Source organism: Rhinatrema bivittatum, chromosome 18 (genome assembly GCF_901001135.1).
Source record: "Rhinatrema bivittatum chromosome 18, aRhiBiv1.1, whole genome shotgun sequence".
In the NCBI taxonomy this organism is placed as follows: domain Eukaryota; kingdom Metazoa; phylum Chordata; class Amphibia; order Gymnophiona; family Rhinatrematidae; genus Rhinatrema; species Rhinatrema bivittatum.
Genome location: NC_042632.1, coordinates 52,111,030 through 52,357,856, shown reverse-complemented (window position 1 = coordinate 52,357,856; position 246,827 = coordinate 52,111,030). Strand labels below are relative to the sequence as shown.

The window sequence follows — 246,827 nt, the reverse complement described above, 5'->3', positions numbered from 1 at the left end:
ACTGGTCAGAGAGCTGATGTGTGTGTGTGAGAGACAATGAAAGTGATTGCTCAGGGAGATGACTGATGTGTATGTGAGAGTGGGAGACATTAGTCAGGGAGGTGACTGATGTGTGTGTGTGAGAGAGAAAAAGCATGGAAGTGAGAAGTCTGGATATGTGAGAAAGCATGGGTGTAAGAAGCCTGCTGGGGGGGGGGGGGGGGGAGGTGGATGTGTGTGAAAGAAAGCATGGGAGTGAGAAGCCTGATTATGTGAGAGAAAGAGCATGGGAGTGGGAAGCCTGTGTGTGTGTGCATGCATGAAAGCGAGAGAATGGTTGGTAAGGTGACGGGGTGTGTGAGAGAAAGAGACTGGTGTGTGTGAATATGAGAGAAAGAATGTGATTCAGGGAATGAGAAGCTGTGCAGTGGAGAGCGAGCATGGAAATGAGAGAGAGACTGGTGTGTGTATGTGTGTGTGTGTGTGTGTGTGTGTATCAGAGAGAAAGTGATTATGGGAATGAGAAGCCTGTGCATGTGAAGAGAGTGAACATGGGAGTGAGAAACCTGGGTGTGTGTGAGACACAGCATGTGAGGGAGAAGCCTGTATATCTGAAAGAGAACATGGGAGTGAAAGACTGGTGAGTGTGTGTGTGTGAGAGAGAGACAGAGAAAGTGATTATGAGAGTGAGAAGCCCATATATGTAAGTAGAACATGGGAGTGGGAAGCCTGTGTGTGTGTGTATGGCAGGGGAAAAACTGTTCAGGAAGGTAACTGGTGTGTTTGTCAAAGACTGTTTGGGAGATGATTGGTGTGTGAGAGACAGAAACTGGTCATGGGGGCATGACTGGTATGGTGTGTGTGTGAGTCATGGGCATTAAGGAAGAGGACCATAAGTATAGAGCTTAGCCTCTACTGCTGCTTCTGGTGTGTGCCACGGCCTGCAGGGAAGGGGAGTAGGACAGCTGCTGGAGGGGGTAAGTAAAAGTGGCTTTTTAAGTTTATTTTTCTTGACTGCCATTTTAATTGTGTGATGTCTGCTTTTTTGAAATATTTTATTGGTGTTTGGAGAATGTTTAATAGTTTTTATGAGTTTTTAATTGTTGGATGTTATTCTGTTCATAGCTGTTTTGAAACATTTATTCTGCTTATTAGTATAGTTTTACAATTATTTCTGTTTGGGGATCTATAGCTGCTTGCTAGTTCTGTTTTCCTAATAAGAGGTGTATTGGTTTTTAGGACCTGATTTAATATTTATATTGTTGCCTTTTCATAGATAGGGTTGCTCCTATTTGAGTGTATTCCATAATACAGGTGTAGCTGTGTGCGGATTAGTTTATGTGCATTACTACAGATCCTGGGAGTATGTTAGGTCGGTTCTGTGTCTGTTACCGAGATGAAATATTTTGCTAGCATGTAAGCGTTTGTATCGGTCTTATTTGTTGTGTTTTCTCAAGAGGACATGCATTGGTGGTAAACTGCTGTCTTTTCATAAGTAGGGCTATTGAGCCTGGAAGTAGAAGGAGTTTGAGTTACTGTTACTGAGATGTCACCAAAACCAGAATATCTTTTTTGTAGGGTGAGTTGTATGGGGAATGTCATAATTCTGCTTTACATCCATTATTGTGGGTCAGGGGAGTTCCCGTGGATACAAACTGTACTTTTACATCTAGCCCCATGACGATCATGGGTCAGTGAGCCATGCATATGAGAACCTATGGTGAGTTGAGTCACATTCACATTATAAATGTCATAATTAAATGATAAGTGTGCACTAAAATCCAACTCCCTCCATAACCCCGCCCTCATATGACCAAAGCCCCGCCCCTGCCCCGCCCTGCCGGGCCATGGAAAAATGGTCTTGCTTGAAGCCGGTCCCTGGTGCAAAAAAGGTTGGGGACCACTGCTCTAACGTAATGTGTTATTCGCACGATCACCGTGGTTATATGAAAATATATACACACGAATGCCTCCGAGAGAAGCCTTCCAGCTCAGGTTTTGAGTGTTTACGTAATCGTTCCTGAAAATGAAAGCTGCTTCCACTTTCATTCTCTTGTCCCAACATCCCGTAACCCTGATTTCTTTTTTTTAAATTGAGGTAGAACACCAAGTGATGCTGGAGACTTGCTCGGTTGTTTATCAGTACGTCAATCTAGTAGGTGCTGTTCTTCATAGCCCCGGTTTTCAGACAAGTTGAATTCTTCTAATAGAAAATTGATTTTGCTTTAACGTACAAGAAAGATCATTAAAAGAGCTTAATTAGAAACAGGAAGTAAAGTGAGTTTTGAATCTAGGATTGCAAGTCTTTAACACTTAGAGGTAATTTTACTAGCGTTGCTTGCAAAAAAAAAAAAAAGCCCACATACGCATGTATGTGGGATGCGCGCGAGGAACACGGATTTAAAAAAACCATGAAGTATGTACGTATATATCCATGTGCACGTCTTAAAATAACAAGGCAGAAAAGAAGCAGGCCATGGGCCACGTAACTCTGTATTTTAAAACCGGAGACTGCGGTGCACTCGGCTTATCTGCGTGACTTTACTGCTGCTCCAGATGAAGATCCGGTCTCTAGAGTTTTAGGGCTTACAGGACAGGGCGAGGGGTCTGGATCAACTGGGGGGCTTCCACTGGATGAAGAACCAGAGGGCTCTGTTAGACCACGACATTAACTGGGCAAACCGGTGGACTAATTGGAAAAACTGAGTTGTCCCTCACGTGAGCATGTTTTAAAAATTGCAGCGTATCTCTGTTTGCGCGCTCGTTTTAAAATTAGCCTGTAATAGCTGAGTAAGAATTTAGATTATTCATCTACTGACGACCCTGTCTCAGGCACAGGTCTGAATATTTGCGCCGAATGAAAAGTATCATGCCTTAAAAGTAATATTACAGTGAAAAGACCACAACAATAGGAATGCACAGCTGGAAAAATTACATTTATATTCGGGGATTCAAGGGGTGCTAATATGAAATGTCCTTCACAGTAAAAGTACTAAATCAAGTGTTCGTCCTTGCTGACAGTAATGTGAAATATGTTGACGAGATGGCTCCTCAAACAGTGGGTTTCTTGATTTCTATTCTAGTATGTTGGATATGTAATTTTAAATTCCATACTGCTGTAATGTGCTAAAATGCCCAAGATGAATTTGCAATTTGATTAGAAACACGGCTGGAGCATTACATCTCAGAGTTCGTAGACTCACCTGGACACAGAAACAGAAACTGAGTATTTAGCTTTTTCCTTTTATATAGCTGAGAATGCATGTTGTCAGTTGTTTGATTATGCGTGGCTATTTCCTCCAGTTCATTTAGGCTTCCAGCTCAATTGGAAGAGGCCGTAATGGGCTTTAGCCCCATGAGTCTTCTGTTGCAAAGAGCTGAGAGTTTTCTCCGCCCCCTCCCTTCCCCACATCTAGCCCAGCCAATCACAGAGTGTCCCTTGGTCAGGTGTTGTGGGACCCAATACTTGGGCGCCCCGACACACCATGGCATACCTTTGACACAGCTCTGTACGTGGGAGGACCGAGTTTCAGAAGCACCTAGCCGCATTAATAATGATTAACCTATCTAGACTGACCGTATGAAAAATGTCTCTCCCGCTCTCCCCCCCCCCCCCCCCCCCCCCGTCCCTTCAAGGCAGCTGAAATGTCATGCATTGTTTCACAACCCGGGTCGCTTTAACTGTTTCAGCCATAGTTCAAAAGCAGCCCCTTCCTCCTCAGCCTGGGTTTATAAGGCGGGGCAGTAATTGGATTAAGTTGCCAGAGCCTCATGTGCATTGGGAACTGAATTCACTTTGGAGCTGGGATCTCAAACGAACCAGAACCTTTCCTGCTAAAGTTAAGTCCATTTTGGTTGTTATCTGTTGTTATCTGTGCTTAGAAGTAGGGCATTATATCTGCCAAAACTTGTGCACTGTCTTTAAAAAAACAACAAAAAAAAGCACAACTGAAATAGATATTTGGGAGGGCTGTTAGTCTGCTTTAACTGTTTCAGCCATAGTTCAAAAGCAGCCCCTTCCTCCTCAGCCTGGGTTTGTAAGGCGGGGCAGTAATTGGATTAAGTTGCCAGAGCCTCATGTGCATTGGGAACTGAATTTACTTTGGAGCTGGGATCTCAAACGAACCAGAACCTTTCCTGCTAAAGTTAAGTCCATTTTGGTTGTTATCTGTGCTTAGAAGTAGGGCATTATATCTGCCAAAACTTGTGCACTGTCTTTAAAAAAAAAAACAAAAAAAAGCACAACTGAAATAGATATTTGGGAGGGCTGTTAGTCTGCTTTAACTGTTTTCAGCCATAGTTCAAAAGCAGCCCCTTCCTCCTCAGCCTGGGTTTGTAAGGCGGGGCAGTAATTGGATTAAGTTGCCAGAGCCTCATGTGCATTGGAAACTGAATTCACTTTGGAGCTGGGATCTCAAACGAACCAGAACCTTTCCTGCTAAAGTTAAGTCCATTTTGGTTGTTATCTGTTGTTATCTGTGCTTAGAAGTAGGGCATTATATCTGCCAAAACTTGTGCACTGTCTTTAAAAAAAAACAAAAAAAAGCACAACTGAAATAGATATTTGGGAGGGCTGTTTGTCTGCTTTAACTGTTTCAGCCATAGTTCAAAAGCAGCCCCTTCCTCCTCAGCCTGGGTTTGTAAGGCGGGGCAGTAATTGGATTAAGTTGCCAGAGCCTCATGTGCATTGGGAACTGAATTCACTTTGGAGCTGGGATCTCAAACGAACCAGAACCTTTCCTGCTAAAGTTAAGTCCATTTTGGTTGTTATCTGTGCTTAGAAGTAGGGCATTATATCTGCCAAAACTTGTGCACTGTCTTTAAAAAAAAAAAACAAAAAAAAGCACAACTGAAATAGATATTTGGGAGGGCTGTTAGTCTGCTTTAACTGTTTCAGCCATAGTTCAAAAGCAGCCCCTTCCTCCTCAGCCTGGGTTTGTAAGGCGGGGCAGTAATTGGATTAAGTTGCCAGAGCCTCATGTGCATTGGGAACTGAATTCACTTTGGAGCTGGGATCTCAAACGAACCAGAACCTTTCCTGCTAAAGTTAAGTCCATTTTGGTTGTTATCTGTTGTTATCTGTGCTTAGAAGTAGGGCATTATATCTGCCAAAACTTGTGCACTGTCTTTAAAAAAAAAAAACAAAAAAAAGCACAACTGAAATAGATATTTGGGAGGGCTGTTAGTCTGCTTTAACTGTTTCAGCCATAGTTCAAAAGCAGCCCCTTCCTCCTCATCCTGGGTTTGTAAGGCGGGGCAGTAATTGGATTAAGTTGCCAGAGCCTCATGTGCATTGGGAACTGAATTCACTTTGGAGCTGGGATCTCAAACGAACCAGAACCTTTCCTGCTAAAGTTAAGTCCATTTTGGTTGTTATCTGTGCTTAGAAGTAGGGCATTATATCTGCCAAAACTTGTGCACTGTCTTTAAAAAAAAAAAACAAAAAAAAGCACAACTGAAATAGATATTTGGGAGGGCTGTTAGTCTGCTTTAACTGTTTCAGCCATAGTTCAAAAGCAGCCCCTTCCTCCTCAGCCTGGGTTTGTAAGGCGGGGCAGTAATTGGATTAAGTTGCCAGAGCCTCATGTGCATTGGGAACTGAATTCACTTTGGAGCTGGGATCTCAAACGAACCAGAACCTTTCCTGCTAAAGTTAAGTTCATTTTGGTTGTTATCTGTTGTTATCTGTGCTTAGAAGTAGGGCATTATATCTGCCAAAACTTGTGCACTGTCTTTAAAAAAAAAACAAAAAAAAAGCACAACTGAAATAGATATTTGGGAGGGCTGTTAGTCTGCTTTAACTGTTTCAGCCATAGTTCAAAAGCAGCCCCTTCCTCCTCAGCCTGGGTTTGTAAGGCGGGGCAGTAATTGGATTAAGTTGCCAGAGCCTCATGTGCATTGGGAACTGAATTCACTTTGGAGCTGGGATCTCAAACGAACCAGAACCTTTCCTGCTAAAGTTAAGTCCATTTTGGTTGTTATCTGTTGTTATCTGTGCTTAGAAGTAGGGCATTATATCTGCCAAAACTTGTGCACTGTCTTTAAAAAAAAAAACAAAAAAAAGCACAACTGAAATAGATATTTGGGAGGGCTGTTAGTCTGCTTTAACTGTTTCAGCCATAGTTCAAAAGCAGCCCCTTCCTCCTCAGCCTGGGTTTGTAAGGCGGGGCAGTAATTGGATTAAGTTGCCAGAGCCTCATGTGCATTGGGAACTGAATTCACTTTGGAGTTGGGATCTCAAACGAACCAGAACCTTTCCTGCTAAAGTTAAGTTCATTTTGGTTGTTATCTGTTGTTATCTGTGCTTAGAAGTAGGGCATTATATCTGCCAAAACTTGTGCACTGTCTTTAAAAAAAAAACAAAAAAAAGCACAACTGAAATAGATATTTGGGAGGGCTGTTAGTCTGCTTTAACTGTTTCAGCCATAGTTCAAAAGCAGCCCCTTCCTCCTCAGCCTGGGTTTGTAAGGCGGGGCAGTAATTGGATTAAGTTGCCAGAGCCTCATGTGCATTGGGAACTGAATTCACTTTGGAGCTGGGATCTCAAACGAACCAGAACCTTTCCTGCTAAAGTTAAGTTCATTTTGGTTGTTATCTGTTGTTATCTGTGCTTAGAAGTAGGGCATTATATCTGCCAAAACTTGTGCACTGTCTTTAAAAAAAAAACAAAAAAAGCACAACTGAAATAGATATTTGGGAGGGCTGTTAGTCTGCTTTAACTGTTTCAGCCATAGTTCAAAAGCAGCCCCTTCCTCCTCAGCCTGGGTTTGTAAGGCGGGGCAGTAATTGGATTAAGTTGCCAGAGCCTCATGTGCATTGGGAACTGAATTCACTTTGGAGCTGGGATCTCAAACGAACCAGAACCTTTCCTGCTAAAGTTAAGTCCATTTTGGTTGTTATCTGTTGTTATCTGTGCTTAGAAGTAGGGCATTATATCTGCCAAAACTTGTGCACTGTCTTTAAAAAAAAAACAAAAAAAAGCACAACTGAAATAGATATTTGGGAGGGCTGTTAGTCTGCTTTAACTGTTTCAGCCATAGTTCAAAAGCAGCCCCTTCCTCCTCAGCCTGGGTTTGTAAGGCGGGGCAGTAATTGGATTAAGTTGCCAGAGCCTCATGTGCATTGGGAACTGAATTCACTTTGGAGCTGGGATCTCAAACGAACCAGAACCTTTCCTGCTAAAGTTAAGTCCATTTTGGTTGTTATCTGTTGTTATCTGTGCTTAGAAGTAGGGCATTATATCTGCCAAAACTTGTGCACTGTCTTTAAAAAAAAAAACAAAAAAAAGCACAACTGAAATAGATATTTGGGAGGGCTGTTAGTCTGCTTTAACTGTTTGACACCCTCCCACCCTACCCACCCACCCCTAGGTTTGTGTTTCTTATATAACCTGCCTAGATTCATAAATGGCAACAAGGTAAATTAGTATTTCCATAATTGCTATTCATCAAATGTCAAAACTTACCAAAATGAGGATTATCCAATGTAACTGCTGTGGAGCCTTTATTCTGAGGGAAAGCATCTGGAAACTTAGAGCTTGCCCAATTTGTGCACAACTATCTTCCTTGAAAAAGGAGCTGAATGAGGTTAAAGCTCAATTAGCTTCAATTACAAGAATTACACCCACATTGCATTACTCAGAAAATAATTCCCCAACATCACAGAGAAACCAGAAGTCAAGAAAAAGAGATTCATTAGGCTCAGGTAGGACCCACAGTCACCCATTCTTGACAGATGGACAGCCAACAGGTACACCCTCCCACTCAAACAGGTCATTAAGAAATTATTTAAAATCCAGGAATACAGTGGGCTCTGGTAGAATTAGACCTGTGATGAGGAGACACACAATGTACCAAATGCAAAAAGAACAAAAAGCCTTCTCTATATTAAAAACTGAAGAAGTTCTTCAGAAAAACATTGAAGTGTTACCAGAAAAGAGAAAACAAACACAATGCATGCAGAATTTCAAGATCCATAACCAAAAGAAAAATCTAATTGAGATGGATAACTGTCAACAGTGGCACAACTGCAAAAGGAAAGAGTGAAGTGTATAACAAATCTCAAATAAAATCTCATAAGGAGTCCAGGAAAAGCAATAACCTTAAAGAGAGTACCTGGAAGGCTATGACCACAAATGCTCATAGTTTGGGAAATAAAATCCCAGATCTGCAGGCCCTAATGGCTGAGGCAGAATTGGACATTGTTGCTATCACAGAGACATGGTTCACAGAATCTCATGATTGGGATACAACAATACCAGGCTATAACTTGTTAAGGAAGGACAGAGAGGATAGAAAAGGGGGAGGTGTGGCTCTTTATATCAGAAACAACATCCAAGCATCTGAGCTGCAAGGAAGTTGGGGCAAGGAAGAAGCAATATGGGTCGACCTAAAAAAAGATGACGGAGCATCCATTTATATTGGAGTGGTTTACAGGCCTCCAAACCAAAAGGAAGAGCTGGACAGAGATCTGGTTGAAGACATCCATAAGATAGGTAAGAAGGGAGAAGTGGTGATCGTGGGTGACTTTAATATGCCAGATGTAGACTGGAAAATCCCATCTGCAGAAACTAAAAATAGCAGAGCAATAGTGGATGCCATGCAAGTATCTTTGTTCAAACAAATGGTATTGGAACCCACGAGAGAAGGAACTATACGCGACTTAGTGCTCACTAATGGAGATAATGTCTCCGATGTCCAGGTGGGCACCCACCTCAGCACCAGTGATCATCAAACGGTATGGTTTAATATCACTAAAAGAATAGGGAAAAGAACCACAAAGACCCGAGTTTTACAGTTCAAAAACACGGACTTTGAGGAAATGGGTAAGTACCTGGAGGAAGAACTAAAAGGATGGGAGAACGAGAGAGATGTGGAGCAGCAGTGGACCAATCTAAAACGAGCAATCACCAAGGCAACTACTCTATATGTTAGAAATGTAAAGAAAAGCAAAAGAAAATTGAAACCTATCTGGTTCTCAAAGGAGGTGGCTGACAAAATTAAAGCTAAAAGAACAGCATTCAAGAAATATAAAACATCCCAAAGGGAGGAACACAAAGAAGAATATTTGATTCAACTGAGGGAGACAAAGAAATTAATCAAGTTGGCAAAAAGTCAAGCGGAAGAGAGGATTGCCAAGGAGATAAAAAATGGTGACAAAACATTTTTCAGATACATCAGCGAAAAGAGAAAGGTCCAAAGTGGTATAGTGAAATTGAAAGGTGATAATGATCAATGTGTGGAGAGAGGCGAAGAAATGGCAGAAATATTAAACGAATACTTCAGCTCTGTGTTCACTAAAGAAGACCCTGGAGAAGGACCATCTCTACACAACAAGAAACTGGAAGGAAATGGAATAGATGAAAATCCTTTTACAGTAGAAAATGTGTGGGATGAGCTAAAGAACCTGAAAGTGGACAAAGCCATGGGGCCTGATGGGATTCATCCAAGGATATTGAGGGAGCTCAGAGATGTTCTGGCGGGTCCGCTGTGTGACCTATTCAATAGATCCCTTGAAACAGGAGTGGTGCCGAGTGATTGGAGAAGAGCGGTGGTGGTCCCGCTTCACAAGAGTGGGAACAGGGAGGAGGCTGGCAACTACAGACCGGTTAGCCTCACTTCGGTGGTGGGAAAAGTAATGGAGTCACTGCTGAAAGAGAGAATAGTGAACTATCTACAGTCCGGAGAATTGATGGACCAGAGGCAACATGGATTCAACAGGGGAAGATCCTGTCAAACAAATCTGATTGACTTTTTTGACTGGGTAACCAAGGAATTGGATCAAGGAAGAGCACTCGATATCATATACTTGGATTTCAGCAAAGCTTTTGATACGGTTCCGCACAGGAGACTGGTGAATAAAACGAGAAGCTTGGGAGTGAGTGCCAAGGTGGTGACCTGGATTGCAAATTGGTTGACGGACAGAAGACAATGTGTGATGGTAAATGGAACCTTCTCTGAAGAGAGAGCGGTTTTAAGTGGTGTACCGCAAGGATCGGTGTTGGGACCGGTCCTGTTCAATATCTTTGTGAGCGACATTGCGGACGGGATAGAAGGTAAGGTTTGTCTTTTTGCAGATGACACTAAGATCTGCAACAGAGTGGACACGCCGGAAGGAGTGGAGAGAATGAGACGGGATCTAAGGAAACTGGAAGAGTGGTCGAAGATATGGCAGCTGAGATTCAATGCCAAGAAGTGCAAAGTCATGCATATGGGGAGTGGAAATCCGAATGAACTGTATTCGATGGGGGGGGGGAAGGCTGATGTGCACGGAGCAGGAGAGGGACCTTGGGGTGCTAGTGTCTAATGATATGAAGTCTGCGAAACAATGCGACAAGGCGATAGCAAAAGCCAGAAGAATGCTGGGCTGCATAGAGAGAGGAATATCGAGTAAGAAAAGGGAAGTGATTATTCCCTTGTACAGGTCCTTGGTGAGGCCTCACCTGGAGTACTGTGTTCAGTTCTGGAGACCGTATCTACAAAAAGACAAAGACAAGATGGAAGCGGTACAGAGAAGGGCGACCAGGAAGGTGGAGGATCTTCATCGGATGACGTACGAGGAGAGATTGAAGAATCTAAATATGTACACCCTGGAGGAAAGGAGGAGCAGAGGAGATATGATACAGACTTTCAGATACTTGAAAGGTTTTAATGATCCAGAGGCAACAACAAACCTTTACCATAAGAAAAAAATCAGCAGAACCAGGGGTCACGATTTGAAGCTCCAGGGAGGAAGATTCAGAACCAATGTCAGGAAGTATTTCTTCACGGAGAGGGTGGTGGATGCCTGGAATGCCCTTCCGGAGGAAGTGGTGAAGACCAGAACTGTGAAGGACTTCAAAGGGGCGTGGGATAAACACTGTGGATCCATAAAGTCAAGAGGCCGCCAATGAAGAGTGGGTGACTCGCCAGAATGATGGCTACTGCCTGGACACAATACCCTTATTCAATAAACATACACATGGTTACTGTGACTCCAACATCACTCTAAGCTTCAACAGCAAGAGGAAATGTGGAAAAAAGGATTTGCACTCACAAAGCCGGGAGTAGCTGGCTTGTTACGGCGGTTACTACCCCAAACCAAATGTGCCTGATACTTCACTTTCGATGCACATCCAGCATAGCTCTCTGATACTTCACGCATATCCAGCATAGCTCTCTGCTTCAACGGCAGGGGAAAAGAAAAACTGATACTTCACACATATCCAGCATAGCTTCAACGGCAGGGGAGAAGAAAAAAGGATTCACACTCACAAAGCGGGGAGTAGCTGGCTTGTTACGGCGGTTACTACCACAAACCAAATGTGCCTGATACTTCACTTTCAATGCATATCCAGCATAGCTCTCTGCTTCAACGGCAGGGGAGAAGAAAAAACTGATACTTCACGCATATCCAGCATAGCTCTCTGCTTCAACGGCAGGGGAGAAGAAAAACAACCAATAAGGGCTGTATAACCTAGTCTGGGTTAAAACAAATAAGCATGGGTGTAGCTTGCTTCTTGCGGCGGTTACTACCCCTACAACCCCTAACTAATCAAGCTAGATATTTCACTTGGATGCAGCTCCATCACTGCTCTCTACATTAATGGTGGGGGAGGAAGGGAAATAGAACCAAGAGCTAAAAGAAACAGATAAGTATGAGAGAAAAAATGTGTGAAGCTTGCTGGGCAGACTGGATGGGCCGTTTGGTCTTCTTCTGCCGTCATTTCTATGTTTCTATGCTTAGCTCCACCAAAATGGGATGTGGTGGTCGTGGGGGGGAATGGGGCTTAGGCAGGGAAAGGAAAGGAAGAGCCAGTGGGTAGTTCGTTTTGAAAGCAAGTGAAAAGTCTGTATATTTCCAGAGGGAAACCCCACAGGTAGTCCCCCTTGGAAAACAAGTTTGCAGGTCTGTACCCACGAACCTGCAATCTCTCCAGCTGCTTTTCAAAATTGGCTTGAGACCAACATTTTGCTTTGTACCATGGATTCGCAAAACCTTATTAGAGCATTTTTTTCCCTTTTATCATGTCCATAAAACTAAACATATAATTGGATCTGGACAGGAATGCAGAGCTGTTTTACCTCTGTGCAACCCTTTCAGCTCCAGCTGAGGTTTGTAGTGACCACCAAGGGTCATTTCCATCTCAGACTTATTAGCCTACGTGAAACTAGTGGTGGTCTCAAATCTTTTACCGTGGTCTAAATGATAGTAATTTTACAAGAGACAGCAAACTATACAACAGATTTCATATCATAACGTAAATATTTTAATCTCTTCCGTTCATCTCTCTTATTCTAATTTCTCTTCCCAGTTTTAAGACCCTGTTGTAATGTAACTTTTGTTCTCCTTGCACCTGTTTTTCGTTTCTTGTTCTCACCCCTTGTTTTATGTAAACCGGCATGATGTGGTTTCTAATCATGAATGCCGGTATAGAAAAACGCTAAATAAATAAATAAATAAATAAGGTCAGTGTTTTCCATCTCTCTCCTAGATGCACACCTAACCAGTCTGGTTTTCAGGCAGTCCATAATGAAAATGTGCATCTATTGAAGATCCAATGTATGCAAATCTATCTCATGCATATTCATTGTGGCAATCCTGAAAACCTCTAGGAGAGGGTTGGAAAACACTGGTGTGCCTTCTTCAGAACACACTAAAAGCATGTCGGCAGGTTACATTTTGTGCTTGGACGGGGATGGGGGCTCGTTCATTCCTCTCATCAATTAGGAAAATAGGCAAAATTGCATGAGGATGATGCTTAATCATGATGAACACAAGACAAAGACTAAGAGAGTGGTGGTTTCAGACATTGGAGAGGTTGGGCTTCTATGGCCTACTCCTACTGCAAACATTTGAAGTAATTTTGAGTATGTCGTTATGTAACTCTCTCAATCACTGGCAAAGCTACTATACATATTGCAACAATTTGTTAATAGCTACGGTAATGTATTAGATTCAGTGTGTGATATGTTGCTACAGTTAATTTTAAAATTATGTTGTTATGCTGTGGCCATGCAATATTAAAATGTTATCATTTTGAAAATCTTTGTCAGGGAGGTTACTCAGGGGATGATGAGGTCGGGGTGGCAGGGAGGGTGGTAAGGGTGGTGAATTGGCTTAGATACTTGATGGGTGGGGTTGCTGAATAATTGTTCTGCTGAAACTGATGTTAAAACTGTTATGCAAACTTTTGTGATATCATCACTTGACTACTGTAATGCTTTTTTTTTTTTTGTTGGCCTGCCTCAGACAAAATTACGTGGCTTGCAGCTTGTTCACAACACAGCTACTCGCATAATTTCTGGAATTTTAATTTGAGAGCATATTACACCTGTTTATGTTTCTATGTTTTTTACAATGACCTTTTTATGTTGTTCATTTTAGTAATGATGGGATTTAATTTGGGTTTTAGCTATTTATTTTGTTCTAAATTATGAATCATTTGTAAACCGCCTAGTAATGTCAATAGGCAGTCCAGAAATGTTTAAATAAATGTCTGCCTTCTCCGTACAAGGTCCAAGAAGAGGACTTGCATGCTAGATGCCTTCCTCTACTTCTCAGAGGCCATGTCTCTATCCAGAACGCAGTGAAGGTGCATTGGCAGATTACGTTTTTACTTTCTGTTCTGTACCTGTCCTGCTCACTCCTTAGGTATTCTGTAACCTTTCATGAGGTCTAAACTTTGCTAAATTGTTTTTTTTTGGTTGTTTTTTTTTTTTTAACTCCTGACCAAAGAACGGGGAGAAGTAAGTTGTAGATGCACGGAGTGCGGTGCATTGCATCCAGTCCAGCGGTTAAAGGGACATGCAAGTCAATTCAAACTTCTGAAATCCACTGCAGATTCCCAGTAGCCCTATCTTACTTTTAATGAATCCGAAAAAAAAAAAAATCTCGTGAATTACTACCGGTCTTCTTTGTTAAAGTGCAGGAACATTTTCAGATTGAAACTAATTGGACTAAATGAGCTTGCTCCTTATTTGCCAGTACTCATACCTCAGCCGCCTTCTGTTAAGTGGCCAAGCCTCTAATGTGCTGCTGGGCTCATTATAAAACCTAAAGGCTAGGAAAAGCCTCACATTTATGGCACACCTGAGAAATCATCATTAAATTACGTGGAGCTGTCTGATGGATTTATGGCATATATGCTTTTCATTACGACTCTCAGTTTAGCTGTTTGTTCCACATTTTTCCTGCCAATGCCCTTCCTTATTATGCTATGCTCGACAGCTTCAGAGAGCTCTGTAGATCATAATTTGATTGCTGTCCTGCAGAGAGTTTTTCCTTGCTGCCTACATCACAGGTGGCACGGGAGAACCACCCTTATCAAAGCATAAATGGATTGAAGAAAGGTCAGGTTATTAAGACTCCAGGGTGCTCACACTGTACAGTAGACTTATTGGTGGCAGCTTTTAAATACCAAATTTGTTTGTTTGAAATTTCAGTAAATTCTTTCAATTTCTGCAAATCTAAATATTCCTTTCACCTAAAATTGGAATTGTTATTACTGTGTTTTTAGCAGCTGAACTGACAATAATAGTATTTCAAGGAGAAAGATATTTCTTAGAAGTCACTCCCACTCTTGTATTTTTAAAGTGTGTTTTGAACATGAAACCAAGTGAACATGAAGGATAACTGAAGTCCTTAATACACATGGAGGGTAATGTTATAACGGCCTGCACAGGGCTACTTTGCACACGCTGCTGGGGTTATTTTTTAACATATCCCAATGCATGAACAGAATCAGTGGTCTGTTCTCTTTGATTCTGTGAAACATACAAGTATTAATACTACTTAAACTAAAAGCAGAAAAAAGGTGGGATAAAGAGTAAGCCAAATTTTCCCATTCAAACAGCACCGCCCCCCGCCCCGCCCCCAATGCCCTCCCATTGATGTGTTATGGAGTAATTTCGGTTTTGTGTGCTATGAACTGCAGCATGGCTATCCTGGAAGTCTAAACTCTGCTCTTTTCAAGTAAAACACCTGCACTCCTCTCTGTTTCCCCAGTGCTTTAAAAGATTCATGAAAGATCCTGAGTGCAGCTCCTTTTAATGGTCCACTTGACTTCCTCTTCTGGAAATAATCCAAGAAAGCATTTTTTAACCAACCACATACATTATGTAGCAGCAGCAACTAACAGATAGTGCTCCTCAAGATCCTTGACTTGCCGCAATAAATCAGAGAGTACTTTAAAATCTAATTAGAGATTGATATACTAGTAGATGGTAAGAGTGTACTGTTCAGTTCACCCACATAACTGTTTACGCAAGTTTTATGCACCATTATTAAGGGAGACAACAAGTTCCCCCTACAATAATTTATTTCCAGTCTATGAATTATTATGTGAATCTGATGCTGACACTATCATTACCTGCAGTAACTTAACGCTGAAAAATTCATCCTAAGTGCAATAGGAACCTCGTGCCTATGTCCCAGGAGAAGGATCGGTTTTGGTGGCGCGTGGATCAGTTGTTCTCAGATCTGGATGAGCCCCCAAGTCGCCTTTTCAGTGGCACAATAAGAAATGCCATCCTGCTCTGACTTTGCAGATTTTGGGGCTTCTGTACCATCAGCTGTATTTTCAAAAGATTTAACCGGTTAACCTTGGATGTTAGCCAGTTAAACCCCACCAGTTAAAATCTCTACTCCCCTCCCCCCCTTCCCTCACCCAGCTACGTCTGCAGAGCACATGCATTTACCTGGTTAAAACAAGAAAGATGGAGCCAGGTGCATGGATAGGTCAGGGGAAGGGACTGCACTGGTTACCGCTCATTTTCAGCAGATGGTGGTTAATTTTACCGGTTAACTCCGAGTGAATAAACAGCAGGCCTCATTCCAGTCAAATTTTAACCAGCTAGATTTAGGTACATTTTCAGTTGCAATCTTAGCCAGAGAGGTTTGATTGAAAATTTGTCTGAAGATAACCAAGTAACATTAACAGGTTGTCTTTGCCACTCAGCGACTTTCTCCACAAAATGGGAGAAACACTTTAAGTGCATCTAGCCCAGTTGTGACCTACCCATCATTTAATTAGGGCTGGATTCCAACCCTGTCTGAGGATGCATTGCTCCCATGGATAACAGACAGGAAACAGAGAGAGTAGGATTAAAAGGTCAGTTTTCTCAGTGGAAAGAGGTAAACAGTGGAGTGTCTCAGGGATATGTACTTGGACCAGTGCTTTTTAATATATTTATAAATGTTATAGAAAGGGGCACGACGAATGAGGTGCTTAAATTTGCAGATGACTCAAAACCATGCAGGGTAGTTAAATCTCAAGTGGATTATGATAAATTGCTGGAGGACCTTGTGAGACTGGAAGATTGGGCATCCAAATGGCAGATGAAATTTAATGTGGATAAGTGCAAGGCCATGCATATAGGGAAGAATAACCCATGCTGTAGTTACACAATGTTAGGATCCACCACCCAGGAAAGAGATCTAAGCGTCCCAGTGGATAATACTGAAATCATCAGCTCAGTGTGCTGTGGAGGTCAAAAAAGCAAATAATCTTAGGAAATATTAGGAAGGAAATAGTGAATGTCATAATGCCTCTGTATCGCTCCTCGGTGAGACCGCACCTTGAATACTGTGTACAGTTCTGGTCGCCACATCTTGCGATGGAGAAGGTACAGAGAAGGGCGACCAAAATGATAAGGGACATGGAAAGGCTGCGGAAGTTAGAGCTATTCAGTTTGGAGAAGAGATGGCTGGGGAGAAATATGATAGAGGTCTACAAAATCATGAGAGGACTTGAATAGGTAAATGTGAATCAGTTATTTACTGTTACGGATAATATAGGAACTAGGGGGCTCTCCATGAAGTTATCAAGTAGCTCATTTAAAACAAATCAGAGAACATTCTCTCTCACTTAATGCATAATTAAGCTCTGGAAGTCATTGCCAGAGGATGTGGTTATAGCTAACTCAGCTCCTCCCCAGAACACCCACCTCCTGCCCTAGGAATGCTCCTGAGTTATCCGGCTAAATTGTAGCCAGATAATTTGTTATCCAGCTAGAATTTAGCTGGGTCAGCAATTTAAAATGTGCCTAAGCCATTTAGAAGGATAGCTTTCCCATCATCCGTCTAAATGGCTTTTGAAGATGTACCGTTTAATGTTTGGATTCTTGCCAGGTACTTGTGACTTGGATTGGCCACTGTTGGACATAGGATACTGGGCTTGATGGACCCTTGGTCTGACTCAAATGTTATATCTTATGTTTTTATGTTCTTATGTAGGGTCATTTTGCTACATCATGGGTATCTTATGCTGCAAACGTTAAACCAAGTTTCAGTGTAAACACATGTGCGTGTTTTGTAAATTATCTCGCTGAAAGTAGGTGCATAAAATTTACACTTGCTATCCGGAGCGTGTAAGTTTCCCGGGTAAACTTCTGTGCATGCTTTAATATTGAAAATATGAAGTTTCAAAGGAGTTATACTGGTGACATTCACATCTCTCATAGCAATTTCTTCAAAGGCATCATTTACGTGCATAAAACCTTTTGAATATTCAGCCCTATGGAGTGAATTTTCAAAGGAGTTAGGCATGTAAAAGTAGCAATTTTAAAAACCCCAGGTTTGCTCCCATAAATACTTTACCTCCTAGGCAGTAAGTGAAAAAGTTTTGTCCCCAATTCCACCCCCGGGAATGCCTCCGTGAAGTCCGGGGAAACACGCACACATTTGACACACAAGTGTAAGCTTAACAGCACATTGGGCAGTCAATTTTCATAAAACCACATTTCTGCTGGCAAAACAGTGCTCTGCACGTGAAAATGTGTGTGAAAATGACTCCGCAAGGACGAGGATCAGTAGAAATGAAGAAACTGTCCAATCTTCTTCTGTCTAGAATGTTCCTACCGAAAGAGAAACTGCTTTGGCTATGCCTAGCTTTCATCTTTTCAGATTTACCCCAGGTCATTAGGTTTGCCGCTCCCTCAGGTAACAGGTGCCCCAGTTGTTATTTTCTCATTCTGTACTTCAATCAGTTTTGCTCTTCTGCCATCCATTAAAAAAAAAAAAAAATCTGCCAGTTGCTAACTGTAAATTATGATACAGCTCACGAGCTTTAACATAAAAAAAGGTCATTCTTTTTGATAAATAGCTGTGAGCTATCAATTGATTATCATTGCAGGGCGATGTGTCATTAAAAGTTATAATGGGTGAAAAGTAAACACGGCATTATTAGATGAATCTTTCAAATATTAAATGAGTTTTCCCCTCTAGGTCCTGAGTTTGTCATCCTGAAGAGACAGCGGATCAGCTTTCTTTACGGCTCTACCAAAGATAAGCTGGGGAAATCTGACAGGAATCCACGTATTTTTTCAAAAGACAATTTATGGACGTTTATCGTGTATCTTTTTTTTTCAGCATCATCAATCAACCTCTGCATCCTCGGGAGATTTTTTGCTTCAGTCTTCTCTAACTCTCGTCCCGGTGGTGAATCAGTGTACGCGGGCAGAGTGCAGGGCACAAACAGAGCATTTATGTCGACTCCTCTTCCTGGGCTTCAAACAACTTTTTTTTTCCCCCAGACTGAATAGCTCCTTTTAAGACAGTTGCTATTTGGGGGTGCTTGTGCCCTTCAGAAGGGTGAATCAAACCCATTGGTCAAGAAAATCTCTCATTCCAATAGGTAACGCCTCGAATGGAAATGGGACCTAAGGGAGCATTTGCTATAAATCAATCCATTTGTCAAAATAGTAAGCAATAGCGATAGGCAGGCCCACAAATTAAAATGTATGATTTGAAGTGATTGACGATACAGCGGTGAAACAGCGCAGGACTCTCTCTTATTCACATCGCAAAGGGAGTATTACCTGGGCCAGCAGACAGCGTGCGGGGATTGCATTTTGAAATCCCCGTGTGTGTCTCCAGCACTAACTTTGCGCCTGGTCTAAAAGGAGGTGCTGTGTCCACTTGGGTACAAAAGGTGCCCACAGTGCCAGACAGCCTTGAGTTTCCGAAGGGAAATCTGAGCTTGCCAGCTAGTCTCAGGGTTTACAAATTGCTCCCTACATGACAAGTTACAGCATGCTAGGTTGCTGTATGATATGCTAATTAAATGTTTACGTATGTACCCCAGACAATATTTGTAAACCCACGCTGTCATCTCATAACGATTATTAGTAGAGGCTGAAAGATACTGCAGTGCTCTCTATTATTCCATCTGCTCTATCGAACTTACACTTTCTTGCTTGGATTCAGTGGTGTGACGTTTTTCTAATATAACTATTGTGAACTTTTTTTTTCTCATCCTCTCTGTGTTATATTTTTTAACTTCATTGACATTGCTAGAATTTTAGGCCAGTCTACTCTTGCCAGCATTGCTCTCAACAACCTGTTGTATATACCCTGGTGGTTGATCTTCAAAGTATTTACCCAGTTAAAAGTGGGTTTTAATCAGGTAATTAGATCTGTTTAAAAAAGTTTTGCTCCTTTACTTGGCTAAATCTGAACAGCTGGAATTGCAAGCTGCACAAAATTCAGCCATCTGAAGAAGGCAAGTGCTGGTGCAGATTTTTCAGAATTAGCTGATTAGCACAATAGTTAGTGCTGATTGTCTAAAGTTAACAGGAAATAGAAAGACTAGGGGGCACTCCATGAAGTTAGCATGTGGCACATTTAAAACTAATCGGAGAAAATTCTTTTTCACTCAGCGCACAATTAAACTCTGGAATTTGTTGCCAGAGGATGTGGTTAGTGCAGTTAGTATAGCTGTGTTTAAAAAAAGGATTGGATAAGTTCTTGGAGGAGAAGTCCATTACCTGATATTAATCAAGTTTACTTAGAGAATAGCCACTGCCATTAGCAATGGTAACATGGAACAGACTTAGTTTTTGGGTACTTGCCAGGTACTTGTAGCCTGGATTGGCTACTGTTGGAAACAGGATGCTGGGCTTGATGGACCCTTGGTCTGACCCAGTATGGCATGGTCTTATGTTCTTAGGCCAATCTCAGCAATGCAAACAGTAGCCTTAGCCGGATCTTCAGGCACACGATTAGCCCGGTAAGTGTAACTGAAGTTCTGTGTAGAGATAACGGGGTAAATGTCGACCCCAATATGTATAATGAGACTTTGGCAAACCGAACTTGTGCTCCTTACAGTGGTGTGTGACTAACTGCAACATCAGCTGTTACAACAGACAATGACAGCAACATGAGATTGAGCATCGCAGAATTTTGTTGCAGACGGAGGTTTCCTGATCTGTTTAAATATTCTGAGTAACTCCACGTTTGCACTGTGCCTTAACAGCGACTAATTTCCAGGGACGGTAACTTTTAAACAGGCGCACGGGTGCACATTTGTCAGCCCACACCTAGAGATGCGGCCATTTTATAACATACACATGTATGTGCGTGCATGTATGTTATAAAATAGCCTAGTCACGCATACATGCGCACTCTATTTTAAATGGACGCACGCATGTGCACACAAATACCATATCTATCGTATAAATGGGCAAATTTTACAAGGGATGCGCGCTGACGCCATTCGCTGTTTTCCCAGTTTCTTCCCAGTTCGTCACCTTTAGGGATAGGACTTGCAGACCCCCCCCCCCCCCCCCCCCAAGTGCCAGCATATGTACAAATTTCGAGTGTGCATCCCGGAACGTCCATATCTTGCCCAGACCCCGCCCATGCAGTATAAGCGCGTACACAGGCAGCTTATAAAATGTGCTCGGCCCGTGCCAGCCCAACCTGTGCGCATAGCTCCCAGTTTTGGCATGCAGTAGGCTTTTAAAATTCACACATTAGATGTCTGTAAATGAGCGAAAATAGCTCTCAAAGAGGAAAGAAAATGACACATTTTGTATTAACGACTAAGAAAGTTGAGAAATTGCCCTCACTCAGCTGAATCATTTCTTACCCTATGGATGAAATGTAAATAAAGCTTGGGTGTGCATGAAAAGAGTAACTTTCAACAGTCGGCACATGCCACAGAAGTCTGGGCACGTAAAGTTATCTCCATATTTACTATGCGGCAGGAGTCTCACATGATTGCTTCAGTATGTACACATTTTTTAGTGCAGGGAGCCACATACTTTCTATAAATTAGGTGTGAAGTTATTGTAACAGGTGCATATATTTACCACAGTTTGGAGATAATTTTCAAAGAGTTAGGCAGGGGTTGCGTGCATAGAAGATGGCATGCACGTGTATATAATGCTAATTTTATAAACCTCGAGAGTACACGTGTATCACACAGAAATGCTAACAGGGAAGAAAGGGGGGTGGGCAAGGGGGTGTTCAGAAGTGCGTGCACAAGTTGCTATTTTGTAAGTGACACATGCGCATTCGTTACCGAACTTGTCCGAGCACATTTACGTCGTCCGTTAACTGATTCATGCAATTCAAATCAAGACTTGTCTTTTCTCTGCAGCGGTTGGTTGGGAGAGGTCTAGAGGTAAACTCTTGGGGGTGGAGGATGAAGTGCAGGAGGGTATATGTGAACTGGTGAAGGTCTGGGTGAAGAGGTATCAGAAAACTGGTGATTCCAAGTACAGGCAGAAGGATTTTCAGGAGCGCAGTACGCGCACGCTTGACAAAATACCTGCATCCACATTTATTTCTTGGTTATTATTATGCGTGAATGTTTACAATTATTATGTGCATAAAATATACATGCAGATTTATATAAAATGGGTAGAGAAGTTATGCATTTACCTGCAGCACAAATATACAGGCGTAGCTGGAACATACAGGTGTATTTTGGGAGCAGAAATACACGTTATTTTTTCATTTTTTTTTTCAACTTAATTTTTTTACTAAGATTTTTCCAGATATACAGAGTTAATAATATACTTGCATAAATCTCTCTTCATCCGCTTATGCGGATGATGCACTGCGGCTTGTCTGTGCGCGGGGGCAGCCATTTTGTAAAGTGCACATGTCACCGGTTTCGCTGGCCCCCCCACCACCAGTTCAGCCTCACCAAGACCCCTCCGCCTCTTCACGCAGGACTTCCTACCAAAAAACCCCGCAGGTGAGAGACAAGCGCAGCTTCATTTGCGCCGCTCAGTTAGCAGGTGTAAAACCTCGTGCCGAAGTCTGGCGACGTGCGAGTGTGTACCGCTCACAAGATGCTGGCTTGTGCACAAATATTACCAAACCCCGCCCTCAAGCGCCTTTAAGCAATTCCTTTTTGCTTTTCAACAACACTACTAGCATGCGCATGCATCAGGCCTTTTAAAAAGAGTACTATTTGCACACATAACGTCCAGTTTTATGCTCTGAAACCTTTTGAAATTTACCCCCTAAATGCCTTCTCTTTTTTTTAAAAGATGAGTTTGTTAACATTAGCTATGCCACGTATGATTTTTGCAGATCAAGACAGTCAGGTCCAGACGCCCCTTCCCCCCCCCCCAAATAATATACAATATTAACAATCAAGCATGCAATCTACAGCAGAAGATACAAAAGAAGAGCTTGCTTTATAAACCATTTTAGTCTTGATTGGGTGGTATCAGTGGATGCACTGTCAGTGCTGTTTCGCTGTAATTGTCTTTGGATTCATGTAATCCTCTTTGAAGGCTCTATGAATTGCTCAAATGAAAAGTAGTAATATTTCCGTGTTCATATCCTGCACAAATATTATCCAAATATATTGCTGTATATGAGCTTTCCGGACCACATGGGACCCTTCCTGAGTGGTATAGTAAGCTCATTTACAATATCTTTGGATCATTTTTACGTTGACTCAGTACATGGAACGGCAGTCTGCAGAGAATCCGTCTTTCTCCGGGCCTAACAGAGCTCTACATTTATATCCACTAAATATTTTTCTAAGTGAAAATACAAAAAAAAAAAAAGAAAGATCGTTAGCAACCGTACTTTATATTTTGACAAGTTGCTATGGCTGGTAAGTGACAAACTACTGAGTACGTTTTTGTGAGTTGTTTAACCAGAAATCTGATCTAGGAAATCAGGAAATTTGTGGGCGCTCATCGACCCGCGCCCAGGGACGTGGTCATTTTATAACATTTGCGTGTATATGTGCGCATCTTATAAAATTTCCTGACAGCACGTGCACGCAATTTTAATTGGACGCGAACCTGTGTGCACAAATGCCGCTTCTAGCTCGTAAGTGGGGGGGATTTTAAAAAGCATGCGCGCCGTCACCATTACCAGTTTGCTCCCAGTTCACCCAGGTAAGGAATAAGACTTCTAAACCCCCCTAGTTTAATAGCTTCCCTTTTCCCTGTTAGCTAATGAATATATTCAATATCCAATAATTAAAAACTTATATAAACACCAATTTCAAACAGACACATAAAAAAAAAAACCAGCCAATAATTAAAACTAATTTCATAAAAATCTCCGCTTTCCATACCTGGGAACTTTTGATTTCCAGATGCCCTGAGATTGTTGTGGATTAGTAGGCAGAAAGGAAGGGGGATATTTGCACACAAACTGTCTCCTCATACACACACACACACACTCATGCATGCTCTTTTTCACTCACACACTCATGCTCTTTCATTCTCTCTCTCACACACACATATGCTCCCTTTCACTTTCTCATACTCTCTCTCATACACACACATATGCTCTCTTACTTACACACAAACACATGCTCTCTCTCACTTTTCCCACCTCTTGAAATAGCAGCTGCAATCTCCTTCTTCAGCCCCCACTGACGATTCCAGCAGGGCTGCAGTGCTTCCAATGACAGCAATAAGAGGCATTACCGGCAGCTCTAGGGCACCCTTCCAGAAGCGGCACCTATGGCTGAGGCTCGGATTTCAGGACCTTGGCTACGTATTGCTGATGGACTAATATTTTGAATTTCACCCACCAAACATGAGGGAACAAGCGAAGAGTTTTAAGAGTAAGCAATATCATTGGGAACTCCCTGTTACGCTCTCCTTCTCCAAAGGGGAGGAGCTAGCAATCTGTTATGCTCGCCTCCTCCAGAGAGGAGGAGCTAGCAATCTGCTGTCGCTCACTCCGCCAGGAAGGCGGAGTTGGCAAGCTGTTCTGCTGTGCTCCTGAAAGGGGAAGGAGTAGCGATATGACATGACCTGCTCCTCCAGAGGGGAGGAGTTAGCTATCTGTAATTCTGTTAGCGAACTGCTGTTAGATACTCCTGTAAGGAAAGGAAGTAGCAAGCTGTATCAATCTGCTAAGGCGTAGCAATCTGTTATGGACCAACTTTCCAAGGAAGAGGAGTTGGCAATAGGTATATAGTACTTCGCTATAGAGATAGCAATCTATCATGCCCCTCGCTACGGAGTAGCAATCTGTATATATATATATCTATAAGCTGCTGGCAAGTCTCAGAGAAAGAGAAGTAGCTGTCTATATAATACTTCCATGAGCGGAGTCAGTGGTCTGTAGTGGTTGGCTCCCAAAAGGTGATAAGAGTGAAAGGAATGACCACTCGGAGGAAATGGTGAATCCCTGGGCCGATGGCAGATGACAGCGCCCCCAGGAGGAGATCCTGAGAGGAACCACCGGCTAGGCTAGAATATGAGATAAACACAGATAGTTCTTTATTAGACTGGAAGCTGGGCCACCAGAGGTAGCAGTAGTGAGTCGCTGTGTCTGGCAAGGCTGAAGTCCTTCTGATACTGGAATATAATCTCTGGGTCGCTGAGCTGTAGAGAGAGACTAGAAGTAGTGAGTAGACAGGGTACACTGGATACAAGATGGTACACTCACAATAGTAGATGTCTGCAATGGTCTCTATGCCACAGAGTCTTCAGTACATTCATGAACAGGAGCCATAGGTGAGCACTGGTTCCCACAAATAGTCTGTAATAAGAACTCACAATTGCTGTATAAGAAATGGCTTCTAGAGTAGAAGAGAGTCTGTATAAGATTCTAGGAACATGGGCCCTCGTGGTGCAAGTACCGGCTCCTATCTAATCTTGCCAATGTAACTCTTGATCTCTGTACCTGCGATAACATCTTGGATGGAAGGGAGTCTTCAGCGCAATAGGAATGTAGGCCCTCGTGGAGCGAGTACCAATTCCTATATAATAGAACTCACTGTATTCACGTCCGCGATCGCTTCCAGGAAATGAGGAGTCTTCCGAGTAATCTGGCAATCTGAAATCAAGAAGAGAGAGTGGAGCCCCTGTGGAGCGGGTACTCCTGGTAAGGTTGAGAAGGCCGAGCAGTGGGGACGGGTTCCCCGGCTGACTCGGGTTGTTGCAAGTATCTCGTGGACTGCCGAAGCAAGTCCAGTTGGAGTTCCTTGCTAACTCGTTAGAGGTTAGCAAACAAAAAGACCTTTTAAAGTGCAGATGGAGGACGTCACTACGGGGGGACGCCCCCGAGGCTCGCGCCCTTGCTGGTACAAAATCTGGAGTGCGTGCACCCCCTTACATCATCGGGAACATGGCAGATCCGTAGCGTCAGGCCAGCCCGGGGGAACCAGGACCGTGGCGGAGAGAAGCCGCGGCTGCACTGTCCGTCAGAGCCAAAGGGAGTCGCATCCCAGGTGGAGGGGGTGGAGCGAGGGGCGAGAAGAGGCACAAACGCAACACTCCCACAAAGCAGTGCAGCATGGCCTGTTAATATAAGTAGGCCCAGGTGTAAGCAATGGGTCAGAGATTATTGCAGCAGAAAAATCTCAGGTAAAGAATTTTGTAACCATGTCAGTGCTCTGTACATTAATATATAAATCGGCATCGCTTTAAATGGTAAAAGGAGAAGCAGAGAAATTCACTTGTCAGAAATGCATACATCAGGGGGAGGATTGTTTAAGAAGGAGAGATTGGTTGGAAGCCAGGAGTTAGCTCCTAAATGTGATTGAGGCTGACCTGTGCATGGTTTTGTCCTATTTTATAGCACACTCCAAGAAACGTTTTATAGCCAAAGGAAAAATGGATGCATGACACTACTGAAAAATCATATTTCAGCAAAACCTGGTTCTCAAATTCCTACCTAGAGTCCTCCGTACACTAACAATGATTGCTTTTTGTTTTTTTTTAGTTTTTGCCATTGGCATAAAATGGAGAACCCTCGGCTAAGCAAAGCCCTAACATATTTCTCCATGGATTGGTCCTTTTCAAGTGTTGAGCAAGGCACTCGTTCTTCAACTCACCTTGAATGTGTCTGAAATTTCAAATCTCTCTTCACCGTCTCTGAACATTTTACAGTGTCATATGTTGCTTCCAGCTGTAAGAGATTTTATCCTACATGCACCTTTTTTTGTAAGTAAAAACAATTTAGAACATTTACATCTGTAGAAACAGTCGTTCCTTGTAGAGTCCAACACCCAAGAGACACTTGTTTTTGTACACTCTTGGACTGCATCAAAGACAGCATTGTAGAGTAGTTAATGATTGCCTTTTCATATGGGTTTTTAAATTTCAAAGTCGGGGTCTTTATTATTCATATCAATCTGTCTTTCAGATCATCTTCCATAGACACTCCAGATTAAATTTTCTTCATTATCATCACAGAACTACGTGAATAAGTGGCACATCTGCTCATGAAGTGGTTTATTATCTGTTCTGATGAGGTTTTGGATGAATAGCAAAATGACTTAAATATGGAGCAGACAAATATGCACAGGTTTGTGCATAATCTTATATTCATAGACAGTGGGGCTAACTAGCAAATCAGATTTTTCCACTGAAGAGGCAATTAGAAACCAGCGATTTCTGCCAAGCCATCGTCAAGGAGAGCTTAGCATAGGGGACAAGACCCTTGGCACCTGCTTCACATTTAATGAAGATATCACAAGTATATACTCTGCCACAGTGTTCTCCAGAACTCCAGAAGTAACACTTAGGATAACAAAGAGCACATATAGCATTTGTAAAACAGATCATATTTTAGCAGAAAAGGCTAACTCCCCTGTAACAACCAACGTAGGTGCCGGAAGGAGAACCTTTACCGATGCAATAAACTACAAATGGTGCTCCCCCCCCCCCCCCCCCCGAATAAGAGAAATCCATTGGACCAGGGAACCCAAATGGGCAGATTTTGAATAGCTTGTGCTATTTGTAATGCACACAGAGACCTGTGAAACTGCACGCACTGCAGTCAGTCTTCGATGGTAAACAACGCACATTTCCTCCCCTATAAAAAAAATTAGCAGCAGCAAAGCAATAAAGCGAACTTGCTGAAAGCACTTGAGCACACTGCACCCGCTTAGCTGTACGGACAGCAGGGGCTGGGCAGGCATTAAAATAACACACGTACTTTTGAGAATGGCAAGTATGCACGCTGCTTTACTCCTCCCGACCTCTAAAAGAACATCGCTTTTTTCAATGTGGCTAAAAGAGAGCATATTCTGAATCGCATCTGGCACTCTGAGGAGGGCAATATTCAGACAAGCCAATCAGATTTACACTTTGGCACAGTCGGTCCTCTGACAGGGCTTCCTGGTGCCCAGAACACAGCCTGGGCTTCGGGAGTTAGTTCTCCTCTGCAGAGACAGAGAAGGTCACAAATCCAAGCAAAAAAAAAAAAATAATAATTTTCCGACAGGTCACGGGACCAAGGTCATAGTAATTTGCAATATGGCTCTCCATCCTCTTTTGATCCCAGGTGTACCTGGGTGGGTCAGAGGTGAACAAGGCCAATGAGCTGCATCCACACTTCATCTTTCTCTGCCCCACAACAGAGCAGCAACACTGTACTCAAAGGGCTATATAGTCCCACAGTAAGAAGAAAAAATGTCGAAAACAAAATGCAGTCCCCACAAAACAAGGGTTCAGACTGGGGAGCTGTGGTACATCTCTCTCCCCTCACTTCCCCAGGAGATAATATGCTAGGCTGTGCGCCTAGCACTGGCCCTGCAGCCCCTGTCCCAAACAGAAATGAAAAATACACACAAAAAGAACTTTAGAAAAAAAAAACGTTCCCAGTTCTTGTTTACCGCCATTAGCTTTGCTTCCAAAAAATGCTCTATTTAGCTATGTGTCCCAGCTCAACAATTAAATAAACAGGAAACCAGCCTGACCTCAGCTCTTGCAGCGTAGCAAAGCCCAGCTCCATGTCCTCCACACTGAATTCTGTTTTCTGTTAAGGAGGGGTTTATAAACCCCTTCCCCAGGTTGTGGCTCTCTCTCTCTGATTGCTGTGTTTCCCTACTCATGCCTTCTATAGCACCTGTGGAGATTGGAGGCCCAGCCCTCCCCACACTCAGAGATTCCACCCTCAGAGGCCCCTGGGAAATGTAGTTCTTTAGTGTAGCAGCCCTGCTTTGCTTTTTTTTTTAGGTCTAGCCTTATGTCCTACACTGAGGGGTCATAACCTGAGGCAAGTGGACCACTTCATCACACCATGTAAATGGCCTTGAAAATTGCGCTACGAGGCATTTGCGTGGGTAAATAGCCTTTTACAAAACTGCTCACCCGATGGGCAGGAAAACGTGTGCGCACGAGACTTGTACGCGTGCGTGGAGGAGAAGCGTTCTAGTGGGGCAGGGTTTTCATGTCCACGCATACCTTTTTGGATTTAAAAGGAATGCGTGTACATTTTCAAGGCAAGACTACCCGTATCAAGTAGCAGCTGGAATTGTGTCCCAGTAGTTTTGCCAGGGTGATTATCAAAATGGGTGTAACTTATGCATGTTGCAGCCCAAAACTTTATGTAGGCTAGGCTGTAACAAAATCCCTCCCACAACATCAGTGCATTATTACTGATCAACTTCATGCAATCCACAGGAAAGCAAAGGGGGCTTTAGAATGCCTACTCTAGCATTGGGATTGCTTTCTGTTGACAACGGGACAGGAACATTTTTTTAATGCAGGGATATTTTGTAACTATAGGAAATATACCCAGGTATTGTTGCAAGATGGCATGCACCCACAGAAAATAATTTAACAGTTCATATTTAAATAAAAGAAGCTCTAATAGCTATTAAGTTACTGATAGGTAGTAACAGATTTATGAAAAAAATATGTATCTGGTTATCTGAAAACTCTTTAAATCTGTAATAAACATATCTATTGGAATTCTTACTACAATATGTGCTAAATATGTGTCCCTACTGTACTGTTATGCAGTTAGATTACAACAGCTACAAACTGAATATGAATGCACCTGCTACAATGAAGGGAATGTGATTTCATTTTTTTACAAATGGTTTTTTGGAATGAAAAAATCTATTTTTGGTTCATTTCAAATCAATCAAACTGAAAATAGACTCGTTAAAAAATATCTGACATTTTTCAGTTTGTTCCAAAAAGAGATTTAAAAATGCTTCCTCGGGTCACCAGGACCCAATAGTGCCCCCCCCCCCCCTCCCATTACCCCTGCCGATAACATGGGGCCAGGATTGGAACCTCCACAAGCCGGACCGAGCCAGGCCCAGCTTGGACCCTTCAGGCCCCTCGCCCCTCCTTCCTCCCCCTAAGCTAGGACCAGGGTCAGAAAACAAAATGGTGCCGGCCAGCCCTAAGCTCGGCAGCATTTTGTTGACATCAGCTTAGCACCAGCCTCAGAGCCAGCCGACACTACTTTCAAAAAGGAAGCCTGAGAGGTAGGCGTGGCTGGGGATCACTCCTGGCCCTTTTGAGGAAGAGATGTGAAGGCCACAGGAGACTCCCATGCTCAGTTCTGGCTTTTTTATGGGCTGGGGGGGGGGGGCCGAGAAGTCCAGGGAGGCTGCAGCCTGGGGAGGCCCTGACCCAGTGCTATTGATGGGAGATTGGGATGGAAGTAGAGGGGCCTGGGAAGGAAATAGTTAGGGGAGCCCAGGGAGGTATCATTTTGTTATTTTGTTATTATTATTATTTTTTTAATATAATATTTATTTGGGATCAGCAAATTAACTTAACCAGAAATAAACATTACACAAACCAAAAATCAAGTAACTCTTCCCCGAAACAGAAAAACCCCAAAACAAAATGAAAACATTTTTATCCTGATTTTAAATGGGGGGTTATGCTCACGGCTGGGCCTTGCGCACATTTTAAAAGGGGCCGACCGTCCGCGTTACCCTCGCACAAGAGCCGGGCCGAAGAAAAGGGGCGGTCCAGGGGGTGTGGAAGGGCAGGGCGGAGCTAGAGGTGGCCAGAACAGTGGCCATTTGCCGCTCTGCCAGCTGGCGTAAGTTCTAAAACAAAGGGGAAAAAAAGGAAGGGCATTGTAAGTGGACGGGGAGGAGAGGGGAAGAGGAAGGGAGGGTAGGTAGGGGGCTAGGAAAGTTCCCTCCCAGTCCGCTTAATTGGAGCGGACTGGGAGGGAACTGGGGGAGGCCTGATCTCGTCACCGCACGTAAATTGCATTTTTCAACCTCCCCCCTTGTGCACATGGACACGCGTGCGTATGTTTTTTAAATCTACCCCTTTATGTGCTCATCCCTGCTATGCAGTGTCACTAAAACTATGCAAAATGAATGAGAAGCACAGAATTTTACATTTAAGTACATGAATATTCATTTCATTTCAAACAAACACCTACAGTGCTATCAATATTGACTCTTTATATTGTGCTCCTAAAAAGGGTTTATGCATATCACAAGAATTTATTTTCAGCATATTCTTTGATTACAAATGTTAAATATATACATGGTATTGTCACTCGGTCAAACAAGACCACAATTCTCATTATAAGCAGAGAAAGTCAGAAGCCACGACACCTACATTATAGACTCCATCATGGGAATGACCATGCCATTAGACTGCACATTGCATATCAGCTTCCAAAGAATGGAGATATGTATACTGAATCCTGTGGGGTAAAGTGGTGCTTTAACTGCAGAAATGGTTCTTAAGAATATTATGTGCATGCAAACTAATTCTGCTGGATAACATAATGGCGCTGGCTTCAGGTCAACTGGGGGCCATTTTGAAATCAGGACAGGTAGGTTCATTCCTGCCTATGAAAGAGTCACTCGTGGGGTTAAGAATAGCATGTGGCTCCTGGAAGCTCAGAGGTGGTGACAGCATGTTCAATTACTTTTTTAAGTGAAACAAAATGAAAAATGAATACAATTTTGTTTGTTTTTCTTTTGTTTTGTTTTATAAAGGATTTGAAACATAATGGGAAATTTTCAGACACATGCACATTCCCAAAGTACAGTAGGGTTCAAGTTTATAAAAGACCAAAGGTTTATTGAATCTGCCCGCCCTTGTGCCTGGTGCTGTTTTTGCAACAAATCAATAGGAATGTGTATTCGTTTGAAACGAAAATGGAAAATTGGACAAACAAGCCCATTTTCATTTTGTATCAAATGAAATTAATTCAAGCCCCAAAACCTCTAAAATTTTGTTCCAGTTCATTTTTTGGCAAATTTGAAGACTGTGTTCAATATTTGATGAAAACAAATCAGAACAGAAAAACAAAAAAGTATAAACATACAAAAGCATAAAAAAATGAGAAAATAATGAAAAATGAAAACACAAACACATTTTTTGGCCATGTATATCTCTAAAATTCAATGCTTTAAAAAAGCCAGAAATTCTGAGTGTAGTCTTCTGGCTTTTTTTAAATGATCATGAGGCTTCCACTATTTTTGATAATATCAACATGCCTTTTATGACTAAAATAGATAGCATGCCATGGTTTTGTATATTTACTACCATGTTCTCATGAACCTATAGATGAAGTTAGTAGTAACTGACGCAGTAGTAACCAAAACGGTTAAACCCATATCAGAGCTATGTAAAAAATAAAAAAAGAGCAATATGTTTGTGTCCTAATGCATTTCTTAGATGAGCTAAAATTCTTAAACCAACATGAATCACAAAATAAATTCCTAACATTGTATTTTCATATCTACGGCTCAACAACAGTCTACAGAATGGCTTTGATAAAGAAATATGAATTATACCTGCATTATTGTTAAAGTCATTTAAAATATAAAATCCATTTAATACACATTAACTGTGGAACATTATTTATGCAGGCTGTCACAATGGCAAATATTGTATTGAATATTTTCTGCCTTATTCTGAGCAGGGTATCAATCACCTTTACTCTTGACAAGGCTTTAGAAGGAACACATTTATCATTATATAACAGGAGAGCCTGAAAATAAAGTTTCCCGTTACTGTGTACACAGAAAGAATATGAGAAGATTAGAAGCAGCCAGGAAAGTCGGTGTTGACTCAAAAGTGCTACAGGCTAATGGAACAGTCAAACATGGAGAATTTATTAGCAATCTACAGTGATCAAAGGGCAGGGGTTGGCCATCGACTTTCAATGTGAATCAAAGTAGAAAATAATTCATATTAAAGAACTCTATACAAAAGATATTAATGATTTAGCCTGTCTGTTATTATTATTATTTTATGGTATCTAGTAGGGACTGCTGGCATTCCTGAAGGGTATGACTGAATGCTGAATGACATGGCAAGCGAGTATCCTGTTCATCATGCACATTGCACATGCCATGGTACAGCAGGATGAGTGAGTGCACTGCAATAATGCTATAAAGTTTAAAGTGCACCATATAAGGAATAGGCCCTCGGTATTCTTCGTAAGCACAGTACTTCAGTACAGTTCACGCAGCCACCTCTTTGATGGATGGTATATGCCTGACTGCTGTACAAGGGGATAGAAGAAAGAGATATAATTATGACAACAAATGCGAATCAACCATTACTATAATATTACATATAAATTATTATCAAATAGCAAAACTAAGAGATTTCCTATAGATAGATAGATAGATAGATAGATAGATAGAGATATTAAGTACCCTTGCAATATACCATAATTGTGAAGAGATTTTCAACCACAGCTTGGCAAAAAAAAAAAGCAAAGATGTAAGAGTCCGGCTGTATTTGTGAATCAGCTACTAGCCTGTGCTCAGAAGAGTCTTATACAGGGGTTAGCAGACGTTATTGGAGAGAGAACCAGAGCATTATGCATTGCTGACCTGCATCTCTGAACATGTTGGCATTATTTTCCGGTTTACAGGTTGGGGAAAAAAAATCTATTTCTCTTTAATTATGTCTGGATACAGATGATAAGCTGGTTAGATGAGTTTAGTCACTCAAGGGCAAAAATATGCCCGTTCTCATTTCAGGCCAGAGAAGCAAAAGAGCATTCACAGGAGACAGCGAATGTTGATGTGGCTAGAAGAGATAAAGCTAGAAAGTCCTCTGCAGAGGATGGAGTAGATCTCAGAACATTTGGGCACCCAGCTGTGTGTGACAGCTGGGCTCCTCAACACTCAGATCTTTCATATCTCCCCAATGTTGTTTTTTTTTGACTTGCAGAGGAAAGCATGAGGGTTGAAGTGCCAGTAATGAGACTTACGTCCCTGAGGACATAAGGGCATATATATGTTGGGTTTTTTTTGGTTTTTTTTTAACAAAGCTCCACTACAGCCAATTAACCTTATCTTCATTTCCTCAAAAATCATTTTTTAGCAGTATCCACCTAAAACAGAAAATACTGAATGTAACGTTGGACTGGAATCTGCTGAAACTGAGGGTCAGCACATGTTGCTGGCTGCACATCAGCACATCAACAGGCACTTCATGGATATGAGCAGATGTTGGGAGGAAAACAAGGGTCAGATTTGTTTGGGGCTGGCAGGGTTTCCATTTTCTCTTGGGTTTGTTTCTGCACAGCACAGATCTGTTCTGTTTTCTTTTTTTGAAGCTCCCCAATGTCAACTGCCATGTTTTGGTTTCAAGTGAGATCCAAGAGATGCCTCTGGTTTTTGGCTCTGCACAAACAGGATACAGCAGAATTGATAGAAGTCAAAGCACAAGACAAAGGATGAAGCCATTTGACATAAATATGAAACAGAACTTGTTTTTTGTAATAATCAGAGCCAATGTCATTAGAAATGTGACTTTTTAAATTCATCTCGGAAAAAACATTGGCATACATTAGGCAATAGCCCAGAGAAACCACGGATGAAAAATGGATTTCAGTTAACCTCATGCATGAATATTTTTCCCATCCAAAAAACTCCAAAATTAAAACCAGCATGCTTTCTCAGACACGCTTGTAAGTATAATTATATATCCTTAATTCAATAGGAAGAGGCGGGTTTCCAATGGAGAAGAAACTGATAGAAAGTTTTTAAAGACATAAGGAGGGGTCATTTGGAACTGGGGAATCTATGGGTGAGTGGAAGCCTATTCCAATGAGGTGGACTCCACCTTAACCAGAATGGAACCTGGCCACTGGAATTAAAAAAGGGGACAGAGCAGTCTTTAGATTGGGGTGGTCAACTCCAAGATCCACAAACAGGCCTGATTTTCAGGATATCCATAACGAATGGTCATGATATCTTTCCATGGGCCTCATGGGAAAAATTTGCTGAAGTCTACACTCTGTTCCAATGAATTTTTGAAGCTGGCTGTATATAAACAAATACATCAATGCCAGATGAAAATTAAAAAAGATGTAATATTATCCTTAAATACGTCTTGCGAATATCAACAAATAGGGATGTGCATTTGTCCAGAAGAATTAGGCAATCTCAATGAAATTGCCTAATTCGTCCTGGTTCAGCCACCCCGAAAAACGAAGCGGATTTTCCCGAAATTTCGGGAAAATTAGTTTTTCGGGGTTAGTGCATGCTAGCGGAGGAGTAGGCCAGGGTTCAAATCCCACTGTCGCTCCTGGTGACCTTGGGCAAGTCACTTTACCCTCCATTGCCTCAGGTACAAAATTAGATTGTGAGCCCTGTGGGGATAGGGAAATACCTACAGCACCTGAATGTAATCTGCTTTGATGTACACTTTGAAGTGGCAAAAAGCAGAATATTCAAAATAATTAAAGGGATATCTATGCGTTCTTTTGACCAGACTGTACCATCAGCTCCATCCTGCGACTACGTATTGATATTTTATGTACTTTTTTTCCATATAATCCCCCAATCTCTTGCAGTTAAGTGACTACCAAGATCAGTGTTCCAGACCCTGATATGCCAGCAATTGCTCAATATAGAATGGCTATACCCCTCCTTCCTATGCCGACTTGCAGGAACACTTTATCTGCCTTGGAGGGTGCCCGTCTAACCCATTTCACCCCTTCCGTTCCAGTCATCTGGTCCTTGAATTTGTCATAGCTTCCCCGAGACCCATTTTCCCAAGTCATACTCAATTTGCAAATCCTCAAAAGAACGCCAACCCTCTTCATCCCACAGCTGCCCCAGGTACCTTAGCCCTAATCTTCACCAGTTACGAAAATCTGCATGCATTGGCTGCACCGTGTGTTTAGAATGGTCTTCCCGAACTGATGCGTCATGCTCCCTCTCTTGCCGTGTTTAAATCCCATTTAAAAATTAAAATCTCAAAAGAAACATTTTTCTTTAAGTGGGGGGTGTATTTGATTTTGTAACAGCGTACACTTCTGAGTCAGCAATATCTCTTGTACTGCAGCAGCAGCACTCTCTCCTCTTCTCTGTCTCTTTCCCTCCTTTCTGCATGCATGCATTATTTGGAAGCATCACCAGCCTTCCCCAGGGTGATCTTTCTGGAGGTCAGCATAGCCAGCCCAAGCCACAAATATGTGGGATAATCTTCACCTGGACAGTCAGGCTTTAGCCTCCCCAGCCCCCTTGTGATGCGTTCTGATTTTCCTTGTATTCACAACATTTACAGGCGATTCTGGCATTTTGTCAAGGAGAAGGGATAGAGGCAGAGTGTATCCGTCTTTAGCAGTTATTGTGTGTGCTGACAGACTGATGGTAATTGCCATGGATACTTTGCTGCTTGGCTTCTTAGACAGAGGCAGAGAAGAAGTGGAAATAACAGCAGGGAGGTGAAATATGCCCCGGTAGAAAACGAAGATAAAGTCTCAATGTCCATTGTTCACTCTTTCCAGTCCTGCTGTTTGGCCCTGGTTTGGGTAGCGGAGGAAGGATTCTGTTGTCCTGGGAAACTGCAGACGGGCCCATGGTCAGGTGCAGTTGTACGACTAATATTTTTTTTAGGAAGGTGCTGCCCGTTACCCCTTGCTTCAATGGCAAGGGGTAACAGGGAAATGGATTCAAACAGCAGGGTCCGATTTTTAGGGACTGGGAATCTGTTAAGCATGGGGGGGTAACCTGCACAGCGCGGCAGGTGCTGCCGTGGGCTTCCTGGGCAGACTGGATGGACCATTTGGTCCTTTTCTGCCATCGCTTCTGAATTTCTTATAAAAGCATCAGCAGCATTTGTTATATCGTTTTGTGTCACTTCCCATCTGGAATGGCATGAAAATTTAACAAAATATCATTACAGTGCATACTGTTCACAAAATGAAGCCACATCCATATGCTGTAAGCACATAGCACGTGTTAATATGAAGCAGGTGACATAGCCATGGCAAAAGGAAATGGTATAATGATACAAAACTGAATTTTTTTTCTATGTACAGTGGTACACCCCTACTATTTTTAAGAAATGTGTTACTCCTTTCTATTTCAAGTCAATTTAGCAATAAAGCAATACTACAGAATACGGGAATATGTGTGTGTGTGTGTGTGTGTGATTGTATGTGTGTATAAATATAATTGCAGTTACATTTAAACCTTCTGTATCTATGTCCAGCATCATTATTACACCGAGAAAACAGATGCTGATAAAAAGAGATCTTAGGTGTGCGGTCTTCAATTTTTTTTGCCATGTTTTCAGTAAAAATGACAATTTGAAATAATTCAGGCAGATGCTTTCCTTGAAATCCACAGATTGTTAGGCTGTTTCTTGCTGATTTTATAGCATCTTGGCTTTTTTTTTTTTTTTTTTTATTGCTGAGTAAAAAAAAGGGAATTGCTGTGTTGATGCAACACGGAACATTTCCCCAAGGCTTTTAGCAGAGATTTATGTCCCAAGTCCATCTCATTCATCTGACCACATGAAGTGGGAACTTGCAGATCAAGGCAGTTACCACCAAGATGTTAATTTGCTCCTCGTCAATTACCTGATCCCTGTGTTGCTAATCCAAGCTCCAGGCCATTCAATAAGTAGTTCAGGGGGGTTGGAAGAGTTTTACCTACAACCTGAAGCCCGAGAACTCTGCTTGCACATGGAAACCCCCCTTGAACAGAATTCTGCCTTCAAGACTGGACAGAATCATTGGGTCAGAGTAAAGGAGGGCTCCCATGTTAATCCTATAACAAATACCCTTAATGAATTCAACTTTTCGGTGCCCCTGTCATTATTTGGAGCTTCTGAAAACACTGCTGGATCCCGAAACCGGAAAAGCTATCACAATGCATCGTTTAATAGACTTTGCTGGCTGCATAAAGGAAAGTGGAGATGACTGGAAGAGTTGAACTACCCGTTCGTTGTCTGCTGGTACCATTGAGTGATGCAGAACAGTATCGCACATCTTGAATGGAGCATAATTCTAATGCTGCATCCTATTCTCTTGTTTGTTCAGTGACTGAATCAAAAACATTATGACATTAACACTGTTTCCAAGGTTTGATGGATACCACACACAAAAAAAAAAAAAATATAACAATAAAGGCAATTATAATCCTTTGTGATGCTTATTTCTGCTACATCTCTATAGTAATATAACAGGCTACAGTGAAAATTAATATCACAACACATCACTATGATTTGTGTATCGGGCACTAGGTACAATGGTTGTCTCCACTGTAGCAAGCTTTCATATTGACTTGGGTACTTATGGCTTTCTCTGACACGCAGTAGGATTAATTAAACTCCAAAGGTAATTAGTTCCATTTTAGCATTCTGGGTATTAAGAAATGCCTAATCACAGTTGCACACATCAAAACGGCTGCAGCACATGAAGAAAGATATCAAACAATGTATTATCTTCGGGACTAGCACAACATCTATGGTAGGGGTGGCCAACTGGAGTTTCACAAGCTGAAGGAGGCTCTTTAGTGGAGACTATGTGGCTCTTTGATCTCAACACCCCTCCCCATACCTGGGAACTGCTATACTGCAGATACTGCGGGCTTACAAAACCCTCCTCCCCTGCAGCCTCTCCACTGGAGCCCCCCTCATCCCCAAAGCAACAAATCTCTGTAGCTGTGGGAATTCTCAGCACGCTCCTGCCTGGCACGTTCAAGCTTTACTGGATCCTCTTCTCCTGGCGTCTCTCTGAGCCCCTTTCTCCCTGCAGCTGACTTTGACCAGGAATGAAGCTCCCGCTAGTATATTTACACACAGGATCCCCCTCCTTTCAGTAGCTCATTTTGCTGGAGCAGGGTTGCCAATTGACTCTAGATTTCCAGGACATGGTTTTACTCCATTGCTGGCATGAATTCGTAGGGTTTTTTTTTTGGTTTGTTTTTATTTAGGGCACGGGTAAGCAACTCTGATCCTGGACTGCTGCAAGGTAGGTCAGGTTTTCAAGCTAGCCACACTGATTATTCCATGGGATGCCTTTTTCAAGCACCACCTCATTTTAATGAAAATGCATGCAATGCATATTCATGGTGGATATCCTGAAAATGTGATGGGCTTTGTGGCACTCGAGGACTGGAGATGCTTACCCCTGTTTTAGAGCAATCAATAGAGACACCAGAAGTACAAGTCCACGCATGCGGTGCAGAAAAGCCAGGAGTGGGTTAGCCTGTTGCTGAATAAATGGAGTCTCAGTTGGCAACCCCAGAGCAGCCACATGATCTCACGCCCCGGCCTTGTACTGCTGAGTACCAGCCGATAGTCCCCACTTAAAGAGCAGAACACAATGGGATTCTTGGCACAGCTGGAGAGGCTGCTGAAAACTCCAGTCCCCTTAAAGGGACAGTACCCTTTAGCTACTACTTACACACAAGCCGATACATAAAATCAGCGGGAGAGCCGGCGCTCTGAGGCGAGCGCCAGCTCTCCCAACGCGCGCCCAGGCCACTCTTATGGGCACGCGATCCAGTATTTAAATGAGGGCCCATGGTAAAAAGAGGCGCTAGGACACTAGCTGCGTCCCTAGCGCCTTCTTTTTGACAGAAGCGGCGGCCGTTAGCAGGTTTGACAGCCGACGCTCAATTTTGCCTGCGTCAGTTCTCAAACCCGCTGACAGCCACAGGTTCGGAAAACGGACGCCGGCATAATTGAGCGTCCATCTTCTGACCCGCGGGCCGCGGGCTGATTTTAAAATTTTTTTTAAAATTTTACTTTTGTTTTTTAATTTTGGGGCCTCCGACTTAATATCGCCATGATATTAAGTCGGAGGGTGCACAGAAAAGCAGTTTTTTTCTGCTTTTCTGTGCAGTTCCCTGGTGCCGGCAGGCGTTAATTTTTGAAAGTAAAATGTGCGGCTTCGCTGCACATTTTGCTTTCTGGATCACGCAGGAATAACTAATAGAGCCATCAACATACATTTGCATGTTGCGGGCGCTGTTAGTTTCGGGGGGGGGGGGGTTGGATGCGCGTTTTGGACGCGCTATTACCCCTTACTGTATAAAGGGTAAAGCTAGCGCGTCGAAAACGCGTGGCCAAACCCGGGCTAACTGCGGAGCGCACTGTACTGTATCGGCCCATGGCAGGGGTGTGTGCCTGCTGTTAAAACCTGTGACCCCTGGCTCCTGAGAATGCTCCCAGAGGAAGAGTGAACTGATCTGCACTAGGACCCATCAAAGAAGGGACTGATGGAGGGCTCTGCCAACCTGGGAGGAGGAGGGGGGGGGGGGGGGGGGGGGAAAATGAGAGCGATGAAGGGAGAAGGGGGGAAGAGGGCGATGCTGGGTAGGACTGAGAGAGGAGCATGAAGTAAAAGGGAGACACTGGGCAGAGAGGGGGGGAGGGGAGGGGGAGGAAGAGATGATGGGCAGAGGGTGGTGGTGGGGGCGGGAAAGGGACAGAGTGGGGGGAACGCAGAGAAAAAGAGACTGGTAAGGATGAAGGGGAGGTTGAGAGAGATCCTGTCCCCACCCAGTGTCTCTCGGAAACATGAAGGAGTTTGGCACAGTATCCTCTGGTTCCTTGGCTCTTGATGTGCGACAGGTTGGCCACCCCTGATCCATGGAATGATCTGACAGAGGCACAACGTAGGAACATCGTAAATCATGGCAGAGAAAGACCAAAATGGTCCACCCAGTTTGCTCAGTTGAGAGTCACCTTATTTGGGTAGATGCGCATTTAAAATCCCTTATACAAACCAAACACCAATTCTTCTCTCCCCCATGTGTTTTACCTGCGTTCGCAAACTTTGTCCTACTACTGTCCTCCATACTCATTGCAGGCATGTTCTGTGCAGAATTTATTGCAAAAACCTAAAAGGGTAATTTTATAATAGCCCGCTTAGTGCAGAAGGCTGTGACTTTTGCCTGATTTTTGAAAGCGGACTTATGAGTTTGCCAGGTATGAACGTGGAAGTGCATGTGTAGATTTTGGAAATGAAAAGCATGTACGTAAATCCTTTCCCCACTGCAACTCCACTCTCTTGCAGCCATGTACAAAATATGCATGAAATTGGGCTTTCCGCGTTTAGGACCCTCCCCCAGTTTTTAAAAAAAATATATATTTACACACGTAAAACCAGGTTTTATGCTCGTACAGTAGATCCTTTTGTAAATGAATCCCCTAAATGACACCAGAGAGAAAGGACGGTGTACTGCAATTTCACACAGGTAGCACATGATCCCTGGTGACCTCCTTAGACCTCCTCTGGTGCTGTCCTTCCCGCAGCCAGCAGGTGTCAGCACAGGATCAGTGCCTGGCCTGCTTTTCCTCCTGGGGCTCAGCACAGTTACTCATTTCTATAATAGGTATATTCAGAAGGTAGCTGGGGCGTAGCAAAATAGTAGACGACAGCAGAAAAAAAGACCAAGTGGCCCATCCAGCCTGCTCAGTTATCTCTATCCACACAGTTAAGGATATATCCCAGCTGCCAGTCGTACAGCATGACTGCTTGTAAAATATCACTCCCTATCCAGGACAGTGTATGGCGTCTTCCTCCTTACCACTCCTTCGTCTCCAGTAGATGAGCGTAGGAGATCTCCTATTTCAATAAGAAAGGAATTACTTCTGGTATGATAACTTTTGCTCATTTTCAGGTATGTGAGATGTGTACATTTGGCAACAATTGTCATAAAACAGAAAACACTGATCTTTAACCGAACTAGGAGGACTCAGCAGTATGTTTGATATTTCTTTTATTGTTTAAAATTCCTTTAAGTTAATCAGTGCTTCTAAACAGAATCACATCTTTGAAATTAAAATATAAGCTAGAAGAACAATTACAGTTTTTGACGTACGGCGAATACCACTTAAAGGCCACAGCTTGGAAAGAAAAATAGTAGGCTGGTCTTAATGGACCAGGAATGCTTTTCTGGGAATTCATCCACCAGGAGCACAGCTACAGTAAGCTTTGCAGCAGACACTCATTTGTAACAGGGGAATACAGCAGGCTAAAAGCTAGATTTTACATACCACAAGATAGAGTCATGGTAGTTAATGTATATTTGCTATTGACAGACTGCAGAGTATTGTCCAAGAGCATCTCTGGTGGAGAATGACAACACAGAGACATGCATTCAAGTGAAACCACATTCAATGATGTCAATATTCAACACATTTATTTTATTTTTTAACACCTTCCTGTAAAATGAATTCCTCGCTCTTTAATTTCATTAGTTAAAACTTCTTTTCACAATTACACACAACATGACTTGTAAACAGCTTGACATTACAATTCTGCACAAGTGATCCACACTGCAAAGTTGAGGTAATTCTGTGGGTGTCACTTGGTATCTATGAACGTGCATGGGACGAACACAGCCCTGGCAAAGTTGGCAGGTGCCTGAACGAGGTCAGAAAATGGAATATGATCAAAGGCCCATAAACACCAGGGTATCGTACAGGTTATGTGGCTAGAAAATGCGAAACTGTCTGCCCTTAACCTCCAGCATTTGATGCACTTTTTCATAAAGGGGTGAAACATGCATTGAATAAAAGGCCTCGAAGGGTGCATTTTGATCAGCAAGCTCAGCTGCGGATAAAAAATGTGTTTATTTTTTTGGCTAAAAGATTCAATTCTCCGGTAAGCTAAGTAACCAAAATAAATATGATTGACAGAAGTCAACCATAGTTGACATCTTCTTGATCGCGCAAACAAATTATTCAGCCTATGTAATTAGGAGATCATAATTAGGAGGTTAAGATTGATGGAATTTGTGTGTGACACATATATATATGTATATATATATAGATAGATAGATATATACATACAAATGTACACACACATATATATATAGATATATATAGATATATATATATATATAAAGATGGTCATATTATATGAACAAATGCATTTAAATATTTTAATATTAAAGAGAAGTCAGTTCTGAGTCCCAGCAGGTGGAAACAGGAGAAGGAACGCTGAGATGTTACAAAGGAACTATTGAGCAGCCATGTGAGCCATGCTCTGGCAATGCGTACAACGCTGTGCTAACAGGTTAATCCCTAAACAGATAGACAGGTAAAACTGACCTGAGACCTCCATCTGCATATCATTCCCACCCTGAGGGAGCCAATGATGGCGAAACAATAAGACCTTTCTCGGGGTTTTAGGAACTTTTTCACTGTTAAAATAACGCAGCAAGTTGAGAAAGAAATACTTCCCTACAGGTCTTTGCTCTTCAAGTCTTACTCACTCTGCGCTTCCTTTGCGGAACAGTGGGCTGATTCCTCGTGAGACGTTTGCCTCAGACAGAGGCACTATGAGGTTTCTCTACAGCACTATAACCTGATTTAGTTGTATTTTTGCACAAGCAACGTTTTGAAAATGGATCTTTATTAAAAATCTTTATGTATTTGGTTAATATTAAAATATTTAAATACATTTCTTCATGTAATATGATTGTGACATGTGATACTTGCGTGTTCCATCTTTTTTTGCTGTATACAGTGCATATACGTATACATGTGTGTGTGCATATATGAACCACTGACCACCATTAAATAGCTGTGAATATCTGGTGTTCTCCCCTGGTTTCAGAATGCCAATTCATGGAGCCACCTATGGTCTACCTGTGAGCAGCCACAGTGGAACTCATTAAGCTTTTTAAAAGTTGGTAATGTAGACACCCAGCACATGCTCCGTCTATAGGAAGGTGCGAGCCTTGTTATTTTATGTCAGTCACTTAAATTTCAGAACTTGCTTGTTTGGTATCATAGGGGCAAGATTCAGACTCCCCCAGCAGCTTGCGGCCTTGTGCTGGAGACTTCAACCAGGGACTGGCAAGCTCCCCATGGTGTCTCCTTTGAAAACGCACTGGCACATACACCCAAAATAAAAAGTACCTGTGGGCTTTCTACTCTCACGGCAAGTGCAGAATGGTACACGGCAGAGAGCATGCGTGGGGACCTGGCCCTTCCCCGCTCTCCAGGGGTACAAGTATCTACGCGTGAAACAAACAACTTTCCCCGTGCAAAACCCTTTAAACATTGTCCTCTTATATCCCATGGGGGGGTGTGATTTTTTCAAAGCGTTTCCTGCGGGTAAACCAGTGCCGTTGACGTCAGCCCCACCCCTTCACTGGCGGTAAAAGTATCAGCGCTGTTCTCATGGAACCTACACCCAAAAAGAGTCATAGGGGAGGGAAAATATACAAGGGGGCTTTCGTTTTGGAAGCCCCAGGTGGACTTTCTGCAAATCATTTTAAAGCAGGCACAGAAGATGTACAAGAGTAGCGTGGACTCAATGTCCCCCTGCCGGGTGTACAAAACTTGTAATTAATAACTGGTAGACATGGAAATGGGCTTCCATTTAGGTTCTCTGCCCTTTATTCCAGCGAGTTTAATTTTCAAAAAGTGATCAAAATAAACCCTTAAGCAAATAAATCCCCAAGTTGAGCTGCACGTGTATCTTATGTACTTATTCTCTGCTATTTGTGCAATTGTATTAGTGTATGTGCTTATTTGAAACCAAAAATTAAGAGTTTGATTCGCCCGACTTTTGAACTTCAAAACATTTCCAGCAGATTGATATTCTATGACCTTGGCAAATAAAAATAACGACATCCTATGTTTAATAAAAATGTCCCAGTCCTTACATATATCTGAAAACTCAGTTAAACCCACTCCCTCTGTCCCCCCCCCTGTCTGTAAAATGGCCCCCACTCTGCACTGGAGGATTATCAGCTTCACTGCAATATGGCCGACCCTCATTATGCCTTTCCTAATTAATATTCAATCATTCGGTTGATGCCGCCAACATCTGGAATTGTGCAGGGAAAGTGATCTGACTATGCCTATGTCAAGACGAAACAAAAAACTTGGGGCGAGAAATGAAAAGTCGTTGCTCACCCTGCAGTCATCATACTGCCTCCTCATTTAAGCATGACCAAAAGCACTGACTTATTAGTATACCATAGGATTCAATGGGTGGGTGGGGGAGGGAGAAGGAAAAAGAAAATAGAAATATTTATTTGATGATGTAAAAAGTACTTTAATATTTATACTGAACTTACAGACAATGTTCAACATTAGTTTCTGAAGGCATAAATATATATATAAATATATATATATATATATGTACACATAAAAAAAAACCCCACAATAAAACAGAAATACAATCTCATCCCCATAGTACTTTTTTCTTTGCCCTAAATTCCTTATGACCAGCACTGCATATCAAGGAGGATCATCCCTTCAAGTCTTTTTACAACTAGGTAGCTTCATGCTCAGTTCTACTACTCCTAGGGCTCAGGGACCTGATATCTGTAAACTGTACATTACAAAATAAACTAGACAAAGGAGACTGGGAAGGAGGCCGATAAGGGAGTGTGGAACGAGTGACCGCCTGGCTAAGATACTACAGTCATCCTCGAGCTTTCATCAAATAGATGAGCTGAGATATTTCACAGAAGCCTGTCGACACCTCGTGTCTCTTGTGTACAGTATAGAGCCAGAATGGGTATGCCGGGCATAATGTCGCAATCGTGCAACTCCAAAAAGTACTGACACATTTGGACACAGAAAACTGACCAATGGCAGTCATCCTCTCACTTTCTCAAGGTAGCCACTAACCATACTTTTTATTCAGATAAGGTTTTTCAGATCTAGTTAAGAATCAAAGAAAATGCAACTTGAGTGTCCACCAACTTCCAAACAATGATGATGAAACCGGACCATCATTCACTTGAGCCACACATTACATCAAATTCATCTTACATAGATTAAGTAGCTCAGTGTGCTTTCCTCTACACACTATTTTATGTATGCCCAGTAAGTCTTAAAATTTAACACCTATCGTGAAACAGATGTTACGCTTTTTAACATGCATGCTGCCTCTTGAAATCCCCTGTGCTAACCGGCTCAAAATGCTATTAATCGTAGGGAATAGCCACTGCTTGTTGCTGGCATTAGCAGAATGGGATCTATTTAATGTTTGGGTACTTGGCAGATACTTGTGACCTGGATTGGCCACTGCTGGAGACAGGATGGCTGGGCTTGATGGACCCTTGGTCAGACCCAGTATGGCATGTTCTTATATAACATGTAACCTCATGAAAGAGCCGGTTAGCATGGAAGATTTCATCCCCCTCAAGAAGGGTGGCCCTCTCCCTTTAAAACAGCTCCGACCCATTTTATGCTACCTTGACTTCCCCCTCCTCGAGATAAGTCCTTCCCTCCTAATGCTGCTCAAAGCCCCCCCCCCCAAGATCAGCACTGACTCTCCCTCCGCAATGAATAGTGATGAAGTGCTGCCCCTCCCCATCTCGTGGCATCGTTTAGTGGCTGTAATGGTGCTAGCAGGACCGCTCCCATGTCCCTCCAGCCAGTGAAGACTGAGGACCTCTAGAACGGCAAGCAATCGTTTAGAGGAAGGGTGGGGATTGGGGGATCGGAGCAGGCCAAACTATGGAGAGATTGTCTTGCGAGAGTCTGGGTCTGCTGGGAAGGACGAGACTGCTGGGGGGGGGGGGGGGGGGGGATTCTGGCTGAGGAACCCAAAGCAGCATTGAAAGGGAGTTGAGGGCAGTATCAAGAAGGTCATGGCTGTCTTGTGGCTTCCATTGTTGGAGAGCAGTCCCAACACTAATGGGGTAATTGGAGGGAATGAAATTTCCAGTCCCTATCACTTCAGAGGCCACTTAGCATAGGGAATTTTGAGAGGCAGCTGTGAGCATGATACACTTTTTTTGGGGGGTTAGTATACACAGTACAGCTGTGTACATATGACTGAGTGCAATTAGTTTCATTCACATGCTAAACTTCAGTGCATAGTCCCATAAGTGGTGCTTTATCCTGCATGTCGCATTTTTTTAGCAAGTACATGTGAGGCCTCCCATAGTCTTGATTCGATACGCACGTGTGAGCTGGGGAAGTGTGAGGTGAGTAGAGAATAATTCAAGATTGTTGCTATCTGTTGCTTCAGTTTTGTGAGTTTTCAGGAGGAGAAAGGGACAGACAATCGCATTCCGACTCAGACACACTGTATTTTGATACGTAGAGTTTAAGGAAAGATTTAAAGAGATACTGTTTATTTTATCTTTCTTGTACAGCCCACAATAACATGCTACGCCTCCGGAAAGGGGACAAAGTTACCCCAGCCCACGAGGAAACAGGAGACAGGGGGTTAAGAAGAACCCCGAAATACTCAAGCCATCAACCCCTGAAGGACAGCTTGCAATCAAATGGCTACACAGATTTCATTCCTACTAATAAATCATTTATTATTTTTCCTTGTAGATATTAATGTACGTTCTATGTTATGCCATGATGTGTAAGGTAGAAAAAAAAAATAAGTGGTTCATTGTATTTAAGATATTGGATATGCAGGGAAAGAAGGGGCAGTAGGAGTAATATATACATTATATTGTGAATTGTTTGAATGTATTTGGTACTGCAATGTAGAATTGTAAGTAAGTCAGTGGTGAGTGAGTAATGCTTGCTATTAATGTAACACTGTTATAGACAATATTCTCTGTGTCTTCCTGGTCCTTCTGCAGCCCTGGGGAATCCATAGTGTCTTGGATGAGTGCTGCATGTTAGATGAAAGGTACTATGTCTATATATGAAAGAGTTTCCTTTGCATGCAGAAAATGTGTGACGTGCAAGTATGTGAGGTGTGACAGATGAGTGTGAAACAAAAGAGTATAAGCTAGGACTGAAGTGTTATAAATGTTTTATAGATAATGCAGGCATTAAGGTAGACCTAAATGGTTATTCCTTAGCAGAAAAGTGGGAATTACCTTCTAAGAAGGACATTTTCAAGCAGCCTGTGTAGTGCAAACTACACGTGGCAAATATTTGGGTGAATTGATGTTTGCAAGTCTGTAGATGGACAGGAGGGCCAATGGAGCATCTATGGTGGCAGCTCCTCCTGCATATACCAAACATTTTTTTTCTAGCCTTGATGAATATTTTTTTTTCTTGCTTAATATTTCCCAAATATCTGCTTTCGTGAGTTTTAAATTTGACCTCCAGGAGCCTAAAATAATTTGGGTGAATCAAATCCTAACGAGACAATTTTTCAAAAGGTTTATGCACATAATGGGCTTTTGAAAATTCCTACTTTTACACGTAATTCTTTTGAAAATTAACTCCACAGGCTGAATTTTCAAAAGGTTTTATGTGCATACATAGGCTTTTAAAAATTGCTATGGATGTATGCTACTTTTATGCACGTAACACCTTTGAAAATTTACTCCTATGAGTACAAATTTTAATGCTAGGTGTTTGGAATCTACAAAATGCAAAATGATCTAATTCTTTTCTGCAAATTTTAGGTCAATGTCCACAAGTTGATATCATTTTATCTTCAGCCCAATTTTATACACAGAATTACAAAATGGAACCCCAGAGCTTTCATTTTTAAATGCAAAAATTTCAACAATTCTGCATGTGAGTCAGAGCATACTGTGCTAAAATCATTATAGCATCTAACATGAAAATGTCTTAGATATTGTTAAATTGATTCATTTCTCAAATTTTCACACCCTAGCTGTTTTTTGAGTAATAGTAACTAGAAAGTTCCTTATCTTGACATAATGCTACCTCCTTAGTACAGAGTTATAGCAGTAGAGTTGGTCTTGGAGAACACCAGATTCCTCAGATCTACAACATGGATTTATGTGGTCTTGAAAGCTCACACACTATGTCTTTAGATTATTCTTATGTTAGTCCAATAAAAGATATCAGAACCAGAAAAGAAACTAATGTTATTTCAGTGCAGATATCCTCAGTGGAAGCCACCTCCTATTTGACCATAGTATAGTATATCCCGGAATAAAGTACCAGGACTAGATGGTTCCCTCAAGATAATGACTTGCTTTGGTAATGATGGATTCTTCTGTTACTTCTTATATTGTAATTAGATTTTCTTGGTGGGGGGAGAGTTAGACTTCTGTATTCTGAATTATTCAGCATCCTCTATAGATTGCTGATATAATTCAATACTATTTGAGAAAAAACATTGTGATAGTCCATAGTTCTTTTTTTTTTAAATATAACCAAAAACCATTGTGATATTTCGTATTATTTTAAAACTATCATTGTGATTTTAATTTAGTGATCAGTAAGTTGCTTTATGTATTGCTTTACAGCTGTAAAACAACTTGGTCCAGCACCCTTTTTAAAGTGCACTTGGGCCTCACTCCTGCCCCTTTCTCCCTTTGAAACCCCTGATGGAATAAGTAGGGTCTTGGAGGGTCTGTGGGGAGACTAGGGGGATGTTTGTTCTATCAAACAGTGCAAGGTAGTGTGCACTATTTGCTGACACAAAAAAAATCCAAACTTCTCAAAATGGATCTATTTCCAGTTTGCTCCATTTGGAACAAAGCAAAAATGGACTTGTTTGTCACATTTTACCCATTCTGGTAAAAGAAAAGCACATCCCTAGTGTGACGTTAATCTAAACCTGATGTCATAAGAACACAAGAAGTCCCATCCTGGGTCAAAATCAATGGCCCATTGAGCCCAGCACCTGTCTACAACAGTGGTCAATCCAGTAGATCAAATGGGAAAGTCCATTCCATGATGCTCTTTCCCAATAGTAAAAAGGCGGCAATACCCACATCCGCCTGGTCTAAAAATTATTAATCGACTTGTCCTCCGAAAACTTGCCCAACCCTAAGCTTTATAAAACTAGAAATTCCATTTGCTTTGCTACAGTATCTGGCAACAAATTCCACAGTTTAACTGTGTGATGACTGAAAAAAGAAATACTCTCTTTAATTTGTTTTATAATCTGCATTCAATTAGTTTCATGGACTGACCCCTAGTCCTAGCACTTTGAAAGGGTTAAGTAACCATTCATTCCTAACCTTTGCCACCCACTGATGGTTTTATAGAACTGTATCATATCTTGTCTCGCTCCTCTCTTCTCCAAGCCAAAGAATCCTGACCTATTTATCTTTATTTCATAAGGGAGCTGGAAGGGTAACATAAATCAAACTCATTTCTGTCACATTTCCTTCAGTGTAATTTTTTCTGCAGGTACTCAGCATTTTACGGCCCCCTTGAAAATGGAGTCTAACTGCACTGTAGCTCTCTGGGATAAAAACTCCTCACTTTCATTGCGTGTCGTGGGGGATAAATTAGCAGAGGAAGAGAGGAAGGTGATGAAGCTGATGCACAGCCCGCGCCAGACCACAAATTTCAGGTGATACTGGCCAACAGCATCACAGGAAGGAAATGCGCCTTCTCCAGCTGCAGGAACTCCAGAAGTACAGAGAATAAAGCAAAATATCTTCTGCAAAATTGCCATTATATGAGGCTGTTAGCTTTCCCCAACATTGTGCACATATTTGTAATTATTTAGTCCTATTGTTTAGATCATTCTTGGTGGGTAATACTTATTATTACAATGGTAAGCATTTGCGCTCTGCTAACATTGTGCAGACATCTGTATGGTTTCCAACTAATCTAATTTTAATTAGTGAAATTTTAATTCCTGGTGCAGTGCATTCTCCTAATAGCAGTTGTTTCTCTCTCACTGTACAATTTTGCCATCACAAGTACTTGCATCAGATTATATTAAAGAGGCTACTGAAAGCCAGGATCCGCACCACCCCCCCTTCCCGCCCCCACCCAGTTGCGTAGAAGGACTGGGTACTGCCAGACCAGAGACCTTTGGTTTGGATAACTTGTTACACGGGGCTGTTGGGGGATTTGTATGCTACAGATTTGCATTTAGAGCAGAACAAAGATTGTATTCCCTTCCATCAGATGCTTTCTTGCGAGCTATGGTTTCTTAGTTCATTCAGTGGGTTCATTATGGGAAGGCCAGGTGAAAAATGATGTCTCAGTTATGTTGCCTGTAATCAGCATGCTAAACCACATTATAAGGCAGCAATGATATCAAATGATGCTTATTTATTGTGATTGTCGATTTGACTTTCATGTACTCTTCCAGTTGGAATTTACAGTATCTCTCGTTGACATTGATTGGGTAAAAAAAAAAAAAAAAAAAAGGAAGCCTGTGGTTTCAGTGGACCCTCAGTCAGAATCTCTGCCAAGTAATCAAGCGGGCCATGGAAAAGCAACTCTTAGAATCCTGCCCAGCCCTGGTGTCAGCCAACTGGCAACCCGGGGCGGTCTGAGGTGGAGCATCCTCGGGTGACGTGGCTGACTGACCGGGTCCCCACTCCTCCTCGGGCGACGTGGCTGCAGTCCAGCGGCTGCATAGGGCCTCCAGAGGGCTCCTGCCACTAGAGCACTGGCACGGAGCAATAATGACCTGCCACCCCCCCCCCCACACCCCCACCCCGATCAGGCGCCCCTCAAGCCTGGTGTCCTGGGTAATTGACTGGCTTGCCTGTCCCTTGACAGCTCTCCTCAGGCCCAACACCCGAGTTGCTAAGATGTAAAAATAAAATTTTGGCAAAGCTATCAAGGCTGCAAAACAGAGATGGATTTGGGATTTTTGCTGTCCCTAGGCACTGTTGGTGCTGTCACCCAGCTTGCCCCTGGAAAGTTAGACAACAGGGAGCAAAAGATCCAAGGCAATGCCCCACAGTTTCCTGTGGCAGCTCAGTGTAGTTTCTGTGGCAGGAATTAGAAGACTGTAAAGCAATACTGGCCAACCGTGTTTCATATTACACTATAATTATAAAGTAGTTTTCCAATTTATTTTGTTTTTATTGGGTGAGGAAAAGTATAAACACACGGACAGGCCTGGATTTGTCAACCAGCACACCAGGCCTGTGCCTAGGGCAGCAATAATCTAGGGACAGCAGAGCAGACTGGCTGAAGACCTGCTACCTTCCTGCTGTGCTTAATCTCACTCAGCAGCCATCGGCCCTCTGCTTCCTGATCCATCTCAGGCGGCATGCGGAGAACCGGAGGGAAAGTGCAATGAAGGAGAGCGATGATCCTTAATTCAGTCCTTCCCTGCCGGCTATTCCAGGTTGGGGGGGGGGGGGGGGGGGCAGGCAGACAGAGCAAAGGGAGAATATTTTGGAGAGGTTAGGAGGAACTGAGTAGGGAATCATTGAGGGGGTGAGGCGAGAATCTGGGGGATGAGACAGGATCAGATGGGGGGGGGGGATATGTGTTTATGAGAGAGGGATATGGGGGAGGCTATCAGTGTGTGTGTGTGAGTGTCAGATTGGTGGAGGGTAGAGAGAGAATAGACGAGGAGGAAGGACCAGAGCTTGTTAGGGTCATCTCAGCCTCCTCTCCCCCCCCCCCCCCCCCCCCCCCCCCACTGATATTCAGAACCTCTCTCCCTTAATCTTGGTTTCTATCCCTCACATCCTGGAATCTCCCCCCTCTCCTTCTAATTCCTCTTCTCCTTCCTTAATCCCACACAGTCTCTTTCTCCCTCCTCTTCCTCCATCCTGGATTTCTGATCTCCTTCCCCACTCCCCCTCCTCACTATTTCCCATCGCTCATGCTCCCCGGTCCTGGTTCTCTCTCTCCTCCCCCCCCCCCCATCTCTGGTCCTCTCATCTTCTCCCATTCTCTCACATCCCTGAGATGGTCTCCCTGTGCAGATACTTGAGATTCCTTTTCTTCACCCAATACAAAGAAAACATAATATAAAGACACAGGCAAAGTTGCAAAACTACTTTTCTAATGTAAAATAAAAAAAAAAAGAAAATATTTGTCCATGTGCTTCCAAATACCCCCCTGCTGTCTGCCATTACAGGAGGTGGAGTAGGGGGCAGCAGCGCCAGCACCAACAGTGCCTAGGGGAGCATCAAAGCCCTAAATCCCTTTGCCCAGCCGATGAGATTTGGGGGTCAGGAAGAAGAGAAGTGAGTCAGGGGCAATTTAACTCCTCCCGTAACCAAAAAAAGAACGGCAGCACACCTCGCCTCCCATTAAGTGGATGGTAATTAAGTAATCGACAGGAAGGTTTTTTACTTGTCAGCATAACAGTAACCACTCCCGAAAATATTAATTTCCTCACAATTGCCACTGAAAACAGACAGTATTTGAAATAAAAGCAGTGGCTGGGAAGGGGCTGAGGGTGGGGGGGAGAAAGAGTTAATGCCACTCGCACACCTTATGGTCCTGGAAAAACTGAGAAAAAAACCCCCCAAAAACCCATAACTACAGATTATCTGAGCTCACAAAGTAGGCTGCTCCTAAAAACGAAAAACTGCCGATACTTACAAGGATATAACAGGACAAATTATTTAGACTTTTAGACACACACTCACACACACACACACACACTCACACACACTGACACACACACACTGACACACTCACACGCACACACACACTCACTCACACACACACACTGCCATGGCGTAATTCTTTATTTTTTTTTTCCCCCTTGTTGAGTCGTATTGTGAATCTGACCCCCATACGAAAACATGCAATATAATGAAGTATTTCAGACATTACCTTAACCGCATGGACTTTCAAACCTGGATCTGTGCATTGCTTTTTTTTTTTTTTTTTTTTTTTGCTTTCATAAATTAAAAAATATTCAACCTACTTAACGGATCACCAACAAAAAGCCTTTAATTGTGCTTCCGAAATTGGAAAACGATATTAATTACCCTGTGGTTATAAATTCTAAGGTGGGATAGGCAGATTAGGCAGTATTATAGATGTGTGCTGTGCGCTAACGAAATGAATATTTTTAGTACTGTACATTTAAATTTGCCAGTGACATCACTCCTGGGCTATTCCTCCTATAGGTGGTACTTCCGTAATAGGTCGGACTGCCAGGGGTATTTCCTTTCAGGGAACCTGTCTGGTATTTTGATCTTCATGAAATCCTGGATGCACTTCTCCAGCTCCTCTTCCATGGAGAGCTTCTCCTTCGTGGCCTTTTTCTTGCCGGGGTTGGACTCCCTGGAGCCGCTGGTCAGCGTCCTCAGCAGGTCGCTTTTCCGTCGGATTTCTGACTGCTGGAGCAGCTGCACCGGGCCCTTTTTGGCTGGCCGGTCCAGGGTCTGTATGTTGGCTTGGCGGGTCACCGGGCCGCAGATGACCGTCTCCTGAGGGGAGCTGGCTTCCGACTGGCTGTCGCAGCTGGACGTGGACAGGTCATTGCAGGACGTGCCGCTCTCGCCTTCTTTACCCCCTTTGCTGTCTTTGCAGCAGCAGTCACAGTGGGGAGATGACCACCTTCTCGAGAGTCCCCCTAAAACAAATCATAGGTAAGCAACAAATTAGCACCGTGCAGGGATCTGCAATAAATTCTACTTACATTACATCTGTACATATTACACCACCAGCTTATGTCCACTGTATTCTACCTAATGCACTTTCTTCTTTTATCTTTTCTTTTTAATTTATTACACCACCAGTTTATATCCATTGTATTCTACCTAATGCACTTTCTTCTTTTATCTTTTCTTTTTAATTATTACACCACCAGTTTATATCCATTGTATTCTACCTAATACATTTTTCTTTTATCTTTTCTTTTTAATTACATCACCAGTTTATATCCATTGTATTCTACCTAATGCACTTTCTTCTTTTATCTTTTCTTTTTATTTGATTTTGGTGCTGCAGTTTCATAATGATAAAGGGTGGCAGATATGGATCAAGAAGACTATACACTAAAGGTTAGCGTGATATGCAGTCCTGCATGCACTATTTTGTACCCGCAGCTAAGGCCTAAAGCATAATACCTGTCTCAGACATTTTTTACATTCATGTTGCTTCTTGAATCTTCTGTGATAGTGAAGGGTGAAATTAGCACAGGGGACTTCATCTTCCCCAACTCCCCCCATCAAGGTTGGACTCCCTCCCAACAAGGATAGAAGCCTCACCCCCAATACCCCACTCCCACCTAATCTGTCCCTCCTGACTCCCCTTGATGCTGACCTGACTTACATCTGAAAAGGTCCTGATCTTCCTATTACTGTGCTAACACCCTCCCAGCAGATCTAGATACTCCTCAAGGCATATTCCAACCCCACTGGTTGCCCTCTCACCCATCTGGAATGAGCTCTTACCATTCCAGAGGGTCCTGTTCTTCACCAACAAGAGGACCCTGAAAGCCCTCCTTCTGAGCCTGATGAATGATACTGCTAGTTATGTGTTAAATGTTAGGCCTTTTGTGGGCATGAACAAAATATCACATGGAGGATACCATGTTTGCTAAAGGCTAATTTGCATATGATGTCTCATTTTAATGCAGGTATGTGCTCATTAGGGGGAGGTGGGCTAATTTATCATATATGGTGAATCAGTGCATATAACATGCTATTTTTTGTAAGTGCATTAATGAAGGCATTAAAAACTTTTCTATTCAAGAAGGCCTTTGAATTGCATGAATAGGGAAACCAGATAATCTGGATGGTTATTTTGTTATCTGCTGAATGCTCTCCGGTTCTCTGACCTCCACAGAGTCCAAACCCCCTTCCAAGTGAGCCAAGCATTCTCTAGTGTGCATGTTTCTATTTTCCACACAAAATGGCTCAGGAAGTGAACGACCATAAGGGCATGCAATGTGTATTTTTTTTATTTTTTTTTTTAGAAAAAATGTCTGCTTAGTTTTATCACCAGCCTCAAGAAGCTTGAGTACAACACAACACGATATTGCAGATCAAATAATAGAATATGTCCCTTGTTGCTAGACACTTTTATGGAAAAGGTAAAACTCTACATGTTCATTGCTTGAGGCTGAACTCACCTACAGTACACCCCATATAAAACAAGTTGGATAAATAAAGCTGTTATATACAGTACCACTATGATGAAAAAATAAAAATAAATCCTTAAAGGGAGAATGAACTGATCTGGAAATCATGAATGCCACAGCACTTTTGGCAAACATGCAATTTATCACCAGTCTGATGGACAAGACACATCGCTTTAATCGTGTTTTTAACCTTGAAATGCAAGGCTTGACAAACACTGACTAACGTGAACAAGATATACTGACAACGCTATTATACTCTCCTTCCTTTCCACAGTAATGGTCAGCGTGCCTTGCCGGATAGATGGCGTTATTGGCAAATGCTTTAAGTTTCTGTCGAATTAATGACTGGCTGATAAAAAAAAAATAATAATACTAATAAATTCTCGGCTTAACAGACTGCTTTTCAGCGCTTGTCTTATCACAAAGCAGACATGCACGGTTTCTCCTTTTTCATGGCTTTTGAAATTCTGCTTAATCATGGATGAAAGCTTTCGACATGTGAAATTTTAGGAACGGGGAAAGACTTGGTGGTCAAACAAAGCCCAAGTACAATGTGCTGGGTTTCACCGTGATGTATTCATCCCGCATCCGCGCATTCCCTCCGGTTCTCCATTACAGGTTTAAGATACAATCTCTGGTTACACGGCACACGGAACCAGATATACTTACGCACTCTTATCTTAGACACAAAGGGGGCAATTTTAAAAACGTTGTGGGTCACGGATTTTGCATCGGTCACATAGAGAAAGTGTGAACATATCACCCCTGCGATAATTGCCCCAGGAAAATGTACAAGCAGAGATATTACGCAGCTCCTTTTTGTGCGCATACTTTTTCCAGTTAAAACAACTAACTTTAACAGAAGGCACGGGGCAGACTGGATAGACCATCTGGTCCTTTTCTGCGTGGAATAAATAACTGCAAGTTCCTGCATGCAATCAGGTAAAATCCAGAACTGGTTCGACCTGTCATGAAAATCTGCAACCAGCTGGTGGCCCTAGTGGGAAGACCTCCTGTACAATGCGAGTGAAAGTAGGCACATTGCATACAGGGAGGGCATTTTCCCGGGTACATGGATTTCTGAAGATGGTTCTCCAAGTAGGAAAAACCTTTCAGTTCATCTGGCCCATAGTGTTCTTATCTTCAGAAAATCATGTACCCGGGAAAATGCCCTCCCTGTTTGCATGTGAAAGTGCATATGTTATGCCGCAATGTGCCTACTGCATCACAACGCAAGTAGAATGAACTCTGGTGTGTCTCATTCTAGTGGACCTCATTTTTCCAACAGAATAAGATCCCCCGTCCCGCCCCCATTGATGAGCAGTCCGCATGCAAAGGAAGGCTTTGATGATACACTATTATTTGCTGTGCACCATACAATCACATGTAGACTTTTCTGGGCTGATAGCTGGCCACCTACCCATCATCACATTCAGAAGGGGGGTGGGGGGGGCACCTAGGCAACTGAAATTACAATCTCTTCTCCAGCTGATCAGCTGCTTGGATTGTTTATTGACTTGCATTTCTCTGCTTGCAGTGAAAAATGATTATCACCTCCAGACTGCGCAGATTGGCAAATTTATTTTTCTGTGAAACAAATACAATTGCACAAGTCAGGCCAGGTCCCTAAATCAGCAGCAATCACCTTTCATCCCTTCCCATCCACACCCCCTGAGGAAAAATAATACTTGCGAGCCCTGCATTAGCAATAACATTTCCTTGGTAAATGATTAAAAAGAATTAGTTGTCTGCCATGAAGCAAACTAATCCTTCACAGAGCCATGATCCAGACATTCTTTCTAAAAATGGATTAATAGGATCAGCTATGGAGATCATGTGCTCATTGTGATATCTAAGAACACAGCATCAGAGGAAAAAAATAATACACAGCTGCATATACTTGTGATGGGGTTGCCCAATTTTGCCCCTAAAAGTAGCTCTGCTATTTACAAAGAAGGCAACGATGGCTTCAGCTGGTCTGAGTGCCCTTCGGGTGGGTCAGAGGCCACTTGCCCCTAAAGTGATGTCAGTGCTGTGCCAGTGAGTTAAGGTGGCGCACCACTCCCCGCCGAGGGAGGATGTATAAAAGGACTGAACCCATGCACGCAGTGGGCAGCAGGAGAGGAAGATCGCAAGATGTGTAGGCCTGTTGCGATGCTCTCTCTTCCCAGAGTGATGGCAGAGGTCCTATCCCTCCACAGGGAAGGTTCGGCGGGGAGAGAGAAAGGAGGAGGAGGAGGAGGAGAAGAGCTCCTGCTCAGAGAAGGCAGCTCAGAACTGGGGAGAGGTTGACCAGGCCTCACTAAAAGAAAGGATTCCAGGAGAGAGAAGTCCAAAGAGTGCTGAAGGAGAAGATCCTTGAGACGAGAAGAGAAGGTGAGGAGACCCAAGGGAGAAGGGTATTATGCAGAGGCTTGGACCAGTGTACCAGGGAGGTTGCAGAGGAGAGAGGACCTGAGCTGCTACTGACCAAGAGTGAGAATGAGAGGCAAAGGAACAAAGGAGAAGATCTACTAGGAGGACCCAGGGCAGAAGGGTACCTGCCCCAAGAGCTGACCTGTTTGGGAAGAATGTGAAAAGAGACTGTGATTTTTGGACTTGGTGTTGGTGAAGTGCACTATCACTTGGTGTTCTACTCTGGTCTTTGTTTCCCTGCCACCGGTTTGCAGTAATGATTTTCATTTTTGAACAAGAGAACCAGAATGAAGAAACCCCTAAAAAAAAACAAAACCCAAATCTCTTAATTCCCCCCCCCCCCCCCCCCACCTCCCACCACGGGAACTCTGGGAGGCCGTGATCCATGGCTCTCCCATATATATCCTATAGTATAACACTGTATGCTAAACCACGAGAAACAGGGGCATCCCCTGGGAAAGGAGGCCAGGGGAGGAGGGGACGTGCACAAGTGGGGATTTGATTTCTGCACGTCCCCCCTGTGAGCCCTGCCCATAGCTGAAGCAGGTGCCAAGCCCGCGAAGGACTTACACACACACTCACACACACACACACACACACCCCGGACATTGCGGGAGTGAACTTCAGCCTCACTCTCCGTGGCTACAGAAGTAGCCGAGGAGCTTCCAGTTACTTGCCCCTGATGACAATTACCCTCTTTCAGCCTGGTTTTCAACGAATGCACATCAGTCCCAGCTTTACGCGTGTAAAGTACTCTCTATAAAACTCCCGGGGGCGCAGTGTATGTAAACGTATGCACAGACATTTAGGTGAACTTGCGGTAGAGTGTTTGGGGGGGGGGGGGGGGGGAGGGAGGACTGGGGAAGATGGGGACTTCACGTGCAGGGCTGACCTTGGGAGGGTGCGGGGCCCAGGGAGAATCGACTGCAGCGGGGGGGCCCTGGAAATTATAATGGTGGGGATATGGCTCCCATGGCAGTATGGGGGTCCAGGGTGCTCACCCCTGTTCGCTTCACTCCCCCCCCCCCCCCAACCACCATCAAGGACTGCCCTGCCTATGTGCATACTTTGTATTTTGAAAACTATGCGCAGAAATGATGCCCTGCTTGGGGCTGTGTGTGTGTGTGTGTGTGTATGTGTGTGTGTTTATGTGTGTGTGTGTGTGTGTGTATGTGTGTGTGTTTGTGTGTATGTGTGAATGTGTGTGTATGTGTGTGTGTGTGTGCGCAGAATTCAGCATATACCTGCTAATCAGGGCACGATTTTCACAGTAAACTCATGAGCATAAAGTCGCTTTGAAAATCCTCGGTAAAGTCTGCTGCGCAGGACGTTATTAAATCACCCTCCCTATGAGTGATGGGGCCAAGTCAGGAGATACTTGCATTGGCAATATAATGTTTCTAATGCTGGCAATAAAACTGCAATTACAGCGCAGTGGACTTTATGAACTGAAGTCGCCTTTGGTAGTGTATGGACTGCTAGATCATAAAAGCAGTGGCAATGTTGTGCAGGAGGTTTCCCCAGTTCAGTCCCCGGGTCCGGTCTTCTGCTCTCCAGATCAGTGGGGGCTGTGGATGCAGCAGACATCGCACTATTTACAGCACCCGGGGGGGGGGGGGGGGGGACGTCATGGACATTGATCCTAGCCAAGACACTGTCACTGCCATGGCCAGACTGGACGTAGGAGGGGACGGGGGGGGGGGGGGGGGAGGTGTTATAGAAGAAGGAGAAAATGCAAACGAAATGACCATGGTACCAGGATCTCAACCCCCAGCTGCAAGGAAGAAAGCGCCCTGTGAAAGTAAAACCTTTCCACAGACAGCATTCAAGTACGTAAAAAAACAAACCGCGTGCCGTCTGAAGTGATTTTAAGTGGTTATTGCAGCGCACCTGTGGACTTCCAGCTGTCGGTCCTTAAATCAGTGCCGGCAGACTCCGCCCTCCCCCTTCCCCCTCCCCCAAAACAGAAGAGCGAAAAAGATAAAATGTCGGGCAGCACCTCAGCAGCGGGTACTTTAGCATCTCAGCCGCGGGCAGCTTCGTAAGGATGGCAGGCAGATGGTTCGCCGAAAGTATTTTGTTTCATTCGTAGAAATCCGGACTGATCAAGGCATCAGCCTTCGCTGGTTAGTTAATTACTTAAGAGGAATCAAACACGGTGTAGCATTTGTAAAGAGTCCAAACCTTCCCCTCTAATTGAGGAGGTGCCATCCCCAGGCATCCCTCTGCTCCTGAAAGTTGAACATTTTGGCCCACCTTTTTCAGCAGAATTCCTCCCATTCTCTTATTTTCCGCAGACTCTCTCTGAGAACAGGGCCTTTTATCTATTCCACTCTGTAATTCATAAATAGCAGAGGAAAGCAAAACCGTAGATACTGAGTGATATCTTGAATTTCGATTTTTCCCAGATTTCACTGCATAATATCATCGCGATGTACAGTAAGGAGTGAATTTTCATAGGCGCTGCGCGCGTAAAAGTAACATATATCGTAGCAATTTTCAATAATCCACCTGAGCGAATAAAACCTTTGGAAAATTCAGCCCGAGGGAATGCATTTTCAAAAGGAGTTACGCGCGTAATAGAAGCAATGTTCAAAAGCACATTCGCACGCGCGCGCGTAAATCCCTTTGAAAATGACCTCCTAAGTTAGTTCCCTGGAGCTGTGGTACACGTCGCGTGCTGCATAAGAAAAAGTATTCTGCGCTGAAAGGGCGGCCTTAGGCGTTCAGCAACCAGATCACGCACAGCGCAGAACGACGTTTTCATGATGTGAGGATATCTCACAGACTCTAAGTAATGTATGCACGATCCCTTTAACCATGCAACAAACATTAACACAAGCTCATTTATGCCTAACGGACTTTTTTTATTTTCGATGTTGCCTGCCCTTTCTCCCCTATCCATCTCCCGGATGAGGAAACTGGGGAAAGCCTATTTTAGAAGGGAACCTTTCCACACCAGACTGTGCTTTGCATCAGTCACCAGTGCTGATGGACAAAACTGTCCCCATCGCGCTGCTCTCCGACTTTTGCTTTAATAGGAAAAATATGAAGAAAGCGTATTGTTAAAAGGTGACCACATGTCCCAAATGCCACCGAGGCAGGAAGAACCCCTAGCAGCTCCTGAGAAGTTCCTTTCCGATCATGAACTGGAAATATCACACCCTGACCCATTTCAGTCTCATTTTCCCAAGGATGTCAGCTGAGGCTGAGAAAGCCTCTTCTCCTAAGTTATATGCAGCTCTGTCCACATACACATAGGAGAGATTTCCCTGCTCTGCAGCGCCTACAATCCAGTCAAGGCTCAGTGTGCTGCAGCAGTCAAAAAAGCAAACAGAATGTTAGGAATTATTAGGAAGGGAATGGTTAATAAAATGGAAAATGTCATAATGCCTCTGTATCGCTCCATGGTGAGACCACACCTTGAATACTGTGTACAATTCTGGTCGCCGCATCTCAAAAAAGATATAGTTGTGATGGAGAAGGTACAGAGAAGGGCAACCAAAATGATAAAGGGGGGAAAGGCTGAAGAGGTTAGGGTTGTTCAGCTTGGAGAAGAGACGGCTGAGGGGGGGATACAATAGAGGTCTTTAAGATCATGAGAGGTCTTGAACAAGTAGATGTGAATCGGTTATTTACACTTTCGAATAATAGAAGAACTAGGGGGCATTCCATGAAGTTAGCAATTAGCACATTTAAGACTAATCGGAGAAAATTCTTTTTTCACTCAACGCACAATAAAGCTCTGGAATTCACTGCCAGAGGATGTGGTTAGTGCAGTTAGTGTAGCTGGGTTCAAAAAAGGTTTGGTTAAGTTCTTGGAGGAGAAGTCCATTAACTGCTATTAATCAAGTTTACATAGGGATTAGCCACTGCTATTAATTGCATCAGTAGCATGAGATCTTCTTAGTGTTTGGGTAGCTGCCAGGTCCTTGTGGCCTGGTTTTGGCCTCTGTTGGAAACAGGATGCTGGGCTTGATGGACCCTTGGTCTGACCCAGCATGGCAATTTCTTATGTTCTTACGCTCTTAAGCAAGACAAATAACGGACTTCAGGAAACTAGGGTCCTGAGTTACACAAGTTTTCAGCTAAAATCAAGGTGCTGAATTTGGGATGAAATTTTACTGAGCTTTTGGTCCCTAAAAACCGAGGTGCAGCATCCTTTGAAGACAGAGCCGCAGAGTTATTCCTGTGTGCTCGGTTGTGATGAGGTTTCTAATTGATAGATGCTGAGCTGGGGGCAACTTGCTCCGATTGATAAAGTGACTTGCCCGCCGTGACACAAAGCCAGTGGCAGTGCAGGGCTTAGAAATCTCCACTCTCCGTGCTCCAACTGCTAGATGAAACATTCACCCAAGCAACAGCGACAAATGGCTAATTAATTTTGTGGCACTTCAGGACTGGGAGAGTTTCTCTTCGGGCTCTTAACAACATTAGTTATTAACAAATAAGAGATCCCAGACAAGGGTTCACAGGGCTCAGCTTTACCAAGCATCAATCTACTGCCTTTTCCAAGGCCAGGATATTAAAACTTTCAATTTAGTCATTATTGACTCTTTTTTTATTTTCAACAGCACATAGAGAAAGTCTTCTAGCAGGTTTATAAATTAAATTTGGCCACACAGCTTGCAGACTGCTCGGCTCCTTCATCACTGACAAGGAAAAAGCCAGGAGGAGTGGAAGTAATTTTTCTCGGCTGTTTCTGTAAACGGTCTGCCCCATGCTCACAGCTATTAACAGGATGGATAATGTGCATTGCTGAGGGATGGGTTGACAGGAAGGCAGGATTTAAAAACGCATGAGCTCTCTGCGAGTTTGCGACATCAGGTGCAACACAATTGCATTAAAAAAAAAAAAAAGTATGCAAAAAAAAAAATCCATCAGTCTTACTGTTGACGTGCACATGCCTATGAAGCAGCAGTGGTGGCACAGAAGGGAACAATACTTTTCCATGGAGCTGCTGCTGTTTCATGGTAGCTGCTGTCCTGCTTCCCTGGCTTGTGTCCCGAGACGAGCTCACCAGGACTGGAGGCTTCCTGTGCCGCTGGGTTTCACCCACTATGGAGTGAATTTTCAAAAGGCTTATGTGCCTGAAATTGGAAGTCACGCGTGAAAGTAGCATGCACCCCCTGTAAGCAGCGTTTTGCAATAAACCAGACACTAACAGTGTCTCGCGTAAATGTCACCAGAAAAAATAAAGGAACACCCTGGGGGTGTGGTTTGGAAGTTTGTAAACAAGTTGCTATTCTGTAAGCAGCACATGTGCATACATTACTGACCATAAGAACATGCCATACTGGTTGAGACAGAGGGTCCATCAAGCCCAACATCCTGTTTCCAACAGAGGCCAAACCAGGCTATATGTATCTGGCAAGTGCCCAAAAACTAAGTCTATCCCATGCTACTGATGCTAGTAATAGCAGTGGCTATTCCCTAAGTCAACTTAATTAATAGCAGTTAATGGAATTCTCCTCCAAGAACTTATCCAATCCTTTTTTAAACCAGGCTACACTAACTGCACTAACCACATCCTTTGGCAACAAATTCCAGAGTTTAATTGTGCGTTGAGTGAAAAAGAATTTTCTCTGATTAGTTTTAAATGTGCCCCATGCTAACTTCATGGAGTGCCCCCTAGTCTTTCTATTATCCGAAAGTGTAAATAACTGATTTACATCTACCTCTTCTAGTCCTCTCATGATCTTAAAGACTTCTATCATTTCCTCCCTTAGCTGTCTCTTCTCCAAGCTGAACAGTCCTAACCTCTTTAGCCTTTCCTCATAGGGGAGCTGTTCCATCCCCTTTATCATTTTGGTCGCCCTTCTCTGAACCTCTATATCTTTTTTGAGATGCTGCAACCAGAATTGTACACAGTATTCAAGGTGCGATCTCACCATGGAGCGATACAGAGGCATTATGACATTTTCCGTTTTATTAACCATTCCCTTCCTAATAATTCCTAACATTCTGTTTGCTTTTTTGACTCCTGCAGTAAACTGAGCCAATGATTTCAATGTATTGTCCATTATGACGCCTAGATCAAACATTTCAAACATAGACACTACTTTATAAACTACAGCTCCTGCCACACAGTTTATAAAATGCTGCTGTAATTTTACACACGCTGACCTTTGCAGACAGGATGCCTATATGAAGTGGAATATCAAATATGAGAACCAAATAAAGTATAGTATGCCAGCTAAAAAGTGTACATGTAGCTTCCTGGTGAAGGATTGGATGCTCTCCCTTTATGCTTTTTGCAGTTTGCACTCATATTTTCAGTACAACTGGAAAACTCAGGGACGGTATCTTTGAAAGGTGGGGGCACATGTACACATGCTCATGCCCAGAAATGTGTTCCTAACCTGCTGCTCACAATGACGCCACCACAAGAGACTTCGGTTAAACATTATTATTTCCCCTGAAGAAGCCATTGTGCTGAAACATGTTGGGATTAATAAGAAACCATGCAGTGAACTGTGATAAATACATTGGTTCGACTTGAATGGTGGGAAAAAGTGTTGAAGCAGATTGCTCATGGCACTGCACCCTTCCATGGGAGCAAAAATGCTTCATGTTTGAAGTTTGATTTATTAACAGAACTCAGAAGAATCATGGAGGACTGAGATAAGAAAGAGTAAGTGCACCAGATGTTCAGCAAGGAAGCAGGCTTAATTTACATAGAGTAAAATGAGTTGAAATGGCCTTGCCCGCTATAGTTGCTTCTTCTTTGATGCAACTGATGGGTGATTCATTGAAGCATTTTTTATTTTTTAATTGTTGAAGAATTTGATATTAGCTTAAAAAACATTTTTGGAACTGAGTATCATAAGGCTTTTTTTTGGGACAATGATGATGTTTCAACAACAGTTGAGCTGCATTTTTTCTCCTGTTTTTGAAGATTTTTTTGCTTTATGAAGTGTAATTATTTATTTTTTCAAATATTTTGATATGGTTTATGTATATTATTTTTGTATTTTCTTTTGAGGGTGTAAGTTGATGTTTTTAAAAACATATACATTTTTTATGATATGAAGGGTATGTAGTGTGATTGGTTGAATGATGGATTTTCATGGTGTACGTTTTTGTGTGGTTAATGTGCTATTTTAGCCTTAATATCATTGCGGGTATAAAAATTTGAAAGCCTTTAATGTAACACTGCATATGTTGTATTAGATAATAAATATTAAGATTTTTTGTGAAAATATTTGATGCACTTTTGCACCATATTTTTCCCATTTGGGATTTATTTTCTATGTATTAGTGTATAGATACCTCATAGTTGTTTCTATGTTAATAAGTATCAACCTGGACGGATATCTCACTTGTATGATGGCTTATTGGTTAAAGGTAGTAATCGCCATACCAGCAAGTTATCTCCATGCACTTTTCTTCATTTCCATCCTCTCTAGCCTTTAAGGATCCACAGTGTTTATCCCATGCCCCTTTGAAATCTTTCATTGTTTTTGCCTTCACCACCTCCTCCGGAAGGGCATTCCAGGCTTCCACCACCCTCTCTGTTAAGAAATATTTCCTGACATTGGTTCTGAGTCGTCCTCCCTGGAGTTTCATTACATGAACCCTCATTCTACTGATTTCTTTCCAATGAAAAAGGTTTGTCGATTGTGCATCATTAAAACCTTTCAAGTATCTGAAGATCTGTATCATATCTGCACTTCACCTCCTCTCTTCCAGGTTATACATATTTAGATCCTTCAGCCTCTCCTCATAAGTCTTTCGATACAGACTCCACACCATTTAGGTTACCCTTCTCTGGACCGCCTCCACCCTGTCTCTATTCTTTTTGAGATAAGGGCTCCAGAATGGAACACAGTACTTGAGATGATGCCTCACCAAGGGCCTGTATAACAGGATTATCACCTCCTTTTTCTTACTGGTTATTCCTCTCTCTATGCATCCTAGCATTCTTCTGGCTTTAGCTATTGCTTTATCACATTGCTTTCTTCAGATCTCTAGACTCTATCACCCCAAGGTCCCTCTTTTATGCCATGCACAACAGCCCTCCCCCTCCCCCCCCCCCCCCCCCCCCATCACATACAGCTCTTTTGGATTATCACACCCCAGATGCATGACTCTGTATTTCTTGGCATTGAATCTCAGCTGCCATACTTTCGACCACTCTTCCAGCTTCCTTAAATCACATCTCATTCTCTCTACTCCTTCTGGCATGTCCACTCTGTTGCAGATCTTAGTATCACCCACAAACAGACAAACTTTACCTTCTATCCCTTCCGCAATGTCGCTCACAAAGATATTAAACAGGACCGGTCCCAAAACCGATCCTTGTGATACTCTGCTTAACACTGTTCTCTCTTCAGAGTAGGTTCCATGTACAATCGCATGCTGTCTTCTATCCATCAACCAGTTTGTAATCCAGGCCACCGCCTTGGCGCTCACTCTCAAGCTTCTCGTTTTATTCACAAGCCTCCTATGCGGGACCGTATCAAAAGCTTTGCTGAAATCCAAATAGATCACATCGATGCCTTTTAAGGAGATATTGCAGAGGGTCTAGGCACACTTTACCAAAATCACTGACAATCCCCTCTGCTTTTGGGATCTATTCTCCAGGTGATGTGAGATTCCACACACTGGAGCATTGTGAAATCCCCACAGCAGTAGTAGCATTGTTATGGAGGCAACACCAGGCAGGTCCAAATATATTCCATTAGGGATCTTCCCCCCCCCCCCCCCCCCCCCGACAAGCAGGAAGAGAGCAGGGACCAGTATTTTATTTTAATCAGGCTACCTTCAAAATATCGAGGGGGGGGGGAAGAAAAAGGTTTAAGGTTTGGTATAATTAGCCATGACAAGTACAGCTGTGCCAAACTCTATTTCCATAATCATATTTTCATCTAATCATTCTACTAATTAGTGACTTTCAAACTTCATTTCTGGCAGTCTAGTCTTGGAGTATCGCTACAGTCCATTGCAGATTAGAAAAGGAAGTGGAGGGATGGAATCCAATCTGGGATTTATTTTAATGAGAAGAGAAACCCAGCGCTGACTACTGCACTGTGTAAATAGTTCCTTTAAGTGTATTTTGCACTGACACGATGGAGAGGACGTAGCTCCCAAAAGCTAATCACAAACGTACTAAGTTAGTCCAATAAAAAAAATATATTGCCTGCAACTTGCTTCTTGCTCTTTACTTCTACATATCCGAGTGGGCGAACACAGCGAGCACCTTATCTTATTGCAAGTGGATTAAAAGCATGGCATAGTCTTCAGCACCTGAACCCTGATCATCATAGAGGTGTCCTAGAGCTAACTTTCGTGCCACCTCAGTGTTCCCCACTTCCTAGTTCTACTACACCCTCCCGAATTTTCCAGAGACTCATCAGGCACCGTTCATCAGGAGAATGGACAGACCTAACGGCAAAGCTTCCGAATGGTTAAACACCCAGCACCATCTCTATCAGAGGAGGCAGGTAATGAGTTTTAAGATTTGCTCTGGATGAGAGCTCTGTAAACGGTTAGAATATTGAGTGAATATTGTCATAGCCATATCTTATGCTCATTTACTGAGTGCTAGGGAAGTTTAAAAAACATTTACTGTGTATTTTATAACTTGCAGAAAATCCATGAAATCGATAGCATTTTAACAAACATTAAACTGCTTTTTTTCAAATTTCATCAATATTTTTCTTGGCAATATATCAGCAAAAAAGGAGTGAATTTCAACAAGCTTTGTGAGTACTTTTTATCAGTGCAGATTTCTAGTAGACATACTGGATTTGTGCAGCTATTCATTGTAGCACACGAGCTTTTCAAACTGCATAGGTCTTTCTGGAAATGCAAATACATCATCCAAACAAAACCCGGCACACAGACTTTGGCCATCCAGTCTGGAGCACATGGCCCCATCTAGTTAATGTTTCCCCAATCACGAGAGTCACAACTATGACCCAGAGGCAAACTTTACACTCAGATCAGTGGTGATTTCCTGGGGGGAACAAACACCTATCAGGTTGAGGCTGGCAGTGCCCTCCACTACATTGGGATATTGGAGGCAATCTGCCACAGTTCAAAAAACCTCCAGGTTGCCAAGGAGCAGAAAGTCAGCACTGCCTCAGGTCCACCCTCATGGCTATGGTCTATGAAAGACAGCAATGGAAGATCTTCCTTTCTTTTGGCTTCTTTGACGTTCTTGTTGTAGAATACTACCGTTCGGTTCAGCGTTGATCTCTGTATTGTAACGCTTTGTTTCATTGTTTTGAAGAATTGTATGATCATATTCCTTTACTAAACTTTTCACATTAGCAGGTTTCAATTCTCTGTAGCCTCTCGTGAACATCTGGACGATCTAGTTTCAAAAGACTTTCTCCCATTTTATGCCTATGTGAAAATAAACTTTTGAAAATTTGTACCACAAAGATAATAAGCTGTATGGTTCCTTTATACTGCCTGAGTGCATAAGTAATCAATTGGTATTGTTTATGACTACCCAAAGTAATTTCCCTTTGAAAGTTGCCTTCAAGGTGTGTACATTAAAAAAACCCCATGTACGTTTGCATCTGCTGTTTCTGCAGGCAGCTGATTGGGGATAAAATAATGCATAGTTTTAAAAATCAAATTTACACATGCTGTTTTCCTCTCCAGACCTGAGCACACTGCCAAGTATCACTTTTATCTGGCTAAAAGCGTGCACGTTGTGAAAGCTTGCATGTACTTTTAGCGGCTACGAGGAGGGCAATTTACCCTGTTACATATGGGTGAATCAAGAAAATCCCTTTTAAAAATTGTTCTCCCAGTGACCCTTTTCTACAGCAGAGGGACCTATTTACTAAGCTGCAGTAAAATGGCGCTTTACTAAACCGCATTACCGCAAGCGAATTACCACGGAATTCACAAAACTGCAGTACTCTGCCTTTTAGTAAATCGCGTGTTAACTCTGCATGCATTGCTGCAGCTGGGAACTTTGCATGTTCTTGGTTGCAGCCACGTGTGATGGCAGCACCTCCATTCCAAGGCTGCCATCTTGTACAGGACCCTGCAAAGCTTGGTAAGAGTCTCCCCACCCCATGACCCAAATTCCTTGCACTTTCACCCGGCTGGAAAATTATAAAAAGTGAATGGCACCTAAGCCCTGAACCCTTGGTCGAGCCTCAACCCATGTAGGAAAAAAATGTCTTCCTACTTGGAAAAACCCACCCCCCAATCTCTGGATCCTCCTCGGTCTTACCAGAAAATGTTTGGTGGTCTAGTGGGGGCGAGGACCATCCCCATTCACTCTTGCCTTGCCAGTTGTCATTTTTCAATATGGAGCTGGCTGGCCCCAGGCACTCTATTTCCCCTCAGGATTGCTCCTGCGCCCATTCAGGTGGGGTAGCAGGGAGGAGGGTCACAGGGTTGCCCAGGGACTGCCAGGAATTTTTGGCCAGGAAGAAGTCAGTTGGGGGGAGGGCTCTAAAGGGCCTTGCAGCCTCTATAAGAAGGCACCCCTGGATCATCAGGGGGCATTGTTAGCCTAGTGATGCTCTTGAATTAGTTACGCCTCTTGAGGTGCAGTGAACTTTCCTGGAGAAGAGCAGCAGGTGAAGATGTTTTGCATGCTGAACAACTTCCTGGCATGCCAATAAGCTATTTTGCATGCATCTGCATGTGACACAGCTCATTAGCATACCCATGTTGTGCCTGATTTTCTGGACTGGGAAAAAGCACAGAGGTTTATGCTTAGGCATGTTCTTTCTATTTTCCCTATGATAACATTATTTTTCTCACACAGCTTAGTGAATATCTCCTAGAATGCACTGACAAGGAATGTGCATGAAGACTAAAAGGTGGGGCCAGCAAAGTTTTTGTGGACTTTTGGGAAATTTTAGAAAACTATGTTTTTGCATGTCTGATGCACCCTTAGGGGGGAAAAAAAATAATGCAGCATAGAATGGGAACTTTAGAAAACAGAATTATTTTAGTCATTTGAGTCTAATGGGGCCAGGCACCTATTCAAGTTGCCTCATAGGCTCCATGGAGTTGGCGCCTAGAGTATTAAATTGTTTACAAACAATGACAGGCTATGATAAATACCCCCTTCGGCTAATAACAGCTTTTCTGCATTGCCGCTTCACCACTCATCAACCATCTCGTATGTTAATACAGCACTAAACTACAAGAGAAAGTGCTTTATGGGATCGTTAGACTCTGTCCCAAATGTGCACAAGACCGTCTAAAGACCGAGTGACTTAGCCAATTGAGAATGCTAGCAATGACCATGAAGGGCTACTTTACTTGCCTTTCAGCCACCTGCAAAAGAGGAAGGGGCAAAGCACACAGGTGGTTTTTTAAACAAGTCTATTATTTTTATTTTTTTTGTTTTGCTGGTTATATTTCAAATTGCTGCTCATCCAAGCACCGCTATTTATTTTACCTTTTCCTGATTATTGCCCTCTAGAAGCCAATAGAGAGCAGTTTTTCAAAGTGCCTGCCTAGGTGTTAAGGTGATGGGTATATTATTCTACCTGCAAACCTTGCACCCTGATTACAAAAGAAAGAACACACATAAATTGAAGCACCTGTGGGGTTTTTTTTTTCCTGTGGGCAGAATACTAACTACGTGCTTTATTTTTCGATCCTGTCCAAAACATGGCCCCCCCAGGAACGCCGCTCCCCTCAATCTGCCTATAAGCACGCATGCAATAGATTCCCACAGGTTGACTGACCCGGAAAAATGGCTTTGAAAACTGCTGTCTACAAAGAACTGGGGTGAAGCAAGCCTGGCACTATGGAGCCGGGAATAAGGAACATTGCGTAGGGCCAGCCTGCCCAGGCAGCTCTGCTCATCTGATTTACAAAAAAAACAAACTAAACAGGAAGTCGAGATTCCTCAGTCGGAACTTCATTTGCCGGTTAAATGAATAAACTGCACGCATCGCAGAAGCTGAAAGCTAAACTGGAGGCCAGAGCAATTTACCACAGTCTGTTGAACAAAAACATATTTTAGCAATGTGATTTGAGGTTTATCAAAATGTTCTCCTGATGCACCCATCATTCAATGCACCCAAATGTCGGAGAAATAACTGACGAGCATGCTGCTTTTTCCATACCTCTTTTTCTTGGTATTGATCCTATTTATTTCTAAATACCTGTGCTCCGTGCGACCAATTTACCCATAGGAAACAATGTTATACGTAGTGACTGGGTCCAACACCAAGGCCGGGATACCACTTTTCGTAGCAAATGACCAAATTTATTAACAAAATATAAGCATAACTGCCTACCATAGTCCTATGATGACGGCTGCTGAATGGCCTGATCTGCTTTCTTGAAGAAGGTATTCAGTGAAGTCTATTTTTTTTTCCCCTTGTAAAACAGCTGTAGACAGTGGAGATGTTCCTATTCACAACTGCACTATGTTCAACATTGCAGACATTTCCCCGCAAACAGGGACTTCGCTGATTCCAAACGAAGAAATGAGACAGGCTAGATATTTGCACGGGAGTAGGGTGGGGAGTTAGTTCACCCATAGAAGGGCTAAACAAATGCTGGTGGTTCACAGAGAGATATTCCACACGAGACAGAGAAAGGTTTTCACGGGGGGGGCGGGGGGAGAGAGAAAGAGAGAGACTGATGACTTGAGGACATTTTCAGCTTTCACCGAAGAACTTTCCACCTGACTGAGATATTTCAGAGGTGCAAACAATTCAAAGATTTTTTCTTCCTGAGAGAGAGAGAGACAGGCTGTAAATTGAAGTGGACAGAGAGAAAGAAGGCTTTACATAGCTGCTGGCATTCAGAGATTAAAGGAAAAAGCTCTTAGACGTAGGAAACGCTTACCAGGTACTTTGCTTGCTGCAGGTAAGACCACTTTGCTTTTGCCCCTAAGAAATTGGCAAGTCCAGATTGAGGGGTTCGGCTCGGCACGGCGCCAGAGGCAGGGCTGGAATACGTCGCCCGCCCTGCGGCGAGGGGCTGGCACAGGGAGATGGATATCCGTGCCGGGGGTACCTGCTCGGCGTCCAATTGAATCGCGCACCACAGGTCCAGAATGAGGTCATAGTTTTTGTGTGGCAAGTCGGGCGACGTAAAGCTGAGGACCTGCTGCATATTACAGTTCTGTTTTATAAGTCTATTTTTATAAATTCGGGAGGCAAATCAGAAGAAGGGTGAAGGCGCCAAAATGAAGTACTAAAATGAACTGGATTCTGAAAGTATTAATCTGATTTTAGTAATATTAAATACAACATCCTCCTTAGGGGAAGAGGCGCCTAAGTTTCATAATGGGAGACCAAGCTCAGAGGTTTGGCTTAATTCAATACTGATAATAAGGAATATTCCTTTACAGTTAGACGGGCAAGAAATCCAGTCTATGTTTAACAGTAACTTCTGGTATCGCAGAAGCCGTACATTTTATCATTTTGAACTGATAATTTGTTTGCTTAATTACTGTGCATTTTCTCTTCATGTCTACAGAGAAAACCTGGAGTTGAAGCAGCTTAATGAGATTAGTTCGTTTCATGCCGGTAAGTCTGAATCTACAGAAAGGACCTGCATAATCTTCTGTTGGTCCAACAAAAGCTATCACATGTTCCAGTTTTAATCCAGGATCGATAGGATCACTAAAACTCAGGAATGCTGCATAAAATCGTTCGTACGATATATTCCCCTAGCGGTCAAGTGTAAATTTCTTAAATATTGCAAGGTTAATAGGGATGGGCGTTTGTTATGAATAAATGCAAAAAAAAAACCCCCAAAAAAACAGGACATTTCAGGTTCACTAGAAATGGAACAAACTAAAAATGGCTTTGCACTGAAATACTTGAAACTTTTCAGGACTTTCATGTCCAAAAAATTAAAGAAAAATTAAAGAAAAATATGGCCTTTCACCCCCTCCAACAAAGGCTCGGGGGTCCAGGGCAAGCCTAGCCAGGGCCTGCTCGGGCACATCCGATCCCCCTAACATGAAGGTGCCAACCCCAGCTGAGACATCACTTCGGCACTGTCCACCAGGCAACCGGCAATGTTGTTTTACAGGACCGGCCTGGAGCAGCAGCAATGGGAACTGCTCCCCTTTCTTGGAGAAACCTCCAATGAAAGGGGTAAGTGAGGGCACTGACTTCCCCAGCAATGGGGGAGTCCCCAGTTAGGCTCAGACTGGGCCCCGAGTTTTTGTTGAGGGGCGGGAGAAGCGTGAGTGCCTCAACTGTTTGTTTCGTCTTTTTTGCTTCGGGGGGGGTTGCCTTTGGAAAATGAACCAAACCGAAAGAAAATATTAAACGAACCAAAAACCAGCCCCCCCCCCCCCCTCCCCACCTCAAAACGAAAAAAATCAAACAAAATTATTGTGCGTCATCGGTCTAGGAGCTCTGTTTTCATGTGTGTTGTTCCTACTCTGCAAAAAATAAAACTCTTTGGACCCTGGTGCTCTCTAAAGACAAGAAGAATGTCTCATAACATTGAGGCCTCTGCAATAAAACTCATGCAAAACAAATTTTAGTGCGGGCTTGCAAAAAAAAATGTAATGGCCACATTAAAAAGCCGCTTAACGAGTGATGCAAAAAGATGTAGCATAAGTTCTGTAAAAAAAAAAAAAAAAAAGGGCCAGAAAAATCATTGCCTGAATATCGTGAGCATGCCATTTACCAAGGGTAAGCTAAGTAGAGTGAGCACGCCAAACTGAGCGCATCCCGGCTGGCCTCCAAGAGTTACACAAACGGTGCTTGCTCGTCAGCACACAGGGAAGAAGTGGAGAATATTCCTCTTTCCAGGTAAGGGGGGGGGTCAAAGCACAGCAGAGATTTGAAGGAGAGCACAAAATGACAGGAAAGAGCTTCAAAGACTTATCTGACTAACTTACAAGGGATATTCAGCAGCACGGCTATGTTGCCGAATATCCCCGAAGAAATGGCTGGTTAGCCAGATAAGTCTTCTCCGGCTAATTCTGGGCCTGCTATTGAGCGGGTCTAACTCATCCGATTAACTGAACCAGATTACATCCGAATATCGGCACTTCTCCAGGTAACAGGATAAGTAACTCCTTTCCGAAATGCCCAATTCCCACCCACCACTTAACCGGATAAGTACTGAATATTAGCTTCACTGCTGAATATTAGCTTCACTACTTTTAAGAGCAATAGAAAATTCTCCTTTTTACTTTTGCATGACAATCAACATAGTTCAGTTTGTCTACTGCATTCACAGTTTTAAGTTACTAACCTCTGCAATAATCATTTCTGTCAATTGCTGAAAATTAGGACTTAAGCTGTCAGCTAGTGAGAAATAGAACTGCACATACAGGCCTAAATCTACTGATAAGTCTATTTCATTGTAGACACAATTAGCTTTCAGTGTGCCAGGAAACAATTTCACAGATTAGCAGAGTTTAGTGCTGCTAGCTGATGATATACAGTAACTCCTTTTAGAATTATGATAATTCACATTATGCTAGAGGAATATTCTGACAGCTCTTTGAAGTAAAAAAAAAAAAAAAGAGTTACAGTAAGACTACACGAGCAAGAGCTGGCAATGGCCATCACAAGCATTTCTGGAAATATCTTCAAATCACAGCATGCATCCCACAATCTCAGCCAGTGTTAATACTGATGCCAGATGAACTGGTACAGGATGGAGCTGCTACGCCGCAAACGATGGCCCAAGCTTAAGCTGAAAGGAAGCTCGCCTGGCCTTCAGAGAGCAGGTCAAGGCTCGGATATTCACTTAGGGCCTTTCATGGATTCCACGGCACAGACTTCCTCCTTAGGACGACGACTACCAGTTTTCCTGAACATGAGATCACCTCATCAATCCCCCGACACTCGTGGTTCTTGCCTCACGCTTAGGAGTGTACACACCCTGGGACAGTCTCTAGCCTGCTTCTTAATGTATTAAGCCTCCGGCTAGTTCCCCCTCTTTATGATCACCACCCCTGTGATGATGATGCAGCTGCAATTAAATTAGATTGTAGTCTGCCTTCGGAGAAGGCAGAACATCAAATATTTATAAATAAATACATACATAGACCTTGCAAAACAATTAGGAGAACCGTGCAGTTACTCTAAACTCACATGATTAGTTTAAAGTAGGGGTGTGCACAGCAAAATGTTTCATTTTTCATTGTTTTTGGTTTACCAAACTTTTTTTTTTAAAAAGCGAAAAGTCCAAGAAAATAAAAAACAAAATGCAAATCAAAATGAAACGAAACAAAAGAATTTCTTGTCCGGGCCATGGTGTGAAAACATACAAACAAAATCTCCCCTGGGCCCTTCCCACCCTACCTTTCATCCCCCAAACTTTCCTACCCCATCCGTAGTGTGAAAAGGTAGGCAGGAGCCATCCCTGTGGTGCCCGCTCTCGGCCTGCCCTGTTTTCTTGTGCTCCTGTGCAGAACTCTTCCCGTTCACGGTACCACCTCCACTTCTCTTCTGGAACACTTCTTGGCAGCTAAAGGGTAGATTTTAAAAGGGCCATGCGTGCGCCCAAAAAAACACGCGTACCTTGCCGCGCACAACAATGGATACCTCTGAATGTGTCCTGTAACAACACCTCCCTAACCCCAACCCACCTCCTGAAAACTCAACTCTCTCTCTCTCTCTCTCTCACTCACTCTCCCAATGTTTACCAGACTATTGTGGCTGAGACGGAGCTGTAGCAAAGTGAAATGTGTAACATAGGCGCATCAGCTGAAGAAAATTGGAGTTATGTGTGTCAGTGATGGTCCTGCCTCTGGAACACGCATGCCCTGCCCCTTATCCACCTTCTGGACACACACACACACCCTTCCCAGATATTTAAAATTTGTGTAGTTCCCACACGGCCCATTTTTGTGCGAGCGGCCCTTTTAAATTCTACCCTTAAGCAGGTAGCAGCAACTCATCTGCTTATCCCTTCAGGGACTTCTTCCTTCCTCCATTCCCACATCTCCTCATCTGAGTCCATCTTGTCTGGCTTGCTATGACAGCAACTAATTAGCTGTTCAGCTACTTAGCTATCACCAGGCTTCCCACGAACCAAATAACAGCAGCTTATTCCTCCATCTTGTGTCTCAGTAATAGACCTAACTGCTACAAAATGGCGAGTATCATGTGACATGAACTCACAACCATAGCAACTATGTTTATAGAACATTCATGAACAAAGCTTAGAATGCTCAGGGACTAAGATGAACATACTTCAGTAAATAAGACACATCTCGGTGCTAGCTAACAAATAAGATATGCTGTTTACACTGCTGAAAGTTTTTAGTCCAGCATAATTAGGCTGTTTTCCATCTCAGCATTACAAATTCAGTTATTTTTCACTTATATTTGCAGTTAACCCTTTTATCCCTGCATGGATTCCTGCAAGCCCCAGTCGCTCCTGCTCCATCAGTGCTTACCCTCAGAACCGTGTCATTTTTAATGTTTTATGTACAAGAAAATAGCACCGGCCAACCAAGAGGCTGGCGCCATTTTCTTGTATTAAAAATATTGAAAATAGCACCAGCCTCAGGTCAGCTGGCAGTGTGCTGATAATCAGTGGTGGGCCAGGAGCAATTTGGGATCATTCCTGGCTACATTTTTATACCACGGATGTGAGGGGATCCTGTTAGTCCCCCCTGCTAACACTAGATCAGGAATATACCATTTAGGTATGGGGGAAAGACAGGTCGGTGTTTACTAGGTTTGCAGCTCCTCCATGTGGCAGCTAGCATTGGCAGTGTCCCCAGTGCATTGGCAGTGTCCCCCACTGCTCTCGAGAATCCTTTTCGCTTTTGAGGAGGAAGAGGTATCTTTTCAATATGAGGAACCCGAGATCATCAGAATCCAAGGACAGGTTGACGTTCAGACATCCTGAGAGGAGGAGGAAGGAGAGGAGATGGAGCACATCAGTGGCTCATGAGAATTACTGGAGATGAGGAGAAGGCGAAACAAGGCATCATCAGCCTTGATACTACAAGAGGAGGTAGGAGATTAAACACTTTAAAAGTATATTTTGATACTTCATTTACATTGGGAGGGAAGCCACATAACTTGCATTGTATTCCAATGGGAGGGAAGAAGTCAAGTAACTAAAATATCTAATCTGAGAAACATTTGAACTTGAGAAAGACTTTAAGAAGTCACAAACGCACTAAAAGAACTTGTACCATCCTAAAAAGGAAGTGTAGAGCTGTTAAGACTTTAAAATTCATTATTGAACCTTATCAATAAAGAGAAATGTTGAAGCCATCAAGCAACTCTCGTGTCTTATTGAGTAATGACTCTGTTATCATTAATGCTGTGATTATCAGTGCTGTGTGCAAGAGACTTAACTATGGGAAGAGTAAAGAGCAATATAGGGCCATGAAAGGAAACTCCTCACCCCCTGCAGGAAAATAAATGTAATGAATCTAGAACAGTGTCCAACTAAATATAAGTGTGTGAGGTATCCTCTATTATCTGGATTCAGTCATAATACCAGGGTTTACTGATGGGATATGCAGGACCCGGGGGGGGGGGGGGGGGGGTTCATGGAAGGCCTGGGTGGTGGTGGTAGCAGCAGCGTAGCAAACGCTGGGTTGGTGACTGCCACAAAGAAACTAATTGAAGGGAAACACAAAATTTAATTTGTTTTTCTTTCATTTAATTTTCATTATGAAATGAAACAGGGAATTTCATTAAATTATCCCGCCTTATTTTAAATGAAAGCACATCCCTAATTTAATGTTCTAAAGTCAATATAGAGATATAGTCATAACAAAGAAATGAAAGGGTTCAGAAGCCTGTTATAACGCAATACATTTTGTACATTTTGTACAAATCATTTTGTACATATTGTATATAGGCTATTTGCCATTTCTCTATACCCACATTTAATTATATTCAGCTGTTGCAATGTTTCTTATATTAAATGTTTAAGTAATTGTTATCTTGTTACAATGTAAAATAGGGCAGTACTCGCCCTATTCAACCTGTTATCTGGAAACCGATGTGATATCTCGATCGAATGTCGGTATACAAAAGAAATAAATAAATAAATACATGACAGCGAAAGAAGACCACCCAGGTCCACGCTGCAAGGATATATCCTATCCCTGCGGCCAGCCATTCAGCTTGACCACCTCCTTATCCAGGACAGTCTGAGGTCCCCTTCCTCATTTGTTACTGAAGCCTCCTAGGTTCCCTTCATAGCAGCACCTCCACTGCCACTAGGACTTCTAGAGGATGGTTTTCAAAGAAAGCTGAGCACCTCAGTTTGGAATGTTTGGGCTGAATTCTGTCAAACTGAGACACCTAAATTTAGGCCTGCTATTCACCCACCTACATGTAGGCACACCTTACATTGGAAACCGGCACCTAACTGGTTCCTAGAGCTAGGGCTGTTTGAGGCTTTCATCTCCTGCTTTCAGCAATAGTCAAGCCAAGCTAACACCTACAGCTACTCAAATGGTTTCTTATCAAAAGGTGGCGCCGAATAAATTCCTTAATTTTTATTTTCATGAAATAGTCACATCAATCCATCCTCATCCAAAAACTGCACTTCCTTTGCTAAGCTAGTCATAGATATACGGTAGTAGGATGGTAACTTTCAAACCAGCGCATGGGTGCCCATTGGCATACTCCCAGATACACAGCCATTATATAACTTGTGTGTGCATTATAAAATAGCCTGGGCGCATGCATGTGTACACAATTTTAAGTGGGTGTGTGCCTAGGGGCCGGATTTTAAGAGGAACGCGCAACCTGGCATGCACAAATCTTCACCCAATTTTATAACATGCACGCGCAGACGCGCACATGTTATAAAATCCGAGGTCGGCGCGAGCAATGGGGTGCACACTTGTGCACGCCGAGCCCTAGGGGAGCCCCAATGGCTTTCCCTGCTCCCTCCACCCCCCCCCCCACCTTCCCCTCCCTTCCTCTACCTAACCTGTCCCAGCCCTATCTAAACCCCACCCTGACTTTTGTTAAATAAGTTGCGCCTGCCTCTGAGCAGGCGTAGGTTGCGCGCCGGCCAAGTGCCGGTGCGCAATCCCCCAGCACAGCCACTGGCTGGATGCCTCGGTCTCGCCCTCACCCTGCCTCCGGACCGCCCAGCCCACTCCCCACCTATGCAAAATAGGCTCAGCGCGCGCAGGAGCGGGTGTTCGCAGTTACGCACGTAACCCTTTTAAAATCCGCCCCTAGGTGCGAAATCCCGATTCTATCGCACGTTGGGGTATTTTATGATGGGCACGTCCATGCCATTGCCAGTTTCACCAGTTCATCCACCAATCTGCCCAGTTAAGAGGTAGATTCTCCAAACCCCCCTGGTTTGATAGCCTGCACTCCCCCCTCAGTTACCCCAGACCCTTAAAACCCCTCCAAAATGGGTGGGGTTTTTTTGAGTTTTTTTTCTACAATTAAACTTCCTCCATAGCAGAAGTAAAGTTACGTGGCAGTTGACCGGGGCACACAAGTATTTACGTGCACATCTCGTGGCCACATCCCAGAACCACGCCCAGACTATGCCCCTTTTTGAAAACAAGTGAGATGCAAGCGCAGCGGGGGATACGCGCACATCTGGGCGGCTTTTAAAATGCGGTGGGAGCGCAGGAGAACGTGTGCGTGCATCTCCCGATTTTGGTGTACGCCACACTTTTAAAATTCACCTTTAAATCAGTCCAACATAAAGGTATCGCTTACAACTTATCCAACAAAGCTTTGTTTCCACACACATCCAGGAATACAAGTCTGGCAAGCCCACCGATTTATTCACAGAAAAGTGAAATCATGAACGAGAGAGACTGGATAGAAAATTGGTATGTTTTACATTTATTTGTAAGCATTTGGGTATTCTGCCTTTTCCTCAAGGTAGGTAGGTACAAGGTGGATTAGAAAAAGTACTGAGGCACTGAGCACATAAGTAACGGACATTTTACCGAATATGTGAATTAGGCGTCAAAGGGTGCTCTTTCCTGCACTGCTGCCCCCTCTCTCTCTCTGCTATTTCCACAGGATTTTTTTTTTTCCATTTCTCTCTCATTTGCTGTTGAATCGTTGCCCTTTCCCTTTGCCGATAAGTAGAACAGCAGGTGAAGTGCAGGCCTTTTTGTAGAAAATCTTCTTTTCACCGGGAGAAAGAGAGTTCTGCTCTGGCAGATACAACCAGCCAGCACCCCTTCTGTTTGGAAACGTAGATCGCCAAGGCAACAACCCTACAGGCTGATGGCCTGAACCACTGGGGAAGTGGATACCACCCTACCCTTATCTTCCAAGGGATAGAGCTCATTGCTTTCCCTGCTGGAATCCAGTCTTTTAATTTTAATATTCATTTCCTTTAATTTTTTTTTTTTGCCCGCGAGTGGGGAAGCACCGTACAGAATGAATGACAAGTCAAGTGCCATAAATATGGAAGAGAAAGAATGTCCGCCGTCTCTAATGCTTTCTTCTCAGGAAACTATTTTTATCTGGCTCTCCATGACAGCGTCCCAAAAAGGCCAGGCCCCGTGGAAAGCGAAAAGGTAACCTAACAGGATGAGTGGGAGGCCTCATCCGTGCTGCCTCTGCTCTGTCCATGTCTTTCCACCCTCATGCCCTCCTGAACTGGACTCAGCACTCCAGATGGGGACTCACCGATCGCTCTTTCATTTTTCAGGAGGTAAAATAGCCCCGATGATATCAACCTTCATTTGAGTAACTTACATTTCCAATTAAGATTTTCAAGCTTTACAGTAAAGCACTCATCAACCCTTCAACCTTAAGAGGGTGACCTCGTAACAGGCCACGGAAATTTGCAGGCTATTGCAATATTCAAAGGGAACTTCCGTTTGTAAATTTATTTTGAAAATGAACCCGGCAAAACTACATGCACACAGTTACCCCTGCTATTCGGTGCATACCCATGTGATGTGCAAATTAACGTCGGTATAAAAAAGCAATAAATAAACAAATATAGTTTTGCCAAGAGAATGTATGTGCATGCTTTTATGAAATAATAAAGCATGTGCATAACTCCTAACCCTGCTCCAGCACCTCCTGAAATGCCTCTTCCTAAGTGCGTATTGGTCCTGCAAATTTCTAGAGGGCCATTTCTGCTGGTAAAGCACTAATTTATCCCCAGAAGGCCCTCAGGAGGGTAATTTCCGAGGGTAAGAGAGTGCTTTACTTGCAGGAATGGCCTTGTGTGCACGCATGTTCACCCAGCCCGAGCAGGAGCATTCCTGGCACAGGGGTGGGGAGGGGTTTGCATTTAAGCACACACTTTGTCATTTTCAAACTTAGGCCTGGATTTTCTATCTTTGCACGCCTTCCTGAATTGCGCGGGGGTGGGGGGCGAAGTGGAGGGCGGGCCTGCGAAAGCCGGCAGCGATTGCACCACCGCGGTGTTATCGCTGCCGGCTTTCGCAGCCAATAGCGCCACCGTGAAAGGTGGTGCTATTGGGCATGCTACTGGTGGCGATAAGGGCGCTTACCTTTTCGCCGTCAGCGAAGTTTCCACGGCGTCCGCCCCGACGGCGCCCCAACTCCTCCTCTTCCAGTGCCGACGCCGCCCCGATTTCACCCCTATCTAGCTATCTCATGTGAAAATTCCCTTTTCGCGTACAATAGGGATAGAAAATGACCCCCTTAGGTGGATAAAGTTGCAATAAAGATTTCTGTGTCGCTTTGAAAATTGGTGTAACTAATGCTTACATTTGCTGTCAAATTTATGCACGCTGTTACAAAATTAAGCCCAAAGTCTTGAATTTTAAGGGCCTGAATTTAAAAAGCATTTACACTGGGTGAGTTTTAAATGTGTAAATGCACGTTACCTGTGTAAGTTGGCTTTTGAAAATTGCAACAGTCTATGCTATTGAAGTGCATAGGATATTCATGTGTAAGTGCATTTTGCACACGTAAATGGCTTTTTAAAATTGCTACGATAGTATGTTACTTTTACACATGTAACTCCTTTGAAAATTAGGTACAAGGTCTGTGGGAACAAAGTAGGCATGGATTTTACACCCAGCTGAATAGTTTGAACTCTGCTCCTTTCTATCTGTCTAAAGCTTAATTATATTTAAAGGCCTTATTTTAAAAAAAAAATGTTTTGCCACAGAAACAGAATGGGAGGGATCACTTTGAAAATATCTTTCTGCATTTTTCGTGCCTTTTTAAATATTGCATCAAATTACTTAATTCAAGTAAAAGAGACACCCCCTGAAGAAATGATCATCAGCCTGAACTTTTCCTATAATATTATTACACAGCCTTGCTCTGTGCCTGGATTGCATTTCCTAAGTTCAAGGCCGATTCATTTCCTGCCATTAGAAAGAGATCCAGTGATTGCTCTGCAAAATGTTCCTCTATTGATTCTGGATGCTTTCCATGCCTTAATTGTTTCCTTCCACCACTGCCTTTTTCTGCACTTCTCTTCATTCATTAGTCATCAGAAGGGAGGCTTAACAATATTTCTGGGCTATCAAATCGGCCACATTTTGCTAGCACCCATGAATTAGAAGTCTCATTGAGGCTGGAAATTTTTTGCATTTCTGGCCCTTACAAAGAGGCATCAGAATACATTTCAAATGTCGGAGACTGCTTGGGAGCCAGGTAGTGGAGGAGCTGCAGTCCGACGATGTGGCAGGCTGGCAGTGAAGCTCCAGAGGTCAGATGGCCAGTTGTTCTTGGCTGGTGGCTTTGCTGATGGACCAATGGTTTTGCCAGACTTTCCAAAATAACTCCCCGCCCCTGTTAATTTTTCTCTCCCTCTGCTTCTGCCCTCATTCATCTCCCACTTGCCCCATTGCTCCTTCCAGTGCAGGGCTTGGGCTCCTGGGCTTCTTCCTGTGTGCAGGGTCCACAACGTCCTTCTGCAGAGGGGCCACGGGACCAATAGGACTTTTCAGTACAATGCAGCTGGGTCTCCGTGCCCCTTGTCATGTGGGACCGAGAGAGAGAGAGGGGCGAGCAAGTGCCAAATCCCTAAATGCCACTGGCTGCAAGAGGTCTGTAGTTTTCAGCCACTGCTTATGCACATAAAGGTGATTTTTAAAACCCGGCGCACGCCAAAATGAGGAGATGCGCGCATCCACCAAATTTTAAAAGCCGCCCGGATGCATGCGTATTTCCTTCTGCATGAACATCTCACTCGATTTCAAAAAGGGGCGTGGTCTGGGCAGGGAGTGGGCATTTGGGGCGCGGCCAAGAGATTGCGCGTAAATACTTAACGCACCTCAGCGCACGCCCAGGTCTACTGCGGTGAAGGTTTACTTTCTGCTATGGAGGAGGTGTAAGTTGTAAAAAAATAAAACCAACAAAACTGCCATTTTGGAGGTGTTTAAAGAGTCTGGGGTAACTGGGGGGGCGTGCAGGCTATTAAACCAGGGGGATGGGAGGACCTAGCTGAACACCGGGTGAACTGGTGGAGGAACTGATGAAACTGGCCATGGTGTGGTCATGTTCCAGTTTTAAAATACATTGACTTGTGCAAGAAAAACGGACTTTATCCACCTAGGCACGCGCCCTTTTATAATTACGCGCTCAGGCAATTTTATAACATTGCGTACATACGTGCACGCATGTTATAAAATTGTCGCATCCCTGGGTGCAGGCCAATGAACACGCGCCAATAGTGCCGATGGCACGCCGCTTTAAAAGTTACCAACTCTGCGGGTAATTCTGAAAAGGATTTACTCACTTAAAATTGGGGTTTTACATGAGTAGATGCACTTTATGGGTGTAAGTGGGCTTTTAAAAATTGCTACAGTGTATGCCATTGAATTGTCAATAACTTTTACATTTGTAAGTGCATTTTAATGGCCTGATTTTAAAAAGCATTTACACACTTAAAATTGGGTTTTAGAAATGTCAATGCACTTTGCCCATGTAAGTGGGCTTTTGAAAATTGCTACCATATGTGCCATTGAATTGTCCATAGAGATATTCACGTGCGAGTGCGCTGCATGCACGTGAATGGCTTTTTAAATTTGCTATGATAGTATGTTACATTTACATGCATATCTCCTTTGAAAATTACCTCCACATTATTCCTATGAGCGGTAAGATAATTTATGAGGCCTTCAATAAATGCAGTGTTCAGAAAATCAGAATATATATCATTTTTCCAAGACAATCAATCATACCTGGGATTGATGATTATGCTGAAGATAGTGTGGCTGTAATCAGGCAGGTCTGAGCATTGATTCTACACAAGACAATCTGCTATAACGGTCTGTATTTGCTCTTTTTATTTCTGCTGGCTGAAAAGTGTTTTACTTATCATATTTTATGTTATGAACTCCCACTTTGGGCTTCTGGGGAGGGGCGGAATATAAATGTGAAGAAATAAATAATTAAGAGACAGACTAATGAGGGTCTTCAGCCTGGAAACATTAATGCTGATGGAGACAATTTACTCAGAGATGCAATTACCCTGAAAGGCCTTTGAAAAACACCTTGGGTATTGCAGATTGATACAATTAAGCAAACGTGTTTTCTTCTCAGGCTCTACAGGCTACTGGAGAAAATTCTCATGAATTCTAAGAATGGATGGACTTTCAGGGTGCGAGCAGTCAAGGTCCTCCCACTTTCCAATGTGCTCCAGAAGAAATGGTGCATTGAAACACTTGGGCAGGCATTTGAGTTCCTCCCCAGCCCAGGACTCTTGATCATGTTTAAAGCAGGTGCTGCCAACTTAGCAATCAAATATGACAAAAGGTACAGATGCAGCTGAAATAGTCGACTAGACCTAGAGTTTCAGGAATCGGCCATTCCCCTTGACCATTGCAAACCCAGACCAGCGGTACCACTGAAATACATCCACTCATAGCAAAACCTGATGCCCTGGCTCTGCTCCCAGAATCACATGGTTTGGCCATGCTTCATGGAGTGTCATTTTCCTACCCTTCAATCAACTCTCCAGATCTCCTCCCCAAGTGAAAGCCCATTAATCGAACTTACTTCCGCGTGCACTTCATGCATTAAATTAGAGCACTCTCAGTATGCAAGCACTGGGTAGAATTCTCCACCATTAATGCACACAGAATTGTACTATACTTTGGTTTTGTGTGAATGCATTGCACGTGTAGCCAATGTCGTAGAAAACCAGAGAGAAGGCGTCTCAGTCTGGGTAGACTGGATGTACCAATGGTCTTCGTCTGGCCTCCTTTACTATGCTGCTATGTCTGACTGGCTGTGTGTTAGCCAGTTTGTGACTGATTTTTCGGCAAGTGGCCCAGTTGGTTAGTCCCTTATCTTATATCATATTTCTGGTGACAAAAATGACATTGCAGTGTACTAATAAGCCAAGAAGAACATCTTTTAAGTCTCCGTTGGCTTTATGTCTTGCAGGAAGAAAACCAAAACTGATTTGAAAAGGAATTGGATTTTAAACTTTTGTGCTATGACTAATAATGCAGTTATATGTGCTGTTTCATTTTTCTTTTCTTTTTTTTGACTGAAACCATCCAGCTAAGGAGAAGAGCAGAATCTCTTACCTAATTTCCTCAGACCTGTGATCTCTCCCTCTTCTCATTACAGTTCAGCCCAGATGCAGAAGTTATGGTTCATGTGATTTCGTAATAACAACATATATCAGTCTGCTGCGTGTAATCAAGAAAACACCTGTTTCATTTAGTCCTGCCAATAGCACAGCCTCTGGCGGCATGAGGGACCTTCTAGCAAACCAAGCCGAACTCCGCAAGGGGAGCGGACTGTGGGCAGATAAGTAGAGGCACCTTCACGGCTTTAAGTGATCCCTAGCAAAGGCTTACGGACTGCCTCATACATAACTTTAAAGTTTGCCCACTTATCAATAACAGAAAATCATAGTTTGTTTCTCTAAAACAATATTTTTTTACTACATTCCCTTTAACGTAGTAACATAATAGCATCACGCTTCTAGATTTATTTTAAGCATGTAATAAACATATTGGCGACTGGTTACTAGATGATGGTAGAAAACGACGAGTTGGCCCATCCAGTCTGTCCTGTCATTGTCCACATTGCTAAGGATCTATCCCTGCTGCCAACCATACAACATGACCACTTTTAAGATCTCTTTCCTCATCCAAGGCAGTTTTTTTGTCTTCCTCTACCATCTCGGGCAGAAAGTGTACAAGATCCCCCCCCATTTAGGTCACACCTAGCACCCCTTCCTCCCCCTATCTAACCCCAAAGCTAAGCAGCTCCGATACCAGCACTGCCATTATAAGGAATTCTGATGGATTAGGTACCCTGCACCGTGTGCCAGACAGATCTGGCTACATAAACACCTGCATTTCCACAAGGACTTTTACTTACATGTAGCCAGCAAGACCAACTGAACTGCTAGTCAGTTCTATAATCGCAGCCTACCACACAGCTCTGGCTGCATGATTGCCTCTGCTTATGCTAGAACTGCTAACATTTCACATTTCCATTTTGCCATTCATTCGGACAGCCCCCCGAAACTTGTTGAATGGTTTGAGCAATTTAATACGTGCTGCTAGGTGGTGCATCAACCATGTCTTCCCCTTTTGCAAGGAAAGGGTAATTTTGCAACAACCCGCGTAAATTAAATGGCAAATACACGCATGCGTTACATCCGTTTTGCAAGTGAGTGCGTAAGTCCACTTTGAAAATGATTCCACCAGCTCTAACTACGCGCACTTTTACTGTATCTGCTGTTGAGTGAGTGGAAGTTTTTCTGGGAAGAAGAACGCGCCTGCTTTTGAATTTTCAAACATGTGCATCTAAATGCAAGCCCCTCCCCAACTCCGCCCACAAGAAGGTAAAATAACACACGAACAGGACATATACGCTTAAGTTCCCCCTGCGTAGTGGGCAGACAAATTATTAAACAGCCCAATTCTGCTGGTAAACCACTGTTTGTTTTATCCATGGAAATGCTTTTGAAAATTACCATCTTAAAATCCCTTACTGTTTCCGCTGCCTCCACCACCGCCCCCAGGCTTCTACACAGCCAACACCATTTCCGTGAAAAATGTCTACCCCCCTCGGAGCCTCGTAACAGGATCCCCTTGTTCTAGACCGGTGCTTTCCACCTCAGTCCTGGAGGCACACCTGACTAGTCCAGTTTTCAGCATATTTGTAATGAATATGCATGAGATATATTTGCATAATCTGAGCACAGTTCTCAGAAGCAATTAACCCAGTTACATTGCCGATTTACTTGACTAAAAGTGCTGTCTGAAAGCTGCCCAGTATGCAAGGGGTTCAACAGTGCATGCACTTTTAGCTGTGTTAAGGGGAGGCATTTCTGGTGATATATTTTAGGTGGGATTAGGAAACAGCACGTGTACAAACTTTGAATGGTATGCATGCTATTTCCCAGCCAAATATATTCCGCACAAAAAGCAGGTTCAAATTCCGCAGGCCAGTTGTACCCATGGGACATTTACAAAGGGAAAATATGCATTGATTTTCCCTTTGAGAATTTATACAAAGGCCATGGTTTCAAAGTAGGGATATGCTTTCATTTGAAACGAATGCAAAAAATGCCACAAATGAGGTCATTTTCAGTTTGTTTCAATGATCTCTTGGGAAAATACGCCAAAATGTTCAAGCATTTTCATATTCGTGTTATTAAATTAAAAAACCCACCAGATCCTGTGTGGCCCTAGAAACTCCTTCCCACCCAGCAAAATGTGAACCCAGGGCCCGGGCCTGTCCAAATGGGCCTCCCAAACCCAGCCAGGGCTTTCCTGGTTCCCTCTAATCCCTTGGTTCTCTCTAATCCAGCCAAGGTCTGCTAGGATCTGCCCAGGCCCTTCCTTTCTTATTTAAAGGTACGGAGGCCAGGGACCTCCCACTGCAGCCACCACTTACTCCCTTCCTAGATCCTGAGTGATAAAGGGCAGGAACGATGCCTATTCACTCCTGCCTGGGTCCTGGTCCTTTAAAAATTGTGCTTTAAAAGTGATGTCAACTATGACATTTTGTTTCATTAAAACTAATTATAATTCATAGGGGGATCACATTTTTTTGACTGGTGAATCTGCTTCATCTAACTTTAATCTGTGGAATAAGCCTTCATACTCTTGATGCAACTCCATCATTGCTCTCTGCTTCAATGTCAGGGGGAAAAGGGGAATTGGATTTGAACAGCAACCAACGACGACCCTGACCTTTACGGTCTGGGGAAACAAGCGTGGGGGGTAACTTGCTTGTGCGGCGGTTACTACTCTTAACCAATAAGCCTGACACTTTGATGCAACTCCAACACTGCTCTCTGCTTCAATGGCAAGGCATAACGGGGAATTGGATTGAAACAGCAACTAACGAGGGCCCTGACTTTTATGGTCTGGGAAACTGATAAGCCTGAGGGTGACCTGCACGGTGCAGAAGATGCTACCATAAGCTTGCTGAGCAGACAGGATGGACCATTTGGTCCTTTTCTGCCATCATTTCTATGTTTCTATCTGGGTCACCCTTCCCTAACTTGTAAACTGAGCCTTGGCTGTGAGGCTGATCTGTATAAACTCAGGCAGTGTGAGTGATAAGATACTCTATAATAAAAAGGGATTATATTATAATGGGCTCACTGAAGAAAGAAATCAAAGGGCCTGATTAAAAAAAAAAGGACTTTTTCCCCATTCTTGCCTGTGGAACATATCTTTCTGAATAAGGCCTAAAAAAAAAATAATACTTTTATATGCTATAACTTAAAGATCACTTTTAACACAAAGGAGGAAAATCAATTGAATTTTTAGTTCATAAAGTCATTGGAACTAAAGCTTTGGTGCAATTATTTTATTCCAGTTTCTCGTTAGCATTTCATCTCAGAGCAAGCAGGAGCAAGAAGCAGGCTGCCATGGGAACAGCACATTTTCTTCTAAAAATGGGACTGCTCTTGACCGTTAAAATATTTATGACAATGGCTATATTTTCATAACAGGATTATCTTGCATTAGCACTTACATCAATTCCTAATTAGAGGCTCCTAATAAAACACTGCCTCAGCAAAGACATCCCCTAGGGAGTTTAATTCTGTGATGCTGCTATTTGGCAGTGTTTCCTAAATTTACAGGCAATGGTAAGTAACTGCATTTCCCAATATTCAGTTCTACGTATGCAGGACGTTTTTATTTATTTTTTCTTTTTGAACCATGGATGCAATAACATGAATAGAAGCGAGTGTGTTGTTACATTACAGTAGATTTGAGGAAGGATGCCTTTGATGTTTACATTCAGACAATGACCACAAAGTCCAGCATCCAGCCCACTCCAATATCACTTTCCATCGCCGATCTCCAGCTTCACCCCTGGCTTTCCCAAAAATCTTCTGTGCTTTTCTCTTGCTTTTTTGAATTCGGATAGTGATTTGGCATCTACCACCTCCTTCTAGGCTGTCCTGCATTCCCACCTCCCTTTCTGTGAAGAAACGTTTTGTGATAAGTGGGCATGACTGGATTTGAACCTCGGCAGTTCTGGTTACATGCTCACGTGGGCCATAGCAAAGTCTTAGCCCTGTGATAGTCTCCTTTCACCATCTCCACAGTCCCTGCCTAAACCGTGCCCATCCATTTGGGGGCCTCTCTGCTCATCTGTTGCGTTGTAACCTTGGCCTGCCTCACTGTTTTCTTGCTAAGTGCTAGCTGAAGGAGCTTGTCCAGAAATCACAAGGAAAGGTGTTACTCCTTCACCTGAAAAATTATGTCTCCAAAAATCTTTCAGCATAAACAAAACAGCTGAACTCGGGACTTGACCTTCTGTGCTAATATTTTCTCCTTCTTCATGAGAAAGGAAATAAACAGAAACCAAATCACTGGTGCCAGACGTACAGGATGATTTTCAAACAAATGTGAGTGGCGGTAAATGACCGCGAGCAGAACTATGCAAGTATGTTATAACTCACGCATATGATTTCCGCGCGTTCTATGAAATATGTGTATCTTTAACCTGCCACATACGCACGTAAGCTTATGCACAGATAATTGCAATGCATCGAATACCTACAGAAATGCAATGAACGCACATTCTTTTCCTATTTGACAAATATAAGCGATAGACGGTATCCATACCACTGTACATACTCTTTCTGATTTTGTACCTTGTTTTCAGTTAATCTTGTTTATGAATGTCTCCCTAAAAGTTCTTTGTCAACTTGTTACAATGTATTTCCGCCCCTGAGGCGACAGTTCAGTTCCATGTAAACCGGTGCGATATGTATTGTATACAGGAACATCAGTATATAAAAATTAAAAATAAATAAATAAATAAATGCGTGTCAACTTGGTTAATAGCAGTTTATGGAATTCTCCTCCAGGAACTTATCCAAACCTTTCTAAATCCAGCTATGCTAACTGCACTAACCACATCCTCTGGCAATGAATTCCAGAGCTTAATTGTGCATGGAGTGTAAAAGAATTTTTCTAATTTGTTTTAAATGTGCTACTTGCTAACTTCATGGAGTGCCCCCTAGTCCTTCTATTATCTGAAAGAGTAAATAATCGATTCACATTTACCCGTTCTAATCCTCTCATGATTTTATCCCTCTCAGCTGTCTCTTCTCCAAGCTGAACAGACCTATCCTCTTTAGTCTTTCCTCATAGGGAAGCCATTCCATGCCTTTTATTATTTTGGTTGCCCTTCTCTTTTCCAGTGCAACTAAAGCGGTAGATCTTAAAAAAATACGCGATCGCGCACCAGGCGCGAACAAACGTACGCTGGATTTTATAAGATACGTGCGTAGCCGCGCATATCTTATAAAATCCGGGGTTGGCGCGCGCAAGGGGGTGCACATTTGTGCAACCTGCGCGTGCCGAGCCCAGTGCGCGCTGCCTGTTCCCTCCGCCCTCCCCCCACCTTCCCCTCCCTTCCCCTTCCTAACCCCCCCCCCCCCAGGCCCTATCTAAACCCCCCCTAACTTTGCGCGCGCCGGCCGGCAGCCCCGCTCCGGGTTCCAGTCCCGGGGGCTGGTCCGGAGGCCTCGGCCACGCCCCCGGGCCGGGTCCACGCCCCCAGGCCTGCCCCCGAAACGCCGCGGCACACCCCCGAAATGCCGCGTTGTTTCGGGAACGCCCCTGACATGCCCCCTCCCCGCTCCTTTTCCAAAGCCCCGGGACTTACGCTCGTCCCGGGGATTTACGCATGCAGGCCTTTTAAAATCCGCCCCATAGATTTTTTGAGATGCAGCGACCAGAATTTTACACAGTATTCAAGGTGCGGTCTCACCATGGAACGATACAGAGGCATTATGATATTTTCTGTTTTTATTCACCATTCCCTTTCTAATAATTCCTAACATTCTGTTTGCTTTTTTGACTGCTGCAGCACACTGAACCGACGATTTCAATGAGTTATCCACTATGATGCCTACATCTCTTTCCTGGGTAGTAGCTCCTAATATGAAACCTAACATCATGTAACTACAGCAAGGGTTATTTTTCCCTATATGCATCACCTTGCACTTGTCCGCATTAAATTTCATCTGCCATTTGGATGCCCAATCTTCCAGTCTCATAAGGAACTCCTGCAATTTATCACACTCCCTGGTAGTCTAAAGCTTGCCATGACTCTCTGCAGAGAGCTATATTTCTTTCAAAGTGCAGGAGCTATCCAATTGCTCTTTCTTTTGGCTCCTCTTCCAGAATTTTTCTCTGGCTGTGCTGAAATAGTGCTGCAAGCACACACTATTTCTCTACGGAGTGACATACTGAGGTTTCCAGGGTTATATTACTACTCTAGAAGCTATTTGCACTGGAAAAGTCCTCCACTCGAGTATTGTAGCTTACATGCATTCAATATAGCAGCGTGGTGTACAATCCTACCGCCACTGAAGGTCACAGATACACGAGATGAAAAAAGGGGTTGAACATTTTCCCCTGGCGCAATCCAAAATTAGCTTGTGATTCATTAGGCTAGCAATGTCTTAGCAGGAGTTGCAGGATTTTAAAAGCTTCGGCAAGATTTCTGAAAAGTCTGTGTTAATGCATATTTTCTTACATATCAAATATTGTATGTCACTGCAGCTCAGAGCCACTGTCCCGAGCACCAAAAATATGATGCCTCCTGTGAGGCAGCAGGTTAGGATCTGATGAGGCGGCAGCAGTGCTTGGCGCTCGTTACTTGATTACTTCATGAGAGCAATTTTCAGAAAAGCCATTCACACATGCGAATGACTATTTCCGTAGGTGAAAGAGCCGTCTGAAAACAAGTGGGGAAAAATGTACACGCGGGAATCAACAAAGCGCATACCTGTAGGAGAAGTAGGTGGGGTCAGAGGCGGGGTTATATCTGGGGAGATACTTTTGAAAAAGGAGGTGCAAATGGCTGCAGGGTTTTTTTTCCCCCCTTGGGCAGTTTACGAAAGGAAAGAGCGTGTGTACTATGTCTTTGAAAACTGGTGAAAAGATCCCACGGAGTTTGGAACAGTCTGCACAGTTTTGAAAATAGTTCCCCCCTCCGCCACCATGGGTGACATTTTCAAAGCCTTTCCACGGCCTGTTAAAAAAAAATTGCCCAACTGATGCGACGATAAACATATAAGCAAAAGATATGTATGCACACGCAAATTTACCCGAACTGAGCAGAGGCAATTCTTGTGGGTGGAGGTAGGAGAGGGCTTAGCACCTGTGTCCAACATTTTTTCCATTTTGTACAACGTGCGGGTAAAACATGGTGAAAACCTTCCACTCAACAAATGAGCAGGTGTTTCTGTAATTTTGATGGGGTAACTTTCACAGCAAAGTTTGAAAACGATATATAAAGTACGTGAGTATTTGCTGGGTATCTTGGGTGGGACATTACAAAATTAACCCATATGTCTAGCTTTTCATTGCCAATTTTAGCCATAGAAACATCATGGACCCTCTTCTTAAAATGGCTTCTCTGCACTGATTTCGAAATGTTTTTCAAGAACAAAGCTCTGCTACTGCAAACCTCCAGGCAAAGAATATTGAGGACTTCACTGGCAAATGAGAGACTGGGGTTTTATTTCTACCTCGGGCAAACTAAAACCTGGAATATTGTGCTTACAGCCCCAGAAGTAGGGCTGCACTGAGTTACGATTTCTAAAGGGTTGGCGTTGGGTACACATGAGTAAGTCTTCAGATGTCAAGGTAAACATCTACACCCCCCCCTCCCTCCATGCCTCAACCCTCTCTCCTTGCTCCAAATGACAAACCTTATAATACTTTGTGTTAAAGTGTTTCTTAGAGAATATTTATCCCACAGATCTTGGCATCTTCTCAACAGGAAACAGATTAAGGCATATTTATAAAACATTTCAAGAACCTCAGCTCAGATATTTTCAAAAAGTAGCAAAGGTTAGACTAGAAAATGAATCCAACATTTGACTTCATTTGCATGCTTTGTTGATCAGATTTGCAGCAGACCAGAAGAAAGGTAAACAGCAGCTGACATCCATGGAAAGACGAAAATAAATTGGAAAACTATTATCTTTTCAGGACTATTTCCATCAGAATAAGAACATGCAAAACCAAAATGACAAGTACTATATTGTGCAGAGAAATGTTGGGTGTTATTATATTAGTCACACTTCATCCAGCCCTGTGCAGAGAGCTCAACACCAAGCACATATTAAGACAGGTCTTTCAGGTGACTAAGTATTGTCACTTTAATGCCATGTGTTCATGAGATTTTGTTATTGTCTTAGTTTTATTTTAACACTTTGTATTTAACAGGACAGTGGTTAAAAAAAATATTAATCTCTACAATAATGGCACATGACCATACAGAAACACTATTTAAGAGCCATATAATATAATTCATGATTAGGAAAATATTGATTAGATAATAATGTTAATTAGAAAAATATTTACAAAGGAAATCAGGAAAAGGAAGTGACATAATAAAACTGCACCAACATAATTATTACCAAGAAGAGAATTTCAGAAAATATGAACAGTAGATTAATATACATAGTATTTTCTGTGTTATGTGAAGGCTCACCGCCCGTGCTGCCCTGGGTGCTGCTCCGCTGCCTCCGGTTCAGGCCCCTCGCGAGTCCTGGACATCCCTGGAGTCCCTCAGTCTCACAGGACTCCCTGAGTTCAGGTCTCCGCTGGCCCTGGTTTTGCTGGGCCTCTGGGTTCTCTTTGGGTGGCGTGGGGTTGAAGCAGTCCCCCAACCCCCAAAGATAACACAGAGAGAGAGAGAGGTTCCTCAAAGCATTTTTATAAATGAGAGTAGCTGAATCTGTTACATTGGCTCCGTCCCCTCAGGAGCTGAACAAATGACCCTGCCCCCGCTCTCCAGCAGTCTAACCCCTTAACACAGGTGCTGGAGCAAAGGCACTGTTTGAGCCCCCTGGCTCTCCCGTCCACCCGCAAACACACCTGCCCTAACTTCCCTTAGGGTACAGGTTCTCTGTTTCCCTTTTCAGGCTAGGCGGTGCCACTGAGACAGCTGGAGGATTCCTCTCCCCCCGGAACCTACCTCCATTTCCTTCTCCCCTCTTGCTTCCTGGCACTGGCTTTTTCTGGCCACTGCCGCTACCTAGTCACGCCCTCTTCCTCTAGCTCCCCAGGCTCACCTGTGTGACTCATTAGTCCAAGTCTGCCACCTGCTGTCCTCCAGGCTCTCCCTACAGGTCATGTGGTGGTTCTAGGAACCTGGGATTTGTAGTTTCCGCCTTCACCTGCTCCACCTGCTGGCGGGCTCTAGTATTACTAGCTGCCTTACGGTATCTTATCCATTCCTGCCCCCGGCAGCGCTGCACTCCATCACAGTTAGTATATTTATAATATGAAATAAATTGATGTACCTTTAGCAGTCAGTTCTCCTAATTCCCACCCCCAATGCCATGCAACTAAATTGAGCAGAATTTGTTAGGATAGCAATTAAAAAACACACAAAAAAAGGCCAGGCCCCAAATGTCATGATGACATGAGATTGAACCGACCACGTACACAATAGTGGGGAATGTTTAGATCTTAAAGCAGGACAAGCTCTTCATGCCTCAATAAGTTGGTTAGTCTGTAAGGTGCCACCTGCTTCTTCTATGATTGGAAGTATCTGACAGACAAACATTTGCCTGGGAAGATGTAAATACCAGGGATGTGCTCATTTCATTTTGAAAACAAAACAAACTATCAGGTAGATTTTAAATTGACCCCACGCGTAAATCCTGGTACGCGATTAAGTACCAGGGTCTGGGAAGGGACGGGGCTGGAGGTGGCTGGTACAGTGGCCATTTGCCACTGTACCAGGGAAGGGAATCCTGGCGCGAGCAAGTTGCTACTGCTCTGTTGGATCAGTAAGCAACAAAATAAGAAAAAAAAAAGGTAAGGGAAAGAGTTTAGGGGGTGGGAAGGCGAGGGGAAGGGAGGTTAGGGTAGGGGGTAGGGAAGGCTGCAATGCATCACTGAGTGAAACCTGCATAATTTGCCCCCCTTGCGTGCGAACGTTATAAAATTGGCGCGTCCATGTGTGTGCACCAGGAAGTGCGCACACATGGACGTGCACGCACGCATGTATTAAAATCTACCCCTAAATGTTTATTTTTTTCCAAAATATGATACCCTTAGCTCTTGTCTCTCCCCCTTCAACCACTTAACACTATATGTAAGTCTAAGAGGCATAAGTTACAGATTGACCATTTTTTAAAGTGAAAATGAAACTAAGAGCATTTTGAGCAGCCAGTAACCTCTGAATGCAGAGATTTTGAAGCTCCTTGCTTCAAAGTTCCAGAGTCAGAGAAAAGATTAGAAAAAATTTAGAGTTAAAAGCAAGGTATGTTCTTATAGTCATTGTTACTGTGTCATAGCATAATAACATAGTAATGATGGGAGAAAAGGACAAAATGGTCCATCCAGTAAGCTTCTTATCGTAGTATCTGCTGCACCATTCAGGTTACCCCATGTTTCTGTTAAGGGTAGCAACTGCAGCTCCGTGCAGTTATTCAATGAGCCTTCTTGAAAATTCAGATAGTGCTAATGTGTTTTGCTTATGGACTTGGCTTTAGAAGCAGTCTTGTAGCTTTTCACTTATGGTTGCATATCTGTACTCCAGACCATAAATGTCATGGTCTGTGCTGGTGGTCATCTGAATCCAATTCCTCTTCCATATCCACCCCAACCACCATCAAAGCAGAGAATGATGTTGTACTTGCGTCAAAAGCATCAAGGCTTATTGGTTAAGGGTAGTAATCCCTTGCCTTCTGTTAAGGATAGAAATTACTGCTCCATGCAGGTTACCCCCATGCTTATCAGTTCCCCAGACCATATAAGTTGGGGCCCTCGTTGATTGATGTCTGAATCCAACTCCCCTTTTCCTCTTGTCATTGGAGAGCAATGTTACAGTTGCATCAAAAGTATCAAGCTTCTTGGTTAAGGGTAGTAACCGCTGTAGCAGCAAGGTATCCCCCATGCACTCTTTTCTTCATTTCCGTCCTCCAGCCTTTAGGGATCCACAGTGTTTATCCCATGTCGCTCTGAATTCTTTGGCTATTTTCATCTTCACCACCTCCTCCAAAAGGGTTTTCTGGGCATCTACCACCCTCTCCTTGAAAAAATATTTTCTGGTGTTGGTTCTGAGTCATCCCCTCTGAAGTTTCATTTTGTGACCTCTAGTTCTATTGATTTCTTTCCAATGGAAAAGGTCTGCAGTTCGTGTATCATTAAATTCTTTCAGGTACTGTATCTGTAGGTCTGAATCATATCTCTCCTGAAGGTCCAGGTAGACATATTTAGATCCTTCAGCTCTCATGACTCCACACTATTTTGGTCGCCCTTCTCTGGCCCACCTCCATCCTTTCTCTCTCCTTTTTGAGACAAAGACTCCGGAACTGAACACAATACTCCAGGTGAGGCCTCACCAGGGATCTGTACAAGGGCATCATCACCTCCTTTTTCTTACTGGTTATTCCTCTTTCTATGCAGCCCGGCAATCTTCTGGCTTTAGCTATTGTCTTGTCACATTGTTTTGCCAACCTCAGATCATCAAACATTATAGCAGTGCTTCTAGCAGCAGAAGAAACTCTCTCCTTCAGAGGATTAAGGTATAACTATGTATTAGCAGGTAAGACTATGCCTCTTTCAGTGCAGGAAGGCAGTGTGTTTCACTGTCTGTAAGAAACATACCACAGTGTGAGAAATTGATGTTTTTCTTGCAGCATGTGACTGACTGTGACAGGGGGGGCAGCTTTCTTTCTCTGTGTAAAAGTGACACTGTGATACGATACTAAGCATTGTGTGCTACTCTTCCACTAAGTTCTTAGCCTCCATAATCAGCAAGCATGCCTTGGGGTATTCATGCCAATCTTGATGCCCTTTGTCCCTCTTTTGGTGCAGTGGGATTTTCTTGCCATTTGAATTTTGGAGTGCTGTTTCCTTTGTTGCTGATGTCTGCTGACAAGTTTTATAAAACCTGGGTGGAAAACCCCGAAGTCAGAGTTAATAACAGGATGCACAGCTTTCCCCATTGACTTTAATGGAAACGAATGAAATGGATGACCCGAAGGAGCTTCTGATCTAAACTGAATGAGAAAGGAAACTGACCTGAAAATCCAAACCAAACCAAAAATTATTTTCTGTGCACATCCCTAAAAAGACAGCAATTTTCAAAAGGATTTGCACATATAAATGTAACTACTAATACAGCAATTTTCAAAAGCCCACTTACTCGAGTAACGTGCATTTACTGGACTAAAACCCAGTTTTAAACATGTAAATGCTTTTTAAAATCAGGCCCAAAGAGGTTAGGGCAGAAAGTTCCATTTAAAATGCAGTCCAAGGGAGTTTCAATGTAGAAGAACAAAACATAAAAAAAATTGAATATCTTTTGTTATTGAAAAGAATGAGTTGCATTTGGTACACTCATTATTATCATTGATAACATAATATGGTAGCAAGGTCATTCCAATGGGCCTGTCTGTGGTGCTTTGTGATAAATCGATCAGCTCTAGCAGAATTTACCCACAACCAATAATGCTGGTCTCAGCAGTACTGTTTAAGTGTTGCTGGTGTTTGACCAAAAAAAAACCCCAAAAAAAACCAAGGAAGAACACTACTGTACAAACTGCTTTCAACACAAACTAACAATTTGCAATGAACTGTTCCGTGAACAAATTTCCAAGGACCAGTCCTAAAGACACTATCTAAAATAAAGAAATAACCCCATTATATAAAGGCTGCCCCTAACACAACAATAAACCTGCTATAGGAAGATGATTCTGGTGCACTAATCGGTAATTGGTGAATTAGGCACCGCTATTAGTGTAAACTCTTAAACGGGAGAAAAAGCCACTTGTGTCTACTAGAAATGACAGAATATGGTTGTGGGGACAGTAGAAATTATACAGTTGTGGGAACTGCATATCGTGTCTTTTCTAGTAGGCACCGAAGGCTGTTTCTTTTGGATTTTGTTTGTTTAATACTTACATAAGCAAAAAGGAAGCCCAGACACCTTAACGCTGTGCTACCTGAAGCCTCAGACTTCATTCCCTTAGCCGCCACTAAATAAGCGTGACCCCACGTCAGTTAACCTCTCAAGACTTTGCAGCTCTGTGTACATTGGTGGTACTCATATAAAAAAAAAAAAAGACTTTTATTATTTCAGCCCTTGCCCAGAGTTGTGTAGGTGAGCAGCCATATTCTCAGGACATGCATGGGCCCATGGGTCCAAGGCCTACATGATTGGTATTTATTTATTTAGATTTTTATATTCCACTTTTCGGCACTTCAAAGTATGCATCAAAGCGGATTACATTCAGGTACTTCAGGTATTTATTTCCCTGTCCCCACAGGGTTTACAATCTTTGCACCTGAGGCAACGGAGGTTAAAGTGACTTGCCCAAGGTCACAAGGAGCGACATGAGCTTTGAACCCCCCCCCCCCCCCCAAGTTCCAGTGAGGGGGAAGGGTTCCACCTCAGGTATTCCTCCAGGAGGAAGTGACAGGCTATCATCACTGCGGGCTGGACCAACCCACAAGTCATAATTTGCCCACCCCTGCACTAAAGACCTTCCATAAAATGAGAGAGAAGGTGAGAAGTGCAAAGGACTTCTTCAGTTTTTGGAACCACGGAATACTGAGCACCAGATGCATGAAACTGATGATTTCATTGCCAGAACTCAATGTTTCAAGGTGGCTTCATTGGCACATTCCTTACAGCAGAGATAAATCACCATTCTCTCTGAAATGTATTTACCACGGTAAAAGGAAGTATTGGAATGAAGCAACTAGATCTGTATAAATTAAATACATCTTCAAACAATGATCCGGAAATCATAATTCACCAATCATTGGATAGGATCACACATGACAAAATAGATTGGATGCACTTTTGTTTCAGATTGCATTTCCCATTTAATTTTGTTTTGAAATCAAAAACAAAAACCAAATGAAATTGTTTTGATTTTGTTTCCAAATGGATGCCACCGCCAAAGCCCCCCCCCCCTCCCACGGTGTTTCCATCCTGAACTACCCCCTCCCCTCAATCTCTTACCCCATTTGTGGGTCTAAGAGAGAGGAGTGACGCCCCAGTCACTCCCGTCCCATCGCATCTCTGCTTCAAAATGGCACCGGCAGGCTCTGAGGTTGGCACCATACAACTAAAGGGCACCAACCAGTGCCATATTTAAATAGAGATGCAGCAGGACAGGAACTATTGGGGATCACTCCTGCCCCTTATATTTGCAGAAGGAATAGGTGGTTGGTGGCTGGGGAAGTAACAGATCTGACTTTATTTTTTGCTTTTCTTTCTTTTTTATGTTTGCTGTTCATTTCATTTTAAACAGATGAAACAAAAAAAGAAAAATGAAAATGAAAAACAAAATAAAAAAAAATAAAATGTTCAATGCACACTTGCAAAGATTTCAGTTTTCCCTATGAATGGGAACAACATGTAAGGTGATCAAATTTGCCAATGACACAAAATTATTCAAAGCTATTAAATCGCAAGAGGATTGTGAGAAATTGCAAGAGGACCTTGCAAAACTGGAAGACTGGGCATGTAAATGGAAAATGAAATTTAATGTGGACAAGTGCAAAGTGATGCACTTAGGGAAGAGGAACCCAAATTATAGCTACACAATGCAAGGTTCCACATTAGGAGTCACCATACAGGAAAAGGATCTAGGGGTCACCATTGAAAATCTGCTCCGTGTGCAGCAGCAGCCAAGAAAGCAAACAGAATGCTAAGGAATATTATGAAAGGAATGGAGAAGAAAACAGAGAATATCATTATGCCTCTGTATCACTCCATGCTGCAACCTCATCTTAAGTATTATGTTGAGCTCTGGTCACTACATCTCAAGAAAGATATAGCAGAATTAGAAAACATACAGAGAAGGGCGACCAAAATGATAAAGGGGTTGAAACAATTCCCCTCTGAAGAAAGTTTAAAGAGATTAGGACTCTTCAGCTTGGAGAAGAGATAGCTCATGGGAGATATGATAGAGGTCTATAAAATAATGAGTGGAATGGAACGAGTAAACGTTAATCACAATGAAGTTACTGGGTAATACATTTAAAGCTAATAAGAGAAAATATTTTTTTTCTCAATGCATAATTAAGATCTGAAAATCGTTGCCAGAGGATGTGGTGAAAGCTATTAGTTTAGCTGCTTTTAAAGAAGGTTTGGACAAATTCCTCCAGGAAAAGTCCATTATTAAGGTAGAATTGAAGAAATCCACGGCTTATTCGTGGGATAAGCAGCTTGGAATCTATCTACCCCTTGGGATCCTGCCAGGTACTTTGACCTGGCTTGGCCACTGTTGGAAACAGGATGCTGGGCTTGATGGACCCTTGGTCTGACCCAGTATGGCAAGCCTTATGTTCTTATCTTTGCGTGGCCATACACATGCATATATGGGGCCACACGGAGCTGAAAACTTGGAGGATTTTTGGAGGGATTGGACTGGGCATTCTTTTCATGGTGAAACAAACCAAAATGAAAATGTTGGTTTTGGTTCTGATTGGCATTTATTTTTAAATGAATGCACATCCCTAAATGAGGAGCATAAGGGAAATCAATGCTGCATAACCAACCAATATGACCTACATATTCTCTGAAAGAAAAAAAAATGTAAAAGCTAAAATATGCCTTTTCATGCAACTGGGAAATGCAAGAGAGGTGAGCAGAACTGGTTAACGACCCTCCTAGTTTTACAGCTTCAAATCACAATTCAACCAAGAGAATTACTTATTTCAGTGGTTCTCATATCAACACTTAGATGTGATAAATTGCTCAGATGGGTCATTAATTGTTTCTTTTCACTTTACAATCATCAACTACAGTCAGTCAGGACATCAATCTCATCACAGAATAATCATACAAGCAGAATGCCCCAGGACTTTGGACATTACCATTCTGTCTAAAATTAGTGGAGGTGCAATACAGAGTTTTTTGGGGTTTTTTGTTTTGTTTTTTTGCACCATCCAGACTGGAAGAAATGTCCAGACATGGTATTTTAGGGAGTTTAGTGACACACTGCCTGACAGAAATGATGCTGAAAACTAGATACCCTCTAAGTAGGCAGATTTCCATCTGGCAGAGCAACTGCTTAACAAGCACCAGTGTGAAATGACAGCGATAGCTAGTAGAAGCTAGCTTGGAAAAATGAGCTTTCCCCAGTTTCACATCTGCACGGTGGGGGCAGCTGCCAATCATCGTCTCCAGAGACAAGCGTGTTTGGATTCCTGGTCACGTGCAAAGTTATGTTCTAAGCTAAAAAAAAAACCCAGAATTGATCTGTTAGGGAATGCTGTCATAAACTGGCAAAGAAAAGCAGCAAATTAATTTAAAAAAAAAATTTTTGTTTCTGCACCGCATACAATTAACTGATCCATGCACTTTCATTTTAAATCTAATGTCCTGTTTCATTTAATTTTGCTTTGAAAGCCAAATGAATGCAATTTTGTTCATTTTTGTTTCATTTTCGATAAAGCCGCAGCTATCGGCACCCTCAAAATTTAAAAATTGAAGTCCCTTCCCCCCCCCCTCCCCCATCGCCTTGGTCATTCCTCTAGTCCCCTCCTCTCCGGACCCATTTTACCCTTTATGTGGTGGTAAAATGTCTAGGCAGGGACAATCCCCAGTCGCTCCTGCCCCTCTGGGACGGTTCTTAAAAATGGTGCCGGCAGTGCCATTTTGTTGCAATGGTGGACGGCACAAAACCTTTGAAACTAGAAGGCCTTGCTGAAAATGTGTTCCCTGAAAGGATGGCACATCAAGGTATGGATGCATTCTCAAGAGTTGATCCATCCTTTGCCACTGATAAAACACCAGGAAAAAGGGCCTAAAGCTGTTTTGTCACCTGGCAGCAAATCAAACTGTCCTTCTGCTGAGTGTTTCTCACCTGCCTTGTCAAGGTTTGACATGGGCTGCGGTATCCGAGGCCGGCAAGCCGACGCGTTCGACGAGCGCTGCGCACGTTGCTCCTGAGCTCTCATCACTAAGCTCTGCACTGTAATGAGACGTTCTTACTTTATGCTTCAATTATTTTTATAGAGCAAGAGCGAGAGGAGGCAGAAGGAAGACAAGAGAGAGAGAGAGGGTCTCTCTTAGATTGTTTTTACCGCCCTTCTCAATAAGATAGATTGTGAGGACTTGCACATAAAATTGTGCTGGCCTTGCTACAACAGTGATGGAGCAGTAAATTATTTCTAGGTAACCAGCTGAAAACCATTACCGTCTGAAGGCCAGGCGCTGGCCTAAGTGAACTGAGTTGATGGTCTTACTCCAGTTCCCAGTGGACCTTTGTCCAGACATCACTAGAAAAACATCGTTAAAGCTAACTCTGATTGACACTGTCATTGGGAATCTCAGCAAGGAAGGCAGGTATTGAAAGGGTGAAGAGAAGGGTGCCTTCTTACCCTCAGAGCTGCTCCCTCTGGAGAGAGGTGAACGCACATTAGCAGGCAATCTTTGAGAGGGGCTTGCACTGTCGCTCCCGCTGCTCTACTTCATGCACAAATGGAGGACTCTGTTTCCTGTGCCGTCAATCTGACGTCTTTCATTAGCACAGAAATTCACTAGAATATTTTAAAAAGGTGGAGATGAGAGGAGAGAAGATGTAAGGTTCCTGGTGCCCAAGTTTCAGAAATACAGTAACGTAGTAAATGACGACAGAAAAAGATGAGATTGGCTCATCTAATCTGCCAACTTGTGACTTTAGGTAAAGGAACATATGAATTCTCGGCCTAACGCCAGCTTCTCCCACCCTCGTGTCTTTTATCCGAACAGTACAACCTCTTTCCTAACCCTGCCCTCCATATCAGTCCCAGGCGTGCCCAGAATGTGTTAAAGTACTGGCCTCTAACAGATCCACCGGCAGGCCAGTTCAGGATTTGTCATGTTTCTTAGAAGGCCAATGCAAAACCCAACACCTGAGTCCCCTTCCACGTAACCAGGTTTTCAAATAATCCACATAGCTGCCAAAACTGGTGAAGCCTCTGTCAGTGCGGTATAGGAAAGCAAAATTTTCCACAGGAAAAAGAAATGAAAGAAAAAGGGTTCTTGATGTGAAATTACAGGGAGAAGGGTTCAGAAGACTCATGAAAAAATACTAAGGGTGTGCACAGACATTTTTATTCATTTCATTTTTCTTTTCATTTCATTTGCTGCTTGGTTTTATTGGAGCACTATTCAGAAGTCGGTCAGTTTTACTCATCTCTGATTTCCCTGCCATCATTCAGTAAAGATTTTTATTTTGAACCACAGCACTACTGGTGTGGACGTGGTCTTTTTCCCTGAGTGTTTGACTGGGGAGCAGGAAGAGCCCCTATGAGTACAAAACCCTAAAAAAACTGTGAACTGTTTCCTCATGCAGGGGTAAAACATTTATTTTGTTTTTTGGATCATTTTTGGGAGGTTTTTCCCTCAACAAATTTGATTTCCTTTAATATTTAATTCATTTTTTTCATTAAAAAAACCAAACCCCAAATCAAACATTTAAAGAAAATGAAAAACGACAACAACAAAAAAAAGGTTAACAAGGCCTTCCTTCGCCACCACCTATTCCTCCTACCCAGAAAAATAGCAGGGCCATGATCAACCCCAGGCCCCACTTACCCAGTCCAGTTGGGATTAGCTGGTGAGATCTTGGCCTAGGCTCTATGCAAAGCTGAGACTTGGGGGCATAGGACCGATGCTGGGGCCTAAGCCGGATACTGGGCCTAAGGCAGATGCCGGGGCTTATGGCAGATTTTGGAGCCTCAGCCTGGTCGAAGCCCAATGCTGGGGCCTGATACAAAGACCAGGTCTCTACACCCAGGCCCCTATGCCTGGGCCTCAGCCTAGGCACAGGCTCGATGCCGGTGTCAGGTTAAAAGGCCGGGTCTCAATGCCTTGGCCCAGGCCCAAGCCTGATGCCGTGGCCCGGTCCGGAGCAAGTCCCGATGCCTAGGTCTCAGCCCAGGCCCAAGGCCAGATACTGATTGCCTTGGCCTAGTCAGGAGTCCCTAATGCCAGGCTCTGCCCGGAGGCCAGCTCAATCTGGGGCCTCAGCCCAAGGTCAGACCCAGGGCCCAAGGCTGGAGAGATGGCCGATAGGTCCTTTTCTTTTCTTTTCGTCTTAAATGACAGCGTTCACTGGGGATGCTCAGGAGTTAAATTATTCAGCGGAGGGAGCCATTTTTGCTGTACAGCACTAGGGCAATGGCCTGGGCTCCTTGCCTAGGCCCAGGCCCAGGCTAGTTAGGTCCCCACCTCCAGGCCGGGTGCCCGGTGTCAGGACTGAGACTGGACTGAGTCCCAGGCCTCGGGACCTGGCCTGACTGTGGCTAAGGAGTACCTGATGAATCAGGTGAGTAATTTTTCACAGGAACCTGGACCTTTCCTCCAGGTTTTTGGCCAAGAGCTAGGGCAGGCCCCAGAAAGCTGACAGGAAGGATTTCATCTTAAATCCTTCTTCATTGTTTATACTTCTTTACCCGGTATATTTTGCACCTGCAAAGTACATAGGGTGAAAAGATCCCTACAGCGCTGTAGGGAGATATCTCATGTTTTACCCCTGAAAGCAACAAATATGAGTCATAGCAGCCAAAGAAGTATGCAAACAAGACTGACAGGCCCCCAAAAGCACTGTCTCAGTGGAAAAACAAGAGACCTTGCCCTGATGAGAACTTTACACCAAAGGATATGTTACCTAGATCTGCCTGTTTGTAAGTGCCTGTGTAAATAGGACCAGGCAGAAGGACAATACAGCAGCTAGGCCCCAACAAAGTCCAGAGCTCAGAAAGACCCCCACCCTTGGAAGAAAGGGGGGGGCAGTCGGAGGTGGAGAAAAACACTCTGGCATAATAGCTTGGCATGCAGACATGGCAGTTCGACCCCAAAGAAATGGGGAGAGGGATAAAGACCTGTAATATGGTAGGACTCCCCCCCCCCCAAAGACCGGGAGGGGGGAAAAGACCTGTAATGTAGGAAAGACTCTCCACCCACCATGTGATTATGCATTTGCTTATGCATATTTATCAGCTGTAATGTATAAGAGGGAGGTAAAATAAGAGACGAGAGCGAAGGACACCCCCTGAAGGAGCGAACCCTGAGAGAGGCCCTGAGAACAAACCGAAGCAGCCCGCACCCCTGGCTATTGAGGAGGGAGAAGACTAGGTGTGGCCAGGAGACCGGAACAGGAGACACCCTGGCGAGAGATGGTGGTGAGCAGTCTGAGGTGACAGGGAGCCGAGAGCAACCTGACAGCTCCTGCCAGTACGGGAAGGGTCCCCAGAAGAAAGCCCCCAGACAGCCGGTAGCTCTGTCAGAACACTTCCCAGAGTCAAGTCTCCTCGCCTGCCCACATTCACCAGCTCTCTAGCTGCAGGCCCTTCTTCAGAGGTAAACAGGGGGGAATCGCCTGAAGTTAGAATCAGGAATAAGTGAGCATAAGTATTAATATATTAAGCAGGCTAAGGTTTATGGCGCATGTGAACTCACTCATGGTAGAGAACTTTCTTTAGGGTAAACTGGTGCTTAATGGCCATGTTGTTAGAGACAGGAACTGTTCTTATTTTCTAAATGCTATATCCTGCTAGATCTGATAAATAAAAGTCTATTTCTGAGGAGAACATGTTGCTTTTTCTTGGGCTTAGGATTGTGAAGCAAGGTGAGAGGGCAACTGAAAGTGTCCTGTGACAGACAGGTCCCTGCACCCCTAAACTTGCTTACAGTGCCATCTGCCATAGGCTTTTCAAAGGGGAACTCCATGACAAATTTTCAGGCATTTTTACATGGGTCAACATCCATGTAAAATCACAGGCTGAAAATTTCTCATCCTCCTCCAACAACTCAGAGCAGGTAAAAGGGACAGGGTTAGGTCAGGGGAGGGAGAGTACACTTGGGGATTTGATTTTGTGATCCCTGCACATACTTCAAAACAGGTGCATAGCACATGGCTACAAAGCACTTGCATTCCCCCTCTGGCCCAAATTCTCAAAGGGAAATTCTATGGGGAAATTTCCTTTTGCAATTGACCTTGCAGGCCTATGGGTTTAATGCATTCACACAGGCCTCTAAGCCCTGCAGGTGGGTTTTTTAACAATTGCCCCCATAATATTCTACTGCGCATTACTGGCAGCACAGACAATAACATATCACTTTGCCGCAGGGAATATATCTCTGTTCTGGCAAAACCACAACCAGACATCAGTCAAACTGGTCAGCAGAGAGAGTTGCTAGAATGTGGTTTTCTAACTTTTCTCCCAGTGACAGATACCATCTAGAAAAGAAGCAAAAAATATTTAGGCCTGCTTCAAATGGCTTTTCCTCCTAATACTTTAGAAAGAGGTTATGGATATGAAAAACATCAATTTAGTCACATCGCCCAGGGAATTCTTACAAGGGAAATCAATCCCAAGCATGAAGATTAATCTCTCTGTCACTTCACCATTTTGTTTCATCTCATCAGCAAATCCAATAATTAATAAAACAAATAAGCCGCCTTATTTTAATATATTTCTCATAATGGATTCCTGCACCTGAGCTCCCTCAGATCAAAATAACATTAAGAGAGATAAGGTTGTCAATGAAGATTTGAAGCTGTATGAACAAGCTCAAATATTTGTTGTGCATGTAGTAACCAACAAAATCTGCATTTATTTATCTTTATTCATACATTCTCAGGACGAAGCTTCAGTGGCCATATTGGTCCAGGAGAAAACTGAATTCTTTGTTGGTTGTGGAACCTTATAATGGACCAACAAAAGAAGCTACCAGAGATGTTGCCGTGGGTGATCCTTCAAGGCCATAGAGGTGTGAGGAAGGGATCTACGTGGTCTCAAAAGCTCTTGGACACCATCCGTGGATAATAAAATCTCATGGAATCCATGAAGAGTCTTTGTAAGTTTCATACATTTCACCGGACCAACAAGAGAACCCTCTAGATATGTTTCTGTATTTCAGAGTTCAACTCCACACAGAAAGAGATCTACATAGTTTCAAAAGTTCCTAGACAGCATCATGTGTGGGTAATACAATCTCATAAATTTTTTTGAAGAGTCTTTGCAGACTCTGTACCTCTTAAGAACCAACAAAAAAACATATTTCTAGTACATAAACTTTCAAGATCTCAGAAGCCTCTTTTTCAGATGTAACTGCAGAACTGGTAGAAGGGAGCTTTGACATCTAGATAACGTTGCAGAGTAGGAATTTTCACAATCAGGATCATCAGCAAATGTCCAAAAGAGTGGAGGACTAGCCTAGTGGTTAGAGCAGGATGCTGAGAACTAGGGAATCCCACTCTGCCACTGATGTTCCTTGTGGTCTTGCAAATCGTCATCCTCCGTTGCCTCAGGTACAAACAGGGAGGATAACTTTCAAACAACTCTGCGCAGCTCCATATATGCATGTATATGACCATTCAGAGATCCACTACAACATTTTATAAACTGTACAAATCAGATTATAAAATACACGTATGCCTACCTCCAACATATGCATGTATGTTTGGTTAAGCGCCAATATCTGCAGTACACTGAAAGCATGTACCTTTCCCACCTAGTTTGGAAATATATGTGCATACATTTCACATGTGAAAAAGAATATAACTTGCTTGTGTAAAATCCTGATTTATATGCGGAAGTCGGCATATTTTAAAACGTGCACATAATGGAAATCACAAGCTTGCCGATGCCTCCACATCTGATGAAGTGGACTCTGTCCTCGAAAGCTCCTGCCTCAATAAATTGGTGAGTCTATAGGGTGCCACCTGCCTTGTGTCATTTTTGCTACATCAGACTAACTCGGCTATCCCTCTGAATATCGATACCTTCACCAGTTCAATCGGTGCTTCTGCAGGTCACCGAGACCCTCCTAGCTTTTCACCCCCAAATCCCCCTTGTTCACCCACACCTCCCTCCCAAGCAGAAACAGACAACAAATGAAATTTATAACCCACATGATCATCTGTTCCCAGTGGTTTACATCACTACATCCATAAAACAAAAACAATGTAAACCACAGTGGATAATACAACAAAATGTCTATACCCATTCAACTAGATGATGATGATGGCAATCTAAATATCAGATGGAAACAAGCTCACTAAGATTCGCCAGGTAATTATGAGGTGTAAAACTGCACAAATAAATTGCCTAATGTATTCGTGTAAATCTCTTATAAAATAGCAACTTACGCACGTTCCTTTTGTCTCCTAGAGCCCCCTTTTTTTGCAATACATGATTATTTTTGATGTTTAAAAATTAGCATGTACGCGAGTACGAACTACTTACTTGCGTCCATGTTGCTTTTGTGCATGTAACTTTTTGAATATTCACTCCTTGAGGCCAATATTCAAAGCTTAGCCAGATAAGTAGCAATTTATCTAAGTGGCAGCATGTGAATATTCGGTAAGTTCAGTGGTTGCCAGTGAGCCGGTCAAGTACTTATCAAAGACGCATCATTTACGACTTGTGTGTTAACCTCTGCTTTTTCATAACCAAACAGAGTTAACAGGGCAATCCGGTGACCCACACTCAGAAACTCATAAGTTACACGCATACGCTGGCATAAGGGAACAAAGCATAAGAAACAGTCAAAAGCACTTAAGTGATTGCCGTAGAATGAATAGCTAACGTGCCAGCTCGAGAGCTAATGAGAGACTGCCAGCCCAGTCCACTTCTGATCTGCTCTGTGGAGACCCCTGGGCTGGCGTGCCAGGCGGTGCACAAGTCAAAAGAAATTCAAAAAAGAAATCCGAAAGCTACAAGAGACAAATCACTTAATGTAAATATTTAATTATCACACAGTGAATTTCATTTCATGGATGCTTGCCCCTTTTGCTGCGATAAGTGTTACTTTACGAATGGTGCATTTAAAACCGCTGTGTAAGACAAAGAAACCCATTTGTCCACATCTCAGTGAAGCATAACATTAGGTCTAGCTCCGTAGTAAGTGAAGCATCCCATGAATAATTTAAGACTATAGGTTCATCCCCTTGCCTTAACTGAAACATTTCATGCAGCTATTGTGATTTATACATCTGTGAAAACTGCATTACACAAACAGACATTAATATTGCACGGAGGTAATTTTCTTTGGAGGGAAAAAAAAAAAAAAAAAAAGGTCGTGGTCAACGGCGGGCCTCCGCCTTCCACGCCAGCCGCCACAGGGAAAAGGAAGCGCCCAATGTGCCGCAGTGGGAAACGGCTCCAGGTCAGCCACGAAAGGTTCCAGGTCGTGGCTGACCTGGCAGAAATTCGCCACTGCTACTGCCAACTGCTTCATGGGACTCCCCCAGCCAATAAAACTGGTTCAAGGCAAGAAAGATCCTGGCGCCCCTAACCACGCTAAAGTAAGTTATGTTGATGAAAGTGAATCCAAGCAGGGTCGGCACAGGTCGGTGCATTATTGTGAAAAACGTGCTGCCTATGCTATGTTTGTTCCATCTATAAACGGAAACCTTTATCTTCCACTCACGAGCCCTTTTCATATATACCAAGCTCATTTAATATTAAAAAAAACCCCAACAAACAATTAAATATCAGTTACAAAATTCAGAAGAGTAATCTTGAAAATATAAATTTATTCTACAGTATGTAGAGCTGACTCTACAAGCAAGCCACAGCGTTAAAAGCTTTACTCCTGCTTATGGTGCTCCTAAGGGGGTCATTTTCTAACAGCTTGCATACATTTCATAGAAATATGGGTATTAGTTACATCAGATTTCAAAGTGAATTTATGCACAGGCATTCACTTTGAAAATTATCTCAGAAACTTTACCTGTACACAATTACGCAGGGACGGTAACTTTCAAAAGGGCGCACATGTACGTGTGTGGATTGGCGCATGCCAAGAGATGGGGCAATTTTATAAAATACATATGCACGTTATGAAATAGCCCTGGCGCATGTATATGCGCGCCTAAATTTAAGCTTATGTGTGACAGCAGCATAAATCTCAATTTTAGAATAGGCGCAGGTCCATGCCATGACCAGTTTCACCTGTTCATCCAGCACCAGTTCACCCAGTCCAGAAACAGGTCTTCCAAGCCCCCCTGGTTCTTTATCCTGCATTCCCCCCTAGTTACCCCAGATCCCTTAAACCCCTCACAGATGCCTGGGAATAGTTTTATTAAGAGTTACCCTTCCTCCGCAGCAGAAGTAAAGGAACGCAGCACTGGGCCTGGATGCGCACCCAGGCGTGTACTTACTTGCGTGCACATCTCTTGGTCCCGCTCTGGAACTCCCATGCCCCTTTTCTGGTCAGTGTGAGATGTCCAAGCATCGGCATTTGCAAGCGCATCCAGGCCTCTTATAAAATCGGGTGGACATGCGCAAGTGCCAGATGCCTGCCCAACTCCCCATTTTGTTGTGCACTTGGCTTTTAAAATTCGCCTTAAATTGTTCAAGGACATTTTTCTTGAAACATAAGAACATAAGAAAATGCCATACTGGGTCAGACCAAGGGTCCATCAAGCCCAGCATCCTGTTTCCAACAGTGGCCAATCCAGGCCATAAGAACCTGGCAATTACCCAAAAACTAAGTCTATTCCATGTAACCATTGCTAATGGCAGTGGCTATTCTCTAAGTGAACTTAATAGCAGGTAATGGACTTCTCCTCCAAGAACTTATCCAATCCATTTTTAAACACAGCTATACTAATTGCACTAACCACATCCTCTGGCAACAAATCCAGAGTTTAGTTGTGCGCTGAGTAAAAAAGATCTTTCTCCGATTAGTTTTAAATGTGCCCCATGCTAACTTCATGGAGTGCCCCCTAGTCTTTCTACTATCCGAAAGAGTAAATAACTGATTCACATCTACCCGTTCTAGACCTCTCATGATTTTAAACATCTCTGTCATATCCCCCCTCAGTCGTCTCTTCTCCAAGCTGAAAAGTCCTAACCTCTTTAGTCTTTCCTCATAGGGGAGCTGTTCCAACCCCTTATCATTTTGGTAGCCCTTCTCTGTACCTTCTCCAACTTTATCTGCATACATTTAGAAATGCTAAAGAATGTCTGTAAATGCACGCCCCCCCCCCCCCCCCCCCCCCCCACACACACACACACACTAACTCCACCACTGGGAATGCCTTTGCTTGGTCTGGTGAAAATGGCACATGCATGTCAATTTACCCACATCTTGGTTGGCTAAGGCCAAAGAAATGTGTTTGAAAATGAGGTTCATGGTAGAAAACACTTACGCTGAACATTTCATTTCAGCCATTGGTCCATCTGGAGGCAGAATAACTTTTCTCCATGTGAACCCATCAGAGGTAGACTTCAGGTAAAGCCCAACCACAGGCCTGCAATTTTCCTGACGAGGTTAAAGTCATTGTCAATAGGGCCACATAGTTGCATGATCTTCTCTCTCTTCCTTGCTTCTCCAATCAGGGGAACAAATTATGGTTTCATCCACATCATTTGAACGGCAATTTACCTATGGGACAATTTTTAGATCTTTGTGGTTTATGTTCTAATATAAAGACCTATGATTTGGCTAGGAATTTTGCCTTTCAGGGGTGTCCTGCATCATGCATCAGCTTATATATCGACTGCTCTGGTTGGTCTATGTTTTGCCAGTTTATGTTGGAGCATCTCCTATAAAGACTATCACACAGAAATATTGGCATGTTTTGGGGACAGATGTTAGTTATCAAGTTTCCCCGTTGTTTGCTCTCAAAGCCTGCCCAACCTACATAACATTTTAGTTTGCTCTGAATTTTGTTCTGTTGGATTATTACCAACTGCTTCTTCTGGACCTGCGGCCTGTGAAAATTGCTCAATATGGCCAAATTCATGAAGTTTCCCTTCGATAAATGAATGGAAAATCATACAAAAATGTTCATCCTCGAGAGTTGTCTACAACATTATATTTTCAAAGGGATACGCGCGTAACCCCCGAAAAGCTGCCCCTGCGCGTGCCGAGCCTATCTTGCATAGGCTTGGCAGTGCGCGCAAGCCCCGGGATGCGCGTATGTCCCGGGGCTTGCAAAAAGGGGCGAGGATTGGGCGGTCCGGGTTGGTCCGGGGGGCGGGGCGAGGCATGGCCTGGAGGTAGGCGTAATTTCTTCAACAAAGGTAAGGGGGGGTTCTAGGTAGGGCTGGGGGGTGGGTTAGGTAGGGGAAGGTGCCGGGGGGGGTGGCGGAAGGAAAGTTCCCTCCAAGGCAGGCTGTGCAGCTCGGCGTGCGCAACCTGCACAATTGTGCACCCCCTTGCGCGCGCCGACCCTGGATTTTATAACATGTGAGCGGCTGCACGCGCATGTTATAAAATCGGGCATAGATTTGTTCGCGCCGGGTTGCACGAACAAATCTGCGCCCACGCGCAGGTTTTAAAATCTGCCCCTAAGTGTCCTTGTGAATTATTATATGTGAGGAAAGATATGCAGTCAGTTCAAACCTGCTTGATAGAGCATAAGCAAGTGGATGATCGGGTCAGAGTTATGGTTAAGTCTAGATAAACACTAATTATGAATGCAAGTTTCTCATGAGAATTATTTTCCGAATGAATGTGTTTTTGAAGGACTGTGCATTAAAGTTAAAATATTTATTAGAATTTATGGGTTAGATGGATAATTGTATTTTGGTGCCGTTTTCAGTCTGTAGCACAATCTGGTACACTATTATATGACACCTCTACAAAAAATGTTTGTATATTAAATTGATGATAGTATGCCATTCATCTGAAAGGCACCAAACAAATTAGAAAGCCAGGTGAATGCTGAGCACTGGAATTGGTAGATACTTGAGGATGAAAGCGCTTACAGAAAGCGATGCAGCTGGAAGAGTACATAAAGTTCTTAACAATGAGCTACTGCTATGTTTTTAAATATTGATTGCTTGGCTGAGTCTCCAGCATCAGATAAAATACTCTGTGTTAACACAAAGCCTTTAGCACACAGAAGGATAGCAGTGTGACTCGATGATCAAAAGAGGTCATGGTGCAGGCTGTGCACACTGGCACATCTACACAAGCAGGATTTTATTCTGGAATCTGAGAGCTCATGCAGGTATGAATACAGTTCCTGTTGTTTGTATTCTGCCATCATGGCTCAATTCCAGGAAGCAAAAAAAAAAGAACGAAATTCAATTGAAACCCTGTTAGCTACCATTGTCAATGCCAATAACTTTATTATTATTATTATTATTGAATTAATTCCGTGTTCAGATCCATATATGAACACATTTGGGAACTAGACATCTTAGCAATTCTCCAACAAAATAAGACTTTTCTAGAAATACTTGTTATATTTCAAACAGAAAGCTCTCAATGTCCCTCCCCATACCAGTAGTAAGAATGGTCGGGCGCTTTAAGCCCCAGTGCTCGATTGGATGCTCTAAAGTATTTTTAGGTTCTTCAATGCATCCGTCTCACATACATTGAACCCTGGGAGTCGTTCTGTCCCTCAACATTTAAACCCTTGCAAGATTGGGTTCTCCCCCGGCACAGTTCATTGTACGAAACGCGGTCCGTGTCAGGGGACCGTGTAATCCATCACAAGCCTGGAAATATCTGACGATACCTCTGGACAATTATAAATACAAAGAAACTGAGTCTGAAAATAATGGACATTTGAGATATTTTCTGCCCTGCATCAAAGGGAACCCCCCCCCCCCCCCCCAAAAAAAAAAACCTCTGAAATTCTTTTTGCTTTCGTTGACTTTTGTTTCAGAAATTCAACCAAGAAAAAAAAAAAAGAGAGTCACCAAAATAGGAAAATTCCCCCCCCCCCCAGGCTTTCCCCAATGTCCTCCACTCCTCTTGTGGTCTGCAAATTAGAAAGGGGAGGTGAGATATCCTGCCCTGCTGGGGGCCGCCTGGCCCTGAGCCTGGTGAGGCCGCAGTGACTGGGGGATCCTTCCTGCTCCTTTCTACCTCGCAAGAAAAGGGGAAGACACCTCTGGGAGGGGTGAAGGGCTTATGAGGAAGGTCAAAGGTGAGCATCCGTGTGTGTGCGTGTTAATGTTGCTGTTTTGGCACTGGGGGTGAGGGAAGCAGGAAATTTCGGGGGTTTTTTTTTCTTTCACGTACTGGGCCTCATTTTCTAAAGTATCACAGGCCTGCGATACTTTAGAAATTGTGCTAATGGGAGGCGGGGGGGTCGACCTGGGGGGGCGGTCCTGCGCTAGCCGGCAGCGCTCGCACCGCCGCGGTGCGAGTGCTGCCGGTTTCGCACCCAATAGCTCCACCATAGAAGGTGTGGCTATTGGGCGTGAACTAGGACGCGAAGAGGCTCCTTACCTTTTCGCCGGCGGCGCCGTCTTCGCGGAGTCGGCCCCGGTGACGCCCCCCGATTCCTCCTCTTCTGGGGCCGACTCCGCCCCGATTTACTTAGCGCAGGCATGCGCTACCTTCACAGGCTATTGCAGGCTTGCGCTGGGCGCTATTGGGTGCGGCGGTGCGATCGCTGCCGACTAGCGCACGACCGCCCCCCCCCCCCCCCCGCTTCCACCCCCGCCCCCCCATTAACGCAGTTTTCTAAAGTATCGTGGGCCTGCGATACTTTAGAAAATGAGGCCCTTTGTTTGTAAATTAATCAGGTTTATTTCGGTTCAGTAAACAAAACGAAGTGACATTAACATTAAGCAAACCAAAACACAAATTAAAAAAAAAACCACCCAAAATGAAAACACCACAGCAAAAAAAAATAAATGTTCTCTGCAAACCCCTTATGTCATGTACTTTCCGGTTAATGAGAATCTGCCTATGCAAATATCCAGTGCACTGTTCCTTCCCATAAGTTATGCAAATGCATTTTGCCTTACAACTGTCATTGGCTCAGGCTGTGATCCATTGTAATGTTTGAAAAGACAGCAACAGAGTGGTCACCGAGTAAAGAGAGACAGCAGCATCCACAGATTAACTTAGAGAAACATCGTTCACTGAAAAGGCTGGTTGTATTTGTAAGTCACCTGTAGATGTATTTGTAAGTCACCTGTAGATAAATTACGAGACGCACCTATCGAATTATCCAGAAGCAGGCGGTGTTGGTTAGGAGTAAATTCCGCTTTGCAGTGATATCTCCGAAGCTTGAACGTGATTCCTTTATCTTAGAAGGAACATGAGTAAAGAAGAAAACTTTCCTTTGATGCCTTTATGGACCTTGGAATTTAAAGAAAATCTATAAAGTTTTTCAAGGGGACAAGATTAAGCATAGTGCATGGATACCATGCAAATGATGGTGTGAAGCACTTTGTTTATCTGATACCTACAATACACAGCAAAAAGCTTTACAGCAATAATTGCTGGTGCATTCTGGTCTTGAAAACAATTTTTAAAATGGAACCTTTTTCAATAATTATAAAAATATCTTAGAAATAATGCATTAAAGAAAAAGCATATCAGCTTTTTACCCAGTGATCCTCCCCAGGATAAACACATACTTTATCTTGTAACTGATCCCAGACTCCCTACCTTGCTGTATCACTAGCTCTGCATTTTAATAGCAGTGATATCATATTTCCTACTATATACAGCACTATTTATATATTTGCAATACATAATTAAATTGTCCTTTAAGTCTCTCCTTAGATTGTTCCCTTAGAAGGAGGAAAATGGGCGAAGGAAGGCCGAAGGCAACCCCTTAAATTCCTTAAGGGTCAAATATACAGTGGAAGGGGCTGCCAGCCCTTATCAGCTTGCAAGTTAGCTTGTGTAATCTAAACCCTAGGACAGTAACTTTGAAACCGGCGCACAACTGCATGCGTGCGTCGGCCCACGCCCAGGGACGTGGCCATTTTATAACACGTGCACGTGTGTTATGAAACAGCCTGGCCGCGCGCACGTGTGCCAAATTTTAAGTGGGCGTGCGCATGTGCGTGCAAATCCTGCTTCCACCGCAGAAATCGGAGGATTTTAAAAACAGGTGCACACCAGAGCTATTGCCAGTTAAACCAGTTCATCCCCAGTTTGCCCAGTTAAGGGGTAGGTCCTCCAATCCCCCCCCCTGGTTTAACAGCCTTCACTCCCCCTAGTTATCCCCGACCCATAAAACCCCGCAGATCTGCCTAGTCTTCTTTATTTTATAACTTTCACCTGCTCCATCGCAGAAGTAAAGTTACACGACAGGAGACCTGGGCGCGCGACCATGGGGTCGCGTAAGTATTTAGCACCCATCTCTGGTTCCCCACCCCCCCCCGAACGGCCGTCCCCTGCCCAGACCACGCCCCTGCCCCACCCCTTCCCAGATGTGCGTGCTGCGGGAGATACGCATGTATTCGGGCGGCTTGTAAAATCCGCTCGGCAGGTGCGAGCCCAACCCCTAATTAATATGTGCGCTGGGCTCCTAAAATTCACCTTTCTATAAACGCACCCCTTAAGAAGGAAGTAGAACTTGGTGCCCATATTCTCGATAAAGAGATTGCTTTTACCCAGAGGACGGAGGTTAAGCAAATAACCCTGTGAATACTTTTAGGCACATTTTTCTATAAATCTTTTTTAAGCTGAGAAACTTTGCGGTCATATTCATTGATTCACTGTCCATCTGGTGAAAAGCTCTTTTTTTTTTTTTTTCACGTGGCATCAATAAATGGTAGCAAAGTAAGCCTCAGGTGTCCAGATTAATATAAAAACATCTGATAAACCACGTTACTCCGAGCGTTTTCATACTGTTGTTCCTTAATTAGTTTAGTGCAATAGATCACGCTCTTTGGGCAATCATCCCAGCATGCATCTATTGCCGTGCACATTCTCCGGGCTGTGTTGTGTCCTTCTGAGAGATGGATGGCAGCGAACACACAAAACAAAATCTGTAGCCTCTTCCAATCTGCTTTAGCTCATGGATTATAATCCAGGATTGAATGTTGTCTGGTGGGTGATTACCTTCCAGCGAGGGCCTGATTCGCCAAAGTTTTTCTTCCATTCACTATCTGTGGCAAAAAGTGAGACCCTGAGAGGCCGATGTGCTATGTGCGGTCGACTTCGCTGAGATCTTCTTCCCATACCAGCTCATATACAGTAAATATTATTTAAATGTGATTCCAAAGGATTTATCTTCCTGAAAGCAGCATATACCAGAGCAATTTTCAAATTTTGTTTTGCACGCATAAAGCCTTTTGAAAATTACCTCCTTTCTTGCAAAATAATGAAACTGCAGCTCCCGGAGGTATAGTTTATGTTTTGCAGAAAATCGCAACTCGGCACACTTTTCTGCTTGTGATTTTGCTAAGGCTGAATCGCTAATGAGCTGATTTACATGAGTTTTCAGCTCATTAGCATTTTAGCATAACTTGTGCAAACATTGGCTTCCTATTGGCTTCCTTACATTGGCTTCCTATTCAATATAGAATTCTGTTCAAAGCTCTCACTATCATCCACAAATCGGTCTACCAACAAACCACTCTCCAACTCACCTTCCCTCTGGAACTACATACATCCTCAAGACCAATAAGAACTGCCTACAAAAGTAAGCTCAAGGCCCCTCCCAACAAATCATCAATCCACAACTCCATTCACAAGCGAGCACTTTTGACAGCAGGTCCGCTACATTGGAATTCGCTTCCTCAAGACTTACGCCAGGAACAATGCCACTTAACCTTCAGAAAAAAACTTAAAACCTGGCTGTTCACACAAGCCTACCGTTGAAGGAATCCATTCAACCAACTCTGTCTCTCACCCTTAAACCCACCCTTTTCCCTCCCCTCACTCCCAACCTTTTCCCTTTCCCCCTCAACCACAACCCACCCTTTTTCCCTCACCCCCCCTCATCCCCCGCCACTCCTCCCATCTGACATACCATGTATATATCCGCTGATTATAATCCATGTTTCTGTATTACTAATTTATTATTTTGTGTTAATTTATAGTTTGTAATTTTGTTAACTTATTGCTTGATTACTCGATCTCCCATTTCTGTTATAGTTTAATTCTGTCCTATCTTCCGACATCCATGTTTTTACTCTCCCTGTTTTAATGTAACTTCTCATTTCTACTTATACGTTAATTGGTATCCCCATGTTCTAATGTAAACCGGTACGATAAGACCTGGTCTTGAGTGTCGGTATAGTAAAAGAAGTTAAATAAATAAATAAATAAATAAACAGCTCCACAAATGCAAATTGTGGTGTGTTAAAATGGCAAATAGCATGCATAAAATTTTGCCAATGTGAGGATGCATGCTGTTTGCCAGTTTGCAAAGCCATTCGTGGCTGGCTACATCGGCCTCTTAGTGAACGTACATAGCTATTGTGCTAAATTTCTGCATGCCACCAGGAAAATACTGAGGGGAATTTGCAAAGCAATGTATGTACTCAGATTAAGGTGGTCATCACCCTCCTCTGCCAGCTAAAGGTACCCGCAGAATTCTCTCCACACTAGAAGAGCAGCCTAGTGGTTAGAGCAGTGGGCCTTGAATCAAGGAGACCAGTGTTCAAATCCCACCGCTGCTTCTTGTGACCTTGTGCAAGTCTCTTTACCCCAAAATTAGGAGATGCGGACCCATCACATTTTAAAAGCTGCCCAGATGCAGGTGTACCTCCTCCAGTGCACGCATCTCATTTGATTTCAAAAAGGGTCATGGTGTGGGTGTTTTGTTCTTTGGGTACGTACGTTTACTTCTGCTATGGAGGAGATGTAAGTTGTGTAAAAAATAAATAAACCTGAGGGGAGTGCTCTTAACTGGGTGACAATGGCGTGGACGCATGCCTGTTATAAAATACCTTGACTTACGCCTAGGCACACATCCACCATGCGCACGCTCAGGCTATTTTATAACATGCCGGAATATGTGCGCAGAAGTTATAAAATCACCGTGTCCCGGGGCACGCGCTGACACTCGCATGCTAACGTGCGCTGCTTTGAAATTTACCGTCTCTGACTCTAAGCCCTGAATATAATCTGCTTTGCAGTGCTAAGGAGCAGAAAATAAAAAATAAATAAGCAGCATGTGTAGGCTTGACTAGGTTAAAGCCAGAGCCTTGTTTAGGCCGGGCAAATATATATATAACAGCGTGCGTATATTCCACTTTCAGACGTGTGCACAGCCGGAAGCACAAACGCCAGTGCCAAGGAGGTGAGCGCTTTTAGCCTGTGCACTTCGTGGCTACCGATTTCCAAAAGGGAGACCACGTGACAGGTGTCAGTTTGTTGCAAGGTACGTGTGCTGCTAAAACTCCCCCCATTATACTGCAGCTTTCTCAGGCTGAATGCCTTAGATCCCTTATCTATCCCTGAAGCTCCTTTGAAACTGTGTTCTTCTCTTATTAAAACACCGGGCGGAGGGTGACGGGGGAAGGAACCCCTCATAAGCAATGCTAAATATTGATTTTTTTTATTTGTTTACCGCCCTTGAGCAAACCTGCAGTTTTCTGGTTTCTGAGGAAAAGCAAAGGGGCAAAAAGTCAAAATATCTTTCAGCTGGGATTTGCTTAATAAGTTTGAAACTCCTCCCCTTTTCTTTTTTACTAAAAGCTGCAGGGAAAAAAGGATCCCCATTGATCTAATTAGTTGTTGTCCCAGAAAACATTTCTTCCCAGGGCCATGAGCAGATTATTAACAGTCGCTTTTCTATCTCAGGACTTTTCTTTTTCCCCTTGTTCGGATTCTGTGCAGGCTGTGATATCTGTTTTATTGAACCAATCTAAGACTTAGGACGCCAGTCTAAAAATGTAAGTGGCTGAAGACAATGGGACAATAAAGCTTGGCGCAACGCCATGTGATCTAGGCTTGTCCTATAATTTCATGGTTTTTGGCAAATGTAGCATGGGTGTCATGTTAGTCCAGTTGAATGCACACAGATAGTTAGTAAACAAAATAAATATGATACGGTACCTTTTGACTGGAATAACAACATGTTTTTTTTTATGAGCTGATGGAGGGAGGGTTACTCCCTAAAGCTAGACAGGAAATGCATCACGTCAGTCCAGTTTAAGTAGGCTTCGTTTTTTTCAGGTTTATTTCTGCACTTTTTTTGGCAAGACATTTGCAAAATTGGATCACAGGTTGTATAGGAACTCATCATTTGAGACTAGACTTGTGTGGATGCAACAGCCATCGTTTACAGAATTTGAAAAGCTTTTTTTTCAAGGTTGTCATGGAGGCTAGAAACACAATTACCTGTTTGTAGTTAGCTCGAGATACTCCAGCAATAGTCACTTGGATTAGTATTATGAAAGTATTACTTGCTTCCTAACAGTGGCTCCCAGACCTGTCCTGGGGGACGCACAGCCAGTGGAGTTTTTGGGATATCCACAATGAATATGCATGAGATAGTTTGCAAACGGAAGGCAAAGGAGAGCCTTGGGTCAACTGATGCCATTTTGACTTTTGATACCAGTGAGACAAGAGCAAATGGAGATGGCCTTTCCCCCTGAAGACCCCCATACTGATGGAATAAGCTGAGGATGGGGACCGGGGGCTACGTTGGGGGAGGGGGGCTGGATATTTTTTTAAGTGGGCATGGTTTAATGCCCAAAGGTAGGGCTACTTTTCTCACATTTATCTGCTGAATAGGAATGGGGCAGAGGCAAGGAACTTCGCCCTGCTCCCAAAGGACATCATGGAGCTTTTTCTGGGATGGGGTCGGGGGCGATAGAGCATGTTACAGAGCCTTTAAGCCAATGGCCCTGGAGCATCATAGGGAAACTTAGCCTGGCAGAGCTCCCAGAGGAAAATTAACTACACCTGTTGTGTTCATTTTCTTGAAGTATCTACCCCTTGGGATCCTGCCAGGTACTTGTGACCTGGCTTGGCCACTGCTGGAAACAGGATACTGGGCTTGATGGACCCTTGGTCTGACCCAGTATGGCATGTTCTTATGTTCTGTAGTGTAGCTTACAAAGGATTTTCATCAGCTGCACTGGTGGTTGGCATGATGAACTTGATTGGAAAGCATTTGCATGCAACACAGATCATTACCTTGCGTTGCGTCTGATTTATTCTTAGTGCCTCCTGGGAAATGGCCAAATAATTCACGGTATTGATTAGTAACGCAAGTTAATTAACTGGTGATATTGGCCAATACTGTGAGTTAGTGCCATTTCGCAGATTAGTAATCAGACACCAAAACCTTTTTGGAAACTCACCCTGAAGTTTTCTTTTTCTAAAGTTAAAATGGGGAGCAAAAATGGTGTTTACGGACTTACTTCACCCATCTGTACTTCTTAACACAATTCCTAAAGTCAAACAGGCCCTTGCCTGTATAAAAGTGTGCGCTTATCAAGCACAAGTGTACAAGTGGTCAAAATAAGTGCAGCCAAGTGCTTGAGCATTTGTTTTAAAACTAAAGGTTGATTTCAGTAAAGATTTTTTTCCATAGGGGCAGGATGGGGAAATCTCCCCTTTGAATACGTAGCGCTACACAAGTGTTAAGTAGTAGTAATAGTAGTATTAAGGCTCGATTTATTTGTTGGGTTTATTAAGTGTCAGTAGAGGTATGGGGCAAATGGGACTATTAAACCTTCCAGAAGCTGGGCCAGCGAAGTAGAGCAGGATCATGGCACGCCACCTGAGCTCTGCATCTCGTTGTTCCCCGATCATCGACCGTTTCTCTCTGCAATTTCCGTCCTGAGGCTTGTTTAGTAAGAGACTGTCAGTTGCTCAAGCACCTCCAGTGATTTTCTAATGCGTCGAGATATCCTACCAGGAATTAACTCTAGAAAGTGCTAAACGCCTCTCAGCCAGGACACAAGTCAGCTTTGAATTCCTGTCCCTGGAAATAAAGTATCAAGGCCCGCTGAGCCTGATTCCCTGAGTCCCTGAGAATTAGGGCCAGTTAATGACGCAAGGACTTGGAGAAAAGCACTGGGAAAAAAAAATGATCACTGCTCTCAATCAAAAGCCTTTGCTTTCATCTTCAGGTAGGCTCCAGTTTCTTTTGCACTCTCTCGTGCATTCTGCTCTCAGACTCCCAACGGCGACATTTCAGATTCAACCTTTAGGACAAGCAAAGCCATGCAGGGGAATTCTGCACGGCACTGTTTGTCTAGAGATGGCCGACAATCAACTCCTGAACACATCAAAATAGGCTCGGCGTGCGCAGGGGCAGATTTTCTCGGGTTACGCGCGTAGCCTTTGAAAATCTGCCCCTTAATGTGTAATTAGAGGGTCATTACAGATATTAATGGTGTGCGCTTCAATATTTTTAAATTTTGTTTTGATTTTCATTTCTATATTTTTAGGGGGGGGGGTTCCATTTCATTTCATGCTTGTTTAATTTCATTTGCAACAAAATAAAGAGGAAAAAAAGAATTAAAACAAATGAAAGAAAGCAAACCACCCCCCTTAATCCCCGCCCCCTAGAAACACCAGTGCATTCGAAATCTAAAAATGTAAGGCCCCGCCCCCCCCACCCAACTTACCCCACCTGTAGGGGACCAGATTGATCCCCCAGTCTCTCCTGCTCTGTTGGGTCCTTAGCTGAAAATGGTGTTGGGTGGCCCGGAAGCCAGCATCATTTTGTTGTATGGAGGGTTCCCCAGTTGCGTAGAGTTTTGTACCCTCCTGCATCAGAATTGCCTGCTGTGTGTGTATGGAATGCTACCGTCTCAAGAAAAGAAATATTTTGTGATTTGTGAATGAAAGACCCCCCCCCCCCCTCAAAAAAAAAAATAGCTTAAAGAACTGTTTCTGCAAAATTTCCTGGCTGCTTTTTTGCTTTGGCCTATCTGACAGCAGTCCAGGATGGGACACGAGCAGCATCCTGTAAGAACGGGTAGATAAGTACAAATGTACCTCGCTCCTGTTATTTCTGTGGATGAGCTTAGGCACGAGAAATGATTTTTATTTATTTTATTTATTATTCAAAAGCTTTTATATACCGGCATTCGTAGGACACATCATGTCGCATCTATTGAAATATTGAAAATAAAAATAATGCGCATCTATTGAAATATTCAGTGGATGTGTGGTTTTCTCCTCTGGACAAGTTACTCCCCCCAGGATGTCTACATTAATCATGGCTATATCTAACCACCTAATGAAAGTAGGCTGACTCAGAAAAGTATGCTAGCGTGAAAAAGTGCTTTAATGCGTATAATTTGCATTTATTTGCAGGTATAAACCACCCATATCAAAGCCCTGAGTGCACAACAAAAATAAAATAATAATTAAAAGTATCATACAAACATGATTTAACAACAAAAAAATAGCTACAAGCTAACATGACACCACTGCACAATAACGATTGGTTCTAATGGGGGTCTATTCACTAATAATGTGCATTATCAGAGTGGCACACTTTCATGAATAGGCCTGTGAGTGACTAAATTTAGATGTTTTGTGCAGGGCAGTTTTACCCAGGGTGCAAATTGTCCTCCTACATACACAGAGGTTGATATTCAAAGGCTTTGTGTGGCTAACCTTTGGAGTTACCTACACAAATACCAAGGTTTGAATATCTCATCCCACCGATCGCATACGTTTTCTGCACACTAAAAAGGGGTGTTTGCTGGAGGCGTTCCCAGAGATGGAGCAAAATTTTATCGCTCTCCGGCGAAGTAATGTGCATAGGTCTGAATGAAAACAAAGCTATCCTAACATTATCTGTGTAAAGTTATGCCTGTAACTTTATCTGGGGATATTAAGCAAAAGATGTACATGTGTATGTTCTGCTGAATATCTGAGAAGAATTATGGAGGTAATTTTAAAAGGAGTTACACGTGTACATGTAAGATCCGATCATAGCAATTTTAAAAAGCCATGTGCGTGCATGGGGTTGATTTTTAAAAGAGTTGCTCGCATTAAAAGGCCCACATATGCAAGTATCTGGGCCGAGCACGAGGAACTCATATTTTAAAAGACGCAAATTGCATGCATATATGCACGTGTGTGAGCAATAGAAAGCTTGTAAAAAAATAGGGGCGTGTTAAAGGCAGGTCAGGGATGTTCCAAGGTAAGGGCCAACATTTGCATGAATAAATACCAATTTTAAAACCACTAAATGCAGTGTGCAATCTGCCGTTACCTGCACATATTTACATCCGCTCTTTTTCAGGTGTAAGTCAGAATAAAACTAATTAAAAGTGAAAATTGAGTGGGTGAGTGTAGTGGGTGAAAGGATTGTCGTTTTTCTCTTGTAGTCTGGATCACACAAGCAAACTTCGAAAAATAATAACACTGACTTATGTGAAACCATGAAAAGCTATATTTTCTATATAATTTGTGCACAAGATAGGTGCTTATGAGAACACCTGAGAAAAATAACAAAGAAAACAGGATATATATATATATATATATATACAGTATATCAGCACAATAAGCAAGGGTAGATATCTCAATTCCCCAACTAATAGGGAATACACAAAGACTTAGTAGAAGTTACTACTTTCTTGAAAAGTGTCTTCCAAAACTTCTCAGTAGTTGGTAACCAAGCAAATTTTTGGGGGGGAACGCTGGACTGCACAGGGAATTCTGGGTCTCTGCCGCACTGGTTGCACTAGTCTGTAGCTCTTAGCAGGAATTCATAGGTTCTATGTGTGTTGGGGTTCTATGCATTTTTGGACTGCACATGCACAGAAGGGATCTCTTTGTCTACTAATTTTCCTGAAATATTGCCAAGGGTCATGGCAGGAACTGCTATTACTGGCAACGGTAACATGGAATAGATTTGGTTTTTGGGTACTTGCCAGGTTCTTGTGGCCTGGATTGGCCACGGTTGGAAACAGGATGCTGGGCTTGATGGACCCTTGGTCTGACCCAGTATGTCATATCTTATGTTCTTATGGATAATTTTGTGAACTGGCTGAACACTTGTGACACAAATTTAAAGTTCACTCACTGTGTTATCAAAGATTCTATTGCTATTTTAGATATTAGAATAATGATTGTTTTTCTTTTTCTATCTATTGCAATCCAATGGATCACAATATCTTGCTTGATTTTTCTAGTTGCATCCTCGACAGCTGAAATGCAATTTACTTATTGGGTAATATTTGAGGCTTCAACGGCTATATTCTTGCAATGATGATTTTAAAATTTAAACATGTGTTATGGCCAGCAAACTTGCTCAATGTAGCTATCCATATTCTTTAGACAAATGCACCTATAAACGTGTGATGCGTGCTAATCAAGATTTAAAATTACAATCTACTGAGAGAGCACAACTTGATCAAATAGTATGTGTTTTTACTCTTTTCAGCAGAGGTATCTTTTGTCTGATAATTCTGAAATATTGACATATTAAGTGTCTATCCCATTTTCGGTAAACAGCCTCTATAGATGAGCAAAGACTACATGACAATTTGGTTCAGTCTGAATTTAGTTTGTCGATTCACACTGTATCTAAACTTAATGGACATGAACCATGTGGAAATTGTTCAGAGTGGCCAAAATTTTGTTTCGGGCATTAATTTCCCAATTGTTGGTGATCTTACTTTGACTTTGAAATTTTCTACTACATGTGACACTGCGTGGGTGGTGTATGTCATCAAAGACCTATATAATTTATTGTACATAGGCAAAACTACACAGCCTCCATGAGGCTGCATGATTGAACATCATAACTGTCTTCATAGACAAAAGATGGATGCTTTGATTGTGACACATTGCATTGCCTTTGACCATTGGTTTTACTTTTGCAGCTATTGATCAGGCACCCATTTGTGCTGATGTGGAGATGATCATGATAAGCAATCAACTCAATACCAATTGGATTTAAACTTTATGTATTTTTTCTCCATTTGAACTTAATTGTGATCTGGATTTGTCAATTTTTCTTTGATGGTCTTGTGTGATACCCCATTTTTAGAGATGGGTTACTTTGATGTGGCCTGCTATACATTCTGATAGACACAGAACATTAACCAATCAGATTTGTTTTTTGCCATTTGGTTCTTCATTATAAAATGGCATCTGTGTTTTGTTGTTAGAATAAGTTGAAAAGTTTCGAGGTGGTGATAGCCCCATGCAAAAGTGTTTTCAAGATCTCCTGTTTTTTTCATCTATGCCCCCAAAGCGGATGATTTGGACTGTTGAAATACTAGCATCGAGTATTTCAACTGAGGCTCCATTGAGAGATATCTTCATTTTCCAAAAGTTTCAAATACATGTTTGCTGACGTATGGACTTTGGATTAGCTTTCTATCACAGTTTTTTTGAGGCTTTGGAACAATAATATTCTATTGAAGTTTTTTTCACATGAAACATAAAAGAAGACCTTTTGGAATTATACATCTTTAAGACAAGTTATTTTTGCTTTATTCAATTTACGCCTGATTTTCGAAAGCATTTCTACACTTAAAACTGAGTTTTGCATATGTAAAATCACTTTACCCATGTTGTGGCAATTGATAATTGCCACAAGAATTACCATTGAATTGTCCATATGATTTACCTACATTAAGTTCACTTTAAGTGAGTAAACAGCTTTTGAAAATTGCTACAATAGTCTCTTATATTTACATGCAAACTTTCTTTGAAAATGAATCTGTTTATGTTTTTTTTTTTAAAAATTGATTCACAAAATTCATGGTGAATGATTAGATTTTTGTGCAATTCTGCAAAAGTGCTGCTTACACCTTTGGAGATTAATGATACCACTTTATATTTAAATGATATTGATATAGTTGTTTCCCACTATTTTGTATTTTTTTTATATATTATTAGTTTGGGTATTTTGTGCACGTGATACATTTAATGAAATTTTAGACCTTAGCAAGCACGTGCTAAATAATGCATGGAGGAGAGCATATCACGCCGATTAGCATGAGCCTGCTAAAGCTTCCTTTTTATCCGATGTTCCTTCATCTGCATGCATGTACACACCAATGTTAGGGCATACAAGCTATCATCTTTTCAGACTGCTTTAGCAGGCTATGCAATGTGCCTGCCAAAGAGCCTTAATATGCATGCTAAGCTTTAATGCATAGATCCTTTAATTTAAAGACGGGAACATATAGAAAACACATGGTAAAAAGCCTGAGAAATCGCTGACATAGCTCTTATTGCCTCTCTGAGGCTCAAAAGTGGTATTAATAACTTCTATTAATCAAGTTCTATTTCCATTTCTCTCTATACTAATTGTGAACGTGTGGATGCTCTTGCTCTCTTAAGGCTCTTCCCATTGCCGTACACACATGGCTAAGGTGCCTTTTTGAAAGGGTAAAAGCTGCTGCTGTTAAAGATCTTACTCTAAAAATGACTGCCATGCTATGCCTTCTGTTTTTCCTGTACTGCTTGGTGAATGTGGGCCAGGGGATCCACTCGCTGGGGCCCAAGAGAAGACAGCAGTTAAAACAAAACATGAAGTTTTTTTTTTTTGTTTGTTTGTTTTTTTTAACTGCGTCCGTGATTGATTTGTCGACAGTATTCATTCGATATGCCTTGCTGACACATGATGTCCAGAGGGCCAAGCCCGGGATTATTACATAAAAGGGACACTGCGAGAGCCAGAGAAATGGTAATCTGAAAACCATTAGCAAATAATTAGAACATGGAACGGCAGTGCTGGCTCATCAGCCACCAAATTTAGCAGGCATTAAATGACAGGGGATTCCTGCTGAATGCAGCCACTGCTACAAAGGTTTAAAACATGGGGGGGTTTTTTTTTGGTGATTCGATATTCTAATAGAGATTGTGCTTTTCGGCAGCAGCTGTTATCAGATAATTGCCATTGCCCTATCGTTAGATACCCTTGCCTTTGGCGTGGCACATCTAACGATCCACAGAGGGAATTTATCTCATGGTGATAATGACTGTTGCCATGGCAGTATTTCTTAAATCTTATTGCAATGTGACTTGTTACTACTCATCTGCTGATGCTCTGCATGCTTCCCCCCCACCCCCCACCCCCCACCATTTTGTACATTTTCCTTGCATTTTAGAGAAAATTTGAAAGGCGAAGCACCGCAACGGGTGACGCTTGAAAAGCACCACGGAGCAAGAGGAAACATTATTTATTTATTTATTTATCATCGTTTCTGGCCCACCAATCCAAAAACAAAGTCAGCAGAACAGAGCAGATGCAATAATAAAAACAAGCTGATACTTAAAACAATAGGCAAATTAAAAAACAAACAAACAAAAAACAAAAAGCCTACACCCAAGATGGATAAGCATGGGAACATAAGTAGCTTTTCACCTGTTTTCTAACAGTGAGTTTAAAAAGTGGCAACCTAAGTTCAGCAGATGGAGAACTGCACAAGGCAGGCGCAGCAATTGAGAAGATGGAGATGTCTAACTTACGCAAAGCAGAGGAACGCAGGGAATGCGCAGGAGCGTTTCTGACATGAGAAGAATATGCAAATAAGCAGGAGCAAAGCCAGTGCCGGGAATTCAAAGGCCAAACCCCGCCCTGCGAATGCCTCCAAATGGAATGCGGGAAAGTGTCTGTGTTGCTGACATATCTGCATATAGGGCGGGCAATAACCAAAAAGTCCATTTGCATGGGCAAAACCCACATTTTACCCACAGAAAGAGTTGTTATTGTCCAAATTGGACCCAAAACACTGTTTTATCTATGTAAACAGGCTTTCTGATGATTGCCAGCCCTAATATCAGCAAAGCAGGTACTTTTAGCCTCATATCTGTGGAGGCATTCCCGGAGCAAGGGAGGCACTTAATTCAGGTGGTTTTCATAACGAAACCCATCTGGCACAAGTTTGCCTTGAAAAACACCCTGCCCAAAAATGTTGTGAGCAGCTTTGTGCAGGAGTTCTCCTGTGGGCATAATTAAAGCAGAATTACACAGGTAGTTCTGCTTTGATTATTCCAGCCAACCCCGTGGGTACAAACTAGTCAGTTTTGTTGAAATGTGGGCAGTTTGATTATCTACGCCTTAGCTGGCACACAGACACAAAAACCATCTTAGCTCATGTGGAATGTTGTTGGCGAATCCCGTGGGTCTGTGTTCCCTTCCTCTTTAAATCTATATGGCAAGCTGACAACTCATTCTTTACAGAAGCTTTGCATCAATACAAACTTGCAGAACTCTTTTGCATCCATAAATAATTGATGTGCTTTAAGAAATGCTCTCTTCGGGAAGCTCCATAACACATTAAAAAAAAAAATTGCATCACTTCTGCCTTGCATTAGCTGCATGCATTTAAAATCAACCTTGGAATAAGAGTGAGCACAGTACTAGACATTGCACTAGCTCCACAAACTCCTGCTGGAGAACTCCCCAACAATAACCACTGAAGGACACTAGACATCAAAGGATGACCCTGTTTACTGAAGGTAATAAATAGCTTCAGAAGATTACAGAATTAGCTCATAGGCCAGTCGGTTTTCAGCCAAACAGTTAACAGTTAAGGCATGTGTGTGAATGAGTGCACGTTTTGTGCATGTCTGTGTGAATCTGTAAGATAAAATATTTTAAAACAATAGAGGATTAACTTTCAAGCAACTCCATACAGCCCCATATACATGCATACACGGGCGTATCGAGATCTACTATAGCATTTTATAACCTGTGCCTAACTGGTCCGAACAAATTATAAAATACATGAATCTCTATTCCTGGACATAAGCGCGTAATTTTCAGTATGCACGTTTGATTGAAAGTGCCTACTTTTTCTACTTATTTTATAAACATATGTGCATATATTTTGTGCGTGAAAAAAATAGAATTAGTTCACAGAAAACTCTGATTTATGCGCAGAAGTAGGTATATTTAAAAAAAAATGCATGCATGATTGAAATTACCAGTTTGCCAATACCTCCACCAGTTCACCCAGTCCATCTCAGTTCATTGAGACCCTCCTAGTACTTCACCCTAAATTCTCCCCAGTTCATCCAGACCTCCCACCCTACAATAGTAGTTGACAGACGAGTCTGATATCAATTGTGCTAGATAACTAGCAGGTGTAAAATTGTGCAAATAAGTCGCCTAATGCATTCACATAAAGTTCTTATAAAATAGCAACTTACACACATTCCTCTTGCCCACACTCCAGAACTCCCCTGTTCCGCCACTTTTTTGCTCAGGTAAATATGCGCAGGAAGCCAAAAATATGTGCATACTTTTGAGGTTTATAAAATAGCATGTATATGAGTACAAGTTATTTACATATGTATATGCTAATTTTACACATGTAATTCCTTTGAAAATTATCTTGTAAGCTTACCATCAACATGTTTGATGCCCTAATATTCATAGCACTTTATACTCTACTTCTAGATTTTAAATTAAGACTTCTATGAAGTTGACTGCAAAGTCTGCTGACTTGAAATCCATTCTTAAGGGTAAACAGAGTTGAAAGATAGTTCCATAGAACTTTAAGAGGAGAAAATATATTTTTAAAGGTTTGATGTCTGGGCCTGACTCTTCCTCGTTGAAGAGACCCAGAGCATAATGGAAGCAGCATTCACAACCCCAGGGAGGATGGGAATTGTAGACTAAGGGTATGTGATAAAGAAGCTTATTATTTTTAGATATTTCCTTGGTTTTTTTTTATTTCTGGCTGCTTGATAAATAATCTTTAACAACAGAACACACCTATTTCAACATAGAAACGTCCATCTCAGAAAACTGTTTTCCAAGATACACCCACACTTCTTCACACGTTCTTATCGCATGCAGTGTGTGCTTCTGTTTTTGAAATGTGCGTGTATATTGTCATCTGTTGATAAATAGCCCAAATCCACCACCCCGGTGGCAGCTGCCGCTTGGCGTGTGTTCCATAGCATTCTGTAAGATAAGAAAAAAAACTGGCTGCACAAACAAATGGAAAGCTGTTTTGTTTTAATCTTAGCAATCTAATCAGCTCTCCTTGTTATTTTGGAAATGAAAAAGGGAATTTGGTAGTCAATGGAAGTCAGCTGTGGGTAATCAGCTCATACCTCCCTAGCAACCTGGGACTAGAGGGCCCAGTTTCCCCAAAAAGAACAGGAAGCCAACATGCCCTAGTAGTCAAGGGGAAGAAAAGGACCGAGCTGGTCTTGGAAGCTCACACACATCCTCATACTCTGGCATATTCTTACGTTTGCTCAATAAAAAGGTATCACAGCCTGCAATGAAGTCGTCTTTCTGTAGGACCAATACTGCCACTAGATCTCATAAGAACATAAGACCTGCCATACTGGGTCAGACCAAAGGTCCATCATGCCCAGTATCCTGTTTCCAGCAGTGGCCAAGCCAGGTCACAAATACCTGGCAGGATCCCTAGATAGATTCCAAGCTGCTTATCCCACTAAATTGACAGGCTCAGATTTATTTTGTATCTTCCTGATGCACAATACATTTGATACAATACATTTCACCACATGAGTTCAATCTAGAAGGTCAGAGACCAAGTTGGCTATTCTGAGACTGGGAGCATAAACTGGGTAAGAAGCTGGTTAAGTGGCAGGACTCAGAGCATGGCAGTCAATGGGTCCGATTCCGGTGCAGGGACAATGATTATTAGTAGGATGCTAGATCACTGTATAGACAATATTGAAGACAAGGAAGAAGAGCAAATATACCCTTTGGTCGATGAGTAAACAATGTTGGGGGGTATAAATACAATGAAAGACAACATTTAAAAAATCTGAAGAGTGGTCAAAGTTTGCCAACTGTGCTTTGATTTTTTTTTTTTTTTTTTTTTTTTATTTATATAGCAGTGACAAAATCAACAAACAAGCTCTACTACACAACACCAATAGTCACATTTTCTTATACCCACAAGTGTATGTACAGTGCAAATAAAGAGAACTGATGCCACATATACTGATTTCCAGCCACACTCTTCTAGGCCAGAAAACAGCGATGGAGAAAACTCCAAAAACTCTACATACAGTTAAACAGGTCCCCCAGTCCTCCCCCCCCCCCCCCCGCCCTCCCACCCCCGGGACATCGGTCATAAGAAACAAATAGGTTAAGAGGTAAAGTCTAGTATCAAAAAAGAGACGCAGGTTGTTAATCCTCCCTCAGTTCACCCCACTGGCAAGTCATTAAGAAGTGAACTGCGCACCGTAGAGGAGACAAAATTGAGATATGTTTCCCAGCGATTCACAAAATGTATACAAGGTCGGAACCACTCAACCCTAGCAATATATTTATCCAGCAGACAAGTCTGATAGATTACATTTCGGAGTTGCGTTAAGGTTGGGGGGTCAGCGACTATCCACTTTTGCAGGATACATTTCTTCGCCAATAAGATCACCATACGAAACCACCACCTCGTAGTCGGTTTAGAAAAAGTTATGCCTCGACTATCATCCCAGAGAAAAACATTAAAATGAAACGCAAAGCGTAAAGCACACGTCTGTTGGAGATAAAGATGCACCTGTCGCCAAAAAGAACTAATCTGAGGGCAGGACCAAAACAGGTGACCCAGGGTACGTCGGGGAGCTCCACACTTTAAACAACATCCTGTACCACCCTTCCCCATCTTACACGCTTGCGCTGGGGGCACATAAAATCTATGTAAAAATTTGAATTGCATCTCCCGTAAAGGGAGGGGGACAGAGAAAAAAGCAGCTCGCGAAAAACACTGACGATAGTAGGGCGAAGTGAGGGAAGTACCCAATTCTCTGTTCCATCCGGCAACCACCTTTTCCCACAAAGGAGGATCCCGGTGAGCCTCTAGCAATTTATACCAAAAGGAGAGCCTATGTCGGGTGGGGTCAACCATATCCAAAAAATCCGATAAAAACTCCCAAGCAGGATGGTGCGGATCCGGTAAGCGTAAGGTATGAATATAGTGTCGAACCTGCAAATATGCATAAAAATGGACATTAGATAGGCCATAATGGTCCTTCAACTGAGAAAAAGAAAGCATCTGATTGGAGTCATCAACTAATTGCCAGACTGATTTAATACCCCTCTCGTACCAAGATCTAAAGACCCTGTCTTGAATACCCGGTAGAAAATCCAAATTGCCCCGTAAGGGCAGAAAATGGGTAACTGCCCGGGGGTACTTAAAACGCTGAGAAGCCCATTTCCACGCCACGTACGTCGGCCGAATTAGCACACTAGTCCTTAAGTGTATCGGGAGCTGGGCCAACGGTTTATGCAAGAGATAGGCAAGACTTAATGGATGTACCCTAGCTTGTTCCACCATTAGAGGAGTGTAGTAAGACGTTGTCATCAGCCAATCCGCAACATGGCGCAATTGACAGACGACACTGTAGACCTTCAGATCAGGGAGTCCCCAACCACCCCTTTTCTTGGATAAACGGAGAGTCTGTAAGGCTATCCGCGGCTTCCCACCCTGCCAGAAAAATTTTCGTAGCTGAGCATCCAGGGCCTGTAAGTCACGCCTCGTCCAAACAATAGGAAGGAGTTGCATGACATACAACCATTTAGGAAAGACAAGCATGTTATATAAAGCTATTCGTCCAGCCAACGTGAGGGGAAGGTGAACCCACCGAGCCAGCATTTCCACAGTCTGTCTCATTAAAGTTTTAAAATTAAGTAAGTGCAGTAGATGAGGAGTTTTTGGCAATAGCACCCCCAAATATTTAATAAAATGAGTCGCCTGAGGGATGGGAAAGTTGTTCGGTATCCATGTTTGGGAGCCAGGCATGGTCAATAAGTATAAAGATTTATCTAAATTGAGCTTGAGGCCAGCCAGCAAGCCATATCTATCCATTTCCCCTATGAGCGCCTCCCAGGAGGTATGTGGGGAGCTGAGATGAACGAGGAGATCATCCGCAAATGCAACTAACTTATAATAGGCAGGCTCCCCGGGGCGTGGTGAGATACCCTCAATCGATGGATTGTGTCGTATCTTATTCAACAAGGGCTCTAAGGTGAGGATAAATAAGAGCGGGGAAAGAGGGCAGCCTTGACGTGTGCCCCGGCATATGGGAAACGAGTCTGTCAACGTGCCGTTCAGCAATATGGATGCAACCGGGTGATGATATAATGCTTGAATCGCCAGTCTAAAATAACCAGTAATACCCAAGGAGTCCAACACTGCGTACATAAAAGGCCATCCCACCCGGTCAAACGCCTTTTCGGCGTCGAAGCTGATTAGGATAGAGGGAACATCCTGCCAATGGCATGTTTCTAAAGAGGATAACACCTTCCTGACATTAGAGGAAGAGCTACGATCTTTAACAAATCCCACCTGGTCCTCATGAATAATACCAGGTAGGAGAGTCGACAGACGGTTTGCCATTACTTTCGCCAAAAGCTTTATATCAAAGTTGAGTAGGGAAATTGGCCTATAGGAGGCTGGCAAAGTAGGATCCCTTCCGGCCTTGGGTATGACTGTTATATACGCCTGGTTACGATACAAAGGGGAAGTCGGGTGTTCAATGATATCATTAAGCATCTGAGCGAGCGGCAGAACTATTTGTGTGGAAAGAATTTTATAAAATTCAGCCGGGTATCCGTCAGGACCCGGCGCTTTTAGTGGCTTCGCCCTCTTAATTGCTAACTGGAGTTCTTTTGGCTGTATTGGTTGATCTAGGAGCTCCAGCTGAGCGGTGGTTAAACGGGGGAGACCAGACTGTGCGAGATAAGCCTCAATGTCTGCTGGAGGAACAGAGTCAGCTCTGTAGAGCTGTCGATAGTAATCACTAAAAAGATCTCCCATGTCCTTAACGTTGTTTACAAGCGTGCCCGTGGGGGTTTGTAGTGCCGCAACATGTGTTCTACTTTGCCAAGACTTAGTCATATTGGCTAAAAGTCGTCCTGACTTATTGCCCTGATGGTAATACTTTGCCCTGAAATAAAAAGCTGATTTCCTTGCCCGTTCATGCAGAAGGGAATTGAGTTCATGCATTACAGTATATAACATCGATTTATGATTTGGCGAGGGAATCCGTTCATATGTATTTTTAGCTTTCCGTAGTCGTTCCTCCAACAGACGAATACGTGCCAAATTAGCCTTATGGGTACGAGCAGTATAAGCTATCAATGCCCCTCGGAGTACCGCTTTCGCGGTCTCCCAAAACAACAGTGGAGTAGACTCGTGCTGCTTGTTATTAGTTACATAGTCTGTCCACTGCTGAACTAAATACTCTCGAAATGGTCCGTCCCCAAGGAGGCGGTGTGGAAATCGCCAGAACTGGGAGGAGGAATCCAAGGGCTTTGCCAAGAAATCCAAGAATACAGGAGTGTGATCAGAGATCACTAGCGGGCCCAGCTCCACCCTTAATACCTGAGCAAAGTCTCTGACACCAGTTAAAAGATAATCAATTCTAGATCCCGTACCATGAGCTCGGGATATGTGCGTAAATTCCAAATCATAGGGGTGAAGTGTCCGCCACGCATCAATGGTATCCAATGCTTTACAGACCAAAGAAACTCCCCTCGACGGTGCATCCCCTGGGCCAGCGTGCTTAGTAGAGCGATCCAGTTGAGGGTCTAACACGCAATTAAAATCACCCCCAATCAAGAGGTGTCCCTGGGTATGAGAGGCCAACAATGCTATCAATCGGGTGTAGAAAGCGTGCGTGTAGGTATTGGGAGCATATATGTTACAGAGGGTAAAGCTCTTGCCTTGTAGCTGACAGCATAAGATAATATATCGCCCCTCGTCATCTACTATCACTTGGTCTAGATGAAAAGACATCTGTTTTCCAATTAAAATAGCAACCCCCGCTCCCCGGGAAGAACTTTGTGCTGAGAAAACCTGTTGCACCCACATTCTACGCAGCTTTTGATGTTCTAAGGCATCTAACTTTGTCTCCTGCAAAAACGCGACTTGCACCTGGTGCCGCTGTAAGGCTTGCAGGACTTTGTATCGTTTTACCACGGAACCGATCCCAGACACGTTCCAGGACCCAACTCTCAACACTGATTGGGACATCACTAAGGAAGCATTAGGAATAGTAGACAGCATGAATCATTATAAAAGCATGGAGTCTGGGTCCCCCAGCCTAGACCCAAACCCCGAAGATTACCCACATCCCGCAGGAATCCAAACTGTGCCAACCCAAAAACTAAGAAAATCCCTATGTCCCGAGTCCCTATCTCTCCCTTCCCACCCCCCCATAACCCCCCCCATAACCCCCCTCGTAACAAAAATACCCATTCTCTAACCATAGAGAATCAGACTTCCTTCTGCATGGATCTCTCCCTCCCCCCCCCATAAACCAAAAAAAAAAAGAAGCAAAGGCGACCAACTTAAGAGACAAGCCTTCCCGCTATATAGCAAAGCAAAATAGGGAGATTATACAGTCTTGTAGAAGCAAATAACACCACAACTTGAACATGAACAAAACTAGTCTCACAACAAGTGCCTTCCGGATAAAGAGCAAAACAAGTTCAAAGTTAGTGGAAGGCATGTAACCAGGAGGTGGTGAAGGCTACAAAATGGTCGTCCAGCGCAGTCTTCTCCACAGAATGGAACATGGCGGCCATTGAAGACTGTCACATCCTCAACCACTCAGCAAATTTAAGGTATTCACGAATTGTTGAGCTGAGTCCGCCGACTCATAGAATTGAGCTTCATTCTGCCAAGTAATTCTCAGTCTGGCGGGAAATTGGAGCATAAAAGGAATTTTATTACGTGCCAGTTGAGTGCACACCGGTGAAAACGCTTTCCTCTGAGCTGCCACCAAAGCAGAATAATCCTGAAAGATCAGAATGGAGGTGCCCTTATAATCAATCTGTTTCTTCCTCCGGTAGGCCAGCAAAACATCCATCTTGTGTGCCGAATTCAGAAATTTGGCTATGACCGGGCGGGAGCGCTGAGAGCTGTTGAGTCTCTGCCCTAACCTATGCGCGCGCTCAATGCGGAGAGGCCCATGAGTTTGCGGCAGTTCGAGGGCCTGCGGGAGCCAGGTCTCTAATATGCCCGGTAATTCACCGTCTTTGATTACCTCTGGAAAACCGATAAATCGCAGGTTTCCACGGCGAGAGCGATTTTCCAGGTCATCTAGCTTCTTTGCCTGTTTATCAGCCTCCGTCCGCAGAGCCGTGATCTGAGTCTCTAGCGCGTGCAGTGTATCCTCCGCCGTCAAAATCCGGGTCTCAGCCTCAGTCAGCCGCGTATTAGATTCCGTAAAAAGCTGGCTCATATCCTCAAACTTCTGGTACAGTTTGTCGAATTTCTCGTCCAATGCCGCCACCACTGCCTCTACTACCTCAGTGACTTTACCATCCTGAGTATCGGGGGACGAGGGGGAGCCGGCCGACGGCGCCATTTTAAGTTCAGTTTGGCGATACCTGTCAGGGCCTTTCCGTTGCGGTTTTGTCGCCATAGCCTCTCAGTCGTTCTGCGAGCAATGTTCCAAGACTAATTTCCAAGCGCCCAATGTCCTAAGACCTCCGATGCCAACGTCCAAATGTGTATTAATCGCCAGAGAAAGCGCTTAAAAACAAGCTAGGGGGGGAGGGAGGATGGAGCTCTGCAGAAACGCGTCCTACTCCTCCACCATGCCACCGGAAGTCCCTGTGCTTTGATTTTTAAAAATGCAAAATCATGTATTTGGGGACAGAAAAGTTCTAGGACCACATACCATTTGGGAAAAAAAGAACTAGACAATCATCAAACAGAAAACAGACCTGGCTGTATTTTTACGCAATGTCCTCCAGACAGCAAATCAGTATGACAAAGAGTTGGGAAAGCTAATGGATGGCTTGGATGTATAAAAAGAGGTATTATTAGCCAAAAGAAAGAAGTATTATTACCTCTCTACAGATCTATGGTGAGACACTCTCCTCTTCCCTCTCCTTACTATTGTCTAATTCTGACGGCCACAATTTCCAATTACACTGATAAGTTGGAAGTAATTCAATTGAGGATCATCAAAATGGGGCATGGCTCACACTACAAGCCTTCCATGGAGAGAATATGGAGAAAGAAGGGAAAGGGGAAATTAAATAGAAACGTATAAATATCCAGTAGGCTTTAATAACATGCAGAATGTACCATTTAACTGAAAGGGGGTTATTTTCAAAGGCAAATAACTGGTGCCTTTGGAAACTGCCCCATCTGTATGCAAAGACATTTCCGCACAGTCTGGGGAGTGGAGTTAGGGTAGGATTGATGTGGGAATAAAGATTTATGTGCATACGTTTAAGTTTCTAAAAGTAGATGTGTCCATTCTGATGGGAAACTTATGCACACAAATAGTAGTGGGGTCTGTCTCCATTCATTCCCCAATTCAATTTTCAAAGGTAAAATGTTCCCTTTCAAATTGTATTATGCAGATGTTTTGTTGAATAGCTGTACAAAAAAATAATGCCAACCTCAGGGCTGGCTGGCAACATTTTGAAATATGAACCCAGCATGGCAAGAGTGACTGGGGATCATCCTGGTTCATTTGAACTTTAAAGACTAACGAAGGAGTAAAAGGCAACCAGAGTGGGGGCTGATGGAAGCCCTGGGGTAGAGGCCTTTAATGTTTAACATTTTTGTAGAAGGGGAAAGGAGCAGTAGGGCACCTGGGCAAGGGCTGGTGGCTGCTGAGTGAGGAAAATGAAACAAAACACATTAAATTGTGTTAGTTTTTATTTTGTTTTGTAAACACAATGAAACAAAACAGGAAATTTCATTACAATTTTCTGTTTCGTTTCAAATGATAGCACATCCTTTAGAAACCTCTGCAAGGAAAGTTCCTGGAATGGAAGAGAAAAGAACAGATGTTGCTATACATGTTGTTGGCCTATACTCAACAAAGCTCTTGCTTTCTGAGGACCTGTATGGAACCTTTATGTGGCAAATCCTTGGGAACCCAATAAACATATTCCAGTAGTGGATAGAAGATCATACTCTACTTGAAGTAACAGAGTATGGAAATTATGCAAAATGCTGCTCTCTAGGAAAGATGAAGAGAAGGACTGCATCTGCTCCTGTAAATATGTCTCTACTATCTACCTCCAAGTAAAAGGAGAAGTTTTCGGGACCACAAATCTAGTGTGCTGTGATTTCTTTATGATATAAAAGAATTCCTTCTCCCCACCGGACAGTTCTGGAGATAATTTCTATCCCTTCCTCCAAAAGGAGAACTCTTCCTGTGCTGAGCTCATATTAAAGAGTGAGCCATGGCTGCAAGGGTGGCAGGGTAGAAGAGACTCAGTAGGACCTGTGGCTGCAGAGTAGACAACGGACAGGCAGGTGTGGACTGACATCTAGAAGGGAATGAAGTGAGTGAGTGAAAAGAAGATAAACCTGGGTTATGTACAAGTAATGCGATCCATGGCTAATTATAACTTGGAGGTTTTTTTTGCTTTCTTCAGGTGCACCAAGAGGCTAAAATGGCATCCTGTTTTGTTTCTATAATCAAGAGTTTGTGTGCACAGCGCAAGAGATGCAGATCACCAGGGCTAAAAAATATAAGAACAAAAGAACATAAGATGTGCCAACCAGGGTCAGACCAAGGTCCACAGAGGCCACCATTCTCTCTCCTCCAACAATGGTCAGTTCAGGACATAAATATCCAGCAGATCCCCAATAGTTGATCTATTTTTTGTGTCTCACTCCCATGGATAAGCACTGGCTTTCCCAAATCTACCTGGCTAATAACTGTTTATGGACTTTTCCTCCAGGAACTTGTCCAAACCTCTTTTGAACCACTCTATGTTAGTTGCTTTGACCATGTCCTCTGGCAACAGATTCCATAGCTTGATTGTCTGCTGAGTGACAAAATTCTTCCTACGATTTATTTTAAATCTGCCAGTTGTTAGTTTCATGGCATGTCCTAGTGTTGAATAACCGTTTCTTATTTACCTGTTCCACTCCACTCGTGAGTTTATAAATTTCAAGCATGTCCCCTTCTATGTCATCTCTTTTTCAAGTTAAAGAGCCCTAATCCATTTAGCCTTTCTCCATAAAGGAGAAATGGGTAAATGTAGCATGCAGAATTTTCTAATTGGGTTTTTTTTTTATTATAAATGGGTAAATGTAGCATGCAGAATGTTGTAATTGGATTTTTTAAAAATTATAAACAGAGCTTCTAATTTTATATTTATAACTTTTAGGGTTGCCCATTATTTTAATATAGTTTATTTATCAGCAATGCTACAGAAATGGAGCCAGGTGCTAACTTGTAGGCTCTAACCTAGATGCAAAGGGGGCTCTCACTGCTTTGGTTAGGGTGCTGTCATTTCGGAACACTTAAAGTTCCCAGGCTGACATGGGAGAAAAGCAAAACAATATCACATCAGAAAACTTGTTTGTCTAATCAGTACTTAATGACTTGTTAAAAGATCATCAATGAGAGCTGTGGTAGAATGTAAGCATAAAGGGACACTCACAGACAGAGGCTCTCGCTGGCATAACGCAAGCATTAGGAAGAGCACTAGCAGGAAACCTGAAAGATTGAGATCGTATCCAACATACCCTGGGCTTAAGTTTGAGGTTCTCTCCATTTGGAGACACTGCCTCTGAGGATCTCTAGTCGTTAAGATGTGAAGGGAAAGTCGGTTACCAGCTGGGTCTTAGCAGTAGTATTCAAGTCTAGTCCACGAGGGCTGCATTTTCAGAATACCCCAAATGAATATGCATACGTGGAGTGGAGGGGTAGCCTGGTGGTTAGAGCAGTGGGCTGTGAACCGGGGTAACTGGGGTTCAAATCCTGCTGCTGCTCCTTGTAACCTTGGGCAAAATCACTTTCCATTGCATTGTTACAGACTGTAATCTGCTTTGAAGTGCCTGAAAAGCAGAATATAAATAAAGGCCTTATAGCCTTAGGTGCAGGATCTAGCCAGCTAACTATAAGATCTCCAGGTGTAAAAAAAATATTCTGCTCAGAGCAGCTAAATCAAGCCAACATTTTTCACTATGTGGCTAGATTTAGCTGGGGCAGGGTTTGGTGGTGGAGAGCAAAGGGTCAGCCAGCAAGGTACTAAATCAGAGCTAGTGCAATGGCACACCTAAGTCTGCCCAGATTTCTGATGGCTAGGTTTGAGCTCAGTTTCAGCTGTCACCTGCCCTGCTAAGTTTGGCTCAAAACATGTGTAACTTAACTGGCCAAAATCTGCCCTGTTAAGTTATGGAAAGTCCACAAGCAGAGGTGACGACTGCACAGGAGGAAATAGTTACAGCAGCCCACATGACATCAATTACTCGACGCACCTGCAACAAGCCCATTCTCCTAGAGTCTGCTCATTTCCTTGGAGCACCCAGAGAATCGCGCGCCTCTATTGCCTTGGCTTCCAGCATCTCTCATGGGTGAAACCATAAGTGCATCCCTAAATCCAGCTTGAGAGACAGCGTTCATACAGCAAGTCAATATTATTTATTTCTTCCTCACCAGGGATACCAATAATCTGCAGATTGGCTGCTCTTTTTAGCTTTATTTTATATTTTGTTTTCTCCCCACCTGTCCCTCTGCCTCTTCAGTCGTACTGATCTTGCATAGTTCCCACCTCCGTATTTCTGATCTCATAATGAATCATTAGCCTTTTTTCCCCTCAACAGCTGTTTTGAACATTAAGTGCCATACCCAGAGATGATATATTGTATTCAGATACTCAGATAATTCAATGATAATTCTATTAATAAACCATTAGAATTATTTTAGAATTATTTTCTGTTAAGGGTTTATTGAGTCGCTCTAAATGCAGACTTGAGAATCAACCTACAAGTCGTGATTTAGCCAAGCACTTTCAAGAAAAAGCTAAAAAAATTATGCTCTACCTTGGTTGCTTTGTCATCTGCTCCAAAGTTAGAATGCCCTAAGGGAAATACAATTGCACAATGGGATACCTTTGTTCCATTATTGGATAGAAGCTTAAAGGATGTTGTTGCTATGATAAAACCAAAGTACTGTTTTTTGGATCCCTGCCCATTTGGCTTATTAAAGAGTATGATGTCTTCCTTTAGTAGTTTTCTGATCGAAATAATCAATCACTGCAATCAGGTGACGTCCCAGCCACATTAAAACAGGCAATTATAAGGCTTGTCTTAAAGAAACATTCTGAATTGTCCCTGACACTCTCTAACTATCGGCCAGTTTCCAACCTTTGCTCGCTTAGCAAAACATTAGATAAATGGGTCTTGATACAGTAAGAAGATTTTTTTTAGAAACTAACAAGGGATTGCACAAGGAACAGTTTGGCTTACGCAAGGATTATGGAACTAAAACTCTTTTAGTATTGCATTTAAAGATTCAAAGCAAAAGAAAACTGGAATACTCATTCAGATTGACATTGCTTCTGGATTCGATTCCGCATGCCAAATTGTTAACGAAATTATGTGAAATGGGGATAGGTAGAGTACTATTACAGTGGTCCCAGTCATATTTGGATGGACAACAACAGCAAGCCTTTTTCAATAATATTGGTTCAGACTGATTTCCTATATCTATGGGGGTCCCTCATTACCATCTGCTTTGTTTAATATGTATATATGAGTACTTTAGGAGATACATTGGATTCCTTGGGTTTTTTGTTTAAATTATATGTGGATGATGTCCAATTCTATATTCCTAGCCTGGTTGCTGCTTACGTTCCACATGTTGAGCTTTCTAATGCCATGACCATTAATAATAAATGAATGAGCATAAATGGGCTTGTTTTGAATCTCAGCAAAACTCTAATTTTATGGATGAGTAAAAGTAGTTTGCCAAAATTACCGGTGAATTTTACTTGATATGGCCATCCTGTGCAACTAAATAACAGGACTTGCAACTTAGATATGTTATTAGATTCTAGTCTTTCACTACAGCCACAAATACGTAATTTAGCAAAGATCTCCTTTTTTAAATTTAAATTGATTCATCCCTTGAAGTATATACTATCCATTACTGACTTTCAGACAGTAATCCAGGCTGTTATGCTAATAAATCTTTATCATTGCAACTCCATATATTTAGGGTTGCCTAAGCATCTCTTCCAGGTTTTGGACTTGCTACAAAATGCCTCCGTCCACATGGTTTGTGGATTGGGTTGGGGAATGACCTCTCACATGAAAAGGTTACACTGATTACCAATGCAGGAGAGGATTCAGTTTAAGGCATTGAATGTCTATGGTATACAAAGCAATTTGTTGTCTCTCAGATCGATTAAATTGTTATGTGTCTTCAGTCAGTTTGCGTTCGTCATCTCAACTCCTCCTTCTGCTTCTCAATTCTGATTACAACCAGGCAACGTGCTTTTTCCTTGGCCATACCGCAACTATGGAATTCATTGCCTTTACATGTTCGAGAGGAGCAAGATTATTTTAGATAAACAGTTAAGGCTTTCCTTTTTAGACAGGCATATTTATGATATTATAGGGTGCCTGTAGCTGGGTAATTGCAGTATAATTTTATACTGTATTATTTTTGTTTTACTAATTGATTTTATTTGTGTTATATTACTTATGTGTATACACAGTGGTGTTTTTATGTTGGGTCTATCTTGTCTCTTATGTGATATTTCATACTCTTTTTCATTTTATGTATGTAAAAAATGTAATCTGCATTGAAGTTATAGAAATAATAGAATATAAAATGGTTTAAATAAAAATAGGTCCACCAACTCTTAATTGCTCATTCTAAAGAAACTTTTGTCTTCTCAACACTGTCGTCTCCCTCCTCCTCCTCTTCTCAGTCATTTCCATCCTTTTAATGTCGATTCTGCTCTGACTTTGCCTTCATTAAACCCATCAATAAATGATATCATGTTAGGGATGTAACTGTATTACAAAGGAGAGCAAAAGGCTAACGGCTAAATCCCTTTAGGGACACTTACAAGTGGTATCGGATAGTTGACGTGCTTAAAAAAGAATCTGCTATCTTTTGCCTGCAATGGGCTAAAGGTACTATCATATTAAAGCACACAACATCAAATCATTTACCACTCAAAAAACATTTTTTCAACACAGCTATATCACCATTTCATGCAATGTTAGACTAGACCACGTGTAAACTAGAGACTGTCACTGATACTTATCAAAATGTAAGAACAGCCATCAGACCCTCAACGTTTGCCAAAAGTGTGGACCTGACTAAAGTGTACCTAAAGGGATTTAGCCTTTACCTTTTACTCCTTCTTTAATATTGTTGCATGGTAAAGGCCATGTGTGGTGCCTTGTTGGTTTAGTCGGAGGGATGTAACTGTGTCATGGAAGCACTGGTAAAACTACAGCTGTGATTTTAAGAGAAGTCTGAGATTCTCCTTAAATTAGAGTCCCTTAAAGTTCCTGTGAAAATCTGGAAATGTTAAAAGCAGGGGTGTAGCTAGAACTTAATTTTTTGTAGGGCCCAAGGTTAACATGGGTGGGCAATGTGCTAGCCCCCCATCCCTCACCCCATCCTATGTGAATCTTCATAGCAGAGGCTACAAAACTCTTTAATTTCTGGCAACACTGTATCTTCTGTTTTTCATTCTCTTCTTGCCCTGGCAGTCTATATTGTTTCCCTCTGTAGTTATGGCAGCTACTTTATACAAGCTGCTGAAGAGCAAGTAAGTAGGCTTCCACCCAGTTTGGCACTGTTCAATTTTTCTGAGAGGAGGGGACTAATTACCTGCCAAAAATAAACAGAAAGAAACTGACAGCTTCAAACTTTTACAGGACTAGTCCAAGGGCAGTGTTGTTTCCCTGTTCAAGTTAGCCTCCTTAAAGATGCACGGGATCCAGAACTGGCAGTAATTCCAATGCCACCAGGCCCTCTAACTACTCAATGAGCTGACTCAGATCTGACGTAACCTACGAGGCCCACCCACAGCTATATCCCTGGTTAAAAGCAACTTGAAATGTCAACTAAAAAAATATTATTAAGAAAGCTGATATGCAGCATCCAAGAGATCAACAGGACAGGACCAACTCAATCACAGTCATGATAGGCGCGTTTCAGCATCACACGCCCATTTTCTCTTTTGTCATGTAATGACAGAACAGAGCTAGGGTAAAAGAGGAAGCTGATGCATGATGCTGCTCCATTCAGCATTTACCTGCCAGATGTTAACTTTCTTAATAAATGCATGCTCAACTGAAATTATGAGATTACTGATCAACACCTTGCTGCCCAGGAATGGCTTATAAAGGGCTCTTTAAACATGAAAATCTAGAGAAAATGACAGCGGACAAGGAAAACATTTTAGTCTGTTCATTCCTGATGCAGTACCACAGAATCTACCCAATCTCATGCTTTACCCTCACTGTCTTTCCATCCAGTTTCAAAAATGGAAGAACCTCGTTAAGCTTCCTTAGAGCTTATGTTCTGCAGAAGTATGAAGTTATTAATCCGTTCTTTACTGAAAGTACCTCCCTCCAACAGCAGATCCCTAATGGGATGCACATGGGGTCGAAGGGTTTACGAGTGTGCAGCAATCAAAAGAGGAAAATGTAATTTTTAAAATGTTTTATTTTTCTTCTTCCAAAATTGCATAACACTGGTGATTGAAACGATAAAAATCATACAGGACCTATTTTAGCATGTGCTCTCCAAAAAAAAAAAAAGTAATAGGCACATTAAAAAAAATATTTAACAAATGATGCAAAAACTTTAGCATGTTCATGGTAAGAAATGTCAGAAATAGTGTACCAACTCTGTCATTGTGTATGGGAAACAGAAAATGTGTTGGCTAAATTACCTACCAAGGCATGCTGGATAGTGTGAGCATGCTCAGCTCTCTTTTCCTGCTGCTTCCAAGGGCTATACAACGAAGCCTGGAATCTGGGGCTTGCTTGTTAGGCAGAGGGAAAAATTGGGAGAGCTGGTGAACTCCAAGCGAGGAAGTCAAAGACGAGTAGAGATTTCCAGAAAACCCACACGACAGCATGTTTAGAACCATCCGAGTCAGTGAGGGTCCTCATGGAGACATGTCTGAGGATATGGTTGGGGAGCATGAACGGAGGGAGACCCAGGGAAGAATCTGACCCCCCTTGACTCAGAAGGGGCACCAGAACCTGACTATGACCACCCTAGAGGGTAAGCACACTAATGGCTGTACCACACGGCATGCTACTGCCGCAAAGCTCAAAGATGTGGCCTCTGCACTCAAACCAAGCCAACTGATAAGCTCAAAAAAGGTTTAGAGGCTCAGACTGCTCTTCAGTCTCATGCCTCTGAATGCCTGCATTAACAATATCAACTACAGCAAAGACCTTTATCCTCTGGAAATCCAAGTGCTCAAGTGTGTCTTCTGTCACCTCCTTTCTCTCTCATTCTGTCCCTCGCCTCCATGTCTCTCCTATCCTGCTGGTACCCTGCAAAATCTTTCTAAGGCTAATAATGCTACATCACATTTCTAAAGCGCTACTAGATGTACGCAGCACTATACAGATATACATAAGAAACAGCCCCTGCTGGGTGTGGAGCTTACAATCTAGTCTAGATATACATGACAAACAGAAATCTACAGGCAATGTTTTAGAACAATGATAAAGATGTAAAAATAGCATCAAAATGGTGAGTGTTTAGACAGAATTTGAATATGGTCAGAGAGAGAGAGAGTGAATGTGAATCCTAGGCCTGTGGTGCAGGAAGGTGGAAAATACAGAGTCTGGAGCACTGGAGGAGCAGATCACAGATTTCGAGTGACTTTTATATGCAAGTCACATATACGTGTGTCAGCGGTATTTTCTAAAAACTGTGCTATGCACGTACTAACAGTGTCGTGTGTAAATGTGAATGGGCAAAAAAAAAATGGAAGGGGCAGTTTAAGGTCATTCTGGAGTAGGTTTTGCAAGTCCGCGCATAAGTTACGTGTAAAAGCGCATTTAACCTTTTGTATGAAGTTCTTGGCTGAGAGATCTAGGTCAAGTGGTGGAAGTGTGGGTGAGCTGGCGGAGCTGTGGTGATTCCCAATTGGTGCATACGTAAGTATTTTCCTAAGCAGAGTGCCTGCATTGTTTCCAAAACACCTGCCTCCGCGTATAGATGAGAGCTATTACATGCACGTGTTACAAGTATTGTAACGTGTAATGCTGGGAGCCGTGTATCTACAATAAGTAGATACACGGCTCCCAGCATTACAAAATTATTCCCATACTGATGGGGCAGAGATATGCAGGGTTTCATAAACTGTGCAGGGGTTTATCGACTACAGGTGTAACTTTAGCCTTGACTACTTTTGCAACTATGTGCTGAGACACGCAGGCTTTTGAAAATTGCCCTCTAATTTAGGGGGGAGTTTTTTAAAGCGCGGTTTTACGTGTGTAAGCGAGCTTTTGAAAATTACCCCAGTGGTTGCATACGTGAAATTACACGAGGAAACAATTTTAAGTGAACTTTTTTTGCATTCTTGAACGAGGTACTCACAGTTATTATTATTATTTATTTTTAATCTGCAGTTCCGCGTACATATTCATTGCGGAGTACAATTTACATATGCAGTAATAAGTTAAATGAACATACATACAAACAATACAAATAAAACAAATATAGCATCAAACTATCCAAAAAAAAAACAGGGGAGTTTGGGGGTAGGGAAGCTATTTGCACGCACATTTTCGATTTTGAAAAGCAAGCATGTAAATGTGCATGCATGGGTTTATAGCTGCTCCCAAGAAGGCGTAAACGTGTACATGGGTAGGGCGTATACACTCTAATGTTTGCTTTGAAAGTTAGGGTTGACGCACGGACGCCAGCCCTAGGCAGGCTCTTATACAATTTGTGATTATCAGAGCAAGACAGAATGATAAGGAGCATAAAAAAACAACAAAGAGGCAGATGGAAGCTGCCGCAGACTCAGACACCCAGAGATTTTATTTGCACTACACGCTCAGTACTTTGGGCTTAATTTTCCCTGAAACTTTGGCCAAGGCAAACACACCAAGAGATATAAAGATAGAAAAAAATAAAGACAAGCAGTTTTCTAGTGCTGGAAAGTGAGATAAGGCCCTGTTACAGCTTTTAATTGCAAATTACTGTACTTTGAGCCCCCCAAGGTAACATCCAGAACCTAGCAAGCTTTGTCTATAACCCTCAGCAGGGACTAATTTAGGAGCTACATTCATAAAGACATTGAATTAATGGTGGTGGGTAATGAAGAGAGATGTTTTAGTAGCTTTAAAACTTTTTGGTAAAGAGAAGGAATTCTTTTTTTTTTTTTTTTTTTTAAAGATATTAGAGGCTGCGCCCCTGCTCACTTCACTTACCTACCCCACCAGTGAGGGGGTGCAAGTGGTATAGGGTGAGGGACGTTCATGTTTAGATGCATGGGGGCACTGCTTCCCCCTTGCCCTGCTCCCCCTCTCCTCCAGCTGTGTGCGTGTGTTTGGCGGGAATGAATGTTGTGACAGGGATCCCGGTGATGTGCATGGTTGTGATTGCGTGTGAAAGTATGTTTTATTGGTATGAAATCGGGGGTCGGCGCGCGCAAGGGGGGTGCACAATTGTGTACCTTGTGCACGCTGAGCCGCGCTGCCTTCTCCCATTCCCTACCCCCCCCCCCCACCTTCCTTTACCTCCCCCACCCTTCCCCCCCCCCTACCTTTTTCTCATTTTTTCTTTTTATTCCAAAATTTACTTCAGCCCTGGGGCAGTTGGCCGGCGGGCAATCCCTGGCACAGCAGCAAATGGCCGCTGTGACCTGGAGCCTCTGACCCCGCCCCATCCCCTTCCTGCCCCTTCAGTAAAGCCCAGGGACTTTTGAAATTAGGCCCAGCGCACGTAAACCCTCCAAAAATCCGGCCCAATGTTTTTTTACCTTGATTGCTTGTTTTATTGATGTTTATTTATTTGTATCCCCAAATTTTATATATTTACCATTGTTTTTATTTATTTTATATTGTAAACTGTTATGATTGATTACAGAATAGCAGTATATAAAATAAATAAATAGATTCCTCCCCCCCCCCCCCCCATGGGCGCGCAAGTTATAAAATTGGGCGTACATGTGCGCATGCCGGGTAGCGCGCGCACATGTACGCCACACGCGTTCCTTTTAAAATCTACTCCATTATGAAATCAAAAATAAAATAACTCAAATTAGGATAAAAACAAAATAAAATAAAATAAAATAAAATATGATAAAATAAAATAAAAAAATCGCCTCAAATACAGTTATCAATGCTGAAAGGGGCAGGAGTGAAACCCAGTGCTCCTGCCCTGCTGGTTCCCCTTTAAAAATGGCACTGGCCTCAGGACCAGCCAATGCCATATTGTTTTATGGTCATAAAGCAATATGACAATAAAACAAGCTTCAGAGGGGATATGATAGAGGTTCATAAAATCATGAGCTGGGTGGAACAGACAAATAGGGAACAGTTATTTACTCTTTCAGACAGTACAAGTACTAATAGACAGCAGAGTTAAAACCAATTGGAAAATGTAATTTTTCACTGTGGTCAAAGCATCTAAGTATAACCAAGATTACAAAGGGTTTGGACAAGTTCCTGGAAGAAAAGTCCATAAACAATTATCAGCCAGGTAGACTTGGAGAAAGCCAGCACTTAACCCTGAGACCGGGCAACAAGAAATAGATCTATTCTTTGGGATCTGGACTGGCCGGTACCGGAGATGACCCAGCATGGCATGTTCTTGCGGTCTTAAAGAGCCGCAAATTCCTTTAGCCAATCTATGGGTGACCCTGGGCACCTCATCTCTTTACCTGGAGCTGTTCACATCCCCCCCAGACGTCTGCAGTTGGGAGGTCTTACTTATGAGAGTCTGCAGCTTCCATCGAGGATGATGAAGAATATCTAATGGCTCTGAAGGGAAAGCTATGAAAAGCCAGCGTCACGCAGAAGGAGACTTCCACGTAATGACAGAGTCTGGGAAAAGAAAAATACTCTCAGGAAAGGAAATGATCAGCTGGAAAAGCCGAGCCTTCACTTCTCCTCCCTCTGAAGCGCCTTCCTTTCTATTCTTGGAGACGGGTAGAAGAATAAAGTAATTGCAGCAAATGTGCATTTTGTCTTTTGATCGTGTTTGTTCTATGGTGTAATTTGCAGCAGTACTCGCAGTATATTTAATACAAATGCAAAGCCTAGTGCATGACAAAATGATTATTTTCATGCTCTCCCTGACATTCACTGCTGTCTACATGAACAGCCGTTCATTACAGGTTTTCCATCAGCTTCTCTTTCTCGTGAGTCATCTCTGAAATGCAGAGGAGAAATTTACTGAATTCTCACTGAAGAGAAGCTGTGCCAAAAAAAAAAAAAAAAAAAGCAGCATGGTAGGCGGGGATTCTTTTTTTTTCTTTCAATTCATTGTGAAGCTTTTCAGCTGCCAACAACCAAGACAAGCAACTCTGATTAATAACGGAAATTACTCCTTACTCAGGCAAAACCAGCCCCACCCCTGTGGGAGCTGAAATTCCAGGTAGACTCCTTGTTATTTGTAAATCTTGTTTGCATGGCATTAAATTCCTGGGGGACGGAGTGAGAGAAAGAGGCCGGACTATGTCCCAATGGTGAAGGCTGCTTTCTTGCTTCCTAGGCGTGTATCCACCACTAATAGACACTATTCAGCTCGCCAAGTCATCATTTATGGATGGCACTTTAATTTTTTTTGCTTATTCAGGTAATAACAGTAAATTATTTGGATTTCCTAGCACCTACAATTCCAACAAAGTCTCAATGTATTTTACACCTTGCTACTTCAGAGCTATTATACATAGATGCTGCTATTTCTGGGTTGAGAAGTCTAGCAGAGTATTTCTGAGCCTGAACTGCATGACAGCACCCAGAGGGTGGCAGAAGAGAGAAGAAAATGCTACGGTTGGGAAGACGGAGGCCCACGGAGATCCGCTAACTTTGCACCTCTGGAGAATGGGATTTGAACTGTGGCCTCAAGATTTCTTCTGGCCTGTAGCTCAAATCTCTGAGCTATAGATCAACCGAAATGTCACTGATATTCTCTATTTATCTGTATTGAACGGGGTCAGAATATCATGGGATCTCCTCAAGAAAGGGAACTGGATGAGACATGACGATGCCGTTTCCCCCTCAGTATTTATTCTCGCCTGATATAAGATTGTGGCATGAGCTGGAGACATTGTCACTGTGATCCTTATTTATGGAGTTTGTGTTACTGAGATGCTGCAGTCGGCTCTGGGGCCTGGGGGAGGCAGGCACGGATTGTGACTTTGGTTAGGGGAGGAAAAGAGAGGAAACTGCAGCCCTGAAGGCTTTGCAATCAGGTGGGGGGGGGGGGGCTACAATGGGCTGCCACCGCTATGGTGGGGGTAGGGAGAGGGGGAGGTCTGGCTAAGCATGTTAATACAGTCCACCGGCTGGAAAGCTAACGACACCTTCTGAGCATTATCTAGCCTTAATAACCAACAAGCCTATTTACACAATATTTTTTGCTAATCAGCTCATTTACATGTGTCATGTTATGACATGATAACCTATGCAAATAATGCACATTGTACATGAATATTAAGCAATACCTGTGCTAACAGCAGTGAATGCACATTACCCCTAACACCCTTTACACGCGCCCCCTTAGCTTATAATGCATAAGCCTATTGCACTATAGTCTCACCTGCGTATTAAAGGTTTTACCAAGGCCAGCGTGTTGTGGCATGTTTCATTTTCCTAATATTAGCATATGGTTCAGATAATAATTTGGTTTAAAAATGAAGCCTGTCTTTCAGCTATTTGCATTTCAATATGCTAAATGAGACTTTTTTTTAAAAATAGAAATCCTTAACAAGGAGGTCTGATTTGCATTTTAATCCATTCTTACAATTTTTTTTTCTAGAAATAGTTAATGAGCAGCTGGTAAGACATGAAATGAATTCAGATCTGTAGGATCAGCCTTGCCATTTACTTTTGTCCTCATAAAACTAAAATTTAGGGAAGTTTGGCTTTCAGAAACAGCACTGTCTGACTGGAGAAAAATTACAAAAGATCATTTTCAAACAACTATACACAGCCCCATATAAATGCAAATATGGCTGCGCAAAGATCTACTATAGTATTTTATAACTGTATATCAGGTTTGCGCAGATTACAAAATATGCATATGTCCACTCCCATCATACACGTATATATATGCTTACATGTGAATATCTGCAATGTATTGAAAGTGTATTTCAATGTTCTGAATGCACATTCTTTTCCTACTTATTTTATAAACATATGTGAGTACATTTTAGGTGTGAAAAAAATCTAACTTGCTTGCATAATTTAATGTGCGTAAAACTCAGTTTTAACCATGCAAATGCTTTTGAAAATCAGACCCATATTGAGGAGACAGGAAAGCAAATAAAATAAAGAGAATAACTTTCATACAAATGCATGTAGTGTGCACATATATATAGCAGCGAGAAGATCTATGCTAGCATTTTATAACCTGCATATATGATATATGCAGGTTTTATACAATATGCATATCTCTATCTTGCAACATACTTGTGATGCAGGCTTACACATGAATACATGCAATGCATTGAAAGAATGTAAATCAATGCATTGAATGTGCATACATTTCCTAACTATTAAAATATACCAGTTTTACAAATTAGTCCGCCAGTTCGCTCAGTCCTTCTCCAGGTCATCGAGACCCTCCTAGTTCTTCAGCCTGGCCCCTCCCCCCCCCAGTTCACCCAGACCTCCCACCCAGTCCCTACTATATATTAAACACGTTTAATATCTCTTACGCCAGATAATTAGGAAGTGAAAAATTATGCGAGTAAATTGGCAAATCTACTAAATGAGCATCTTTTAAAATGGCAACTTATGCGCATAAATGTTGGCCCTGTCCCAAGACTGCGCCTTTGTTACACGCCTATATCTGCACGTGAACGCGAAAATATGTGCAGATTTTCAACTTTTGAAAAACATGGAATACGCGAGTAGAGGCAATCTATGTGTGCATATGCTAATTTTCACACATGGAACATTTTGAAGATTCACCTCAAATATATATTTATAAAAATGTGCAATAGCTCATCTTTATATGTCGCAGAGGAAGGATGTTTTTAATTTTTGTATGATCTTTTTATTTATTTTGTTTTTAAGTATGTTTGTTTTTGATGAGCATTTTTATCTATGCATCTTTTGCACCGCGCCCTGAATTATGGAAGGGTGGGTAATAAATATATCAAATAAATAAGGTGCAAAAAGTATGCCCTTTTTATTGTTCTTGTAATATCTTTGATGTTCTCTGCTTCAGCAGCAATGATATGCCCATACTGCCTGCAACAGCTGCTCCAGCTGTGCTGGACCTAAGCTTCATAGTGCCCTACTATCACATACCACCTTCTCATCAACCAACTAAACTCAGCAAAAAGAAATGCGGTATCTGAATTTTTATTATCTAAAAACTCCCAATATTGGAGGGAAAGTCATGGGCTTCTGCCTATGTTCCATTTCTGGGCGGGGGGGTGGAAATCCATTATCCAGAAATTGGCTAGACATTGCAGCCAAGTCCTTCACCTGCTCTACACTGCACAGAAACTGAGAACATGCAGAAAAGTCCAGTCGTAAAGGAAGAGAGGCCTGTGCTATCTATTCAGCAGAAAGCGGAGGCAGCAAAAACCTTGATCACGGAGCAAGCACTGCTAAACTCCCACATGAGAATCGTGTTGAAGAAACGACCGTCGATGACTGAAGGGCACAGAAAGACAAGATTCTTAGAGGTCGATATTCAGCAGGGTTTGTCTGGCTAAATTTGGGACAATTTAGCCAGACAAACCCAATGTTTTGAACTTTCCACCTCTCACAGCAGATAAAATTTAACTGGGTTAAGGCATTACCCAAATAATAATAAAAAAAAAACAAAACAGGAGGCACGTAGGCATTCTGGGGATGGCCTTAAACTAAGCCTCTTAGTATCGATATTCAGTGCTACCTGGCTAAGTTTAGTTGGGTAAATCTGGCTGTGATGGACAGATTTAAAGTTATCCAGGTAAACATATCCGGATAACCAGGTATATTCAGTGGGACTTGTTTGTGCTGAATATCTCAACTAAAGTTACCCAGGTAAGTTTATCCAAATTTACCATTCGCCATGCCACAGAATATAGACCTCTGAAGTTTTATGCTAAAAATGACTCTATAATGGGAATAGCTGAAGGCTTTACAATTCTGATTGGGACAAGTCTAGATGGTTCAACCAGCGTCACTGTAAAGGTGCGTATGTATCTGGGACAATATTAATGGAAAAGGACACATTTTTTCACAAAGAAGTACAGATTAAAAGTGAATGTGACTTTGCTACTGGCTGACTTCATAAATTTAAGAGTTGCCATGGTATTTGTTGCCTCAGAGCTGCTGGTGAAAAGCTGTCTGCAGATCACGAGGCTGCAGAGAAGTATGTGGAAGATTTTACTTTAGTTGGTCTCTGAAAATAACCTTAACTGCTTAAGAAATCCGCAGTGAGGCTGTATATCCACTAAGATGCCACTAAGAAATTTCCTAGTGCATAAATCTTTTATTACCCAGCAAGAAATCCTGCAAAATGTACAGGCTGCAGGAAAATAACTTTCCACCACATCCCCTGATGCAGTGGCCTCTCCTAACCCAGAGGATGCCTAAACGAGATGGGGCAGCGCATGAACAGAATGTGGCATTGTCCAGGCCCGTACTGTGCCTCGCTCAGCCTTGTGTGTCCCATCATAAGGGCTGCCGTAGCCATCAACTTTCTCTTTCATCATTTCCCTGTTTTTCTTTTACGCTAGAGGTTAGAATTTTGTCCTGGACTGCAGCACTAATCAAGGCAGCTGGACCAAGGAGATGAGACTAAAATGACTTTGGCATACAATAAAGTGTGACAAATTTCAATGGCAAGGTTGCATTGATAGCTTGTGATATTCTGAAATGAAACTCTTACCAAAGACAATATATAAAAAAAAAAAAAATGCTACTGTATCTTCTGAGCTTCGGGAATCCATTCTGAGCCTCTGCAAAATGATTAAGGACATCAACCAATACTAATTGCCATACCCATGCAGAATGCTCTAAAAAAAAAAAAAAGTCCAAAGTCAAACTCATATTAAGAAAAATATCATATTTTATAGCTGGTAGAAAAAAAATCCCATAACTAATAAGACAGGAGTTTGAAATACCTGAAGTATGTAGAAAAGCCTGGAGCAATTGGGGATGATTCCTCTGAGCAAGAGATAATTAAATTCTTTAGCTGTAAGAAAGGTCAGTATTTGAAAATGTCAGACAATATGGAGAAGTAATATTATTATGAGCTTTGTGGTTAGACATGGGGGGGGGGGAGGGGGCAGGGAATACTGGGTGTGAACTAAATAGGGGATCTTGTATGCTCAGTCCCTCAAGAGGATGGAGTACAAAGGAAGCAGGAAGAAAAGTGGTGTTTAGGATCCTTGGTGCTGTCCAGCAGGCAAGTCACATTCCATGGCTGGCAGCTGGGATATACCCGTCTCAGTGCGGACAGGAATAACTGCACAGACTGGAAGGAGCCCAGTCATCATGCATGGCAGGGGGATTTCCAGCCAGACCATTAATGCAGGGAACATGCTTTATACCTGCGGAATTTGCTTTGCAATGTTTCTTCTAAAAGTTCCTTCTCTCTGAGTATTGTCACGGGCAGGGAGAATGGAGATCTTATAGTTTTCAGCATAACCTTTTGGGGGGCCATGCACACAGGGAACCCAGAATCACTGGTGTACCTCAGAGGCAACACTTGAAAGGTCCACAAGAACTCAAAGAGCTGTTCGGAAAATATTTTATTCATTTATGGAAACTAACATCTTAATGGGTCATGTTCACGGACCCCCGACACGGACCGTATTTTCATTAACTGCGTCGGGAGGGACCAGATCTGAGTATTATTTGTGCAGGGGCTTATTGGTGATGTCAGAGCACAGCTTGACAGCTAAAAACTTCGATGGGCAGGCGCTGTGCCGTTCTCATATAAAATCAGGAAGGGGACCTCTGCAACAAAGTTTAAACAGAATGATGCCTAATCCTACAAATACTTAAAAGCACTATCAGAGCAAATATTTTCCCTCAGTCCCGTGGCTTCCAAATGTTTTCCTTTTGACAAAATCACTTAGATAATAAGCCACTGTTACATAACCCATCATAAAATAAATACTTTCCAAAACCCATAGCAAAGTGTGGCACATTATGCAGCTGTAATGCTATGTAAGGGATGGATTTAAGAATTGTGTGGCACAATCACACCCCACAAAAAAAAAAAAGTGTGAGCTAAACAAACCCAAATAAATAAATAATTACTATGCTTAAGAGCATTGCACACAAAAATGCACGAATGTACAGCAAACAATTCGGCATGTGCAATTTTCAGACAACACATAGGGGGTAATTTTCAAAGGAGTTACGCACGTAAATGTGACATACTATTGTAGCAATTTTCAAAAGCTATTTACTCGAGTAAAGTGCACTTACTTGAGTAAATCCTATGGACAATTCAATGGCATATATTGTAGCAATTTTGAAAAGCCCACTTACTTGAGTAAAGTGTATTTACTCGAGCAAAAACCAGTTTTGCTCGAGTAAATGCTTTTGAAAATCTGGCCCATATGTTCTTCATGGCATGAACTAAGCACCAGGCAAAAACTTTTCCACACTAAATGATGCACAAATAACATTGTAAGAGTCTTACCCAGTCCTTGTCAAGTGCTAGATTTGCAGTCACTTTCCAACAACTATTGACCTATTGTACAAGAGGCAAGCAGGTTTCAGTTGAATGGGAGTTGCTAGAACAAGGGGTCCTGGTGTGAGGCTAAAAGCAGTTAGAAACAGGGTTTACACAAGGAAATCTTTCTTCCAGAAGAGGTGATAGGAATGTCCCACTAGGGATGGTGGAGGCTAAATCAGTGTCAGAAGTCAAGCAGGCCTGGGAGATGCACAGATCAGAAAGGGTAAAAACGAGAAAATAAAGCGCTGCAGATCAAGGAGAGCGATAGTGAATTCCTGTCCTGAAGAGCTGCCATGAAGTCTGGTTTACAGGATAGCCAGGTAGCAAAGGAATACAAATCTATCGCATGAATATTCATTATGGGTTCCCTAACCACCAGATCCTTTCGCTGCAACAGATTTGTTTGTGGACTGGAATTGAGCAGAACTGAAGACATTTGGCAAGGAAAAGAAGCAGACCAGGCAGGGCCAGAAGATGCTGGCATCCATGCACAGAAGACCTAGGGCAAGAGATTCCCTCATTCATTCTCCTTGAAAAACAGAGAGCGACGGGGGGGAGTCCCAGTTTTGAGGAAGCTTCTAAATTTAGCACCTAAGGCAGGTCCCTAAATCTGTCCCTGAGACCAGGTAGACTTTGAGACTATTATCTCCGTATTGAAAATTTTGGTTTAAGAACTGAAATATTGGTTGTGAAGACCTTGAAATCATTTCATAGATTGTTTTCGGTGGAGAGAATGGCTGGCTCTTTGTTTCTTGGTCTTCATCTGCTGTAATAATCTGTGACTTTGACATACTGTAAACTGCCTTATTCAGGAACAGCCTTATGCAATGGCTAAGAGAACCAAAAAAAAAAAAAAATCAAATTGTACATTTCAGAGAATTGTGCTTATGAAGACAGCATTTCAATTGGAGCATAAACTGCTTCATCCATTAATTCAGAAAGAACAATACAAAATTTCAAATATTTATATTCTAGAAGCAAAACACAGCACACTGAATTATAGCCCTGTGCTTTTTCTCTGCTACTTACTTGTGATTCACCCCAGATCAGGTAGCCAGAAAAGAGTAATGACATTCAAAAGCAGCCATGGTACAGATGTTAGACTGAATTCTTTTTCAAGGCAGCAGTGAATTTGGAGATCGTATTGCATTCTGAAAATAATGATGTCTGTTCAAGATTTAATAGTGTCCCCTCAAAATTGCTGAAAGAATCCCAGACACCAGAATCCAGGTGGGAGCAATTCAATCTGTTATTCAGAAGGAAGTGATCAATATTGTTAAAGGTATGAATCCTGCATATTGTACCTCGAACTTATGCGATACAGCTGGGATGAAAGCTTTGGAGGAAGACATCTGAGTTATTTAGCAAATGTGGTGAATGGTTCCTTGATGGAGGGCTGTCTGATGCCTCTATTAAAGACAGCATCAATAAAACATATTGGTAACGAAACCAAATCTTGATAAATTAGATTTGGCTAACTATGGCCCAATATTCTCAATTTCTTTCAGAGCCAAAGTAATTGAATCAGCAATCGTCTCACAACTTCATGATTTTTTAGACTAATATATTCTAGATCCTAAATAATTTGGCTTTTGGCCAAAATACAGTACAGAGGCACTAATGATATCCAGTCTGGAATCTTTAGGCATGGTCTTGATGGAGGCACTGAATATAGGATGGTCTTACTTGATATTTCAGCAACGTTTGACATGCTAGACCATGAGGTATTATTGTCATAACCCTCTGAAATTGACATCATGGGAACTGATTTTGCCTGGTTTTGATCTTATCTTCTGGTTACAACAAGTGAATTACATTGCTTTGTTGTCACAATGGTTCTTTCTATCAACATGGTTTCCACAAGGGTCAACCCTACCACAACATTATTTATTTATTTAAATGTTTTATATACCATCATTCCACGTGAAGTTCACAAGATCATAATGGTTTACATATAAACATTCTTAGATAAAATTAACATACAAAATAAACTCGTATATAACAAACATTATTCAACATGTATGTTAGCCCGATCTGTAAATTGTTCTGGATTATATATTATATAATATATAATATATATAATTTATGCAGACAATATACAGGTTGTTTTCCTGCAATGTTAAAATAACAATGGGGTTTATGGTCTTATATTTATAGGCAGTCAAGAGTTGGCCCATGGCTAATAAATTAGCCTTAAATGTAGGCAAGACTAAGATTTTCAAAATTAACAGGTCAACCTTGATCACGTACCATCCCAGTTTTCAATTTGAAGAGTGCAGCATTGTAATTTCAAATGAGGTACGTAATTTGGGAATAATCTTTGACTCACGTCTTTCTTTTCATTCTCTAGTAAAGGCAGTAAAGCGTAGTTCATTCTATAAGCTTCATATGTTATGGAAGCTCAAACCATTTTTGGAGAACAATGATATTAGGACTGTTCTCCAAGCATTAATTCTCACAAGCCTTGATTACTGTAATATTATTTATCTTGGGCTTTCTGCCACTTCCTTAAGAATTTTGTAGGTAATTCTAAATTCAGTTGCACGCATTCTTACTGGAGCTTGCAGGTTAGATCATATTACTCCAATACGCTACATCTTACATTGGTTGCCAGTTGAATGGCGAGTGAGATTTAAGGGCTGATTTTGGTCCAGTGAAGCATCCCAATGTATCAGAATCTATTCTTAAAATAAACAGGCCTGTGAGAAACTTTAGATCATTAGGCAGATGTTTATTTGATGTTCCATGTGCACACTTAATAAGGTTGACAGAGTCTCGTCATAAATCACATTTACTGAGGCTGGCCCTTTGTTTTGAATCAGTTACCAGAGTCGATTCCAAAGAGCCTTGTTTAAGGCCCTAAAAACCATCAATTATAAGAGGCATTTAAAGGAATATTGTAATGCCCTGTTTCAGGTCAAGGAGGTTTGAGCTCATGAATTTATTTCATATCAAGGAATGTGTTTTGTGTTGTAATTGTTATTCATTTTATGAATTTATTTGTAAACCACTTAGAATGTAGGATAATGTGCTATAGAAGTTTTTTTTAATAAATATTGATAGGGTGATAGATAAAAATATATATATATATATATAACTTTAAATTCAGTTAAAAAAGCTGCACGTATATAATACCCAAAAATGTTGTACAGTACGTGCAAAGCATCACCATTGCATAAAAGCATGGATTTGACCTGTGCTTTAAGGGTGCATACGTTCTTCTCCACAAAACTCTTTAAGGACAATTTTCAAAGCCATTTATCTGGAAAAATAGGCCTGACTCGAGTTGCTTCCCGCCCCCCCATCTGAGAACTACTAAAAGTCCATGTGGGGTTCACAGCACATGAATGTTTGCTGCATTAAAAACTCCCGAGGGCATGTTCAGGTCAGGGGACAAAATAGCATTTTAATTTCTGTGCCGATGCTTACCTTTGTCACTAGCTACTTGCCCAGGCAAATTTGCAAAAGAGAAACGACATGCTTAATAGGGTTATGTGTTTTGTTTTCATTGTTTCGGTAGAATATGTGAGTACATTTTTTTATGGTCACATAATGTGATTTTATGAGGATACACGCGGTTTTTTAGCCAGAATGATCAACATGGTTTTATGTGCATAAACCTGCTTTGAAAATTCCTGGGTGGGTACAGAACATGCCATGGTATATATGCACATAAATCCCAATCCCACGCCAACTCCGACCGCAGAACACCTACATAGTATTCTCAAAATGGTGTGGGGTCTGCACCGAAAAACAAATGAGATGAGACCTCAGGGTCTAAATACCTATAACTTAGAGGAGAGACGAAACCGGCGGGGGGGATATGATACAAGACAGTGAAATATCTGAAAGATATTAACACACATATAAACCTTTTCTAATGGTAAGGACGCTGTAGAACTAGAGGTTACAGCTTGAAGCTACAAGGAGATAGATTCTGGAATAATACCAGAATTGGTTTTCTTCATGGAAAGGGTGGTGGATGAATGGAAGGCCCTCCTGGAGGAATTGCTGGAGACAAAGACGGCAGCAAAATTTTAAAGAGCGTGGGATAACCGCAGAGGGTTCCTTACGGGCACAAGGACAGAAACAAAACACTGGGGTTACCTGCATGGAGCAGTGGTTCAACCCAAACTCACACTGAAAGGATTATATTGTACTTCCAAGAAAGGCTTGGGGATAACTTGTGTGGAGCGGCTGTTACAAGCCTAAACAAGAAGCTCGGGGCAACCTGCACAGAGTGGTAGTTTAGTTTCAACCTTAAACGGAAGGCACAGAGCTAACCTGATACTGGGATCAGATTTATCTCTGCGTATGCAGGTAAAAACGTGGCTGAGGGCTGCCATTTTCAAATTGCATTTCTTAGGGAAAATCAAGCCACATTTGGGTCTTCAGGATTTTCAAAGTGTGCTGCAAGCATTAGTTTTAACAGGATTATTGCACCTCAATTTATATTGGGCTACCAGCTGCTGCTCTTAGGGCTTTGCAAGTGGTGCAAAACGAGACTGCGCGAGGGTTGACTGGCACTAGACTTGACCGCCCTGGTCTGACAATCCCTCTGCTGCTTAGAAATACACTGGAGAAAAAGCTCCACTTACTCATAAATCCTTGAGCAATGGAGCTTAAACATTTATAGAGCCCCCCTCAGGCACTGGGATACGCTGGACGCGTTGTGTCAGATGCGTCCTCCCCATCATTAGATGCTGCCCTGAATCCTGCGCGAGAATCCAGACCACCGTTGCCCTGCAATTGTTTTACGAGCCTCGTGTTTGTACACCATAACAGAAAGCAGCTAAAAGCCTTCCCCTTGAAGCGGGCATGTGGGCTGGGCTAATCAGTATCTGAGTTTCTAGGCTTTAGGCAGTTTGAATGCTGACTTGGTACATAACCCAGAGAGAACGTTTTTACTTTTGATTTCAGGTGGCAGCTTTGTTGTGTTGTTTGATTTTTACGCTTGGGAACCTGTTCTTTGTAGCGTTTATTCCTCACGTGTTCTTATTGTGAATGTTTTTATGTACCCCGCTCTGAGCTGTGAAATGTGTGTGTTACAGTTTCTTAAATGAATAAATAAAGGTGGACAAAGCAACAGCTGCAGCCTAAAACCCCTGTTTGGCGGACTAGATGGGTCATGTTGGTCTTTTTCTGCCATTTACCATGTTACTATGCATTAAAGTAAATGTAAAATTGTGTTCCACGTGTACTTTACATGCACACCTGCCAAGGCTGTTTTCAAAAAGCCATTTACGTGCATAAAACTAAGTTCCTTTCAGAATTACCCCCTTGTGCATAAGTGCAACCTACACACTAGGGGCCGAACTTTCAGAACTATTCGCGGTACAGCATGTGCACGCGTAAGTAGACGCATGGAGATTCATCCTAGTAGGAGCTCCGTCGTTTATAAAGTACCACGTAGTTCTGCTCTAAAAGTACACATATATGTTTTGGTACGCATCACTATCTCCTACACAAGGAAAACGCGTACTCTCTTTACTTACTTTATAAACAAGCATGCGCATATCTTAGGCGCAAAAAAAAAATAACATGTACACGCAATAACCCTGATTTATACGCAGAGGCAGGATTTTATAAAGCATGCGTGTACACCATTTTGAAAATACTTCCTTGCGCGTGTACTTGAAATCACCAGTTTGCTGATACCTCCACTAGTTCACCTAGACCCTCTAGCACTTCACCCTGAGCCCCCACCAGTTCACCCAGGCTGCCCACCCAAAAACTGCAGACAGACAGACAGACACGCTCGATTTTGCTTCAATGAATAAATCAGCAGATGCAGAAACGTGCGAATACACTTGGTAGTGTATATATGCCAATCTCTTATAAAATAGCAACTTCCACCATACTTCGGAACCCCGCCCTGAAATGTTCCGAACCCCCTACTTTTTCTGCCAGCAAAATGTACATGTGAAATGGAAAATATGTGCATACTCTCAACGTTTATAAAACAGCTTATCTGTGAGTACAAGCTACTTAGGCATCTTTGCGCGCAACTGGCATTTACTCATGGATCTGCTATTTTATAAACGGCAGGAGTACGCGTGTATATTGCTCCACTGATGGTTAAGTATTTTCTCTCTTTGCAAGGATTCAATCGGGTTTTGTTAGTGTATGCACCAGTTAATATAAAAATTTTTGAAACCCATAGGGTTGGAAGGTGAAAAATATATTTCTGTAACCTCATGGAAAGGAATAGAAACTATAAGTATTTTCCCAGACCTCTGCAGTCAGAAAAATCAGAAAAAAATAATATGTAAAGTTGTAGCTCTCAGAGAAAATGTAGAAATTAAATCCTACCATTTATATAATGTACTGTGGTCTAAGATTTTTCCAGTTCCCAAGACCTGACAAATCGCAGGGGAAAAAAAAAATCTGCATTCCATCTGAAAATAGACAGGAGGTTTGGAACGGGCACAGATTTATTTGGGCATCACTCCACCCAAAGCAGTAGCACAGGAGAAGGCAGCCAGGTTAGTTGGCGTAGCCGGGGTTCCTGCTCCTCCCTGGGCTGCCTGAACCCTACCTGGGGAATCTGTCTCCAGGAAGAGCTGCCACGGCTTCTGACTCTGTCACAGCAGCCAGGGAATTATTCTCCTTGGTGATAAGCAGAAGGCAATCGGGAGCGCAGCAGGCTGCTGACGCGGGGGGGTGGCCTGAGCTGGCTTGCCTTTTCACTGAATCTATTCTAAGGACCTGCGAGGCATGAAAGAGTCCAGCGCGAGGCTGGTCCTAACAGCAAGCCGATACGTTCGGCCTTACATCCGAGCACTCGCTCAGCCATCGTACGCCTCGCACAACCAATCCCCCGCCGCTTCATGCGTCCCAGCTCCCACGCCCCACCCCCCCACCCCTTTTCCACTCAGCCTGTAAACTCCCTAAAGCGACGCCGTGTGTTATTCATAGCCTCTCATTTTTCTAAATGCTACCTGACCTATCTCCCCGTGTTTAGCGCCCTTAATGGCCACCCCTGAATTATTCCATGGCACGCAGAATGAGACGCACACTCGGTAGTCACATGGGCTGACTGCAGCTTTGTCGGGCTATTTTGTGAGCGCTGTGATCACTGTGGCGAATTAGGACGGAAAGTTAATGCTCTCCTCCAGAGCGATGGCTTCCATTTAACTCACTGGAATGTGCAGTCCATCACGTTAAACTTTCAAGTGACCCCCAGGTCACCAACACACTGACAGGTGATGTCCCATACTTCACACTTCACCGCGTGCTCCTTTCCCTTTGGTATATGCTGATGCATGGCGCTGTGCAAATAAATATATACAGCTCTAAGTAAAACAGAAATACTGTAATGCACGTTACTTTCTGAGGTCCTTTAGGCACAGAAAAAAAAATCTCAGGACCAGCCTAGCAGCGCAGAGATAGTGCTGCACGCTATCATGAAGGGGGAGCAGTTTTCAGTTCCTGGGCTGGGTCTTCCCTGGGATGGTACAGAATTAATGCTCACAACCCCTGGTGGGGAAGGAGTCCCGGTCATTGTGCAGTGGGAACACCTAACGGCCAGGCTTGGGGGTCGGATGGGCTCTGGTCTGAAGGCCCCAGGCCATAAGCTGTCACTGCAATAGCTCAACTAAGCTGAACTGGGGGAAGGGTGATAGAAAATGGGGGAAGGGGCTAGGAATCCCAGCAAAAGCCAGTTCCGATTGAGCTGGAAACCCAAAGAATCGGGAGGAAACTGCCAGGTCTAAAAATAATCTCCCTGCTGCATCTATGTAATGCTGGCAGTAATGGACACTAGGCCTTCTGTCCATCCAACTTCAATAACATTAGAACCAACTTTACAATCTTAAGGTGTAACCTTTTCTGTAAAATTTTCCAGGCATGTAAAAACTACTAATTTTACATTACTGTATTACTGATTATGTAATAATCAATTTCGCATGCAGTTTTACTGTGCTTAAAGACAACCTACGTTACAGTTTAAGACCAGCTTGAAACTCATCTCAGACCCACTCAGTATCTGAAGTGTCATAGAAAGCAAGGCACTTTTTATTATTGCCTTACTCTTATTCTCCTGCTGCCTTTAAAGGTGAGGAAGTGATGAAAGATGGTTATTGCTAATCAATTAATTGCAAATGGAAACAGCAACGCATACAAAGGTGCACAAATATGGCTGGTCCGAGGTCACAAAGAAATTTAACAACTGGGAGATTTCATCTCCTGTCCCATTCTCTAGCAACCGGAGCACTGGACTTTTAAAAATACCTCAATAATTTTCTTCCCAAATCATCTAAAAGAAAATACGGCCAGGGAAAGCGACAAGAATCCCAAATTATGCTTGGACTGTTCGGAAAGGAAAGGAATCACGTCTCGTTTATTCCATGGTCCATCTGCATCTCATGAGCGTAAGTTTAAATCCCCGAACCATCTGCTCACTGGGGATTTTAATGCCGCCTCTGTATGCCAAATCATAATCGCAAGAAGAAGGGCATCAGCCTACTCATTTACGAAATAAAACTTGATTTTAATGGGTGGGGGAAACTGAGCCAGACAACTTAGTGCAAAGTGCGCCTGGCGTTTCAGATTTTGGCAGAGAAGCAGGCACCACCACAGCAAGAGTAATGAATTCATGAATTCGTGTGTAGGAGATGCCGAATGACACCCTCCCCCAGAATGTGTTTCCTCTTTAAAATCTTACAAAATAATAACCAAAAAAAAAAACAAGGAAGGAAGTGAAAATCATGCATAACGATGAATTTTCTAGCCCTTTCCATCAGGCTGAGGCCATTTTAAATAGGGTAAATGTCAGACCCGTGATTGTGCTTCGCCCCAGATTCGAGCCTGATTAATCCACTCTGAGGAACGTTATCTTGCTTCTGGATGGACAAACAGATGGAGTGAATCACTTCAGAACCACTTTTCCGCCATGTATTTAAAAGCACTAAAAAAAAGTAAAAGGAACACAACCAAAAAAACTGATTTTCTTTATTGATTTAAAATAGCTAAAGAAAAGTGTCATGGTCGTATTCAACGAGAAATGTTGGAATGAAGAGGCTCCGTGACATGTGCATAACCCAGAGCAAGCAAATGTTCACTCACATAGTTAAGCCACCTGTGTATCCTGATATTTAACATTGAACTAAGTCCTTACTGAAAATGCCTTGCAGCAAATTAATCAGTACTCAAAGGGGAAATCTAGTACCAGCTATAGGAAAGATGGTACTTCTCTACAGTTGAACCTATCTGTAGTTTCTGTGAAGGGATCTATAGCAGTCTGATTTGTTCTGTTTTCCATTAGGAGGTGTATTGGTGTTCTAAGGCCTGGTGTAATATTTGCAGTGTTGCCTTTTCATAGATAAGGTTGCTACTGTTTGAGTGCTGGCAGTTAGGATTGTTTTGGTATGGGATGTTTACTAAATTGTAATGGTAATTACGTTTATTCATGGCTTTCTAAGGTGACATTATATATTCCATAGGAGTTCCAAGTGTCTTTTTTTGCAGAGTTTTCTGGTTGGCACCACAGCAGTGCATGTAAATATAATATAAATGTTGTAAGTGATATTTTGCCTCAGAAGACTGTACTTTTGAATGTTCTTTTTCATGTAAAATTGTTACATGTGCATAATTAAATTTTGTGTGGCTATAGAGGTTGGTGTGTGTGCAAGGCTGTAAGGGTTTTCTTAGGTTATGCAATACCCTTCCCTTGACCATGGGTTCCATGGAGGAGTGGCTGGGAGTCAGTTTTTAAAAATATAGATTGCTGGAGGGAGCTGGGCTTTATTTGACGGGCCTGGGACAGAGACTGAATGAATCATTGAGGGGGCGGGAGGGGGTGCAGCACAGTAGTTGTTCGCACAGGGCAGCAACAGAGCTAGCACTGGCCCTGAGAGCAAGTCCTAGGATTCTGGCACTCTGACAGACTCACTGAATGAGAACCAAATTGTCCTGGGGATAAGAAGTAAAAGAATACAAGAGCGCCTACTTGGAGAAGCTGATCTGTCTTTGGAGAAGGCGACTGACATATGCTAAGCCACAGAAGCCATTCGCACTCACAACAAGGCAATGGGTAGCAGAAGTGACAGTGTTCCTGACCTGGTAGTCTCCAGAGACAAAGAACACAAGGAGAGGGCAAACAGGGTCCAGTCACACACACACACACACACACACACACACATATATCTGACTCTCAGAAACGAAGCAGTAGTAAGCAGAAAAGTATAAAGCCAATACAAGGGACATCTAAGCAATGCAGTCAGTGTGACATGACACATGTGCATGAACAATACCCAAGCTTTTGGCCAGAAATGCCATGGACATAGAAAGCATTACTACATAGCAACGTTCTGGAAAACAATAAAAGCAACATGTGAAGTTTGCAATGAAAAAGCAAGATGAACATTTCTTCTTAGGCTCTACGACGATTGAACACCACATCGCAGATTGGCTTGAAACGATACTTACCAATAGGATACCCATTAACTACAAGACTGGTACTGGTGCTCAAGTCAGCTTAATAGCATTGGGCAAAGATTTAGTCTAGCCCAATGCTCTGACCCGAGCACACCTCAAAAAGCAGTGCAACGTGGAAGACAGTGATCTAGAACTACAAGTATCTGACATCGAGCAGAGCCAGCTGGTGAGCCATTTCACGTGGCTACAGCTTACAGCAGCGACCAACAAGGTTGCGCTCCAAATGGTACCAGCCTTGTCCAGAACTCTCAGAATACCAAGGAGTGCTTCTGTGATGGCACCGCATCGTTGTAACTCATTCACCGCAGCCTACCATGCTAGCCTGTTTACATGAAGTTCATGCTGGTATTAAGAAATCTAAGTGATGAGCTGGAGATACCCTGTGCTGGTACAGCGTGAAAAAGGATGTTGAAAATTGGGAAGCCAAGGGTAAGATTTGTTAGACATTATCTCATTCCTCCAGCTGAACTTTTCAGAGATGAGCATTTTCCCCTAGTTCTGTGGGGAAAGGTAGGCATTGAAATGTTTACATTACATGATAAAGACTATGTTATACTTTTTGACTACTTTTCAAATTACCCAGAAGATGCTCAGTTAGAGGAACTGTCATCCCAAACTACAATCAAAAACATCAAAACAGCGTTTCGCAGACTTGGCATTCCAAGAGATTGTGGTAACTGAAAGCAGACCACAATTTGCCAGCATCAAGTTCAGAGAATTTGCCACAACATATGAGTTTCCACATGCCACGTCAAGTCCAGAATATCCTTGTGGAATCTGGTGCTAGGATTAAAAAGAATCTAATGAGAAAGGCCGGAGATGCAGGTCCTGTTCTTCTGTCGAGGTAGCATTCACAGTCCCCAAGGGGAAGGGTATTGTGGCCATTGTTTAAGAGAGACACCTTCTGGCTGGATTCAGGATTGCAGGGTTCCAGAAACCACCCTGGTGCATGGCTCCTGGCACTGGATTGTCACTGCAATGACCAACCATGAATGTTGTGTGGAGGGGGGTGTGGAATATAAAATAGGAGAAAAGGTGGCTGCAGATGAATGCTCGTGTTCTCAGAACCGAGCCCTGGTTCGGAGAGAGCTGGAAGTACAAAAGAGCAAGAAGAAACTGCTGGGTGAGAAAAATAAAGAAACAAATCCCCTATGGATCTCTTAATAGTGTTTGCTTTTCTTGGATTATAATAATACAGCTTATTGTGACTACACATATATCACAGAATAATACAGCTGAAAGGGATCTCAAGAGGCCATTACGCCCACCCTCCTAATCCCTTTTACCTATATAATCGCAGACAGACGTTTGTCTCACCTACCCTTAAAAATGTAATGTTGACGATTTCACAAGCCCCTTCCCATCCCCCAGTGTTTGACTGCAATCAGAGTCGGGAAGTTCTTCTCAGTGCCAGTGCTGGACAGAAAACCCCCAGGCTTGAGGCCCAGAACCAGGTAAGTGTTTCTTGGGCCAGCAGAAGCCGGGAGTGCTGCCGTCCCGGCCACTGAACAAGGACGACACCTACTGACCAGATCTAGGGCGCAGCGATACCAGGCTGCAAGGACTCAGGGCAAAGGCTTGGGGGGGGGGGGGGGAATGTGGATAAAAATGGGAGTGAGGGGGAAACGCTGAGATAAAAAGAAATATGAGCGCGATGCATTATCACGACAGCTACCAATGTGCCACCGGTTTGGCATCAAACACGAATAAAATATTCAAGAAAACAAAACTGCAATGATTAGAAATTGAATTCAATGATGTGCATCAGTTGCTACGATATTTAACATTTAATCTCCATACTGGAAAGGTCAGGCAGGCTCCATCGTTCTTCATTTTATTTCTCTCTCTCTCTCTTTTTTTTTTAAATTTTACCAGAAATCTGCTTTTTCTGAAGCGTTCAGGTTTCCTAGGTGCCAGATAGGCACTCACAAGATTAATAGAAGGGAAAATTAATTAAGACGTTTTAGCTTTCCGCCCCGTAACCTTGAATCTATCAGTACGGAGGGATTTATCACAAGCAGATAAAATTGCTCGGCACAATCCCACACCTGGGCAATTTTGCCAGATCTCGGAATAAATTCCCTCCCCCCCCCCCCCCCCCCCCCCCCCAACAGAGAGAGAATAAAAAGTAAAAAAACAAAAAAACAAAAAAAACATCTAAATGTTTCAAAGGAAAAAGAAAACAAGTAAAACAGACATCAAAATCGGTTTCCATTTTAAGTTCTTATGAGGCATTGCTAGGACCCTGCAGCGATTTGATACGAATGATTAAAATCCTAACACATACAATAATACTGCTGTCATCCAGTTCTCCGCTCCCTGTAATAAAATGGAAAATATTATAGAGCTCTAACAGGGAACCAAAATCTAATTTAGGTATTTCAAGTGCTGGATAAAAAAAAATAAAAAAAAAAGGACGCCTAGAAATAGTCTCTTTTAAAATCCTTTCCAAGGACAATTTTCAAAGTAATTTACCTGGTTTCATACAGATTGAACCGAATAAAATTGCTTGTTTAAATCTTGCCCTCCTCTGGCCAGCTCAAAGTTTACGTGCGGTCTTCTATAGTATACGTGTGTTTAGCATTCGAGGTGCATTTAGGTCAGGGAGGACAACATCACTCCATCTTCCTCAGTTTGGCCTTCAGCTCAAAAGGGCGTAAAAAGCTGGCAGCCACTCCTTCAATGGGAAATAAAGCAGGCCGTTTCGCGTTGAAAATGAGAACGACGGATGCTAGAAACACCGGCGTACATGGGCTATGAGAAAATTGCCTCTTCGTACACTGTGAAAAACGTTGTTTATAGTACCAGGGACCAGGGTTTTAAGTGCAGAGAACCCTATGGGTTCCTAAGAAGAATGTCCCTTGGGCATAGAGTGAATAGGAGTAGTATTACTCAAGCTACCAAATTAATTGGAATGGATTAAAGAGAAACAAATGGACATCAGTAAGAGAATAAATTAACTGGAAGTTTAAAAACACAAATGTATGAGAAGATGCGAAGCTTCAAAATGGATTGTAAATGACAAGAACTGGACATTCTCATGAATTTTTTCATCTTCAGTTGGAAACCATCAATTCCTTCCAGCGTGATTATTACTGCTGGAATACCGGAGACTAAAATGTCTACGTGAACAACTCTCAGGACCTAGTAAATAACCTCTGGCCACCCCTATCCACCCCCAGCAGGGAATCTCGACTTCAAAGAGGCTTAAGCCCATAATTTGAGGTGCAGACTTTGGGAGTCCTACGAAGGGTCACTAGCCCAGAGCTTACATAAGCTTTACCAAAAGCCCACCACCTCTGTTTCAGCACAAGTATTTTGCACTATTTTCTACCACTGAATGACATTTAAGCAATGGGCATATCGGGCGCTCTTGCAATTTCACACCTGAAGGTTTTTTGTTTTGTTTTTTTTATTTTGCAGGATTTTCTCATGTGTATATATTGAAAGAGGATCTATATCGTCTGGTATGTAAATCTGGATAGGGTTTTGCTAGAGATGACATTTCAATAAGTTTTAACCCTGATATCAATGGCGTCAGCTACTATCTGTGCCCTTTCGCAAAGACGATGCAGCTTGATAGCTACATTTATGAAATTCTTAATTTTATTGGTAGTGCATCCTTGACAATGATAGAAGGGTGTATATATGCACTGACAACACCTCAGAAAGCAGACCGAAACCAATAGATGAATTTCACTGACGTTTACCATCAATCGCTTAAAAAAATACTACCATGCAGGAGCAATGCAAGCATAGGATTTTGGACACCATAGGCAACAGTGAATTTCTGCCCCATCCTCTGCAGCTCCATTCCCTCTCATAATTCCCCCCACACATACACACACCAGTAGCTCTACTTTCACCATCTCCACCTCCCCCTCCCCAGTCACCCATCTCATCGGTGTCCCACAATTGCTATTCCTTCTGACAAACCAACAATCTGGATATTTTTGCTTCTAGTTTTCATTAGATGGGTCTCTTTGACACTAAAGCAAAGTGATATCATTTCTCATCAAGATGGTATTAACGTCTTTGGAAGGCCCCAGTTGTATATTAGTGCAGCAAGTTCCAACTTCAGTACCTTCGTTTGATTATTCAGACTCAAGGTAATCCTTGAAATATTCTACAGTTTATTTTCTGATTTTTCTTTTCAGTCTTTTTCTCCTAAGCCTACAACAGCTCTCAAAATAATATAATAAGATAAGGATTAAAAAAAAAATCCTGTTTTTTTCCCTGCTGCTGGAAGACTTCCATTATTTTCCAGATTTTGATTGCCTGCGGAAAATCCTGAAGACAGAAAGTTAAATTTTTCAAGCTGCAAGGGTCCAGGGGTTTCCAGCTGTATCACAGCAGAGGAAGATTAACATTGTCCCTGCTGGAAGCATGTTGAGGTTGCACAACCATGGAGCACTCTTATAAGTGGCAAAAAAGCAAAGCAAGTCCAATTACGCACATAAAATGTTTTGAAAATTCAGCCCCATGAAGTGAATTTTCAAAGGCGTTATATGTGGAAAAGTAGCAATTTTCAAAAGTCATTTTACGTGCATAAATCCTTTTGAAAATTACCATTATTCTATGCATACACTTTTACAAGCAAAGGGGAAAGCTGCTCTGTGGTGGAGTCTGGGCAGGGTTGAGACTTGCATGCATACTTTTTATTTTTTTTAAAGTACATGCATAAATTATTTTGGCACAACTTTGCACATCAGACAGCAGGTGTAATTGTGTTCATGTAGTTTTACCGGGATAATTTTCAAAGTGGACTGATTCGGGTAAGTACCTCTTGAAAATTGGTGTAATTTATGTGCATATTTACTGGATACCTTATTGCAATGGACCCCCATTTTATTTTTTCCATATTTGGATTTTAGATTTATGGGTATATTTTAAAAGATCTGTGTGTGTGCCCATAAGAGAGAGAGAGAGAACCTCTTTACAAGGCTCAGTCTTATACTCTATATATGGACCTTTGTAAGGGGGCACTTTGATTCGGGGTGAGTTTTTGCAAGGTGGTTCAGAGTATTCCATTGTAAAATTGATATCAGTAAATAATTTTTGACCTTATAAGTGTTGAAAAGGATTTGATTTGTACAATGCAGCTAGCAGACACTGCAGTGTACAAATCAACTCCTCTTGTTAGAATTTTCATGACTTATTAGGTCTGACTAATGGCCTGGTATCCGTGTAAGGAAGGGTTTGCTGGAACAGATGATATAGTGGAAAAGTTTCCTATAATAAGATTGATAGCGGAGGAGTCTTCTGTGGATGGGAACAGTAAGGCTTGAGGAGCCTGGCATTGTGATTTCTTTTAAGAGTTCATGAATTAAAATTGATTTGAAGTAGCAATATTAATTGAGAAATTGATGACTATTGTTGAAAGTCACACGGAGATACTGATTTGGAATATAGAGTTGAAGTCGTGGATATGACGGTGGTGCTTGAAGAAATCTGTTTTCGAGAGTCGGTTGAAGGATGAAGATTGAAAAGTTCTGAAAACAACTTGCAGAAATATCAGTAATTGTGAGAGTTATACCACGGAAGATTTTGGGTGATTAACATCAACATAGAAGCAATATAGATAGTTTTGGATACATCCCCTGAGGAAGCCTAGTTTAGGTGAAACAAATGAGATCCTGTTTTGTATTTGGCTTCTATGTGGGTAATTTTAATGTAGATGTATGGTTTGAGTGATGGTGTAATATGAGGTACTGAATAAGTAATCTTTTGTATGATGAGAATTATTGTAATAATAAATTGATTATTATATAATAAATAATTTACTTTTGCATATCAGTGTCTTAGTTTGAAGTAGTTCCTTGGGTTTTTGGTGTTGATTATTCTGTGAACATTTGATGTATACCTTCTGTCAATATACTCTTATGTTTTAGTATACTCAATATACTCTTCTGTCAGTATACTCTTATGTTTTAGTTATGTAGTTATAATGTATTGATCACCCCTTGTTTTATGTAAACCGACATGATACGTACTCCCGTGAATGCCGGTATAGAAAAACACAAATAAATAAATTAAAAAAAAAATATATCACCTATACGGTTATTGACAAAACCCCAAACCTCACCAGAGGGCCTTATGAATCTTTTTGGGGAGATTAGCAGGAATTCTGGATTTTGGTTAAACAGTGACAAATCCGAAGCCTTAGCAGTATTAGTTTTTGAGAAGAGCTTACATCACAAGATCCTTAGCTTACAAAACTAAGCTTACAGATACAGATCAGTGAAATGTCATTTAGCAATATTCTTTCTGGCACATGTTTGGGTCTTGTCCCAATAAACAAATGTTTTGGTCAAGAGTAACAATTTACTTGGAAAGAATTGTAGGCTACTCATTCCCACATACTCCAGAACTTATCTTATTTGAAGCCATATCTAAAAATGTGTTTTCATTCTAAATGGGAGGCGTTATTTACAAGGAAAACTTTTGTTTTTGGGCAAGAAATCCATTTTACAGCATTGGACGGATGCCCCCTCTTACTGGCAATGGAGGAATTCATTACATGATTTGGCACTAATGGAAAGCTTGGCTGGTAATAAACGCTTTGTTAACATTTGGGAACTGTACCTACAGATTTTGTCACCAAGAGCGAGAAGTCTGATTGTTAATTGTTAGTTTTCAGCTTGACACTCTAGCTGTGCCTTGGCAGCATGTTCTTCCTTGTTTGTGGGGTAATGAACCACTTGTAAACGTTATTGGGGAGGCGCAGAGTTAAGGGAGGGTTAATTTGATTTAGTACAACTTTCAGGGTCGTATTCAGGAACCTTCTGGTATCAAGGAACAAGACACGGGGCGGCGGGGGGTAGTAGATATTATATAACATTCGGCATTCAAAGTATGCGGGCTGACTTTTTCCTTAAGGAATTTCTCTGCCAGTGTCCATCGCATACTAGGGCCACATCACATTTTCTATCACTGGCGAAAGATTATTCAGGCATGGACAAGACTCAGCTCCACCACCAACATCCCTCACGAAAAGGCTTTAATGTCGTGCACACACCGAAGATCTCTGTAATGGGTGCATATGGATTGCAGTGGTCTTGAGAATTGGCCTTTAGTCCTCTCTGGCTTAGACTCATTGGGTGGCATATGGTGAGAGCAGTTCGTGCTCTGGCCATTTCAGCTTGCATAGTGTATTCCGCTTTGTTTTGGTGATGACTGTTGTTACACAAATAACAGCTGGGTAAAGTGCGTCATGGGAAGTGACTTGCACAAAGTCACTCAGAGATTCAGTGGCACAAGCAAACTCCGGTCACAACCCTCAGTCTGTTGTCCATACTAAACTTTATGTCCTAAGATGTAAAATGTAAACACTGAGCTGCTTTTAGAATATGCAGTATAAAATGGAATAAATAAATAGAAGAAATATTTCTGATTTTGTGGTTATGTTAAAAATCCTTCAGGAATTAGCTGCATAGTCGAAGAGGTCTTCTGTGTCTCTGGAGAAAAATCCATGCACTTATCTTGAACCATTGAACACTTTGGGGCGGATTTTAAAACGAGCACAAACAAAAGTACGCTGGATTTTAGTAGATACGCGCGGAGCCGCGCGTATCCGCTAAAATCCTGGATCGGCGCGCGCAAGGCTATCGATTTCGTATAGCCGGCGCACGCCGAGCCGCGCAGCCTACCCCCGTTCCCTCCAAGGCCGCTCCAAATCGGAGCGGCCTCGGAGGGAACTTTCCTTTGCCCTCCCCTCACCTTCCCCTCCCTTCCCCTACCTAACCCCCCCGCCCGGCCCTGTCTAAACCCCCCCCTTACCTTTGTCGGGGGATTTACGCCTCCCAGAGGGAGGCGTAAATCCCCGCGCGCCAGCGGGCCTCCTGCGCGCCAGGCCGCGACCTGGGGGCGGGTACGGAGGGCGCGGCCACGCCCCCGGGCCGTAGCCACGCCCCCGTACCCGCCCCCAAAACGCTGCCGACACGCCCCCGAAACGCCGCGACGACCGGGCCCGCCCCCCGACACGCCCCCCTCGAAGAACCCCGGGACTTACGCGAGTCCCAGGGCTCTGCGCGCGCCGGGAGGTCTATGTAAAATAGGCTTCCCGGCGCGCAGGGCCCTGCTCGCGTAAATCCGCCCGGTTTTGGGCGGATTTACGCGAGCAGGGCTCTGAAAATCCGCCCCTTTAGGTTTTGGTCAAGTGCCTAATTTCCAGTTCAAATAGCTGTGGCTGAGTGAAAGATAAGATGGACAAAAGAAAATTAATGTTAACTTTTTTAGACTATTAACTTTTTCAGAATTTTTGTCAGTCTTGTCCATCACTTAGTATTACTATTTAAAGTTTATCCCACAATTTAGCTAATGTCCTAGATATACTAAGGATATTTAATAAAATTGAATACCTAGCAAAAAGTAAGCATGCAAATGTCTGAACAAAGTGTACAACTCAGCCAATTGCTTCAGCCTTTGCTTATTTCTTAAAACAGAGCCTGTACTCCATTTGCACTGACTGATTCATTGGGTGTACAAGTCTCCTCTATCAGGAGAATACCTTTTCCATCATATCATCAGACAATTTCAAAAAATAAAATAGAATTAAATTATAGTTGATATTTGTAATGTTTGGTGCTTTGCTTTTCCTTTTTAAGAAAAATGCTTTCTAAATTTGATGTCACACAGCAGTCAAATGACCTTTAGCAAGAAAGCCAAGTTCATTATAGGGCATGGCTGCTAGCAGTCTGTCACTTGTCAGCTGCAGGACAGCAACAAGAGAGGCTGGGCAGTGAACCCATTAACCGAGAATGTCCCAAGGCATATTCAACACCCATTCATCTCTACTAGCATTCTCTTCATCAAAGGCTTTTAAGGGTGCGTCTCATTCGGTACTTACAGCAGAAGGGCTGTGAGAGCAGAGCGAGAGAAGGAAAGAGGCATAAGCAACAGGGTTAAACAGGGTTAAACCAATAAGCTCAGCTGCAGGAAGTGCTCCTTTTCCTCAGTAGTAGAGGACCTGGCTCGGAGCTAAGGGAGTAGTCAACTCAAAGTAGAACCCTTGGATGCAAACTGAAAGAAAACTAGGTTTAGACTAGGATAAACAGGTTAATCCCATGAATTTTACTGACTTATTTTTAAACGATCAGGCATATCCATTTGCAGCTAAGGTTCAGGATTTGGGCTTTATTACTGATTCATCTTTTTTTGTTACATCCTCAGATGAAGTTAGTATTAAAAAGGGCTTTTTTAAGTTAAGACTTTAAGTAATGCTCTTTTAAAGGAAGATTTTCGTTTAATGGTACAGGCGTTAGTGTTGAACCTGTTGGATTTTGGTAATATTTATTTATTTGTATTTTATTTAAAATATTTATAACCCAGTCCTCCATTGTTTGGAGTGGGGAACAAAAAATGCATAATAAAATAAACATTACATCATAAAAACAACAACCTACAGTTAAAAAAAAACCAAAAACAAAGCAAATCACAATGCACAAAGACATAAGAATCAAGATACTTCTGGAGAGGATAGGCCTTAACTATAAAGAGGTCAAGCCTTTAAAGATCGTACCTATGGAGGTCATGCCTATGTTGCGAGAACATCAAATGCCAATTTGAAAGAAGTACGTTTTTAAGTTCTTTTTGAACATGTTTGAGTCTTGGACATTGTGTAAAGGAAACGGAAGAGAGTTCCATAATAATGATCTGGCCATAATATGATTTATGAAGGGTTCCCCAGGGACTATTAGACATTTTGCAACTGATAAGGAATGCAACAGCCTGCTTGATCGTGGGCTGCCAGTGTGGTGAACATATCAGTCCCCATTCGAGAAATCTGCACTGGCTTCCAATAGCCTCAAGAATATACTAGAAAATATTGAAATATTGATGAGGATTTATAACTCATTGCAAGAGGGTGCACTGGTATATTTAAAGGAACTCCTGCCAAAATATCAGCTCTACCCCCCATCTACTTTGTTTTTTGGAGCAGTTCCTACTCAGGGTACCTCTCCCTAGAGAATAGCACTATCAGAGAATAAGAAGTCATGTCTTTTCAGTCATTGGCCCTTACCTCTAGAATGACCTTCCATTTGATATTAGGTGAGAAGTTGGTTTCAAAATTTTTTTTAAAGGGTAAAGATATTTTTATTTCAGCAGGCATTTTTATATTTCTTGGAACTGTTGGTGCTATTGTCCTATACTAATGACAGTATTAATGTGCTGGGGATAAGGTTAAAACAGCTGCACGTGCTTGCACATACATGTATTTATGGGCACGGAAATCTACTCCATTTTATAACCTGCATATACAGTATATTATATGCATGGGTTATATAATACGCGCAAATGCACCCAGCAACCTGCGCGCCTATGCAAAAAAACGTGCGAATACATAGGGCAATTGTCTGGATAGATTCCGTCTTATTCAGCTAAGCAGTGGCTTTACTGCTACTTAACTGAATAAAGTCTTACAAGCACTACTTATCTGGCTAAGTGTTAGACAGTGATTCGGAAAGCCACCCAGACATAATTACACCTGATACTTTGTGTGGGGAAAGTTCCAAATCCAAATGTATCTTGGGAATGCAATCCCCGCCCAGACTCCATCTCCCCAAAAGGCCTCCCCTTATCTGCTTTAAATTCCGCGTGCGCCTAACGTGTGGACATCAGCCGGGCAAGTTTCACAAAGGGCCCCGTCTTAGGGATGTGAACAGACCTTTTTTTTACGTTTTATTTCTTTTTTTGTTTTAGGGAGGGGGTGTTTTTCATTGCTTTAACCCCCCCCCCCAAAAAAAAAGATAAAACAAACAAAATGAAAAAAAAACGAGAAACAAAACAAATGAAAAATGTCAGGCCTCGACAACATTTTTAAAAACCCTTTCCCGCACCCTCCCCCTCTGATCCTAGCTCTCTCCTGCCGCGCGCCAGTGCTGACGAACGGCACCAGCAGAATGAGGCTAGGACCATTTTTTCATGTGCTCTGTACACAACGGCGCCAGCCATTCCCAGACTCGGGCTGGCACCATTTTGCATGGAAGAATTCACAATGGTCTGCCGGCGCCATTTGTAAGCACACCAGCGGCCGGGCAGGAGTGACCGGGGGACCTCTCCTATCCCAGGAGAAAAAGACAATTATGGTTACAGGGTTTGAGGGGGGAGGCCTGCTAGAATTTTTATTTTTGTGTCGGCAGCAAAATCTTTGCAAAGAAATATTAGAAACGAATGAAATTTCCATTTGCTTTTCTTGTGCTTCATTTTAATAATGAATTGAAACAAATGAACACCCTCCAACATTTCTGCAGGTGAAGCCTTGTTTTGCGCACAGAAGTCGCTTGGAATTACCCTCCCCGTGACTAAGCCTCCCCAGAGAAATCCATAATAAGGTGAATTTCTGTTGTGAGCCGTCACGTCCTGGGTCTCCTAGGCAAAGTGTGCATACATCCAGACTGTCTGATTGATGAAAGGATGCAATCCTACTTCATGTCGCCATCAATTTTACTTTGCAGTTCTTCATGAGCAGAATATGCTGGTAGCATTTATAAAAGAGCTGTGACAGCCATTTTTCTCAGGACACGGTAATTGCAGTTATGCAATATGCATCTAGGGCTTGGTTTTGAAAACAACTTTTTTTTATTATTATTAGTACTATTATTATTAAATTTATCTCCTACCTTGTGCCGTGGCACTCTAGGTGAGTTACAATCTAAAAAACATAAAATTAGAATACTTACAATTCCATATTTCTAAAACCAAACACACAACACTCAACTTACTCACAAGCACATCACTCACATTCGGGCCGATACAGTAAAAATCGCGGGAGAGCGGGCGAGCGGGCGAGTTCACCAGGACAAGTTATAGCCTTGATAAAGGAGGTGGGGATCTGGTGCACGCACTCAGACACTTACACACAAATCTTTCACCACCAACTTACGCGTAAACGTTTTGCTGACAAAATCAGAGGTAAAAGGTCTGCACATGAAAGGTACTATGCAGAGTTATTAAATTACCTTCAAGTAAAGAGGAGGAAAAATGAAAGCAAGGGGAAAATCATGTAAAGCTGATCTGATGCTTCACCATGGTAAAGTGAAATAGGTCTGCTCCCAAAATTGTGAAAATGTACAGCGAGAGAAAAGAAACTAACAAGGAATTGGGAATTTATACCTGTACTGCACCTACATCTGAAATTCACAGTTGGGTATGAAATATATCTTCTCAACTCATTTTAACTATTTTTTCTTTTTTGGCCCAGAACAGTCTCCTTTCTCTTCCAGCTCAGTTTGAACCAGCGCTGGGTTCCTTCCCCTCTTCCAGATTCCCACGTTTCCTAGTCCGGTCACTGCAGCAGGGATCCTAGGGCTGGGGAGCCATGCAAAGGGGGCTCTACATCCAGCCATCGGGTGTCCCTGATAACCATGACTCTCACCCCCACCCAGAGCCTGTTCATTCTCGGCTCGATATGCAAAGTCTTCGTGCACAAGTAACTTTTCCAAACCGAGCGCACAAAAGACAAGTTTTGAAAATTTCGCCCCCACCGGCCGCACAGGTTTTACGTGCACATTATTTAGAGCACACACAAAATGATCTCCACGAAAAAGGGGCGTCCACAAAGGCATTCCAGGGATGGGACTGAGAGCGCTCTCTGCCTAAAGTAATACGCATATATATGTCTGCTCAGAAAAATTGCTGTTCTAATTATAACCAACGTTACACATAACTTTTTCCCGAGTATGCTCAGTGGCAGACTTGTGTGCGTAAGTCCCAGCTTACTGAATATCCATCTCGCTGCTTTTGCCGCATCCCCAGCCAACCCGCGGTGCAGAAGGCCTGATCTGAGAATCACAGACGGGATCCCCCTGCTTGACAGTACACAGAGCTGCCACTGAACCACTGGAGAGGGCCTAATTTGGCTATTAACATCCAGCACGTCCCAAGGTCTACCCAAGTAGTTTTATGTTCTATACTTCCATGAAGAGGATAAGTTACTGAGTTCTGCTGCTGCTGGAAGCAGGTATCGCAGTAACTCAGCAGATGTGGGCAGATAAAAAACATTCCCCCCCTCCTCCTCCCAGTCTTCCCAGTTACTCCTGCCTCCACCATTCTCTCTCCAGTCATAATCCTCCCTTACCATCGCCTGGATTCTCACGCTGTTGGGCTTGCCTTTGATATTCAGGCTGCTCTGAGCATCTACCACTCTCCAGCACACATTCTTGGCTTTTTCTAGTCCAACATGAACATTAATGAGTATTTCTTCCCGCCTGCGAGCCAGCTCGATTCAGTGACTTAGCACTCACAAAGGAAAGGACTGGACAACAAGCTCTCAGAACCAAGATCTGAACAATGATACTCAGAAGAGGAGCTAAAAGAACACAACCGGAGATTCAATGAAATCCTGTACTCTTTTGTTTATGTGAGATACAAGTCCTCTGATGGTTGAAAAACCTGATTTCAAGTTTGAAAACAGTGATTAAACTTTCCCAACAACCTCCCAGTCTGCAGAAAATGAATCAGCAATTGCAGACTTGAGGACGTCGCACAGCTGTTTGCCTGAATATATGAAGAAAAATTTGGAAAACAAAGCTATGAGGTCATCAGCTTCAGATGGCTCTTTTCTTATCTTCCGCCCATCACAAAAAGCCGTTTCAGAAGAAGCTTTCTAAAGCACAGGTGATGAATCTGATTTTTTAAAGGGTTTCATTACAACCATGGCAAAGCTCTTAACAAAGGATGCCGCTAGCTTCCAGGTTCCCATAAAACGTTCCTTTTCTATGATGTTTCTAATGAATTTGGCATTTGCCAGTAGCGCGAGAACGGCCTAGAATTACTGCACGTGCATTGATCCCGAGAGCAGAAACAACATGGATGGTAGCAGTGCTAAATTTCCCACACAGGGCCCACCTGCATGGTTCGCCCTTTTCTGAAGGAGCGAATGTACCCCTAACTTAGAGGTCTGCTTATCAAAGTGTGCTAAATTGCTCATTAATGTGGTAGCACTTCTAACGTACAGCTCAATAAAGGGCGCAACGCCTTTAGCTGAGGGTTAACTACAGGTCTGTCCACAGCTGGCAACGTGTAAACATTTCCAGTGGCGGTAACACATCTGCATTCCCGATGCCGGTAACACACCCAGGTCACCCATCAAGGTAAGGCCAGCCCCAGCGAGGGCCGGGAGCCACTGCTTCACCCGCTCAGTTAAAATGAAGATAAGGTGGGCTGAGCCACCCTCCTACCCCCCTGCCCAAGTACAAAGATGATGTGAGAGGCCAAGAGCCTCCCTCTCTCCCAAAGAGATAAGACAGTTGAGCTGTTCCCTCCCCCTCCCCCCTCAAATATAAAAGGATAATGGGCAGGCCTAGCCCCCCCCCCCTCACATCCTCTGAGTACAAAATAACAGTGGGGCCAGGACCCTTCCCACCCTAGCAGGTCATGTACAGCGGGATAGTGGCCACCCTTCTCCCACCACCCCCCAATTACAAAGACATGGTGTCACTGTGAACCCCCTTCCCACATTCTCCTGCTTCCCCAGTCCCGAAAACAGAGGGCTCTGCGTTCTGATCCGTTCCTCGGGTGTTTGAGATCATCCATGTGCCATTCTGTGCCACCAGCAAGGCCAAAAGAAGTAGCACCCCCTCCCCCTCTGCCCCAACTGCATCTAAAGGCGTAGGTAGGGGGGAGGGGGCCTGGGGGAGGGGGGTGGCTCAAGGCCCTGGAGCCTATCGTCTGCAGTTGCTGAGGATGGGAAGGGGGCTTGGCCCACCACTATCTCTTTGCACTTGGGGGTGTGGGAGTGTGGGAGGGTCACAGCCACATCTTCTTTGTACTCGAGTGGGGGGAAATTAGGAGGGGGTGGGGGGTTGCTCAGTGGGTGACTGTTTCTTTGGGCTCGGGGTTGTCAGAGAAGGATCCGGAGATGGACGGCCCTTCGTTCTACAATCAGAGGTGTAGAGGGAGGGGGGGGACATTGCTGCCCACATCAGGGCTTCCGAGGCTAGCACTTCCCGAAAGTTTTAGCATTAGCTAATGAGTTAAGGCAAATCGCACTATTTCAAGTGATTTGCGCTAGCCCATTTCAATATTAACGATCTGTTTGCATACATTTGCATGCAATACTGCTCACTAACATATTTTTAACTGTAGTCCGTGCTGTCCATGTTAAGATCTAATACAGAGTAACATGCCAGACTACATTACATGACACAAGCAATAAGCACATTAACCCTCTCTGCGTGTAAAAGTATGTGTGCAGTGCAGAAATCCAGGGTGAGGCCAAGAGATGCGCGCACAAGCACCTACACGCCCGGGCGTGCACCCAGGTCCAGCGCTGCGTAACTTTACTTCCGCTAAGGAGGAGGTGTAAGCCTTAATAAAACTATTTCCAAGCATCCGTGAGGGGTTTAAGAGGTCTGGGGTAACTTGGGGGGAGGGGGAGGCGTGCAGAATAAAGAACTAGGGGGGGCTTTGGAGGACCTAGCTCTAGACTGGGTGAACTGGTGTACGAACTGGTGAGACTGGTCATGGCGAGGCTCAAACCAGATTTACGCTGAAGGCGCACACGAGCTTAAAATTTAGTCGCGCATATACGCATGCCTAGGCTATTTTATAACACGCGCACATATGTGGGTGCATGTTATAAAACTGCCCCGTCTCTGGGCGCGCGTGCCGACACACATGCGGATATGTGCACCTGAATGCACATATTCACGCCAACACACATTTGGATGTGTGCACCTGAATGCACATATTCATGCCAACACACATGCGGATATGTGCACCTGAATGCACATATTCACGCCGACACACATGCGGATATGTGCACCTGAATGCCCGTTTGAAAGTTCCCATCCCTGGGAGGGCTTTTATAGAAATTCTAGGGATCTGGGCAGCGGTTTACTGGGAACTGAATTAGAGCCATCAAATCATTTCACATAGCCCACCTGACAGCTACTTGGTGGCAGCTGCCCCTCACTTTTTGACCAAGGCTAGGTTAAAACTGGTGTTCATAGACGGAGGAAAGACTCTGCATCTCTGCCTGGTTTTCTTTTCAGGGAACCAGCAACGGCTGATCAAGCAGCGCTGCTGTGCACACAGCACTTGCTTCTTGTGCCAGAAGAACACTGGGAGGCCTCTGATTACTGTGCAAAGTATTAACTTGTGAATCCCTTATTCTGCCTACAAACTGCTCTTCAGTATAACGTTCTGAGACCCCTATGGAATGCCTTGAGTGCAGAGATCCATAAAGAACTACATTATCTCTGATTCTGTAAACCAACCAAAACATGACTTTTTAATCAAGCTTTATCTGAATAATTTCTAAATGATGATTGATTTTCAATTTTATCTAGTTTCATTGTTTACTTTATAAGGTGTTTATATTTTAGTTGTATTATGATGTTGTATTAGTTTATTTTTATATTTTATGATATTTGTAGTTGTATATACTTCATAGTATTGTAACCGCTTTGATTGTTTCTGGAAAGGCTGTATAACAAATTTTAAAAAACTCAACTAAAAGATTTGTCTTTCTAAATTTTGAAGCACTCAGACAACACCCCCCCCCCCCCAAACAGACACACAAATGACTTAAATTTTATCTGAGCAGATCACTGCCTGGATACTAGAGCGTGATACTAGAGCGCAGTTTTACTTTGTGCAGGCAGTGTTGATATTTAGCACTCTTTGGGCAAAGGTAACTGTCTGGACAAACAGAAGGGCCTACAGCTATCCGGACAACTTTGTCAGACCTGATATTCTGCCAGTGTGGATGTAAGTTGGATTTAAGTTGTGGGGCGTCAGTTACTACCGGGAAGCTTGCCGGACAGACTGGATAAGACCATTTGGCCTTTTTCTGCCGTCACTACTACGTTACTGTATCCGGACAAAGTTTAACTGGACAAAATTTTCTGGGTAACGTTTTGCCTGACACAGCCAGCTGAATATGGACCTCAAGAAAAGCTCTTTCCCCAACAGTTAATCCATTGAGAGCAAAGCATGGAACCACGTGCTGCGCACATATACAGTTTTAATTATGGCATCTAAATGAATGCCCATCACCAATTATTCAAATTTGTAAAGGTTTCTCGTGAAGGGAAATGTAGAGCTGAGCAATCAGCCAAGCCTGCCTCTGCTTGCAAAGCAAAACAACCCGCCGTAAATTAATCAGCCATTCCCGAAACAGCAGGCATACGATGTGCAGATAAGCACCTGCCCATCAGCGCACAGGTGTTATTTAATGTATTAGTAACATTATTGTATCTTAGACGAGATAAGTGAAATGATTTTTAAAGGAAGTCACAGCAGTGAGTAGCTGTCATGATGAGTGAGGGAGGGGATAAGAAAATAGGTTTGACTTTAAGGACTGATTTCCTTTTTCAGTCTGGAATCAACTGGATCAAGGTCAGAAACCTGTTTCATAAGCATGACCTTTGACTAGAAATAAAAATCACCACATTTTTTGGAAAATTTGGGACAATTTGCAAACCTGTACTATCACATTTCTGCACTATATATCTTAGAGCAGTGAATGCAGATTTACCTCATGCATATTCATTGTGGATATCCTGAAAACCTGACTGGCGGGGGGGGTCCTCCAGGACAGGTTTGGGAAGCGCTGTCTTAGAGGATCCGAACCTCCTTCTTTGTATGTAAGTTTGAAGCAAACCACAGACACTTGGGCCGAAATAAAACACGCTCTACTGCAAGCAACTCGTCTTCAATTCATCTCATTCTGAAGAGTTTTTCTTCCAATAAATATATGAAACCCTCCAGAAAAAAAATACAGAACTAATTCAATACCAATTACTTGTAACTCACTTAGGGCTTTATTGATGGAGCAAGAAATCAAATTTAAATAAATATATTCTGATTCCAACCATGTCTAATGTAAAACTAAGTAGGCTGCATTACAGAAGTCTGTCTTTCAAGAAATACAGGTGACCCAATGTAGACATGACCCAAGGTGGACTTGACAGCAGAGAATAATTGGACAGAGGGACTACAGCAATATTATGAAGGTCATTAATGATGGATTCTCTTCCCAACAAATTAATGTGCCCCTCGCCAACTGTGAGCCAATTGATAGCAGGCAGGTTCCTATGGGAACAGTCAAACAGAGGCATTTCTAAAGAACAAGAAAAGAAAACGTAGATCACAGACTTCCTCTAATCAGAAAGAGCAAGTCATTCCTCCCTGAAAAAAAAAAAAAGTATTCATTTGTTTATTGTGCTATATGGGAAGTCACAATATCCAACAGACACGAGTCCCTACAGCAGTGCCCTAGACCACAGCAACCACAAATTATTCTAGACTGGTGAAGGCAGAATGATCTGTGGGCGATGAGGTTAGACAGTCTCAAATCAACAAGGTCAGCTGTCTGAGCGGTGTTTCAGGTCACTGAGATGGAATCATGATATTGCCTTGGGGTCATTCCATTTCTAGTCTGATTAAAGCTATAATTAAGGAACCAGCTCTCTACACCACAGCATCAGAAGTCAGCAGGTTGTCAAAGTCAGAAGGGTAACATTAAATAAAGTCTAGCAGGCCATTTTACTCAATAAGGGAAGCTGTGGACTGGGGACTTCTCTGATTCACTAGAATTAAACTTTAGAGTCCGTTATGGCGGTAAGATCCTGGTTTCCAAATCATTTTTTTTCCATTCCCTGCCCCTGGAAAAACTGAAAATTCTGAAGGCATGGACCTATTTTACTGACCCAAAAGCGCTGCGCACCGCCAAACTTTGCGAACCTCTAGTGTGATTGCAATAGCTATGTGGTATAATGCTAATATCTGAATTTTTCTTTTTCAGCCACATTAAAGAGGAGGCATGCTTCGGTTGATGAGGAAAAGTATTCACATTGATTGCATTGGCAATTCTGTGCACAGACCTTTCCAGTAAAATTCTCCCCCCGCGCAGAGAGTAGGTCTTTCGCAGCTGCCGGACGCTTCAGAGCGAATTTACACACGTGCTCTTTCACTGTTTTCACCTTCATGTGTACCCAAGTCACTGAAAACATGGTATTGTTCATTTCTACAGAATGCAAGCTGAGGGGGGGGTCAGAAAGTTGAGCTGCTAAAAAAAAAAAATCCCGCATCTATGGCAAAACTCTTCACCCTTTTCGTTCACCGTACTTTTTCTGAATGAACACTTTCTATCAGATTATCTCTACATAGCTACCAGAAAAATAAAAAATAGATATTTGTTGAAGGAAAATTTGCAGTTGAAATGTGAATATCAATAATCCTTGCCAGAGTGAAATAATTTTTGAAGCAGGGATTCTGTGAGGAGTAATTAGTAACTTTGCCTGGAGTAATATTCCTACGGGTATCTCAGCTTTCTTTCAGTACTGTCGATACTCGACCTGTTCATGGACTGAATTTTCAGAAGCATTTACGTCGTGCACACCCACCTATGCACATAAGTCCGCTTTGAAAATTTAAGCTGATGTCTGTATATACTTTCTACATGCAGACTTTATATTACAAAATTACCTTCCCTATGTCCAATCATCCACTCATTAGAACTGATATATCGCAAGATTATATTTCAAGACATCTGGATAATTCCATCAAATTTAAAGGAATTTTTCAAACACAATTTGGAAATGGACTTTAGAAATCATTTATCGGCTAACATCTGCAACTGTCACAGATGCAAAACCTTTGGGCAAAGTAGTGCCTAATGAGACTACAGCTCTTCTTCCAAACCCTATGTGGGGGCTCCCACGTGCGTTGACCAATGTCAGGGGAGCACTGATGACCTTCGTGCGTCAGGCTACACCCCCTCCCGTACATGATAGAGAGAGTGTGTGGCATGAAAGTTTGGGTTCAAATTGCTAGAAAGAATAAATTTTGGCCCCAGATTCCTAAGCACTATAAAATGCAAAGCTGCTCGAATTAAAATTATTGGGACCCCCACCGACACCTTCTCCCTTAGCAGAGGCACGAGGCAGGATTGCCTCCGATCTCCCCTGTCATTTTCACTTCCTTTGGAATCCATAACCCAGACTACACGGGGCAGCCATCTTTCTTGTATCTTCCACTCCTCCCTCCAACCTTGCCCCTAATTTCTTCCAGCCTTCTATTCCTCTGGCTCCCTTGTGCATCCTCTCCCTCCTCTGTCCCTCTCCCTTTATGCACCATTACCATTTTGTCTTCCCTCCCTTCCCCCATTCCCATTCTTCTTATATCATTCCCTCCCGCCACCTCTCCCTCCCCTATGGTCCCTTCTGCCTCTCCCCTCGTGGCTCATGCCCTTTTTTGCTCCCTCCTTTCTCATACCCCATTTGTTCTGCTTCCTCCCTTCTATCCCTCCCTCCCCCCCACACACACACACTCACTCTCCCCTTCTATCCCTCCCTCCCCCCCCCCCCACACACACACATTCACTCTCCCCTCCCTTCCCTGTGGCTCTCCTTCCTCCCAGAAGATAATTGCTTTTGAGCTACTTCCTGGCTTTACTTGGGTTTTGTCTCAGATGCAGAATGCTTGATGTAAATTGTCCCATTTCCTGCTCTTGTCAGGAAGCTTCATGGCCACACTCAAATGGCTCCTGACTAGATGGGCGGGCACGTGAAGGCAGGTCAGGGAAAGCTGGACTTTCTAGACCAAAACTAAGAAGCTACCATTCTAGGCTACGTGCTTTCCCTTTCGAGAACTTACAGAAAGCCAAGTAACAGCTTCGAGGCCAGCGTCTTTGGCTACCTTGGACCCCATGTTTGATGTGAACAAGAAACGATGAAGAAGGTACCCTGGGCTTCACATGACATTCGTCTTCGAGGGGAGCAGTTTCCAAAGGAGTTCACACGTTTGCAAAGCACACAGGCACTTTTACAGAATGAAAATAAATCGGAACCAAAATGGAAGAACAGAATCAAAGAAACCGGAAAGGAAGTGGTGAAAAAGAACGTTTTTCTCTTCACACCTCCACCAATGACAGGGGGGGGTTCCTTTCTTATAAGAGGGATCAGTGCTGCTCACGCACCTCAGTAGCTTCTGAAATATAAATATTCAATGGATCACCCACAGGCGCTGTCATCAAAATGAGAGAATTCAGTTCATGTTACTGTTTCTTTACCACAAGGGGCTCGCTTTCTTTTTTGTATGATCACCTGGGAGATTAGCGGGGAGATGAGATCGATACCATCATGCATCAGGAGGACTTTCTCATCTACAATACCCTTCCTGTTTATTGCAGGTGCATCACACTGCCAGTCAGACTCTACTATGAGGAGGTAAGGATACTATCCTGAAATACCAAGAGCACTTACGCTGCAAAAGGACAGAATTACTGCAGCTATTTATTTCCCTATAAAAACAAAGGGGGAATTTGTAGTGAGGCAGATAATAGAAAAATAAAGAGCAAACATTTTATTTTGACATATTTAAAGCTTTTTTTTTTTTTTTTTAAAGTGAGGTAAAGAAATATATACCGCTTGTTTACATGCTCGTTTTTTGGGTACTATCTAAATCCAAACAGGCATATACATTAATCAAATTCTGTACCTATGGAACGTGCAGATCATGCCTGGGTATTTGGGTTTTCCCTCTCTCTTGCCAACAGAAGGCGGAGAGAGATTTAGGAACATTTCGCTTCGGTTTTCCTTTGGCGCAAACATTGCTCCAGACGTGGGAGGAGAAATATGGACTGGTTTTTATTCTCCCTCCCCGGGCCATTGTTTTAGTTTCAACCAGCAGGGATAGAAAGGGAAGCAGAGTTCGGCAAAAGAACCTCAAGACGGAGAGGGGCCGGGGTGTATCAACGAATGTCACAAAAATGGAGGAAAACCTGGCTGACACGTCTCAGGCAGAGATCATTCCCTCTTCTCTTCCAATTTCCATGCATTGCTTCCAGGACTTCAGTGGCTCTGACTGCAGCAGGCGTCCACGTAGGCGGCTAACTAGTGGCTTCTATGCATCCCTTGTGGCTTCAGCCCATGAACCTGAATGCAAGAGTTTAATGAATTACTGCAGAGCTGGCAGCATCTAATTAAATAATTATTGCAGAGCAGCTGCAGAGAAGGTCTAAGATCCCAGCAGAAACCCAGATGTCTGTTCCAGTGGTTCTAAGCCAGCAGAGGAGTTACAACTGGCGCAGGGCATGACATAAAAACTGAAACTGTCTGTGCTCCCTCTGCCTTATAGCCAACTTCTTCAGAGCTATTAAATGTGCAGAGCTGCAGCAGATGCGTTTTTAAAAATTAAAACAGAAAGAACACGAGAAAAGCCAACTAAGGAACAGCAAGACACTTGGTTCCAGGACGATGAAAGATACAGCTTTTCAACATACAAGCCAATAGTTACTAATTGATTAATATAAGATTAGTGTAACACTAAAATATTTTGAAAAAACTTTTTCAGTACAAAATTAACAACCATTGCTCTTTTCATACACCAGTGCAAACACATGAACTCTTAGGTTGTAAATTCTAGTGATAATACATGCTGAAATATTTGTGGATTCTTGATTTACAGAAATAACTTTAAGGCTAATTGCCCTCAGGTCTGGAAGAAAATAGCTCCAGAAATGCAAACCATTAAGAATAATCGAAGAAATGAAATTATTTCTAAAATGCTGCAAGTTGTGAATCGGTTCCTCAGCATGGCCATCTTCACTACCAATAACAGCCAACACTGGCCCAGTAGGCATCTGGAGTAATTGCTAGTTACAAGATAAAAACTCGGTCCTGCACAAACAGCTGGCCTGCAATCTGTACAAGCCCTGCATACCATTAATACAGCATTAATTGCATCCGAGCAAGTTCTCGGCACACTTTGTGTCATCAACGGGCATTTCCTTTTCTGCCTGCAGGAACTGAGGCCGCTGTATTTACTGAGCAAGGGCGGAATGCGTTTTATTTATTTGACGCTGCCTCGTTGCCCGCCTTTTATCAAAACCACAAAGTGGATAAACACAGCCATGAATCGGGGTCCAGAGATTGTTTGTAGAGCTGTAAAACCATCCGTGTGGCTGGGACTGGTGGGGTCATTCCCTTTCCGCTCACTGCGCGGTGCATGCCATCACCTAGAGCTGTTGCACCGCCCATGAGAACGGCAGCAGTTCTGAAGCTTCTCTTCAAAGGAGTCTGCAAATCGTCCGGCTGTCCTAACCCTAGCAACTGAGACTACATTGCTTTTCGTTTTCTTCCGTAAAAGAGACATTCAGATCGCTGCTAGAGGGTGTGCTGTCATTTTCAAACACCGACAAAATAATAATGGTGTTTCTTTTTGAGTCATTTCCATTCCAAAATGACATTAAAAAACCCCAACACACTTTCATTCTGTTCTGTCGCCTTAGCACGCATTAAAATGATGAAAAGGGGGAGGGGGGGAAGGAAAACAAAGCAAAACGATATTTCTTTTTGGGACATCACAAAGCTGTGACTGCCAGCTGGTGCCCCCCCCTCCCTTCCCACAACCCTCAGGCCTAGTTTTGTATGGCCCACCAGCAGGCCATTACAGAGCAGGCAGAAAGAGAAGTGCGGGCCCAGAGCTGGGAAGAGAAGGGAGTGCTGCTCAGGCAACCCATGGACCCGTCGGCCTCTCCTCCCTCTCTCAGCTCTGGTGCTGGTAGCAACTTCTTCTCCTCCTCCGCGAGCTTCCTGCTTAGAGTGGAACACGAGCTGCAGAGAAAGAAATGGGGTCAGAAGCCTGCTTGGCCTGTTGCCACTCCTTCTTTTGCTGCCACAGGCAGTCCAAGGAGGAGGGAGAGGAGATGGAGGGGTGTGGGAGGAGCACTGGGGCAGAGACAACTGGTTGATAATGGAGAAAGGAATAGGAGAAAGATGGGGAGTAGTGGATGAGAGAGAGGGGCAAGGGAGGAGAAAGAAGTGCACAGAGGAGAATGGAAAGGAGAAATGTAGATGAATCTATGTGAGAGGGAAGCTGTGGCTGTACTCGTGTCTGTGATTGTATGTGTGTGTATGTCACAGGCCACGAGTGCTGGAGACCATGCGTGTGTGTGTCTGGATGGCGGGCGGTATCGCGTGCAATAAGGCTCTACCCCACACAATACAGGCACACGGCAGAATAAAGAATGACCCTGTGAGTCAATAAGGAAGGTTCTATGTGTCGGCGAGCAAGGTGTGTGCACCAATGAAAGAACACACAATAAAAACTGGAACACACAAAAAAACACTGGAACTCCCTCCCACCAGATCTCCGCCAGGAACATTGCCATATCACGTTCAGAAAAAAATTAAAAACTTGGCTATTCGCCCAAGCTTACCCTTAAAAAAGACTCAGGGTCACCCACACAGTCTCCTGCCTCACGAATGCGTCCATTTCCGCAACTCAAAGGAACTGTTGTCCGACTAATTGCACTATTTTATAATTTGCTTACTTTCATATACTCTAGATAAATTCTGTAAATTTGCTTAATTTCATATACACTAGGTAAATTTGTACATAATTCTTATCCTATAAGCACCCTCTCCTCCCTTTGCCCTCCTCTCCCATTAGAATTTGTTTAACTTAAATTTTAGAATTTGTTAGAATTTGTTTAACTTATTTTTTCTCTAACAGCCTAGTTCTACATTCCCTGTTATAATGTAACTTTTGTTTTATTTGCTCTGTTAACTGGTTCCTCTAGTTTACTGTAAACCGGTACGATAAGACCTGGTCTTGAGCATCGGTATATTAAAAGAATTTAAATAAATAAATAAATAAATAAATAAATAAATACCGTAAGCAATGGAAAGGTCAGATGAAAAAAAGTGCTAAGAGAGAAGAAAAGACATAAAAAGATGGAAATGCAAAGAAAATGTTGAAATAGAAAGAAACACAAGAGGAAGGTCATTGCAGTAAACTAGAAATAAATAAATCTGAATACAAAAAGGGGTCTGAAAAATGTCCTTCCTATTAATTTAAGCGTGAACACCTTCAATGAACTTTACAGGATGCTCTTTGGGAGGTTCGCTCTATACCGTATGGGCTGGATGAATGCCATAGGTCTAGGGGTCCAGGAGTTAGCTGCAGGCCTTGAACATTTTACAAGCCAGCATTCTGACCTCCGGCTAGTAAACGTTAAGCCATTCCTGCTCTGCAGTGATCCTTAGCATCTAATGCCATGGTTAGGAAACAAACGCTCCCATTTTGCCAGGAGTATAAAGCCAACCACGATATAGACTGGAATGACGAATGATAACGTTACAGCTACAGCTTACTAGTGAAAATATGCCTGCGGGTTTTTGCCTCCTCCAATCACCTCATTTCAAAAGGACTCAATAATTCCATACAGAGGAGGTCAACTCCAGTCCTAAAGAGCCACAAACAGGCCTGATTTTCAGAACATCCACAATGGATATGCACGAGATGTATTTGCATAGAATGGAGGTATGGCTGCAAATCTATCTCCTGCACATTCACTGTGGATATCCTGTTGATATCCTGAAAATCAGACCTGTTTGTGGCTCTTGAGGACCAGAGTTGCCCACCCTTGATTTCTTATAAGCATGGCTGCCAACAATTCATGCTGTAGGGGGGAACAGGCCTTAATTCTCCATTGAAATTGTTTGGCATTATTTTTTACCCAAAATAAGGTAACCTCCCTTTTCATAAGGGACACCTGCAGCTTATATAGTGTAGGGCTATGATACAGTCTTCCCAAACACGATGTAGTATGGATGCTCATAAATAAATATAGAATGGATGGTGCATGTTGCATTGGTCAAGTTGTGCATTGTTGGTTATCTTAAAAGGAGACCCAAGGTCTACCAAATAGAACCTCCTTCCACTTGTCTTGTAGATCTCTCTATATCAGTGCTTTCCAAACCTATCCTGGCAACCCTATTGCTAGTCTGGTTTTCAGGATATACACAATGAATGTGCATGAGATCAATTTGCATATAATGAGTCTACGACATATGCAAATTGATCTCATGCCTACTCACTGTGAATATCCTGAAAACCAGAGAGGTTGTGGGCTTCATACGCCATGTCTGAGAAGCCCTGCTCTACACGGCAATCCAGGGGAAGGCTCCAATGAGCACGCTTTACTTCATTAAAACTGACCCTATTACCTTCAGCAACTGGAAGTTTTGCCATCAGAAATACAACTATTTGAACCTGAAGACATTCCTTAATCTGAAATTGCGGTACATATCAAGTCATGCTGCAAAATATTCTTCTTGCACTTAATTGCATTAATTAGAGTGCACGGAAAAAAAATAAACCGTACCATGCTGCTGCACTAGCCATGTCATAAAACACTGTATTGTGATAAAGTCGCAAGTAACATGTCACTACGGCAACTCTTTGGGAAACGTTCAAGGCAGGCATCTTACTGGTAATAAAAGCAGTTTTTGGTCCAGGGGATAAGGGAGACAGGAAGGGAAGGGGAAACCTGTTTGCGGCAGTCTATACTGCCCTCTAGCTAAAGCAGATGGATTTAATTCAGCCACACTATACTCTTATCTGAAAAAAGCCTGCATTACACCATATCCAAGGGGAATGACTTTACTAACCAAGGCACGTTATATGATCATATACAGTAATGAAGTTAGGTTTCTCAGCATCCATCCAGTCATGGCTGCATGGGATATCCCTTTTCCAGGCACATTTACAGATTTACAGGTTTGCACAAAAAAAAAAAAAAACCAGTGCTCCAGTCATGCTTGCGAGAGCTCCAACCCAGTTTCAGAAGCTTTCATACTTACGGTAGAAGACATATTCAGTGTAACTGGACCAAGTCTTGTCATCTGTATACTGATTGACAAAAGAAGCTGTCACTGAGGAATTGCAGGCCACCATGTGGAATCCACATTCTGATAACATGTCAAAAGCCCTTTCCAGGTGCTTGAACTTGAGATAAAACCTGGAGGTGTACCTGTCTGGGGCTCTATCTGGGTCTCTACTTTCATTCAAAGTTTCACCAAAGACCTCTTTAGTGAGGGCAATTCTTCCACAAACCAGAATCCTTGGGACCCTCCTGAATTTGGCATCTGCTTGGCTCTCCCTGCCCAGGGTGCATGAACCCCTGTACCCAACGGTGATGAAGCCCCATTTCCTGTCAGACGGGAGCAGAGACGCCGGGGGGCAGACTCTGGTGTCACTCCCTTGAGAGACCTCTTCGTAATCACTATGGCAGTAGTCATCAGGGCTCTGCTTGACCTCGTCGGGGGCCAGAAGCTTGACCAAGTCCGGCAGCTGGAAATACTCAGCCTCGCGCTTCAGCCTTCCTTTCTCCGGAAAGTGATCTGGGAGGACCACCTGCTTGTCCCTGAGGAAGTCTAGTACATAACGGAAAAGAAATCCATCCCGGTCAATGAAGAACCTGCCCTTGGCATCCTTGGCCAAGTCGTTAGCTGTATCTCTCTTTGGGGTGAACATTTTCCAGAGGAGGGAGTGAGGGACGCCTATTAAGGTGGAATGTCGAGTGAAATAAACTTGACCACCAACGTTCAATTCCACAACGTCAGGAAGGGAATGCGAAAGAGCACCTTGCTCCCTAGAAGGGGGAAAAGTCCTGCAGTTGCCACTTAGAGCCATTGGTGCTTTTCTCCAAAAACAAACAAACAAAAAAAAAAAAAAAAAGCAATCACCAGGGAGCTGCAATCCTCACATGAAACAGCAAAATAAGGTTCCCGAGCCACACCCCTGGCATAGGATCCCGATATCTTGGAGACTCACCCTCAGCTTCCAAATGAAAACAATCGTCCAGGAAAGAGAGGGGACTCCGGTGCTGAGCAACCAGCTTAAGTGCACGGGGAGAGGAAGTGCATGGTCAAATTCATCCTTTCCAGCTGGACTCTTGCAGCCGAGCTCAGGCTAATCCCACACTCGCTCGGAGATCTGTTGGGGGGAAAAAAAAAATCCAAAAGTACGTCTTATTTACCCAGGAAGCTGAAAAGTTAAAAATGACAGAGCACTCTTTAGCTCCATACCTCACATTTTCTGAATGTGAATCAAAATGTCACATTGAATCACTGGCTTTTTTTTTTTTTGGTTTTTACATCAAAATTAGCACAGCACAATCTTTACAGGTCTGGGTTGAACAAAACACAAGCCAGCTAATGTAATCAAAGGTTTACCCACGGCCATGGTTAGAGCTGTGAATCCTGCTCGGTGATCAGACTTCGGGCTTGTTCACCGAAAAAACAACCCTTTTCACTTAACTTTTACCCTAAAACAGACCCTTTTCTGCTGAATCCTATTCAGTCACTTATTGAGGATGGAGAAGATGAGGCTTACCTGAGCTGCACAGTCATTACACAGGAGAGTAATTCTGCAAAGGGGAAGACAAAACAACCCAGTCCAGTTTATATGAAATCCAAGAAAAGAAAAAGGAATGTATTTAAAAAAAAAAAAACAAAAAAAAACCCGTGGTTTTAAAAATATCCTTTCGTCAGATAAGCCAATCATTCGGAGTGCCATAAAAGTTAGGTAACGCAAAGGAAAATCATTGCTCTCCAACGGCTGGAGGGGGTGGCAGAACGGGAAGGAAAGAAGTTGTCAGACTCCTTAAAAAAAAATAATAAACGGGAGAGACTTTCTTACATGCCACGCAGGCTGCGCGGAGTCGGAAGGCGGCAGGTGCTTCCAGCGAGATGCCAGCCTGCTGGCACCCTGCGCGCAATCAAAAGCAGCCAGCTTCCCATGCCTGCAGGAAGGGGACGGAGCTGGCGGCAGTCGAGGCCCCCCTTCCCCCCTCCCCCCACCCGGGAGCTGCTTGCTCTGGCCAGCGGGCAGGGTGCTTAACGCGGCTCCCAGTGCGCTTGGCAGAGAGAGAGACGCGCTGTTATTATTTCAGCAGTGCGGGGAAGGAACCATCCAGGGGAATAGAACTATTACATCATCTTAAAGGAGACGCGCCGAGCGCTGGTCCAGCCTGGCTTTCTCCTCCTCTTACCCGGCCTCCTAAAGGACAAGCGGACGAAGAACATTTGGCCCATGCTGTGAAACAAAAAAGCGGCCGGGAAGCAGTTTAAAAGGGAGCATCCCGTGACTTGCTGTATGCAGGTTTTTATCCTGCTGTGCTCCCTGTGTCCTCTGGTGTGGTCGTTCAGCCTATGAAGTTTCTCCGAAATCCTTAGGTACTAAGATGAACAGGCACTGACTGTATCCGTACACGCAGACCAGTGGAGATTATCGGAAGATCAAAGTTATTTCCTTTACCAATTGCTGCTATAAATAAACGGTGCAGCATCAGCAGAATTATCCCTCGGTAAAAGGAAGGAATTAGAAAAAAAAAAACAAAAAAACTGTGAGAATTTCATAGCGCTTTCCTCAAAGCAGCAATGCCAAAAAAAGAAAAGAAAAAGGAATTTTTCTGAACAATTTCACTGACATTTAAAATGATTTCCTTTTCTTAAAAAAAAAAAATATAGTTTTATTAATAGGATAGGGATTTAGCCCCTGTCTTGTTCCCGTTCTGGGCACACAGAGCAGGCCACTGACCATGCAAGGTCCCGTGACCTCCCGGGGGTTCCCATACAACTTTGGGTGTGGGGAATGTTCAGTCTTACAAGGATATAAACTTGTAGATTTTAGAAGCCCTACGCACATCAAAGCCGGGAGATACACGCGGGTCTCGGGCTGGCATGCGTCGCACAGATTTTTAAGAAGCGCTCGTGTACGCGGGAATCTCCCGGTATGTGCACAAACCCAAAAGTTAGAAAAGGGGGCAGGGCGTGAGCGTGTCGGGGAAGACAGAGAGATGTGCGCGTGAACATTAACGCGCACAAGCGTGCGCCATGTGTCCCCGCCATGTAACTTTACTTCTGTTAATGCTGGCATGGAAGTCAAAAAATAAAAAAATCACGGCTTGTCAGCGGGGTTTTAAGAGTTGGGTCTAACAGGGGAGAAGGGAGCCTTTAAAACCAGGGGGGTTAGGAAGTCCTATTCCTACACTCAGTGAACTGGGAAAAGGGTAAGAGCCTTGGCATGCACCCAGAAGAACATAAGAACATGCCATACTGGGTCAGACCAAGAGCCCATCAAGCCCAGCATCCTGCATCCTACAGTGGCCAATCCAGGCCATAAGAACCTGGCAAGTACCCAAACATTAACGCCCATATTGTAAAAGCACGGCGAGCATTAAAACTGGGGGTGATGCACGTGGCCAAGCCCTGCGATCGCTGAGCCCATTTTAGAAAGGGCCCAGGAATGCGCCAAAGTGCTGGGCGATTAAAAAGGGGAGGGCCAGGGGGGCGGGGTCCGGGTGGAGAGGGGCGGGGCAGCCAGCGTGTGTAACTTACTTGTGCTCCGAAAAAAACAAATAAGTTAAAAAACAAAAAAAAAAAAATAGAAAAAATGAAAGTTAGGGTTAGTTTAGGGGTCGGGGAGGAGAGGGGTAAAGGGAGGAAAGATAGATAGGGGTAAAGGAAAATTCCCTCCCAGTCCGCTCCTTAAATGGAGTGGAGTGGGAGGAAACTGGACAAAAGCCCGATTGCAGGTTACAAAATCCCCCCCCTGCGCACGAATCCTGACCCGCCCGCACATGTGCAAACAGATTTTAAAATCCTGCGCACATGTGCTCATGACCATTGGATTTTATAACATGCGCAAATTGTTATAAAATTGGCGCATCCATGTGCATGCACTGGGAACCGCGCATGCAAGTTTTTAAAAAAAATTTACCCCAAATGAATGGATCCTAAGCTACAAATCCTTGTTGATTAATAGCAGTTTATGGACTTCTGCTCTAGGAACTTATCCAAACCATTTTTAAACCTGGTTACATTAATTGTCTTAAGCACATCCTCAAGTAATGAATTCCAGAGCTTAATTATGTGTTGAGTGAAAAAGGATTTTCTCCAATTTGTTTTACGTGAGCTCCTACTCTTCCTCTCTAAAACTAAGTCGAAAGAATGGCCTAAGAAACAAAAAATCCAATGCAAAAAAATCCCTTTTTCAAAAATTAAAAGATCAAAAAGTTCTTAATAAAAAGTATCCCCCATCAGAGTAAGCTCTCTGCAGTTAAATTAAAAAACTTGTATCAACTTTGGATCTTATAAAATGCCTCCCACTTACGGGTAAATGAGGCATTTGGGCACTCATGTACGCGCATACATCAGACATCGTAATAAACGTGCATATGAGTGCGTATGTTATAAAATCGCTGCATCCATGTGAGCGAGCCAGCATACACGCGCACATGTGAGTGAGCCAGCATACACGCGCACATGTGAGCGAGCCAGCATACACGCGCACATGTGCGCACACGCATGGATCTTAAAATTCACCTCGAGGGCTGTTATCCATGTGACCTGGAGAAGTCACATTTGAGGAAAAGTGTACAAAAAGCATTTCTGACTTAAAGGCAGTTTTATAACTGTGCCTAATTGGGTACCTTTTACACGCAGACTTTACCCCAAATTTTCAGTGAGCTTATGCACGTTTGTTTAGAAAATTCACGGGTAATTAGCCGGAGGGTGTTACTTGTGCAGGTTAACTTACATGAGTGCTTTTTAAACTCAAAAAGTATGTGCTTAAGTCCTAACTCCACTTCGAATCTGTGCCGGCCCTTGGAATTGTCGGTTCATGTAAATGTTTGCACAGAACCAGGCTCTGCATCTCCTTCTACACTCACAGAACCCTAAGATATTTACGCACATGGGAGGTAACTTTCCAAAGCAATATATGCACGCTAATGAGCTTTTTGAGCAGTACCAGGGAGGTTGTTCACCTACTTTTGCACACACTTGAAAGAAGCATTCCATGGGGGAGAGGGCAAACCTTTTACGAGCACACTTTTGATTTTCAAAAGTGTGCGCATAAATGTATGCATACACATTTAACACCACCCTCAAGCAGGCGTAAATATGTGTGCACAGATACCAAGCAAGGGTACAACATGCGTCCGTGTGTACTTTCTACATATGGACTTTGCAGGCTGTTATAAAATTACCCTGAATGAAACATGCTTTATCCGTCTGAATAGCTTTGCAAATCAGAACCAAAATCCACCTATCCAAAACATGCTGGAGGTGGTGTACATAATGTACAGCAGCAAATACAATAAACTAAACAATAAACACAGAAAAATAAATATAATAGAAATGCATGACTACAAAGTAAACACACCAAAAATCATCAGACAGAACAATAAAATAATATACTAAACAGACACTACTTTAAAACAGGTTAATATAATAAAAAATAACAAAATTAGATAAATATACTAAAACAATAAGCTAAAAACATAAAGAGCTGTGATAAAAAATAAAACAAGTATAAAAACCAACAATCACCTTGAGCTAAGAAGAAAAAGTCTTAAAATAAAGCCTTGAAACTTCAGAATGACATTGCCAGATTATAGCAGCAAAAGGTCAGACAGCTGCCTACATTAAATAAAGCTAGGAGGCCAGTCTTACATATCGCTGAATGTAGAGCTAAAGATGCACAAGCTTTACAGTATTTTTTAAAATTTAGATAATCTCCCAACAACCTGATCTCATTGGGGCAGATTTTCAAAGGCTACGCGCGTAACCCAAGAAAATCTGCCCTGCACGCGCCGAGCCTATTTTGCATAGGCTCAGCGGCACGCGCAAGCCCCGGGACGTGCGTATGTCCCGGGGCTTTCGAAAACGGGCAGATCGGGGGCAGGGCCAGGGGCATGGCGGCGGTATGGGGACCGGGAGCGTGGAGGCGGGCTGGGGGCGGTTCCAAGTCCTCCGGCACAGCGGCCGTGCCGGAGGTTTGTGTGCTGGCAGCTGGCCGGCAGGCATAACTCCATCAAATAAGGTAGGGGGGATTTAGGTAGGGCCAGGGGGGTGGGTTAGATAGGGGAAGGGAGGGAAAGGTGGGGGGGATCCAAAAAAAAGTTCCCTCCAAGGCCGCTCCGAAATTGGAGCGGCCTTGGAGGGAATGGGGAAAGCCATCGGGGTTCCCCTTGGGCTTGGCGCGTGCAAGATGCACAAGTGTGCACCCCCTTGCTCGCACCGACCCTGGATTTTATAACATGCGCGCGGCTGCGTGCGCATAATATATATATTATACATTATATAGTGAGACACAGAGTAGTGCTTCTCTACAGAGTGGCAGTTCTCTCTGTAGTTTCTCCAAATCAAGGTCAATAGGGCATTTATAAGGTTCCCATGGCCAGAACTGCAAGCAGGCAAGGCAGCAAAGGATTCTGGGTGAGCCATAGTCTCCATGTTGGTTTCAAACTCAGGCACACATATCAAAGAGATGGGGAATGAGCGTGGTCTGTGAGGGGCATGGGAGTTCCTGGATTTCACAATTAAACTAGCGAGTACATACTTACACCACAAGCACCCGCCAAGGTCCCCTGCTGCGTAACTTTCCTTCTGCTATGGACGGCATGTAAGTCAGAAAACAAAAAAAAGTAAAGAAGTGAGCAGGGTTTTAAAGGCTGGGGTTAACAGGGTGAAAGGGAGGGTATTTAACGAGGGGGTTTTGGAAGTCCTATCCCTTGCCTGGGTAAATTGGAAATGAGCTGGGAAAACCAGTGGTTACATTGGCGCACATGTCTACTAAACATAGAAACATAGACATGAAGGCAGAAAATGACCACCCAGCCTGCCCAGGAGGCTTATGGCAGTATCCACTACTGCCCCAAAAAAGTCACCCCCATACTTACCAGTCTCCCAAACCGTCAAAGTCAGGGCCCTTGTTGGTTGCTGTCTGAGTCCAATTTCCAGTTACCTCTTGCCGTTGAAGCAGAGAGCAATGAAAAAAGGGGCGTGGTTAGAGAAATTTTAATATTTTCACATCACAGGCTGAGAAATACCCAGACAAGCATTTCCAAGTTTTGGGCTGCTCTGAGAGAGAAAACTCTATTTAAAATCCCCCCCACTTACGCGGTAGAAACAACATTTGTACGCACAGGCACGCGTACTTACTTAAAATTGTGTGCACGTTCAGCCAGTTTTATACCATGTGCGCATATACGCGCGTATGTCATAAAACGGCTGCGTCCCTGAGTGCGAGCCGGCAAACACACGCATGCACGTGCGCCTGCATGGCTGTTTAAAAGTTACTGTCTTTAAGTTTACCCACACATCGGGCTGGCAATTTTGTAAAAGACCGTTTCTCCTTTATGGTGCACTTTCAGCTGCGCTTCTTTCATGCGTGCATCTTAGGGTGTTTAAAGAACAATGAAATATTTTCTACCGACCCTCCTGTTTTTAAGGTTTTGGACCAATATTTGCCTGCTGCATTCAGAATATTTTCCTCTTATTTTTCGCAACAAAACGTATACTGGGATGTTATCAGTTTTTTCTGTTACTATCTGCTCAAAGGTCGATTTATAATGAAATTAGTAAGTATACACAGAATGCAAGAGTTCTTTCTGTGGATATTAGCTGCTAGTTTGAGAGTACATTATAATTGTGAATATTTTTTATTTAATTTAGGTTTTTAAAATGTTTATCTTTATCTTTGTAAATTCTGTTATTTGTATTTTATGCTGTGTGTAACGTCACCACCCAGAGCTCATTTTGTTTGGAGGGGCGGATTTCTAAATGTGAGAAAGAAAGAAAGAAAGAAATACAAATAAACTATTAGCCATAGTAAGGGCAATTATCAGAAGTTATTCACCCATGTGAATAGCACTTAATCTGTGAAAAAGGGATATTTTACAACTGCCCACCTGTATGCAGGTAAGAGTAAACAAGTAGTTCCACAGCCCACATTTTGGCGGAGGTGTTCCCAGGGCAGAATTAGGCCGGAGGAGGCAAGACCATGCATAGTTTTGCATTTCAGGGTAATTTTCAAAGGAAAATGTAAATTTAGCATACTATTATAGCAATTTTCAAAAGCCCATTTGGCCATGTTAACATGGGTAAAACCTATTGACAATTCAATAGCATACATTGTAGGATAGTAGAGACTCAACATTTCACATAGCATATATTTCATTTCTAAATTTACAAAAATACAATCCTGTTTCATAATCCAATCTGATAAAAACCTCAGTTGAGTTGCTACATGGTATAGTTTCATACCTGGCAGACTGATTCCCCCTAAGCTTCACAGGTTTATATAACACAATACATAATCCTGGTATTTTCCTCTTTCTATATGAAAGACAACAATTTCTTATGCAGGGAGCGTTTTTTAAAGCTGCCCAGTACCCATATCGATGCAGAGCCTGCGAGTACTCTTACTGGCAACCTTAGGTTTGTGTGTTTAAGTTCTTCTGAAAATTATCACACACACACCCCAGCCAGACGTGCAAATAACTGTCCCTCCCATCCCGAAGCCTCAACCATTAAAGGAAAACCCCTCTCTGCTGGACCTGTCCATAACCCCCTTTCCAACCAGAAGCCCCGATCATTAAATAAAGCTTCTCCCAAGACCCACATATAACCCATCAACTCAAAACCCAATTATTAAATGAAACCCCCACCCTTCTCATGGATTTGCCCATAACCCCCTCCCCACCAAAAAACCCTCAAGACTTTCCTATAACCTCCTCAACCAAAGTCCCCTGAGGCTCCCCTCCTCCCTCGATGTCTCAACTCAACAGCCCGACCCCCCATTCTCCCAGCGCATCTGCCCTCTCCTCCCCCCTTATCAAGCATTTCCTTTCCTCACTTTTGAAATTAGAGCAAATCTCTCAAAGGGTCCTGAAGAGGAGGTGAGGCTGTAATTAAGAAACTTATGGGCCGATTCAGTAAAGTCCGCGGGAGAGCGGGCAAACACCCGCTCTCCCGGCGCGCGCGATTCAGTATTTAAATTAGGTCCGGCGGTAGAAACGGGCAAAAGGAGGCGCTAGGGACACTAGCGCGTCCCTAGCGCCTCCTTTTTGACAGGAGCGGCGGCTGTCAGCGGGTTTGACAACCGACGCTCAATTTTGCCGGCATCGGTTCTCAAGCCCCCTGACAGCTACAGGCTCGGAAACCAGACGCCGGCAAAATTGAGCGTCCGGTTTTCGACCCGACAGCCGCGGGCCGACTTCAAATTTTTTTTAATTTTTTTTTCTTTACTTTTTTTACCCTTCGGGACCTCCGACTTAATATCGCCATGATATTAAGTCGGAGGGTGCACAGAAAAGCAGTTTTTACTGCTTTTCTGTGCACTTTCCCGGTGCCCGAAGAAATTAGCGCCTACCTATGGGTCTAAGATGTCAGATTTCCAGGTCTAAGATGTCAGATGAAACCGCAACGTCGTAAAGCGAATCATCATTTCCTGTTTTTGGAAGATTTCTTCAGGGCAGTGAAGTGCAGTGATTAGAAGAAACTCTTATTAGGTGAGACACTGAACCGGGTACCAGCAGCTCAGCCAGAATGCAATGCTTACATCTGTAACCTTATCAGTAGATATGAAGAGCCCTGGAAACGTGCAGGTCTATCTGGGAATCTGCCCTGGGGCTTCAGAGAAAGACACCTGCAGATTTGCCTGTGGGAATATGTAGATTTCCATGCTCACCGGACAGACAGGCCACTTAGACCAGCAGTACCATCAGCAGGAACTTTGCTTGCTGACTTTATTTCTAAATTCTAGGTCTCTTGTTATTTAGCACCCTTACTGCACCATCTAGTGGCTCCAGCGCATCTTCTCAAAACCAATGTTATAAACTCTGCAAAATAATTTATTTGTGCCACGATCTTTTTTTTTCAGTGCTGTTCCGGTGGTTATAACTCGTTGAAAGGTTCAAAAGGTTTTCTCCTGCTGCCTCCACAGTTATACTTCAAAGGCTCTTAATTTCTAAAGGGTTATACATTTTTTGTGCCGCAGGCATCAGCCGTAGACAAACCTTCAGCGAAAACATCCACAAAATAATGTAGCTGCCAAGGTGCAGAACTGTACTTAGAAACAAGCTGTGCAGAATCATATAACTATTTCTTCCTTGATTTTCAAAGCATCTCTGTATCTAACAGTTTGCCGTTCTCATGCAGCACTGATTTGAAAAATGGATTTACTATTAATCTTTACTGTGATGGTCTCAAATACCGCTAATACTGATTAATCTATTCTAAGCAGTGTACATCCATAATCACTCTCAAAAGGGTGATTTCTACATATGATTATTATTATTATTATATTTTAAAAAGCGCGTAGGGACGAGCACAAACATTTTTTCCCAGAAAAGGGGCGTGGCATGGGTGCAGTCTCAGCGGGGCACGGGGGTTCATAGATTTCTCAATGAAATCTGCACGTATTTACGTGCTCGTGCGTGCGACGGGGTCCCCTACTATGGCAACTTTACTTCTGCTATGGATGGGCGTGTAAGTCCTGAGACAAAGAAAACTAAAGAGATTAGCGGGGTTTTAAGGGATGGAGGCAAGCAGGGTAGGCCGGTTAACTAGGAGGGGTGAGGAGGTTCTAACCTTTCCCTGGGCGAACTGGGAATGAACTGGGGGGAACTGGTAACTGCACCGCCGCGTGTGTCTACCAAATTCCACGCAATTACGCGGTAGAGGCAGCATTTGCACCCACATGTGCGTGTCTATAGAAAATTGTGCGCACAGGTATGCTCGTACAGAGCTATTTTATACCATGCGCATATATCCGCACATATGTTATAAAATGGCCACGTCCATTGGCGCGAGCCGGCGTTCGCATGCGCACGTGCACCCGCATGGCTGTTTCAAAGTTACCATCCCGCACTTACACCGTTTAAAATAAAAACGTAAAGTTTACCTCCTTTTACCCGCGTGCTAAATAGGGATTCCAAAGGGGTGGAGTGGGGGGCGGGGGCAGCACCAGGATTTACGCACGTGCTATCGATTTTAGGGAACGCGCGTGTAAATCCACGATTTCGGAGCGGCTTTGGAGGGAACGGGGAAAGCCATCGGGCCTACCCTAGGGCTTGGCACGCATGCAAGGTGCACAAGTGTGCACCCCCTCGCGCGCGCTGACCCCGGATTTTATAACGTACGCGCGGCAGCGCGCGCATGTTATAAAATCGGGTGTACATTTGCGCGCGCAAATGTACCCCGCGCGTGCAAAATTTAAAATCGGCCCCATAGGTTTTAGCCTATGCGGTCTGCCTGAAAATTACCCTCCTGGTCAGGTGAATTTACATGTAAATGAAGCATGTTATCGTAGCAATTTTCAAAAGCCAATTAGCCATTTTAAGTGCACTTAACACGGGTAAAACCTATGCACAATTCAGTTGCATATATTGTAGCAATTTTCAAAAGCTCACTTACACGAGTAAAGTGCATTTACACGCGTAAAACCCAATTTTAAATGGTTTTCAAAATCAGGCCCTATGTATTGCAAAACAAGGCCAATCAGTGGAATCCTGGATTTAATTGCCACTTTCCAAACCTACGCTGAGTACAGTAGGTCGGTGCCTGTCCCAGACCAATTACAATCTCTGATGCTGACACAATAGAGGGTAAAATGACTTTCCCAAGGTCACAAGGAGCATCGACGGGAGAAGCAGAATTTGAACCCTGGCTTCCATAGCTCGAAGCTTGCTGCTCTGACCTTCACTCATCACGGGCTGCTCACTGTATACAAGGCATCTCCAACAGAAGAAAACAGACATATGAAATCAGAGATTCTAAATGTATTTACAAAGCAATTTTGTATATAAAAAAAACCTGAATAAAGGCTTTTTATGCTATTACCACTACTCTTTTGCTGTTTGGTTGATAAGTTTAAGTGCAATCTGGCATGATTGTATGTGCAGACAGTCAAAACACATTAGTAAAGGTTTTAGCAAACTGACAAAATGAAAAAAAAAAGTATATTTTACAGCAAATTCAAGAAAAAAATCCATTGTGGACATTTTTCTGTCTTTTACAATGCGCAAAGAGTTACATTATTTGGCCTTTTGAAAACTGAAGTCTTAGCTTTTTTCAGATGAATGAATGTTAGCATTATGGCGATTTTTTGTGGGGGTGTTCTTTTTTTTATATTTAATTGCTGTTTTCGTTTTATTTTTTGGTTGTGGTTTTATTTTTATGATTTTGTACACCATCATAAGCATTCTTTCTGACTGTAAAGGCAGCATGGAAAACTTTTTAAATAAACAAATAAAACTGAATATTCAAAACAAAAATTATTTGAAAAATGTGTATTTCCACCTCCTGGAAAATCCCAAATAGGGAAAATCAAGGCCTCCGTCTTGCTGTGCTAGCCCTACAGCCACAGTGGTTGTTTTTGCAGCTGACTGGGCGTTGATGAACAGTTATTTCACTTTTTTCTCATCTGATAAAGAAATTTAACATTTGCAAAAGAAAAAAAAAATGTCGTAAAAAACCCCCAAGACGTTCAGCACAGCACTAAAGGATCCTACCTCCCGGGACATGAACAAGCATACATCTGTGACCTGCGCATATGTGTGGATTAAAAGAAAACCCCTGGGATGTTCTGAAAATTTGTTGTGGTTAGAACACCAAACAAACAGGTGAATTTTCAAAGGCATTACGCATGTAAGGAGAACAAACTATTGTAGCAATTTTCAAAAGCCATTTATCCAGGTAAAGCGCACTTACATGTGAATATCCTATGGATAATTCAATGGTATACATTGTAGCAATTATCAAAAGCCCACTTTCACAGGTAAAGTGCATTTACACGTGCAAATGCTTTTTAAACTCAGGCCCTTAACATGGGTAAAACCTATTGACAATTCAATGGTATATATTGTAGCAATTATCAAAAGCCCACTTTCACAGGTAAAGTGCATTTACACGTGCAAATCCCAGTTCTAAGCATGTAAATGCTTTTGAAAATCAGGCCCAAAAGTTATTAGGGAGACACAGACACATACACACAGTGATCTGATAAGCCTTCTTTTCATTTGCAAAGCAAAAAATCAAGACTTCGGGTAATTTTTCAACAGGTGCTCACCCGGCAGAAGTGTGTGCACTTCTCAGTCCGTACAAGTCGAGCCGCGTTTTTAAACCCAACACAAGGGGCCTGCGCACGTTGTATGTAGAGATCGACTCATTATGCAGGCTAAAGGTGCACACATACACTTATACCAGTTAAAACAAAGGTGCAAGGTAGGCGCCGTTAGCCAACCCACACGCATTTCTTTAAATTCTTGGGGCAATTTTTAAATCGTCTGCAAGCTAATTCTGAACAAGAGAACACGGATGCAGGGCATGAAATCCCGGGCATGCTTTCCCTCCCCTTTTTCCTCAGGAGTAAAAATATGCATGGGTACTCCGGCGACACAGGGGGGGAGGGGAAACTCAGGTCACGTGACTTTTTCCCTGTCAACAGAGAAGAGAATATGCAAGTCCAGGCCGCACTTATTTGTCGTCTCAGTAGCAGACCCGTCACCTTTGACCAGTTCTAAATTCCACCTGGCCCATAAACTAATTGCTAATAAACCTGTTATAAAACTCAATCCTCCTATCAACATGGTCCTGCCGCACTGGGAACTTGGCTCCCGATGTTGCTGCATGTGTGCAGTCCCTGCAAAGGCATTGCTGTCATGCCAGATGTGCTGCTCCATTCCCTCAGTGACACCAGAAGCCACGTGCTCCCCACCGGGATAGCAGCGCCACATTTCAGGTGCAACATTTAAAAACATGTTTAAGAAGAAATGATTTATTTTCCCCCCATATCACAGCCTCCCTCTGGTCAGCGAGAAGAGAGATTTTTAATAGCGTAAAGGCCCTTTAAGAGACGTGTTCCAGCATATCTGCAAAGTTAGCTTGTGGTGTGATATTGAGAGAGCATTAATCTCACAGTCTGCTTTTTACCGGCGGATTCTGCGCCAACCTTCAAAAGGAAAATGGGCGTGCTCATTCCTCTCACGCTTGACATCACTGCAAATCACCTGGGACCTTTGCACCTGCTTTGTGTGGAGGAGGATATTTCATGGAAAGTAGGGTGCCTAGACGTGAAAATACAACCTACGCATATTGGGGTAGATTTTAAGACAAGCGCGCACAGGGTACATTTGTGCGCGCTACCCGGCGCACACAAATGTACACTCGATTTTATAACATGCGCGAGCTTGTTATAAAATCTGGGGTTGGCACACGCAAGGGGGTGCACACTTGTGCCCCTTGTGCGTGCCGAGCCCTAGGGGAGGCCCGATGGCTTTCCCCGTTCCCTCCAAGGAAGGGAACTTTTCTTCCGCTCCCCCCCCCCCCCCGCCCACCTTCCCCTCCCTTCCCCTATATAACCCACCCCCCAGCCCTACCTAAATCCCCCCCCCCTCACCTTCTTAAACTTTTTACGCCTGCCTCTGTCAGGAGTGCCTTGGGCGGGCCATCCCCCGGCACAGCCGCTGCGCCGGAGGCCTAGGTCCCGCCTCCGGATCGGCGCCAGGCCCCCGCCCCCTTCCCACCCCTTTTTCAAAGCCCTGGGACATACGCGCATCCCGGGGCGCGCGCAGGGGCAGGTTTTCAGAGTTACGCGCATAACCCTTTGAAAATCTACCCCATTATTTTCCAAGGTCACCCAAAATGCACACCCTCTTCCCCCAACCCCCAATGCGGCAAAAAGCATCCACACATTTAGGCGGAGGGAAGGAGGGGTAGTTGCTATTCAATCTGCATAAATGACATTGAAAATTGACTTCCCCTCGATAGCATTACATGAGAGGGGGGGGCGATGAAAATCTCTGCAAACAGCACGCAACTGCCTCTGACAGGACTCACTCCCCTTCAGGTCCTATTACCGCTGGAATGTATAGGGGCTGCCTGGGCTCCTTTGCAGCGCGCAAACAGAGGCTGCCTGGGATTTCGCACTTACCAGCTCTCACACAAGCAACCTACAGGCTTTTATGCAAAAGACAAATGGATGCGGTGACTTTAACAGCGCGAAGGAAATAACTTGCCTAGTCAGCGCATGCAAGAATCAAAGCTTAAATCTCTCTGAAAGTGCAACTTGACCTACTGGGAGGCTATTTCTGGAAGCGAAGATAGGAAATAATGTGACAAATTCTATTGATTGTTTGAAAAGGTAGGTGACTGAACAGGAATATGCTCATGGGTAGTCTGTGCTTTGTAACACATTTACAAATGATTAAAACGTCCTTATTGAGGCCTTAGTCACCTGGGTAGGATGAATGCAGCACACACACGTGACTCATTACCTGCACTGATGTATTCCAGGCAGCTGGCAAGTATTTTAATGAGATGTTCTGCTTCCAAACGCTGGAAGGTTGGTTTCCCTCTTTTTTTTTTTCTTTTGCAGCTAAGAAGATTTGAGAGGGGGAATCCGCACTCCCGATTACTGTAAGCAGACTGTCAGATTATTGAAACCACCCTTTATAAAAGCAATACTAGGCAAACGTTTTGCACTGAAAAAGAACAAGGTACGTAAGTACCTTCAGCAGATTGGTTAAAGGTCCATCAAACATCAATCAGGTCATTTCTGAATGATCGGGATGTTTTTCCAGCCTCTTGTAACAGAGATAAAGCAGTCACTTTGATTAGTGGTGGTGAAGGGAGAAAGGAGAAATAATCAGGGGGGACGCTACACACATCTCAGTTGTTTTCCTGTATGAAACAGATATTAGAGCTGAAATGAGAGATCAGATTCCTCCTGCCAGCCTGTACCCCTGCACTGACACAGAGAGAGCGACCATGCACCCTCAACAAGATAAAACTGCAGGGATTGTGTGCAAGCAGTAACTATGGCTGCCTTTTGCTCTCTCTTAGATACAGGTGTCCAGCAAACATGTAGAACAGTCAGATTCTTTGCTGAAAATTGTTGATTCTAGGATGCATTTATATGTTTGCCTGTCCCAAAGATACTGCATAGCCAATATCAACTTTAGTATTTACAGGAGTCTTTATACGGGCAATTCTCAGCCATTTCCATGGGTAATTGATGTCAAACATCTCAATATTTCTCCCCACCAATCCTTCTAAAAGTATGTGTAGTGTACACTGTGGAACCAACTTTTATCCTCTTTATGGGGAGGTGTTGCTGGGGCATGTTGTGGGCAAGATTAGGAAATAACATCTAAAAAAATCTTCCCACACAAAAATCAGGGGCAAAAGTGTGTCTGTACTTGGAACAAGCAGCAATTTTCAAAGGGAGAGTAAGCACATAACTTTCCCTTTGAAATGTGGTGCAAAGTCCACGGGTACTTTGTGGTCACCTGGAGAATTGCTCCCCCAAGAGGAAAACTTTCAAACAACTCCATGCAACCCCATGTGCGCGTGCCTAGATGGTCGCGCGAAGACCTACCACAGTATTTTATAACCTGTGCATATCAGGTACGCAGAGATTATAAAAAGCACGTATGTCTGCGCCTCATCATACGCGCGTATACCTGCAATGCACCGAAAGCGTGCACTTTTCACGCATTTTATAAACATACGCGCGTTTATTTTCTGAACAAAAAAAAACCTATCTTGCATAAACACCTTGATTTATCCGCCCGAGTACGTATATTTTCAAGCATGCTCGTGCAATTGAAAGCACCAAGTTTCACATAACCTCCACCACCCAGTCCTTTCCTAGGAAATCGAGACGATCCTAGTTCTTCACCGTGAACTCCCCACTCCCACCCAGTCAACAGCAGACCATACACAAGTCTGATATCAGTTGTGCCAGTTAATTAGCAGGTGTAAAATTGCACGAATAAGATGCCTAATGTATTCATGCAAATCTCTTACAAAATAGCAACTTACACCCGGCCCTCTTGGCTCCAGCCAGGAATCCCCAGACCGTCCCTTTTTTTGTACCTGTAAATAAGCGCACAACTGAAAACACGTGCACGCTTTTGATGATTATAAAATAGTGCCCCGCACGAGTACAGGTGTGCTTATATTACACATGTAACTCCTTTGAAAATGCACTCATTCAGAGTTAATTTTGCTAGATTTGTCTGGGGTTTATGCTCACAAAATAGCAGCATGTGCGTGCAAGTGGCCTTTAAGCGGGTCGAGTGAACTTTCAAACCGTTGATAACGCGCGCGCACTTACGCTGTCGCACATATTTGTGCGTGCACCAAAAAAGGGCATTTCTGGGGTGTATTTTATAAGCGCTGTGCACAGGTAAGTCCATCAAACATGTGCACACACTTTGACATCTGCTAATCAGGTCTCCTAAATTTAAGCGTCTCGTGCTCTATGGGGGCCTGGTGACTGGACTGATGATTAGTGTTGCAGATTCTTTTCGGTTGTTGGTGATTCATTAGCACTGCCTGTACTTCTCTGTCGTTTGTGTACTGCTAGTCTGCTCTTTCTTTGTGTGCTCGTGAGCTGTGTGCCTTTTCTGTGTCAGTCTGTGAGTGTGTGTGTGTGTGTGCCTGCTGTTTGGGTGGCAGTTCTGGGTGGGCTGGTGGTGGGTATGACTGCTGTTAATTTGGGGCGCATCAGAATCTGTGTCGGCAGAAAGAAAGGCAACAGAAGAGGAGGAGGAGAAGGCAGGGCCGGCACAAGGGGATTAGGTGCCCTAGGCACCTTCTGCCTTGCGCCACCCCCGGTTGCAGCCCCGACTCCCACCTCTCGCGAGCTGCTCGCGCCCCCTAATGGCTGGCACCCTAGGCCCAGGCCTAGCTCGCCTGCTGCTTCCACCAGCCCTGGGAGAAGGCACACTATGCATAAGATTATATAGGCCCAGGTCCCAATTTTTGAACTTAGAGGAAGAGCACGTTCTGCACAGGTTCGGGTTTGATAAAGAAACCATAGCATACCTGTGCCAGCAGCTGGGATGGGGCAGATCCATGGCCTTCCATATAGAGGGGTTGTGCCTTTCCATTGCACCTAAAAGTCACCACAGACCTGAGTTGTTTTCACTTCTGACAGCTTCAAGATCATCCTGGAGAGCTGGGGGGGGTTACAGCAAGAGTAATCCAGTCAACCACTTTGCTCTTTATTACTCAGTTTCTGAGTGCTGGTCTCAAGAGAACAAAATCAATATATTTCTTTTCCTGAAGACATACAGCACCGACAGCAAACAATGACAGAATGTTATGGCCTTGCTCAGCTTCCATCAGTTCTGCGGGTAATTGATTACACGCATGTTGCAAGCAGGCCAGCTGCAGGCCTTTTCACTTCCTGAACACGCAAGCGATCTGCAATGCCACCGGGTCTCGACATTCATGCCTTGCCAAGTTTCCCCGGCTCATGCCATGACACCTACGTTCTGTCCCAGTGGGGCATCCATGGCCATTCGGTGCGTCTGTGAGATCTGTGGCTGAAACGTTGATTCCCACTAATCAAGTCATAATGAAGTAGTCCTGGTAGAGTACATCTGTAATAATTAAAGCTCAACCCTTTTGTGCATTCATGTTTGCTGGGGGGAAAAAAGGGGGATGTTTCTTTTCAGGCAAAGCTAGAATTCCTTGTACTTAAAATATAGATTTTGTGGCAGCTGTAATTGCTATGTCAAAAATAAATGTGACCTCTATATATATTTTGTTAGGCCCTTCTTTACTGCTGTGACCCTTCATGCTAATGTATGCGATGTAGGTATTTAAAAAAAAACAAAAACCAACTACCTTTACCTGCACTTTACTTAACCTGTACCTATACTGATTGGTTTTGTATCATTGGCTGAGCATCACGGGTTGCATAAATGGTGTGTGTGCCTTTAAGCCTTGATGATGTCAGCAGTCACATGCACTGGGTATAAGGGGTGAGCCTTGCAGTGCTGGCATCTCCTCTCTTCATCACTGATTTGCTTTATATTTGCCTTTGACCTTTTGGTCTTGGCCTATGCTGGTGCAGATATTTGTCCGCAAGGAGGGAGGTAATCCAAAGGCCTTCATCACGGAAGAGGCTATGGGTTGGTTCGTGGGCAAACAGAAAAAGGGAAACCAGGTAAATTTGGAACTCTCATCATTTATCTCAACCCTAACATCTGAGTAAGCGATCCTTGAGAAGTTAGTGGTGATCTTATGTGGGTTTGGCAGAAGATGATTTATATCTGTACTGCTGGAGTTGAATTGTTACTGTGGTTTCAGCGAGGATGTTGCATTTTGTTATGTACCCAACCATGGAGTTTGATTAAATTGACATTATTGGAAGCAGCACTAAAGATCTGAACTCCTAAGACAGTGTTCAAATGAGAAGGATTGAAGGGGGAGTGCTTTATGAGAGAATGACTCCCAAAAGCCCCTGTCACAGAGTTGGGTAAGGGCTCCAATGTCCTCAGCAATAAAAAAAAAAAAAACCCAACAACAAATAGAAAAAGGTTTATTTGTACAAAAAGAGGGCAAGGAGGACCCTGGGATAAAAATACAATTGCTCCAGGGTCTACCTCTTTGGTGTTGTTTGGGAACTTGCCAGGTTCTTATGGCCTGGTTTTGGCCTCTGTTGGAAACAGGATGCTGGGCTTGATGGACCCTTGGTCTGACCCAGCATGGCAATTTCTTATGTTCTTGTGGCTCTTACCTCTCAGGGGTAGGTGGCCTGGTGCTTGTAGTGGTGGAGGAGGACCTGGGTGAGGAAGATTCAGCTGAGTGAGGAGGTGCTGGTACAGATGTCTCAGTACAAGGCCAGAAGCTGATGCCATATGTAAGAAAATTAGGTACACGCATTTCATGTGCATGCTTTCCTCCGGAATTGCAAACTTTTGTGCTCATATTTTTCCTACTATGCACACAAATTTTGGAGGTGGAGAAATGCATATTTTATAAACCATGCAGCTTCCGCGGGTAGGTGCATATTTGCCCTCTGTAGGAGGTGCAGTCCAGCGGGGGATGGTTGGTGGTAAATTTCTTCATTCTGCTTTATCCGTGATGTCATATGTTTCGAGGGGCAGATGTACGGTTAAGCAAACACCGATGACATACATTTCTGATGTGGATTCCCACTGACGTACTGCTTCCATTGCTACTTTTATTTCTATAGCGCTACTAGAGGTACAAGGCACTATCTGCACCATCCAAGTTCATTCTAGACTAGGGGCCTTCATTTTCTAATTTTTATTTTTCCCAGTAATTTATCAGTTTTTTTTATAATGGGAAGAACTCAGTGGTGGGGAAAAAAGTCATTTTTTTCCCACTGATTTTTCTTCATTTTTGTTGGGTAAACTGCCAGGAAAAAAAAAATAATAATAAATACTAAAAACAAAGATCCCTGGCTAATAATTGAAATAAACAAATATGAAATCTATCCTATTGCAACATCTGAAGGCAGTCATTAGGTTAACTAAACACAATTAGGGCCTTTCAAACTGCAGTATACATGTGGCTAGCATGCAGTTGTGAACCTGATTTTATTCACCGGAAAACAGTGAACCAATAAATCTTATGGATCCCTTTTTCTAGCACACAAAGCTGGTCATGAACCAGCTGTGTAAGAGGTAGAATCTACCCATATATCAAGGTTACGGAATTTAAGCCCAACCACCTACGATAACAAGTTGAAAGATAATTTGATGTTTAATGCCCCTTGGCCCCTACATAGAATGAGTCTGCTACTGGATTAAGCCCTGGAGGATCTCAAACTCTTTTTGGCCCGGTAATTCCTTCTTTCTCCTTCTTCCAGCTCAGTTGGACCCAGTGCTGGGGATCATCCCCCTATTCTAACAGACCCCCCCCCCCCTCCCCTTCCATTATTCCTAGCCTGATCATCACATCTGGGAACTTTTGAAGTTGTGGCCACACTAAGAGGGCTGTTGTCAGCATTCCCCCTATCCTGTTAATCCACACTCCCTCTCTCCCCACCACCACCACTTTTCACCCCTTCAGGGATGACCACCCTAACATTCTTCCCTCCATGATCCTAGTACTCTTTCTTCTCACTTCCAATAAGTCACCGTTCCCTAACTTGTGCCCACTCACTCTACCCTCAGTTGTGTCCCAAGACCTCGAATCACAGCTGAGGACTGAGCTGTGTCTGCTGCAGCCCCTCTCCTCCAGTTTCTTCCCATAAGCTACCTGCAATGTGTACTCCAGGATCACCTCTCCTCTCCTGTTGCCTGTAGGCTTCCTGAGGAAGGGGAGGGAATGAGGTTGGAGCAGACAATACAGAGCAGAAAGCAATTCCTCTGCTCCCTTCTCCAGGCCCCACCTCCTGCTCCCTACAGACATCCTGAAGGGGAGGGGTGGAGCAGTAAACAGAGAAACCCGGCGCTTCCTAGTGTTTCCCTGGAGCCCAGGCAATTGGTAGAAACTCCCAGAGTCTCCAGGTGAAATCGGAAGAGTTCCCAGGGATGCTGGTCATTGCAGCAAAAGTCCTGGGGCTGAGAGCAAAACACATGGCTCCGTCCAGGACCCTGGTACCATGGCCTCTAAATCCAATTACCAAATGTTGCCCTTATTAATGATGTCACCCTCCCCCTACTAGGGGGCTGTGAACACTTCCACTGCTGCCGCCGCATCCCCAGTCACCCTAGCTTGCAGAAGACCCAATGTGGGAATGAAACCAGGGAATCTCTGCATGGGCCACTAAGCCACCAGGTTGGCCCTTGCCCTAGAATGTTAATCAAAAATGCTGTTTTCAGCAAGTCAGCTGGCCTTTCTCTCTTGTCCTGCGAAATAAGATAGTATTTTCTAATAGATTATAAGAAAAATGATAAATCTTGCCTTACAAACATCTGAGATATTTGCAAGGCAAGATTTGTCATTTATAAAACATCTAAGATGTTTGTAAGGCAAGATTTATCATTTATGAAAATACTATTTTGTAATCTATTAGAAAATACTATTTAATCAAGCTGCAAGGCACGGTATAGAATTCATCACAATCGAAAATGGCCAGAAAAACCCATTTCACTCAAAGAACAAAGTGTTGGCAATTCAAGGACTGCGGAAAAGCATTTCTTTTTTGCAAGCAAAGTCTTAGATTTAGGACAGAGTTGGCACCTTTTCATTAACAAATGGACTGTCAGCCAGTAACTATGGCAACATCAAGGGATAGACAGAAAACCATAATTTCTTAACATACCTGATGATGAATGGGGTACGGTTATCCCAGTATTGGAATAAATATTATAAAAATCCTTTCTAGCTGCAGAATAAATCAGCTTTTATAGCCATGCACTGCCTGTCCATCTTTGCGTTGACTCCTGAGATACAGTAAATCATCTGCTTCTCAGGTTACAGAAAAATGAGAACATCTAAAATGTGGGTTATCCTCCTGAAAGTAATCTTCTTCTGAAGGATTTAGTCAGCAACCACGCAAACTAAAAGAAAAGACCGACATGGCAATTAGGGATTTTGATATTAAGTAAAGGGTAGGCGTTTGTTTTTAAATGAAATAAAAAATATGATGAAATGCTCATGGTTCAATTTGCTTAAAAACGAAATGAACAAAAAAATCACTCAAAAATTGATTTGTTTTTTTGTTGACTTTTGTTTGAGAAACTCAATTAAAAAAAAAAAGACAAGAAATGCTGCAGCCACCGCCACCTTCCCCTAAGCCTCCCACCCCCTATCGTGCCTCCCCACTTCCCCCCCCCCCCCCCCAGACCACATTTACCCCTTCTGCTCGGATATCCAAAGGAGAAAGAAGCACGAGCCATCCCCAGTTTCTTTTGCCCCACTGACTCCAGGTCATGTTCCGGTCCGGGGGACTGGTCTGGAGGCCACGTCCATGCCCCTGGAACGCCCCACTGCTTTTCTGTGCACCCTCAGACTTAATATCATGGTGATATTAAGTCTGAGGTCCCGATACTTTCCAAAAGTAAAAAAAAATAATAATTTGAAGTCGGCCCGCGGCTGTCGGGTCGAAAACCGGATGCTCAATTTTGCTGGCGTCCAGTTTCCGAGCCCGGCACAATTGAGCGTCGGCTGTCAAACCCGCTGACAGCCACTGTTCCGGTCCAAAAGAAGGCGCTAGGGACGCTCTAGTGTCCCTAGTGCCTCCTTTTACCTGGTTTTACTGCTGGGCCTAATTAGCATACTGAATCGTGCGCACAGGAAAAGTCCGCGTTGGCCCGCTCTCCCGCGGACTTTACTGAATCAGCCCGTTAGCTAGATAATGATGATATTCAATGCTATCTAGCTAAGTTATCCAGATAAGTCATGCTGAAGGACTGTCTTAAAGTTAGCCAGATCAACTTAGCAGCTAACTTTGGAAGGATGGAAAAACTTCCTTTCAACTGAAGATACCACATAAGGAATCTTCTCTAACCTCAAAAGGAAAAATAAATCAGAAAATCTCCACAAATCCATATCCCACCAAATTGGTTCTGATTTTCCCAGGAAAACTGAAAAAAAACTCTCTTTTCCCTTAGTCTTTCAACAAAAATATCTCTAACACCTCTAGGGTTCTGTGCCTTATGCAGACATGGGAAGCGACCATTGCAGCATCCCTGGTACGTTCCTCTTTTCTCCAAATGCCTCGCCTTTCTACAAGGATCCCTACAGGAACAACTGGCAGACTTTCAGCTCTGTCCTGACTGCAGACATTTATTGCAATGCAGGCCAGAGTGTCGTCTTTTTCGTGGTTATGGGCTAACTTGCTTATATGGCTCTGCTGCCATTAACGTCACTGAAAGATGTTTTTGTTTTTTTTTAACGAAAGAAAATATATCCCTCCATCTTAGAACAATGCAACAGCGCGACAGCGTTTTCTTCTCACTGTCTGGGAACTAGAACTCCACAACCCAGGCTGCAGCAGAGAATCTGAATACAAAGTTGTTATTATGACTTCAAAGCTTCCCTAACAGTAATGGAAAAACTGCATCCACCACCTCCCATTCCCCCCTCCCCCTCCCCCACCAAAAAAGCTATGTGTTTTGGAGAAAATTATAGCCTGCAACTCTTAATTTTCCCCGCTGCGGAGGCCACTCTGTCAGAGGGCTGCAATCAAACATGGCTTTGCAGCCCGAGAGTTCTGGAAATTAAATGGAAAGATCACGATAGCTGAATTCGCAGACAATGCTGAGAGATTGGCACAGACCCCCCCCCCCCCCCCTTCCCCCCTTCCCAGCCCTTCCTCACGGCGGCAAAGCTTAATGGGTCTCAGGCACCTTTGGATCTTCCCTACCCGCCGCCTTTAATCCAATCAAAAACGACAATCAATGCCTGCCTAAAGTGCCAGGCATCTGGGGCACCGCGTCCTGTTCTGTCCTCCCCTGGAGAAAGCTGAACACAGATCAACAGCAATGACTGCCAGCACATAATTGAAGCTATATTTTTCAGCATCTGTATGAGGCCTGACCATCTCTCTCTCTTACTTTTCCACATACACACAAAGTGCAGTTGAGATGTCAAATGAATGCTGTTCGGGTACTTAACCTAAGATGACCCAATATGCTCCATCTATTAAGGGATGTCATGTTGTGCTTTTATTTATGCACATGATATGAAGGGAAAGTGCTAGCACGGAATTGCAGTAAGTTTCTCTTAAGAGAGAGAATTATGCATCGTATTAAACTCTCATCAGACATTCTCCCTAACACCAGCCCGGAAAGTACTGGAGCCTATTGAATTCTGACAGGAAACTTGAAAAATGCCGAGCAGCAGTAAGAGATAACAGCTGTGAACAACTGCACAGCTTTGCAAAGCATCCTTTAAAAAACTATTTAACAGTCAGATAAACAACCACCTCGGGGTCTATTTGCTAAAAGGCATTAAACTCCCGGGGCCTGGTAATGCCCATTTTAAATGCACATTATTGCTGCATGTTTAACACGCTATTCACTGAGACAGCCATTTTGAAAGCCATTTCCACTGGTTAGAAAAAGCATTTTACTCGTGGACATGGAGGCTTTGAAAAATTACCTGCATTGTTCTACGATGCAAGCAACTTTGCATTGTTTAGAGGCATTTCCGGGAATGGTGAGAGGACAAGCTACGCAACAATGCACACAGTTTTGTATAATCAAAACTACGTATGTGGTTTCCAATGGGAAAATCACCCACAGGGAAAGGAAGTACAGATCTCTGTGGCTACTTTTTCTAGCATCAATAATCACAAATCAGAACTACCAGCGAAGTTTAGCTTTGATTGCTGGGGCAAACAGCATGGCTAAAATGTATCCAGGCAGTCTGATTAGTACCCCTGTGGAACACCTTTCATTATGGCTCTCCCCATGAACAGCGTGTTAAACGCTCTGCAATAACATGTTAAAAACACTCGTTCCCATGTGTATTTAATGCAAAAACTAACATCTCCTCAAAAGAGGTGGTGTGGTTAAAGTTTTGCATTAAGACATATAAAAGTAAGGTCAAAGATCACAGGATATGTAGTACACCAAAAAAAAAATTATGGAGAATATTCTTAAATGAGTCTACTAATGGTATCACTTAAACCCCAAGGTGCTACCGGGATACTAACATCACTAGCCCTAGAAGACTCCTGGGCTCATGATATTTTAATTAAAATCATTTACCCAGGGACAGTAACTTTGAAACAGCACTGCGGGCACATATGTATGCACATATACCAGCTCGCCCAAATGGATGCAGCCATTTTATAACATACGCACATATATGCACGTGGTGTAAAATCAGTTGTACGCACGTACATGTGTCCACAATTTTATATGGATGCACGCATGTGCACACAAATGCCTGCTCTACTGTGTAAGTGTGTCTGTGTGTGTGTGTGGGGGGGGGGGGCGTTTAAAAACAACACGCGCCAACACAATAGCTCTTGTTCATAGTTCATTCCCAGCTGGCCCAGTTAATGGATCAGACTTCCTAACCCCCCATTATGTAGCGTCCCTTTTACTCTTTTAACCCCAACCCTTAAAACCCTGCTGAGTCACCTAGATATTTTTTTATTTTTATACTTACACGCCATCCATAGTAGAATTAAAGTTATGTGATAGGGGACCCCCAGCGCAGCCTTATGCATGTAAATTCTTATGCACACATTTCATGGCAACGTCCCAGAATGCTCATGCTCCGCCCATACCACCCCCCTTTATAAAACTTTCTGATTTGTGTGCATACCGGGAGATATGTGCGTACTCGTACACTTCTTAAAATCTGAGCGGCATGTGCTGGCCCAAGATACTCCCGTATCTCCTGGCTTTGATGCATGGAAGGCTTTTAAAATGTATCTATTAGTGTGAATCATTCAGAACATATGTTTTTATATATTCCTAAATGTAATAAAAGTCACCCATGAAATGCAAACAATTTTATTATTGCGGCAATGAAGACACATCAGGCAGGATTCATGGCAAGAAGGGAAGTGAAGAGAAGGTCTGACCACTCCCGTGGGTACCTTTTTATTATACATACATCCATAGCATACAAATGTGCCATCATATCATTGGCTCCCCTCTCCATAGCATACAGACGTGTCATTATATCATTGGCTCAGGGGGTATGTACAGATCATTTCATTGGCTGCTGAAGCTTATACCATATATGTGTCTGTTTTTTGCCTGCAGCTGACTACGTGGCAGCTAGGTATTCTCTCCTTAGGCAGTGAGGGTTAATTATAAGCTAGAGATTTAAGATGTGCTAGTCTTGCTGCATTCAGTGCAAAGGTCAGAGAGAAGGGAAGTTAGAGTTAACCCCCGACATGGCCTGCTGGCAAAGCTCATAATTCCCCACATCTCACCTTTTGTTTTTATTTAAGCAGCATAACGAATATCTCTGTATCCATGCTTTAGACCCCTACTGAAACCTGCTATGCTTTGCGTATGGGCTGGAGATAGGGGAAAGGGGAAATGGAGAGAAAAGCTGAGTCGGCGTGGTGTGCCAGCTGCTGCAGAGCTCGAGTCTCCACATCACCCAGAGCTGGTGCAGCGTGGTGTGCCAACTGCTGCAGGGCTCATGATTCCCTATTAAGCAGCATACAAGACATCTTTGTATCCAGGCTGAAAGTAAGGTTTCAGTATGGATATGAGGTTGGGTATGCACTGAATACAGCAGCACAGGCAAATAATTAAGACAATTACAATCATTATAATAGGAATCACCCTTTTGAGCTAAAACGGTGTCTAAGGCATAGCGGTTCTGTAATGCTACTTCTCTCATTTGAGAGACTTCTGTTGTGAGTAGTTTTAATGCATGGACTATCTGATTAAATAGGGCAGTCATCCAGTTAGCTAGGATGTGTAAGTCCCTGTAATTATCTATGGGACTCTTGATCGCCTCACTTTTGTTACGGAGTCTTGCTTTAGGTAAACTGTTGACTGCATAGTATGAGGGGAGGATGTAGCCTAGAGTGCATCTGCCTGTCCAATTGGGGGGAATTCGCATATATGATCTATGCCCGCATAACATCCAAATGTTTCCTAACAGATTAGTTGACATGTCATTGGTATTTTTAATTTGTGTTATCATTTGGGCTACATAACTACAAAGAGTAAATCCCCCGTCCCCTCTATACTCTCTGCACCTGCTTGGGTCTCCCACTGCACATCCTGAAATCTGCCAATTGCACATATATGTGGTATAATTATGTAAGTGTTCAGTGATTATGGGCCCGTCTGTGCGTGCATTAAAATGTGTTCTATTCATGGCTTCTTGTAATACAAAGGTTCGGTTACAATATGGATATTTCCCCACCTGAAGCCCCTTACCATCGCCTGGATCATATTCCTAACAAAGTGCAGCAGTCTCTTGAACACAGCTACCAATGTGTAGTATGGTATTATTAACTGGAGATTTAATGAAAACACCTCTCTGTAAATGATAATTAGTCCATACTGTAAGGTTAAATGGTACGGCATGCATCAGTAGTCCTCCGCAGGCATGGGTCGGCATGTGCATGCAGATCCAACTGTCTGTTCGATTCAACAGGTGCGATAAGTTCTGTGTATCGGTGATGTGCAAGTTGTTCCGCCATAGTCCTTGTTGTTCCAAAAGTTGTGTAGATTGGCTGGATAACGCTTTGATCTGTCCCCAGGTCACCTGGTGCTGCTTGTTGCAGGGAGCTCGGTCTCGGTCCTTCTGAGGGTTGTGGAGGCTCAGGGAGGAGTTGGGGTCGGGTTCTGTAGACCTGGATGCCACGCCATCCTTACACGGCTTCACAAAGCGGATCGGGACCCAAAGTGGACCTGTGGGAGCAAGCACAGCAGCATATCCTCGTCCCCATGTTAACAAGGGAACGGGACCATGCCAGACAGGGTTAAGTAACATTCTATACAAAACTGATGGTTGTGGGTGACTAACCCTAGTCCCATAATGATTATCCATGGCTGTGGTCTGATTTGAATTTGATATGTTTAGATTTATTTTTATTTATTTTATTTATTTAAGGTTTTTATATACCGGCAATCATGAGCACATATCTTGCTGGTTTACATGGAACGGGAGTGCATTAAATACAACAACTAGAACTGTGGTGATCGAAGGAGCAGTTACAAATAACAAGGGTAGCAGAACTTGGATAAGAAGGAAGAGATAGGAAAGAATAAACGGTTAAACGGTATACAAATAAATTAAATGCTATGTAAAAATGGCATGATTAATGGCTGAATATTTGAAGTCCTTGGTTTGTATCTATAACGTGATATTAGATTGTGTCTGGGAAAGCTTGCTTGAATAACCAAGTCTTAAGTCCTTTCCTAAAAGTTAAGAGGCAGGGTTCCAGTCTGAGATCTGTGGGAATGGAATTCCACAGAGAAGGGCCAGCAGTGGAGGTGGCACGATCTCTTAGAGTGATGTGTTTGGTCATTTTCGCAGGGGGAACTTTGAGGGCGCCTCGGTAGACATTTCTGGTAGGTCTTGTCGAGTTGTATGCTTGGAGGGGGATTTGTAGATCGAGGGAGATGCGTTGATGAATAGTTTTGAAGATGACACAAATGGCTTTGTACATGATACGGAAGTGGACGGGTAGCCAATGTAACTCTTTCAGAATGGGGGATATGTGGTCTCTCTTTCTTGCGCCTGTTAGTAATCGAGCTGCTGAGTTTTGAATCATCTGTAGTGGTTTGGAGTAGGAAGAGGGCAGACCTAGCAATAGGGAATTGCAGTAGTCTAATTTTGCAAAAATGACTGCTTGGATGATCGTTCTGAAGTCTTGGGCATGGAAAAGAGGTCTTATCCTCTTCAGAACCTGGAGTTTATAGAAGCAGTCTTTGGTTGTTTTGTTGATATGGGCCTTGAAGTTTAGCCGGTTGTCTATTATCACTCCTAAGTCTCGAACTTGTGTGGTAGGGAGGTTGGTGGGAAGAGTAGTGTTGGAGATGTTGGTTTCCGGAGAAATGAGAAGGATTTCTGTCTTAGAAGAGTTTAAGATGAGGTGTAGGTTGTTTAGTAGTTGTTTGATTTTCAGGTGGCATGATTCCCAGTAGTCAAGAGTTTCAGAGTATGTATCTTTGATGGGGATGATGATTTGGATATCGTCTGCATAAAGGAAGTACTTTAGATTGAGGTTGGTGAGAAGTTGGCAGAGAGGAAGAAGATAGATATTAAATAGGGTCGGAGATAATGAAGAACCTTGAGGGACTCCTATGACAGAGTCAAATCTAGAGGATTCCTTGTTTTGGATTTTAACTTTGTAACCTCTGTTATTGAGAAACGTTTTGAACCAGGATAGGACGGTGCCGCTGATTCCTATAGACGAGAGTTGGTTTAGGAGGATGGCGTGGTTGACCGTGTCGAACGCTGCTGAGAGGTCTAACAGGATCAATAGGAATGAGTTTCCTTTGTCAAGTCCCATTAAGATATAATCTGTCAACGAGGAGAGGAGGGATTCTGTGCCTCGATTTTTTCTGAAGCCGTGTTGTGGGGTGAAGAGAAGATTGTTGTCTTCGATGAAATCTGAGAGTTGAGAGTTCACTAGTTTTTCCATGATCTTGGCGATGAATGGGAGGTTAGCTATGGGGCGGAAGTTGTTGGGTTCCTTCGGGTCAAGGTTAGGTTTCTTTAAGAGCGGTGAGATTGAGGCCATTTTGAGGTCATCAGGGCAGATTCCTTGGGCTAGAGAGCAGTTGATGATATTTGTCAAAGATGAGGCTATTGTGTCTGGAATAGATAGAAGTAATTTGGAGGGGATGTGGTCTGCAGGATGAGATGAAGGTTTCATTTTTCTCAGGATGGCTTGTATCTCAGTGGAGGCTACAGGTTCAAAGGTGTTTAAGCTGGCATTTTTGTGTGCAGGTTGTTGATATGTCTGGAGGGCTGCTGTGTCGGGAGGCAGTTGTGTTAGGAGATTGGAAATTTTATTTTGGAAAAACTGAGCGAGTTCTTCGGCTTTGGACTGAGCCATATTGCCGGGGATTTCTCGCGGTATGGTTTGAGTGAGGCTGGAGACATAGGTGAAGAGGGCTTTAGCGTCAAAGACCAGGTTGTGAATCTTGGATGCGTAGAAATCTTTTTTTGATTTTGAGGTGAGGGATTTGTACTGGTAAAGTGTGGATTTGTATGATGAGATGGTGGTGTCGCAAGGGGTTTTACGCCAGGTCGCTTCTTTTTTTCTTAAAGTTTGTTTAAGTTTTCTGAGTTCGTTGGTGAACCAAGGTTGTCTGTTGGCTGCATTGGTGTGAGATTTTTTTGTAATTGAAGGACAGAGCTTGTTGGCTATGTTTTCTGTTATGTTGTTCCATGAACGAATGGCAGCGTTAGGGTCGGATAAGTCTAATAGGGGGAGCTGGGAGACTAATTGGGTGTTGAGGTCTTCTGGAGAACATCGCTTTTTGTAATGGAATGAAGGTGAGGGGATGTTAGGGGTGTTGGTTTCTTCCAGTGCAAAAGAGGTGGAAATAAGAGTGTGGTCTGACCAAGGGACCTTTTTGTTCTTCAAGTTGTACGTGTTCGTAATCCCTTTGTTGAAGAAAATCAAGTCCAGGGTGTGACCCGCTTTGTGTGTGGGTTCATTGACTATTTGTTGGAATCCCATGGCAGATAGGGCTGTGAGGAGGGTTAGATGATTTAGATGATAGGGCTGTGTTAGATGATAGTTAGATGATAGTTAGATGATAGTTAGATGATAGTTAGATGATAGGGCTGTGAAGGAGGGTTAGATGATTTAAAGTGAACAATACTTTGTTCAGCCAGTCCTGCTTAGGGGGAAGTCCAGGGGCAATCCCTGCTTTTTATTTGTGTTTGTCAAGGGCATTCTTTAGGGTGTGATTGGCTCGCTCCACAATGGCCTGTCCTGTGGAGTTGTAGGGAATGCCAAATACGTGTTTAATGTTCCATTATTGACAAAAATTCAGCAAAGGAATGGCTGCTGTAAGCAGAGCCATTATCAGTTTTCAGAATAGAGGGTAATCCCATTATAGAAAAAGTTTTTATACAGTGATTAATAACATGTTTGGTAGCTTCTCCTTTTTGGGGTGTGGCCCATAGAAAATGTGAGAAAGTATCAATGGTTACATGCAAAAGCTTCCAGGGGGAAAAGGGGAGGGTATTGGGTAACATCCATCTGCCAGATTTCGTTGGCACATAAGCCTCGTGGGTTCACGCCCATGGAAGGGGCAGAGGTGACTTGTGAATACTGGGGGCATTGCTGTACAATGGTTCGGGCTTGTTCTCTTGTCTAAGGAAGGGGTTACATATGCTCCAGGAAGAGAAGAAGCAACATTACAAACATACTGGCTATCAGAAATAATGTTTAAATCAGCATTCATAAAATATTGCAAAGCGAGAATGACTGCAGCTATACGTATGTAAAGGTATCATTCACTTTTAGCTGTGGGATTTGAGGGCTGGAGTAAGTTCCATAAATGTCGTAGTCAATCCTTCAGCAAGGTGTATCAATTTTTCATTCATCAAGGCCTAATTGTGATATGTGCTTCTTATGGCTTCAAGTACCTAATATAGGAAAAGAACTGAAATTCAAATTAATTAATGAGGAGATTTCATCATGACTATAACGTTTCTATTACTAATCTTATATAATGTTTTCCCATTTTATTATTAAAACAATGAAGAAACAACTTAAGTGTCATATCAAGATGTATCAGAAATAAATTTAGATCAAAAAGGTGTGTGAGAAATGTTTGAAAAATGTTAAAATAAGCTGCAAAGTGTTCATCTTCACATCTCTCATGGCAGGAAGGCTGTCAATCTGGAAAATATTAAAATCTGGCACACAGCAAAAAATTATTAAGGTAATGATTAAAGTGAAATTTTTACTTTTTTTACCTTGGAGAATCAATTCTATTATTCAATTTAATAAAATCAATTTGGATTTGCAAGAAAAGGCTTGGGAGGGATTGCGTTAGATGTAGCAACCTCTGTCAGTAAAAATTTTAAGGTTCAGAATTCTGTATAAAATTTAGAAAAAGAAAATAAAACTGAAGTTTCCTTAAGACAGGAGGACTGTAGACCTGAAAAATAAAAACTAGTATACAACAGAATTATTAAAATAATAATATAATACAACTGGTAGAATAGCATAGCGCCTCCTAGTGGAGGCACCATCATTACTTTATAGATTGCAACCTGGAACAATAAATTCAATCAATAATACTCTGAGCTTAAATTCAATGTGGAATATCAGAATACAATATCAATTAATTATTAGAATAGGAACTTAAACACGCTGTTCACTCAGCTCTGTCTGCTACTATTAAATGTCCTTGTCAGTAACCTCAGTTCAGTATTAAAGAAGTTTGAAAGTATTAAAAAGGTTCAGTATTGAAGGTTGAGGGAGGAGGAGGTTTGGATCAGCAGGAGATCTGATCTGTCTCGTGCCCTCCTTTGAAAGCTGCAATGCACAGTTGGGGCAGATAATTCAGGAAGGAGAGGTATAGAGTACGTGTTGTGATAAAGAAATGTATCAGAGATATAACAGATACAGAAATTAGGGAGAGAAACTGAGTACTAAGTCCAGTTTTTTCTTTTCAAAAGTTCTCCCTCCCCCCCATGAGTGGCAACCAAGAGTTAACAATAGAAAGCCAGAGTGAGGGGGAGGACTAGTGTTTCTCAAGAGAAAATAAACAGAGTAGTATAACATTAACTTAGTTAAACTAAAATCCTTATACAAGAAATGTGCCAGAAAGTGAAAACATAACTAGATAACATCAACCAGAGACAATGACTGGCAAGGATTTGCTGATCTCTTGTAAACAGATTCTATCTTAACTTACTTTGTCCTAAAACGAATACTGCAGTAAAAATACAAGTTCTGTGCACTGGCAATGCAAGCAATTGCTATAAAAATTAAGGCTCAGAGAAACTGAGTCATCCTAAATCTGGTCCTATTTAACTTTGTCAAAGGGGAACATTTCACATTACGTTTACACAGTGTCCTGTTCAAGTTTCACTACAGTTACAACATAAGGCTCTGCATACACTTTCTGTGGGGAAATGCTCTCTAAGTATGCAGACTTTCTGAAACGGAATATCAAAGCCCAAGATAAACATTCCTTCCAGATTTGCTGTTTGCTCAATCACTTGGTTTAATCTGGTTTGCAATAGGTCATTGTACTGTCTTATTAGATCATTTCTTTCATGTTGATACTGTTTTTGTTTGTAACGCCACTGTGATATCAGAAGTGCGGCTGCCTGGCCCAAGGTCTTATATACTAATTTCTTTGAAGACCTGGAGGCATAGTTACTGCTTATGGCACTCCGGGCAGTATTCAATTCAATTGCTTTAAGGGATCCCTCTAGCAACCCTCGGGTGTAAGAGGAGTGGAACCCTGTCTCCTTGATACTTGTGCAGAGTTCTCTAAGAACACTATAGGGAAGGGCGGACCAACTATATTCTGTCCCACCTAGTTCTTTGGTCCTTTCTGTAATGGGAGAGGCTTGAATCCCTTCCAATAATTCCTCCCTTGTGAGATTTCCATTCACTTGTTCTAGGTGAAACCCCATGCTGACCGCAGCACAAAAATCTTTACAGGGAGCGGCGGTTTGAGATGGTAATTTACCTAGACAAATCGGTGATGCAGAATCAATGACTGTCTCAGGCAATGGCAGCTGGGGGTACAGGGAGCTGGTGGTTGGTGGGGGACGGGCTTGCGGGTAAGGTGGAGGGAGACTAGCTTCTCTGATTTCAGTGTCTTTAGTTTCCTGGGTTTTTTTTCTCTGAGGAAGCCATGGGAGCCGTGGTAGGGGACGGTGATATCCCCAGATATTCTATCGCTTCTGTGCACTTTTGCCAGAGCAACAATTGCCTTATAGGAGCTCGTGGGGGCGTATGCAGACTGTTGCCTATCTTAATCCAATCTTGGACATCCAGAGTTCCAGCCTCTGGGTACCATGGGTAATGGCAAGCTATTTCACCTATCAATTTTTCTAAGTCCCCTAGTCTGACTTGTGCTATTTCTCCCTTGGTGATGAAATAATGATTCTTTATTATTTTCTGCAGCTTTCTTGCATGACACGTCTGCATAGCTGACAATTTCCCCCCCCCCCCATACTCACGATTGTTGGGAGCAGACTTGCTGAAAAATTACTTATGATTACGGGAGCAAGTCTGCTGTTGCGGTGGCCACCTAGGCTGTTCCATCTGAGTGAGCAGGGGCTATCACGTCGGGGTCACCAGATATTGCGGCAATGAAGACACATCAGGCAGGATTCATGGCAAGAAGGGAAGTGAAGAGAAGGGCTGACCACTCCCGTGGGTCCCTTTTTATTGTACATACATCCATAGCATACAAATGCGCCATCATATCATTGGTTCCCCTCTCCATAGCATACAGACGTGTCATTATATCATTGGCTCAGGGGGTGTGTACAGATCATTTCATTGGCTGCTGAAGCTTATACCATATATGTGTCTGTCTTTTGCCTGCAGCTGACTACGTGGCAGCTAGGTATTCTCTCCTTAGGCAGTGAGGGTTAATTATAAGTTAGAGATTTAAGATGTGCTAGTCTTGCTGCATTCAGTGCAAAGGTCAGAGAGAAGGGAAGTTAGAGTTAACCCCTGACATGGCCTGCTGGCAAAGCTCATAATTCCCCACATTTTATAGTGCTTTAAACAGACTAAAAGATTTACTTATCTGCTCTTAAGGTCAGCTGATTTCTAAGAAGTCCAAACAATTTAGGAAAAACAGCTGCTTCAGCACAAAAATGCAGATAGTCCAATATCAGTCTAAAACAAAGAGTAATCCAAACTACTAGCGTTCAATATGATTGCATTAAGTGGGAAACCTTCTCTCCAGCATATACAGTTGCTGTTATGAGATTAGATTCAATGGGAGACCCAAACCTAGTGTTTTGAAGAAAATGCCTTCTTTAGAAGAACTACTCTCAAAATGTATGAAGAAATCTATTATTATATAAAAAAGCAAAACATAAAGTTGTAAACAAAGTCAATGTGTATGTCAGTAGCTGAAACAAAATCACACCCACAGCATTTTAACAGACAAAAATGTCTCCCAGAAGCCTTCAATTAGAAGTGTAGGAAGAGTTCACTACTATGCAGCAAAATATGAATTCTGTCTTCACAAAATAGATGCTGACCAGTATTTCAGCAGAAATACAGAGATGATGAACTTTGGCCAGAATGGCAAGATGTGACTGATCTTCTTGTTTAACTAGGCCCCTCTGAAGGAATACAACTTTTCTCCATAAACAAGTTGACCTAAGACAATACCGGCCAGCTGTGTGTGTGCAAGTGCCAATCCATGAGTTGCAGGGGAGCCCAAATCTGCCTGGAGACAAGAACCACCAATCCTGGAAGGCGGGCTTATCAGGTAGGTGAACTCTGTCACACAGTCAGGTCAGAGCCCGGGTCAAGATGTCACAAGAAAGATCATATGGTTAGGTCAGCTTCCTGGTGAGACGTCATATGCTCTGGTCAGGAGCTGTTGCGCACCAGAGGGGTGTCCAGCAGTCCGAAGAAGAGACCACAGTTTGTGCTCCTGTTTGATTATGCATGAGCTTTTGCATATGCATATCCTGGCTTACAAAAGCAGCATGGGCTAGGAGGGTGATGGTGAAGATGATTAACACCACCAGAAGATGACACCTGAGCTTTTGTTCTCTGCCCCTTTCTACAGTCCAGTGGATGAGTTTCAGCATATCAGAGGGCACAGCGCATAAGAAAGTTTCCTGCCTATTGCTTAGTAGCCTGAGAAGAACGGAGAACTTAATGTAGGCTGCCATCCCAGGGACATCCTCTGTGAGCTACATCTCTCACAGTTCTGCAAATCAGATATCTACAATAGTGAAAGTGATGGTAATCTTTTAAAATTATGGGGATAGTTAGCTGAGTTTATTAATAACATCATAGAAACAGAAAAGCATGACAGCAGAAAAAGACTTTATGGCCCATCCATCCATTAATTAATTAATTAAGCATTATAATTCCCATCACTTTGTTAGGGATCCCCTGTATTTATTTTATTTATTATTTATTTTATTTATTTATTTATTTATATATACCGACATTCAGGTACTGTAGGTATATTTCCTTATCCCCAGAGGGCTTACAATCTAAGTTTGTACCTGAGGCAATGGAGGGTAAAGTGACTTGGCCAAGGTCCCACTGCTCTAACCACTAGACTATTCCTCCTCCCCATTATCCAATGCTTTCTTGAATTCAGATACTGTTTTGGTCTCCACCACAGCTGTTCCACACATCCACCACCCTCTCTGTAAAGACATATTTCCCAAGATTACTCCTGAATCTACCCCCTTTCAACCTCCTCTCATGATCCCTCATTCTAGAGTCTCCTTTCCATTGAAAGAGGCTCACCTCCTGAGCATGGAAACCATTGAGATATTTGAATGTCTCTATCATATCTCCCCTAGTTCGCCTTTCCTCTAGACGGGTATACATGTTTAGATCTTTAAGTCTATTCCCATATGCTTTAGAATGAAGACCACTGACCATTTTAGCAACCTCCCTCTGGAACGACTCCATCCTGTTTATATCCTTTTGAAGGTGCGGTCTCCAGAATTGTACACAATATTCCAAGTGAGGTCTCACCAGGGTGTTATGTCGCTCACAAAATGCTGAAAAGAACTGGTCCAAAGACCGATTCCTGAGGCATACTGCAAATAACTCTCTCCTCAGAGAAAACTCCATTTACCACTTCCATTTGTCACCTCCCACTCATCTAGTTTCTAATACAGTGAGTCACTCTAGGATCCATACCAAGAGTGCACAATTTATTTATAAGTCTTCTGTGCTGAACCGTGTCAAAGGCCTTGCTGAAATCCATGTACACTATATCTAGTGCTCTCCCTTGATCCAAATTTCTGGTCATCCAATCAAAGAAATTGATTAGATTTGTCTGACAATATTTACCTCTAGTAAAACTATGCTGCCTTGGTTTCATCTAACAAGATTTACCTCTGGTAAAACTATGCTGCCTCAGATCTTGCAATCCATTGAATTGCAAAAATTGCTCTACCCTCTGTTTTAGCAGCGATTCCATTAGAGATCAGACTAAGTGGCCTGTAGTTCCCAACCTCCTCCATACTTCCTCTTTTATGAATAGGAACCGCATCTGCCTTTTTCCAGTTCTCTGGAACTACTCCTGATTTTAAAGAATCATTGAAAAGGTTAGCCAGCAGAGCTGCCAGGACATCTCTAAGTTCCATCTGTACCCTCGGATGTAACTCATCTGGCACCATCGCCTTATCTACTTTAAGTTTAGTTAGCTCCTCATGAACACACTGTTCTGAAAAGCAATTAAAATTTACCTCACTTCCAATCTTATTTGAATTTGTTTTATGTGGTCTTGCTTCAGATCCTTCCACAGTGAACACCAAACAGAAATATTTGTTAAGCAATTTCGCTTTTTCCTCATCAGCTTCTGCATAGTCCTCCCCTTCACCTTTGAGTCTCATAATGCCACTTTTGTATTTCCTTCTCATTGTCCTGCCTGTTTTATTTAGTTTTTATTTAGTTTATAATTTTATTTTAATTATTATGATGTTAACTGTTTTTATTTTGATTTTATTGTAACAGCTAATTTATTTTCTCTTTGTAGTTTTTTAGCTGTTCCTATTTTATAATTATTGTATTTAAAAAATGTACTTGTAAACCGTTGTGAAGGCATGTCTGATGTAACGGTATATAAATGTTAATAAACTAAACTAAACTATCATATTTGCTATTTTTCTTCTACTTGAATTTTTGCATTCCTGACTACTCTCCTTGCTTCTCTTAGCTTTTCCAGATATTGTCACCTGACTTTCTCTTTCTGCAATCTCTTGTAGTTTATGAATGCTAACCTTTTCTCCCTTACCTTTTCAGCTACTTCTTTAGAAAACCACAGCGGTCTCTTTTTCCTCTTCCCTTTATTTACATTCCTAACAAACAAAATGAGTTACCCTTGTTTATTTTTTTATTTAGACATTTTATAAACTGCCATTCCACATATAGATCACAACGGTTTACAAACTGACATTCATAATTATAACTCAACAGACAAACAATGATTGGTTACATAAAACAAAGAGTACAGAAAATTATAACAAAGTGGTATGATATCTCCTTTTCATTTTTTCCACTGCCCTTCTACTTCCCCTAGATTTTCCCATCCAGCTAATGACTCCTAAGGTCAAGGTTATTCGGACATGTATTGCTCTGAGTTCACCTATAAATGCTAAGCTTTATTCATTGTAAGTATATGCTGTTTTAAGCATTGTAGTATGTTTCTTACCTAAGAGCATAAGTGCATGTATTCTTCTCAATCACTACCACATAGCGTCAGAGACTTAGGAGTTTACCTAGACAACCAACTAAATTTGAAATCCCACATTAAATCACTGCTAAAAGGAGGCTTCTTTAAACTCCAAACCCTCAAAAAACTGAAGCCCCTCCTTCACGCCCATGATTTCCGCACCGTCATGCAAACCACCATGTTATCCAAACTCGATTATTGCAACGCCCTTTTCCTAGGCCTCCCAGCCTCTACTACTAAACCTCTTCAAATCCTCCAAAATGCCATGGCACATATCCTAACAAACACAAGAAAATCCGATCATATCACTCCCATACTACAAAATCTCCACTGGCTCCCCATTGCATTCCGTTCCCAATACAAAACACTTACCATCCTACATAACACTCTATACAAAAACAGCTCCCCCTGGCTTGAAGATATGCCTCAATTCCGACAATCGAACCGCCCCACCAGAAACGCCCTCGCTGGCACCCTCCAAACCCCCTCACTCAAAATTGGGCACCTCACCGCCACCAGGGAAAGAGCCTTCTCTATCGCAGGCCCCTCCCTCTGGAACTCCCTCCCGGCCAAACTCCGACTAGAACCATCCCTGAGCCACTTCAAAAAAGGAATAAAAACATGGCTGTTTAAACAGGCCTACCCCAACTCCTCTCAACCCTAGGCCTCCCACGCATACAGGAACCTGCATCCTCCATACAGCCCTTCCCACCTTTCCCACCCTGGTAACCCTTCCAGCACACCCCATGCTCCCCCTAACTCCCCCCCTCCACTCCCCACCCCCCCCCCCCCCGCCTCTTAGCCTCTTCAGCCTCCCCCCCCCCCCGCCTTCTTTACCATATCAATCTCTCCTTTACCTTTACCTCCCCTCTCGCATATTTTCTCCCCCCCTTTCCCTCTCCCCTCACCCCTCCCCCCAACGTTGTAAATAAGTTCACATATGTAATATGTAATTTTAAACCCATATCTTTCCAATTAAGTTATCCATGCTTGCTTTCTCTTTTCTCTCGTTCTTCGCTTTTTACCTTGTTCCTTTTATCCAATTATTATCCAATTCTCCCAGTTAAACCCCCCTTGTTCAATGTAATTTCCTTTCTCAGTTAATTGTGAACCGACATGATGTGTCCTACGAATGCCGGTATATAAAAATGTTAAATAAATAAATAAATAAATAAATAAGTCTAATATGTCTGAGAATAAAGGTCTGACTCTGAGATAATCAGGTTGTCCTTTCTTAGGCTTTTCGGATCACATATAAGGCAATAAGTCATAGGTTTCATTAGCCAGTATCCCACAGAGAGAAAATGGGAGGGGGAAGAAGGCAGTCTCCTCCAGGCTACAGTATAGCCTTAAAATCCCTTATAGAAGTCACTCATCCCCGTGCAATCATTTTATATGATACAGTATTGGAAGCTCCACTCCAATCACAAGTTTAAAAGATTGACAAGTCCACAAGGTTCTACAGTCTTTAAGTTCTGAGATCCATATTTAGAAGCATTTAATGGATAAGTTAGAAGTTATTGTTCATAATTTCTGTACTCAGGGCCAGGCACACAAGAACACTTAGACTCAACATATGGTATAAGTAAATTTTATTTGGCTTATTTTAAAAGTGTTCCTGGGAGATGCTGTATACTATGTGCCCTTCATCTTTCAAAATAACCAGCATCTCCCTGAATATAGGATGTGCCCTTACTTTTATAGTCAAACATACAGCACTGCCGAAGTTTCCAGAATGGCGTAACTGCCCAAAGACTCATTTACAGAGACACATTATGCTGTTGTCATGACAATCTATCATGTATAGAAAATGCTTGTGAGGATCACTCCCCCACCCTGAGAATTCTTCACCAGCTAAACCTGTCCATCCTCCCACCATAAAAGTTTCTTTATCAACATGGCTTTGATGCTCTTTGTTTCTTCTGATCTTCTCTTGATCCGCTGTGTTGTGTAAACAGATAGCAAGTCTGTGTTCTGAATAGAAAATAGGCCTGAATTCCGTTTGCTGGCGCCAGGACTTTAATTAAAACTGTAACCTTAAAAAGTCTTCTTTTTACCTGGCTCCTGTCGTTGAGATAGGCATCTATAAGACAAAAGCTTGCATCTTGGCTTCATGCGAACCAAGCTTCCCTGTATTGTGGTGCAAATATTGTCATTGATGCCCACCTGGCCTTTAATTATAGGCTTTGCAGAGCCACAAGTTTCCCAACTCTTCTACATTCTTTGAGTCTGAGAGGGTCAGAAAGTCACTATATTTCAACAGTGTCAGTGTGAATCAGCCCTCTGAGGATTCTGGGAATGGCTGAATGAGCCACAGTTCTGAACCAGAGTTATGAATTATATCATTATCCAGCTACATTAATAATTGGGCACTCATCCAGGTCAATTTTACCCAGATAACTTTTTATCCAGCAAATATTTGGCCAGATATGTCAAGGGCATTCGGACCATGGGAGGAATTGAGTTATCCAGACAAGTTAATCCACTATTGCCAATATTCAGAGTTAGCGAATAATGGATCCAGCTAACTCTTGTTGGCCCATACACTTGTCCTAAAGTCAGCTGTATAAACTTTAAGTTAGCCGAATATATTCAGGTCCCGGCTGCACCACTGAATGCTACATTAATCTGCAATGCAGGCATTTAATGCTTGTTAACGTCTGTGTTACCATTAATGGTATTTAGGAAATGTGTCCCCGAAACATATTGCACAAATGCACACACTCCTCTCATCTCCTGTTACTTCTCACTTGCTCTTCTGACATTCCCATACCCTCCTCGCCATCCCACACATCACACATACCAACCCCATTCTTTTCCTTTCCTTTGGATGAAATTCCCCACCCCCCCCCCACCACCACCATCTATCTCTCCCTCTCTTCTGACTCAGGCTCCAAGCCCATTTGTTCATATTAGTCTTCCTCACAGATTTGTGCTCCTGGACTCCTTGAACTGTCCCTTTAACTGTATACCGGTTACTGACGCAAGGAAACCGAAACATCAGCTGATGTCATTTTTAAATGCATAGTTAAAAAATATAAAAAGTATATATTTCTTTTCACTATTTCTAAAAGTTCTTCTGGGTGGATGATGGAGAGGACCGGGCAACCACCCTAAAGGTAGTCTTACACTGGCTTCCCGGCTTGCTGACACCCTTATTAGATACATTAATCTTGTGCTTTTTAGAATTATTATATTCTCATATCCTGTTTGTGTTTGACAATACCGGTTACTGTACTACAACATCCTGGTTGTGTTCTGTCTCCTGTTTTCTGAGACTCCTTGGGAAGAATGCAACTTGAATACTGGAATAATAATAATAATACTTTATGTGAGAGCTTAATGGGATCTGATGCTCCTACCACAAAAAATGTATATCTAGACATTATAAAAAATGATATACGGTATGTAGTTTTTGGTTGCCATGTTAGACTATAACCAAACAGATAAAGATCAACAAAAAACTTGTAGGTGATGCCTCTTCATTGCACTAGCTTGTGAGAAACTAGTTAGAAACTAGTTAGAAATGTATTACTTTTGTCTAACATCTATTTTGCTGAACTTTACTATTTAAAATGGAAAGATATTGATTATATTGTATTTTCATTCTGTTAACCCTTGTTTCCCCCTTGCAAAAATAAGTAAGGTATCAGCAGTTGACAGATTATCTACATAAGAAGCAAGGCCCACTGAGCCCAGCACCCTGTCTCTGGCAGTAACCAATCTGGGTCACAAATACCTCATGACTGGGGATCACTCTTGCCCCTGGAAGAGGTTAACATGAAGGGGGAGTCCAGGAGGAACCGCAGGGGACTGTGGGGAGTGACAACTAATCGAGGGGGAGATCACAGGTGTAGGAAAAAGCTCATTAGGGCTTTTTAAAAATAGCCGCCAGGATTTAGTTTTAGTGCAGGCTATTCTAAAACCGCACCCTCTAAAACCAACCAATAAGATACAAGAAAAAAATACAACATAGGGAGGGGAAAAAAATCAGGTCAGGTCAGGAATGAAAGAAAATGAGATGAAAACATTTCTCCTGCACTGAGCCGAAGATTTTAACGCACTGTCCACAGCGACTCCATGATTCCTTTCCTGGGCGGGGATGCCTAATATAGTTTGGATTTTTTTCCCCCTATATACATCACTTTGCATTTGTCCATGTGAAACTTCACCTGCCATTTAGATGTTCAGTTCTCCACTCTCGCAAGGTCGTTCTGCAGTCCCTCACAGCCTGCTCGTGTTTTAACAACTCTGCAAATTTGATCCTGCCACTCTTCCTTTTCCAGATCATTTTTAAATATGTTTTAAAAAATAGCCGTCCCAGTACAGAATCCTATGGCATTCCAAATTCTGTCTCCTTCACACGTTCCCTATGCACAACTTGAACAGATAGTTTAACAGACAGAGGAGGCCACTTCTTAATTAACAGGCAGAAGAAAATAAACTGAAGGTAACAGCGAGCAGCGAGGTCTGGGCCACAGAAATAAAGACAGGTAAAATGAGGATAATTCTTCAGGGCTGTGTCAGATTTAGCAGCTGATGCACACAGGCAGAGCTGAGTGAAGAACATGCAGAAAAACACCCAGTTTTCAGTCAGAGGTTAACCCTTTAGATCCAGCTGCACCGAATACAGTAGAAGTTGTGAATGTGCAGGCAGAGCATCAGCTGGCAGTATAACAGAAACAAGAAACTATGCAGAACAAAAGCATAAATAACAGCATTAGTAACAGAAACAAAAAGGCAGGCTGTGGATGAAGGCCAATGTGAAAGCAGAACAACAGTGAACAAACAGGAAAGCACCTGTGGAGATAGGACACTGTACCATTTACCTTTCTCCATTGACAGAAATGAAGATACAGTCCGACTTTATATCCTTTAGCCAGTTACCAGTCCAAAATAGGACGATGCCTGCTATCTCATGGCTTTTTAATTTCCTGAAGCGTGTCTCATGATGGATATTGTCAAACATCTTTTGAAAATTCAGATGCAATATATCAACCCTTGTCAACATGTTTGTTAACCTCTTTAAAATAATCTAACAGATTTGTATGGCTCGACTTCCCTTTGCTAAATTTATGTTGGCTCTGCCCCATTAGTCTGTGTTGATTTTCTTCAAAATAGCTTCTACCAGGCTGACTGGTTTCCCAGATCATCCCTGGAGCCCTTTTCATAAATGAGTATTAGGCTGGCTACTCTCCAGTCCTCAGGTATGAGGCATGAATGAAAAATTAGAGGTTTCGATAATGTGCAATTTCATTTTTTACTTCTTTCAGAACTCTGTATATCATCCGGTCCCAGTGGTTTGTTACTCTTTAGTTTGTGATTTTCTCTGTTACATCGTCATTTCTTCTGAATCATCACCCTCAAAGAATTTTTCCAGTGTAGGTATCTTCCCAACATCCTCTTTAGTAAAGACTGAAGCAAAGAATTCAGACCTCAGTCATCTAGTGACTCAACCAACTCCCTCAAAAGCTTCTTGCTTCAAACACCCTTGAAAAAGTTTGTATTTTGAGTTTTTGCCTCTCTGGCAAGCTTCTTTTCAAATTTTTTGGCTTGCTTTATTAATGCATTAAATCTAACTTGCCAGTCCTTATACTCTTTCCAATTTTCTTCATGTGGATCCACCTTCCAGTTTTTGAAAGATGTCCTTATGACTTTAATAACCTTTTTCTCACCATTTAACTATGCTGGCAGTCATTTGGTTTTCTTTCTACTTTTTAATATATGGAATACATTTAGTCTGGGCTTCCAAGATGATGTTTTTAAACAGCATTCACACCACATGCAAACTTTTAATATTTGTAACTGTTCCTTTTAGCTTTTTCTCATTTCCTCATAATCTCCTTGTTTAACATTAAATGCTACTGCAGTAATTTTTCTTAACGTCCTCCCTTCAGTGGAAGACATTATGTTAAGATAATTATTATCAAGCAGCCCCACTGTTCCTATTGCAATCTGCATCACAGTGAGGATTAGATCCAGAGTAGTTCCCCCTCTCATAGGTCTAGCTATTCCATGAAGCACTCATTTATGGTACCTAGAAGCTTTATCTCTTTAGCATGTCCCAATGAGACATTTACCCAATCAGTAATAGAATAATTAAAATCTCCTTTTACTATTGAGTTGCCTAATTAGTTAGCTTTCTTAATTTCTGTCAGCATTTCACTGTCTGTCGCTTCATCGTGTCCAGGCAGACAATAGTATACCCCCACTGCTATGCTCTTCCCTATGACACATGGTATTTCTATCCCACATTGCATTTTTCTCCTACAGGACTTTTATTCTGTTTAACTATATGCTATCCTTAACATAAAGCACCACTCATCCACCAATTTGACCTGGCTTCTCATTTTGAAATAATTTTTACCCTGGTACCACAGTACCTCACTAGTTATCCTCCTTCCACCAGGTATCTGTGCCTATTATGGCTACATCTTTCTTTAGTGTCATATATTATAATTCTCTAATTGTATATTTCAGACTTCTAGCATTCACAAACAATTCAGCATGTAATGGTAAATGAAACCTACTCTGAAGAGAAAACAATGTTGAATGCCACAAGGATCAGTTTTGGGTCCGGTTCTGAAGATAAGGCTTGTCTATTAGCGGATGTTACTAAGATCTGCATCAGAGTGGACATGCCAGAACTTCTGTTTAATATGCACCTTGTTATACTTTTGCACAATTGTTAAGAGAGTTACAATTTAAATTTTGTAAACCGTTATGATGGCTTCATCGAATGACGGTATATAAAACTCAACAAACAAACAAACAAACAAATAAATAAATAGTGATTTAAGAAAGTTTAAAGAGTGGTCAAAGATTGGCAGTTAGGATTCAATGCCAAGAGGTGCAGAGTCATGCATCTGGGATGCACTAATCCATAAGAGCTGTATGTGATTTGGGGGGGGGGGGGGGGTGAAAGAGTGATATGTCCGGACCAAGAGAAAGATCTTGGGGTGATAGTGACTGGCGATCTGAAGATGGCACACCAATGTGACAAGGTGATAGCTAAAGCCAAAGAATGCTGGCCTGCATAGAGAGAAAAATAGTAAAAAAAAAAAAAAAAAGAGGTGATGATGCCCCTGTACAGGTCCTTGGTGAAGCTTCAGGTGGAGCACTGTGTTCAGTTCTGGAGCCCGTATCTCCTAAAAGGACAGGATGGAGGTGGTCCAGAGAAAGGCGACTAAAATGGTGTAGGGTCTGTATCGGAAGACCTATGAGGAGAGGCTGAAGGATCTAATATGTACACCCTGGAAGACAGGAGGTGCAGGGGCGATACGATACAGACCTTCAGATACCTGAAAGGTTTTAATGATGCATGAACTTCAAACCTTTTCCATTGGAAAGGAAACAATAAAACTAGGGGTCATGAAATTAAACTCCAAGAAGTCAAGCTCAACAGTCTTCTTTCCCCGCTAATTGCACCAAGCAATCAGCAAGGAGCACCTGGTGGCTCATTAGTTTAGGGGTGATTCTTGCTTGGGATGAGCCCTTTGCTTGAAAGGCTAAAGAGGTTGGGTCTATTCAGTTTGGAGAAGAGACGGCTGAGGGGGGATATGATAGAGGTCTACAAAATCATGAAAGGACTTGTTCAGGTTAATATACATTGGTTATATACTCTCTCAGATAATAGAAGGAATAGGGGCACTCCATGAAGATAGTAAGTAGCTCATTTAAAGCAAATCAGACAAAATTCTTTTTCACTCAATGTATAGTTAAGCTCTGGAATTAATTGCCAGAGGATGTGGCTACAGTAGTTAGCGTAACTGGGTTTAAAAAAGGTTGGATAATTTTCTAGAAGAGAAGTCCATAAATTGCTATTAGTCAATAAGGAATTGATCTTGGGATCTGTTTAATGTTTGGGTACTTGCCAGGTGCTTGTGACTTGGATTGGCCACCATTGATACACAGAATGCTGGGTTTGATGGATCCTTGGTCTGACCCAGTACGGCATATGTTTTTATGTTCCGTTCCTTAGCTATAGTTTTGCTAGATAGTAGGTTGGGACAGTGGAAATCGCCACGATTTTAGATTATTCTGAAGAATTTATAGGTGTTGGGGGGTTGCTGAAGATTTCCTATTAAATCTTTGGGTCTGGGAGACATTTTTCCTTGCCTGGACATTTTTATCCTATGATTTATTCTCCTGGAAATGGAAAACACTTTGGCATTTTTAAAGAGCTGCCAATAAACCTAATCACACCATACTTCCTACACTCCTTCAATTATTTGGATAGCATGTCTATGAGAGTTCTGGGAAACTCAACACAGAAAACGTTTTGATTTCCTTGAGGAAATACAAGTGAACAAATAAGTGGTATGTGATAGCTTTTTGTTGGAGCATAATACATTTGTGACTAGCTTTCTAAAACCGTGCTCCCTTCATCATTCTTGTACTGACAAAAAGGTATCGCCTAAAACCTATTCGTTCAGTTTGTTTCTATGTAATCCAACTAACATAGAAACCTCACCACTTAATTTTATTGTGAAACGCTCTGGGGATTACACTGGAAGTAAGGGAAGGAGATAATTGTATATTTGTTTGTTTAATTTTTGCACTAAAATAAAAGCCTATGTCACGCTCAAGCCAACCGCTGCCTACCCACCCCTCTCCTTTGTTACTGACTCTCTCGGCACATGCGCACTAGTTCGTCCGGGAAAGGACCGCGGCTGCTTCCACGCTGGCGCATGCGCTAACTGAGAGGGGGAGAGCTCCGCTCTGCGCCTGCCCAGTGCTGGTGACCCGGAAGTGGAGCTTGATCCCGTCTGACACGTAGCAACCAGGCGCAGCGGGGTCCCGGTCCGCGGTGAGAGCGGTCGAATTTGCCTTTTTTTTTTTTTAAATTATTATTATTATTTCCCCCGCGCGAGAACGGTAGCTGCTTGCCGTCTGTTTCCCTCTCCCCTCCAGTGCTCGGAATTTCCCTCCGCGCGGGGAGTGGTAGCGGTGCTCCCCCTTCTCCGGTCCCGCGGAGCGAGCTCTGTTATCCGGAGCCCTTACAGGGTCCGGGAGGCCACTTCCTATTGCAGCCGACGTGGGTGGCATTGCCCTTTCTCCCCCTTGGAGAGAGGCTGCCCCGCTCTTGCTTTTGGAGTCTGTTTGCAGAGAAAATTAACGTGGTCGTAGTCCTGGTGCTATAGGGCCGGGGTGGGGTTATGCCTACCCTTGTTCTACTGTTCTACAAAATTTAAGCCATTCGTATGCATTTGAAGCTTTCAGTTCCTCCATATTCCCTCAATGCACATACTTAAAGGGCTCTTTAATAGTTATTTTTCAGAATTGGCCATCCTGAAAAAAACATGGACATGTTAAGTTTATTCTCTCTTGTTCCTAAGGCATATTGATTTAGATGGATCCTTATATGTTGTGTAAACAGAAAAGAAAGCATTATTATAAAGTGTGGTGGTAAATAGACCTCCTTTTTTGTATCTTTTATCACCTATTTTTCCTATTTTTATAGAAAGCCTTTGTGCAGACGCACTTATGCATCCTGTTCCCACTTGTCCCATTTAAGTGGCTATACATTAGGATGATTGAACAGCTTCTCATGCTTTAGATTTTGCTTTAAAACTAGCAAGCGTTGATATCTTTGACACATTTGTGTTGATATTTGTATTGAAAAAGATGTGTTCTGTTGGAGGAATGATTTGATGATCAGCTTGATATAATTTGAAGACTGACATCCTTATTCTATGGCCTTCTGCGCTCATTACATTATTTGCCTTTATAGGGTATGATTCCTCAAGCATTGTAAACCATAACAAGGGCCAGCAAGCCCAGCATCTTGTCTCAGACAGTCGCCATTCCGGGTCGCAAATACCCAGCGAATCTCCAATAGTTGATCTATTTCTTGTATCTCACCAAGCTCATGGACTCTATTTAGATTTAGCTCATGCCTTTTCATTTGTAGTTCAAGGTGAGTTACGTTCAGATACAGTAGATAAATCTTTCCCTGGCCCCAGAGGGCTTACGATATTTTTGTACCCTCATATGTTAGAATCAGTACCTTCTAACTTTGAAATTTTAGCTATCTATAAAATCACAAGCGTACCCCTTCATAAGTGAATCAGTAACATGCAAGGTTTATTGTATCTCTAGATTAATAGGCTGCTATCTGGCCTTCCTCTGGCTTGTGCTGTACAACTTTGTCACGTTTTGCATTACACATGTCCCAAGGATTTGAATTAGGAGAAAAAAATATCCAGATAGCAGATGTTCCACATAATGGTTGAGGGTGGAGTAGGGTGTGTAACATAGGAAAACAAGAATACTAACATACCGTAGTATATTCATAAGTTGTACTTGGGTTTTAATTGCTAGATCAGGGCTTTTCAAATCTGACCCTATAGTCAGGATGTTCACACTGAACATACATGAGATAAATCTTCATACATTGATGACCCAGCAGATGCCAATTTGGATCATTATGGATATTTTGAAAACTCGACTGGCTGTGGAGTCAGGATAGGTTTAAGAAACCTTGTGCTAGATAATTGTCACAAGAGACAGATTTTTGTAGTACTGGACTTTAATAAACCTAGTATTAAATTTTTGTTTTATAGATCTGCAATGTCAGGCTTTGACAATTTTAACACAGACTTCTATCAAACAAGTTACAGCATCGATGACCAAGCACAGTCTCATGATTACAATGCAGGAGCGAGTGGACCATACAGAAAGTAATTTTTCACTTTTTAAATAAAACAAGCAAAACATACAATGAAAAAGAAATGAAATGAAAACAATTTTCAGAGTACACTCCTAAAGCAGTATTATCTTTTTACTTGCTTTTCGTTAATAATTGAACAATGTGGTGGATGTTTGTTCTCTGCAGGCAGTATGGTGCCTATGAGTATCCCCAGCAAGGTGGCTTTGTCCCTCCAGAGATGATGCATCAGCAGCAGCCTTATACAGGACAGATTTATCAGCCAACACAAACCTACACGCCTACCACATCGCAGTCTGTCTATGGGAGTAGCTTTGAGGATGAACCACCTTTACTAGAAGGTAGAACGTCTGTTTTGCCCAAGTATGCAAATACCAAACTTCTCATTCTTTACAGTAACCTGCCAGTTTTGGCTGTGGGTCAGTAAGATCCCAGGACAACCCTGGTTCTCTGGTATATTCGGTTCAGTTTATAAACTGCCAAGGCTGAAGGTGGAATTTACAAAATAAAACAGCATATTTGAGCACAGAATGATAGTGTATCCGTTAGTTTGTTTTGTTACCAAAAGCATTCTTTCCGAGCAGAGAATTCATAAATAAGATCCCCCCTTTTTCCTTTTTACACTTGATGGGTTCCCCACCTTTTCAAATGTTTATTCTCCTAGTTCAACTGTATTGGCTTACTTGTGACATTTCTGAGGTTGTGTTGAAGCTTCTACTTCCTTCTTAGAGAGAGAGCACAAAATAAGAATGTAAATAGTTTGTTATACCCACATGTCAGTATTGGCTGCTCCATTATATATTAGCCATACAGCTGTGCAGTGTTGTAGAGAAACAACTCAATCTAGCAATTCAATTGACTGAGTCTGCAGTTTTCAGAGAATATTGCTGAGGTATTTGGATGTGAATAGTATGAGATTGTGTTTATTTATTTATTTATTTTATTTATTTAACAGCTTTTAATATACCGGTGTTCGTGCAAGCACATCACGCCGGTTTACAATAAACTTGAGAAAGGAGGAAATTACAAAAAACAGGGAGTGGAGCAGGAGCGAAAAGAGGGGGGGGGAGAGAGGTAAAGGAGGAAAGACAGCAGCTGAGAAAGGTACAAGGAACGTATCAGTATTTACAGGATAGGTTGCTTAATGAGGTTAGAACAAGGTTGATTTTTACAGCGGTTAATGAGGAATAAATAGATTATATAATGATATATATTAAAGCTTAATTACAGCAGTTTTGGTGGATTATATTGATAACTTATTAAACAATTAAACACATATACATAAAGTATTAGCTTATTTACAGCAGTTACAGCAGGTAATGGTGTCTTGATTTCAACATATAGGTTGTAAGTTTTAACTGGGTTACAGTGGAGCACGGTAGGAAGGTGGCGGGGGGGTGAGAGGTGGGCGGGGGTATAGGGAAAGGGTGAGGGGAGGGAGGGTGGGGGTATGGGTGGGTTGACGGGTGAGGCTCGGGTGGATTCAGGGTGGTGAGGCAGGGGAGAGACGGGGGAGCGATTGGGGGGGGTTTCAGGGGGGTAGACTATAGGGGGCCGGAGCAGATTTAGGGGGGTGGACTATGAGGGGCTGGAGCAGTGGTAAGCCTGTCGGAAGAGCCAGGTCTTAATGCCTTTTTTGAAGATGGTTAGGGAGGGTTCAAGACGGAGGTGTGTGGGGAGGGAATTCCAGAGGGCGGGGCCTGCGATGGTAAAGGCTCTTTCTCTGGTGGTGGATAGGCGGGCAGTTTTGAGGGGGGGAGTGTGGAGGGTGCCTGTGGAGGTGGATCTAGTCTGGCGGGTGGAGAGGTGGAAGTGGGGCATTTCTTTAAGCCAGGGGGAGTTGTTTTTGTAGAGGGTGTTGTGAAGAATAGTAAGGGTTTTGTATTGGGAGCGGAACTGGATGGGCAGCCAATGTAGGTCTACTAAGATGGGTGTGATATGCTCTCTTTTACGTGTGTTAGTAAGGATACGAGCCATGGCGTTTTGAAGAGTTTGTAGGGGTTTGATGGTGGAGAATGGGAGGCCTAGTAGGAGGGCGTTGCAGTAGTCCACTTTGGAGAAAATAGTGGACTGTAGGACTAATCTGAAGTCTTGAGTTTGGAGTAAGGGCTTGAGTTTTTTGAGGATCTGGAGTTTGTAGAAACCTGCTTTGAGGAGGGACTTGATGTGTGGTTTGAAATTCAGGTGTTGGTCAAGGGTGACTCCCAGGTCTCTTACGGAGGGGGGTAGTGTGGGGGAGATGTAGGGGGGCGGTGATGTGGTGGAGGTATCTTGTTCAGGTTGCTTGGATATAAAGAGTAGTTCGGTTTTGGTTGCATTGAGAGCAAGGTGTAGGTCGGTTAGTAGGGAGTTGATGGAGACTAGGCAAGATTCCCAGAAAAGGATGGTTTCATTGAGGGTTTTTTGAATGGGTATGAGAATTTGTACGTCATCGGCGTATAGGAAGAAGTCCAGGCCTAGGTTTGAGAGTAAGTTGCAGAGGGGGAGGAGGTATATATTGAAGAGGGTGGAGGAAAGGGATGATCCTTGGGGAACGCCTTGTTTAGGTGAAAGGTACCATAAACCACAAATTATTTTAAGTACTAAAAGAGCGTTGTCATCTTCTCTCTTTGAACCGTTACCCCCCTCCCCAGGTGACATTTCTGGGCAAAGCTGAGGAACTCTTGCGGCCTGAGGATGGGAAGGTTCACCCTCAGCGCTTCCTTTAACTGGCAAGGGTCACCATGGTGGTGGCAAAACGTCTTTTCCCCCTTCACAGATCACGCAAGCCTTATTATGAGCCACAGCATCCAATCCAGCTTTTTCCCTTTTTTAATGTACTGTGAAGATTGTTTATTGTACATTAAATTATAGTTTCTTTTGTCTGTCAAAACTGGGATCGAGCTTGTCAAGTTCAGTTTAAAAAATGTTGAAGTTTTTACAGATATAATCCCCAGCATCATGCAACTTGTAGTGGCACTAATCATGTTTCATGAGTCATAGTCTGCAAACTTATAGAAGAGCACTGTATGTGTATTTTTCTGGTAATATGTTTCAGAGCTAGGAATAAACTTTGACCACATCTGGCAGAAGACACTAACGGTGCTGCACCCATTGAAAGCAGCAGATGGCAGCATTATGAATGAAACAGATTTGGCAGGACCAATGGTTTTCTGTTTAGCCTTTGGAGCCACATTGTTGCTGGTAAGAGTTTTTCTCATTTTACTAAGAAACCACAAGACATCTGCCTCCCAAAGTAATAGTAATGTTACCTCACACAAGACTATAGCGGCACAACGCAAAGAGGAGCAGATAAATAGTGATATCGTCGCGCTGCCAGCTTTCTGGTTTGCTACGTTGAAGTTCTGCTTTACTCAAGACCAAATGTACCTAGAGGAAAAGTGGAGCATTATCTTAGACTGGAAGAAAAGGTCATGGGATCAGGGTGAAAGGCGATAATCTCAGGAGAATTCTAAGGAAATGTGTTTATACAGCGAGGTGGTCGAGACGAGAACAGTATCAGAATTCAAGAAAACATGGGACACGTATGGAGGATCTTCTGAGGGAGCGATAGGGATTGTAGAGCCGAGCAGTTTGTGTGGACAGGCAGATTAGATAGGCCATATAGACTTTTTCTGCCATCATGTTCTTACTTTTCCTATGTAACTATGGAGTTAGGTGGCTAGATCTGTGCTTTTGCGAACGATCTGCCATTGAAGGGCAAGATGCAGCTATATTTAACCTTCTTAAAATGTGGGAATTTGTAGAGGCATTCCCGAGGCTGCTAATTTCATCACTAGCCAGTTAACCCTGTGAACAGAAAAAGCTGGCCGTGTGGTAGCTGATAGGATTTCAAGACATTTGTAGCCACAGCTAGACAGATTGTGACTCTGAATGTGATTATACGAATCCAGTGGCTTTTTGAAAATAAACCCCCTGGGTTACATTGCAGGTTCATCCCAAAATCATATATGTGAGTGATTAGCCCACATATGTAATAAGGGGGGGCAGAGTTTATGGAATAAATTGAACCCTAATTCACTGGTCAAAATTTGCAGGAGTCTTTAATGAGTAAAACCTGCTGTTTAGTTAACGTGAAAAAGGCACACTCACTAACGCTGGATATCTCCACTGACGTGTTAGTTTGTAATATAATCATTGCGTGCCAAAGAAATGCTAAATGAGATATCACTGAAGCGCTCTGATACTGGCTTTCTCTGAATTCTGGCACACTTATTGCAGCTTCCATGCAGAGTACCATTTTTTTCACTTTTGATTCCATATTTGCTCCAAACTGCATGTAGCACTGGCTGCAGTGGAGTGATCAGTTCATAACCTCACCAGGCACGTTTAAGGGCTCACCATTAGAAATGTTTTGGGGTTTGTTTTTTTTACTAGTAACTTGTTTCTCTGCTTCCCTGCAGGCTGGTAAAATCCAGTTTGGATATGTGTATGGGATCAGTGCAATTGGATGCTTGGGAATGTTTTGCCTCCTGAACTTAATGAGCATGACCGGGGTGTCATTTGGCTGCGTTTCTAGTGTCTTGGGCTATTGTCTCCTTCCTATGATCATACTTTCTGGCTTTGCAGCGATTTTTTCTTTGCAGTAAGTAGTATTTTACCACCTCCATTTTTTTTTTTAAATGCCGTACTTGTTTCTTGTCCATTTATTTTTCCTATGTGCAGAAAAGTATATTAAGCATATCAGTGGCCAAAATGCACGTTAACGTATTGTTTAATTTTGGAATTAACCTGGAAGTGACTCTCCAAGCTTATGAAGACAGATCGTTCTGAACTATGTAACTTCAAAATTGCACTACAAACGTCTGGGCTCAGCCTTTAAAGCAGTGCTTCCCTCCAGCCAGTTGGGTTTTCGTATTTCCACTATCTCCATATTTATTTAGTTTATATGCTCTCATTCCATGTGCGAATCACTAGTTTATAACGTGTACAG

The 246,827-nt window shown here is 42.8% G+C and overlaps 2 protein-coding genes across 4 annotated transcripts in view; one reads left to right on the top strand and one right to left on the bottom strand.

The window, feature by feature from the left end:
• Positions 1-52,584: 52,584 nt before the first annotated feature.
• Positions 52,585-194,320, bottom strand: KCTD16 (potassium channel tetramerization domain containing 16). Its single transcript, XM_029584100.1, has 3 exons — positions 194,232-194,320; positions 192,698-193,832; positions 52,585-53,292 (listed from the first exon to the last, which is right to left on the bottom strand). Exons 2-3 carry the CDS (start codon positions 193,527-193,529, stop codon positions 52,838-52,840), a joined length of 1,287 nt encoding a protein of 428 aa, XP_029439960.1. The 5' UTR covers positions 193,530-193,832; positions 194,232-194,320; the 3' UTR covers positions 52,585-52,837.
• A 33,941-nt stretch (positions 194,321-228,261) lies between these two features.
• Positions 228,262-246,827, top strand: part of YIPF5 (Yip1 domain family member 5) — a 19,563-nt gene continuing 997 nt past the window's right edge. The window contains exons 1-6 of one of the 3 annotated variants that reach the window (XM_029583838.1): positions 239,887-240,034; positions 240,959-241,144; positions 241,791-241,907; positions 242,063-242,235; positions 244,932-245,077; positions 246,298-246,479. In XM_029583838.1, coding sequence (XP_029439698.1) covers positions 241,798-241,907; positions 242,063-242,235; positions 244,932-245,077; positions 246,298-246,479 — 611 coding nt within the window. In that variant the 5' untranslated portion in view covers positions 239,887-240,034; positions 240,959-241,144; positions 241,791-241,797. Of the gene's footprint in view, positions 228,283-239,881; positions 240,035-240,958; positions 241,145-241,790; positions 241,908-242,062; positions 242,236-244,931; positions 245,078-246,297; positions 246,480-246,827 lie in introns of those variants that run through there. The other 2 variants (XM_029583839.1, XM_029583837.1) reach the window with 2 other exon arrangements.

What these genes read in the sequence shown, in the direction of transcription:
- KCTD16 (XM_029584100.1), bottom strand. Translation starts at nt 193,529, where the DNA reads ATGGCTCTAAGTGGCAACTGCAGGACTTTTCCCCCTTCTAGGGAGCAA. An exon ending in CACTGAATATGTCTTCTACC is followed by an intron (nt 53,293 to 192,697) that starts GTAAGTATGAAA and finishes GATTTGTTTTAG; the next exon opens with GGGGACTCTCGAGAAGGTGG.